This window comes from Fusarium keratoplasticum, chromosome 5 (genome assembly GCF_025433545.1).
Source record: "Fusarium keratoplasticum isolate Fu6.1 chromosome 5, whole genome shotgun sequence".
Lineage (NCBI taxonomy): Eukaryota > Fungi > Ascomycota > Sordariomycetes > Hypocreales > Nectriaceae > Fusarium > Fusarium keratoplasticum.
The window spans coordinates 73585-317377 of record NC_070533.1 but is presented as its reverse complement, the minus strand read 5'-3'; the positions used below and the strand labels follow the sequence as shown (position 1 = coordinate 317377).

The 243793-nt window shown below is 49.6% G+C and overlaps 71 protein-coding genes and 3 pseudogenes across 74 annotated transcripts, besides 3 other annotated features; 41 read left to right on the top strand and 33 right to left on the bottom strand.

Annotated features, from left to right (window-relative positions):
• Nucleotides 1-205: 205 nt before the first annotated feature.
• On the top strand, nt 206-1260 carry NCS57_00677300 (annotated as a pseudogene). The gene is made up of 2 exons: nt 206-446; nt 500-1260.
• Nucleotides 206-1260: a sequence feature.
• Nucleotides 1261-2546: 1286 nt separating this feature from the next.
• NCS57_00677200 (MFS domain-containing protein) lies at nt 2547-4420 on the top strand (the record flags this gene model as incomplete). Its single annotated transcript, XM_053056651.1, has 5 exons — nt 2547-2837; nt 2896-3065; nt 3117-4158; nt 4219-4317; nt 4370-4420. 5 exons carry the CDS (start codon nt 2547-2549, stop codon nt 4418-4420), a joined length of 1653 nt encoding a protein of 550 aa, XP_052912846.1.
• Nucleotides 4421-7202: 2782 nt separating this feature from the next.
• Nucleotides 7203-8525, bottom strand: NCS57_00677100 (uncharacterized protein; the record flags this gene model as incomplete). Its single annotated transcript, XM_053056650.1, has 5 exons — nt 7203-7487; nt 7535-7903; nt 7954-8030; nt 8082-8378; nt 8450-8525. The coding sequence occupies 5 exons, from the start codon at nt 8523-8525 to the stop codon at nt 7203-7205; spliced, it is 1104 nt and encodes a 367-aa protein (XP_052912845.1).
• Nucleotides 8526-10206: 1681 nt separating this feature from the next.
• Nucleotides 10207-10428, top strand: NCS57_00677000 (uncharacterized protein; the record flags this gene model as incomplete). Its single annotated transcript, XM_053056649.1, has 2 exons — nt 10207-10209; nt 10261-10428. The coding sequence occupies 2 exons, from the start codon at nt 10207-10209 to the stop codon at nt 10426-10428; spliced, it is 171 nt and encodes a 56-aa protein (XP_052912844.1).
• Nucleotides 10429-11101: 673 nt separating this feature from the next.
• Nucleotides 11102-13916, top strand: NCS57_00676900 (uncharacterized protein; the record flags this gene model as incomplete). Its single annotated transcript, XM_053056648.1, has 4 exons — nt 11102-11147; nt 11220-12444; nt 12502-13239; nt 13298-13916. The coding sequence occupies 4 exons, from the start codon at nt 11102-11104 to the stop codon at nt 13914-13916; spliced, it is 2628 nt and encodes an 875-aa protein (XP_052912843.1).
• A 246-nt stretch (nt 13917-14162) lies between these two features.
• Nucleotides 14163-15812, bottom strand: NCS57_00676800 (CFEM domain-containing protein; the record flags this gene model as incomplete). Its single annotated transcript, XM_053056647.1, has 8 exons — nt 14163-14494; nt 14542-14609; nt 14655-15028; nt 15077-15144; nt 15193-15229; nt 15277-15461; nt 15509-15647; nt 15783-15812. The coding sequence occupies 8 exons, from the start codon at nt 15810-15812 to the stop codon at nt 14163-14165; spliced, it is 1233 nt and encodes a 410-aa protein (XP_052912842.1).
• A 2249-nt stretch (nt 15813-18061) lies between these two features.
• Nucleotides 18062-19787, top strand: NCS57_00676700 (Malate synthase; the record flags this gene model as incomplete). The annotated part of the gene is made up of 4 exons (XM_053056646.1): nt 18062-18422; nt 18470-18894; nt 18948-19502; nt 19554-19787. 4 exons carry the CDS (start codon nt 18062-18064, stop codon nt 19785-19787), a joined length of 1575 nt encoding a protein of 524 aa, XP_052912841.1.
• A 3997-nt stretch (nt 19788-23784) lies between these two features.
• NCS57_00676600 (uncharacterized protein) lies at nt 23785-24237 on the top strand (the record flags this gene model as incomplete). The annotated part of the gene is made up of 1 exon (XM_053056645.1): nt 23785-24237. The coding sequence occupies one exon, from the start codon at nt 23785-23787 to the stop codon at nt 24235-24237; it is 453 nt and encodes a 150-aa protein (XP_052912840.1).
• A 256-nt stretch (nt 24238-24493) lies between these two features.
• On the top strand, nt 24494-25477 carry NCS57_00676500 (uncharacterized protein; the record flags this gene model as incomplete). The annotated part of the gene is made up of 1 exon (XM_053056644.1): nt 24494-25477. The coding sequence occupies one exon, from the start codon at nt 24494-24496 to the stop codon at nt 25475-25477; it is 984 nt and encodes a 327-aa protein (XP_052912839.1).
• Nucleotides 25478-25670: 193 nt separating this feature from the next.
• Nucleotides 25671-28019, bottom strand: NCS57_00676400 (putative dipeptidyl-aminopeptidase B; the record flags this gene model as incomplete). The annotated part of the gene is made up of 1 exon (XM_053056643.1): nt 25671-28019. The coding sequence occupies one exon, from the start codon at nt 28017-28019 to the stop codon at nt 25671-25673; it is 2349 nt and encodes a 782-aa protein (XP_052912838.1).
• A 640-nt stretch (nt 28020-28659) lies between these two features.
• Nucleotides 28660-30718, bottom strand: NCS57_00676300 (Tyrosinase; the record flags this gene model as incomplete). Its single annotated transcript, XM_053056642.1, has 5 exons — nt 28660-28845; nt 28895-30131; nt 30182-30276; nt 30324-30454; nt 30508-30718. The coding sequence occupies 5 exons, from the start codon at nt 30716-30718 to the stop codon at nt 28660-28662; spliced, it is 1860 nt and encodes a 619-aa protein (XP_052912837.1).
• Nucleotides 30719-32635: 1917 nt separating this feature from the next.
• Nucleotides 32636-34163, top strand: NCS57_00676200 (uncharacterized protein; the record flags this gene model as incomplete). Its single annotated transcript, XM_053056641.1, has 2 exons — nt 32636-34015; nt 34071-34163. The coding sequence occupies 2 exons, from the start codon at nt 32636-32638 to the stop codon at nt 34161-34163; spliced, it is 1473 nt and encodes a 490-aa protein (XP_052912836.1).
• A 476-nt stretch (nt 34164-34639) lies between these two features.
• On the bottom strand, nt 34640-36488 carry NCS57_00676100 (uncharacterized protein; the record flags this gene model as incomplete). Its single annotated transcript, XM_053056640.1, has 5 exons — nt 34640-34904; nt 34957-35138; nt 35191-35422; nt 35476-35885; nt 35943-36488. 5 exons carry the CDS (start codon nt 36486-36488, stop codon nt 34640-34642), a joined length of 1635 nt encoding a protein of 544 aa, XP_052912835.1.
• Nucleotides 36489-37435: 947 nt separating this feature from the next.
• On the bottom strand, nt 37436-39160 carry NCS57_00676000 (DAO domain-containing protein; the record flags this gene model as incomplete). The annotated part of the gene is made up of 7 exons (XM_053056639.1): nt 37436-37666; nt 37715-37930; nt 37984-38231; nt 38278-38821; nt 38879-38982; nt 39033-39077; nt 39127-39160. 7 exons carry the CDS (start codon nt 39158-39160, stop codon nt 37436-37438), a joined length of 1422 nt encoding a protein of 473 aa, XP_052912834.1.
• Nucleotides 39161-39720: 560 nt separating this feature from the next.
• Nucleotides 39721-41928, bottom strand: NCS57_00675900 (uncharacterized protein; the record flags this gene model as incomplete). Its single annotated transcript, XM_053056638.1, has 2 exons — nt 41868-41928; nt 39721-41798 (listed from the first exon to the last, which is right to left on the bottom strand). The coding sequence occupies exons 1-2, from the start codon at nt 41905-41907 to the stop codon at nt 39721-39723; spliced, it is 2118 nt and encodes a 705-aa protein (XP_052912833.1). The 5' UTR covers nt 41908-41928.
• Nucleotides 41929-42363: 435 nt separating this feature from the next.
• Nucleotides 42364-43274, top strand: NCS57_00675800 (uncharacterized protein; the record flags this gene model as incomplete). Its single annotated transcript, XM_053056637.1, has 3 exons — nt 42364-42581; nt 42638-43025; nt 43083-43274. 3 exons carry the CDS (start codon nt 42364-42366, stop codon nt 43272-43274), a joined length of 798 nt encoding a protein of 265 aa, XP_052912832.1.
• A 1645-nt stretch (nt 43275-44919) lies between these two features.
• On the top strand, nt 44920-46437 carry NCS57_00675700 (DAO domain-containing protein; the record flags this gene model as incomplete). The annotated part of the gene is made up of 3 exons (XM_053056636.1): nt 44920-45459; nt 45522-46098; nt 46169-46437. 3 exons carry the CDS (start codon nt 44920-44922, stop codon nt 46435-46437), a joined length of 1386 nt encoding a protein of 461 aa, XP_052912831.1.
• A 738-nt stretch (nt 46438-47175) lies between these two features.
• On the bottom strand, nt 47176-49990 carry NCS57_00675600 (uncharacterized protein; the record flags this gene model as incomplete). Its single annotated transcript, XM_053056635.1, has 2 exons — nt 47176-48020; nt 48070-49990. The coding sequence occupies 2 exons, from the start codon at nt 49988-49990 to the stop codon at nt 47176-47178; spliced, it is 2766 nt and encodes a 921-aa protein (XP_052912830.1).
• An 818-nt stretch (nt 49991-50808) lies between these two features.
• NCS57_00675500 (uncharacterized protein) lies at nt 50809-51309 on the top strand (the record flags this gene model as incomplete). Its single annotated transcript, XM_053056634.1, has 1 exon — nt 50809-51309. One exon carries the CDS (start codon nt 50809-50811, stop codon nt 51307-51309), a length of 501 nt encoding a protein of 166 aa, XP_052912829.1.
• An 894-nt stretch (nt 51310-52203) lies between these two features.
• On the top strand, nt 52204-53463 carry NCS57_00675400 (uncharacterized protein; the record flags this gene model as incomplete). Its single annotated transcript, XM_053056633.1, has 2 exons — nt 52204-53268; nt 53320-53463. The coding sequence occupies 2 exons, from the start codon at nt 52204-52206 to the stop codon at nt 53461-53463; spliced, it is 1209 nt and encodes a 402-aa protein (XP_052912828.1).
• An 883-nt stretch (nt 53464-54346) lies between these two features.
• NCS57_00675300 (Helo-like-N domain-containing protein) lies at nt 54347-57123 on the top strand (the record flags this gene model as incomplete). The annotated part of the gene is made up of 5 exons (XM_053056632.1): nt 54347-55214; nt 55335-55681; nt 55777-56004; nt 56055-56685; nt 56945-57123. 5 exons carry the CDS (start codon nt 54347-54349, stop codon nt 57121-57123), a joined length of 2253 nt encoding a protein of 750 aa, XP_052912827.1.
• A 1490-nt stretch (nt 57124-58613) lies between these two features.
• On the top strand, nt 58614-60090 carry NCS57_00675200 (uncharacterized protein; the record flags this gene model as incomplete). The annotated part of the gene is made up of 6 exons (XM_053056631.1): nt 58614-58681; nt 58737-58809; nt 58861-59072; nt 59124-59260; nt 59318-59481; nt 59539-60090. The coding sequence occupies 6 exons, from the start codon at nt 58614-58616 to the stop codon at nt 60088-60090; spliced, it is 1206 nt and encodes a 401-aa protein (XP_052912826.1).
• A 3447-nt stretch (nt 60091-63537) lies between these two features.
• NCS57_00675100 (Arabinogalactan endo-beta-1,4-galactanase) lies at nt 63538-64587 on the top strand (the record flags this gene model as incomplete). Its single annotated transcript, XM_053056630.1, has 1 exon — nt 63538-64587. One exon carries the CDS (start codon nt 63538-63540, stop codon nt 64585-64587), a length of 1050 nt encoding a protein of 349 aa, XP_052912825.1.
• A 6648-nt stretch (nt 64588-71235) lies between these two features.
• On the top strand, nt 71236-71965 carry NCS57_00675000 (uncharacterized protein; the record flags this gene model as incomplete). The annotated part of the gene is made up of 2 exons (XM_053056629.1): nt 71236-71507; nt 71572-71965. 2 exons carry the CDS (start codon nt 71236-71238, stop codon nt 71963-71965), a joined length of 666 nt encoding a protein of 221 aa, XP_052912824.1.
• Nucleotides 71966-76084: 4119 nt separating this feature from the next.
• NCS57_00674900 (uncharacterized protein) lies at nt 76085-76730 on the bottom strand (the record flags this gene model as incomplete). The annotated part of the gene is made up of 3 exons (XM_053056628.1): nt 76085-76359; nt 76415-76497; nt 76552-76730. 3 exons carry the CDS (start codon nt 76728-76730, stop codon nt 76085-76087), a joined length of 537 nt encoding a protein of 178 aa, XP_052912823.1.
• Nucleotides 76731-77911: 1181 nt separating this feature from the next.
• NCS57_00674800 (uncharacterized protein) lies at nt 77912-78669 on the top strand (the record flags this gene model as incomplete). Its single annotated transcript, XM_053056627.1, has 2 exons — nt 77912-78594; nt 78666-78669. 2 exons carry the CDS (start codon nt 77912-77914, stop codon nt 78667-78669), a joined length of 687 nt encoding a protein of 228 aa, XP_052912822.1.
• A 2866-nt stretch (nt 78670-81535) lies between these two features.
• On the top strand, nt 81536-82360 carry NCS57_00674700 (uncharacterized protein; the record flags this gene model as incomplete). The annotated part of the gene is made up of 2 exons (XM_053056626.1): nt 81536-81767; nt 81822-82360. The coding sequence occupies 2 exons, from the start codon at nt 81536-81538 to the stop codon at nt 82358-82360; spliced, it is 771 nt and encodes a 256-aa protein (XP_052912821.1).
• A 284-nt stretch (nt 82361-82644) lies between these two features.
• On the bottom strand, nt 82645-84141 carry NCS57_00674600 (uncharacterized protein; the record flags this gene model as incomplete). Its single annotated transcript, XM_053056625.1, has 1 exon — nt 82645-84141. The coding sequence occupies one exon, from the start codon at nt 84139-84141 to the stop codon at nt 82645-82647; it is 1497 nt and encodes a 498-aa protein (XP_052912820.1).
• A 2100-nt stretch (nt 84142-86241) lies between these two features.
• Nucleotides 86242-88942, bottom strand: NCS57_00674500 (NACHT domain-containing protein; the record flags this gene model as incomplete). Its single annotated transcript, XM_053056624.1, has 3 exons — nt 86242-86319; nt 86381-87304; nt 87365-88942. The coding sequence occupies 3 exons, from the start codon at nt 88940-88942 to the stop codon at nt 86242-86244; spliced, it is 2580 nt and encodes an 859-aa protein (XP_052912819.1).
• Nucleotides 88943-89351: 409 nt separating this feature from the next.
• On the top strand, nt 89352-90221 carry NCS57_00674400 (uncharacterized protein; the record flags this gene model as incomplete). Its single annotated transcript, XM_053056623.1, has 2 exons — nt 89352-89579; nt 89676-90221. The coding sequence occupies 2 exons, from the start codon at nt 89352-89354 to the stop codon at nt 90219-90221; spliced, it is 774 nt and encodes a 257-aa protein (XP_052912818.1).
• A 1541-nt stretch (nt 90222-91762) lies between these two features.
• Nucleotides 91763-93345, top strand: NCS57_00674300 (FAD-binding PCMH-type domain-containing protein; the record flags this gene model as incomplete). Its single annotated transcript, XM_053056622.1, has 3 exons — nt 91763-92235; nt 92292-92823; nt 92872-93345. 3 exons carry the CDS (start codon nt 91763-91765, stop codon nt 93343-93345), a joined length of 1479 nt encoding a protein of 492 aa, XP_052912817.1.
• A 504-nt stretch (nt 93346-93849) lies between these two features.
• On the top strand, nt 93850-94167 carry NCS57_00674200 (2EXR domain-containing protein; the record flags this gene model as incomplete). The annotated part of the gene is made up of 1 exon (XM_053056621.1): nt 93850-94167. One exon carries the CDS (start codon nt 93850-93852, stop codon nt 94165-94167), a length of 318 nt encoding a protein of 105 aa, XP_052912816.1.
• Nucleotides 94168-104358: 10191 nt separating this feature from the next.
• On the top strand, nt 104359-106322 carry NCS57_00674100 (uncharacterized protein; the record flags this gene model as incomplete). The annotated part of the gene is made up of 4 exons (XM_053056620.1): nt 104359-104362; nt 104423-104783; nt 104834-106100; nt 106152-106322. The coding sequence occupies 4 exons, from the start codon at nt 104359-104361 to the stop codon at nt 106320-106322; spliced, it is 1803 nt and encodes a 600-aa protein (XP_052912815.1).
• A 281-nt stretch (nt 106323-106603) lies between these two features.
• Nucleotides 106604-107506, bottom strand: NCS57_00674000 (uncharacterized protein; the record flags this gene model as incomplete). The annotated part of the gene is made up of 1 exon (XM_053056619.1): nt 106604-107506. Exon 1 carries the CDS (start codon nt 107423-107425, stop codon nt 106604-106606), a length of 822 nt encoding a protein of 273 aa, XP_052912814.1. The 5' UTR covers nt 107426-107506.
• Nucleotides 107507-108217: 711 nt separating this feature from the next.
• On the top strand, nt 108218-109205 carry NCS57_00673900 (uncharacterized protein; the record flags this gene model as incomplete). Its single annotated transcript, XM_053056618.1, has 2 exons — nt 108218-108937; nt 108987-109205. The coding sequence occupies 2 exons, from the start codon at nt 108218-108220 to the stop codon at nt 109203-109205; spliced, it is 939 nt and encodes a 312-aa protein (XP_052912813.1).
• A 954-nt stretch (nt 109206-110159) lies between these two features.
• On the top strand, nt 110160-110789 carry NCS57_00673800 (uncharacterized protein; the record flags this gene model as incomplete). Its single annotated transcript, XM_053056617.1, has 1 exon — nt 110160-110789. One exon carries the CDS (start codon nt 110160-110162, stop codon nt 110787-110789), a length of 630 nt encoding a protein of 209 aa, XP_052912812.1.
• A 3129-nt stretch (nt 110790-113918) lies between these two features.
• On the bottom strand, nt 113919-115831 carry NCS57_00673700 (uncharacterized protein; the record flags this gene model as incomplete). Its single annotated transcript, XM_053056616.1, has 3 exons — nt 113919-114226; nt 114849-114987; nt 115103-115831. 3 exons carry the CDS (start codon nt 115829-115831, stop codon nt 113919-113921), a joined length of 1176 nt encoding a protein of 391 aa, XP_052912811.1.
• An 874-nt stretch (nt 115832-116705) lies between these two features.
• On the bottom strand, nt 116706-119802 carry NCS57_00673600 (uncharacterized protein; the record flags this gene model as incomplete). Its single annotated transcript, XM_053056615.1, has 4 exons — nt 116706-117038; nt 117097-117225; nt 117297-117394; nt 117450-119802. 4 exons carry the CDS (start codon nt 119800-119802, stop codon nt 116706-116708), a joined length of 2913 nt encoding a protein of 970 aa, XP_052912810.1.
• Nucleotides 119803-123421: 3619 nt separating this feature from the next.
• NCS57_00673500 (uncharacterized protein) lies at nt 123422-124937 on the bottom strand (the record flags this gene model as incomplete). The annotated part of the gene is made up of 6 exons (XM_053056614.1): nt 123422-123777; nt 123847-124017; nt 124078-124172; nt 124349-124464; nt 124553-124801; nt 124905-124937. 6 exons carry the CDS (start codon nt 124935-124937, stop codon nt 123422-123424), a joined length of 1020 nt encoding a protein of 339 aa, XP_052912809.1.
• A 717-nt stretch (nt 124938-125654) lies between these two features.
• On the bottom strand, nt 125655-127679 carry NCS57_00673400 (Amidohydro-3 domain-containing protein; the record flags this gene model as incomplete). Its single annotated transcript, XM_053056613.1, has 2 exons — nt 125655-126152; nt 126201-127679. The coding sequence occupies 2 exons, from the start codon at nt 127677-127679 to the stop codon at nt 125655-125657; spliced, it is 1977 nt and encodes a 658-aa protein (XP_052912808.1).
• A 3173-nt stretch (nt 127680-130852) lies between these two features.
• NCS57_00673300 (SGNH-hydro domain-containing protein) lies at nt 130853-133643 on the bottom strand (the record flags this gene model as incomplete). The annotated part of the gene is made up of 11 exons (XM_053056612.1): nt 133364-133643; nt 133130-133312; nt 132809-133079; nt 132735-132755; nt 132612-132681; nt 132464-132556; nt 132285-132409; nt 131962-132231; nt 131588-131907; nt 131473-131531; nt 130853-131422 (listed from the first exon to the last, which is right to left on the bottom strand). The coding sequence occupies exons 1-11, from the start codon at nt 133614-133616 to the stop codon at nt 130853-130855; spliced, it is 2235 nt and encodes a 744-aa protein (XP_052912807.1). The 5' UTR covers nt 133617-133643.
• Nucleotides 133644-134639: 996 nt separating this feature from the next.
• NCS57_00673200 (uncharacterized protein) lies at nt 134640-135560 on the top strand (the record flags this gene model as incomplete). The annotated part of the gene is made up of 2 exons (XM_053056611.1): nt 134640-135365; nt 135420-135560. The coding sequence occupies 2 exons, from the start codon at nt 134640-134642 to the stop codon at nt 135558-135560; spliced, it is 867 nt and encodes a 288-aa protein (XP_052912806.1).
• Nucleotides 135561-137218: 1658 nt separating this feature from the next.
• NCS57_00673100 (uncharacterized protein) lies at nt 137219-138418 on the top strand (the record flags this gene model as incomplete). The annotated part of the gene is made up of 1 exon (XM_053056610.1): nt 137219-138418. One exon carries the CDS (start codon nt 137219-137221, stop codon nt 138416-138418), a length of 1200 nt encoding a protein of 399 aa, XP_052912805.1.
• A 2068-nt stretch (nt 138419-140486) lies between these two features.
• NCS57_00673000 (NACHT domain-containing protein) lies at nt 140487-143381 on the top strand (the record flags this gene model as incomplete). Its single annotated transcript, XM_053056609.1, has 3 exons — nt 140487-140908; nt 140968-142573; nt 142626-143381. 3 exons carry the CDS (start codon nt 140487-140489, stop codon nt 143379-143381), a joined length of 2784 nt encoding a protein of 927 aa, XP_052912804.1.
• Nucleotides 143382-144908: 1527 nt separating this feature from the next.
• NCS57_00672900 (uncharacterized protein) lies at nt 144909-146443 on the bottom strand (the record flags this gene model as incomplete). Its single annotated transcript, XM_053056608.1, has 3 exons — nt 144909-145260; nt 145312-146257; nt 146314-146443. 3 exons carry the CDS (start codon nt 146441-146443, stop codon nt 144909-144911), a joined length of 1428 nt encoding a protein of 475 aa, XP_052912803.1.
• Nucleotides 146444-147144: 701 nt separating this feature from the next.
• On the top strand, nt 147145-148312 carry NCS57_00672800 (uncharacterized protein; the record flags this gene model as incomplete). The annotated part of the gene is made up of 3 exons (XM_053056607.1): nt 147145-147467; nt 147524-147884; nt 147935-148312. 3 exons carry the CDS (start codon nt 147145-147147, stop codon nt 148310-148312), a joined length of 1062 nt encoding a protein of 353 aa, XP_052912802.1.
• Nucleotides 148313-149612: 1300 nt separating this feature from the next.
• On the bottom strand, nt 149613-151541 carry NCS57_00672700 (SET domain-containing protein; the record flags this gene model as incomplete). The annotated part of the gene is made up of 1 exon (XM_053056606.1): nt 149613-151541. The coding sequence occupies one exon, from the start codon at nt 151539-151541 to the stop codon at nt 149613-149615; it is 1929 nt and encodes a 642-aa protein (XP_052912801.1).
• A 1148-nt stretch (nt 151542-152689) lies between these two features.
• NCS57_00672600 (uncharacterized protein) lies at nt 152690-153979 on the top strand (the record flags this gene model as incomplete). Its single annotated transcript, XM_053056605.1, has 1 exon — nt 152690-153979. The coding sequence occupies one exon, from the start codon at nt 152690-152692 to the stop codon at nt 153977-153979; it is 1290 nt and encodes a 429-aa protein (XP_052912800.1).
• Nucleotides 153980-154105: 126 nt separating this feature from the next.
• NCS57_00672500 (uncharacterized protein) lies at nt 154106-155740 on the bottom strand (the record flags this gene model as incomplete). The annotated part of the gene is made up of 2 exons (XM_053056604.1): nt 154106-155574; nt 155626-155740. The coding sequence occupies 2 exons, from the start codon at nt 155738-155740 to the stop codon at nt 154106-154108; spliced, it is 1584 nt and encodes a 527-aa protein (XP_052912799.1).
• Nucleotides 155741-156203: 463 nt separating this feature from the next.
• On the top strand, nt 156204-157448 carry NCS57_00672400 (uncharacterized protein; the record flags this gene model as incomplete). The annotated part of the gene is made up of 3 exons (XM_053056603.1): nt 156204-156239; nt 156476-156543; nt 156611-157448. 3 exons carry the CDS (start codon nt 156204-156206, stop codon nt 157446-157448), a joined length of 942 nt encoding a protein of 313 aa, XP_052912798.1.
• A 484-nt stretch (nt 157449-157932) lies between these two features.
• Nucleotides 157933-158416, top strand: NCS57_00672300 (uncharacterized protein; the record flags this gene model as incomplete). Its single annotated transcript, XM_053056602.1, has 3 exons — nt 157933-158103; nt 158170-158243; nt 158293-158416. 3 exons carry the CDS (start codon nt 157933-157935, stop codon nt 158414-158416), a joined length of 369 nt encoding a protein of 122 aa, XP_052912797.1.
• A 588-nt stretch (nt 158417-159004) lies between these two features.
• On the bottom strand, nt 159005-160693 carry NCS57_00672200 (uncharacterized protein; the record flags this gene model as incomplete). The annotated part of the gene is made up of 7 exons (XM_053056601.1): nt 159005-159282; nt 159343-159442; nt 159489-159595; nt 159653-160084; nt 160136-160397; nt 160452-160554; nt 160608-160693. 7 exons carry the CDS (start codon nt 160691-160693, stop codon nt 159005-159007), a joined length of 1368 nt encoding a protein of 455 aa, XP_052912796.1.
• A 616-nt stretch (nt 160694-161309) lies between these two features.
• On the top strand, nt 161310-163167 carry NCS57_00672100 (MFS domain-containing protein; the record flags this gene model as incomplete). The annotated part of the gene is made up of 5 exons (XM_053056600.1): nt 161310-161517; nt 161581-161876; nt 161934-162372; nt 162426-162616; nt 162673-163167. 5 exons carry the CDS (start codon nt 161310-161312, stop codon nt 163165-163167), a joined length of 1629 nt encoding a protein of 542 aa, XP_052912795.1.
• Nucleotides 163168-163415: 248 nt separating this feature from the next.
• On the bottom strand, nt 163416-164237 carry NCS57_00672000 (uncharacterized protein; the record flags this gene model as incomplete). The annotated part of the gene is made up of 1 exon (XM_053056599.1): nt 163416-164237. The coding sequence occupies one exon, from the start codon at nt 164235-164237 to the stop codon at nt 163416-163418; it is 822 nt and encodes a 273-aa protein (XP_052912794.1).
• A 1872-nt stretch (nt 164238-166109) lies between these two features.
• Nucleotides 166110-167968, bottom strand: NCS57_00671900 (uncharacterized protein; the record flags this gene model as incomplete). The annotated part of the gene is made up of 4 exons (XM_053056598.1): nt 166110-166553; nt 166639-167090; nt 167144-167743; nt 167812-167968. The coding sequence occupies 4 exons, from the start codon at nt 167966-167968 to the stop codon at nt 166110-166112; spliced, it is 1653 nt and encodes a 550-aa protein (XP_052912793.1).
• A 497-nt stretch (nt 167969-168465) lies between these two features.
• On the top strand, nt 168466-170827 carry NCS57_00671800 (Zn(2)-C6 fungal-type domain-containing protein; the record flags this gene model as incomplete). The annotated part of the gene is made up of 3 exons (XM_053056597.1): nt 168466-169856; nt 169919-169996; nt 170047-170827. 3 exons carry the CDS (start codon nt 168466-168468, stop codon nt 170825-170827), a joined length of 2250 nt encoding a protein of 749 aa, XP_052912792.1.
• A 310-nt stretch (nt 170828-171137) lies between these two features.
• NCS57_00671700 (Phytanoyl-dioxygenase) lies at nt 171138-172266 on the bottom strand (the record flags this gene model as incomplete). Its single annotated transcript, XM_053056596.1, has 2 exons — nt 171138-171963; nt 172019-172266. The coding sequence occupies 2 exons, from the start codon at nt 172264-172266 to the stop codon at nt 171138-171140; spliced, it is 1074 nt and encodes a 357-aa protein (XP_052912791.1).
• Nucleotides 172267-172709: 443 nt separating this feature from the next.
• On the top strand, nt 172710-174485 carry NCS57_00671600 (Cocaine esterase; the record flags this gene model as incomplete). Its single annotated transcript, XM_053056595.1, has 1 exon — nt 172710-174485. One exon carries the CDS (start codon nt 172710-172712, stop codon nt 174483-174485), a length of 1776 nt encoding a protein of 591 aa, XP_052912790.1.
• Nucleotides 174486-176753: 2268 nt separating this feature from the next.
• Nucleotides 176754-177889, top strand: NCS57_00671500 (Endopolygalacturonase 1; the record flags this gene model as incomplete). The annotated part of the gene is made up of 2 exons (XM_053056594.1): nt 176754-176960; nt 177014-177889. The coding sequence occupies 2 exons, from the start codon at nt 176754-176756 to the stop codon at nt 177887-177889; spliced, it is 1083 nt and encodes a 360-aa protein (XP_052912789.1).
• Nucleotides 177890-178174: 285 nt separating this feature from the next.
• NCS57_00671400 (Zn(2)-C6 fungal-type domain-containing protein) lies at nt 178175-180690 on the bottom strand (the record flags this gene model as incomplete). Its single annotated transcript, XM_053056593.1, has 8 exons — nt 178175-178547; nt 178608-178858; nt 178920-179357; nt 179412-179710; nt 179771-180264; nt 180330-180448; nt 180508-180531; nt 180592-180690. The coding sequence occupies 8 exons, from the start codon at nt 180688-180690 to the stop codon at nt 178175-178177; spliced, it is 2097 nt and encodes a 698-aa protein (XP_052912788.1).
• A 1033-nt stretch (nt 180691-181723) lies between these two features.
• On the top strand, nt 181724-182313 carry NCS57_00671300 (uncharacterized protein; the record flags this gene model as incomplete). The annotated part of the gene is made up of 2 exons (XM_053056592.1): nt 181724-181771; nt 181828-182313. 2 exons carry the CDS (start codon nt 181724-181726, stop codon nt 182311-182313), a joined length of 534 nt encoding a protein of 177 aa, XP_052912787.1.
• A 2773-nt stretch (nt 182314-185086) lies between these two features.
• NCS57_00671200 (uncharacterized protein) lies at nt 185087-185724 on the bottom strand (the record flags this gene model as incomplete). The annotated part of the gene is made up of 3 exons (XM_053056591.1): nt 185087-185181; nt 185235-185349; nt 185399-185724. The coding sequence occupies 3 exons, from the start codon at nt 185722-185724 to the stop codon at nt 185149-185151; spliced, it is 474 nt and encodes a 157-aa protein (XP_052912786.1). The 3' UTR covers nt 185087-185148.
• Nucleotides 185725-187117: 1393 nt separating this feature from the next.
• On the top strand, nt 187118-188272 carry NCS57_00671100 (uncharacterized protein; the record flags this gene model as incomplete). Its single annotated transcript, XM_053056590.1, has 2 exons — nt 187118-187334; nt 187386-188272. The coding sequence occupies 2 exons, from the start codon at nt 187118-187120 to the stop codon at nt 188270-188272; spliced, it is 1104 nt and encodes a 367-aa protein (XP_052912785.1).
• Nucleotides 188273-188591: 319 nt separating this feature from the next.
• On the bottom strand, nt 188592-189353 carry NCS57_00671000 (uncharacterized protein; the record flags this gene model as incomplete). The annotated part of the gene is made up of 1 exon (XM_053056589.1): nt 188592-189353. One exon carries the CDS (start codon nt 189351-189353, stop codon nt 188592-188594), a length of 762 nt encoding a protein of 253 aa, XP_052912784.1.
• Nucleotides 189354-190105: 752 nt separating this feature from the next.
• Nucleotides 190106-191185, top strand: NCS57_00670900 (uncharacterized protein; the record flags this gene model as incomplete). The annotated part of the gene is made up of 1 exon (XM_053056588.1): nt 190106-191185. One exon carries the CDS (start codon nt 190106-190108, stop codon nt 191183-191185), a length of 1080 nt encoding a protein of 359 aa, XP_052912783.1.
• Nucleotides 191186-200672: 9487 nt separating this feature from the next.
• On the bottom strand, nt 200673-205123 carry NCS57_00670800 (Vegetative incompatibility protein HET-E-1; the record flags this gene model as incomplete). The annotated part of the gene is made up of 3 exons (XM_053056587.1): nt 200673-202478; nt 202532-204496; nt 204563-205123. The coding sequence occupies 3 exons, from the start codon at nt 205121-205123 to the stop codon at nt 200673-200675; spliced, it is 4332 nt and encodes a 1443-aa protein (XP_052912782.1).
• Nucleotides 205124-209562: 4439 nt separating this feature from the next.
• NCS57_00670700 (Myb-like domain-containing protein) lies at nt 209563-211284 on the top strand (the record flags this gene model as incomplete). The annotated part of the gene is made up of 2 exons (XM_053056586.1): nt 209563-210046; nt 210107-211284. 2 exons carry the CDS (start codon nt 209563-209565, stop codon nt 211282-211284), a joined length of 1662 nt encoding a protein of 553 aa, XP_052912781.1.
• A 2241-nt stretch (nt 211285-213525) lies between these two features.
• Nucleotides 213526-215046, bottom strand: NCS57_00670600 (uncharacterized protein; the record flags this gene model as incomplete). Its single annotated transcript, XM_053056585.1, has 2 exons — nt 213526-214769; nt 214818-215046. The coding sequence occupies 2 exons, from the start codon at nt 215044-215046 to the stop codon at nt 213526-213528; spliced, it is 1473 nt and encodes a 490-aa protein (XP_052912780.1).
• Nucleotides 215047-216964: 1918 nt separating this feature from the next.
• NCS57_00670500 (uncharacterized protein) lies at nt 216965-218109 on the top strand. The gene is made up of 3 exons (XM_053056584.1): nt 216965-217060; nt 217107-217314; nt 217364-218109. The coding sequence occupies exons 1-3, from the start codon at nt 217044-217046 to the stop codon at nt 217409-217411; spliced, it is 273 nt and encodes a 90-aa protein (XP_052912779.1). The 5' UTR covers nt 216965-217043; the 3' UTR covers nt 217412-218109.
• Nucleotides 218110-218884: 775 nt separating this feature from the next.
• Nucleotides 218885-219707, top strand: NCS57_00670400 (uncharacterized protein; the record flags this gene model as incomplete). Its single annotated transcript, XM_053056583.1, has 3 exons — nt 218885-219112; nt 219166-219464; nt 219515-219707. Exons 1-3 carry the CDS (start codon nt 218930-218932, stop codon nt 219705-219707), a joined length of 675 nt encoding a protein of 224 aa, XP_052912778.1. The 5' UTR covers nt 218885-218929.
• Nucleotides 219708-219764: 57 nt separating this feature from the next.
• On the bottom strand, nt 219765-221191 carry NCS57_00670300 (annotated as a pseudogene). Its single transcript has 2 exons — nt 220685-221191; nt 219765-220634 (listed from the first exon to the last, which is right to left on the bottom strand).
• Nucleotides 219765-221191: a sequence feature.
• Nucleotides 221192-221858: 667 nt separating this feature from the next.
• On the bottom strand, nt 221859-223554 carry NCS57_00670200 (uncharacterized protein; the record flags this gene model as incomplete). Its single annotated transcript, XM_053056582.1, has 3 exons — nt 221859-223256; nt 223311-223438; nt 223488-223554. 3 exons carry the CDS (start codon nt 223552-223554, stop codon nt 221859-221861), a joined length of 1593 nt encoding a protein of 530 aa, XP_052912777.1.
• Nucleotides 223555-226394: 2840 nt separating this feature from the next.
• NCS57_00670100 (uncharacterized protein) lies at nt 226395-227221 on the bottom strand (the record flags this gene model as incomplete). The annotated part of the gene is made up of 3 exons (XM_053056581.1): nt 226395-226943; nt 227001-227127; nt 227178-227221. 3 exons carry the CDS (start codon nt 227219-227221, stop codon nt 226395-226397), a joined length of 720 nt encoding a protein of 239 aa, XP_052912776.1.
• A 2483-nt stretch (nt 227222-229704) lies between these two features.
• Nucleotides 229705-231203, bottom strand: NCS57_00670000 (annotated as a pseudogene). Its single transcript has 2 exons — nt 231140-231203; nt 229705-231029 (listed from the first exon to the last, which is right to left on the bottom strand).
• Nucleotides 229705-231203: a sequence feature.
• Nucleotides 231204-243793: the final 12590 nt, after the last annotated feature.

The following is a 243793-nucleotide window of genomic DNA, read 5'->3' as shown; positions in this document are numbered from 1 at the left end:
TGCCCCACTCCGACTTCTGCCTGATGGCGCCCCGCAGCTTAGGTATTTTAGAAGACACCCGCCCGCCCGCCTTTTCTCTTCCAACCTCGTCCTCCTGGTGCTTTCAATGGCATGATCGATTCATCGCCAACTCTGCCTCCTGTCTTGGTCAATCATTCGACCAGATACGCCCGATACGTTTGGGAACCTTCGGCCCCTCGCCAACATGCCGCCAGCCAGCATTTTCACTCTTCCTTGCGAGTTGCGATACGAGATCTACAAGCATTCCTTCACACTTGACGATGGCTATGCCTTCCAACCCGGACCTGGGAAGCTCGCAGCTTCCGACGGACGACCCCTCGATCTAGCACTCATGTACACATGCCGCCTGATGGCCGAGGAGACAAAGGATCTGCCTCTCAGATTCAACACGGTCTCCTTCTCAACTGTCTACCATCCAGAGTGGAGTGCGTGGGCCGGCCGCTTCCACTATCAGCTCAAACTCCAACTTTCACTACAGAGCAATCTGCTGGTGAGGATGGCACACCATCTGACTCCGGAAATGTGCTCTCTGATCACTCTCAAGTTTCCTGGCTTCATGCCCGAGGGTTGATTCCATTTTGCAAAGAGAACTCCAGACTCCGGATCGAGCGCCGTGTCGACGTGCTCAACGCCATCTTTCAAAAATCCGAACTGTTATGCATGCCCTCCGTACCCATCTCTTCGCGGGATGAGCCCAACATTCGATACGAGCTTAGCAGTCATTGGATCACGGAGACTGTAGCCAACGGGCTCCTCGAGGGACTCGCCACGGTTGATGCTGGCATGCCCGCTGACGCTTTCACCCTCGTCCTGGATAGCGGGCCAGCCACCGACCTGTGCTCTGACGTCTTCCACAACGTTGTTCACCGCAGACTCGCTTGGCAGACGGCCCTGGAACGATGCTACAGCCAGGGAATCCTGGCACCCCCATCCCCTGACAATCCCGAATACACCTATTGCAACGTCTCGCAGGATTTTTGGCAGGCTCTGGACCACCTCACCAATCAGACCTCGGTCCTACGCTGCAACTTCAACCCCGGCCGGCCCTGGAACGTCGACAAGATCTTCGATGAATGCTGCACCTGGGATATCAACAAGTGGCGACTATCTTGGTCTCATAGCTCCGATCCACGGCACTATAATGTACTCCCTCCTCTCCCGGACTGGAGCGATACGCTGCGGGAGAACTTCGAGATGGAACCTGAGAAAACACGACACAAGGACCGCAAACGTCATAGGGTAGGTGGCCCGAAATTTTCCTTGAGTTACTGAGGTCAGATCGAGTGCCTTGTACGTTGGAGAGAGCCAACTATCCACTGAGGTGACAGCGAGGCAAGTTATGGCTAATACAACTCGTCCTTTGGCTAGAGAATGCGCGAGGGAAAAGACGAATGGAAATAAACAACCAGAGGTAGGCTTGTAACTCGACAAGGTAGGTCTGTAGTTTTGACTTGATTTATTGATTGTTTTTCTCTGTGCAACGAAGATGACAAACAAGTTGAGTATTCCCACTTCCGTAATAGATCAGCTCCCGCTGGGCTCATGGCAGGTCGTCTCTGCGCCTCTTGACATTGAAATGACCATACAAGGCAAGGCTACGGGGAATGACTTGATGAAACGAGGCTCAAGCCACTGGAGACATGGGGTAAGAGGCCATGATATTTAATGCCTAGCGCATTCATAAAACCCCCAGGTCAGTAGACTGTAGTATGCAGCATTGGGATATGATGCTATGATATGTTGAAAATGTGTTCTTTGTTATAGTTGAAGCCCGGCCCTCGATGGGTTAACTGAGCCAGAAGATCGATGTTGTTGAGAGATTGGAGGGATGAGGGTTGGAAGGGGAAGGGAGACTGGTTCTTTATCGAGGGATGCCTCCCCAGGACTGCTGGTACCTTAAGATCCCTGGCCGGACTTTGCACATCTTAACCCCGAAGTGGCTTGAGGAATGATTACATAAGTGCTTCAACATGTTATCAGTAGCCATTTAATTATTAGGTGATGTGTTTTGTTAACCTCTTGCAGGTAGTAAATCTTTAAGTTGAACACTTTACTTCTGAAGAGCCTTGAATAGTTACTGCTATCACACCCATCATCTCACATCGATTTCTTCATAACGCACAGTAGTTACATTCAGGAAACCAGCACTTAGTTAAGCTTACTGTATCCATGTCTTTACAATGTGCCGAATACTACGTCGTGATCTTGTGTCACGCCCCTTTTTAAAGATGGATCGAACCATAGACGCCCTCAACTTACTTGGGCTTATTGATCATCAATAGAGAGGTTATAATGTCAGCCAATTGGTCCGCCCTTCATCCTAAATCCGGGGGCTGATGTACATGAAGGCTGTGACTACCTCGATGTCGGGATTAACAGGGTTTAAGTCCGATGACAACCAATCAGATTTGTTCTCTGTGAATACCGAGGCTCAAGTACAATGCTTTGATCTGATGATGATATAAATAAAGGATGTAGATATCTCCCCTTAGAGGGCTTTGGCTTGACACGCAGCAGAGACAATCATGAGCAAGTACGTTGGAGACACTGTCTTTGGACAGCTTGTCCGCTTGTTATCAAAACGCCAACTGCTCAAATTTCCGGATGAAATCAATCCCAAGATTTATGAACAGTTTGTTAAAAGACACACCGACAGTTCCTTTAACTCGAAGATCCCGGAAAAGGAGGGGGATCTTGAAGAAAAGAAGACATCTCAGCACAACGGCCAGAATGATGCGATACCAGATGAGAACGGCCTAGGCCAGAACGCCACAGGTATTGTTCTTGTCGACTGGCATGGAAAAGGTGACCCAGAGGCTAGTTGATTCCCTCAAGATACCACGAAAAGAATCAGGTCGCTGACTCTCTCTGGAGAACCCCCAAAACTGGTCCGGCTCGCGCAAGCTCCTGGTGACGTTTCAAATTTGCATCCTCAACTTTGGCATCTACATCGGGAGCTCCATCTACACGCCCGGTGAACTAAGTGTCATGGAGTTCGGTGCCAATGAGATTGTGGCGACACTTGGACTCTCGCTGTTTGTTCTGTAAGCGCCCCTGAACCCTGCTGAGTTGTACTAAACTGATGATATCACCAGTGGTTACGGCCTTGGCCCCATGCTCTTTTCGCCCATGTCTGAAATGCCACAGATTGGTCGGAGCAGGATTTACTTCTGGACCCTCTTCGCCTTTGTCTTGTTGGAACTGCCGACGGGTTATGCAACAAACATGGCCATGCTGCTCGTCTTTCGATTTCTTACGGGCTTCTTTGGTGGTCCCGTTCTCGCAACCGGAGGGGCGACAATCATGGACATGTACCCTCCAGTGGAGGTGCCGTACTGGATCGGCATCTTTGGCTCGGTGGGAATTCTAGGTCCAGTCATGGGTCCTCTCATAGGAGGCTTCGCTGCTCAGGCTAAGGGTTGGCGCTGGACTATCTGGGAACTGACCTGGCTTTGCGCTGCAGTCCTGACCATGATATTCTTCTTGATGCCCGAGACCAGTCAAGCCAACATTCTCTATCGCAGGGCGAAGCGATTGAGAGCTACGACGGGTGATTCGAGGCTGAAGAGCCAGTCAGAGATCGATGCCGAAGGAGTCACTGTCAAGGATAATCTCATTGTCTTGGCAAGAGCTTTTACTCTGACGTTTTCCGAGCCGGTCGTATTCTTTGTGGACCTTTATTGCGCACTCATATACGGCATTCTTTACCTTTGGTTTGAATCATTCCCATTGGTATTTGGGGACATCTATGGGTTCAACATTGGCCTTCAAGGGCTTGTCTTTCTCGGCATTTTCGTTGGAGGAGTTCTCACCTTGCCCTGCTACCTATACTGGATCCAAAAACACCTGGTTCCGACTCTCACACAGCCGCCAATTCGTCCAGAGGTAGTTCTACCGCCGACATTTTTCGGGGCCGTCGCCCTTCCTATCTGCCTCTTTTGGTATGGATGGACAGCGCGCTCGAGCATTCACTGGATGGTGCCACTGGTTGGGTCTGGGTCTTTCACTGTTAGTATCATTACGCTGTTTATGCCGGTCCTCAGCTATCTGGGCATGGCGTATCCTCAATACACGGCCTCGGTGCTTGCTGGGAATGCCCTCTTTAGGGCTTCTTGCGGTGTTGTTTTCCCCCTCTTTGTATGTTATCCATACGTTTGTTGCTTTGGAGTTCCGGGTTGAAGCTAAAATTCATACCAGGCGCGGGCTTTGTTTCGGAATTTGGGTATTGGTCCTGGTAACTCTCTCCTGGGTGGACTGTCGATTCTGTTCATCCCGATCCCTTTTATCCTTTTCTATGTAAGCAGTCCACACCCTGATTCACCTAGCTAGGTTTGCTGACAGTGTGTAGTGTGGTGAAAAGCTTCGCCATCGTAGCAAGAATGCAGCACACGCTGTCTAAATGTGGGATGCAGACGAGATCGAGGGTTAACAAAAATGTGCAGCGCAAGGTGTTGGAGAAGGTACAACTGAGGATCTTAAGTGAAAAGTCGGAAGTTGTGAATCATATTCGAGTTTTATTGCTCAAATTATTGAGCATGTATATAGTTCATGTTAGCCCAGGAGAAATTCCTGTTGAGCTAGGTTTGTAGCAAGAAACTGGGGTGTCCGACCCCGACCTAAACCAACCCGCTCCCAAATACGCCTTGCACCAGTTCCTTGGCGATCCGTTTCCCATATGATTAGCCAGATTGTTGATTCACGGTTCTCTGCCACCTGGAACGCTGCCAGGCTTCTCTGACGAATCATTGCCTGCTGACACTCTGGTGTCGAAATACTGGCGAAGAGAGTGTCCTCTTCACCACCGTCCTTCTCCCCTTCGTGTATACGGAAAGTCCACCTCATTGATTTGGCTGGTCTTTCGCTCTCAAGCATAACTTCAACCCAACTGCTCGTCTGTACAATGAGATACTCGGGCTCATTTGCGTGTTCTCTTTTCGTTGCCCAATCTTTAGCTTCGACCAAGGTGTCTGAATGTTTCATTGGTCCTCTCTGTGTTTTATCCAGAACGAAGAATCTGGGCCTTTGCTTTGGTGCTAGGGGCTTACATCCTCCCTCCCATGACACCGCGCCCTCCCATCCAGCCCATGTCCAAGAGGGAAGGTGAGAACGCCTCTTGATAGCATAGTCCATGTGAACCCAAGTGAGGCCAGTCTCAAAGTCCTGACTCGACATCTTGTCATGTGCTTTGTTCATTGAGGCTGGGATAGTGCACTGGGGGTCCTTCCCGGCATCTTTGTTCTCTTCAAATGGAACCCCACAAAGATGGAGTACGCCATGGGAAGAGAAACGTGCTAGAACTGCTTTAAACGCATTTAAACTATCACCGTCAAAGGATAGATTTCGACGGGTGTATTCCTCGACATGGTGATGAAAGACTTCGAGAAATCCAGAACCGGCTGATTTCCCTTTCCTCTTTGGATGGACGATAAAATCGGGTCCTTTGTAGAACCATTCAGGGTTTGTCAGCTGCTGACTCCCTTCACCTGGACTCAGCGGTCCCTGACGTCGTAGGAGCGCTTCAACATCTGAGGGGATGGCGACTGACTCCTGCAGCGAGCCGAACGGGCATGTGAAGTAAACACTGTCATCGGCAAAGACCAGTTGATGTGTAGAAAGAAAGTCTTCTTGGTAGGTCCAGCCCCTGGTAGTATGAACAGAATCACTAATAACTGACTCTAAAGGAGCCAGTGCTGATGCTAAAGTGTAGCAACTGCTACCTTGAATGACTTTCAAGGCCTGGCTGCTCTGATTTGCCGCGGTACGTGGTGTGCTGACGCCTGGAAATCCATGAGAGGCATCTTTCCCTGCCAGTGCTATTATCGTAAGGTCCGCGCGGCTGTATATCAAGTCCATGCGAGATATTTGTTTCATCATCAAATCTTGTTCACGACTGATACACAAGGCGTCTACCCATAGGTATCTAAAGCCGAGTTTTCTAGTCGCTTGTATGGAGTCCTCGATGGTAGGTGCGCAGCGATCCGGGAGTTGGAAAGGGATCGGATACTTGATTGGACGAGGGTTTTTCTCTGTTGGCTGCCCCCATACGTAGCTGAGGGCGATGAATTTGGCTCCTTTGGGTGCCTTTTCAACTCGACGCGTCTCGCAGTCAATCAGGCTGACGAGATCCCACTCTTCATTGGACCAGCTCCGCGGGGCCCTACATTCAGGCTGGCAGTTGGTGATCCAAGATCTCAGAACGGCAAAGTCGATAAATGGCGGGATGGGCACAACGGTGGCTGTTGAGCTGGATGATGGTGTTGGTTGGGGTTCTTCAGAGTCGCCCAAGAGGTTCGCATCTATAGATTGGTCAGTTGGGACTCGTTGCAAAGTGTTGTAGACTCTTACGACCATATGTTGAGCCTTCAAGACCAGAAATCCCGAAGTAATAAGCATCAGGTCGGAAGCGAGACCTGACGTATCTATGTCCAAGCCGAAACAACCAAGATCGCACCACATTCTGCACCGGAGCTGCAGATAGGGCAGGATCATCATCATGAATTGAGTGAGAACTGAGAAGAGTCTTTACGGGGTGCCCGAAAACTTCCAACCAATTTGCTTGACCGTTTGCAAATGGGGAATCTGGTGCAAGGGTGCGGCGGAGGAACTCGCACATCTTGCAAGGCAGTGGCTCTTTTTTAACGCTGAGCCCTTGCAACTCCTGCACGACGTGGCTTGCATCTGCGACGATACTAGTCTTTCCATCAGTCATGCCAAGTTTTGTAGACTGGAACGTCGCTAGGATTGCTTGCAAGACATTTCGACAGCCTTGGCAGGTCTGCGATTCATCAACGTTGGGTATCGGCGTGGCCATGATTGAAGTCTTTCTGCTGTGGCTTCTTTGAAAAATAATGGATAGGAGAAACGCTGCGATTTCATTCAATTACTAGATTTTAGGAGGTTGACCAAGTAAATGAGATTGACCATCGCAAATAAAGGAGAGATGCGGCATTTTCTTACACAGCCCCTTGCTGCCTGATGCTTCGCCTTCAGAAACGCAAGAATTTAGCCGCTTATTCATTCCTTCTGGCCAACTATTATGCCTTGTGTAATAAGCCCTTACTGTGTATCCCTGAAATAGGCTACTGCTTAATTACGTTCTTACTTTCTGCTCATCATATATGCTCAGATGCCTTGATTGTGTATTTAGGTCTTCTCTTTACACATGAATCCTCGACTTGAAATCATGCAAAGTACTTGCCCTTGAAACCAGGCAAGATTTGTTGACCTTCCAACTCCTCATAGCTCGTGCCCCTCTTTTTGGACTGCTGCCAAGTCTGCTTCAGACGGGTAAACTCTTCCATGGTGGGGACTGGATGACCGCCAGACTCAAACTCATTCTGGGTGTATCCCTCGCGCTTGAGTACGGGAGAGTCGATTGTGTTGAGAACAAGATCATTCTGCGAGCGCGAAAAGTAGAGGAGTCCTAGGCGGTCTACGTTGCGCTGATCCTTGGGGGGCACAGAGACCTAGTGTTGTGTTAGGGTTGTACTACGAGTTGTGGACTTGGACCTACTCTGTGGATTGTTGACTTGACGTATCCCCCAGTCAGGAAACTCAAGGCATCGCCGGCGTTGACAGTCAGACTTCCGTCGAGAGGCTTTGCCCACTTCCAGCTTCCGTTCTCGTTGTCCTTGATCTGGAGGCCGGCAACAGGCTGTCTGAACAAAAGCGTGAAAGAGCCCAAGTCGGTATGACCTCGTGACCAGAGACCATCCTCGAGGGCCTCAATCTCTTGCGGGGAAAACTTTCCGTACTTCATGTATCGGAGGTGAGATTCATTGTGTGTCCCCCACTTGTGGAGCTTAACGAGATAGTCCTCTGGGATCTCTAGGGCGATGGCGACTAGATGGAGCAATGGGTCGAGAACCTTGTCGTGTAGATCCTAGGTCTTGTATTAGAAGTGTGATGCATTCTTTCTGGTAAGTAGCAAACCTTGGCAAAAGCCTCGATCTCCTCGAGATGGTTCTTTAGCAGTGTGGGGATAGGCTGTGTGATTTTACCATCCTTGGCTGAAGTAACTGTGTTAGTAGCTCTTTGGCATCGCATCTTTAGTGACTCACTGGCCATGTTCCACACTTCAGTCTTTTCCTTCACGCCTCCCGACAGCGTTCGTCTTCCACCAGGTCTGTAGCCATTGTAGTCACCCGCATCAAGGTCCGGCACATACTTGAACTTTTCCTCCAGAGGAAGGTCATAGAAAGCCTGGCCGAGAGCGAACTGCCTGTCAATTTTGGCTTGGGGGATGTCAAAGTTGGTGACGTAGAAGAAGCCCTTGGTACGGATGGCGTCTACGAGAACGCGGGCGAGTTCGGCGTTGCCTTCTTTGGTGCCATATTTGGAGAGATCGACGTTGGCCACTACGAGTTATCAATATTCCGATCGAGAAGATTGGGCGAAGTGATGGACTGCGTAGGCAAGGGTGTCATACAGTCTGCCCAATCAAGGTCCTCCTTGGTTTCGGGCACGTAGGTGTACTGCGGAATGTCTTGGACGGCGGAAGGCATATTGGGCTTATTTGAATGACTCGAAGCGACTCAAACTACTGCAAAAACAAGGAGGCACAAGAGTCAGGACTCGAGGTGCTGGGGTTAATTATACGTACGTAGGGACGCCGAGCATCGGATTGCTGACATATCACCCCCGACTTGGGAGAAGCAACGGTCGATGTCGTGATCAATTTCCCCGCACGGGTCTGCATGATCTACTGGTCTTGTTTGGCTGGAAGTTGTCGATATGACTTATCGATCGATTGTCTGCTTTTGGGGGTGATGGCGTAATCTGCGAGGTATCTATTTGGTTAATACGACTCCATTGATAGGCCAATGGATGTTGCAACAGATATATGGGGGGATTCAGGTCATGCAAGAGACTTTACATATATAATAGTAGTATCTCGGTTGTTTAGCCGGCTATGGTAGTTGCTATTTGTTTTGGTAGACCTCTATCGCTGACACGTATGAACAATGGGAGAGCTGGCACTCTGCCTGTTTGTCTGGCCTCCCAAGGATCCTGGCCAATCACATCAGAGAATTGTTACCCCAGATCCAAAATGCCGTGGCGTCTCTTGCCTTTTCTAATTCCCGCTTAATTCCCGCTGACATGGCCAAAGTGGAGACAATAAATCGACAGGGGCTTTAGGTCCGGTATTCAATGTCCGATCGACTTTGCCTCTTTTGAAACGTCATTGACGACAAGATTGTCCGATCTCGGCATAGTCAGGAATGCCTCAACCTTCCCAAGAGTCAAAGATGGGCAACCTCCATAACCCGGCGATAAAGGTAAAAATGCCAATTGATTATAAGCAAGTAAGACTTTTTAGGTAGTGTTGAAAGAAAAGTCTATGTCGATTTGAAGTTACATGTTAAATAAAAATGGTGGTCGCTCTGTGCTTTAAACAGGATGGGCGAAAGGTTGCTCATTTTTATTTCCTGTATGTTCTTTCAATAAGCTGGGTGCCTATTGGGGCAACCATTGCGAAACCCTTGTCCGAACTAACCTCTAGGGTGGACTATGTTGACAGGGTGAAATTCGGGGCTGAATCGTGCCCAATAGTGGCCAGTGAGAGCATGAATGCTGGCAGCTGAAACATTGGGCAAACTGGAAGGCAGACAGATAGCCCCAAATAAGCGGCGTTACAGGGGCAGACCAGTCCTGTTGGCTGGCACAGCCTCATCCTGCGACGACCAACATGCGTTTCTGCTACACGGCACAGCTAACATGATCCCTGTCATAAAAACGCCTGACTACCTTTATATGTAAATGGTCCCCGCCCAGATAAAACGCCTCTTCTTCATCCACAATTATCAACGATTGATTTCCACCATCAAAACCCAACAGCCACCCCCGCCACCCCCCTTTAAAAAGTCGACCATTATGGTCCCTTGGTTTGAACCATGCTCCCGGCCCGATGGCGAGCCCTGCGACTGCTGCTGGACCTGGAATGATTTTTCTCTCGCCACTGACGACGAGGCCATGTTGCAGCGTCGACTGTCTATGTGGACCATCCTTGCTGTCCGCACCCTAATGACAATATTGAGGATATTTTACCATCTGAGAAGCTCATCTGCTCTTTTGATTATCTGGGATGTGGTGTCCGGCTTGGCTGATTTTTCCTTGGCTGGCTTGGCGCTATCAAGCATTTCAAAAGTTAAAGGTCAACGGAAAGTACCTTTTCTTGGAACCTACATGGTACGCTCAAAAAATAATTCGATTTGCGTGCAAGCTGTTGACTTTGGATAGAACCGGAGGCGCTTTGATATTTCGCTCTTCGTCCTCGCCATTGTCCAGGTCACCATTTTGATGGTTTCTCTCGAGAAGCCTTCGTATGACACTATGGGCATCGTGTGGCTGGTTATCCCCAAGATGATTGCTTCTCAGCCTCAGCAAGTCTCGGTTGTCAAGGCTTGATGTGATTTTAGAGTGTATATCACATACGCCATTAGTGGTGCAAGTCTGAAGACCTTATCGAACTATTTCTCCCTTCTTTGAAATGTTTTCATATGGAAGCGGAGTACTAGGAATATTGATTGGTTGATCGGGGGTAGATGGCTTAAAGATACTTAGATAAAATAAATCTATACCTAAGAATTCGGTTGTATCATGTTAAGCACCTACACTTTAGATAGTGAACACTTGTAGTGGTCTCAGTGGATACTTTCTTGGCAACCAGCGGCACACATCTGTTACTGATAGGACTTATCACCTTCTTATCCTTGAATATATATATCGAGCAATGTAATTGGTGGTATCCAGTTCTGAGGTTTCATGTACTCGGATTCGGACTCATTGCGAAGCCGAGACTAGCTCCAGTGTAACATAGTGCTCCGTATAGAACCCAAAAAGGAAGGTCATTTGTCGCAATGTAACTGTGGATGTGATATACAAGCATCATGTCCTAGAGGTCCTTGACTAAGTTGGAGGATACGAGCCTTGGCAAGTTGGGGCATAGATAATCTCCATGGCGTGATGCTCGCCATTTAATACCGTTTGCTGAACCACCCGGGTAGTCCTCATCGCTCTATCTTTTCTTTCATCTAGGAAAAAGAGACGCTTAGTTGAAGAATCGTTTTCCTTGCCCAGTATGAAGAGGGATGTGATCGCAACTTGGACCCTGGCTACGCTTCTAGGCCTGTTTCCCGCAGCCCTTGCCAACGCATCATCCCGAGCAAATGATCAAGCTCCGTCGCTGGAATAAGAAGCCGATGTTATCCCGGGCGCCTTCATCATCGAGTGGGAGGACAACAAAGATCCCGGAGACAGCTTCTACGAGGATCTAGGCATCAAAGTTGAGCCGCGCAAAACATTCAACTATCGACTCTTCCACGGTGCCTCGTTTCGACTCGACAATGCCACCGGTGATGAGAGCGGGGAAATTGCCGACCAGATCGCCGCGAGGCCAGAAGTCAAGAGCATATGGCCTGTCAAGGTCATCAAGATGCCAGCGCCCAACCCAGTCATGACTGAAAAGAATGCAACAGCCTCCGCCTCATCCGGCTCGAGGACACGTCGGGATACCGAGAAAGATGTCTTCACACCTCACGTGATGACCCAGGTCGACAAGCTCAGGGCTGAGGGTTTCACCGGCAAGGGCATTCGCATTGCCGTTGTTGACAGCGGCGTCGACTACACGCATCCAGCCCTCGGCGGCTGCTTTGGCAAGGGGTGTTTGGTAGCCTATGGCCGGGATCTTGTCGGTGACTACTACTTGCCGCCGGAAAAGCCGGAACCTGACGACGATCCGTATGACAACTGCGTCGGCCATGGGACTCATGTCGCAGGCATCATCGCGGCTCAATCCAACGAACTGAATTTTACCGGCGCTGCCCCAGATGTTACTCTTGGCATGTACCGAGTCTGGGGTTGCACAGGGCTATCAACCAACGATATCATGCTCGACGCTTTCAACGCCGCCTTTGAAGATGGGAGTGACATCATCTCATATTCTGCCGGGTACTACACGGGTTGGGCTAATGATCCCTGGGGAATAGCGGCTTCCCGCATTGCTGCGGAGGGCGTGTCAGTCATGGTGGCTCCAGGGAACGGTGGCTCATCGGGTCTGTTTTTGACCGCTTCTCCAGCTACAGGGGTTAATGTGAATGCCGTCGGTTCGGTTCAAAACACGATTAATCCTCTGCTTCTCACTGCTGCGTCTTACACGGTGGATAAAGATATCCGCTCCTTTGGGTTCCTCAACGGAGGTCCTGGTTTCAAAGATAATCTAACACTGCCGTTGTGGGCTGTGAGCAGTGATACGACTTCGAAAAATGACGCCTGCTCGTCTTTGTCGGAAGATACGCCCGACCTGTCTTCGAGGATCGTCCTTGTCCGTGTCGCCGATAGCTCGGAGTGCGGCTCCTGGCAGCAGGGTGGCAACGTGGCTGACAAGGGGGGCAAGTACATGATATTCTACAGCCAGACTAACTCGTATGTTCATTTTTACTGTTGGCTTAAAACATGTATGGTGGAATAACACTTCCACAGATCTTTTGAAGCCATCCTCCCCTACTCAGATGGCCTTGAAGGTGTTGGGGTTGTGACACCGGGTCAAGCTGCAGAATGGATATCTCTCCTCAACCAAGGATCAACTATCACCATCGACATTACTGATCCCAGCGTGGCTGGCCATCACTATGAGCCATTGGAAAACCTGGAATCAGGGGGTCTCACCAGCCTTTCAAGCTCCTGGGGACCGACTTGGGAGGTTGAGTCAAAGCCTCAGTTCACAGCACCAGGCGGGAACATTCTTTCGACGTACCCGATGAACATGGGAGAGTATGCCGTCATGTCTGGGACCTCTATGGCTACACCACTAGCAGCCGCCATATTTGCACTTGTCGCACAGGCCCGGGGATCTCGTGATCCATTTGAGCTGCGGAGCGTCATATCTTCCACCTCCAAGCCTAACCCGTGGTTTGATGGTACCACTGCTCATGACATACTGGCGCCTGTTGCACAGCAAGGTTCAGGGCTCATTCAGGCTCACGATGCTGCACATGCTACCACGGTGCTCAGTGTGAGTCAGATCTCGTTCAACGACACAGATCACTTCTCTGGCCGCAAGAAATTCAGCATTAAGAATACGGGAGATAAATATGTGACGTATAAGCTGGGACATACCAAAGCTGCTACGATGTACACCTTTGCTGCTGGATCACACTCGGCTGCAGCATTTCCCAATCCTATCGTCGATGATTGGGCCGAGCTATCATTTTCTCCCAAGCATGATTGCGCCTTGTTACCACTATAAACTGCCAGGTCTCAAACTAATTGTCATTAGAGAGTTGGCTGTTCCAGCGGGTTCATCTGGTGAAGTGAGCGTCACGGCTATCCCACCCAAGAACGTCAATGCAACACAGCTACCCGTATACAGCGGCCTTATCACCCTCTCGGTAGACAATGGAAAAGCATACAGTATCCCTTACATGGGCGTTGCAGGGAGCATTAGCAAGACTCCCGTATTGCTGCAAGGCGTTGAGTATGGAACTTTCCTGGGCACCTATGGCCGACCAGAACCAGCCAACAAGACATTTACCATCCCCCAACCTGGTACAACTCCACCTCCAGGTAGCCAAGTCGAATACCCAAGCATTGTAGCCAGTCTACTCTTCGGAACGCAAATTGTCCGAGCAGACGTCGTGGCGCTGACGGACACGGAACTCCCCGTCACCAAATTCTTCTCCGTTCGCAGCATCGGGAACATGCCCGGATTTCCGGATGTTTGGGTAATCCGGAGGAACTACAGGCTCGGCTTTACAGGGGAACTTGCTGATGGGACAGTTGTTCCCGCAGGCAGGTACAAGATTGTTTTCAGCGCTCTGAGGGTGTTTGGTGATGCTGAGAAGGAGGATGACTGGGACTTTGCTGAGACAGTGCCTTTTGATATCAAGTATCTGTAGAGGTTGTGGTGGCTCTAATAGCTCCATCCAAGTTGGAAGACGCTGTACAATGGAAGCCAGCTACAAGCATTCAATGGATAATGTTATATGGGCCAGAAGTGTTGTGGCGTGGTGCCTTTGCTAAATTCTGGGTCAAGTATCCGGCTAGTAGAAACAGATTACTAATTGGCTGCAGAGAACCGGGACTCGATAAGGTGAGTTATCATATTAAGGTAATCTAAGCTCATTAAATCATTATTAGAACGATCAAACCATCCGCCTCTCGCTTGCAACTGTCTGCAACTCATAGCTTCCACCCCTACTACTGGGCTCAATATCCAGGTATGCATCCCCCATTTTGCCATGGTTGCTCATCTCTCCCTTGGTTCTCCGAAGATCTTCTATCCGTGCGGAAACGCTAGGATGAGTATTCACATTTCGTCGACTGGTATCTGTTGTGTGCTTGACTGAGGATCCCCTGGCCGTGCTCAACACTCCTGGCAGCATTTGTATCAGGGGACGTAGCGCAGGGAGACTGGCACAGATCAAGGCGCAAGATAATTCGATCATGGACCAGATAACGACATAGACGTTGTCCCCTTCCGAATGTTAGTCGATGACGGCCGAGGGTTGAAATACGACTTACAAGTGGCATCGAGGGTGCTAGCAAAGCTCACTAGGTACTTCAGACGCACCATCGACGTGACGCAGGCACTGGGTCTGTTAGCTTCAACCATGCTAATACTCACTATTACTCACAAAGATCCTATGCTGAACATGAACAACAAAGCTGCCTTCTTCCGCCCCCCAAGCTGCAGCTTCAACAGCTCGGGAATCGGCAGGATGAGGATGGCAATGTCCTCAACAATGCTAAAGACAGCACCGGCGTAGCCGATGGCGGTAAGATTCAGGCATTTAGACTTGAGATTTCGGTTCCAGACTGAAGCGATAGGGGTGCACTGGAATATGACCAAGCCCAAGAAGATGAGGCCGTGACCGATGAGAAACGCGGCTGCTGACCAAACAGCTATCCGAAAGGTGCGACTCGTGAACACTCGTGAGTAGAAGGCGAGCAGAGATGCTTTGGCCGAGACTTGGATTAGGATGTAGAGTATCTGGGTCGCGTAGAATATCTTTGCTTGTTAAGAATCATTCATACCGGTATGGGACTGAGAGCGAACCTGAAAGATGGTCTTGGCGTTTGCCACATCGACGTTCCAGAAATGAAGACCGAATCCGAGGTCTGTGCCTATCAAAATCGTAAGCCAAAGACTCTCTTGGTCGTGGGTGTACCTACTTTGGGTTTGTAGAACGAGTAGGGCAATTAAGAAAACCTGCTAGGTGTTGGCGATGGCTAATGCTACGATATGGCTGATATTACCGTTGCTACAAGGGCTGTCCAGTCGTCCCACCATAGCCTCTTGGTAACCATGAGTCGGGCAACGCATCGTAAGATGACGATGGGAAATGCCACTGCCGCGCAGGCGATGGCAGCCGCCTTGACCTGTTGTGCTCGTGACTCGATGGGATACCCGACGCATATTTGGTTCGATAATACGGAGGCAACTGGGCCGGTTAGCCTTAGAAAGCCATGGCATTGCACAGGTACACACCAGCTTGGTCTTTGAACGGACAGGAGATTTGCACGCATTCTGAAAGCTCGGCTTGAACAGTGATGTTGGTGCACATGCACTCGGATATGGCTGTGAGGGTACAGTTCCCATTCTCAAGACCTTTGACGAGGCATGGTTGCTATGATGCATGTTAGCCACTCAGGGGTGTCTCCAAGGGCTTGTTGAAGAAATGTCTCACTGCACAGTCAGGTACCAACCCAATTAGTGAAGCAGGGTCCTGCCCAGCCACGTGGGAAACAAACCATAACAGTACGATAAACCAGACCTGCAAGTAGTTAGACATTACGAAGAGCAGATAATTGTGCAAGCACAAGATTGACGAGATCTGGCGTGGGACATGTTTGGGGGAAAAGAACAGGGACCGGACATGGCCTGGAACATGAGCACACATATATCAACTGCAGAGCTTGGCAACGGGATGACACAGCGCTGCAACATCCCTAAAGAAACTTCCGCTCCAGTTCCGGCGCGCCGAGACGTTGCAGAGTGTCGTCGCCACCCAGTTGTGGCTTCAATCGCAACCGTTAAGCGTAATACGGATGCAACGGCCCCTGCATGTCAGGCTCGGGTCATGCTCCAGGTACAGTTAGCAGAGCGAAGCGTGGGGCCGCAGTCACTCCCCAAGACAGACTTCAGCTCCGTTTGGGTCGGCGCGCGACTCGTGTTGAAACAGTTTTTTGATGTTTCGATTGGCCAATCACCTTGACAAGGCCCGCGATCAGACACTTCGCTTAGGGGTCACTCCACCTGTTCGTAACATTCAACCCACTTGGTACATATTCTTCATGATTTAGATCTTAATATGATTGATAATCTGACAATCCCGGCTTTCCACCGTCAAGGCGCCCTCTCTTTACCTCAAGAAGTTCAAGTTTGACGTAAAGATGCCTCCAAACAAAAACCCCTTCTCTCCACTTTGAACATGGCAACTAAAGGATTTTCGTCCTCGACTCTTCTACTTGCAATGCTCTGACATGACAGAAGATGAAGCAACTCGAAGCCCAGCTCAAGACTCGCCTTGAAACTCACCAAACGACAAAAAGCCGGAGACGTACTTGGCCCCATGACAGCAACCGTCGTCGCCACTCTTCTGCTTACGGGGCCAGCCTGGATTCTAGCGAAAGGGTCGAAGTTGGCTTTTGTGACGAGGCCGTAAGCTTTTCAACCTGGTCTCGGCTCGGAGGGAATAAAGGCGCCCAGGTAGAGCTTGAGAAACATGTTCTACTACTATTGTCAGAATGCCAAATCAGTTTGGAGAGAAATCTGGATGGGCTGTTGGGAATCTCTAGGATATTGGCATTCATGGTAGCCAAAAATTGGTGCCCTTCACATCATGTCCCACAGGTAAGATCGTGGAACCTGCCAACCAACTCTGGCGTCAATATCATCGGTGGACAGGATGAGACCAATTTCATTGTGGCTACGACCCTTTCTCAGTAATCAATCGATGTCTCTTGTATACGGTCAATCTTCTGGTTTATAGGTAGCGGGTGGTAAGACAAGGGTTGTGGACTTGTGAGCTCTAGGGCTGTAAGATACAGAATAGGAACTGAACGCTGGGATAAATTTCGGCAAACTGTAAAACAAACAACCAGTGCGTGATGTGGCGAAACTTCCATCCTGTGAGGCAACTAAAAAAAAAAGGGTCTACAAGGAAGATATGATTATGATTTTAAGACTGAGATATAAAAGATAAGCAATTATTCAACAAAACATGAGATGCAGGGTAGCTAAGCATACCCCAGTTTATGTCAAAGGTTAGAGTCATTTTCGCTCATAGTCATAGAGGGTAACTGTATAACTGTATCTTTTGCTATTAAGGCTGGTGGCCTCTTTGGAGTCTTAATTGTTTATAATAACAATAATGGTCAATGCATGCATTGGCATGCAGAGTGACGATGCTCTCCGTTCGGATTGGAAGTGAAGCAGGGCCCTGTGCGACCTTACTTACTGAACACATGCCACCCCGAATCAGTCGGTATGGAGCTCCGAAGCACTTTCAGTATGCTGTATCGGGAATCAAAGAGCAGGCTGATTTCAGAGCCAAGAGCCTTCAGGTCACTCGGGGTTATGAACCAGCGGCACGTTGCCGGAAGCCTTCCGACCATCTTCGGAGTTCGTGGCCGGGCACTGCTTCGGCTTGGCTCTCTGGGCATCAACTTCGGGGATTGGGTCCGAAACTTAAACTTATTGTGTGTCAAGGTGAGATGGAACTTGACTAGGCCTGGTGGAAAATGGAGACTAGTCGTGCGGTCTGGTTAGGCAAAGCCATCACCGGATAGACTCCCGAGGCAGAGATAGCATCGTGTATTGCTAAGGTTTGCCCCCGGAACAGCGTCCGATGAGAGGGAATTCTAGCAATTGGTTTCGAAAGTTCGGATGCTAGCCGTAGACTCCGTTATAGGCACTTGATGTGTGATCCAAGTATAAGATGATGTTGGAAACCTGTCGGTAGAACAGAAGGAAGCATCGCAACTCGCAGCAACTTCATCATTGACACTTTGAGATCCCCAAAGCGCCACACTTTCAACAATGGTTCTCGTTCCTCACAAGAAACGGCAATACGCTGTTCTGGGTGCATCTAGCGAAGCCACCCAGAAGATCCTTACACCCGAAGCTTGCGAGTTTCTTTCTGTCCTGCATCATTCATTTGAGGCTACCCGGAAAGCCCTCCTCCATCGCCGTGACCTTCGACAGAAGAATTTTGACGCAGGGGAACTCCCGGACTTTCTGCCCGAAACCAAACATATTCGCGAGGATAGCCACTGGCAAGGAGCCTCTCCTGCGCCTGGCCTGGCCGACCGTAGGGTTGAGATTACAGGGCCGACGGATCGCAAGATGATTGTCAATGCCCTCAACTCTAATGTTTACTGCTATATGGCTGACTTTGAGGGTATGGTTCCTGAAACGAGCGTTTGGTGTGGTAGCTAATGCAACTAGACTCGCTCACTCCGACATGGAAGAACGTTACTGAAGGTCAACTCAACCTTTACGACGCTATCCGACGCCAGATTGATTTCAAGATTGGCGAGAAAGACTACAAGTTGAGAACTGATCGAACTCTTCCTACCCTCATCTGCCGCACCCGTGGATGGCACCTCGACGAGGCCCATTTTACCGTCAGCGGTGCTCCTATCTCGGGTGCATTGTTCGACTTTAGTCTTTATTTTTTCCACAACGCCAAGGAGCTCATCAAGACTGGATTCGGGCCTTACTTTTACCTTCCGAAGTTGGAGTCTCATCTTGAAGCTCGTCTTTGGAATGATGTTTTCAATGTTGCTCAGGACTATATCGGAATTCCTCGGGGTACTGTCCGAGCTACTGTTTTGATCGAGACCATCACGGCCGTTTTTGAGATGGACGAGGTTCGTAATCCACTTTGCCTTTGGACCATTTGTCTAGTCTAACTCTTCTATAGATCATCTATGATCTTCGAAACCACATTGGCGGACTGAACTGTGGACGATGGGACTACATCTTCACCTTTATCAAGATCTTCCGAAACCATCCCAAGTTCATCCTTCCCGATCGCGCCGATGTCACTATGACTGTTCCTTTCATGGATGCCTACGTCAAGCTACTCATCGAGACCTGTCACCGACGCGGCGTGCATGCCATGGGCGGAATGGCTGCGCTGATCCCGATCAAGAACGACGGAGCCGCCAACGCGAAGGCCCTGGCCAACGTGGAGGCCGACAAGCTTCGAGAAGTTTTGGCTGGACATGATGGCACTTGGGTTGCTCATCCCGCTTTGGCCCCAATTGCGGAAGACATTTTCAACACGTACATGCCCACTTCCAATCAGATCTTCCGTCGATCTGAGACTGTGCCGGTTACTCGAGATGATCTTCTCAACCCCAAAGTCCCAGGCAAGATTACTCTTGAGGGCGTCAAGAAGAACATACATGTTTGCTTGGTGTACATGGAGGCTTGGGTGCGCGGGATTGGATGCAGCCCTATCAACAACCTCATGGTGAGTTGCAGTGACTTTTGAAAAGAATTATGGCATCTAACGGGGTAAAAGGAGGACGCAGCTACCGCCGAAGTCTCTCGATCGCAGCTCTGGCAGTGGGTTCACCACAAGGTCAGCACCGCTGAGGGAGTCCGATTGGATAAGAACACTATCCTTGAGCTCCTCGATGAACAGCATGGAGCTCTACTGAAGACGGCTGCCGAGGGCCACAAATTCGAGATTGCGCAGCAGTTTATGCGTGAGCAGATCACAGGAGAGAAGTATGCGGGCTTCTTGACCGAGTAAGTATCATTATTACCCACTTACATGGAATGTCTACTGATGACTTAAAGGGTGTTGTATGAAGACGTCGCGACTATAGGGACAAAATAGATGACGCGATCCATGGTGGTTGCACAGGGCATGATCATGGTCAAATGGCATATACCGGCGTTGGACTGAATTTCCTTTACTTTTAGAGCTTAGTATTATATATATGTTGCTTATCGTGTTACTTTTCATCCCTTGGCGTTGTTGTGAATCAAGACTAGCTTGATTTTCGGCGGAGAGCGCCGATGCCTCGGATGAAGCTCCGGCTCGGTGTGACTCAAACCGTTTGAGTTAAACCAAACCAGCATCTTCCATAGGTTCGATAGAAGACGGTTTAAAAGCGCAAATCCGACATCAAAGACTTCTTCTTTTGCAAACATCTCAATCGAATCAAAATCGCATCTCGCATCAGCAAGCAATGGAATCAACCCCCAGTCGACTTCGAAAGAAATCCTGGAGACGGGGATCATACCTCATCTCCACCGACGCAAGCCTTATTCCCGTGGGACGTCTCATTGAAGTATTCTCCTCTGATGACTTTTACTGGGCCAATGCGCTACCTGAGGATGCGATGAAGGAAATGCTTGATAATTCCTTGTGCTTTGGGTTATACGACTGTCATGAATCATCAGACGAAACTTCCAAGACGGGCAGCCCCGACGAATCGGAGCGGAAACTTTTGGGCATTGCCCGCGGCGTCACCGATTATACAACATTCCTATACTTGACCGACGTCTGGGTTGATCCGTCATATCAAGGGAAAGGCCTTGGGAGTTGGCTTGTGAGATGTGTGCAGGAGGTTATTGAGTCTCTCCCTCATCTACGGAGAAGCTTGTTGATGACTGGGGATTGGGAACGGTCGGTGCCGTTCTACGAAAAGCTAATGGAGATGGAGCTGTTTTCATGTCAGCAGGGCGAAGGACTTGCGATTATGGAAAGGAAGGGTTTGGGGCATCCCAACTTTGGGGGCAAGGGTAATGGATATAAACGGTGAAATTGACCACTGGTTTAGGTGCTTCGAGTGCTTAAGAATACTTCATTGGTTCGGAACTGGTTTGGATGGGGGATTGCGGATCGAACCAAGGGAAATGGATAGACAAAGAGATTCTACTCGCTGTCGAAATACTTCTGGAAACCAGCGATGGGATTATCACACCTATATCCAATATTAAAAAAAGCCAATGGTACCTATATATTTATCAAAGGCTTGCTTTAATCACCTTTATTGGCCCAATTTCGACTCGTGGCCTCCATACCAACAGCTGCTCTGGAATTTCAAGAAATTATCCGCGCATGTCAGCCCACTGTAAGGGTTCTTACTTCGACAATACAGAAATGTCGTAGTGGACGATATCCGTGGATCCCCAACAGGGTAGTTGAGATAGTCCCATGTGCGCATATTTGGACAATTTGACACTGTCGCGTCGAGACTCATTACCCGGAGCGCGGCAGATGCTTTGGCTGTATGGATGTCCGACCGCCGCTGCAAGAGCCTGGATGTTGACTTGATTGTAATTTATTTTTGTGTCAGGGAGTATCTGATTGGAGGACGACTTTTTCCAGTTTGTTCAAATGTGCAAAAAACTGAATCAAAACCACAAACCTGCCCAATAGCAGCATGGTTGGCGTCTTCTTTAGCGCCATGGGCTGAAACAAGCGTGTTGAGCTGAAACCGTTGCTTTTTACAGGACTCGTAGATCACTCACTCGTAGGCCTATATAAGCAAAGCATTCTTAATTCTCTACCCGAAGACTGTTAAACCTAAACCATTATCACACAATACCCTCTTTTCTACTACCAAAGCTTTCGTTTATTCTTGTCACCTTGGCTTTGTTCATTGCAACCCCTATCGATACCCATGGTCGCTCGCGAGATCAAAAACTGGTGATAAGTCTGTTGTCATGTACACAAGAGCCTACGCAGTCCATAAAAGATTGGTGGAAAAGACTGGGCAGTGCTTTAAGATACCTTTCTCTAAGCCTCGAAAAGGTCTGCAGAAAACAACGATTCCCTTGATCAGGCCGCCTGAGGACTATGCGATCCGCGAGCGTCACTCATTGACATACAATCGCTTGCCAACACCGACGTCAATCCGGTTGCTTCAATTGCATACGGAGCAGTTTGAAAATGAGCTCGACTTCTATGCTCCTCTTCGCTGCTCTCTAGTCATTAGGGACTTGAACAACAGCCCTGTTTACGATACACTCTCCTATACCTGGAACTGCCCAGTCGCCGTCTACTCCGATGCAAGCGAAGTCTCGTCAGACAACGCCTGGGCTTCGCCGTTCTTTGAAATCATTTGCGATGGGAAGCTAGTTTCAGTTACTGCAAACCTATACGCAGCCTTTCTGAGCTTACGCCTGCGAGCGTCTGAGACAGGTCGTCGGTATTGTTCCACACTGGTTGGGGTGGGGGGCTCAAACATAACGGAGGAGGTTTCCCCGATATCTTGCATCTGGATCGACCAGATTTGCATCAACCAGTTGGACGACGAAGAAAAAAGCTCCCAGGTAATGCTCATGAGGCGGATATATAAGCGATCACGGCTATGTTCAGTCTGGGTTGGTGGCGATGATCAGTTTTCTCAAACCGTCTTGAACACCATGGCGAAAATGATGAATATCGGCGCTGAGAAGTTTCCGAAAGTCGCGTTCTTGGATATGTTGCAGCCTGGGTCTTATCAAGAGCTAGGCATAGAGCCGATTGGGCCGTCGGAATGGATTGCTCTCTATGCTTTCTTGAGTCGCACCTGGTTTACGCGCTCGTGGGTTGTACAAGAAGCCGCGCTCCCTCAAGAGGTGTCCTTTTGTTGTGGGCTAACAACTTTCCCTTTTGAGCATTTATACCATGCCGTGAGCTTGCTGAGTCAAGGGAGATGCTTGAGTTCCATGAGGGAATTTGCTCAAGCGCTTCAGGGACACTCGAACATCTACACCGAGGATGCGGTGGCTATGAAGGCACAAGGCCCGGGCGCATCTCTTTACCAGCCGAACCCAGACGACCAGCCGAACGACTGGATGCTGGGATATCTTTTTGCAATTAGGCGAATAGTTTTTGGGTTTCACAGCAGCTCTACTAACCCACTCCAAGTGACTTGGAGGGACGACCAACATGGCTTGAGAAAGGTTTTGCGCATGTTCCAGAACATGAAAGCGACCGATCCGAGAGACAAGGTGTATGCCTTCCTTGGTCTGGCCGAGGAGCTGGGCCAGCCTGGAACGCTGCGTCCGGACTATGGTCGGTCCCCTGCAGAGGTTTTCTGAGATACAATGAGGTTTCTTCTCCAGTCGAGCAATAGTCTGAACAATCTTGCTGTGAAAGAGAACCCTCAACGAACAGAGACTACCGGGCTCCAATCTTGGGTCCCGGACTTCAGCGGCGACGGTCTAGGGTCGTCAGGACCTCTTCCAGTATTGAGCTTATGGTCTGCCGAGAAATGTCCTGGAAAAACGCACTTCAAGTTTCGTTCTGGTGACGTTCTCGAGGTACGAGGATTGCGCATCGGGACGGCCTGCGCGGTGTACGAGCTCAATGGCCTGTCCTGCCCAGACGAGGAAGATGGTACGGGTTCATTTCTAAACCTTGCTCAAGCTCTTCCAGAGTATTCAAGGGTGTGGATACCGCCCCTGACACCTACTCTGAGGTCGTTCCTTGAGATCAAAAGTTTCATTCCGAACAAGGAATTCTATAACCAAATTATTATTGAGGAGCGGGGAACAGTAACTGTCCAGTCTCGGTTGGAGGTTTTCTGGAGGACTTTGGTATTCGACCTCTTTGGCGAACAGTTCCCACCATCAAAAAGCACAATTGACCTATTTTCAAGGGTCTGAAACAGGAAATGGTCATTGCTGGAAGCTTCTCTAGTCCCGTTTCATCAGAAGCGGGAATTGTCCGCATATGGCGTCGTCGATTTGGGAATCCTCCGAACTGGGATTTGCTCAGGTCGTCAATAAGCGCTACTTACCGAACTCAGATGTTTCTGACAGGCCAGCTCGGCGATGCTGCCCAGAAAGAACCGTTTCCCGAGGAGATGAGTGCGATTTTGCCGGAACTCGATGCTGCTTGGGCAGAAGGGAGATTTAGTCAAGAAGGACTGGCTATGGCGCAACGGGCTCTGAAAGATTGGGAGCGCGGAGAGTCAGCCGAGGCTCTTGAGTTCTGGGCAGAGGCAGCACGGAACGTCTCAGGGAAACACCTATTTGCAACAAACGAGGGACAACTTGGTGTCGGCCCGAAGTCGACAAGAGAAGGTGATGAGGTTTGGAACTTGGTCGGAGCAGACGCGCCATTCGTGCTACGGCCGCAAGGAGGTGGGAGATATGCCCTTCTTGGGGGAGCTTACGTCCACGGCGCAATGTTTGCGGAGTGGCATGAGGGAGATTTTGATGCTATTGCCAAGGATATCGAAACTGTTTTACTTGTATGATTAAAGGATGGAAATTAGTATCTCGTTTCATCCCTAGGTAATGTTCAGTTGCACTCTTTGGCTTGCCCTGGTTGTGTCTCATTCGCTGATTGTTGACCGAGGCGTTGCCGGGTGGCGGATAGGATAGCCGAGAATGCGGGGTTAAGGTTGACAACCACCCAGGGCCACTCGACCAGGGCTAATACCATCTTCCATCCATGTTCACTTTTGCAGAGACTTGAAGAATCTCGAACCAACTTGGGTGTTAGAGAAAACGATGCCTTTCCCCAAGCTCCCACCTAATGTCGCCTACATCCGGCTCTCCAACCCAGCGAGACGTAACGCTCTGAGTCTTGGCGTCCTGCAGGATCTTAAGAGACAGCTCACCGAGGCTCTCACATCCCCCGTGAGTGGACAGCTTCGCATCTTGCCGCCTTTTCAAACCCGGATCTTGGAAGACTTGGAGAAGGCTGTGCGTCGAGACGACACAACGAGCGAGCAGTGGAAGAAGTACGGTTGGCTGGTCAATTCTTCTGAATGGAAGAGGGAGAGAGCTGGACTTCCTGATGTGCTGGTGCTACGCAGCGAGGGGCCGGTATTTTCATCCGGACATGATCTGAAGGAACTTTCGAACCTTTCCCATGATGAGGTCAAACTCCTCTTCAGCCTCTGCGCAGAAGTCATGACATTGATCAGACGGAGTCCGATCTTGATCGTTTGTCCAATTCAAGGCCTCGCCACGGCTGCAGGCTTTCAATTGGCCATGGCAACAGACTTTCCTATCGCGTTGGCGGATACAAAGTTTGCTTTACCGGGAGCAAAGATTGGGCTGCCTTGCACCAGTCCATCGACAGCCGTCTCGCGCCGTTTACCTCCTGGAGCGACATATCGACTGTTGGCAACAGCACAGCCTGTCAAGGCATCGGATATCCCAGGGGCAGTTGACATTGCTCAAGTCTCAGAAAAAGATCAATCGAGTGAGGCTAGCAGCGCGGCGTTTGAAAGCCGTGTTTCAACAGTCATTAATCAACTAGCAGCCATGTCTGCTCAGCAGCAAGCGGTTGGAAAATGGGCATATTGGACGCAACTTGGCATGGGAGCATCCGACGGCGAAGAAGGTGGCGATGGCTTCGAAGCTGCGGCTCGTTGGGCAGGAAGGGTCATGGCTTTGCATGCGAAGAGTGAGGATGCTAAGGAGGGCATCGGGGCATTCCTGCAAAAGAGGTCTCCTGATTGGGTCAGCAAGTCTTCAAAGCTGTAGTGAGGCTGTCTATGGTCACCCAATTGTTCTACTGCTTACTCCAAATGGAAGATGATCACTCATTTAAACTTAGCAATTGCATTTTCACTCTCAACCTTGACAACGTTTGGGTTATCAAATTCAAGTTACTTCTATCAGCTCACTTCATAGTCTATCGTATGATACATGCAAACCTGTCAATAGCTTCCACAGATTAGGCTCTCGACACACCATCAATCCGCCTCTTGGTCCACTGATGAGCCAGCAACTTGTTCTTTGGCTCCCTCTTAACCTCATCATACAACCTCGCAGTAAGATACTTGTAGATATAAACACTAGCACCATTATACACGATGCTGTGATCACTATCAGTAAACGCAAACATCTTCATCTTCTCGGGCGACACCCCCTCGCCAACAAGAAGATCGATCAACGCAGCCGCGTGCTGGTAGTGCACGTTGTCGTCTCCCGTGCCGTGAAGAACACTGAAGCCGCCTGCAATGTTCTTGAAGCCGTCGACCTTGTGCACGGCTGTCTCGAGGTAGCCGTCGCGGTTGGCGTCGAGGGTCTTCATGTATCGCTCCGTGTACATGGAGTCGTAGAAGCGCCAGTCAGATACTGGAGCTGTGATCAGGCCGAATGTGAAGACTCCGGAGTTGACTTCGATGGTCTTTGCGGTGAGGTATCCGCCATAGGACCATCCCCACATTCCGACCTTGTCGGGGTTGATGTAGTCAAATTTCTTGATCAACTCCTCTGCGGCCCAGATTTGATCCAGGGGCTCTAGCTTTCCGAGTTGAGCGGTTACGAGGGAGCGGTACTTGCGGCCGCGCTGGGCGGTTCCGCGGTTGTCGACTGTGTAGGTGATGTACTGGAGCTCAGGGTCGGAGGAGATGTATGCTCTCCAGTTGTAGGCCTGGAAAGACTTGGCTACCTGCTGCGAGTTGGGACCTCCGTATGGGGTGAAAAGAACAGGATATTGCTTGGATGGATCAAAGTTGACGGGCAGCTGTTGCCTCACGTTCATCTTGTAGCCATCGGGATGCTCAAGCTCAAAGTAGGTGATGTTGGGGAGGTTGTACTGTGAGATGTTCTTGTAGAACTGCTTGTTGTCTTCCAAGACACGAATCGACTTGGCCGTGGAGTTGGAAGAGTAAAGTTCCTGGTAGGGAACATCGGGACCCTGGTAGGTGAGGATATAGTAGCCGCCCTTGGACGAAAAAGACGCCGACCAATAAGCAGGAACAGTCTCATCCACGAGGGGTGTAATCTTCTTGGTATTCCATGAGACTTTGTAGACATGGCGCTCGGTAGAGTGACGCTTCGCAGCTTGGAAGTAGATCAAGCTCCTGGCGGTGTCGATGTTCAAGATGTTTGTCACTTCCCACTCTCCGGATGTCAGTTGGATGGCTTCTCCACCTTTGACAGGGTAGAGGTAGATGTGGTTCCAGCCATCCTCGTCAGAAACATCCACGTAGTAGGTGTCCTTGCCTGAAGCACTGAGAGGGCCGACGTAGGAGATGGAAAGAGTGTGCTCGAGCCATCCGTCGCTACCGTCCCGCTCACGAACTTGCTTGGATTTCAAAGTGGTGGGATCAACAACGACATGGGCATCCTTGTCCTGAACACGGTTGAATGCCCGGTAGATGACAGCGCTGTGGTCATCAGTGACCCAGGCGACTTCACCGATGATGAGCTCTTCAGGCTCAAAGGCATCGACGGGAACAGGCTTGTAGTCGCCTGAGGAGAGGTCGAGGATGTTGAGCTCCACGGTAGGGTTCTTGGATCCGACCTTGGGATATCTCAGATCCAGCTCACGTGGGTACTCGGGCGCAAGCTTTTCTCCGTCCATGTAGTAAGGGATGGTGAAAGTACCGACGCCAGTCTCATTGAAACTCAGGAAAGCCAGGAACTTGGCATCGGGAGAGAACCAGAAAGTAGAACGGCCTCCGAAGATTTCTTCCTCGTAGACCCAGTCCGGAACGCCGTGGAACATGTCGGGACCGCCATCATTGGTGATCTGGCTGACTTTTCCATCTGCGTCACGGATGAAGAGGTTGTTGCCGCGGACAAAAGCCACGCTGTCTCCTGTGGGAGAAAACTCTGCGTACTGGATGTCGCCAACTTGGTCTTCGACTAGAGGCGTTGTCTTGCCGGACTTGACGTCGAGGATGAAGTAGTCGGCAAAGTACGAATAGCGGTACTGCTTGGTGTAGTTGGAAGCGATGAGTAGCTTGGTAGCATCGCTGCTGATCCAACTCTCATGGAGATCCTCAGGTAGCTTGTCCGCAGAGACAAACTTGCTGCTCTTGCCAGTGACAATGTCTTCTAGAACAAGATCACCGGCGCTGTTGGTGACGATGTAGTTGCCATCGCTGCCGGCTGAAGGCCACTCGACGCTCAGAGTCGACGGTCTAATCTTGGCACTGGGGCTGGTCTCGTTGAATGTGAGGATACGATCACCACCGCCAACAGGCTGATAAGGCTTGCGAGGGGGGTCAATGGCCGCTGAGCCAAAAGAGACAAAAGCCAGCAAGGCCACCAATGCGCTTTTCCCTGCCATCTTTAGAATGAGAGACGAAGAGGAGGTCACACGAGGAACCTTGAGAAAAAAAGAAGATTTGCTCAGATGCACCCCTCGGCTTTAATATTTCCACGACGTCGTACCACGTTAATCTCGAATAACCTTAACCTTGTTCACCCACGATAACGCGACGATCACTGTTTGCCTTCGCCTTCCCGCAGCGGCTTAGAGGTGAAACCGGACCGGGATGTTTGACCTGCCGTTTTGGACGGTCTGGCAAAAAGTCCCCCGTGCTATGTTGCGTCGGGGACCTGCAGCCAAGCCAACAGGCGCCCGCTCTCGTGACAAAAGTTCTCGTCTTTTTTAGCTGTTTGCTCCGTTACAGGACGATTTCCTGTGTCGCAACGTATCTTGACAATGAGACAATCGCTCTTGGCAGAGATATCCCCGCTTGCTTGTTGATCCTTGTTCGTGATACCCCTCTTTACTTCGGGCTCGATACTACAAAGAGACCCTGTACTATGTGGATACTTGCAGTCGCACAATATTATCGTCTTATCATACTTGATTGGCCGATTCTATCGGAAATAGATGGCACCTGAGATTATCGGTGACTTCATAACTCCGACTTTGTCAAGTGATCGACAAGCCCGCTTCCACGCCCAGACAAAGGAAATAATTAAACATGAAGCTTGGACCGGTTACCTTCGCTCAAACCGCAATCCTTGCCCGCCGTAATCTCAGGGTAGACGTGAGATTCTCCCCACTGGGGCATCTGACCAGGTGAATGAGGGATCGAGACATCCTGAGCCGAGACTCCCACGGTGAGCGACAGATCATGGGTCAGTGGCACGTTAACGGTGTCCTAGCACATGGGTTAGGGTAATTGTAAGTTCGATTTGCGGGAGTCTTACCTTGACAGCTCTCCACGACAACTCCTTCTTCAAGTATGCAATCACGGCGTCCTTGTCCTCAACATCGATACCTCGTTTCTCCAATGCCTCATTCAGCGACACAGTGCCTGTGACAAGAATACCGCTCGCATCTTGCTTCACGCAATTAGCGCAGTGCTGCTTCGAGCGGTTGGACAGCATGGTGACGGTTCCGACACGGTTCTCGGAGAGGAACCAATCCTCGGTCGCATCGGGCAGTTGGCCCAGGAAGACGTGAATGGCCCAGGTGCCTGTGAGGGCAAAGTTCTTGACGCGCAGGAAGACTTGCCACTGACGGGTGGTTTCTCCGGGGTTGGCTTCCGCGGGAGGCTGGATTCCCTTGAATCCCTTACCCTCACGAAGAGGAGGAGGGCGCAGGTTGGGTGGTGCATACAGCTCATAAATCTTCCTCGTGGTGTACTTCTTCATCTGCTCCGGATCCCGGAAGTACTCAAGAGGAGTTTCAGGGTAGTAGTAACCACCGAGGAAAGTACTCGAGAGTTCTTTGGTGTCATTGGCAACATAGTAGTCTTCCATGGTGTGCGCAGAAGATTTATGCCAAGGCTCGAGGTTGGAAGCCCCGCCTTCGTTGGTTCCCTCCTTGGCGACGAAGCGGTCGTTCAAAGATGGCCACTCGTTGATGATGCAGTTGGGGTTCAGGGCCTGCCAGAGAGCAGTGAGGCGATCACAGTTGACGTGATGCAGCCAGAAGACAGGATCGAAAGAGCTGGCTTGGACGTCCGTCATGCTTCCAAGACGCTTGGTGTTTTCATCATACAAGACCGTGTCGTTGGTACCGGTGTAGTTGTGGATGTTGTTGTGCATACCCTCAACGGAGTTGTATGCATGTGGCACTTCCTTGGGCCTCCAAGCCTGACAAGTGAACTGATCAAAGTCCTTGACAGCAGTGAGAGACTGGAACGTCTGACTCTTGAAGATATGGAAGGTTCCAACTTGGACGTTGGCGATCTCCTGGTTGCTCTGACCATCGGCGTCGGGACAGCGCTTAGACTCGGCCCAAGCGTCAGTCTTCTCCCAGCCCATCTCGTTCTGGATTGTATTGATGGCGAACTTGGATGTGAATTTATACGAGTACAGGGGGTTGTGGTCGAGATTGAGCTTCTTTTGGGAGTTGGGAGAGTCGCCGGGGACGGTGAGGGTAATGGTTGGGGACATGACGACGGCGGGGAGGTGAGGATCGCTGGCCCAGTCCCAGTACCTTTTAAGCAATTTAGTAAAATATCAAAGTACGAGAAGGGCAAGGCTTACGGTAGCCGAACATCTTGGAGGGCCTTCTTGTACGCCTCGGCAGCATATCCAGTCGCCTTGTTTGCGATCTCCTCGGCATACGAGTGGATGATTTGCTTCCAGGGTCAATATACTTTACAGAATATCAGTATGTGGTTCTCACCTCGTAGAGCATCAGGTATGGTCGGTGCCATGGGATGAACAGGACACTTCGGTGGGTGCAGTACCCGATGTTTGCTACAGTCTCGGCGGTAGGGTCCTGCTGCCATGAGACATAGGGGACGCCGTGTACACCTACAGGGCATCAGTTTCCCCTAGCGAGTATAACTAGCATTGCGCTCACTTACCGACGACTTGGAAATAGCTCGTGCCATTGGCATTGTCCTGGTCAAACTTCTCATTGCCGTTGGCCTGCCAGGCAGCGAGAGCCTGTACATACAGAGCAAAGGCAATGGGGTGATCTCTCTGGAAGACGTCGACGGGAAGACGCTGGCTGGGCTTGCCGCCTGGGTTTTGGATGCCAATGATGGGGGTTGGGGAGGGGATAGTAGGCGCCATAGTTCAAGTAGTGGGACAAGTAGAATAATTGGGAGTATAGAAGAATGGGCTGATGAGCTCGCAGTAGCTTGCCAGTTGCTGGTAGTTTGAGCAAGTTTATATGCTTTTCTTGCTCACAGAATTCCATCGTTGAGAGCTCGATTTCCCAACGTCGCTGGGCATCACAAGCAACCCCTCAGCATGAAGAATGCGTTACCCCTCTCAGACTCAGCCATCATTCACGAAACGGTCGTAATTCGCGTGCCGGTCTTGCCATGTCTCAAATGTGTCGCCAACCGGGGAGCTTTGCGGCTGCCACATATGTAGTATGCGTTTAGTGGCAGGTCTTGGAGAGCCGTATCGAGCTTCTAGGCCCTACTTCCCCGCTTTCAGAGCTGACAAGAAGTAAGACCTACTGTGCGAATGATGCAGATCAATCATATGAGAGGCGCAAATTGCAGCGGCCGTAAACTCAGAAATACGCCCAAGGGTTGTGTTCATCCTAGATGGGATAGATAATGAAGCTCGAAGCCCATCGACGCTCACCCAAGGGCATTGCCAACTATACAAGCCATGACGGATTGAAGAACATGTGTAGTGAGAAAAGGCACTTCGAGACGTATAGCACCACGTCAGCAGTAATGCAACAGCCAGTCAGACACATCGCTAGTTACTTGAGCCACTCATGCATGACCTGTCATATCCTACACTAGTACCTAGGAGAGACAGTCGAGTTGCTATTCAAGATCCCCACATTGAAGTGAGACATTGATGTGATGAGCGATAAGACGCTGCATGTGAATCGCTCGCTTACATTGTTCAGATGCCTACCTACCCTAGGGATGGAAAGCATCTCGTGTGGATTGTACGGCGGCAGATGAAGTAGCTTGGCAGTACTAAAATATCTCAGAAATATCTTGTTATGTTCGAATTGCCATCTCTAAAGGAAGATAGGGAAGAAAATGGATTCAAATAGAATCTTTGCTCAACATGCCTAGTCCTCACCAAGGGGGAAGAATCTTGAACGGCGCAGGCAGCTCTTGTTGGAAAAGAACTTCGCATTGAACAGAGCTGAGTGAACTCGAAGAAACTGTCTTCCCATGAGAGAAAGCAGCATGCGTAATACCCCAATAAGAAAAGTATCGCCCGTGAATGAGGATTTTGCGGGTAGCTATTTGATTAGTAGTTGAGAAAAATGTGACTTGTGCTAAGTTCTACCATCTGTAGCAACTCGATCACTGCCTAATCTCACTTTATCACTGAAAGAGTAGGTATTTCGACTACGATGTGCAAATATCTACGGCTACTGTTTGGGAGATATTTGTGTACCTTAATAATTTGGAAGTTCCAGCTGAGGGTGATATGGTACGTCACGATGGAACCAGTCGCTCTAAAAGTCCTCCGCCCAGTCTGAGCCATTGCATACTGCGTACTGTACCTACATCAGCAATCTAACTTAGGACTTGGTGATGGAATTCTCATGTCAGAGGCCCTATGGTAAAAATAAACTGTCACCGGAAAACCGGAAACGCCTTGACAGAACGCTAGTTCGGCTGTCAGATTCTTGTTTCTCCGTCTTTAATCGTGAGTTTGAACAAAGCCCCAACTTTAACACTAGTAACGGCCATTGGCCTCATCAGAGATTGGTTGCTCCAGTTAAGGTTTGTACGCCGCTCTGTCTCTGCCTTGCGTCCCTTGGATAGGTTCGCTTTACACTGTCATGGGGTGGTATCAAGGCTGATTTGACGACGGAGGTTGAGGAAGTTGCCGCTTCAGCTGAGTTGCCTGTTTGGCTGATGAAGGGAGTAGCTCATATAATTGATGCATTCGTTTCTCTGCCAAGAAAGAATTTGACTCGACACCGCACCCTACCGCCCATCCTATCAAATATTCCCTCAACCTCAAATAACCCAACTTTTCTGAGCACAGAATCCAACCATGAACAGCACGGGCAGTGGCATCTACACGGAGGATCAGATGCGAAAATGGGACGCCATAGTTCGCTATGGATGGCCGACCGTCATAAGCAGCAGCACCTGGGCCATTGCTGTCGCTCTCATCACCCTCCTTTACCAAGCCGTTGCAGTTCGGCTTTTTAGACCCTACTCGATGAGCCTGTTTTGGCTTCTCCCTGAGCATCATCGTGCATGGGACGTCGATCAGGTCAGAGTCGCGATGGCAAACACTATGAACCCCCAGGCGGCGCTGGTCAGCACGCCTGCATACCGATGTCTGGGATCTACAAAGTGCAAACCAGCCAAAGGTGTTTCAATTCTTTGGCTATTCGGCGCACTGGTGCTTACGGTGGTGCCAATATTCTTTCCTCTACTCTTGTCTCGGAGAATACCCGTTGTGCAAGGAGTTCCCGGTTCGATCGAAAATTGCAGTCCGCTTCTGAACTATAGCAATTGGATGGCCCAGTCCCAGTACGATGGATTACTATCCTGGGATATGCTCCGCTTTGCCGACACGCACGCATATAACTACAGCGGATCAAATGCTTCAGCAGTTGGTCTTTCAAACGACAAGGATCGCGTGGCAATATCTTCAGAGTGTCCAGACTGGGCTCCAGCCTGCGACCGAAACAACTCTTTCCGAGTCGACGTCAACTACTGGGTGAAGCAGTCCGAGGTGGGGATTGGCAGCAAGTCTTCCTCTCGTGATGCCGAATTTGGTGTGTTGACTACTTGCTACAAACCAGAGTATCGCAGGAAGTTCCTGCGAATAGAGGAAGACGGGACGAATACTTATGGATTACTATACGGCAGCGGCAGCGGCACTGGCGGAGATGAGTACGTCACTGAGGAGTTTAACCTCGAAGAGAGGTTTTGCTATGGGTACGATTTGTTTGCCCACTTCAACCTCAGCGGGTTCTCTAAGATCTCCATGTGGGAACCCAACAATACCCTGGCCCATGACGGCGATCTCACCATCTTGTTCTACCACGTCCGCTTGATACTAAGCCCGACTACGAGCGATGATCCTGTGTTTGCCACAAACAATACTCAAGTCGGCGGGCGATATCGATACAAGCGAGCTATTGTACCCATCATGTGCAACACCAGCTACGCCTACTGCCCGGGAGGAAGAGAGAGCTGTATATCGCTAGGAGGCAACGACGGAGTCGGCGAATATATCAACAGCTCGAGATCTTACGAAGACGGAAACCTGGGCTTTCTCGAGCTTATGTGGATAAACACATGGGTTCCCTTGTTCGCCATCATCCCTGGTAGCAGCGAGTCTGTCTATGCCAGCCGCACCCTTTCTCTCGGATCGACGCAGCTGGCTCCAAGGGAGATAAGTGGACATGCCGAAATTGTACGATTGGCACTGGCAAGTCGCATGGTGCTGCTAACATCTGCCACGCGAGCAGTGTCAAACTGGCGCAACTATGTGTCGTCAAAGCTCCCTGTATGGGCAGTTGAGGCAACAGCGCAACAACTGGAGACCTGCCGGCTCACGTTGATGGAGTCACCTGGGAAGATTACAACTTCAGGTGTGTCTATTCTCGTCGTTGTTCTCATTGGCGGTTTTCTATTTCTACTCACCTTCATTGGGCCCTTGCTACGTCTTATCTTTTGGAGGCAGACGTGTGTCCCAATGATTCGGTGGAGGCTACGAACGGCACCGCATCTTCATCGAATGACGGTGGAGCGTGGAGATCCAAGTCGCTTCTGGCCTGGGGGCGCAACAGACGAGTGGCCTACGGGAAGAGACTCTGTGGATCAGGTAGGGTTGGTCGAGAGCTATTCAGGTTATCATGCTGTTTATCGACCCGACGCTCGGTTGAGATATGTTTCAAAAAGTGGATTGAGATCTACGGATAAGTTTGCCTGTGCTGAGGAACATGGTATTCTAAAATGATCACCAGAACCCAAGTCCCCAAGCCCCCTTTTTGTCCATAGAAACGTGCCATAGCTCCAATCACTACTTCATGCTCAGCTACAGTGGATAAATGAACTTGAGATTCTCCCGATCAGTCTGGTCCAAGTCCTCGTTGCTGATATCGATCACCTGGTCTCCCGTGTCGAGCTTCTCGTGTTCCTCAAAACTAGTGTCGTCGGCTTCGAGAATCTGCTGGCGGCGATTGTTCTCGCGGACGAGATACCAGCGGATGATGAGACACATGCCAGGGGAAATGAACCAGAAGGCGGTCATGAAGGACCATGGGAGGGTGTATTGAGGCTTGTACTGTGGCTGCCAGAACCTGCAACAGTCTATCAGAACTGGCTCGATAGTAGATTGAGAACTTGACTCACTCTGGAGAAATCATGTTGGCAACGGATGCAGCAACGACACAAGTTGATAGAACTGTGAGCTTCTTGGTGTAGCCGGTCGTTGTGGTCCCAGCCCAAGACAGGCCCAGCAGGTAAGACGGCTTGAACGTAGAAATTTGAGTTCCAACAACCAAGGCAACCTTGTTTGACCACGGTGCAGCGAGCTATATCTAAGTCAGTACAAAACAGGACATCAATGTGATAGAGAGCACCGACTTCAATGATACCGCCAACAAAGCATGGAATGTACGAGATTGCGCAAGTGTAGCCTGTGCCAAGACTTGTCGCGTATAGCATGGCGGCAGAGACGAGGACCAAGAACGACCCGATGAGAGGCTTTGCAATGTTGAAGAGAGCACTTTCAGCGGGTGTGAATCCGAACCCGACGACGATGAGGGGAAGTTGCTGAGATGTGTTGTTTGGGAGCTCGTTGAAAAACATGTGGATGCTGTAAATCATTCATTAGTGCGTATACAAGCAAGATGATGATTTGGAATATACATGAATAACCAACTCTTGAAATCAGTAAACGCCTCTCGGACTTGAGACCACTTCCATGTCGAATTGCGAATGCCAGACTGAGACTCGCGAATCGCCGCAATCGTGTGAATCTTTTCCTCTGTCGAAAGCCACTTGGCCTCAATCGGCGAGTTAGGCAGAAAGACGGCGAGCGGCACGCAGACGATGAATGTCAAGATGACGCAAATGATGTGAAGCCATTTCCAAGAGGAGATTCCACCAACAAGAGCGTGCGCGTTGTCTTCTAGGATGAGCTTGTAGGCTACCATGGTGAGGAGGACGTTGGCGAAACTGCCTGATGCCCACCATAGGAGCTGGACCCAAGGGCTTTTCTTGGGAGGGAAGAAGGCTTGGTGGAGGACTGTCGTGCTCGGGACGATTTGAGATTCGGTCTTTGGAAATAAAGTTAGCCCACGAACCATGGATTTGTTGAGGTGAGGGTTGCCTACCATGCCGAGAATGAAACGCAGTGCCATCATCTGCTTGCCAGTCTTGACCAAAGGATGCATCCCCAGCAAAAACGCCCACAGCAACAAAGATCCCACAATGAACTGCTTCTGCCCAGTCTTTTGCGAGAGCCAAGCCCCCGGCCAGAGAGCGACGAGATATCCCGTGTAAAACAGGACAAAGAGGTCATTGTACTGCTTCTTGGACATGTCGACATCGTCGAATATCCCCATGGTGCTGGCCTGCGAGAGCGTCGACTTGTCGAGGTGGATGAGGAAAGCGATCCACCAGGTTTGAGTTAGGAGGAACCAGAAATTCCTGCGTATTAGCCTTTTTTCTGCTTCTGGGGTTATGTGGTCGACTTTGTCTTTGTTGAGGTTGTAAAAGACGGTCGTGTCATCAACATCCTTGTTGTCGACGATGTTTTCAGGGCCAGACCGGTCGCCTGTGGTCGTAACATGCGGACTGGTCTTTTGGACATCAACAGACTGTTCCTTTGAACTGTCTTTAGCTTTGTCATTTTCAACGTTGATATGATTTTCCGCCATGATGTCGAGATGGCGGGAACCGTCAGCCTTGGGACTAACACGGGAGAGTACGTGAGAATGAGACGATGATTGTTCAAGATGCCTCTTGGTTTCGATACTATACTCAGCCAAGACCTTGGCAAGCTTATATAGTTTTGCCACTGGCAACAGAGATGTCGTCAACCCCTCACTGAAGCTCAGCGTGCAACCGAATTGTCATGGCAAGTGACGGCTTCAGGGGCAAATCCACGGCCAACACTTCACCTCCGGATAAAACGGCACGCGCCCAGTTACGAGTACTACAGAGTCGAAGATTCTGTCTTAATTCCCACTCGTGCTGTTAGTAAGGAGCAGGGAGAGAACAACACCACCCCCACGCTTTGGGAGGCGATCAGCCGTGTCCATAAGGGTAGGTCATCCACATCGACATCCCTGCGCAATCTCTAGCAAAACAAATCGATTTGTCCGATGACGAATCACACCCGAGATGTCTCGATTTCAAGGCCCTTTGCAAGCTCCCCCACACGTACATCTCTTTGTCCATGTTCCGAACTTCCGTTACCCCTGTCGAAGGGGTCGTACGCTGAACCAACGTCGATTGATGCTTGATTATAAGCGCATTTGACTGGCGTAAACTACGGAGATGCCGAGCGGGAATAAGCCCCTGTGATCTATTTCGGTGGATTTGCCTCGTGGGATTTGATCGTCGGACATGACTCCCACTCGGGTATTCCACTGAAGGAGCGTCCCGCCACAGGCAGAACCCTGATGACACGCATCGTAGCGAGAAAAGGCATGTGGTATCTGGATAACATCCACCTAGCTATTTCTCGTTCGCGTGTGACACTTCGTCTACAGAGAGTAACTGGGATGTTCATCGAAAGGAGAAAAGGCCGCAGTAAAAACATCGTCTTGACAGAACTTGATCCATGAAGGAGTCAGACGGCCCGAAGAGACCTTGTACTGAGCTAGCCTCTACCAACATTCCGTGGCCCATTTGGACCCTCCTCCAGCCCGTTGCCCCTACGTGCGTCTTCGCGCCATCGCCAATGGGGGCGCATGTACGAGGTACTTTCATCCCCATGCTCTAGAATGTCGGCTGCATGCTCTCCAAGAACAGGAAGGAACTTGGCCCCATGTCCACTTCCACCTGTGCAGACGAAGACTGAGTTTTCGGCATATGTGGGGACGTAGTCCATCTATTATTGTTCAGTCGGGGCAAGGTGATGCGTGAATGGCGAACATACCAGAAAGGAGTTGTCTAGAGTGTCCGTGTACCAACAGAGTTTGGTCGAGAAGAAGTTTTGATGTTCAAACTCGGGCAGAAAAATGGATACAAACCTCTGAATGGCCTCTCTAGCAGGCTCTGGAACAAGACGAGACTCTTTGGGTGACAAGGGAACTGACCATTTCCCATCCTGGGTGAAGCCGCACTCTGGAGGAGCTGGCTGGAAATTGGTGAACTGAGTGAATTATTAGATGTTACCTGCACGAAGCGACTCTGGCTGACTCTCACCTTGATACCGCGGTATCCAATCTTGATCAGGCCCTCAGGCGTCCGAGGAAACACGTAAACGCTCCCAGTGTCTTTTCCTTGCTTATCGCGAGGGGCACATTTCCACGTGATGACAGGGAACTTTTCGGGCGAGTATTTCTCCCATAGCTCTGTATCGGTCGGGGATACTTTGTACGTGACGACGCTGCCGGCCGAAGATTCGATGTGGTACGACAGTTCTGGCAACAGTTGCGTCGAAAATGAGCCCGCTGTTCAAGAGTCAGCTTGTTCATGAAGGATTATAGAGACCCGTACCCGCAATGACTGTAATGTCACTCTTATGGAAAATGCCGTCCTTGGTCTTCAGTCCAATTGCCTTCCTAGACTCGCCGGCAGTCTCCTCGACCAGACCGTCAAAGGCGCCCTTTTCTGGACCAAAGTGAAATGCGACACCCAGAGTAACGGCTCTTCGATAAAAGTAGGCACATGCTCGACTACATTGCATGAAACCGGCAAGCGAGTCCAAGACTGCTTCAAAGGTTTCCTGCGGCGACGTATCCGGGATGTTGAAGGTAAGGAGCTTTTGATCCCAACCACGCTCTCGAGCACGTTCCAAATCTTCAGGGCTACTCTTGACGAACTGGGTATCTCTGATTCCATCACGCTCCATGTTACTTAAGGTTTCGCGTTCTAGGGCGCCGAGCTGGGCGGTCGGTTGAACGCGAAGCATTCCACATGCATTGAAGAGGGGTGAAGATGGACTCTCGTTGTGTGTGGTCTCGTTGATCGCTTCCCACGCGCGACGGCTCTCGAGTGCAAGACGTTGGTAATGGATCTTGGTTCCATATGAAGCTCGGAACTATTTCAGCGTGCAGGTTAGCCTAAGAAGGTCGATTGGAAGGGCGAGTAGACGCACAATTTTGTTGTGATCGACCGAGGCAGCTTGGACGTCGGGATCGTGCTCGGGTGCGTACGTAGACTCGTCGTATTGATATCTATCAAATAAAGTCACGATATGTCCTTTAGCCTGTCAGCAGGGATTTGATAGTTGCTTCGCTGCCATTCATCACCTCTTTTGCTCAGGGCCACGGCCAAGGACAAGCCAAAGATGCCCGCTACCTTCGGTCAGTTTAAACGGCCTGATTCAACGAATTACTCACGCACCACCAACAATGGCGACCGACTTGTGTTCCGTCATGTCTATGTTTCTTGAATCTTGACACTGCGCTGAGGTTGTGTTCAGAGGATTCTCTCACCTACGTTGGCTGGTCGAAAAACTGAGGTTCAAGGCGAAGATGGCACTCTGGGAATTATGTAATGTGGTATTTTGTCTGATCCGCCCAAGAACCCTTGTGTCCTCTCTACAATACGCCATGCATGCAATGAGCGCCGATCCCTAGCACCAGGGTACGGAAAGAGGAGCCTGGCCAACAGCGTGGCTCAGGCCATGCTACCCTACGGAGTAACCAGACGAACATCCCCAACGCTCATCGATAACTCTTAAACGAGAACAGTGCTGCTTTCATCTTCATATTTGCCTGGGCGCTTGTTTCGAATACTTGCGCGGAAATGGGTATAGAGTGATCATTGTCGTTAATTAAATCTCGACACTGATTGACAAACTACCCGCTTTCATTGAAGTACTCCGTCACATTAGACGTGGCTCAGCCAACGGTGATGTTCATACCAAGGAATTACTCAGTCCCTATCACATAGCCCATTAAAATGAGAATAAAGAAATGCCCATTCCATCAAGGGTTAGCTTGTGTATGATATCCCCCCTGAGTTTTGACGCGGTAGAGTCTGCATGGGGATCGAGGTGTTCTGTGCTGTCGGTGCAGCAGCAGGTGTCAACGGTGCATGGGAACTACCACTGCCACTTGCTTGCAGACCAGGAGGACGTGGGAGGGGAGTTGGTGGTGCCTCGACGTACACATCTCCGGTTGTACTGTCCATCCACGTGGGCCAGCTCTCCATGTCCTTCTGTTTTTCCGCAAATTTGACCAAGTTAACGGTCTCCGGCGGCTGCTGCGTCTGAAGGGCTCGGTTTTCGAGTGTTTGCAAGAAAGGCTCGACTCCATCACTTCGGCGGAACAGAAGAGCGTTTCCGAGCATCAGGTCAAGGAACTTTTCCATGCTGGCCCGGTTCTCGCGTAGATGGACCAGAAGAATCAGGGTAACGCAGAAGACAGTCGCAATGATGCCAACGACCGCAAAGGCTGGTGACTTGACCACGAAAAGGCGAAACTGCAGCCGTGACACCTTCCCTGTGATGGTGGCGTTCTTTGCGGGATAGTAGGCTTGCAGAGAGACAAAGTTGGCAAAAAACGCCTGGAATACAGTCTGAAACGAACTGAGCAGTGTTTCACCGTCGGGAATATTCTCGAGGGTTAGCTCGTTAGAGGCGTGGCCGACGACAAGACGCGCGAAGCTGTCCATGGTAATGTAGGCTTTTGGATCGAACACCGAGTACATGTCAATCTCTTGTATCCAGGTTCGGGAAAAGCCCGGCCAGAACTGTTCCTTGTCGTGCTGCGTAAAGTTGAGCACCTTGGCTATGAAGGGATCGTTCGACAGGAAAACCTCGAGGGTCGCTTTTGACCGATACATCGTTGGCATACAGGTGACGACGGTGAGGTTTGAGAGGCGGAATCGTTTAGAGGCGTTGTATGTGCCAGTAAGCATGCCGATCCTCATGCGACCGGCAGCCAGGCCACAGTCGACAACCGACCATGACTTTCCGTATTTTAGCGTGCTGTTGAAGAGGTTCATCCACTTGGAGATGTTGCAGCCGCCTGAATTGAACCTGATCCGAAGCTGAGCAGAGTCGTACTCATCATCTTCCTCGAGAGCGAGCTCAAGGGCGCCGGCACGTACTAGGTCCTCTTCTGTTTCGGCGTTGCACTCAACCGTCGCCCAGTACGCTTCCGTGTCAAAGGTGTAGTTTCCAGATGCATTCTTCTCGATTGGGAAGTAGGGCAAGAAAGAGTGCGTCGCTGTCGTCCAAGAATAGTTCTGGCCCCCCCTCAAAACTGTGGCACTCACCATCTCCATGGCTGGTATTGATGATGAAGTGTTGGATCCCCTGCCCTCGTCCCATCCTAGCCACTCATCAAAGAATTTGTCACTGTATAGACCTGTATCTGTCTCTCGGGGCACTTGAGCGACAGCAAAGATGGCAGCCGAGAGACCGCTTGCTGTCCAGAGGGCCACGCGCAGAAGCATGCCTATGCCTAGGAGCACGTGGCCCTGTTTGATGGCTTTAAACCCATTCAGTACTGGCCATTCCCCATAGTCCAGAAGTAGTGTGCGTTTGGCGGTCGAGCGATTCGGGGTCGTCATTTGTGGTTGAGACGGCTTTCGGCCAACGATGGACAACAGTCTTTGCTTCCACGTTTTCCATACCAGAGCGCTCGTATGCCGTGTCGCATTGGGCCTGTCAAGTTCCAGGATTGGTTGGACTTTCTTGAGAGCTTCGAGCATGGCCGACCACAACGAGGAGTATGCCGAGATAATCCAGGCCGGGACTGTGGCCCAGACGATGGATGAGCTCCAAATGGAGGCTGGGTGGAAGCCTTTCGAGTCAAAGGAAGCGTTGTCATTGTCTGGCACAGTGGCAAGGCCGTTATTACGTTGCGATATGTGCCAAAGGGCGCAAATGAAAACTATCATGACGAGCTGGAAAAACAGTTGTAGAGCCATGCCCCCAGTCGTGAGAAGTAGGGGCGGCCTTTTGGCTGGAACACGATGCCGCCATTTAGAGAAGCGTCGACCGAATTCGTTGCATTTCAGCCGAAGCGAAGCGACTCGCAGCCTGATCCAAGTGCCGAAGATGGCTATTGGACGGAGATAAGCACCTGTCAGTGACCCGAGGTTGCGGGAACACGTCACATTAGTGAACGTACCTGGTTGAAAGTACTTGTGCCAGTCAGTATTGCTCGTCATAGCGTCTGCTGCATTCTTTTCAATATCGACATTTGCAACAGCTTGAAAACTCAAGAGAACCGGCACATCCGAGCGTATATGTCCTCCAGCCGAGCCTCCCTCAGCGACGTGATGGTTCCCGCCACGTCCAAGGGTACCTGTTCAGCTGATATCCCTGAGGGTGTAGAACCATCCAAAAGCGGCCATAGCCCCCAAGCCCGGTTTCCAGCCTCGTCGCCAATATTGGCGTTCTCGACTCACTTCAGCACCTCGCCAATGGTTCAGCAATGGTTCAGCCGCAGCGATTGCAACGCTGGCTTGCATAATCACCTTTTAGTGGCGGGATCGAGACTCAAGCTGTAAAGTTAGTAGTACGACGGGTTGCGTGAACATGCCGAGGCCCATGTATATTAATGTGCACAATGTCCATTGCTGGATAGGGGTTGAGCCCTTTTTACGCCAAAGCGAGGCTGCATCATGAAGACTCTTTACACTCTACTTGTCCTTGCAGGACATCTCTTGGAGGCTTCCGCTGAGACACTTCCGAGCCTCACTTGCGCGGCAGGCTCGGAAGTTACCGCGCATCCAGAGTGCGACTCATTCCTAAGCTCCGGCGATGCATGTGCTACAGTGTTGGACCGCCCTGGCAAAGAAGACTGCCTTTGCCACCAAGAGTACTTGGACTCGTTATTTGGGTAAGTCGCTTATCTGTTGCAGGATTCAATGGTGAATAACCATCTAATATCGATAGATGTGAGAATGAGCTGCGCCTCTGTTATCGCCGCGAAGACTTGGGCGTCGACTTTGACAGAGTTCGTGAATTATGGAACAGTCTCTGTGGCTCGGTCATCACCTTTGACCCAACCACCGCCCCCCCAAGCTCCTACGAGCCTTATCCAGACCAGCTCTGCCTTGACCTGAAGAGCAAATGTGTTAATGCCGGCAACATCTTCCGCGGGTGCGTTTCAGAAACGGACGTATCCAAGATCATCTCATGCAGTTGCCAGCCAAAACTACTGCGCGATGCCTACTCGTGCATGTATTTAATGAGAACCACCTGCTTGGGTCTGGAGGCAACGCTTTCCAATGTCCCTGGGTACGATTGCGATAATTTCGAGTCTGTAATCGGAACAGGTCTGGTGAGTATCCCAACTGCCATCCCGAGGATATGCTTGGAGTGTTGATGTGATGAACAGCCAGGATATAGTCCGGCTACCGAAACAGCATTCCCGACGTTGGATATAACAACAGCAATGACTGGTTCAAATTCAGAGTCGACAGCCACGGCGACCACCACGTCGGACAATGCTTCAGTGAAGCAGAACCCTGAATTTGGCACTGTGCTGATGTTATCTCTCTGCAGCTTGTTTTTGATCTCTGCGTTTTAGGCGGTGGAATTCTCATGTTGGTTACTTGGTATGAACCATGATCGAAGATATAATGGTAGGAATTTTAGGGTATGACGGTACTAGAGATTGAGGCATGGTGATGTCGAGGTGATCTCAAACGGTTCAATAATTTCATGACCTTTCATTTAACGATGACTATAATACATCCAGCATGAATCAGTTTTTTGGCCCAAGGGTGACTTGAGAAAGTGCATATAGCGCCCGACAGAACTCGGGTATTAATAGAGGCTGTGAAACGAGCAGTCTTGGTCTATTGGAGCTGGTTAATGAGCTGCATGTTACAGTAGATTAGCCACCGTCTTAGCGTAAGCTCCTGACTACCGACTCTCGCAGCGGACGCAGAGACCAAGCAGATAGATAAAGATTTTTGAGCTTGACACGAAATATCACTTGGAGGAATGTTGTGCACCGGCGAGAAGAGACCGGCACCATGGCACTTTCTGTTGAACCGGCACTGGGACCGGCATCCAGGAGAGACCCGGCGCTTCCGGCGTAGTCCCCGGTCCGCATGACAGCCAAACAAGCTGAGAATGGCCATTGTGCGCATTCCAGCCATTAGTCGTATACAATAGATTACTATGTAATCATTTGCAACTCAACAATAGCTTTGGTCGGCTAGAAACGGCAGTCTTGTGCGGAGAGCTCATGGGTGATAGTCTGATGGGCACTCAGGCTAAAGATAAACCGTGCATTAGCAGATGCTCGCAACCTTTGATAAGAGATTCTGTACGAGACTTTGAACCACTACCTAGCTGAGATCCGTGTGAGAACTGAAGCCATGTGTATCGGTGTTGAGAAGATCAGGTTCAAATTCCCCTCCGCGTGTAGCTGCCTATTGCACCATCTTGGAGAAGGAGCCATGTGCCGACATATTCGGCGAGGTGGACGTTATGGCCGATACAATCCCTGATATGGCTCGCAGGATCATCAAGGAGTCTGAGGCCCAAGCCTAGGGGAAGATGAACAAGGAGGAATTTTGGAACAGTCTTTGATCAACTAGCCAGTGTTCCTTTCGGGGATTGAATGCTTGGGGTGGTTGGTTGATCAAGACTTGATTTGCGCTACGGGCGTGCAGGTTTGACTATGTGAATAGACATGAATGCTTCTGATGTTGTTCCAATGTGAAGTAGATTGTCTCTGTAACTGTCATCATTGAGTTTCCGGTCCGGTTGAGGCCGGTGTTTTGCGGGGTTCATCAGGATATGCGACCTATCAGACACCAACCTAGGTAGACTTGTTGACTGCTCTCATTTCACTTGCCCGAAATAGTCAAAGTGCGAGGGAGATTGTTCTCATGCAACCTGCCATTCCAGACAGTAGTCTTCCGCAAAATGCGCTACCGGCCATCACGAGTCTTATCCAGAAACAGGATATTCGACGACTGGCCGACTCTTGTATGATAGCATAACGGCCCGACGCCCAATCCCGGAATACAGTGCAATGTTGGCGCCGTTCGCTAGGCAAATATTTCCTATTTGGGCCCGGTGTCTCCAGCGGGCTGCGTGTCTATCCGGCGCCTGTGGCTTGGCCAAACTTGATATCTTTCTTCAGACGACGTCTTTTAAGCTCTGTTCTCCCTCCATTGCTTCCCACTAGCAAGGGAACTGAAATACAGCATTGAACAATGGCCTCCAACGCAACTGATCGTGCGCCAGTCGCGAATCCCACATCTTCCTTCTGGAATTCTGAACCCAAGAAGCTCGATGACTATCGAAGCACACCCGAGCTGCCCGCCAAAGCCGACGTCGTGATTATTGGGTCTGGTCTTTCCGGTGTCGCTACTGCATACTTTCTCCTCAAGGACAATCCCAACCCTCCCTCGGTTGTGCTGCTAGAGGCGAGAAAGATATGCTCCGGTGCTACTGGGCGCAATGGCGGACATGTCAAGCCTGACACGTTCTCGGACATTCCCAAGTTCACAAAGCTCTTCGGCAAGGCAGCGACAGCAGAGCTGGCTGCGTTTGAGGCATCGCATGTCTACGCCGTCAAGGACCTTGTAGAGAAGGAAAACCTGGACTGTGATTTCCACGTTACGAGAGCTTTGGACGTCTTTCTTGATTCAGCGCATGCCGACGAGGTTGAGGCAACTTACAAGGGTCTCTCTCGGAACACGGGCGTCAATCTTACCGATGTCGCCTTCACTGGCCGAGAGGATGCTGAAAGAGTGAGTAATCACCATTTTTAGTTCACCTCATGCTACGGGACACAGTTAATAATCGGAGGCAGGTTTCGGGGGTCAAGAACGCCAAATGCTGCATATCGTACACGGCGGCTCATCTGTGGCCTTCCAAGCTGGTGCATCAAATACTTGAAAAGCTGGTTAAGAGTGGGCTCAACATCCAAGCCCACACGCCAGTTACGTCGGTGTCATCGACCCGAGACTCGGGTGGCCTTTGGTCAGTCCACACGGCCCGCGGAGCCATCAAAGCACCAAAGTTGGTTCACGCAACGAACGCATACACATCACAGATCCTCCCCGAGTATACGCGAGCCATCACCCCTGTTAGAGGTATCTGTAGTCATCTCGAGAGTCCCAAAGGCAAGAAAACACCTCACCTTGTCAACACGTACGGCATCAGATTCGACAAGGGGAACAATGACTATCTCATCCCCCGGGCGGATGGAAGCATCATTGTGGGCGGTGCGCGGCAGGCGTTCTGGCATAACAAGCACCGATGGTTCGACAATGTGCGTGATGACGAGCTGGTGAACGAAGCGGTCCCTTATTTCGATAACTACATGCAGCGAACCTTCCGCGGGTGGGAGAATAGCGATATGAAGACCAACAAGGTTTGGACTGGGAGTGAGTTGATCCTCTGGACATCAAATATGCATCTCCATTAGAATGACAATAACGCTGACTATCGCCTTAGTCCTTGGCTACAGCTCAGACTTTATGCCTCACGTTGGCCAAGTCCCGGAAAAGCCTGGGCAGTTCATCATGGCAGGGTTTACAGGTTACGGTATGCCCAAGATCCTTCTTTCCAGCAAGGGCTTGGCCGCTATGGTGCGCGATGGTGCTAGCTTTGAGGAGACAGGTTTGCCTAGAATCTTCAAAACGACCAAGCAGAGAAACGAAGCCAAGTCAAGCCCGCTGGAAGAATCTCTGGCGCCTTTCTGGGCCGAGAAGTCGAAGTTGTGATGAGGCATGGAGTATACGAGGGAATAGGATTAGAAGATCATTGAATCGGATGCCAGTACAAACAGATGGTACTTCCATTTATAATATGCTGCGCGACCAAATCTTAGGATAATAATCTTGTAATTGGAGGACATACCGTATCACATATCGAGCACCCACGCATCCTTTAAACTCATAACAACCGTTGCGACAGGCATCTCTTCCGACTCATACACTGGGCTAAACTTGGATGCTTTTTTTCTGAGCGTGATAGCTAAGAAAAATCAAGATTGTAGAGCACAAGGAAGCTCTACGGACGCTAGGAACAAAGGGAGGCTTGAGGCGGCTGAAAAGGGGAAGAATAGACAGATCCGGTCGGTTTGAGAGCACCGGCCGGGCACTGGAGTGGCTCTTAGTGTGGTGAGCATTATCTGCGCGTTTAAATGCACCAGATGCCTGCTCAGCCTGGCTATTAACTTACAACACCTCCCGCACGACTGCGAAGCGTTGCATACTGAGGTTGATTTTGAAACGGTATTGCCTGTTTGGTGGGCTGAAGGAGCCAATCTTCTGAGCCCGGACAACTCGGTGCAAATCTCGGACTAGCGAAAGGACACGAGATTTAGACTTAAAGCTAAGGAGGGACAGCCGTGATATTACTATAATAAGCCACTCATACCTTTCTATCAACGTCTAGATTATAGACGCTATCATCCACCACATGCAATCCGAGATACATGTCCAGAGCCCTCGCTCAAGTCATCCATGTCTCTTTGACGCGTCGCCACATCGAGACGGAATGTCAACATTGTCTCGGCCCGTCACCCATCCAACCATCCTCTGCCACGTGGATGCGTAAGGGTTCCAGTCCGTCTCTCTCCAGCAAAACGACTCCTTGCCCACTGGATATTTGCGTCTATCCTCCAAGGACCATCTCGACCAAATCATTTCCATCCTCCATGACCACCACTCATCAAGTTGCTTCTCGGAAAGATTGCTTGGCGGCGTGTCGAGCAAGTTGAACTCTGCCTGCCGGCCCTGATAGATTTCGAATACTTCTTCCAACTCCACTGCCAGCCATTGGCGAGCATGGCTCCATTGAAGGGCCATGCCCTTCAGGTCGGGTAAGTGATAACAGATGGTCCGGCGGCCCAGCCACTCGACTCTTGGACCGAGCCAGCCGTTTCGCAGGGTCCTTTCAATCTCACTTTGAAGCTTTGCTTGGCGCTTCTCTGTCTCCTTTAGTAGCAGGACTCCTCGCTTGGCTCTGTCTTTCATGCCGTCCAATCTAGGTGTGGCAATGTCCCGCAGGAAGGGGGCGACGTCCTGGATACGTTTAAACCTACTGAGCTGGTAGGCGTTCAACTCGGTCCTGTTCGCAAACCGAATGGCTTTCGATACGTGATCATTCAATTGAAGAAAAAGATCGCAGAACTTGTCCAGCCTGGTTGAATGATCAATGATTTTGCCATAAGTTGGACCCTCAACCTCGTCGGTTTCGTTCAGGCGTCGGCCAACGATCACGTCGATAACATGCTGGACTAAGAGGTTCGCGGTTCCATTGTTCATCTGAGCCTCGGCGTAGTCTCTAAGCTTCGGTATCTCTGGTAGTCATGTTAGCTCTTTGCCCGAGACGATTGACATGAATCTTACTCGACGCGGTCGTGTCAAACGTTGGAGTGGTCGTTGATGCGTGCTCCTGCTTAGTCCAAGAACTGCGAGCTGCCATTGCATCGTGCCAATCTTTGATGAAGCTCTCTGGTATGTCGTCAGGGATGCTTGTATCAGCTGGAAGCCGGCGGCGAGGAGATGGTGGTTCAGCGGTCGGCAGGGAAACTGCTGCCGTAGATGGAGCATGCAACGCGCGGGCGCGAAGCTGATCAGAGCCCAGCTCTTCGGAACCATTCCTCTGCATCTGTTGTATAATTTCCATGTTGGACAGCATGACCTCATTCATGCCGAGACTCGTACCTGTGTAGTAGGAGCCGAATTCAGAATATCCAAATCTGTAGAATATTTTCAACTCAGTCAAGGTGTGGGCAAGGAGGAAACAAAAGTCGTTGGACGGAGATGACCCATCCGGAATGGGAACCGAACTAACGTCTAAGCAAGTGCTGTGAGTAACCACCCAAAGGTCCTCCAAGAAATCTGGCTCCGGCACAAATACCCCAGATGACGTGGTCAGCCAAGGTTCGTACTGCGGAAACTCGGTTGAGTTGGAAAACCACTTGGATCGTACTGGTATCCTCTGGTAGGGCCCGAACGAGGGATTGTGATCATGGGCCAAGCCATCGACGGGGAGCATGCCAGGATGGAGTCTCTGTTGGGAGAGACTGGCCTCGCCAAAGAGAACGACTCTTGATATCGTCGCCAGCGCAATCTCAAGTTCGATGGCCCTCTCGTTCCAGTCTACAGCACGAAACTCGGGGACTCGCAGGTCGGGGAATCGCAAGTCGTGCAAGAACATTCCACCGATGAATGCAACAACACAGGCGAAAATGAGGGGCCAACCTTCCAAGACTGGAGCTGTGGTTGGATCAGGGCTCTTGGAGGTCTCACTCTTGTCCCGAGATGGCTTCTTCGGTTCCGAGAGATTGTTGGGGTTTGGAAGCTCATCATAGGGACTGCCTTCCGTATTGCAGACGGCTGTGCGGCGAGGGGACTCGAGTTGCTGGCATGCCTTCGTGTCAAACCTTTCGCTCGGCAGCCCATCATCTCCAGGCCTCTTGGAGAGGGGCTTGACTTGGTGCTCGATGGATCGAGTAGGCTGGTCCAACTGATTGTGCTCCTTGGTGGCTCCTGCTGGTGTGGTCCGTTGTCCGGTTGTGCTATTCTTCTGTTTTCCAAGTGAGATCACCGTATCAGATTTTGCTGAATCCAAAGGCCACATTGAGTGGCGTTGATCCTCTTTGGGAAACTCGTCCCCAAACTTATCGATGTTGGGACGGGAAACGACATCATTGATAGATAAAATCTGAGGAAGCAGATCTGTGGCAGTTGTAGCCGTGTGGAAGAACTCAGATACACCTTGGTGAACAAGGCAATGCCGCTTCTGTGGGGGGTCGTCGCTGCAGCGGCTGTCGCTATTCGCGTCGACAGGGTGTGCCCTCTTGGATGGGATAGAAGACAGAGGTTTATACGGGCTCTGACGGTGCTTAGAGTCAACAGGTGCAGGAGGCTCTCGGGACTGATCAAGTGCACTGGGGTGGGATCGAAGAGAGCGGTCAATCCCGGCGATGATAGTGGCATTGGAACGTTGAGACCGTGGAACCATCGACATCCCGGATTTGCGAATAGGACGAGAAGAGCGACCCAATTGATGAGCTCGATCGAAGCGGCCGGTAGGATGGTTTCCGGTTGGGGCCTCGGTTGGTGGGAGGCGACAATGGGAGGGTCTTTGTGAGGGTCTAGGTATGACTGGCAACTGGTGGCGTATCGTGCCCGAGAAGGAGTAAAGAGGTGGTCGAGATCGAGAACGGCGAGCGTCTGGCTTGTCCGGTGAGGTCGGGGCCATGACTGCAACTTGAAGACGGAATAGTAGGGCAATGCCGGTTCCTAGAGGGGCAGTGACCATGGTCAGCAAGCCATAGATCTAAGGTGAAGGGCGAGGGAATCGAAGAGTCCTACCTGTATCAACACAGAGATAACTTTAGCAACGGTGGGCGAGGAGTCCAGAGAGAACACGACGAGCAGATGAGCAGATGAAAAGGCCAAAAAATCACCACATGAAGAAAGTAGGCAGGCTCCCAGTACGAGAAGTTGCAAACAAAGAAGCCCGCTCGAGCCATGTCACGTGCCAAACTGGAGTGTCACATGAACAACAGCCAGTGGTGGTTGATGTTGAGTACAAAACCACGATAATAAAGGGTCAATAAAAACCAAGACATACATCAATAACCCTCCGATAGATTGCGTCGCAATTTCAATGGTCCTGGAGTCTTTGCCTTTACCCCAGAGATCCAAACCAAAGGCAGGCAAAATCTCACCCACAGCCGTGCACGAGTGGCTGAGCAACCATCCTTCAAAGGGAGAACCGCCAGTAGACCAACGCCTTGCGGCCTAAGGAAGAAGCCTTGAGGTTGGAAAAGATTGGATGCTTTTGTTCCATTTACGTCATTGACCTTCCTTAAGCCAAGACTCTGGTCAGATGTCCTGAAACCTTGGCTTGGCTCTGCCAGGTCTTGCCAGCCTACCTGCCCGCTCGCCATGGGACCTTCAATCTAGGCGTCAGAGGCCCTTGGTATTTCATCTCATTGTAATTCCCACATTAAATATGCCGGTGCCCTACCTTGGTTGAATCTTTCATCGCCACTCTTCAACATACCTTTGGCACATACCGCAGCTCTCACACCCATCACGTTGTTCCACTCTTGTTCACGCCTGTCCAACAGCATGATCAACCTTCAGGTCATCCTAGTCATGGTGGCATCTGCTCTTCTCGGCGCCCTTGGCATGACTGGTTGGCACTCGGTCTACGGCAAGCAGCGTATCAAGCCTGCAAGCGAGCACATTATCAGCATTTGCCAACTCCACCACCGTCTTCTCACGACATATCCGACCCAGAAACCTACCACCTTCTTCCAGCATCTCGACCTGAACCACAGCGAGGCACCGTTCACTGACCCGCGCTGGCTCGTCCCCGGAGAGGCTGCCAACGACAAGGCGCACGACGCCATCAACAAGAAGTGGGCGGAACATGTGCAGCGGCTCCAAAACAGCCCGCGCGAATCAGAGGAAGAACAAGCCCTGTATAGCAGAGTGGCGGAGGCGATGCAGGACCACCAACTCATGGCGGTGTACATGGATAAGTTCATACCCGAGCTGGTCAAAGCCCAGGGGGGTTTCAAGTGGCTGAAGAAGAATTGCGGGCAGAGCTGGAAGAAGGAGAAGTAGGGACATTTGTTGCAGGGAAGCAGGAGTTCGTCTCAGCCCGTCACTTGTTCTGCAGTAGCCGAGCTGATCTGCCTCTCAGAAGTGGGGAGCTGGGATATGGGTGTCGGAGATTGGACTGTAAGCTGGGAGTGTGGGACACGGGATGTGTAGTCCAGAACCAACATGCAATATCCCTGAAGTGTCTAGGCTTGGCCTTGGCGCAACCTTCATCGCCAATACGACCTTGTTAGTCTGTCTTCCTGCCCAGATTGCTAGTTTCATAATATCGATTTCGCCTCACAAATAGGGCTTCCTATTGTCCCTGAACTAGAGACCGCCGTGGCGCGCTGAAATTGAGAGTCGCATTACGTTCGTATTCCCCGTATTCCCGTCCATCGTGCATCTTTCTATTGTTCCTCTATTCACAGCTTCACAGTTCCACTTTTTGAGACTTGTCATTTTCCTCCTCCACTCTGATAGGCTCGCAACCTGGTATTGGAAGACGGCCACCCGCGTCTGGCGCTTGCAGACCCAGTCGCTTAGCGACATCCACCGTTGGTCAGTCCGCATCCTACTCAGCGCTGTTTGCATGAACCAGTCATCAGAGCGGCTCCTCCGTCAGGTAAGCAGTGAATGGCAAGTAGTCCATCGCCGTTCTAAGGCATACGGACGGCTAAGTGGCGCAGCCCTGTAATGAGTCAAGCATTCTACCCTCTTGAACAGCATCAAGCTATTCCTAGCACCAACAGTGTTCAGGGAAAGGGGTTCTCCGCAGCCGTAGGGGGAGCTAGCTCCTTTCAAGGTCTTTTGGTGGCCCCGCGTCTCACTTTGGTCAACGTTTCTGCAACCATTCTCTTGCAACCCATCCTCACCAGCAACCGCAGTTCTTCCTTCCTACCACCTTGTTTGTTCAACATGCGATTCGGCCGTCTTTCCTCTTGGGGCGGAAGATCCTCCGAGTCATCCAGGCGCACCAAATCCAGAAAGGGCGACAAGAAGACGAAGAATGTTCGGCATAGCGACTCCAACTCCGACAACGAAGGTATAACCACCAAGGAGCACCAAAGAAACGGTTGGAATGTTGGAAGATTCGTCGGCCAAGCCCTCTCGAACCCAACCGTACAGTACCTGATGCCGGGAGCACTTTTTGCGTTTGCTTGCATTCTGATCGCCCAATGGCTTACCCCGCGCGAGGCAGGAGACGGTTTTTGGGATACTCTGAAGACGTGGGCCATGGCTCAGCCAGGAGTGGGATGGCCCTCGGTCGCCATGGCGTTCATCGACCGTTTCCCAGGAGTTTTGAATTGGTGGAGCACCGATTCAAAGAACAGGACAATCTCCACCATTCCCCAAGCCCGGTTCATTTCGCCCATCTCTGCCGAGGAGGCTTTTGTTATCCCGGAATATCTAACGACGCTCAAGTCATCCATCACCCGGTCGGATGTCATGGACAGAGACTTCGCGCTACCCCCGGCCATGGAGCGCTCATTTCGACGAGCCATGAAGGAGGCCGAGCTGTTCAAGGAGATCCACGATGGCTTGATGACTGACGTAAAGTTGACATTCGCTGGGCACTATGATCGGCTGAGTCAACTTCACATCGACATCGAGAGGTCCATCATCGACATTGCCGATCGCAAGGAGACGAAGACGTCTTATTTCTGTGGATTGTTCACGAAGGATCAGCCCTACGCCAGAGCCAGGAACCACCACAAAAGCCTTCGATCGATCACCGACGACATGTTCGAGGCCACCATGTCTGAGATGAAACTACTGGCAAGATATCGCGAGAAGCTGCGTGTATTTGAAACCAATGCGGAACCTCACGGAGCCATATGCGGACTCCGCTCAAAGACACTCAAGTCGATTCAGAGATGGACAAAAGAAACCAAGGATATTCGAGCAGAAGTCAAAGTCATGTGCAACTCCTCCAAGCGCTCCAAGGTAAAATTGGGGGTGGGGGAGGAAGCTCTGGGACGTGTATGTATGACTCAGTGTTGCCATCTCTGAGAGGAAACTAACGTTGCGCAGCATCTGGCCAGCATCGACGCTGTGCGCCAAGGTCTTCTCAACCTGCAGCATGATCAAGCCAAGACCTTAGAAACGGCCCTTCTCAGCTATTGCAAATCACTGCTGGAAGCGATGCGGAGGTTGGCCGAGTTTGGGAACGGGTGAAGATCCTCTCCAGACACATTTCTTTTGTTGAACATACTGTAACTTCATTACTTTTAATAGAAATCTCCTCATTGTAAACACTGGCTCCCTGTGTATGAACCTTTGCTTGATGTCGTTATGCCATCGCTCTCACCAACTCTCTGTCTTCTGGCTCAATTAACCCATCAAGAGCCGGGCTTCAACTATAATAAAGAACGCATTGTTCTGAGCCATGCGAGTTGTCATTGCGTCGACAAGCTTCTTATCCCAGGTTACCTCGGCCACCTCCACACCAATGCCGTCTCCAGGGATGGCCGCTATCAGGTAAGGGCGGGTAAAATTGTTCATTGTTGGGGAAATTCAGAGAAGTGGACAGAAGTTCCAAGAACGAAGGGGGTTTCGGATAGGTATGGGTCGTTTTATCTAAATAGAGCTTGGTGTCAGAATATTAAACAAACTACAGGCGCTTTCATGCTCACTCTCAGCTCAGTAGAACATCTGCTTGACGTCGCCCCCAGGTAGATAAGTGTGCCGGTTGCGAGGCCGAAGTTGACCGGCCAATACCGGCAGATGGCCTCTGCTATGGCGAGATTCGCTTTTTCAGGCTTTCTAGTGAAGCTCCTAGAGCTTCAAATCATGAGTGGAACGAGGCTCACCACCTTTAAACCTAGATGTAGAGCGGAAGAAAAGTGGAAAGGGATAAAACTGAGAGGTGAGGCATCGCGAACCAGGCTGTGAGAAGTTGAAGCCACCAATTATCTCGTCTCCCGTGTCAGCCAAGGCAGACGACACTCTGCACAGCCTGCTTCCACGGAAGCGGAGAAACTGCGACCGTACAAAGGGACAAAGTTGATCTTTCAGCCTGAGTCTGCCCAACCTGTCCACTTTCATCACCACAAACACCATGGACAGCGTCACCGGTGCGCTCGCCATCATTGATTTGAGCATCAAGTCGGCGAAAGGCATTCGAGACTTCCTACGAAACTTGAATGACGCGCCTCAGACTGTTGCCCAGCTCGCCCAAGATGTCGAGATACTATCCACGTTCCTCGAGCGGCTGTCACAATGTCCCTTGGACATTTCTTCGCCCAAGACCGTCGCATCGCTGAGATCACACCTGGATACCTGCGCAAATACGCTATCCGACTTCGATGCTCTTCTAAAGAGTCTACATCCCGTCTCAACGAGCCGAGCCGACCGATTACGTATGAGATTTCGCGCTGTGCGGAAGGACAAGGATATTGAGAAGGCCCAGGACCGAATTCGAGCCTTCGGGACCCAAATCAACTTATATCTCACGCTACTTCAGGCTGAAGCCACCGCCAGGACCTCTTCCATCAATGCGAGCACGGCTGAGACAACTGAAAGCATCATTCAACAGATCTTGGCCAAGATGGGAAGAATCCAAGATCCCCTAGACAAAAAAGGCACAGAGAATGCCAACCCAACAGCGACAGGGGAGCTTGCCGGAAACAGGCGCCAAGATATCTCGGGCGTTGCCGAGCCGGAAGCCATGGAGGCGTGCTCCAAGCTGGAGGAGAGTGTCTCTCGCTTGTCTCGCCTGGTCGGCAACAACGGGTCGACGCTGGACGCGGAGGATGCGGGTCAGATCATTAATGACCTGGAGCGACTGATTCAGTCGGCAAGAGACAAAGTCTGGAAGGACCAGAGCACGCTATCGCTGCCTCAGGAACTACCAAGCCTTCCAAACGAACTGCGAATGATCGGGGGGATGATTTATAGCGCTCCAGTGATAGCCATCAACCCTAACAGTGAGTTTCCCCATTCATGTACTCCGAAGCCACAGCGATCCCTTTGAGTACCACGATCTGGCTAATAGTTCAAAATGCAAGGTCCCAGGACCATCCTCGCGAGTGTGCCCAAACGCGTAGGCATCAAGCAGAAGCGGCTTAGAGAGGAGATAGGCATTGACTGTGGAGTTCTTACCATCACCACAAACAAGAGGAAACGACTTGTACACGAAAAGACCTCTGAGGGCCCCCTAGACAAGGAACAACCTCACGGGGATGTTGTGGCTGGCCTTTCGTTCCGGCCAACGAACCATGCGCTAACTATCCACATTTCCGTCACACAAGGCCAGCTCTTCGATCACTGCGTTCAGAGCATCCCAAGAATTTCTATCAACCCCATCATTCCCCGTGGCTCACCAGTTTTTGATATCGTGAGACAAGGCCGAATTCACGAGTTCCGGGTCATGCTTGCAGAGGGCAAGACTAATGTGAGAGTTCAGGACGAGAGAGGAACAGGCCTGCTTCATGAAAGTCTCGGCCAGCAAGTCACTTCATGCATTACAACTACTAACATCATCATCAGTATGCCACAGCATGGCCCGAAATATGCCAACTTCTCATCGAGGCCGGGTTGGACGTCGATGCGATAGGCTGTTACAACCACCGTATCGAGAGAACTCCCTTGATAATAGCACAACAGTTAGATCGGAATGACATTCTGAGACTACTGCTGCAGCATGGGGCAGATCCACTTTTAGATGCAAACGAGAACCTCAGTCCATTGGTGGAAGCCTGCGCCGAAGCGGATGCTGTATGGACTCAAGTCGCGATGTGAAACTGAGTATCTACTGACAAATGCAGTCCGCTTTAAGATTTTATACGCATTATGGCGCTCCATTTCTCTCAGGTGCAGTTAACGAAGTCGACGAAATGGGACGAACGATGCTACATCGAGTGTGTGGCTCATGGCCACGGGGACATTGTAATTGCGATGCCCTGGCTGCTCTCATCGACGCTGGGGCGAACATTCAAGCCCGTGTGACCAACAACTACATGGCCTTAATGAAGGGCTTCACTTGCCTCCACACTCTCGTTTACTTTGCATGGAACCCTTCGACGAGTGACGAGCTGGAAAACTTGGTCTATTTGATCCAGCGAGGGGCTTCAGTCTACACAGTCGACGACAATCATCGATCGGTATCCATGACAGCATACATCCAAAACGAGTTTGAATGTGAGGGCGAATGGACCCCAGTTGGTGGATATAGGGGTGATCTATGGGATGCTGCCCTCGTAACCTGCGGATACAATCTATCGGAATTCCGCAGGTTTTACCCCAGGGCACCAAGATACGACTCAAGGTACAAGAGGTCCGATTTTGAAAAGCTCTGGGAGGGTATTGAACACCTCTGCCCTTACTGGGACGATCACAGATGGCCAGAGACTGGGACTCACGGGGGTTACTCTATGGACGCAGATGATGAAGGCTCAGGTTCGAGTCAATGCGATGGTTGCGAGCCATCGTATCTCGAAGACAGTGACATTCATGAACCCCAGTCAGGTTGGATCACTGGATCGCTTGGAGAAGAAGAGACTAGCCATGATGGCATAGTTGAAGACGAGACCAGTGAGACCGAGAGAGGTGCTCGAGAAACTGTCAGCGACAGTGGGAATAAGGTCATGTGGAAGAACATAGACCTTGATAACCCGTGGACGGGTTGAAGGCGACTTCATGGTCTCAGCCAAACTAGGTCTCCCCACTGGTCTCAAGTTCGGCCTCAAGGTGGCCTCACTGGACCTTTCTATCAGGTTGATTGATGAACCTTCCGCCAAGGGTGCGGCTCAGTATTCTGGTTCCATCGAGGGCGACAGCAAGGGCTTCTCTAATGCTTTCAAGGAGACGGGTGGATGCAAGGGCATTGCAACGTAGATCACGTGGCGCAACCAGCTCTTTGTCGATGTCTTGAAGCTCACCCACGGTGACCTCCATGATACGAAGGGCAAGCTGGTTAACCGTGGCTACATCAAGTAGGTTCTCGTTTCCACTTTTTGGCTGTCATGAGACTAACGATCCATAGAATTCCCGGCATCGAAATGCTCAAGGACCCGTGTCTCACCCATACCGTTACCGGCGTGGAGGTTAGAGACTGCATGGTCACGTGGTTGGTGCAGGGTAAGTACGAGACTCCAGCCAAGATTACTGGCTGCTTGATGATTGGTGGGAATGGGAGTGATTACAGTGTTGGTGTTGAAGATGTGGCGAGGAATGGGTGATCAGTGCTTTCAAACATGGAGGGACCAACAAACTTGTGTGATTCGGTCAAATGTACATGATTAATTTCGCTTAGTGAAAAATTGACAATGAATGATAATTCGTCTTTTGAGGCTTTCAGAAAGCCAAGAATTGGAATGTTGACCAGGAACGGGTGGCGTCAACAGTCCCGGCATGGCGTTTTCTAGTTGTAGACCGAACTTACCCTACTGGGCTTGAAGGAATAACTTCGGCAATCAGAGTTTTTTTCAGCCCTGGCCGTGACAGCCGTTACAGGGCCGTTTTGTGGCCTGTTCAGCCTCAAGATGTGTCTGCCTCGCTTGGATCTTTAAGCGACATGCCACTCCCAAAAATGAAAGGCTCACCCGCTCTGACAAGAACCCCTGTACGTCATGCAATTACGAACAGCCTGATCTGAGCCAGGCCTCCGATGCGACTCTGTTCCTGGGGCCCCTGGATCCGATGGAAAGGTTCTTATCTGGGTCAATGGATCCGTTGCCAGGAGCATCTGAACTCTAACAGGCCCTCGCCACGTGTCGAATCTCAGACCTTGCTCCGATTGCGCAACGAGGTCATGGGTCTATTGCTTTTGTGAGGCTCCACGATGACATCCAGGGGTTTGCGTCTGGCGTACGTGAACCAACAAATTGCCTCAGCTTGATCCGAACCGGCCGAAACCCACCAGTTCGTGGCGTTTGATAAGTCGGGATTAGAGCCCAAATTGTGTAATAGCGCGTGTCGTGAGACGCTAACTCGGGGCTCGGTCCAGCTTCCACAGGCGTCGAGAACGATTTAGTGGGCGGGTATCAACAGCCTCTGACTCGCAGTTGGCAGGTGGTCGACATGCCGTCAACGCTAGCAAGGGGGACGAAAAACCGTGCGCAGGGGACGCCGACAATGTCCGGGCGTTGTTGGATGGGATGACTTTTCGAGGTCTGAGTGTTGAAAACCGGGTCTTTTTCAAGCCATGCCTTGCTATTCTTAATCGTGGGACTTTGGCCCCAGTGGGAACGAGCTTAACTGACGCGTGTTGAAATCTGGGTCTCAAAATCCCCAGCTTCCCCCTTGCTCCCATGCCCCGAGGTTTTGCGTCCCGTTTTTCAGAGTTGTTGGATGGCAGCTTGTGAAGTTGCATTCTGTCGATCAACATGTCGAATCTCGACACTGAGATGTGGGCGTGGTACGCCCTGACCCTGGTGGTGGTTCTCTCGAGAATGTGAGTCGCTTTTTTGCTTTTTTGATGGTTCGCTTCCGATCTAACGCGTATCTAGGATCTCGAGAAGAATGCTGCTGGGATCATGGAAGAACATGTTGGCTGATGATTACCTCATGGTTTTCACGATGGTAACCTCCCACAGAGACGACCCCATTCTTCATGAGGCTAACAATTTTTAGATCACATACACAATATTGTTGGTCATTGTCAAAGTGTTGACCTATACACCAACCAACCTCATCCAGCCCGGAGAAAAGGTTGATCTCAATGACAAGCAAAACATTGCCGACAGGCAATATGGATCCAAGCTCGTCTTGGTGACTGAGCAGATGCAGATGTTTACGCTTTGGGGAGTCAAGGGCTGTCTCTTGTTCATGTACGGCCGACTGACGTGAGTGTTTCTCCCTTTCCTATTGACGATACCATACTAATGATACCAAAGTTTGAGTTTGCGGCAAAACTTCTTTGTCAAGATCGTTACCGGATACGTGGTCTTGGGATTCGTCGTGATGCAGATCCTGTGGTTTGCCGCTTGGTGCAGACCCTTCAGCCACTACTGGCAAGTTCCGCCTGAAGATTGTAAGAACATCCGACGTTGCCACTGTTGCATGTTCATTCGACTAACTTTGGATCTAGTGAACTGCTCGGCAGAGACCAATCACATGATTACCAACGCCGTCATGAACATTTCTTCCGACATTATGATTATCGCCCTTCCGATGCCGGTGTTTTTGCAGTCGCAGCTTGCCATCAAGAGAAAGGTTGTCCTGTGCGCTGTCTTCGCACTGGGAATCTTCACGGTAAGTTTTCAGGCTGTTTGGGTTTTCCGGGTCTTGCTAACTCGGGTTGCGAATCAGATCCTGGCAGCTGCTCTCAGCAAATATTACAGTCTTGGAGATCCATACGGCAGCGAGTGGATCTACTGGTACATCCGCGAAGTGTCCACAGCCATCATCACCGCCAACCTTCCCCTCACATGGACACTACTTCAACGCGTCTTCAGACTGGGCTCTTTCGCTGCCAGATATGGCAAATCGTCAGGCCAGCGCACCGGCGAGGCTACTTCCCGCTTCAGGTCGAACTACGGAAATCTCACCAGCGTTACACGTGAGGAACGAAGAACGAGGTTGGGGACAAGCCATGAGCCAGGACTCAGCATCTCGGAGAGTCAGGAACAGATCAACAGCGGAGACAGCATTCCACTCAAGATTTACCAGAAGAACGAAGTCACTGTTACGACGAATGAGTTGGAAACTGGTCGTCGGGTTTCTTCACCGACAGAAACGCAAGCCGGACTCGACAGGGCGGCGTTTGGGGAGGAGCATGGCCAGGCGAGCAGCACGAATGGGGATAAACCCGCGAGTGAGATTGAGCTGGGTGTTGTTACAAAAGCATATCACGGAGTCTGAAAACGGACTAATCTAGACAAATAATTCCCTAATTAATGCCAAGACCGTTTAATTTGTAATGCACTCCTTGAATGTTCTACCGTTTAACTGAAACAGGGGTTGATTGATGGGGGAGTTCAGCGTCGGCCGTCGGGGCCTCCTTGTGTCGTCCGGGTTGAACTTGAAGCATCTGGGCGTAAGAGACATATTTTCAAAATCAAGTTGCTATGTATCGTCACCTTTATGCCGGCTGAGAGTTGCTCCTCACTGCACGACATGAACTTGTTCGAGCCCTAGGGTAAGTGGCAATTCTGTCAACTCAACGAACAACGTTTCCTTGATTCTTTCAGTGGTAACGTACATGATAAGCATGTGCACCAAACAAGTATGTGCACCAAAAATCCCTCAATCATCACCAATGCCATTTGATCAATTAATTATCAACCAAAAATCATGCCTCAACCCTATTCTGAACGTCAAATCCTTCTTGCGCTTCAAGCGCTCCAAAATAACCCAAATTTAAGTCTCCGAGGCGCTGCTAGGCTATACCAAGTTAACTATTGGGCCTTACGTCGCCGGCACAATGGCATTCAATCTCGACGCGATTGGATTCCTAAATCACGCAAACTATCTAATCTAGAGGAACAGATCATTATTCAGTTCATTCTCGACCTGGATTCGCGAGGATTTCCCCCGCGACTGCGTAGTGTTGAAGAAATGGCCAATCGATTGCTCGCCGACCGCGACGCGCTACCCGTCGGCAAGCGCTGGGCTTCCAACTTCGTTAAGCGACACCTAGACCTTAAGACGCGTTTTTTTCGGAAGTACGACTACCAGAGAGCCAAATGCGAAGATCCAGCTATTATTCGTAACTGGTTTACGGTTGTGGCGAACGTAATCGCGAAGTACGGCATCCGATTAGAAGATATCTATAACTTTGATGAGACTGGCTTTATGATGGGTATAATTCAAAGCGGAATGGTCGTCACAGGCACAGATAGGCGTGGAAAGCCGAAATCAGTGCAGCCTGGAAACCGGGAATGGATTACAGTCATTCAAGCGATCAATGCCGAAGGCTGGGCGATCCCGCCGTTCATCATCGGCGCGGGCCAATATCACCTCGCCAACTGGTACCGAGAAAGCAACCTCCCGGGCGATTGGGCTATTGCGACGACCCAAAATGGCTGGACTGATAACGAGACTGGTCTCGAGTGGCTCAAGCACTTTGACCGGTGCACAACCAATCGATCAATTGGTGTCTATCGTCTCTTGATCCTCGATGGCCATGAAAGTCATCATTCTATCGATTTTGAGAGATATTGCCAGGATAACAACATTATCACGCTCTGTATGCCGCCTCATTCATCTCATCTACTTCAGCCCCTTGACGTCGGGTGCTTCAGCGTGCTTAAGAACGCTTACGGTCGAGAAATAGAGCATCTGATCAGATGCTCTATAACCCACGTTTCAAAGACCGAGTTCTTTCCGGCCTTCCACGCCGCATTTCAGGCCACTATGACAGAAAGAAATATCAGATCAGCCTTCAGAGGAGCCGGTCTTGTTCCTCTTGACGCGGAAAGTGTCGTCTCGAAGCTTGATGTGCAGCTACGGACTCCAACGCCGCCTGAGGAGGTGGCTGAACCCTTGACGCCTTGGGTCTCAAAGACCCCAAAGACCGTGCTTGAGGCTCAATCTCAGTCAGATTACCTCGAGAGACGAGTTATAACGCACAAAAAGCAGCTCCCCAGAGTCAATTCTAGAAGCTATACGGTCTTCTTCTAAGGGAACAAAGATAGTCATGCATAAGCTTGCCTTACTCGAGGCTAGGGTCAAAGACCTTGAACAGGCAAATGAGATACTAAGCCGGCGCCGGAGGGCAAAAAAAGGACTAGACTACGGAGAAGAGGGGTAATGACGGTAGAGGAAGGAAGGCAAGCAATTGATCAAATGGATGTTGATGCGCAGGTAGTGGCGGAATCGTCGAGATGTGGTGGTCAAGGAAGGTCGGCGCGACCGGGGGTTCGGCATTGTGGTGTCTGCGGCAAGCCCGGTCATAATGCAAGAACGTGTCAGGTAGTGATTGAGACGTCTGGGGAAGAGTATAGTGAGTAGTTTTAATTGATCAAATGGTTTATGATGTTTTTATTGCGGCTTCTATCTTATGGGTATAGGAAAAGTGGTGCACATACTTGTTTGGTGCACATGCTTATCATGTACGTTATCAGGACAATTAATATGCAATAAAGACGCCGTATATTGGATGACGTATATTCTAAGTTATTCCAGATTGAACATGCCTCTGAGAGGTGAGTTCTTCGTCGTGGGAAAATGCAACTATAGAACTTAAGGACGCTTGTTTCAATGAAACCAAGCAAAGCCCAGAGGACCAAAATAAGTTTTCAACACGTGACTCAGCTGAGCAGGACTCAGAACACTGATGATTGGGATTCTGTTCACGGCCTTCATTTTAACAACATTTTCGATTTATGACCTGTCAGCCTGGACTTAAATAGAAACTGTTACTCGCACGCAAACCTCGGATATCTGAATCATGCAGGACTAAAGAGAGATGGTTTATTACTTATAGTCTAACCCGGAGACTTAAGTTGATGAGCACGGTAATATTCTGCCTTGAGGGAGAGGCCGTAATTAAGCACCTCGATCTTTGACGTCCTGCAACTTCATTTTTCTAAGTTTGAGAGGTGACTAGAAAGGAAAAGATGGTCCTTCCCCGGAAATGAAATGACACCGATAAAGCTCGGGAATCTAAAGACACGAATCAACCCAGCCGAATCTGCCGTTCAGATGTCGGCAGTCATTGGTGCGGATCGCGGATGCAACCTCAAAGATCTGCATTCATCGATCACGGGTGTGACAGACTAGCTAGACCATTAAGGAATAGCCCAGCTGCCCTTGTCAAAGACACTGTATCAATTAATTCTCTTGATTTCATCAAGAAATAGTTGACCCTGCCAGCATTATGTCAGGAAGTTGACGCGACATTTCGGGCTCATCTTGGTGATACAAAATTCCCAAGTCGTCATGGCTGGCTCTAAATAAGCTTTCTGATCTCGAGAATGTCCATGAAGCCGCGCTTTCCGTGGTAGACACACCATATTTCATGGCGGTGTGAGCCGGAGGAGCCAGTCCTGCAACGGACTCACAACCTCCGATTGGCCACCTACTCATCTGGTCCTATATCCGAAGCTAACGTGTCTCCCTATTTGATACGAGGCATTATTAAGGACTTTGAGTTTCACGGAAAAAAAAGCAGTGAAACACTATAGCGCGACGTATATGGACCCTTGATTGGAGGAGAAACACACATCCTAGTCGCAATGTTACATGCCAAAATCGGACCACGGGGTTTTAGGTCCGTGATCCGAGACTACTTAAAAGACGTGGTCGCTGGTTGAAACGAATGGTCTTTCTTTGATTGATAGACACCGGACCTATACGGACGACAAGATGGTGGCTCTTCGGTTCTTGGCATTCGTTTCTTATTGCTCTCTGGCCCTTTCGGCCTTGACCTATCGAGGTGTCGATTGGTCTTCCCTGCTCCTCGAGGAAGCCAAGGGAATCAAGTACACCAACGGCGGCTCATCGCAGTCCCTCGAAAAGATCCTGGTTGCCAACGGCGTCAACTCAGTCCGACAGCGCGTCTGGGTGAACCCATCCAACGGCGATTACAACCTCGACTACAACCTCAAGCTTGCCAAGCGTGCCAAGGCTGCTGGCTTGAGTGTTTACCTTACACTGCATTTCAGCGACACCTGGGCTGATCCGGCTAACCAAAAGATTCCTTCTGGTTGGCCGACTGGTATTGATGACCTTTCTTGGAGACTTTACAACTACACACTCCAAGTCTCCAACGCCTTTCAATCTGCTGGCGTCGCGCCCTCTATTATCTCCATCGGCAATGAGATCACTGCTGGTCTTCTCTTCCCTACTGGTTCGACCAAGTCATTTTACAACATCGGCCGACTTCTCAACTCCGCAGCCTTCGGTATCAAGGATTCTTCCCTCAACCCCAAGCCCAAGATCATGATCCACCTCGACAAGGGTTGGGACTGGGGTACTCAAGAGTACTTTTACACCAACGTCCTCAACGCTGGAGCCCTCAAGCTTTCCGACTTTGACATGATGGGCGTCTCTTACTATCCTTTCTACGGAGCTGGTGCTACCTTCTCGGCTCTTGAGACGTCGTTGAAGAACATGGCCAGCAAATGGGGCAAGGAAATCGTTGTCAGCGAGCTCAACTGGCCTACCTCTTGCCCTTCGCCTGCGCAGGCTTTCCCTAGCGACATGCGCAACATTCCGTTTTCCGCCGCTGGCCAGACTCAATTTATTGAAAAGGTGGCTAGTATTGTGAGCAAGGTTAACCGTGGAAGGGGACTGTACTACTGGGAGCCAGCTTGGATGAACAACCAGGCCCTCGGGTCGTCTTGTAACTCGAACACTCTGTTTTCGTGGCCTGGCGCAGCACTTTCTAGTCTTTCCGTGTTTAAGAAGATTTAAAAAAGCTGGAATAGGAGAGGGAATTCATTTTTTTCTCATGAAATTTTGTACATAGGCATGGTCATACATACATACATTCGGTTCACCCTACTTTAACCCAGCCCTTGACGTGAAGTTCACCAAGAGTTGCAACGACACCCAAAGCCCAGCCTTAAATGCCTTGGAATGAACTACAACAGCTGCTTTCAATCTACTCATCATCATCATCATCATCGTCATCGTCATCGGTTTCAGTGTCAGTCTCCTCGGTCCCCGAAGACCCGGAGCCCGCCCTAAACGCATCGGATTCTTCACCATCCGACGCCTCGCCATCCTGGCCGCTGTGCTCGCTCCGCTCGTCCTCTGACTCGATAAAAAAGGTCCATCGTTTGAAGGTGTGACCTGTTTCGTGCACCTCGTTTCTGTGCGGGAAGCACTTGAAGCAGAACCAGATAGCTTCAGTACAATCTCGACACCTATGCCACTGGCCAGAACTCGGCTATAGATACAAGATATATTAGTAACCACATGGAAACATAAAACTTGACGACTTACCAATAGACAGCTTTCACAACTTGTGTTGATATACTCCTCTGGCGTTGTCGTGTGGAATGCAGGGTCCCAGATTTGCTTGACTCCGTCTGGGCCGATGCGCTCCCTCTTGTCCTCGGGAGGCTCCAAAAGTTCGAGTGGACAATCATAGTCCGAAATAGCGACCAGATTGGCGAGTTTCCGGGCTGACCACCGGCCGTCGTAGCTCACGGGCCAGATATCAGCTCCGTATTCTTTCACGAGCATGTTGAGCATCATGGAGTCGGCTATTTCGGACCTGCATGCATACATGAGAGGTGTCCATCCACCTATATCCTTGGAGTCGATGTTGAAACCTTGGTGACTTGCTTTGAGAATTATCCTGGCACACTCTACAGGGTCTCCCCCGCCTACTGCGAGGTGTAAAGGGGTCCGCCCGTAGTTGTCCGGGGAACATAGATCAGCGCCGGCTTTGACAAAGTAGCGGATCTTCCTGTATCCAATGTAGGGCTCTGCATTAGCAGAAAAATAGTGGATGGCGCGTCGACCCTCATTATCGGCGGCGTTGATGTCGCCCCCGTGGCGAATGAGATACCGCGGCTTCTTCAGCTTGTGGTGTCTGGCTAACGCGATGATGGGGGTTTCTCCAGAGTCGGTGGCCTTGTTGACGTCCACACGAAGGTCGCTCACAAGATATCTGAAAACAGAGCGATGGTGAGCCAAGTAGGACTTTTCAGGAATGGTGGTGTATAAGAGAGGCTCGCCAGCAGGTAAAGGACCAGGAGTATTGGGATCAGCTCCGGCGTCGGCGAGAATTTGCACCATTTCGAGGTAGATTTCGTCATCGACTTCCTTTTCTTGGCGGCAGGCTATGTGCAAAAGGCTTCCGAGGTGTGGGATGTAGATATCTGCCCGGGCTCCTCTGGTGATGAGGTATTTCATCACGGCGACGTTGCCCTCCTGGGTGGCAACGGCCAGCGGCGTCAGACCTTGGTCATTCAGAGAATTGACTGGGACCCCCGAGTCGATCAGTAGCTTGACGACCTGCACTGGGGTATATTGCTTCAACCAGTGCAGTGCAGTGTTTTTATCTTCATCGACCTCACTGGCATCTGTCCCTTGCCGGAGGCAGAGCTTCATGAAACTGAGCAGTTCTGGGACCTTTTCTTCGAGCAGTGGGTTTGAAAAGCCCCAAAGAAGTTGCTTTGGGTCTATAAACTCGGCCAGGCCGGCTCCAGCTTCGAGGAGGAGGCTAGCGCAGTCGAAGTTCTGGTTCTCAACGGCAAAAGAGAGAGCCGAAAATGAACGGCCCACATCACCTGGGTCGACTTCCAAGTCGAGGTCTGCTTTCGGACTCTCATGTGCTATTATTGCCCTGATGGTGTTGATGTGCCCCCATCTAGCGGCCATCATCAAGACAGTGCTATGGTCGTCACTCATTGCGTTGATATCCGCGCCATGGTCAAGGAGGAGTGACACAAACTCGGGGGCGTCGTAGGAAGCGTGCAGCACGGTCCAGTTATTAAGCCACTTCCAGTTGATATCCGCGCCCTTGCTGAGGAGAAGCTTGGCCTTTTCAATGTCTGTCCCCTGATAAGCTGCGGCGAACAGAGGAGATTGAGTCCCCTCAGGGGCGTAGTTGACCGAGGCTCCTTTCTCGATAAGGAACTCTATCATGTCAACAGAACACTGCCAAACGGCGTTTGACAATGGTGTCCTGACATGCAGGTTTTCGCACGGATCGAAAGTGTCGAGCTTGGCGCCGTGTTCAATCAGGAGATTGATCATCTCTTTGCTCTGGGAACCCAACGCGCGAACAAGAGGCATGACCCTTTCCTCGGAAGACTCGTTTGGATCTGCTCCGTGCTCGAGAAGCAAGCGACAGGTCTCAATCGTCTGAACTGTGTCGCAGCAACTGCAGAGAGGGGATCCAATGCTCGATGGAGTCCGTGCATCTGCTCCGTGTTCCAAAAGCACACGAATGCATTCTCTACTGTTGAGACTCGCTGCAAGAGTGATGGGGGGAGGTAGATCGGCCTCGGGGTCGCTAGAGTGGACGTCTGCCCCAGCTTTGAGGATTAAATCGAGCGCTTGAAACTGGCCTGCATGAACAGCCGTGTGTGCAGCCGAGTAGCTGTCATTGTCTTTGTCGTTGATGTCGGCGCCGTGATCGAGGAGCAACTGCACCATCTCTGGCTGACCAAACCTAGCAGCGATGAGCAAGGGAGTCCTGCCGTCGGTGTCCCGGATAGCTAGGTCGGCTCCAGAGGCTACCAAGATTTTTGCCACATGGTAATAACCCCAGAAGATGGCTGCTTGCAGAGCTGTGTAGCGGAATTGGTCGTTCCATTCGTTCAGATCGTAACCAGACCCGCACAAAGCCGAGACCAGGGGTTCAAGTCCAGCAGATGCAGCACGGAAAAGGATATTCCCAGGCCAAGGAAAGCTCCGAGGCGATTCAACCTTTTCCAGAAGCTGAATCATTGTCTGCTCGTTCCCAACGGACGCAGCCCAAAAGATGGCATCTCTCAGCGCCGAGTCTTCAATCTCTTCAACCTCGTTCAAGAGTCTGCCAACGACATCTGCATGGCCATTCCGTGACGCTTCTGTGATCGCCAGCCATAGGTCCTGCTGGAACCACTTAGAGCCCTTGTTGTCCGAGATCAGCATATTGACAAGGTCTTGCAATCCCAGTGCGGCTATGACGGGCAAAGGAGAGAGAGGTAGCTTCGCTGAATGCGCGTGAATGGGTTTGAAAGAAGATAACAAGCCTCGGACCATCGTTGGAACTCCTTTTTGTCCTGGAGGAATATTTTTCCCCATCCAGTCGATTGGGGGTCGTAAGGAGATAGAGCCAGGCGGCAGAGTCGATAGTGCTCAGACCAAAATCGCACAGCATATTCAAGAAAATCGTCTCGAGGAATAATGAGGGGACGCTGGAGTATGTCTCCGTCGTATTTGTTGAAAGAAAACTTGGAATATTTCTCCTGCACTTCATGGTGCGTCAAGTATCGTAAGCAAGCGGCAGCTAGTTGGTAATGAGCATCTGCGGGTTCCTCATGGTTTGACCCAGCCGAGTAAAATGAGGGATGAGAGAACTTGACCTCTCCATTCTCTATGATGATGATTCCGCAGAAGATACTTGAAATGTCCTCGGCGAGCCGCGCGTGGTCAAAATTCTCTGGTGAACTGCGCGGATAGAGTGTGACCGCAGCGATTGCGTGGCCCAGAGCCTCAATCGTGAATGGCTCCATGGCGTATTTGACCCATTGGTAGGGTCTGTCTCCTAAGAGCTGCCTTCTTCTGGGCTGACTTTCGATAAAGACGCGCAGGACATTCTCTGGTGTGACTGGGTGTAGTTTGCTGATCTCTTCGCCGATGTCTGCGATTCGGGCTGCTCTCCGGCCATAGTCACCCAGCCAGTCAATGATCCTATGACCAAGATGAGGTGCACCGCTGCATTCATCCATGAGACACTTGATCTGCGTTTCATGTTTTTTCATAAATGGACATTTCTTGAATAAATCTTGCAGAGCTGACCCAATCTCAGACATAGCGAGGTTCCTCTCGTCGATTGCGTATCCCTTTGGCCCCGTGGGACAGTCTTGCATGGACAAGACTTGAGACTCGGGGATGAACTTCTTGATCGAACTGTCAGGACCACTAGTTGTGATGACAATGCGGTAGTTCCAATCATTGTAGCCAAACTGCTCCATGACTCTAGTTAGGAACCACGTCCGCTCATCTTCCAAACATTCATCGAAACAGCTCAAGAAGATCGCGCACGTGTTCGCGCACGGACACTGCCTGATCAAAGTGAACAGCTGAAAGAGACCCGGTAATGACCAGCGGTGGTGGTATCCCAGGTTCTCAAGCACTGTGCGGATGACTGGACCGTTGGGGCTCTTCCGCCAGTTGTGCCATGCCATGTCGTTGATGAAGGAGATGAGCATGGACTTAATGTTGTTGTATCGGCTGTCATGTTTGTTGAACTCGAAGTAGAAGGCAGAGCATCCCAAATCCTTTCCCCAGATGTTTAGGTATTCGTACTCGTACTTGGCGTATATGTGCTGAGTGAGCATGGCAGTCCGTTTTGAGTCTCCGGCAATACCTTCGAGGTACAGCGCATGTGGTCCCATCATGCCGTTAAAAGTTTTGTATGCCTCTTGGCTGGTAAGCCAGGTGAGGAACGGGAGCTGCCGATCCTCGGGAACAGTTGGATCCATGTGCACCTTTGGTAGCGCCACCTCCTCCTGAGCACACAATCGAGGTCATTGCAAGAGAAGGGAAGAAGGGAACTGAGATTCAGGTGTTAAGCGGCTCATCCAAGACATCTGCGAGAACGAACCCAGTCACTGAACATCAGTGGTTGACCTGCATGGAGAGATTCTCGGGGTGTATGAGCCGTTTCTGGAAAGACACGAGCGAGTTGTCCCGAGAAAGACTCGGGCAAGGCGCATCAGTCGTTGATGGTCAAGCCGCGACTGACCTTGGAAAGTTGAGCAAGGACGTTGTTGTCGCGCTCATCGATGATGGCGTTGACTCTTGTGATCCGGCCGTTTCTGGTCGCGCCATTGAGGGCAAGACGTTTGACTACCAGGATGGAGGTGTTGGGCAGTATTATATCTCTGCCAAGGGCCACGGTACCGAGATGGCCAGAATGATCCTGAAGGTCTGTCCTATGGCAAATATCTACTCGATTCGACTCAAGACACATATCAGCCCCGAGAAGGGGCACTCGACAATTGACGCTGCTTCTGCGGCTTTTGTGAGTCAGCAATAGCTTTTTTCTCAACACAGGCACTAACGATATTTCAGGCCATTGAGGCTGCCCTGGAAAAGAAGGCATCCATCATCTCCATGTCTTGGACGATACCCGTTCCCGAAGACGGAAGCAAAGAAAAACAGCTGCTGGACGCCGTGCTAGAGAGAGCCTGCAGGCAGAAGGTTCTCATGTTCTGCTCGTCATCAGACCAGATTAACGCGACAGAGCATTATCCATCTGCTTACAAACGTCAGCGATTCTTCCTCATTGGCGCAGCCCATGATGATGGAAGTGCCTACGGTCACGCTGGAAAGGACAACGACTTCATCTTCCCTGGCGTGAGCGTAAACACTAGCGGGGGTAACAGTTTGCCTCTCTATCTAGCTGACAAGACTTCTTCAGCCAAAGAGTCAACTGGCTCCAGTATTGCCACAGCCCTGGCTGCAGGTTTGGCAGTCATGATCACTTACTGCTTCAAAGCAAGTACTTTAGGTATCATCTCAACTAGAACCCAGCAAGGAAAGGACTACATCTCTGGGCCCGAGCTTGTCAAGCCAGGAGATGTGGACAAAATTTCCGAGCATGAAGTTCTCAAGGCAGCTTTCAGCAGATTCGGAAACATGGAGAATGGGCAGTTTATCCCAGTGTGGAACAGATTTGGGCCTGCAAGTGATGTGCTGGAGGGTGAGATCAAGTATGACAGCAAGCTCACTTGTGTCATGAATCTCTGCTCCAACCTCATTGAGCGTTAGTTCGGGCATAGGGGGAAATGCATGTTCATTGCAAAGGAAGATATTGATACAGATCCGACAGCCAGCCTTCATGGCCTTCCCGCTCTATGATTTTGGAGTTGTGCTCTTGGCTTGGCTTCAATAGATGGCACTTCATCCTTGATCCTTGCAATATTAACCAATTCTTACAATTCGCGGTGGATTTTGACATTTGATAATGGCGCCCTTTCTGTTCTTCTACGACTAAGACTACTTGAACAAAGCTAGGAGGCTTTTTCCCACTCTTCCGCATGTAGCATGGGGCGCCTATTGGGTGAAGGAACAATATGTTTACTTATCTCGTTTGTGGCGCCAGATACGGCTATATCGGCTCCCCAGTCCAAGCTGTTCAGCTATCAGCTCAAGTCATCAAGGTGCTTCAACTAAGAGGGATTAAACTATTAGGTGCGTACACCAATTAGGCGAGAAACACACCTGAACGTGGCGCATTCATCCCTGCTACTCGTGAAGGTTCTAGTTCCGATAGTGAGCCAACAAGGTATTGACGAGGAAGCGAGTTCTCATAACTACGTGGTGCCCCAACGATTTCAAACTTCACTACATCCTACAGTCGTCTATTCTGTCTTGGCCTATAATCACAAAATGTCATCTTCACTCTCTATTCTCCTCGCGTCAGCCGCGATGGCTGTTGCGCAGACTACCACCTTGGACATACTCTTCCCAGTGGAAGGAATCAAGACTATGTACGGCGCGGTTGTTGATGCCAATCCCGAGGTCACGACATTCGCTCTTCACTGTGGCGAGCATGTCGAAAATGTGCAGTGTCACATACTTGGCACTCAGACGGTGGTCCAGGGTCCATCCACCCTCTCCATTCAGTACTCTTTCGCTGGGGATAAAGAGGCTGGCTATTTGTAAGTTTCAAACTGAATTCCACCTGTTTGTATAATTTTCGATCTGACATTTATTCGCCCATAGCTCTGAAGACCTTGCGTGCAAACTCGACAGGGAGAAGGGTGCCGCCACCTGCCACATCGACATTGCCTCGGAAGGCAGCAAGGGCAAGACTGTGTTGACTTCTCTCATCACCACCAACACGGAGCTGGCATCTCTCATGATTCCTGCTGTCATCACCGAGGGCATCGACAAGCTTGAGAACCCGACCACTCCTTCTCCGGCATCCGCAACTTCAACGGCGACCAGCTCAAAGGTGGAGGAGACTTCTGTATCTGAAGGGAGCTTGAGCGCGGCGCATGAAAGACCAGCTGCGTCGTCTCCGGTGGTTGAAACCAACAGTGCTTGGTCTATGGATGTCGGGAGATATGCCTTGGTTGGGTTAGTTGCCACCGCTGCAGCTTTCTTCCTGGCTTAAGGACGATCACAGTGTTGGCCGCCCGAGTGAGGTAGACCTTGGCCCAATATGCAAGTAATAGGGCTTTAGGAGGAAGAACGAGCAGAGGCAAAAACACCGATTATAAATATCACAGTAAGAGGATCTCCGCTGAAAAGATGTAAAATATTAGATTAGTCCTAAATGTGACCGTGGATGGACATGCTGGGTTGCGGCAGCAGCTCAAAGAGGATAGCCTCCCGCGCCACGTTTCAAGCTACGTGTGGGTTGACTAACTAGTATGTGGGCAAGGTTTTCAAGCGCAGCGTCGAGGCCTAAGCGTCAAAACAAGGTTGGCGAAGCTTGGGCAGACAAGGTGCTTGCAATATTTTGGTACGATGCCCACTCGACCGCGCTCGAACATGTCGACGCGCACACATGAACAAGTCGCCTTCATTTGTTGCGGCCTCTATTGTTCTAAACCCGGCCCTTGGCCTCCGGTGGCTCGAGGCTAACTTGATTTCACCAGAACAGCCACAATGGCGTCAGGATGCGGAGGATGGCATCAAAGGTTACTTTCTGAGTAGCTAATTGGCTACCCCCTCAGCTCAATGCTCCATGCTTGTCAGGGAGGTAACCCCAAGGCTTCCTGCACACGCACCATTTCCAGTGGCACGAGATGTTCACGAAAATACCGCAGAGATTGATGTCACATTGCCCCTGCATTTTCTAGCCTGCAGGTACGAGATCAAGGTTCAGTTGAGGGCAGCGTTGAGGCTGAGAACAAGAAAAAAATGGTAGGACCTCGGCAACGTGAAATCCACCAGGCTCCATGTCGCGATCCCAGCCCGTTCAATCGCAAGACACCAAGCATCAGGCGACCAATACAGAATCACACGTTTGCATTTTCCTATTACACTATCTATCCATAATTCCAATAGAACTAGACCGCAACCGCTCAAGGATCGTAACCTTCCAAAGATACCTCATGGAATCACAATCAAGGGGCATGGCCCTAGCCCATCCACCAGCGGACTCACCTAATCGAGGTTACGCATCGTCGGACTTGAGCTATGCCCCTCGAACCTGCCGCAAGGGTCTCAGAAGGGAATGTTTGAAGACAGAGGATAAGGAGAGTTGCAAGCCAAGCCACGCCACCTCTGTGAGATCATGTCCAAAAGGTTCGCAGTGCCTCAATCTGATCGTCTGAATAGAGATAGATGACACCATTGTGTGCGGTAGTAGCGTGACGGTGGGCCGGGCGGCTGAGGCCGAGCCGCATGTTAGTAGCAACGGACTCATTTGTTCGCTATCCCATGAGTCCAATTCGCGGTGCTCATATCGGCGATCTCAATCCGATTTGGGGCGATGGAAACATCTGGGCTTGCCATCATCACACTTGACACAGTCATGGTTCCGTCAGCAAGCATTGAAGGATATTGTTGGTGGCTGCGGCCTGATGAGTTCCATGAGTGACTCCTCATCAACCTGTTGAGGTTCTCAAGCCTCGGGCCTGAGATGGTTTCATGGTGATACCGACGTCCATTAAGGGTACATGTGAATGACGTGATGTCGGAGTCTGCGTTTCGTATCGGAAGCACGACCCTGACTTTGTCACACTTGCAAGCAATGGTTGTTTGTTGAAAGATTACCGAAAATATAGTGCTATGGGTCTTTCTTAGGTAGACTACGGGCTTGTTGGCGTAACTTACATCGAGCCAGTACAGTGATCGGCGAAGACGATCCAACTCGAGGGGTACATCCAACCAAGTACGGAGGACTGTTCATCAGTTGGTTGGGAGGACGAAGGCGGAGGGATAACATTAAAGCCGATATCGGCTCGTTGCAATTCGCTGTGAACCACCCAACTGGATACATCTGGCAACAGGTAACTGCAGGCGCCACAGCCCTCCAGTTATACGTGGATGACCAGCAAGCGTACAGTATTGGACATGTGGCTAGAGCTTATCCCCGTTGCTATTGTTTCAGTGTGGCGTATTCTCAGAGCCTAGCCACAGTAGCAAAAAGTCGTATAATATCTACACAGAAAGTGCAATTTCTAAACACCTAATGCTGTGTAACACAAGAAAACCTTATACTGTCCCCAACTGGGTCTGCAACTAAAGGCTTTACTCCAGCTGCATCAACCTTATCAACGATGACACCGACCTCACGGATGAAAATGGGAATGCCTCCTTTGCCGTTCAGTCCTATAATCGAGATACGAGGTTTTCAACAGTAGCCCCATGCGCTGTTACGCACTCGGCCTGCCGCGTTTCGAATCGCATCAACCATCTCAACGCGGTGTACGAGTTTTTGGCTGAACTTACTGAGATCCTGGTGGATGCTAACCTTTGCCAACAATGTACAACGCGAAGTGTGCAAGCAGCGCTTTGATAGTTTTTGTGAACTTCCCATCTAGCTACCGATTCTCGTCCAGAGATAATCTTGCAATGGTACGAGGAGATAATGAAACAACAAATTGTCTATATATAGGATGATCCCCTCGGTATCCTACGAGCTGTTGTTCCCCATCCTAGACTCAGGCCTTAAGTTGATTCTTACTACTTGTTCAGAGCCGCAAACCAACTTTTGCATCACACATCTCAGCCTGTTGGTTTATCCTTCAAAATGAAGTTCTTCACTCTTCTTGCACCCTTGGTTTCCATGCCACTTGTTCTCGCTGTTCCTGGCGATTACTACCCGCCGCGCAAAACTGTCACGGTCACGATCACCAAGGCAAGGGGCACCACCACGGTCACTCAGCCAGGAAGCACCATCACGGTCACCAAGCCAAAGGGCACCACCACGGTCACCCAGCCAGCGGGCACCGTCACGATCACCAAGGCAAGGGGCACCACCACGGTCACCCAGCCAGCGGGCACCGTCACGATCACCAAGGCAAGGGGTACCACCACGGTCACTCAACCAGCGGGCACCGTCACGGTCACCAAGCCAAAGGGCACCACCACGGTCACTCAGCCAGCGGGCACCGTCACGATCACCAAGGCAAGGGGTACCACCACGGTCACTCAACCAGCGGGCACCGTCACGGTCACCAAGCACAGGGGCACCATCACGGTCACTGAGCCAGCGGCCACCGTCACGGTCACCAAATCAACTACCACGGTCACCAAGCCCCATAAGCCAACCCAGACACACTACAAGCCGCCCGGCCATGGCGGCTGGGGCCATGGTGGCTGGGGCCATGGTGGCTCCAAGAATGCTAACTCCAAGAATGCTGCCTCCGAGGATGCTGCCTCCGATGATGCTGCCTCCGATGATGCTGCCTCCGAGAATGCTGCCTCCGAGAATGCTGCCTCCGATGATGCTGCCTCCGATGATGCTGCCTCCGGCGATGAGTAAAGAGGTATGTAGCTCACGGACCGTTTCAACTCATAGCAGAAGCTAACATATCAAGGATATTCGCACTTGAATAAGGTAACTGTCACGAGTCGGCATAAGTGTTAGTCCTAGCGGCACTGAAGTAACTCGGTTTTGGATGGTTCTCAATTGCCGGATTTCAAGATTGCTCTCTTTTTTTTCACTTCTCTAAACCTTGTTTACTCTATGGCTTAGTATGTTCTCTTTGACATAGCTTAAGCCGGGTTATTTTATTATTGCCTCAGGTGAGGGCTTGGGCTGATAACTTGGAACTCTGGTCGCTTGATAGTGATCTTTTAAATTGCGTTCTTATTATTTGTCAAATTATAGGTAGTCGCAGCTTATTGCCGGTCATCCAGCCGCCTCTGGATCAAAATCAAACCACAATGCTTTATGTAACAAAGTGGGTAACGTGATACAGCAGCTTGGCGAAGGCGAAGATAGTGATCAACTGTGTGGCAAGACTGAAGCTTCTAACAGTGCTTAGTCTATGGATATCGGGAGATATACCTTGGTCGGGTTAGCTGCCATGGCTGCAGCTTTCTTCCTGGCTTAAGAGCGATCACAGTGTTAGCCGCCCGAGTGAGGCTCTGTACTAATAGTAAGCAGCTAGGATGGCGAAACTTCCCGATAAAGTCATCAGGCTCAAACTCTTGCATGCACTTTGCTGTTCAGTATTGTTAAGTCTTATTGATAGGAGTGCTCGTTTTTAAGTTCAGTTAATCGCAATTTCCTTTATACGCCATATACCCTTTCATCCGCCACAAAACACATCCTTCATCCCTTGTTGAACAGACTGACATCCAGTGGCAACCTCTCACCCATCCAGATGGCCCTCTCCAAGTGATCTCGCTTCTCTGACGCCCTGCGATCGACGCCCTCTTCTGGGACGACATTGGGATGGATGAGCACCGACAAGGGTCCACGCCAGATTGCAAGCCATGAGACGAATGCGCCAAATTGTGCGGGAGTAAAGACGTTGACCTCGAACATGGCGATTGGGTGAGGTCCGATTGGTCGATCCCAGAAGCGATAGATTCGGAGTTCAGGAACTAGATCTTGTCAGCTCAGGGGTTACGGGATAGTGTTGTTCGAATTTTTACTTACATTCTCTTCGGATGCGTTGCCACAACTCATTGGCATACTTGGATTGTTCCGGGTTGGTCTGAAGATAGTAAATGTGAAGGTCGCTGTGAAATTGTGGTTAACAACCTCTACCCATCATAGCCTTGCTTCCAACTTACAAGCCTCCTCGGATACCCTGGTCGAGAGGAGCGATAAACTTGTCGTATGCCTCGCTGCGCTTCTCTGCCGGAGGATTCACATAACTCTTGCCGTCCTCGGCCTTCTCCTCGGGCAAAGGTGGAGCACTTTCGTACCCAGTCAGAGGGGAAGGGTAGGAGTAAACTGAAGCGTCACCCATGATGTAGTGTCGATAGTGGTTGAGATATGGAACTAGAACAAAGATACAGGGATAAGATGCAAGGATGGGCAAACTTGATGCTCAATGAAGGATCAGAGAGTGTGTCAGAGAGATATATATACCGTATCGACTCGACAAATTGATAAAACCTGGTGGGTCCTGGCACCCCTGCTTCATGCAAGTTCTATTCCTCATATAGTTAGTATGTGATGATAAACTCTCGAGGCTCTTCCCCGCAATATCAGACCAGGGTTTTGCAATGTTTGAGGGATTTTCCCCCTTCCAACGTAAATCACCTGTTTTTTCATCCGATGTGAAGCTATCATGACCCCGTTTTTCCGTCAAAATGACACTTGTGGAGCGGTCAGTCAATATTACGCCTCGGAAATCAGGACCAAAGAAGAAGCCGCTGTCCCATCGGAAATATACTCCTCCAAAACCACTGCAACGCCGTGAGAATACATACTCACCACGCAAGAAAGTCGAGGTCCTTATGTTCCTAGAGCATCATAGGATATACGATCCAGGTCACTACTTTTCTGTCAATGGTTATCGTCATCCACTGGCCAAAGAAGCCTCAATCCAGTTCTTAATTCCCGAGCAGACAATATACCGTTGGAAACGGGATAAGGAGGCCGCCCTTGACATCAAGAAACGAAGCTATTCCCCCCACTGGCCGGACCTCGAGGAGGAGCTTTTCCGGCTGTTTCTGGAGGCCCGGGACAAGAAGCTTATCGTAACGACTGGATGGTTCAGGAGACAGGCCCAGATTATCTGGGAAGATAAATACCCTCAGTCAGTGAAGGTATTCACATTCTCAAATGGTTGGTGGCTGGGCTTTAAGCGGCGGCGAGGCATCGTCAAGCGTCGGATCACTAAGAGTCAAGTCGTCGCCCTGAGGAATACAGGGCTGTCACGAATAACTTCCTCTGCTTTATCCGCCGGGTATCTAACAACACCAATACACTGCAATTGCGCCACGACCAGTCACCCAAAATGACTATAAATTATATCCTCGACTCGCCCGTTCGTCGCTTTGAGAAGAAATGGACTTTAAACGTCGATGAGACCCCGATTCCATTCGAATATCTCGATGGAAGTACGTGGGAATTACGTGGGGCAAAACCGTGGCCGGCAAGACCGACCGTAGCGGGTGGAGCAAGAGACAGGCCACCCTGATCATGTACATCTTCGCCGACGGGTCTTTCCGACTAAAGCCCAAGATCATCTTCCACGGCACCGCCGGCCCAAAAGGCAGGATTTTCGCAGATGAGGGCCATCTTTACGCACCAGACGTGACTGTCGCGTACAATGAGACAGCGTACAACAATGAGGACTTATTTTATGACTGGATTAAGGACGAATTAGCGGACGTACAGGCGAAAACACGAGACTTCCTTCTCGTAATGGACGTCGCCACATTTCACAAGACTGACAAAGTCACAGACCAGCTACGGCAACAGAAGGTGACGAGGGCGCTTATCCCGCCGGGCTGTACGGGTCAGCTTCAACCGCTTGACGTGTCCGTCAACAGACCATTGAAGGACTTGCTACGAGAAGAAACCCTTATTTACATGATAAATAAGGAGGCCCAAGGGCAGACAGAGTGGTCCGTCAAGGATAAGAGGATAATGACAACATGGGTCGTCTCACGGGCTATTCAACGACTTGCCCAACGCCCTGAGATGATTGCCAAGTCATTTACAACCTGCGGTATTAGTGTGAGACCCGACGGGAGCCAAGACCACCTCATACACATCAAAGACATCGACGAGATCGATTTTACGGGTTGGGAGACTGCTGAGGAGATTATCGTCAAGGAGGAAGAAGTTGTGAATACCCTCACGGACTTTGAGGAGCTTATGTTAGCTGGGGGACGAAGACAACACCCCAGAGGACCTTTATATTGGTCTCATGCAGCTAAAGAAGGAACAGCTGAAGACAATGGCCAAGGGGCTTGGACTTTTTGGTGGGTGGGAATAAGGATGATATTGTGAGACGGCTGATGAGGAAATATACCGATGGGACTACTGCCGAGGCCCCGATTACAGTGGAGGAAGAGCCTGAATCATGTATTATAGTTGTACCTTAGCTATTGACTTGTCCTTCGTCGTCTCTATCGACCTTGCAAAAAAACACACCTTTCCCCGGCTCAAGACATCATCGGCAGCCTAACTACTTCACACCCTAACCCAACCGTAGTAATAGCCTTCTTTTGCTAGGGAAATCCCTATATTTTAACCGGGCGAGGAGGGGCTGCCTGTACTCGAGGCGGTAGGTCTGTCTGATCTCGAAGGGTTCGGCGCGTTCAAAGTCGTGTGTGACGTCTATTTGGCCCTGGTTAGCTTCCGTTGGGAATGCCCTCACTTCTGCACATACAGACGATATCAATGAAGCCGCACACCGGCGATGGCCTCGATTGGGGCATGCCGGCGGCCGTGACGCGAGGAATTTGCCAAAATCAAGGAAGAGGGGGAGATGAGCTGACGTTGTGTTCTGATTCTCATACTAACTGTATGAGGAATAGAACTTGCATGAAGCAGGGGTGCCAGGACCCACCAGGTTTTATCAATTTGTCGAGTCGATACGGTATGATGTGAAATGCGGAGAAGACCATGGTGTTGCGTGACCAGACTCACAAATTTGTCATCATGATTGGATGGAAGGAATTACTCAGCGTAAAACATCCCACACGGAAAGCGGGTCCTTATCAATCATTGTGGGTCTGCCGCGCGCGTATGAATTCTCTCGGAATCATGTTCCGGCACTTAATTTTCTGCGGAATTCCATGACGTCAGACGGTGTTCTAGCACAGCTGCTTAATCATGATTGGTCCGTCACGGGCCCAAGTATGGAGTACCTACCCTGCACAACAATGTTCGACTCTTGGTTTCGATCCGAATCAAACAGAGGAGCTCGGCAACACACTTGTTCTATCTAGTCGCTGTCTAAAATCAGTCAATGGGATTACCCATTGTCGGCCTTAGGGGAGAGCTTAAAAAATCAAATGTATCTTCGTGGGAAGAGGGTTTTTGTCAACCGGCGCCTTTTGAGAGAATGTGTGGGGAAAGCAAGGTAAAATCCCAGACGTGATAGGCGTGATTTGTTTGATCGCATAAAATGAATGAAGTGATTAGAATTCATTACGTTTACTCTTAAGGGGCCCTTATCCCAATAGAGAATACACAGGCTGCTCGTTATGTAGAATATGTCGTAGACGCACCGTCTTCCAGCCATTACTCTCACAACTCCAAAGCCTACCAAGGTATAGAATTCTGGGCCCAGTTCTATTTATTTAGACAAGCGTCCCCCTTTCAATCTATTACCTAAAGCGCTGGGCGGATATGGTTGCTTTGTGAGAGCAGCAACACGCTTCTCATAGCCTTTGATCATTTGTCAAAACTGGGACTGACTCGCACTATTCCATCCGCCACGATTCTGCTTTATCTCCTTCTTAAGGTCCCTGCTGAGATCATCGTACAGCATGACCAACCTTCGATGCAAGTCGTCTTGCTTGGGCGTCAGCAATGGGTAAAATAGCGAAGGATCAATACGTCCAGGGGTCAGTATCTGATCTGTCCAGGACAGACTCGACCTGTTGAAATCTCAAAACTAGCCCTGCCAGGGTTGCGAGATATTGTCATCTGACGTCCCAGAACCGGGGTGCGATCGGCGCAGAGATGTCAAGACGCCTCGTAGAAGCGATTGGCCGTTACCCGTAACGTCCCCGGAATTGCTTAGTGTCTTCGTGTGCTCTTGCAAAATATCACTAATGGCTGCAAGCGTCTCTCGAGCGCCATCAGTGGAAGTATCGGAAAACTGAGAGCCCATCGATGACGAGGACCCAGTTGTGCTCCGAGTTCCGCGGAGCTTGGGTCTCCTCCGCCTCGGCTTGCCAATGTGAAATTTCGATCTGCGACGAGAACCTTCGGGATCTGATTGATACTTGAATGCTTGGACCGAGCTGTTTCTCTTGGTGTAGCCTGCGTCTGCCACTGTCGTTGTCGCTGTCGTGTCCACAGAGCGTATTGAAAAGCGACTTGGATCGGCGAGGGAGGTTGGTACATAGGTAGAGGAGGGTGTCGCCTGAGAGTCTATGTTGGGGGAAGACGTTGGTGAAGATTTCTTCAAGGTGTTATCGTCGTCGTCGCCTTCCAGCTCAATCTTTGGAGTCATCGACTCGCTAAGCTCTGCCTTTGGGCCCTTCAGCCTTTTCAGCCGAAGACAGCATTTCAAATACACATATGCATCCTGCTTTTTGCAACGCTCGTATGCTTTTTCAAATTCTTCGGCTGTTTGAGTGCCTTGATCCACAACCAGCTTCTGGTCTGATGCTGCAAAGGGCGCAAATGCGCCTTCAACTTCTGATAATGTCGGGTTCAGTGAAACGCCAAGGATGACACAGGGGTTCCAAGGGTCGTCGGGGTTAGACCACTCGCGCCTTGGCTTCTTGTCTGTCATTGTCAAAATGTTGGTGGTATAGAATCCTAAATTTCAGTCAACGGCAGGAACTAGAGATTTAATCACCATGTGTGAATGCGTGTGGTCCGCCCAAGGCAGCCTTTGCGCAAAACAGACAACCTGGCGCAATAGCTGAGCCACTGGGCTGTGCAATTTATCAATTGTGATGGAAGACGTGGTTGGTCGCCACCAATACTGCTAAGCAACTCAGACACAACCAATACCGAAACCCTGCAAGGCATCTTGCGGGGACGTTCGCCCCAAATATCTTTCCTGCTTCGCCCAGGCATGGCCGGGTACATGTCAAGAAACTTGACTTTACGGCTACCTACTCTGTATATAGGATGAACTCAACTACCTTTATCGAGGATGATGACAATCCGAACCTCGTCGCGTATGTCAACAGATCTATTGAGGATGAAGAGCAATTCGATTTTCTCCGCTTCGAGTTTTTGCAACTACTCAACATCACACGGTTGGGTGTCAATCTGGTACGGCTGAAGAGTGACATTCAACGACAAGGCCATACAATATCGGATCAATCAGAGCGCTTGACGTCCACATTGAGAGATTACGGTGAGAGAACTCGATGGACTCAGACTGTGCAAGATACTGACCGAAACTTATTAGCAACGGCAGTTCGCGACCATGAATATCTCCAGAATCACCAAAGCCTTGACCAGGCCGAGACGACGCGGCGAAAACTGCTCCTTCAGAGATACTTCCAGTCACGAAGCGACTTTAATGACCCCTTCCAGTCTCACTATTCGGCTTTCAACGAGAGACCTGACAAAATTGATCCTCTACGATGGACCTTCATGAGATACTTCCCTTCCCGCCTTACGTTTTCCCACCACGAAAAGCGCAAAAGGAAGAAGGAATACCTCGACGGCGAGCCGCCAAAGTACGTTTCGGCATTTGTGGACAGGCTTGTACGTTCCACCATCGCCATCACTGGTGGACTCTTTGTTATCGTCCCAATGATCATCATGAGCATTGATGAATCGCAAGTCAAGAGCTTGGTCACAGTGTCAGTGGCTGTTGTTGTCTTTGCACTTAGTGTCTCCTTTGGTGTGCCGGTCTCAAATATTGAAACGTTGGTTTCTACTGCGACTTATTCTGCTGTACTTGTCGTGTTTGTGGGCACAAGCACTGGGTCTGGAGGGTAATCGAGTAGGGGCTGATAATTGGAGTTAATGTGCTTTTAATCCTTAGATCAAGTTGTCTATAAAATCCGTTTTTCTATATAGTTGAAGCCCGGCCCTTGATGTGATAACCGAGCCAGAAGACCGTGTATAAAATCCTGCTCGGATTTGTATTATCCCTATTCTAATGCGTTGGAATCAGCACCTGCCAAGTAGCCAAGTTGGCATGGGCATAGCTACTATGGCTCCGTCCCCTCTTGTGAGTATCCCATGCCCTTCGAATCTTCCCCCGATATTGCTGCTTCAGATTAAGGCCGTTCAATTCCCGCCCAGCGTTCCTCCCCTAGTCTTATGAAAATGACCTTGACCCCTCGAGCCTTTGCCAACTCCATCAGTCTATCAAACGCCTCAAGGACAAGATCCTCCGGCAACCGTTCGGCGATATTTATCTGACGGAGATTAGGCAGCTTCCCATCAGGATTGCATTCTTGTACCAAGATCTCAAGGTCATTCATTTGGTCCTCAGTCTGCTGGATAGATTGCTTCCATAATGAGGTAAGACGTAGGCCCTGCAGCCGTAGGTTCACTAGAGAACTCGGTAGACGACTAGGCGTGATATGGTAGTCACCATAGCCATCTTCCTTGTACAGGGACCTGACGTCGATTGACAAACTTTTGAGGCACTCAAGATACTGATAACAGTCGCGCAGATGGATGCTCCCAACTTCAGGGTCGTCATCATGTCCGTGGTTATCGCCATCGTCATTGGCATCATCGCTCCCATTGACCTCCATTTCCTCATCATCACTGAACAGAATCGAATCTCCGGGCCGTTCGAAATCAAGGAAAAGTGTCTCCAGCGACTTCTTGTGCTGCAGCATGACGTTTGCCAGCCCCCTCCAGCTTAACCAGGAATTGTCGCACACTGGGTCTGGCCGGCACAGCAGTAACTTGAGCCTTTGGCAGGCACTGACGACTCTGGACAGAGATTGGACGGAAACATCGACCTCGTCTAGAATGAGCTCCTCTATTGGTGAAGTACCAACGGGGAAATCAAGGATGTAACTGTCGCGCGGATTCGCCATCGGAACCCAGCCAAGAGTTGGATCCTTGTAGTTCCTGCTGTTGCTTTTATCCCAATCCATCAGACCAAACCTCCATGAAGTGAAGGATTTCACGTTGGGTAGGTGGAAAAAAGACGCTGCGTATCGCCCATCAGTGCTATACTCGGTGTCCAAGTGACGGAAAACCACGGACCGCAGCTCAAGAAGCGGCAAGTCCTTGGACCCCGTCTTCCACATTCGGACTACCTGGCTTGCTAACTGCAAGACCAGCAAGTCGTGGCGCCGATTGGCATCGAACCATGGCACTGTAATGTCGAGACTGGAAAGCTTGGTCGCCCAGCATAACAAGAGTGTGCACAAGGCGTCTGTGTTGCCTTTGCGAATATACTCTGCCCACTTGGTTGACTTGGCCAGAGCTGGCCACGCCTCGTCCACGGTTGCGGCAAGGGCCTCTAGGCTTTCGGTGCTAATGTCGCATCCAGAGTGGTCTTGTTCATGGAGACGGAAGGTAACAAGATCTTCGAATTTGAGCTCTTTGACGTGAGCTCTGAACTCAGCGTGGTGGAGGAGATGCAGGAGCAGGCGTTCATGGGAATATGGCCAGCGCTGGACGAGTATGGGACTCGCGATCCTGCGGAGGCGTTTGTTGACCCGAGCGAGTTGATGGAGGGTGCGACCGTCGATGTTGCACAGCAACACACTCTCGAGCGTCTCATCTGGGAGGTCTAGTAGACTGGCCATGGTCGTGGTGGGTTTTTTTACTCGGTGGAGGATGGACGATGCATGGAACGATGTTGAGGCGCGAAGGTTGTGATGTGCCCCACTGAAGTAGGCAGCAGTTGGCTGGGCACGTACCTATTATGCAACGTGAGATCTGGCTGTGCATAGATAGGTAAGTAGGTAAGACAAACGGGGAAATGGATCCTTAACAGAGCAAGTTGGCTCTTAAATATGTATTAATAGTAAAGTCCTAGTATAAGACTTGAAGAAATAATTAAAAAGATTTTATTAACCCCTTTCCTTGCTTCAGATCTTTATGTATCTGTATATAGATACCTAAGTAATGTTTTGTTAAAATTATATATTCTTACTAAAGTTAGTCTAAGTGGTCTGTTTAAATACCTATTACTAAGTATACTGCATATTTGCTTCTTTTTATTATCTTGATACTTGTAAGGGCGAGATGTACGCGAATGTATAGGAAGACGTTAAGCTATCTGTCCTAGGAACTGGTCAGCAAAGGCAGGCCTATACCAGGATTATAATCATTGGATCGCCGTAGCGTCTGGTACAATAATTGTGGTCTTGTCCTTTGCTTCTTTCTGCGGGTACTTTTCTGTTATTATCGCTAAGGACTCTATCATACGCTCTCCGCCAAATACACAATTTCAGCAAGTGTAGATAGCACCTCATCTCCTTAAGTATAGATACATTCATGATCTGGGCAATCTATCATATCAAGAAGCCGTTGACTCACAACCCCAGTGAGGGCATATTCAACCAAGTGCGATTAGTGAAGGCTGGCTGGGAAGACCATGAAGAAGGACTCCAACAGCGGCCTTGCGCCTAAGTATTGGATCTGTTTAGGGTTTTTGAGATATCTTACCATGATTTAAGAGTTGTAGTAAGCACTTGATCAAAATAAGACCCGACTGAGGATGCTTTCACTAGACTTTAAATACTAAACAACCATATCAAATCCTTCCGGTTTGTCCAGAGTGGGGTGGCCCTTATTCCCCTCGGTAACTATTCTCTGCCGGGCCTGCCGTAGTAAGTCCTTCGCGCCCTGAGAGAATCGGATGAAATAGAGCCTGGAGTTGGAACGGATACCGACATGACGCTCTCCGACTGCGGATCTGGAGCCTTCTTTTGCCCGATATTGTGGGGGCAACCACACCAACCGAATACCGTCCAAGGTAATCCAGTCTCGCATACCGCTGATAGCATATCCAACAAAAGACGGGGTTTCGGTCCGCATACTTCGCGTATCTGAATTACTAAAACATTCAGTTTGGTAAGTGTCGATGGCGATGCAACCTTGGTCTGTCAAGATAGTTGAGTTGTCGAGAAAGAAGAGGTGTGTCGTGGGGACATTTAGCAACACTCTTTGAATGCCCGTCCCCTTCTCGAATATGGCTATCTGGCTCCCGGAATAAGCTCGACAAGCCAACCAGTGCGAGTCAGGTGATATTGCAAACCCATCAGAACAGGAACCGATGCCACGCTTCTTGAGTTTGGTAAGCAAAAGCGGTGTACCGTTTTCGATATTGTAATGCATCAACTGTTCGCCAAACAATCCAGACCGTAATACCACATGTAGATCATTGGAAAATTGTAGTCCATAAGAGGGTGTGAGCAAGTCCCACGGGCGTTTCAATGACCATTGCAGTGCCTTCGTTGTGGCATTCCAGACATGTATATCCTCCTGGGTGATTGATGCCACCCACTGAGAATGGCTGCTTTCATCATTAGAAACGGCCAGATGAAGAATTGACCCCTTGGCCACAATCATATGACGGAGTTTTTTGTGGGTCAGGTCCCTGATGAAGAGTAGTGACGAGAAACTCCATACGAGTAGCCGGCCTTGAGATGACAGTGAAAGATTGTTAATGTGCTCGGGTATAGTCGCGAACGCGTCAAGAATATTGCCTGTCGTTGCATCCCGGACTTGAATTTCATCTGCAAGGGCATAAGCCACTAGCCTCCCGTCATCCGAGACACACATTCCCTCAATAGCCATTCGGTCGCGGCCATTTTGTCCAGACAAAAGCAGCGAAACATCCCAGAGCCACACCTCAGCCTCGGAAGCAACTGCAAGTAGCTGGTCGTCAAAGGAAACAGCTATCGAGAGAGGAGGAAGATTTGATGATAGCTCAACTTGTCGTAATACCTTCCGTTCCTCCCTCCCATATAGTAGCACTGTGGATTCGGTGCCAATAGCTACCCAAGACCCATCATGCGAAAAAGCCATGCAACATACGTCGTCATCAAGGAAATGGCGAATGAGAAACTCTTTTTTCCCCTTTCTTTTGGCAATATCCGAAACCCATATCTCGTCCCTGGTGCACATCATGAGTCGGTGGGAGTTGGGGGGAAAGCCCGCAAGAAAAGTGCCCTTCGGAGTAAAAGTCATTCCCCATGTAGGAGAGATTGAGCACTGGATCCCCGTGAGGATGTTGATCTGAAGAACAAGAATATCGGCAACGGCGTCCGAAAAAGCTTCAAAAAATGTCACCAGAACGCCGTCCGAGGAAAATTCGATCTCCACAAAGTCAGAATAGTCAAGAGAAATGTCAAAGGTCCACTTTTGAAAGCTGCGCTGTTCAACATCCCAAAGGACAAATTCGTTGCAGAAGAAGACTGCCAACTGCTGACTGTTGGGAGAAAATTTGAGGCCCCTAACTTGACGGTCGTCAAGTTTAGCAGTCCACTTGAGACTGTTTGAAGTAAGATGGTAGACCTGAAGGTACATACCGTCTTCGGTTATGGCAACGCCAGCATACCACTTCAAGTCTGGCGACAGTGTCATTCGCCTTAAGTGAGGACAGGTCAAACACATTTGCATCTTGCCATCGCTGACCGAAAGTTCCCTCAGTCCCCCTGAGTCCTCAAAACGGGCCGAGACGAACAAGGACCCGCCGTTTGGGGAAAATGTCAAAGAAGGAAGATAGCTGTCGCGTCCAAGCTCGAAAGCCCACAAATATGGACGCCATTGCTTTCCCGCTTGGGGCTTTGCCACCACATACTTTGGGCTGTATTGTTCAAAGTGGCGACGTATTAAGCTTTCCTCTGGGCTGAAGAGGAGACCGGACATGTATATTTGGAGGGGATGCACTTCAATAACCGGCCGGAAGTAGAGAAAAAACCGGCAAGAATCCTCAACAAGCGCCGCCGTGTCGGAGCTCTGGTCACGGATAGGCATTAGACTCAAACACGCCAACGCTTTTCTGGGCTGGAAACCTACCAGTGGCAGGTTCTGGAGAATTTGCAAAGCCACCATCGCTGCTGGCAAGTTACGATAAAGGCTGAGTGCCTCCAGCCAGAACAAAAGTTTGCGAGCAATGAACTGATGGGTTGCGTTGCAGTGTGATGCGTCTTGAGCGGGGGCAAGGAGGGCATCGCGTAGGTGATGGGCCCAAAACTGGCAGAAGTAGGCCAGGCCAGACAAAGGATCAGGCTCGGGGCGGTTAAGAAGAGCCTCTTCCACTGACACAGAAGGGTGGACCAGGTCATATATATCCATTTTAAGGATTTCAAGGCCTTTGAGAGACTTGTGAAAGAGATCTAGATGATGTCGGGGGAGACCAGCGGGGAAAAGTGCACCCTGTTGCTTGAGTAAAAAGTCCTTCGCTGACTGGTGAACAAAATAAACGACCTTGTCTCTGACGGTCAGGAAACAGCCGCACTTCATTATCATCTTAGGGAGCATCTCTTCATCTCCGGGTAGATCCTCGATTGCCATGAGCTCCGACAAGGTGATTGGGCGGAAAACGGTGCAAATGATGGCAAGAATCCTCATGTAGAGACCCGAGCTGACTGGAGAGCAGATCAGATCCATCATTCTTTCGTACAACCGGTTTAGGCCCACGGGGAAGAGCTCGAGGTAGGCCCTAACCTCCCAAGGTTCGCTCTTCTCAAGTTGTTGACAAACCAACGCAACCCACAAAAAAGTGCCATGCGCATTGTGGGACAAGTGGTCTTCTGCAAACTTCAGGTCGTCGCTTCTAAATCCTTTGCTAGCACCCAATTGGTGTACTCGATGCTGAATATAGGAGTTGACAGCCTGGGACACTGATTCCGCATTGAGCTCCAGAGACAATGCAACTCTTGTTTGAGCCTGGCCCAGATGTTGTTCAATCTCGCTGATGTTGCGGCTGCTAACAAGCCATCTGACTTTTGGAGACGACGTTGAAATGACAACCTGGAGAAGAAACTCTAGGTCTGTAACACACTCATCCAAAGCGTCGACGACCAAGATAGTGTTTCGAAGGGCTGGATCTTCCAAGATTTTGGAAAGAATATCTCTGATGGCCACTCCCGAGTTCCAGTGCTCAGGTCCTATGGATGTTTTGTCGCGTACATGTGAGAGGAGGCACCTTTGTTGATCCACAAGGAGATAGACAAGGCCTCGTAGAACCGCCGTAGCGTTGTTGAGGCCCGGGTTGGTTGCCTGACAGAAGAAATAGGATAGCGATGTATGACTGGTCGGATCCGCAAATCTCGTGAACGATTGCAGTTCATCAATGATGCCTGAGAGCAACATTGTCTTTCCCTTGCCAGCGTCGCCCCTTATCCAAAGGAGAGGCCAGCTCCCGGCTGGGTCACGCCAGCGCTGATAGTCGGGATTCTGCAGGACCCAGCGGTACGAGTCCTTCAACAAGCCACCGTTGGTCTGTTCGATGCGAATCTTGTCGTGGCGAGGATCGGTGGAGCACAATGCCGCCAGGTACTTCGCGTCACCATCTTGGGAGTAGTTGTTTGTCGTGTGGTGAATTGTGGGGTTATTGCCGATTTGAATCCTCGAGGAGCCTGCTGCAGACATGTATCCCACATGGTTGAAGTTGCCGTTTTTCCATGACGGATAGCGAAGATAGGCAATTGTGGCGAGGCACACAACCGACGGTGTACAACCTCGTCCAGATGTAATTGGATACGTTGCCAAAAAGTCATGGACAGTGCAGGATAACAGTGAGGGGGAAAGGTTGAGAAAATTTATGAAGAGGGAGGAGAAAAAGACGGGGGGGTTGAAAATAGCAACACTGTTGGTAACAAACAGGGCGAAAGTGCAATATGCAGGGCCACATCTCCACCAATGCACGCCCAAGGCAGGCTCTCGCCAAGGCAGATGACTTGAAGGTCTTATCCAGTAATAGGACAATGGTATTTTGCTTTAAAGCAGGCTCACCTGAGCCAACCCTGTAAGCTAATTTCAGGCTGTAACATTCTCAAACATGACCGAAATTTTCGGCGCCGTTTCTGGCGCCATCAGCATCTCTGCTCTCTTCAACGATTGCGTTGACTGCTTCGAGTACATCCAACTCGCCCGGCACTTTGGCAAAGACTACAGCAGATGTCAACTGAGGCTTGATGTGGCCAAGTGGCGCCTGGATCGATGGGGCGCCGCTATCGATATCAATAACGACCCTCGATTTCGGTCCGGTGCACCTGCAGATGAATCGGTGGGACATGCTCGAGATATCTTGCGAGAGATAGTTGGGAGCATTGAAGGGGCTTACAAGGTCTCACGCCGCTACGAATAATCGACGTCAGAGCAGGACTGGGTGGCCTTGACACATACAGATTTGGATCCAGCCTCACAACGCCTTCGAAATGAGTTTCAAGCTATTACCAAGAAACGACAGAACCGTACAAGCTTGGTCAAGAAGACTGGTTGGGCACTCTACGACAAGAAGCGACTGGGGAATCTAATTGACAACATCGTCACGTCCATAGACGAGCTGGAACTGGTTTTCCCCTCCGTCGCCCAAGCTTCGATGGATCTCGCGAGAGCGGAAATCCAGAAAGTGGGCGACCAACAGAGCTTGCACTTGATCCGAGATGCTGCCGACGGGCTTGACCCCGTCCTGAACGACTTGGCGAAACAAAAGCTCGCGGGAGTCGAAGTCCAGAACTTTGCAGCCCGCGTCAAGACGACTGAGTCTGGGAAGTTCGAAGTCGGCAACATCTTCACCAAGGAGGCATGCGGTCAATCAGTGGGCTTTCCTTATCGCAACACCAACCGCGTCGAGGACATGGAGGTCAAGGGTGATTCAGGCGTTCATGTCGGCGACACTTACGGGGGAAAGGGGTTTTGGGGCTGAATGAAACGTGTGTACAGGCTATTTCTCGGTACTGACGAACACGTTGAAGAGATTTTCTCGGTGCTTGTACCTCATTGAGTATGTCTGCTGCGGCGCCAAATGAACCGTGTACACCACCGCAACCTCGCTTAGCATTTCACCAATAGCAAAGACGCCTGATGCAGGTATTGGTTCAAAGCGAGCGCCACATTTGACATTGGGCACAATTGCAGAACAAGATTAATGGGATGTCATTCTACGGATAATGCGGTTACACAGCTGAGGCATGTTGTACTGCATGACTTATCTTTTAGTTATGTTAATTGTGCAGTCAAGACATTGTAATCCCGACCAGACACTTTCTCCAAACAGACCTCCAACCAAAGGCGATCAGCATTGTGCTGGACTCAGTTGGCTAATGTTAGAGCGTGTTGTGGTGGGATGGGCGTTAGTGATGAGGGAAACCGTACACATAGACCGAATAGTATTATCACTGAAACGAGTGCACAAGCCATAAGAGTAGTTCGCCAACAAAGATATCGGAACTAACGACTATTAAACGAGGACTGGCATTTTGCCTGTTTCTGATGATTTCACTTCATTAATGTAGGAGCCAAAGAGTGGGATGGAGACGGTATCAAAGAGTCAAGTTCGCAACTTGCTCATCATTATCAACATTACCGTGAATAGATCTTGTAGGCGTCCATAGTAGAGGCAGTTGATCCCCTAGCGTTTTGAAAACCCAACACTGTCAAAACTCTTGCGACTGTTTGGAGTAACGCGGATCAATCTAGAGCTTGCTGCAGACACTATTTACCCTGCACACCTATACCTATCTAGCTAGCCCTTCCCCAAACTGACCAGAGGCGACCAGCCACAGGCTAAGCTTCGTTTTGATCACGTAAGGGCGCCACAGGTCGGATCTGGCGATGGTTTGCTTGCGTCTCGGGCGGCTGAACCGATCGTAACGTAGCACTCTCTTCCGTTCACGAGATCGTCTACCCCGAGCAGTTTTATTCCGAAAGTGGGAATAATGACATCATGGCATAAACTACAATCCAGAAGATCTGCTAATTATAGATGGTCTAGCTCTTTGTGGATTGGCATCCGTCATGTCGGGTCTGTCGGGTACGAGGAGAGTTGCCACTAATCGACGCTAGTTGGGAAGACCCGTTGACCAGAATCCTTCTGTGAGGTGAGATGAGATCTCAATTTTCGTCATTGAAGTTTCTTTTTGAAGGAGAAAATCGCCATTTTCTCCTATTCACGCCTTGTCGGCTCATGGAATGGTAGTAGCTCTCTATACCGCCGAATTCAACACCGTCTCTCGTCATCAAGAGGCGCCTCACTTCTAGCTCGTCTCGTATTCTCCATCTCGGACTCGTCCGTTCGGGTTTCGGCAGGCGGAAGCTCTCGTAAGGCGCCGATCTGTGGGGCAGAGCCCCGTTGCCAATGTTTATCGCCATTGCCATGATGTTAAATAGCCTTGGATCACTTTGTCTCAGCCGTTTTGCATTCCATTCACTCCTCATCTAATTACCTAGTTGTCTCGAACAGTCACAATGCGTTCCCAACTGCTCCGCGGGCTAATTGGCATTGCTGCCCTGGTCTCTCCATCATTAGCTGTCCCCACCAAGCGAGAAGCCGTCACCAGCTGTCTCACCAACGCCAAAGTTCCCATCGACACCAAAGGCAGCCAGACCTGGACCCAAGACGGTACAGCGTACAACCTACGACTTCAGTTTGAACCAATTGCAATCGCGGTCCCGACCACTGTCGCTCAAATATCTGCTGCCGTCTCCTGCGGCTCTAAGCATGGTGTTTCTGTGAGCGGCAAGAGTGGTGGCCACAGCTACACCTCGCTTGGTCTTGGCGGAGAGGACGGACACCTCGTGATTGAGTTGGACCGCTTGTATAGCGTGAAGCTAGCCAAGGATGGGACAGCCAAGATCCAGCCTGGAGCAAGGCTTGGACATGTGGCCACTGAGTTGTACAACCAGGGCAAGAGGGCTCTTTCTCATGGCACATGCCCCGGGTACGTTACTGTGGCCAGAAAATCAGATCTTTGAGGAAATTGCTAATGAAACCTAGAGTTGGTCTTGGTGGGCATGCCTTGCACGGCGGCTACGGTATGGTCTCGCGAAAGCACGGCTTGACCCTCGACTGGATCATTGGCGCTACCGTCGTCCTCTATGATGGAAAAGTCGTCCACTGTTCCAAGACGGAGCGTTCGGATCTCTTCTGGGCTATCCGAGGCGCTGGAGCTTCATTCGGAATTGTCGCCGAGCTCGAATTCAACACATTCCCTGCCCCCGAGAAGATGACCTACTTCGATATTGGTCTTAACTGGGATCAACAAACCGCCGCTCAAGGCCTTTGGGACGTGCAAGAATTCGGAAAGACTATGCCGAGCGAGATTACGATGCAGGTGGCTATTCGAAAGGACGGGTACAGCATCGATGGCGCCTACGTCGGGGATGAGGCTGGTCTGCGAAAGGCTCTCCAGCCTCTTCTCAGCAAGCTCAATGTCCAAGTTAGCGCTTCAACTGTTGGATGGATTGAATTGGTTACCCACTTTGCTGGTACTTCAGACATTAACCCCACTAGTGCCTCCTACAATGCAGTAAGTCGGCTCTTACTCACCTCCGATCTAAAGCTAACAGAAGGGCAGCACGATACCTTCTACGCCACCAGCTTAACTACTCGAGAACTCTCACTGGAGGAGATCAAGTCTTTCGTCAACTCAATCTCCACCACTGGCAAAAGCAGCAGCCACTCTTGGTGGATCCAGATGGATATCCAAGGTGGCCAGCACTCAGCTGTGGCAAAGCCCAAGCCCACCGACATGGCCTACGTTCACCGCGACGCGCTGCTGCTCTTCCAGTTCTACGACAGTGTGCCCCAGGGACAGAAGTACCCCAGCGACGGGTTCTCGCTGCTGACGACTCTGCGCCAGAGCATCTCCAAATCTCTTCGTGAGGGCACTTGGGGCATGTATGCCAATTACCCAGACTCGCAGCTCAAGGCGGATAGGGCTGCGGAGATGTACTGGGGATCCAATTTGCAGAGACTTCAAAAGATCAAGGCCGCATATGATCCGAAGAACATGTTTCGGAACCCCCAGTCTGTCAAGCCAAAGGCGTAGATCACTGAGCATATGATCTGATCTACCAGAATATCTGAGGGGCGTGGACATTTAGTATCCCGCCAAGGTCATCTTTATGAATCATCGTTAATGTTCGTTCTCCTTTTTATACAATAGAATCTGGAATTATTATAGAGGGGTCAAAGGCATAGTTAATACTTTATAGAGTTTCTTCTAATGTTTATCGAATTCTCATTAAATGATATTCCTGTCTATACATGTGTGTCAAATTGTCTGCTCATCTGATAGACACCTGGGCCTTCTGCCTTGACTGTTTGGTAATGATACCGAAAGCTACACAAAGTCTGTCACGCAAACCTTGTTTAACAAAGCGTACTGATAATGAAGTGACATCGTCAGATGGTTTAGCCGGCCGTAGTTATAGAGTTTAGGAACAGACTTTGTGAGTCACAGAGTGAACGCCCCTGTGTGCCTACATAAGACAGTCTCTCGACCCTCAAGGATACAGGGTTTGTTGCTCTACTCCTCTCTGGTTACATCAAAATGGAGCCCACCAACACGGCAGACAGCTCGAATGAGCATTTAAAGATCTTCAATCCGGTCCCTCACCCGGCTGCAACATTTTCGCTGTTTCCCAGACTCCCTATCGATATTCGCTACCTGATTTGGGAAAAGGTACTCAGCCATGAGCGTCTTCTACGAATATTCCTAAAGTCAGTTGCCAAGAACGAGAAGAAGTCGACCACCAACATCGGAAACACCCGGCATCGTCTACACAACCCTAATCGAGAATATCGCATTATCTTAAGGGAGCGACAGGCGATAAGCAAACTGTTTCATGTCACCTCCGAGTCACGATGAGTCGCAAGATCCTTTTATCGAGTGCACCTGCCATGCCAATACAACTGGGGTGGAAAGATTGAAGAGGGTGGAACTCTCTACTTATGTCCGGAGTTAGACATTGTGGAAATCGCAATAAACGAGAGTTCCAGACAGTCTGCACGAGGCTTCGCAAATTTCGCACATGATGTGTGGACCCATGACTCGCGACGCATCGGCCTCGTTAACCTTTCGATGCTTGCGGACTGCTTCATAAACGCAAGCGTTGGGGGCAAGCTATGTCTTGCTCAGAAAGGGCAGCCTTCGTTACTCCGACGAGTTATTTCGAGATTGGAACGAGTCATCTTTTCGCAGAGGTGCTTCGTTTGGCGGATGTGCTATCCCACGACCTCTATGCACCCTGGGGGCAGAGGTTTTAAACTCAGTCGCTCTATCCCCGTCACACCGTCCATCACGAGGTTCGAAAGGCTACCCACCGATCCCAGACCGGTCGAAGAAGAATTGAAAAACATGCACTTCGGGTATCACCCCCCACATAGAGCGGTCTCCGCCTGGTTCAGGTTACTCCGAAGGCTATGCCTAGAGGAGAACCAAATCAAGATTGACTACCGCTTTTTGCTCAGCCACCAACCTGGCTTTTCGTTAAGAATATGCAACAGAGAAGATGCTGATAACTGGGCCCTAAAGGAGGACAATAAATGGAAGGACGTTCTGAAGGAGAATCGAGAAATCTATAAAGAGTCGGCTAGGGAAGAGACACCAGAAGAACTGGCCAAGGCGCCGCGACCAGCAATAGGTTTCTGGCTGTTTCCGCTAGAGAGTATTGGCGTCTTGCCTGGCATTGATAAGTGTCGCCTTGCAGAGCCTCGTGGAAAATTCCGCAGTTACTTGGACATGTCAAAGTATTCACCGGAGCTATGCTTATCTCAGTTACCGTAGCACGGGAGGATGGCGCCGGCTCGGTTCAAGTCGGATACAGATTAAACTACCCGTTGGCTCATGTGGGCCAAGGCCCAGGCGAGCCAACCTAGCAAGCTAGGTTGGCCACAAAATTATAGGATAGTCACAAAATCCGGGACAGCCCCCTCACTTACTAATATCTTTAAATCTAAGTAATTACCACCTATTTTAGCCATTTTTCACGATATCAACTAATAGAAAATAGCTCTCTTTTATTAATCTTTATTATGCCGAGCAATATAAGTCTTAAGGCCGCCTAGGAAGTCATATAATCACATGCGCGATATACCCAGGGCCTCCATCGCAGTGCCTCTATCGCTATAACCTAACCTCTCTCACTTTATACCGCGGCCACATAGTATCCTAGCTCCTCTTATACCGCTATTTAAAGGTTTATAAAGGTCCTAGAGACTAGAAATACGCCTTATTAAATTAGCCGGCCGTGGCTCCTCGCAAATAAAGAAAAAGAAGCTATTATCGCCTTTATTATATAAATAGAAAGGTCTAATTTTCTTACTTTTAAGCCTAAAATTAAAGATATTATAATAATATTTCTTTAATATAGGAATCTTAATATAAAACCTATTAGTAAAATATAATATATTTACTTCCGCGGTGATTATCTTAAGCTTAAGTAAATATTTCTTAAAGTAACTAAGTAGTCTCATAAATCCTAAGAAGTTAGCGGCCTCTATAACTTAAAGTAATAATTTAAATAACTCACTAAGGCTATTTAGAGTTATAATATTAATACTTTTAAATATTAGAATACTAACTAGGCTGGTATTAAGATTAGGATCTTTAAGGAAAGTATTAAGGTCCTTATTATATAAATAAAATAGAGATTATAGAAGTAAGTTCTCTTTTTTTTTAACTATAAGACCTATATTATTATTAATATAAGGAGCGCTATAAGTAATATAATATTATTATAGCTTATCTTTAAGATATTTCTAATATTAAATTAGGTATATATAGAGGGAGATCCTAATATTTATTTTACTTAATTAGAAATAATATTCTTTAATAGTGAGATTATACTTAAATAAGGAATATATTTTAATTAATATTCCTAGGGGAAATCTTTTATAATATAAAGTCGCGGACTTATATTTAAAGAGTAGTTTAGCTATAATAAATTCTTTTAAGATCTTATATAAAAGTATATTAAATATAATATTCCTCTTATTTCTTATGCTACTAATAAGACTATATAGCGCCTTATTATGCTTAATAGCTTTACTAGGTATAATATTTTTACTTTTAGAGAATATTACGCGAAGTTTAATATTATTATAGCTCTCTTACCTCCTTATTTTATATATATATTATAGCTAATAGATATAGAAGTCTTCTAGCTATTAAAAACCATATATTAAAAGTATTTTATTAAGTAGCTTAAGAAGGGAAATATCTCTTTTTCTTACCTTAACTTTATTTATAGCTTTTAGGTAAATTATTTTTTTTTTCTTTATTAATATAATTATTAAGTTAAATTATATTATAGGAAATCTTTAAGAATAGATTTATTATATATAATATTATCTTAGGCTTTAAGTAATTAAGAATCTATTTATTAAATCCCGAGCTAGTAATAATATATCTTATTAAAAAGTAATTTTAGTTAAAATAGGCTATTAACCTTATTTTTTCCTCGCTTCTTCTTTATAATACCTATTTCTAGATCGCTATAGATACTATATAGCGCCTCTTAGATCACTATAGCGATATCTTTAGCTCTTTAATATATGCCGGGCTTTATTAAATATATAATATAATTATAGAAGCTATAATACTTAAGTCTATAATTATTACTTATATAGATAACTAACGTACATGATAAGCATGTGCACCAAACAAGTATGTGCACCACTTTTCCTGTACCCATAAGATAGAAGCCGCAATAAAAACATCACAAACCATTTGATCAATTAAAACTACTCACTATACTCTTCCCCAGACGTCTCAATTACTACCTGACAGGTCCTTGCATTATGGCCGGGCTTGCCGCAGACACCACAACGCCGAACACCCGGTCGCGCCGACCTTCCTTGACCACCACTTCTCGACGATTCCGCCACTACCTGCGCATCAACATCCATTTGATCAATTGCTTGCCGTCCTTCCTCTACCGTCATTACCCCTCTTTTCTGTAGTCGGGTCCTTTTTGCCCTCCGGCGCCGGCTTAGTATCTCATTCGCCTGTTCAAGGTCTTTGACCCGAGCCTCGAGTAAGGCAACCTTATGCATAACTATCTTTATTCCCTTAGAAGAAGACCGTATAGCTTCTAGAATTAACTCTAGGGAGCTACTTTTATGCGTTATAACTCGTCTCTCGAGGTAATCTGACTGAGATTGAGCCTCAAGCACGGTCTTTGGGGTCTTTGAGACCCAAGGGGTCAAGGGTTCAGCCACTTCCTCAGGCGGCGTTGGAGTCCGTAGCTGCACATCAAGCTTCGAGACCACACTTTCCGCGTCAAGAGGAACAAGCCCGGCTCCTCTGAAGGCTGATCTGATATTTCTTTGTGTCATGGTGGCCTGAAATGCGGCGTGGAAGGCCGGAAAGAACTCGGTCTTCGAAACGTGGGTTATAGAGCATCTGATCAGATGCTCAATTTCTCGACCGTAAGCGTTCTTGAGCACGCTGAAGCACCCGACGTCAAGGGGCTGAAGCAGATGAGATGAATGAGGTGGCATACAGAGCGTGATAATATTGTTATCCTAGCAAAACCTCTTAAAATCGATAGAATGATGACTTTCATGGCCATCGAGGATTAAGAGACGATAGGAACCAATTGATCGATTAGTTGTACACCGGTCAAAGTGCTTTAGCCACTCTAGACTAGTCTCGTTATCGGTCTAGCTATTTTGGGTCGTCGCAATAGCCTAATCGCCCGGGAGGTTGCTTTCTCGGTACCAGTTGGCGAGGTGATATTGGCCCGCGCCGATGATGAACGGCGGGATCGCCTAGCCTTCCGCATTGATCGCTTGAATGATTGTAATCTATTCCCGGTTTCCAGGCTGCACTGATTTTGGCTTTCCACGCCTATCTGTGCCTGTGACGACCATTCCGCTTTGAATTATACCCATCATAAAGCCAGTCTCATCAAAGTTATAGATATCTTCTAATCGGATGCCGTACTTCGCGATTGCGTTCGCCACAACCGTAAACCAGTTACGAATAATAGCTGGATCTTCGCACTTAGCTCTCTGGTAGTCGTACTTCCGAAAAAAAAAACGCGTCTTGAGGTCTAGGTGTCGCTTAACGAAGTTGGAAGCCCAGCGCTTGCCGACGGGTAGCGCGTCGCGGTCGGCGAGCAATCGATTGGCCATTTCTTCAACACTACGCAGTCGCGGGGGAAATCCTCGCGAATCCAGGTCGAGAATGAACTGAATAATGATCTGTTCCTCTAGATTAGATAGTTTGCGTGATTTAGGAATCCAATCGCGTCGAGATTGAATGCCATTGTGCCGGCGACGTAAGGCCCAATAGTTAACTTGGTATAGCCTAGCAGCGCCTCGGAGACTTAAATTTGGGTTATTTTGGAGAGCTTGAAGCGCAAGAAGGACTTGACGTTCAGAATAGAGTTGAGGCATGATTTTTGGTTGATAATTAATTGATCAAATGGCATTGGTGATGATTGAGGGATTTTTGGTGCACATACTTGTTTGGTGCATATGCTTATTATGTACGTTATTAGGCTTAAATTAAGAAGTAATATAATACTAAGAAGAGAGGGAAAAAAGCGAGGCTAATAAGTAATTTCTCTTATAATATTAGTCTATAAGAGATTTAAGATTAATAAAAAGAAATTATTATAGAATTATAAAAAAAGGAAGAGAAGGCATAGGTCTAAGTAGCTTATAGCCTCATAATATAAGAGATAAAAAAGATTAAGGATAAATAAAGGGAAAATAAAGAGATTATAATTAATAATATAAAAAAAAAGCTATTATAGGCTTAATAACTAAAGTATATAGGGAAAGATATTAAGTATTATTTTATAGAGATATAATATTTAATTATATACTAGATATTTATCTAAAAGCCTAATAGCTTTATAATAGATATATAGCTACTATAAGAAGTCACTAAAGCTATTTATAAAGCTAGCTTTACCCCGAAACCACTTAGCGCGATAGATTAGACCGCCCTCGCAGGAAGTAATAATAGTATTACTTTTTAGCTCGACTAGGCTCTTATCGCTAAAAAAAAAAAAAAAAAAAAAAAGAAAAAAAAGAAGAAAACCTACCTCTCTTTAAGCCTCTATAGTAACTATCTTCGCTATTAGAGATACCTTTATTACCGCCGGTTATAGCTTTATTAGTATTATCACCGCGGCTACTATCTTTACCGCCTAAAACCCCCTCTACGCTATGCCCGATATAGCCTTAATACTATATATTAGGGATATAAAGGATCATAGGCATTATTAGGCAAGGAAGGGCTATATAAGAAGCTAGCCAAAGGGGCTAAAGAGACGCTATCGCAGCTAAATTTATATAAGGAACCATCTAGCAAGGCGGCGGCCTTAGGAGCTTAAGTAACGGCTTTCATCATAGATATTATTAATATCATCAATATCATCACTTCAGGCATCGCCAATAGCTTCATTCCGCTCCTTTTTAGCTTTAGAAATCACTTTTAACGGTCACTAAAACTCAGAGGATAAAAAAGGCGGCTATTTAAGGGGGAAAAAGGGCCTCGTTAATATCCCGGATTTTATGACTATCCCATAATTTTGTGGCCAACCTAGCTTGCTAGGTTGGCTCGCCTGGGCCTTGGCCCACATGAGCCAACGGGTAGATCTTTTTAGCCAGTGTATGAAGTTAAACTTTTAGTATTCCCTATTACGTGTGAAGTTGGTGACCTTAAAAAGTAACCATCGACCCCAAGAAACAAAGAACAGCATCTTCTGGCCGAGTTACCCCATCAAGGGCCGGGCTTCAACTACATCCAAAGACACAATAAAAGAGAGAACACAGTGGTTAATACACGCCGACATTAAGTTCCAGCGGCACATAACACTGTCTCTGTGGCCTCTTCCGAATCATTAGCCCTCCAGTCTTTGGTGTTACTACCTAAATGTAGCCTCTGGTGTTGGGATATCCATCCCTTTTGTTCCAGCGTCTGGCGTAGTTCTTCCCATTTCTCCTTCCAAACCTCGCTCAAGATGTCATTCTGTTTTTTTATTGTCGGACGCTTGATCTTGCGATCTGTGGAACCTCTAATAACAAATTCGAGAACGCCACAGTCCTCAGGGTCCCAAGGGTGCTTCTTCGGCCGACAAGGACAAGACATGGTGGTCTTGTTTTCGCTTGCTTCGGCTCTTTCTGTCGAGGAGCCACTGGGTTTGTTATACGGTAGCAAAAGGGATGTGATGTGGTGGAAGAAATGTTGGCTAATGGTCTGTATGTTTGTCTTCTTCTAAGCGCTGTTGGAAGGGCAGATGTACTCCCCAAGGATGACCGCTGGCCACTCTGGCTCAACAAAAACCGATATAGTCTCAAATAAATCGCGAACCCCATGATTGTCTTGGACGGAGGAGGGTTTGAGTTCTTCGACACGCGTGAAATCTTTGCTCTACCTATGAGCCAGGCCTCCGGCTCACAGTTCTCATCTCGCGTTTCTGCCAATACAGCCCGAGAGCTAGAACTCATTCAAGGCCATCTATTCTATCCTCAATAACAAACGGGACGCATTCGTGGCAATATCAATATGGCTATATCCAAGCTTTGGCGACCGTCTTGCCAGATCTGACACTGTCGGTAAGAGTGCCACCATTCGATTGTACCGCTCCAGGAGACTTCAAACCACATTTCCACGCCGTCTTGCTGGTCCTTGACAAGACCGTCCGGCTTCTCAGCCAACATTTCAACTCTAGCTATATAAGGACAATTTTCAGAGGTTCTTATAAAGCCAAGGTAGAGCTTTCCGCCGTCAACCCGCTTGAGCGGCGCAAGGTGGTCAAGACGGACCTGACCGATGGCTGCTGAGCTGCCATCCAGATAAGAGAACAAAAGTCCCACGATCTTGCCCTCCAGACGACACGGTCTCACCCCCGTGACATCTTCAACAGAAGCACTAGACCAGAAAAAGCCATCAGAGGATTGGAAGCTCGGATGAGGCGACGAGGCTTCAGGGACGCCGGGGAGGTTGAAAACTGGGGCTGTTGTTGTTGGCGCTTCGGTGTCGAAGGACAGGGCGCGAGTGCATGTTGGATGGGTATCAAAAAAGAAGTGCCCAGGTTTCCCATCCGGGGCGTCTAGAAGCGTCCATTCATGGTGGGGGAGATGATCATTCCACTGCCCTCCAAACAATAGCATGCGTCCTTGGCTTGTCTGGAAGACCAAGGCCAACTCTCTTTTGGTCAAGTCCTCTCTAGTGAGTAATCGCATTGCAGCAACAGTCGTCATTGTATCCGATTGTAACCACAGTTGGGCCTTTGTTCTAGCCCTCATCCAGATGTACACGATGCGTTCGTTCTCATTGAGTGGGGCATAGACCTAGGTTGAGTCGTGGGGAGCCGAGTCGTAGAATAACAAGTCATCGTCCGAAGTGTGAGCGTGGAACGAGACTGGTGCAGGGTTGCAACAGACAGAGAAGCCCGTAATCTCGGGACGGTTGTATTGGAATAATGACAGCCGCATCTTTGATAAACTTGTGGATTTAGAGAACAGTACCTGCCGATGCTTAACAGTAGGGGATTGCGGAGTCGAAAACACCGAACGATAGAGCGGAGTAAGTTTGTCAGCCCCGTCGGTGTAGCGCATGGTGACCAATCTCAGACCCTTTAAACTCTAGTCAGCTGGATTTCCCCGAGATGACGCTTTTAGAGAGGTTTCATACGTCGTGGAAACACTGCAAAGACCTGTTTTGCCCCAAAAGTGGTATTGTCTCCCACCACACGCCGGGAACCGAGTTAACCTTGGGGCTGTCATTAGATGAGGAAAATAGTAACTTTCGGATACCGAGCTGCTCGTAGGCCACGTATAGAACTCTGGGAGGGACCCAATTGTTGGGCACTTCCGTCTTGTTGGTCAGAGTGTCAAGATATGCCACTCCTTCAAACGTGACATAACTCGCCTCAATAGGAGTGGCAACCTTTACTGACGGCCTAGAATCCGACAAACGGCCAAGTGAAATGTTTCTTGCCGCGGCATACTCTGACAGCAGATGCTGAGCAACATTGGCTCGGACCTCTGGTGGCAAAGGCACAGATTCTTCTATTGCGGACACCAGTTGGTTTCGGAGCCAGCGGCAACGACGTTTCTCTGCGCTAGGCAAAGGGTCGAAGCTATACTCAAGCATTCTCCTTAAGCGATCGATAGGCTCGTGGGTGATGATCCGTAGACAAGAAACATGGTAACCTTGAACTCGGCTCCCCTCGTGGCAGGCACCACGGCACGGCAAGAGTTCGAAACCGTCGCTATTTTTGAACAGCCCTTAGGATCGGTATTTAACCTGTCCCTTTGCTAAGAATTCGCGAGCTGGTCGGGATCAGCCTTCCAGGCCCTGGATTGACAAAAGTGCTGGACTGACCAGGAATGACGGCATCCCCATCTTGAAAGCAAAAATTGCAAAGAACACATCTCTTTTCTAGGCATATAGGCATAATTTTGAAGGCGGATAAGACGATGGATGTCAAGATTTGAAGCGTGAGAACGACTAGGCTACTCAAGTGGGGTGGTGGTTGGATATTTATACACTGAGGAGCGACAGGGACAGGCTGTGGACGGACAGACGGATTATCATGCTCCCGCAGGAAACTATACGGATAATCATACGATTAAACACTGAAGTTTCTCTTTTACCTAACGCGCCTGTGTGCCTCGATACTTGGTACTTTCATTAGATATTTGGCCCGATACCACTCGGGGTAGGGAAACATGGCAAAACTCCAAACTTGCACCAGACCAATCGTAACCGAAATGCAACATCAAGATACCAATAGGCTCCACAGTCGTCTCGCTACAGACTCGGTCGGTGGGAACCTAATAATACCTCACTGCGAAACCAATGCACAAGGCTCCCTCAAGCCTCGAGTGGTGTCGCTTTGCGAGTTTTTGCTGGTATCAGTGACGTCCATAAGAGGAGTTACCGGCCATGATATCAAAGAACACAATGGCTTTGGGAGGTCTTGTTTAACTTTTTAGCGGGGCAGCTATCATGTCCTTCAGCCCTCAAGTTCATCAACACACTGTCACAGACCTTGTTGACCACAAGCTGTTTCATGATTTCTTATCAGTTGCAAAGTAGTAAGTATCGAGTAGAAGCGGTTCCGGGTTAGGACAATCCTTAGTACTAAGGAAAGTGCTAGCTAAGTTACAATTATTTAGATATAGGATGAAATGAGTCGCGACATGCTCTATCGATGAGATACAAGGCAACTAAAAATGATGTGCAGCTCAACTGGTCACTGGGAGGAGCAGACACTTACCCACCCAACATTTAAGTTGCAGTATTGTCTGGCATCGGTCTTAACCACGATAGCATAGACAGTTATCGATCCATGACGGCGTCAAACCCTCTGCGCCCATAACCCTTTTGTATGTAAAAGAAGGATAACTAGTTGAATACGTAATCGCGAACGCTACACTATCTTGGAAAACTAGTCCAACGTAGGTGGGAATGGCATACCCCCACCCCCACCCGATCCTAGCTACGGAGAGCGGTTGTGAGGCCGACTTGTTTTTACCCTCCTCGGATATTAATATGGGGTACAGACTTAAGGTTCAATGCCCAAGGTCGATCATTGCTATTCCAAGGCCGTTGTTCGGAATTCGGCATGATAGCGTTGACACAATACGTGCAGAAAGTGATGTTTGTCGCACCTGTCCCTGATACGGCAGGAGAGCCATAAAATACTCGCCAGTGAGCAGTAAGTGAGTCTCCCAGATAGGTAAAACACGTAGCGGGTGCCTGTCATCTCTCCACCATTACCTCCACACACACCGGGGCGGCCGCGATGGTGACAGGAACTTTTTCGGCGACAGCTCGGTCGTCTTGCCATTATTTACAGAGGTCGTATGCTGTTGGTTCTGTTTGATGGAGCTTTTCTGTCGAAACCCTGCCTCTGTTGGCTCCAGGTCCATGGTGTAAATCCGGAGGGTATGGCGACATCGGCCGAAACTGAGGGCCCCTTGCCACTGCAATGATAATAAATGGGGAGGAACACCTTGAAAGCAAAAGTCTTGACAGAGATATTGAGGTATTGTGGTCAGTGGCACATTGAAAACAAGCAAAAAACAAATGGGTAAGCTCGTGACAACCAGTTTAAAACTTGTTCTAGGAGCACTTCTAATCAATCTCATAGCCCTCCCCACACAGCCCCAGGAGGGTAACAACCCGTCGCTCTCGCCCGACAGAACACACGACTCGGCCGAAAGCCACCCCAAGGCACCTTCAATCAACTATGAAGCCAAGGCCTTGGCCACGGTGGATACAGACCCAGAGTATCCAGCCCCTAGCCCCGAAGAACAGCACACTCTGCGAAAGGTGGCAGGCCGCATACCATGGTCTTCTTATCTGCTCTGCATTGTAGAGTTAGCAGAGCGAGCTTCGTTTTATGGTGTCAAGACGGTGTTCAACAACTTTATGCAGTTTCCGTTACCAAAGGGCGGTAATGGTGCTGGTGCTGTGGCTAAGAATGACCCAAACGGCCACGCTGGTGCCTTGTAAGACAACCACCAACACCAATTTTGTTCCCAGCTAACTCGATGTCTAGGGACCGAGGTCTTCAGTTTGCCTCGGCCATGGTACTTCTCTTCAACTTCCTGGCCTACATCATCCCGATCTTCGGCGCATGGCTAGGCGACACCAAAACTGGCCGTTTCAGAGCCATCATGTACGGCGTCATTATCGGCGGCTTCGCCCACGTCATCCTGGTCGGTGGTGCAGCTCCCTCTGTTCTCAAAGCTGGCAACGGTCTGGCTCCTTTCATGATCAGCTTCTTCCTGCTCGCCATCGGTGCTGGTTTGTTCAAGCCCAATGTCGTTCCCCTCATCGTGGATCAGTACACGCACCAGAAGGAGTATGTCAAGACGCTCAAGTCGGGTGAGCGCGTCATCGTGGACCCTGAAACAACAGTTCAGAGGATCATGTTGATCTTTTACATGTGCATCAATGTTGGTGCCTTTTTCATGATTGCCACTACGTACATCGAGAAGTACGTTGGCTTCTGGCTCGCCTTTCTGCTGCCGGGCATCATTTACATCCTCCTCCCTGTTCTCCTAATGTGGCGATACAAGACCTTGCGCAGGACACCCCCTCAAGGATCCGACTTGAACAACTTCTTCAAGATCATCGCCATCGCTACCAAGGAGAACAAGGGAAGGCTTTGGGCCAAGGACTTTTTCCATTCAGCCAAGGCCTCCACTCTCGCAACAAAAGGTACCAACGTCTCATGGAACGACAAAGCCGTCGATGACGCCCGTCGAACTCTTTCGGCCTGTCAGATCTTCCTCTACCTGCCCATCTTCTTTCTCAATGACGGCGGTGTCGGCGCTGTGGCATCCAACCAAGGAGCATCCATGACCACCAAGGGCGCACCTAACGATCTGCTTCACAACTTCAACCCTCTGACGCTCATGGTGGTTGCACCCATCATGACCTACATCTTGTATCCCTTCCTTCACCGACGTCGCATCAAGTTCGGACCCATCAGCCGAATGACTTTCGGATTCACTCTGGCCACCATCTCGGGCGTCATTGGAACGATAGTGCAGTACCGAGTGTACGAGACGTCGCCTTGTGGCTACCACGCATCCACATGCGATGATGTTTCCCCTGTCTCCATCTGGTGGCAATTGCCCAATGTCATGCTCGGCGCCATCGCTGAGCTGTTCTGTACTGTCACTGCATACGAGCTTGCCTATTCTCGGGCACCTCCTGGCATGAAGTCTATCGTTGTCGCCATTTCTCTAGCCATGCAAGCCTTGTCGGCAGCACTCGCCCAGATCTTGATCCCCGCCATCGTAGATCCTCATCTGATTGTAAGTCTCACTTTGTGGCCAATTGATAGACATACTAACAGGTCTTTGCAGTGGGCTTGGGCCGCTCCAGCCATTGTCCTGTTTGTCCAGACAGTCATCTTCTGGTTCCGCCATCACCATATCAATGATGAAGAATTCATGACATATGAGGAAGACAGTGACTATTCGACAGAAGAAAACAGAAAGGAAAGCATCAAGGATCCAAAAACCGATATCGTATAAAGACCCTTGATCATCTCTCGACCCTCGTTAAGCCAACTGTGCAAGGCAGTGTTTTGGGGAACAAAGGTTTCAGGTAGTAGCCAAAAGGTGCGATCTTGGTTTGATAATCGCTGTGAAAATAAACTACCAAGTCTTAGACAAGCTGGTAACGATGCCAACGTCTTGGTCGTTGAGTAGATGGTTACAGATGCAACCACAGCGCTCCATCTCCCAGTGACGTCTGATCTTCTACCCTCAAAGACCCAAATGCTGTCTATATCTCCATGACCTTCCCACATAGGCTAGATCAACCTGGTTCTCTTGGCCACCACGGTCACTCCAGCCCCCACAGCAACCGCGCCGACAAACCACGGCATAGCCACCTTCAACCCTTCAACAATATGTGACTTGATCTTTGCCGATAGTCTAGCCCTAAACTCTGCTCCCTCATTCACTCGAGGAAACTCGGCATCAGGAATTGGTTTACCCAAAAATTCACACATTGGACCCCATCCTTCTCCCATACGATAAACGAGCAAATTCTCCGGTGGCACCATCTCCTTCAGCTCTCGGTAGTGTCGATCATATACCATACGGACATTCTTTCGCGCCTCGTCCACGTTTTTAGCCTCGAAAAAACCCAAAATGGCCTTTCTCGCGGCCTGGCCCGTCTCGGATCCGATGAGCGGCTCGGCGTAGTTCACAGCCAGATCAGCGGGAAAACTCCACACCTGATCGAAGATGCCACTATAGCTCGCATACCACTTGTCAAAGTCCCGGATGACAAGGATAACCTTTGCCTCCGGGTAGACCTTGACAAGCTGCGTTGCAAACAGAGCTGCCATGTCGGTACCGGCTTCGCAAGTACCATAAAGCTCATCCCACTCTTCGCGGGAAAATGGCTTCCCAGTGTACGTCGGCAAAACGGGGAATGTTGCGTCTGCGGCGCGATTGATGACCTTCCAGTCGTCGAGTTTGTCGATGGCCTTCATTCCATGGTGGACATTTTGGTAGCCCAGCATTTCCAGGGCTTCGGCGATGGAGGCAGATCCAGTGCGTGGAAGACCCAGCGCGAGCACCTTCATCTCTCGTTTCGGTTCCGATGATGTCTTCGAGTCGGCCATATTGGACTGCGTCGTGGTTCTAGTCTCGTGGTCGCTGCGGTGACTCCTCTTTTTACAGGGAGCGGGGGTGACGGTTTGTGATTCCGGACAGTTGACAGATTGTGGGTTTTGGGGCGAGAACAACTTTGTCTGCTCGAAGCGAGGGTCTTGCATGATCATGTTATCGACAGGCCTGATCTGAGTGGCTGGAAGTCGGTTCCTGGAGCAGGGTGGTGCCACAGAATGCAAGGGTTGGTTGGTTGGTTCAGCCTGTTGCCGACTTCTCGGCTGAAGTCTCTTCGGGCCGTCGCATCTTAACAACTGTTGAGCAATCTGGGGAGCATCGATACCTCTATCAGGGTTATCAAACGAGTGCGGGGTGCGGATCTTATCGAATAAGTGCCCAAGGTGAGATCAAGGCACATATGCAATCATGGTCATGTTTGGCTGTTGGTTGTTTATGAGCTGCAAATATGCAATTGTTAGCGCAACAACTCGAACTTGGCATTAAGGCACCTCATGAGATGAAGAGAAGAGAATTGCGGGCGGGGAAACGATCACTGGTTTCTTGATGACAAATTGAGACTTAGTAACCACTATAGCCAAGTCATGCAAGCTCGCTTTGAGGCCAAAAAAGGCAATTCTCTTAGCTCAAGGTGGAGCATGGCTGCATCGCAGCTGAGAAATCCTACGCGTCTTTCTTGCCTGTAGTTTATTATAAATATGTCTTAAGATCTGCTACTAGAGACTCTTGCAAGTTGCTTCGACATCTCTCTATCGCCCTCTTTCTCTCTCTGTCTCTCTCTTGCCAAGATGGGAAAACTGCCTGCAGTTGCCGTCGCCGGCTCGGGCGACATCGCTCGCTACCTGGCTGAAGAGTTCGTTCATGATGGCCAACACGATTTCCACATTATCTCCCGTACCGAGCGACCTTGGTTCTCTGAACTTGGTATTCAATACCATCTGGTCCCAAGCTATTCCCAGGAGAATCTGGTCGAGCTGTTTGACAAGTTCGAGATCAGCACCGTCATCTCGACTCTTACCGCAGGCGACGCCCTTACATTTGTCTCTCTGCACCAGGCCATTTTGGATGCGTGTCGCCAGTCATCAACATGCAAACGCTTAATCCCCAGTGACTTTATTGGCAATGTCGAACGCTTCCCCGACCTCCCTAGGAGACACGCCGACTCCCGCCACGCGTTTCGGAAAATTCTTGCCCAGCAGTCAGAAGTCGAGTGGACCACCGTGAACCAAGGCTGGCTGATGGATTACTTTGTCCACCTTCCGTCAGGCCAGAAAACCTACATTCGACCCTACTTAGCCTGGCCACTCGATCTCGAAAAATCAACTTGTCGACTTCCGGGGACCGGCGATGATAGAGTTACGTGGACGTCAGCGAGGGATCTTAGCAAAGCGGTTGTGCAACTTATCAAGCATCCAAAGTGGGATCGGTACACTTACGTCTACGGCGAGACGGGCACATGGCTTGAAGCGATTCCCAAGGTTGAAAAGCTGCTCAACCTGAAGATCGAGGTGAGGATAGCATTTCCAACGTAACGTTTTCGGCCACTAACTACAACAGCGGATTCCTGTTTCCCGTGAGGAGATCGAGAAGACGGTTCAAGATGGGTCGGATCCCGACAAGCAGTACATCGCAAGCATTGATGAATGGGCAGTTGCTGGGGCAGGGTTGGTTCCGATGGACGTTGCTGAGAAACAACGAGCCAAGTTTTTTAGCAATGTCAAGTTCCGGACCATCGAGGTGTTAATACAAGAGGCGCAAGTTTCTGATGTTGTATAATCAGTAAATTCGAACAACTGTCAATTTTGAAAACCTGATCATTTGCTTCGTGTTCGTCAAGCTCGGTGAAAGGGGCGAATTTCGAAGCCTCTGACACAACATAGTCAGCCCCCAGCTTAAGTGCCAGATCTAAAGGTTAACCATGTTTAATGTGCTAAACAAAGGAGAAACATCGGTGGGCTAAACCGTGCTGACATGCTGTATGAAATACTACACTACCAATGCTTACGGCACGAGCTTTGCAGCCGGTGCAGCTTTGGTTATATGGTTATAACATGTCTAACATGCTATGATTTGGGCAATTCAGGAGCCTGGATGAATTTCCAATTTTACGCAAGGCGGGATATATTAATAAACATGATAGTATTTTAAGGTACATTTATAAAACAGGCAGTATTACCCGGCCAACAGAGTTACCTTCCCCGTTTCTTCTTTTAACACATACTAAACTACACCTTTAGAGATCGTGTTTTCCTTAACAATCACATTGCTACCTTTTAAGAATACAAATATAACAGCGGTTTTAAAAATAATTAAGCAACTATAGCAGCGTCTCCGTCCAGAGCGTGGCGTTTAATTGTATTAAAACATATTTATGTTAGAGAATATATTACGCGTGCAGCTAGGCAGTGGCTATAGAGTAGAGAGGTCAGTTGGCCACTTGACCAAATGGTCACCGATGACCTCGATCCATCGAGGACATGACTGCCTAACGCGGTATATCCTGGAAGCAACACGCCGGCGCCGGCCAATCAGAGGCCTCGTCCGCTTCCATCCGTAACAGAATATATATATAAACAATATTAAATTAACAGCGATCATTTATTGTTAAAAGCTCCATGACCTTCTCTTTTTGCTCCCTTTAATATTCCAAAACATCACACCTATTCTCCTGACACTTCTATCTCTCGAACAGCTTTTCCACGCCACCATTAGACCGTTTATTGAAACGCAATGCCAGACCTGCAGAGTGTTCTAGAAGGACTTGAACAGTACCCCCCCGACACGGATAGTATTTACCCTCTTGAGGAGATCCAACCGCCCGCTAATTGGGGATTCACTATCTACCGCACCTATTACGGCCCTTCTTCCAATGACAACTGGAACAAACTGCTGGCCACTACAAAGAGACATGCCGAAGAGGAGCTTATGACATATGACGACGATGAGGCAATCGAGAAGCTCAAAGAACTTTTCCGTTTGGACGCCCGGTCTGACCCCTCTCTGCTGAGCGGTCTGGATCGACAGGCCCTGTGCCAAATCTACAAAGAAGGCAAGGGTGGAAAGCCCATGCCTTCGAAATCAGGCTTCGTCTTCTTGCTTGCCGATGAAGACGTGCTCAATCAAGTTGGAGAGGGTACCTTCATCGTCAAGGCGGTCGACGCTGAAGAAGCGCCACGGGAGGAGATTCCTCTGCGAGAGGATGACGAACCAACATACTGGGGCTGGATGAGAATGGAGACACGCCAGCTTCTGGAGCTGTGGGGAGAGCTCGAGTGGTTCCGAGGTATTCAGTGCATGGCCTGGACGGTCCATCAGGCGGATCTTGACGAACAGGTGTGGGAAGGGAGCGATGCAGATTGAGTGCCAGTATTTGGATAATTGGCTGGGATGGCATGGCTATGTGGATGTGTTCGGCTGTCAGAGATGATTTAAGAAATCACCCAACTCTAGATTATTAAGGCAGCGGTTGCCTAAAACGTGAGGGATTCATGATAAGGGTGGCCAACTCAGCCTGCTGTAGTTGTGAATAGATTCTACCACGATCATCGAAGGATCAAGGCCTGCCCACAAAATGCTGTTTGGCAAAAGATAGAGTCAGCTCGGTATTGGCTTTTTCCCTTTGAGGCAAAAAGTCACCTTCCGCCATAAACTGCAGATCCTTGATATCATGTGCCGAATTGTGGTTAGCAATTATCCACATTTGCGACATGAATGACTGAAGTTATGCAGTACATAGCTTGTCTTACCTATGCAGGCTTAAGTATTTAAGCTTCGCCACAACTTAGGAGATCACTTGTGGCGTTGAGGATAGCATAATGTGACTGAGTATGACGTCATCCAAGATGCAAATCGAGAGCAGCGTTTTGAAGACAGGGGTAAATACACTGGGAGAAGTACCCGCCTAATTAACTTGAATCTTGGCCGTCCAGGACTTCAGCTCTTTGTCGCTCGCAGAAGCCACAAGAAAGGGTTTTGAAGCACTTTCCCATTGTGATCAGCGTTGGTGACGACAATTTCGGTCTTTCGTTCTCTGGCCTCGATCTCAAGGAGAGACATCGACGATCGCATTCCCTCTTCATTTCGACGCCACCAAGACGGCCCGTCTCTGATCTCAGCGCTTCCGTTGCTCGTCTGTCCCAGGCAGTAGTTTCTGGTCGAGAACTTCAAAGGAAGCCCCTGGCGCAGCAATTTCTAATAACCCCCTTTTTTTATTGGAATCACATCGGTATAGGGTACGTACCTGAAAAGGGGCGACAGTCAGGGACTTTTTCACACAAAGAGTATATTTCAAAGTGCGTGAGATTTCAACCCGCTATTCTCATCCACGGCAATTCTGTAGAAGAGTTAGACGAAACCATGATCGAGTAAGCATCGGAGGTCATCATGACCAGACATGCTGATTACTTTTAGGATAGGACAAAGGCAGAATCGCAGATCAACAATAAGAACGTAGCTGAAATAGTATGGGTACCCAGAGTTAAATGTTATACTGATATTGATACCGGAGCATTGCTGTGATGCATCCAAGCAATGTTGTTTAATCGAAGGATGGCCTGCCTCATGAATTGGCAATCCGAAGCCGGAGGATTCATGGCTGCTAGGGCAGCCTGAACTGCAGCTACGAAAGCGGCGTACGGGAGTGGCGTAATAGTGGGCCCCTGCCATGCTTATATCGGGTATCAGGTTACACAACAACAGACGTCAATCTGGAAGATGGACATGATAAGATTCATCATTAACTCCAAACATGGGTCATAAGTAGTATATATGGCAGGTGCCCTATCTTGAAAATATGTATCATGATCATCAACAATCAGTTATGCGTATACCTCATGAGAATCGCCGTCATCTAAACACCGACACAGACATGATTCTGAGCCCACAGTGCCGTGCATTTGGCACCGACAGCCGGGTTCCACTTGGCTAGCTGTTCCACCGTGATCTTGTAATAGTTTTGGATCGACGCGCACGTGGTCGAGCTTCACATACGCGATGACTGTAGGCACACCAGTGTTTTGCTGGGAGACTACCGCGACCTGCGTACTCTGGCATTGGAGGGTGCATGCTCTGTTCCCCCGTCCGAGTTAATGCTAACGGCCGTGACTACCTAGTGGAACATGTCCTTGATAAAATCATACTGGAGATCTTCTTTTAAGATTTAGTCACTGGAAAGTATAAATCACCTGACCTTATTCAGTCATACTATCTATATAACATATTACGCTTATCTAGGGAACTTACTAACAGAGCTTGCTTGCTAGGCTTAAGTCTAGCGAAAAATCCTAGTATAGGCCTATTCCCATTGCCTTCTGGGATACTATAGAGAATATAGACTTAGAAGATAAGGCTAATTGGCCTAAGAAGCAAACTTTGCCTGCACTTCCTAGAGGCAAAGGCCACAAACTATCCTTCATCATGGACCGCGCTTTCAAGTATTTAGGAAGCGACAGAAATGACCAGGTCTTTATGATTGTTAAGCAAGAAATCAATGCTGGCAAAGGAAAGGTGGCCCCCCCCTTTTTTTTCTTCTTCTTCTTTTCTACTTCTTTTCCCCTAATAGCTGCTTTTCATTATTTGATTCATCTTCTCCCATCTGCTTGCGGGGACTTATGGACTTGCCCACTAACATACACAGGTGATACAAAGACACCGGACTATCAGTAAAGCCCATCTAAAGGAGTTACTAGAAAGGAATAGAAAGACGAAAAATAAAATCAAGGAAGACAGTGAAAAGGTACTCGCCCGAATGCACGCAAGATTCACCGCGTTCAGGTACTTGCAATGGGATAAGACTAAGAAGAAGCTCAATAAGATCATCAAGGACGTCTTCGTATAACTCAAGTTTACCGAGGCCGTCTTTAACAAGAAGAATCCCAATAAAAAGGTGCAACTTGGCAACCTCTGGATCGACTGGATCAAGGATTACTACGTCGAGGTAGAAAAGAAATTTGTGAAAAACGTACTAGATATGGTGATAGAGGTGCGGTTCCTGCTGGACGGTCTAAACGATTACCAGGCTAGAGAGGCACGCATGACCATGAGGTCCTTTGAGAAACAGGCGAATCATGCAGCTAGGTTCATCCATATCGATACTAGCGGCTTTCCTACTATTGGAGACGTGGATATGGGAGGGACTTGACGGCGGTGTGGTATTTGGACCTAAAGGAGGCCGCTCTGACCTCCTCATTAGATCATGAACATCTACATTTGGCACAACTACTCTACTCTTGTTTTTTACTCGTCTCCTTAATTTGTACGATCTGGCCTTTGGCCACTATAGTGGAAACATAATCCACGAACTTCGGAACACACTCCTGTGGGATCAATCGATAGGTCCCCGGGCCAGACGTAATCCTCGAGATCTTGCTTAGGCCCTCTGAAGCCAAGAACCCGTTCGGTATGGTATGACGACAGCATTAGTGTTTGCCACAGCTGCAGTAGATAGCCTGTTGGGATCCTCATCCAACCCCACCCCCTAAACCCTTCACGCTATTTTAATGAGACTGCCTTGACAATGAATTCGCCCCTTGCAATATCCTTGAATACCGATTCGTCTGCGAGTAGGATAAAATTAAAGACCTTATCTGCCATAGCTCGCTTGTCATCAAATTCCTCGTTTTGGCATAATGCCCGAATGCCGCGAACATCAAGTCCATCTAGTAGTGATGCATCCTCACGGGTATTGAGATGGAATAATTCCTTGAGTCGTTGCACATCGCCTTGGTCCATATCCTCCTCTACATCCTCTTCATCCTCGTGGAAGCCAAATGCTAGCCTGGTTTGCTGTTTCAAAGCGCCTAGAAGCATATTCTAGTACTTGTCGGATTGCGGGCCATAGTACGTGCGATAGATAGTAAAGCCCCATTGGCGGTAGCATTGGAAGTTATCGGGGTGCTTCCTGCTTCTGTGTTGCCGCTGGACCCCTCGCGGGGGGGGACCAGACCAAGTCAATCATTTCGTTAACGGGGTGAGCCATCTTTGGAGACCTTGGATGTGAGGAGATGGGCTGATGGAACAGGGGCAAAAAAGATTTTAAGAGGCGAAAAAGATGACTTGTGCTTTACTGGCGAGGGCGAAGGATTTATATAATAATAGCCGAAGCTCCGCGGATTAGTATTGATCCACTATTGCCCCTACCTCGGTTATATAGCTATAATAAATATAGGGTTCTTAATGCCTTGATCTTTTTACAATAAAACATTTAAAGCAGAGCCCCGCGAGGTATATTAGTTATACATTATTTTTCTTATAATATTTAAAGCACTTTTACCTCTAAGCGACAATCAAGGCTAAAAAGCTTCTTCAAGCCATGATAACCGAGGTGGAGAATTACTGGGGAGAGATAGAGGGTACGCAGGCCGAACAAGTTATGGAAACGGCTGAGGCTTTGGGCCGCCAAGTCGACGGCCTTTGGCTCACCACTGCATCTATTCTCGACGATGATCCACTGCCAGGGGAGGGCAGCAATGAGGATGAGGATGGTGATCTGATGGATGAGGATGAGGATGAGGATGGGTCGGGTGAGGTTGTGGACTTTTCCAGTGTGGCCTTTTCTCAACTTGACAGTTTACAGCTACCTTTGATCGCGCCCTTGCCCCTATAACTACTTCCTAACTGCGTTCAACTGTAAACTGAGGCATCTGGGCACTGCAGTGCCTCATGTAAGGCCGTACCTCGGAGGCGCAGCCAGTTGGATCGGCTGCGTCATATCCAGCCCAAATATGTTCCTTGAGATCCTCCTCTGGGCCGTCAAAATGCAAGACCCAATAGAGATTAAACTCAGACATCATGAGTGCATGCCAAATCTCCAACAAATACCCTGTTGGGATCCTCATCCAACCCCAGTCTCCCCAACCCTCTTCCCAATCGTATTGCACCGCCTTGACAATAAACTCTCCTCTTGCGATGTCATTGAGAACTGTCTCATCGGCAACAAGGACGAATTTAAACTGGCCCCCTGCCATGGTCTTTTCCGCCTCGGGGTGCTCATACAGGCACACCTCTCGAAGCTGACCAATATCCATGCCATCGAGCAGCGACGCGTCCTCGCGGGGATCAAGAAGAAACAACTTCTTTATCCGCTCAAAGTCTTCCATGTATTCATCTAGGCTTTTGTGGGAATGGCATGTCCATCCCCTTCTCTCCTTCCGTTCTGTGTCGTACATTTTCTCAGTGCCGACGTATCCAAGTGCAAGGTAGGTTTGTCGCTTCAAAGCGTCGAGTAGCATGTCCCAGTGTTCGTCAGACTCGGGGCTGTAATGCGTGCGGTAGATGGTATATCCCCAGTGGCCATAGTACTTGAAGTTCTCCGGGAGCATCCTATCGATATGTTGCCTTTTAGCCCCTCGCTCCTGACGAGGAGGCCGCCACATGAGCTTAACCATTCCAGCAACCGTTGCCATCTTCGTATCCGAGGGGGTTTATGGTAGCGTGTTTGTGTTGGTAGATCTGCATGAGCTTTGTAGAATAGTCGAGTGCGTGTGTGCTGGGAGGGAGGGAAAAGAGAAAAGGAGTGTTGGCCAGGTAATGTCGCTTGTTTTATGATTCCCGTTTAAAATGCTATAATGTTCATTAGAATATGTCCACTTATGTAATATTGGCGATTGACTGTAGGCAACCGAGTGTTAAAATCATGCCATGTTAGACAGCATGAATGGCCTGGTTCGCCTCGGTAGCTGTGGTAAGGAGTTTGGCGTAGTGTAGTTTAAGATAGGTACAACCATAAGTCAGCACAGTTAGACCTGTGGATAGTTTTCCTTCATTTACTCTTTTAAAACAATGGGGAAAAATCATCCTGCTCTGTCTAACCCTTCTTGGCTAAGCATTCATTTTATGCGGAGTTCGCAGAGTTATCTTAACAGTTCAGACCTTTCCTGGAGGGGAGAACACACAAAGGAAAGTTCTCCTTCATAACATTCTATAATGCTAAACCTGGGCTTCTATAGGGCTGTACTATTAAAAAGAATTACATTGTGCTCCCCTTGGTGCGGGAAAGGGGTCATGGTTCAAACTACCCATCCCATATCCCCTCTTCTGTTCACGAAAGCCTCGCTTCCAGCCTTTACCATGTCACCAATGCTCCCTTACCAAATCCCTTCAAAGCAGAGACATAAATCTATTTTCAACTTAAATCTAGACGTAGTTTTCTACATTCAGCACCCGAGCTATTTTTGCAGGCAATGTTCAAGCATCATCCGGTACTACCTATCTTCAACTATCAATTGCCAACTCTGTATTATTCTGCATTTCCTCCAACCACTGACGAGACCCCATTGATTACTCTTTACCGATGCACTTCTCCCATGGTACAGTGGCAAAGTTAACGTAGCACTTGGGATATATCAAAGGGTTTGTAAAGTCCAAGTCCTTGCCTGACGGGATGGTCGGGTCCGGGATGTCGGTGCACTTGTCGGGAAGGGGAAACGAGGTAAAGGGTGGACACTCATCGCGGTGCATCGTCGGGTACGGAAAGCAGTCAAAGTTGTTGACAAGCGCTCCGTTCAAGTCGGGGAGGAACTTGCGTAGGGTAGTGAGCTCTTTACCCTCCAGAGGGTAGGGCGTCGTGGGGGCTATTCCTCCTCCCACTATATAGCCAAAGGCAAGACAGTGCTGAGAAATGGTCAGAGAACAGAGAAACGACTGGGCCGGGGGAGAGTTTATTGCTTACATCCTTGTAAAAATAGGCTCCGTCCTTCTTCTTGCACTCCGCCTCGCTGATGCATTTCGATGGAGATGCCAGTAGGCGGTAGCGATTTTTACCGCCTGCTTTCATGGCTGTGACAGTCGCAAACTCGACCTATTTTCCATCATTCCAGATTAGTAGAGTGTCCAGGGTGTCGATATATCAGAAACATGGGGCTGGCCTACAAATCTGTCCTGCGTGTTCGAGACGTACAAGTTGACAGCTTCATCTTTCAGGTGATAGTTCAACCATTCACCCTTGGCAAAATGAATCCACACGTAGTCTTCGGGGCTGATGTCATCCTTTGACCAGCCCTCTGGAAGCACGCCGCCAAAGACGGTTAGAAGAGTATCGTTCAGCTGCCCCCATGACGGCAGTGAACATGTTTCCGTAGGCCTTCTCCAGGTCATGGTTCAAATCCTCGGGCGTGATGCGCTTGACTGAGCCGTCAGCTGCCGAAGCTTGCGCAAAGATACCGGAGAAGACTGTCAGCGGGTTGGCAAACTTTCCCATCGTGCTGCCCGGGGAAATATCGCTGACGTGTCCCGACATACCGGCCAGGGAAGTCAAGACACCGACAAACATGTTGAGGATGAGGGCATTCTTAGACTCCGGGGGCGTACCGTAAGTTTCGACGACTTCTTTGATACGAGAGGCCAGGTTTTTGATGCCGTTGGTGACCATACCCGCCCACAGCTGGTCGATGGCGGAGTGAAGGTTCCCGATCTGAAGATGCACGTAGTATGACGGTGGTGGGATGTAGGTTGCGCACTTTTTCTCTCCGGGTCCGCTGCAGTGTCCCGAGAGTACAGCAGTGCAGTCGAAATTTAGGCTGCTCTGGTCCATGACTTTCTTGAAGAACTTGTCAGTCCATCTTTCGGCGCCACGCTCCCTCAGGAAGTTGAGAAACCAAGTGGCAGCACCGCTCTGGATCCATCGACTCGTCAAAGCTTTGGTATCCTCTGTGTCCATGTCGAGATTGCAGATCTCATTGACAAGGACCTCGGGCCAGTTACTGTCCCTTTCTTTCTCGGCAGCATTGTCGTCAACCGTCTTCTTGCCCCCAAAGCAGATACCGGCAGACTTGATGCAGCCTGTACCGCAATGGGCTGTGGACATGCCGCATTCGCCGTTGAGAGAACAGCAAGATCCAAACGTAGAGCCAATGCAGTTGGTGTTGCCATGGTCGGGGCCACATTTTCCATCCTTGGAGATATCACCCCAGTCACCACCTCCTCCACTAGCTGTGCACTTCTCGTCGCACTTGGAAGAAGCAGGCAGTTTGCTACCGCTGGTGAACTCGACGACGTTGGGGTTGACGTTGTATGTGCAGTCGGGGCATGCATCACCTCCATAGACGCATCGACCTCCTCCAGCAACAGCGACGACTTGACCAGCCGAGTTGAGGATCTCGACGGTCTGGGCTCCCGCACTAAGCTGAGTGTTGCCAGAGTTCAAGCCGGTCTTGAGCCCAGTGATGGTGTCCGTCTTGCCTCCGCTGTTCACCCTCATGGACCAGCCCGATGCGCCTTGGGGCAGCACGACGGCATATGCACCCTTGTCCGTCGCGGTCTCGTAAGATTCGGGCTTGTTCAGATATTGTTGCTCAATGCCAACATCCTTAGGAGTAGCACTGCACTTTGTGTCCGACAGGATACTCTTGTACCAAAACGCGCCAGTGACCGTGTCGCCACCAAAGGGTCTCATGACTCCGTCCCCCTTGAATGCTGCGATGAAGGAGCCGAGGACACGCTGCCAGCCCTTGTGCGGCAACTTCATGTAGTGGGCAGGCTCAGGATCAGTGTTCTGTTCCGGCCAGATGCTGCCAATGTAGTGGGACTCGGGGCCGTCGTTCCAAGTTAAAACGTTGACGTAGTAGATGTCATCCCGGTTTGCCAGGATGTTCTGCATGCGGGTAGGCAAGTTCAGATCGCCGGCTCGGTAGATGTTGGTGTCGTAGGAATCCTTGTACTGCAACGGGCTGAGACCGATCATGTACTTCTTCTTGTACGTCTTCATACCTTTGATGAGAGGCATATCAGGCCCGATGTCTCCCGGGAAAGCGCCGCCCTTGCCCTCGCGAAGAGGCCAAGCAGACTCCCAGCTGAAGAGACCATCAACGACTTGTCCCCAATGCTCCCAAAAGCCCGGATGAAACTCCCAGTATCCTGGGATGGCATCCAGGTTTGGAATCACAAACACTTGCTGAGCGAACTGGTCGCGCCAATCCTCCCAAGTCAAGTTGTCGGTGCCTCCAGAAGAGAAGGTTGTGACCATGGGGAAACTATTGGCGCCTCGGTCGTATGCAGGGTGCCCAAAGAAGTCGACGAACAGTGACTTGTAATCAGGCATATACTTCCGGTCTGGCGGGCTACCGGCAGCCCAAAGATCCATGCTGATGTGCAGGCCAAAATCTTGACCAGCCGCAAAGTCGAACATGTCGTTCATGGTCGCCCGCACAAAGGCCCTGTCGGGCTTGCCGATGTTGAGCGAGAAACCGTCGATGCCGATGGCTTTGGCATCTTTGATGTCCTGTTGGCGATGCTGGGTGGTTGAGTCTCCAACCATGTAATGGGCGAAGACTTTCTTGCCCGTGGACGAAGGTGATGCAAGTGTGCCATCAGGGGTCAACAAGAGAGCCCCGAGGAGCGTCTTGGTGAGGTACCCGAGCCCTCGACATTGACTGGGCATATTGAAAGAAGAGGTGAAATGGTATGTGAGGTTGAACTCTCCTACTCGTCAAGTAATTACCTTGCCTCACCTCCATTTTATACCTTTCATCGTAACACAGCAACCCACTCTTGAGAAAAGTCGATTCATCGTGTCTGCCCACAACACATCACACGAAGCATCCACATCGCAAGGGGGGCGTGGAAGTTCATGCCTCGTTCTCTTAATTAGAGTTCAACGCCTTCCTTTTACGTTGTCATATCATTCGGGTCCAATCATTTTTAGAGCGTGCCTAGTTATGCAACGCTCCTATCGACCATGCCCGCGGCAATATCTCCGAGACTAAGGTGGTTATAGGCTAATGTCGATTTGGTTTCGATAGGTCCAACAACCTAATCTGGACATATACGACGCTAAGTGACTCTGACCCCGGTTGTGAATGGGTTCCCACCAGCCGATGTAGCCGAAGGATTCTCCAGTGCAACCTTCCACCAGTAGCAAGAGGAAATCTGGACGGAGAATTAGGGGTCCAATCGGCCCGTCGGCTTGATCCGCGGATCGGGCCAATCCCAACTGCTCTGAGGTTAACTTATGGCATGCGGACGGAGTACTCCGTAGGACCTGTGGAAATAGGTTGCCGTTTTAGGGAACCAAAGCCCTATCGTGTGGCCCACTTCTTCGGAAGAAGTCGAAATTAGCTCATTACTAACCTGGCAGGCACCAGCCCTGTAAGGATTCTCCAACGTTATCTTCACCGCCATGGAAGTTAATACGCTCCTAGCTGAGGTTCTCGGTGTAGTTTTCAAACATTTGTCTGACTAGCAGGATGGCATATATACTAGAGTGAGTAGAAAGCAAATTTACAATGCTCGTCTTATTTGTTCCCTGGAATGAGGCCGCCAGAGAACATGCCTGTCAAACCCCTAAGACGTTGATTTTAGCCTGCAGTCAGCCGTTTCAAGAACATATTTTGGCCGCTGATATTCGAGACTTACAAAACCTACCGATCCCAGAGAGATAACATTTTCAGACATGTTGGTCGTAATAAGACCCCTGCATACATTGAAGTGACAGTTGCGGGCAGCCAGACCGCTCCACCAGAGGCAAAAAGCAGACACAATTCCCTGTTATAGGGTAAGGTCACGGTGCTTACACCATTGGGTTTTGCTGCTGTCATGTGTTTATTAGTGTGTTCTTTGATCTTGTGTACGACCAAGACTTCATCAAAAAGGAAGAAGAGAGTCTGATGGCTTGATTGTGTTGATAAGTGAACTTCCCTGGCTGGGTTGCCTTGGCCCCCCTTTGGGTATGTAATGAGGTTGAATGACTTCAATGGTGTAGTAATTATGGAGGTAATTCAGCTGTCTACGGAGCCTATGGCTGACCGATAACCGAGGTGTAATCTTTGTTGCACACCTCCCCAACGCTTGTGTAGCAGATGGCCTCCTTGCCAGGCCTGATCCTTCAGTCGCAATCTTGGGTTTGTGGCTTTTTTACGTCTCTACGAGAGTAAAAGTTTGCCACAAGGCGGCAAAATCTGTCCAGCTTCTAAGTTGTGTATTGCTTCCTTTGTCGACTTACTCTGCGTAGCAACTTCGTCGTGATTGACAACGACGCGACATAAACACGTCGCCATTTCTCTACGCGTAATATCAGTATTGGCCCGTGTTGTGGCGCGCCAGCCTGACCGAGTAACTGAGTGATGTAATTGGGGGGTAGATGATGCAGGGCGAGTATGTGGCTGTGTCAAATAAGGCGTCTCGCGAGGCAACTTCGTCTTTTTTTTCTCTTTTTTTTCTTTTTTTTCACCTATGGGCTCAGAAAGACAACCTAGAACTTTCATCATCTTCAGTTCTGTCAGACCACTCACGTGTGATGACAGCATGTTTGCTGAAAGCGACGATTCTGTGTTCGAGCACTTTCCGGACAAGCGACCTGCATCTCCGAGCTTCGAGGGTGACACTCGATGTGACAAAAAGAGCCGCCTTCAGGCAGGAGAGCCTGATGTTGATCAAGACTTCCTCGATATCTTCGCATCACACCACCTTCCGTCTCTTACTCCAACTTTTGACGATGTGCTATACGACGAGGATCGTATGGTGCTTAACGAGGGAAACGACACAGAAACTATGTTTAACCAGCCTGAGTCACCTGCAATTGACATGCTGCCCGATACTTATTTTAGAGTAGTGAGTTACTAGACAGCTTCAAACAACTCTCGAGATCCAAGGCTAACAAGAACTTCCTCTAAAAGATCATAGTCAGTGCGAATTCATCACTCTTTCGAGACCGTCAGAAGTACCAGGCGACCACAGTTGCAGTCGATATGCGGCCATGCGGGAGTTTTATCAAGCTGTATACACCGGACTCTAGCAAATATGCTGGGATCGTTACGGAGCCCGCACTACTTAAACTGCTAACCCAACATTCGGTTGAGATCAACGCATCGATGATTGCGCCAGAGACTCACTCATCAAAAGGGAAAGACAAAGGGCAAGCTAGCATGGAGCTATCTGGCCTCGAACTAACGCCCACTCTCCGCATCGTAGTTTATGGTGCAATGAGAAACAGAACTAACGTCGGAAATCTCCTATCTAGCGCCGGCCTCTATTTCCAGCATCCGTCCCCTCGCGATGTTCAACACCTTGATTTGGATGCTGAATACTTCAATCCGCACTACCTTGTTCGACCTGGCTGTCAAATGCCCCGCCTAGAGGATCTGGCAATAGCCGGCGACGACGCGACGCCAACTACATGTCTTGATGAGGCGGCAAAGGGTCAATTGATGGGGATATTTGACATGGCGGGGGACCTGGCCATCAAGCCAACAACAACACCAAGCCCACGTGCGCTAGGTTGCCTTACTCGACGCGCATCATTGTCCTGTATCGTTTTGAAGATTGAGAGACGACCATCAACAAACCAGGCCAGGATGACCTCTTGGTACTCGGAAGTGGCACTTCCATCTTGAGCGCTTTTGATTCTGATGATTCTAGCAGCTATAGCTTGGGAGTCATGGTCCACGATATAGCTATCCAGCTGCGACTGTCGGTTTCCGTCTTCAAAGTCAGAGCGAAGGAAAGTGACGAACTCGTCGCGCTTTTGTGAGCCGCCAACGATATTGACAATTGGCTGGATGTAGGTTTCAAGTTCGTCCCACTTGCCATAGTTCTGGCAATCGAGTATAGATTGGAATGAGGACAAAATTTCTTCGGATGAGAGATTCGATGGCATGGCGTTGAGGGGGCTTAATACCTGAAGATGACGGCGTCGACTCAAGATGAGGCTCTAAACAGATAGAGAGAAATCCCAGACATACCTTTAGGCATTTAAATGTGCTGAAACTCCTTTAGATAAGTAATGAACGCCTCCTCATTTTCAGGTAAGATGTTGACTGCATATCCTTGTTTTCACCGGCTGCAACTTGACTTCTACTGTATTTCTCAACTCGATCTGCCTTATTAGTGGAGGGCGCCCCGTTTCTACCGATGCAGTCTAGCACATCCGCTTGAAAATGGCGACTTGCTGCTCTGTCATGATTATCTAATTATTATATCTCGTGTCCTCATTCGTGGCACTTGCGCATTAGCCGACTGATTCCACGAGATGCTCTAGTTTACACGCCCATCTCAACTGCCTTTTAAGCATGGGCTCGTTCTTTACCATTAGCTCCAACGTTAATATTAACGAGCTCAATATCGCTCCTGTTGCTCTTCTTGTCGTCATCGCCATCGGTGCTAAACTCGGCTGACTCTGCAGCATGACGACTAACTATCGCCCTGCTCCCACCGGTTGAAGGTCCAGCGTAGGGACCTTCGCCAAGCTCCTCGAACCCATTTTGGCCTGGCCTTCGAGTGATTGTCGATTTCGTGACCCTTCCTGACTCGTTGTAGTCGTATTGGTAAGATGCTCCAAAGTTGCGGCGGAGATAGGGACGAAGGGAGGGGAGACAAGCAATGATGAGGCCGACATAAACATCCAAGGCGCTCCATAGTTCTGTCAAGTTGGGTGATTTTGTTAGTCATGTTTTTCGCATGAGACAGATCTGCTTTAGGGGTCACATACCGATTGTTGTGATAGCCCGAAAGCTACCATCGTTGCTCAGCAGAACTATCAAGAACCGTGTCAAGGAAAAGGAAATGTCGATGAGTCCAAGAAGAAAGACGCAATAGACTCCAACCTTGGTTTTGGTTCTCATGTTTAAATTGTGCAGGATAAGAAAAGGAAGGGCAAAGACTGAAGTCGGAGTGAGTTTCATCCCGTGTTGCTAAACAGAATTGGCCGAGTATAACTTACGAGCAAGACTTCCCGTGAAGTGCAAGGCCCAAGCTACCTCAAAAACGAGCTTGAGATCATCTTCGGGGCATATTTTCTCTGGCTCCTTGATTGACCTTGAGGGTCCTTATCAGCAACAGTCGCCAGTAACAACCCAGGACCATCTAGAACGATGATCATCAAGGAAAAAGAGTATTCGACGTACCAATTCCTTTCGATTGGGAAACAGAGGAATAGCTGTAGCGCGATCGACACGATGTAGGCAGCCACACAATAAATAATTGTTACCCACAATAACATCCTTCTCTTCTTCATGAATGGTGGGAATAGTTGGAGGTAGACTGAAACGAGGGCAGCCTTGCAGAGGTAAAACGTAGTGAAGAATGGGATGACCGAGACCCAAATCATCTAGAGGCATGTTAGCCTCAGGTCTCCAGTGAGAAGTTGATGTAGCTCGCTGGTAGCCAAGTCAACACCAAAGACAGCCGTGGCCTACCTTCATTACATGCTCAAACTCTTCTACTGAGTCTGCCTCGTAGTTGGTGAGAGTATAATTAATGTGGGCCTCTAATGCTCCGTGTTTTTTGAGGAGAATGTCAAAAGCTGACGTCGATACCGCTGAGAGCCAGGCCAGTATCATGATGAAATCGCTAGCCAGCAGTCTTCGCTTCTGAATGACGATGCGAAGATAAATGCGCGCCGCGATGACCAGAGCTGCCAGTACAATGAGCGTGTAGATGGTGCCCTGTGAGTGAACGTCAGTGCCCATCACAAACACGCAGATCACCCCGGGAAAGACTCGAAAGAGGAACCTCGCCGGGCGATCCGGGGTGGCGTGGAGCACCTACCAGCACGGCAGCACCCGACGGCGCCGGAGCCATTTTGGCCGAGTCGGAGATCAAGTCGACCAACAGGAACAAGACACCCCAGAAGAAAGAGGCTCTGCAGTTGGAGGAGAGTGAAACCTTCAGCAAGAGACGGACATGGCAGGTTACCGAATCTTTGGGAAAAGGCACGTTAAGAGCATGTTGTTGGGACGGGTGGGCTCAGGGTCCCCCCGGACATCAGGCAGATAACCAAGGAGGCATGGTTAGATATGCACGCCACTGGGAAGTAACCGAGCCATGCTGCCAATGGGAGGTACCCCGGCAATGTCGTTCTAAGCTTAATCATTGTCGTTGCTAACGATATCGAGGTTGGCGCCACCGATGCGGCGACTCGTGGTGGAATGTCGGAATCCTGCGCGGGCAACCCTTGATTGCGGAAATAATGTCTGTCGACAAGATGGTCCAATGATTGGGGAGGGTTATTAAAGCCTTTTCATGCAGGGGAACGGTCCGGTGCACGCCATGGTCAAAGTGGCTGCATCCTACACGGAACTATTCCCAGCTACGGCATCAGGTGGATTTGTTGGGTTTCTGTCAGCTTCTCCATCAGGTAGTGGCCAGATTATAGATTGTGCATGACTCGGTTTCCACAGCAATCACTCTTTAATTCTGACAGAGGCGGAGCACACGATGGATTCATAAAAATAACGTCTCGTCCAAGCTCGTTCGGCTTGGCCGTTGGCTAAACGACGCAGACATAATTAACTGTTATCAGTGCTTGTGCACGCAGGCCCCCCTCTTCCTCAGCTTTGCTGCATTAGCCTTGCCCTCATCCGAGAGTGACTTGGCGGCGAAGCCTCCGATGGTGCGGCGGGCAAGCTTTGTGCTGGTCTTGTCGTCATTGGGGAACTTGGCCTTGACTCCAAAGTCTTGTCCGTCAGCCACATAAAGAACCTCTCCACCGACCATTGTGAGCAGAACGCGCTGTCGGCCAAGCTCTTCGTCGGAAACCTTGAAGAAGTTCTTTTCGAGAACGATGATATCCGCCAGCTTGCCGGTCTCGAGCGAGCCGATTTGCTTATCGGCCCGCAGGAAGCGGGCGCCGTTGATGGTGATTGAGTGAAGTGCAGACTTGCGAGAAATGCCCTCGCCTGCTGGGAAGACGCCCACAAAAGGTGGTCCTTGGCTGGCGGGCGAGTTGGGGTTTTCTGTGTCTCCCGATCGAGTCACGGCCACCTTGAGAGCAAGGAATTCGTCGAGGGGATCAATCTGCGATTCTTAGAAGGTGGAAACATCAAGAATTGGGCTAATACTCACTGGCCAGTCGCTTCCATACACAAGAGGTCGTCCGCCCTTCTCGAATTGAGCCCAGGCTTGCAGGTTGTCAAGTCGATCATCACCAATTGACTTGAACGTGTCGGGAATGTAGGAAGACGCAAGCTGCGCCCATTGGTAGCTGACGATCGGGTCAACACCGAGCTTGGCAAATCTTGGCCAATCCTTCTCATGGGAGAGCTCGTCGTGAGCGAGACCCAGCTTGAAGCTCTTTCGCGGATACTTCTTGCGGAACGACTCAGCCGCATTGAGACCAATTCGAACTGCAAGATCACCGTCAACGTGCAATTGGGCGTCAATGCCTGCCAAGAACAGAAGCTCAAGGGTCTTGGTGAGAATCTCAGGCTTCCAATATGGGTCGTTTAGCGAATCCGGATCAGGTGCCCACTTGTCGTCTGATCCGTTGACAGGAAGCAAGTATGGCTCGATGAGAGCAGCAGTGTTGGCGGGATAAGTAATGACACCGTCAATGAAGGCCTTGACAGCCTGCCATTTGGTGGTGGGCTTGGGTCCGATGGTGGTAGAGTCGTGGTATTCCTTGAAGAGAGCCACAACTTCTTTCACAAGAGCGGGCACATCGTCGAGAGTCTTTGGGGCCTCAATTCGCCAGTCAAAGTAGGCCCGCGATGTGAGGTTTCCCTCCTTCTTGAGGGCACTGAATACCGTGTGATGCTCCTTGGTTGCGGCGGCATCTTGGAAGGTGGTGATGCCGGCCTCACGCAGGAGCTTGAGAGCAGCACGGCCAGCTTCAAGATTCTCCTCCTCTGTGGCGGGAGGTGGTCCGACCAGGAGGTTGTATGCATCATCCTGAAGGACACCAGATGGCTCGTTGCTGCCAGGAAGGCGGACGATCTTGCCATTAGAGGGATCCTTGGTGCTGGCATCGATCTTGGAAAGGTCCAGCGCTCGTGAGTTGGCGATGACGGTGTGGTAGTCGCTGGAGCGGACTATGATGGGGCGCTTGGTGTTGAGCTTGTCGAGCTGAGCCTTGCCCACGGTGCCACTCTTATCAACGAGACCGGCGTAGTCCATGTTGACAACTTCAAGCCAGTCGTCGTCGGTCTTGTCGGTCTCACCATCAAGGCATCCTTGAATGTGCTTGATGACATCCTCGATGGGCAGAGTCTGGTAGCTAAGGTCGCATTTAAGAAGGAAGAGACCGCCAGAAAGGAGATGCATGTGGGAATCAACCAGTCCAGGCATAGCCATACGACCTTCAAGATCTACAACCTTGGTCTTCTTTCCAATATAGTTCTTGATCTTGTTTTCAGCTCCGACATAAGTGATCTTGCCGCCATGGATAGCTAATGCCGATACCGGGGTATCACAAGACCCCATGGTGTAGATGCTTCCATTTCGAAAAACAAGGTCGGCGGGCAGTGCAGCGGTTGAAGCTCCCGCAACGGGGTTCAAGGCAGCCAACAAGGCGCCAACACAAAGAGAGACAAGACCACGGGCCATGGCAGAGGGTGTACCAACGATGGGCAATGGAAAAGATGCGGCCTTGGAGAAACATCTCTGCCTTCTCGATGTGGGAAAAGCATCTATAAGTATCGATCGTGAACTGGTCCTTGCTCTCTGCAGCGGGGTTCAACCACGGATGATCAGCCAGCTACACCAACCTTGTCTTTACGAACGCTCAAGAACTATTGGCAGAGAATGAGGCCAGAATCTCAAGCATTGCAGACCACTTGCAGGAGTTCGTGCCTGGCGGCTATATCGCCCCGATTGGGAGTAGCGTGGCGGCTGAGTATGCTTGTTATGCGCCCTGGGCGTTGCAGGGGTCTTTGCTCATCGGACCCCGGACTTTGACCGCTGGGGTTAAGGTTTCAGGAATTGCGTCCTTTTACCCAGAGGGGGCTAGGAAGACCCTCAGTCTCACGATATAGCAGCTCTTCTATCATGACCGCCTCTTTTGGGATGCTCGGGAGATGCCTGTGGCCATATGGTGATAAGACTTTTTGTGATAGGTATTCGGTGTCCGTTGCGAACCCGAGATGATGCTACCATGTCCGTTCCCATCTTTACTGACAGATGATAGGCTCATCCTTCTCTCCAGTGCCCGGGCCACAGTTCTCCGTACTTTCCGGATACCTTGTAGCGCCCAGGGTAGAACATGCGTCGATGGTCTAGAACACTGACATATTATTCAGTTGGTCATGATCCCCCCGAACAGATAGAGTGGATATCAGACATAGCAGCAATTTGAGTAATGAGTGGAATAGAAGATCATTGAGATGAATTACCTGTTTAAATTAGATATCTTGTGCACCTCATGGCCTACAAGAGAATCCAAATCTCGCTACTTGAACACAATCCACCCCCGGATAATCTCTCAGATTGAGTTTGATCTTTGTATTGATACCCTCGCTATCCACCCATAAAGGTCACCCCCCACTGTTGAGCGGATATCTCGCTCGATTGGACTGTCATCGTCCGAGTCTAGGTTCTCAATCCACTCATGTTCGCGGATTGGTCTCTCCGCAATGGGAAACCCATCTTCGCCGCGAAGCCATGTAAAGATATTTCGGGTCACAGCTTCCGAGTTTTCGTCTTCCGAGTCGAGGTCATCGTAATAAAGCTCTTCATAGTTATCGATAATATCATCATGGTAATTTGAAATCTGACCATTCTTCGGGCGGAGGATAGTTGACTGAACACGGTCTCGACAGTACTGCTGTACCTCTTTCCCATCCTTGCAGGACCAGGTAAAGCATTTATACGCGAGACCATGAACCATACCACAAAGTGCGTGCTCGTGGACATCTAGATTCGTATCTTCAATTGCAGTGTAACCGAATGGCGGAAACGGGAAGAGGGGTGGTGTTGTGTAGTCGACGCCGTGCGAAAGATACAAGAGACGGCATTCGTCAGCACGAGAAATCTTGCCCTCGCTGATTATCTCCAAGAGCGCTGGAGCCTGAATGAATGATGCGAATGTCCCTGTCCATGCAGCTGCACTGAGATCAATAGGCCACCAAGCTCCCCGCGCTTCTCGAAAGGAACGGCTATGGGCTCCGGTCAGGAAGGCGCCAAGCCATAGAAAACCGAGTTCTAGGTCACGCTTCATCAGAGTCCGCAAGAGCTGATGTGAATCTTTGACTGCATCCAGAAATGCAAATGAGCCCTGTAGCCAGATCCCGCAGATGTTGGTTTCCACGTCAGGTTCGAAGAATATGCTGCCCAGAAGCGCCTTTAGGCCTCTTGGATTGCAGCTCAGCGTTAGAAGTCGGTCCAATTGATAATGGGCCTCAATGTCGAGCGGAGATGCTGTGGGTTCTCCCCTTTTCGGCTCTGATTGGCCTGTGAATTAGGGGATGGCAAGTTCAATTTGCCTGTTGTCGTACTTGGCGAGTGGAATCGACAGGGCTGCTGTGAGGGCTGCCTGACTTTGGTCATGGATATTGTGAATGTCGCAGTAATCAGACAAGTAACGAAGGGCCGTGGTCGACGAAGCTGCGGTGTGCTTACGGGCTAAGCTTGACGTCGTCGAGTTGTCTGCAATGATGAAAGACTGTTCTGAAGCAAGTTTGACAGTCCAAGGAGAGTGCAGAACCCCCTTGGAGCTGCAAACTTTTGCATCCCAACCGTTTCCTTCCGTCAAGATGGAATTCCACCAGTTCACAGCGCTCTCATCGACCTGGCCAAGATTAATAGAGACAATGGGTTTGCCTGTTTCCGGCATCCCTGAGCAATTAGAGGCATCTTGATTGGTTTGGGAAATGCATGCCCCCGGGATGAGTTCGGCCCATCGCGCTGAGAGGACATAGGCCCAGGCCAGCATCAGTATCGGGATGTGATTGTTGTCTGTGCTAAAGAAATCCGGTAGAATTGTCGTTGAACGGCGTGGATCTGAAGTCAAAATAAGCCGAGTCTTTTCCTTCCAGGCAACTTGGAAACGGGTCTCATCTCTGAAAGAAGGGAGATGCAGACCATCCTCGCTCGCGAGCCATGTGGTTCGTCCCCTTGCAACGGCAACATTGCTAAAGGTGCCTATATGAATATTCTCGGGGAAATAGGGGTGGTTTGGAAATGCCGTTTCCAGGCGCAACAAGCAACTCATTGGTAGTGTTGAGTCTTGCGACGCCAACTCGCACAGCGTGGACCATGTCCTGTAGGCTCGCTCGAACATGGCTCGAGTAGCCTGCTCTCCAGGACGAATCGCATCCTCCATGTTTCACAATGTGAAAAGACAAATGGGCAAGCGAGGCAGTTCCGGGAGGACGGGAGATCGATGTGAGCGTTTGAGGATAAACAAAGCAATGCATACAGGTGCCTAGGTCAAGATGCCTGCGGATATTTCTCGGGTAACAGGAATACTTCATACCTCCATGACTACCGAGCAGATACTGTTACAGCATTCCTTGACGCCAAAGGTGGTCAATTGTACAGCCTGCTTAATCTATGATAAGGTATATGCCCTCAATATTTAATGCCAAGAAAATCCAAAGACGCCCGCATCGCCATCCAAAACCATGCACAGCTTAACGACTCCTATGCCAATCCCTCGTGTACACGCAAATCCCACTCTTCCCGGCATGCAGCGCAATCTCGCCAGCGCTTTCAAACAGAACAACTTTTGTACATGGTCTATTTAGCCCCCCCAATCATTCAGTGTCTCGAATGTACCCACTTCAGGGGACAGCAGCTGGCTTGCTGGGCTCAGGCGCAGGAGCGGGCTTTTTAACTCCTCCGTATCTGTGGCCGTCACCACTGGGTAAAACCGGATCATCTCCAATGGGTTCCGTAACCCACGACGGGGGGATTTGAGTAAGGTAGTCGTACCACCAATCACCCATCTTGTGATAGCCGTCGGGTTTTGGATGAATGCAGTCGTATAGTTGATCCAGCGGGAAATCGGTAAAGTCGACGGCAAGGATACGTCTACCTTGCAGTCTACGTTCTTTGACGAGGCTGGGAATCATGCTGATGAATGCCTTGTGATTGACTGACTTGTGAGGGTCGCAGGTCGGTAGAATCATGGCCACGAGCATCACGGCATCGGGGCACGCCAGAAACATCTGGTCGATCAAAGCACCTAGGCGATCTGCCATCCCTTGAGGGTCGTTTCCTTCTGTTGAGTACCGGGCTCTGTCTTCCAGATCGTTTGTTCCCGCGTGGAGAAGGATGAGGTTAGGACGATGTAACAGAGAGGGATCGACGTGATCCGCCATGAACTGGATCGTCTTTCCCGGCCAAGCAGCCTAGTTTACAATTAACCATCTATCTCATGGGGGTATTCGCCAGCACTCACAAAGTTTCCGTTTTCCATAGTTCCGGCTGCTCTTGCACCGGCAAAGACAACGGTGTTTTCTAGCGAGAGTGTCAGTACGTTGGCGATGCAGCATGTGAAAGTCCCTGAATCTTACGTGTAAGGTGCTCCTTTAGCCTTCCTCGGTAACCATTGCCATCACCGCCATCACCCGCCTCATGGCGACCATACGTGATCGAGTCACCGACAGGAAGAATTCTGAGTTTGACGCCATTTTGTATCAACTCGCCCGTCTTGGCTCCCTGATGTGTCAGGTATGTTGTAGGTCCGGAATCAGCACGGCATGAACCCATCTCAGTGACCAGCGGGAGTTCGCCGTAGCCATTGACCTTGTTGTTTTGGCTCATCATGTCGAAGATAATGCGATTCGCAATGACCTGGTGGAGGAGAACCTGAGGATGGAAAGCTCGAGCATATCTGCAGCTGCAATTTAGTGGTCGCCAAACAATGAGCAGTCGACAGAAATCTTACCCGTCAGGCAGGACGTTAGGAATCCGCCATCCCCCATCAGATGATTTTGAATCATCATCTCCTGTCGGTATGTTAAAGTCACTCAACGCAGTGCCATTCGCGTTCTGGTCAAAGGTGAACTTGGCCTCCGGGCCCATAGCAAGGGCAATATGAGCAAAGACATTCTGGGAGCCAGAAAATGTCTTGTTTCCAGGGCGGTCCTCGGATCGGTCAAAAGGGGTCTTATCCGCCTGGTCCACGGTGTTGAGCTCGTAAAACATAAGGCCAAACCTATGGTAAAGTTAGCATTCTCGGCATAGATTATCCAACCGCCCAATGAGTACCTGGTGCTTTTCTTTGACGTCCTCTCATCAACCCCGTCTTCACAGTATCGTCCCCCAAGGTCTCCTACTATCGAGTCATAATCAACGAACTGGACACTTGAACCAGCTCTCTCCACGGCTGATGCCTGTGTGGTATGTATTAGAGATGGTTCCAAGGAGCGCAATCAGGCAAGTCCTACCAGCTTCTCGTTGATCAGATCTACGAGGTCATTAATCTTCTTCCGCAGGTCAACTGTGAGATGCTCCGTGTTTCTTGCATAGTCGTGTGATTCCTACGCATATTAGATCTGTGATTCAGCTTGTTGGTTTCTGCAAATCACAACTGACCTCTGTCCACGTCGACCAGGACACCCTGTTGCACGACTCGGTCATGGTTGTCGAGAAAAACTTGGCGTATCTATCGAACATTTAGCCGCAAGTTATGGAACAAGGAAGTCGCCCAATTGTTACCCAGTATAATAGATCGTACCACTGACAATTCCGTTAGTAACTGCAATGAACTCAAGCCAGAGAAGGATGCCTACTCGCGTGCCAGCTTGCGCTTAGCTTCAGTCAAGACATCATCAACCTTGTGGCCAAAGTCGTCACTCTCGACAATCTCCCGGGAAATCTCTAACTGTTCGTCACAGGTTCGCGTCAACTCCTCAATTTGGAACTCGGCCAGATGTGGATAGTCCTTCAGGAGCCCAGGAATGGAATTTCCCAGTTTATCAAATGCCTTTTCCGATGAGTCGAAAGATGCCCACTGATAGATGCAATGATTCAAAATGTTGACAAATTCGGCATCGTTGGCACCTAGCATTGTGTTAGATTGCGTTTGTCGGCAAGTCAGCTCTCAAACTTACCAGCAGAGACCAAGATGACCTGTTGACCCTTGTCGATTTGAGGAAGCTGCCGCTTCGTGACATCTTCTAGGGTGGCCCCAGAACATGATTGGAACTGGAATCTTCTCTTAGACTTGTCGCCAAGCCTGCCGTCCTGGTTGACTAGACTAGGATAGGCATTGTCGTGTCGACCACAGCTCCAGTCTAAGACCATGTCAGATGCTTGTCTGTTTGAGAAGAACACGGAAAACTCACCGCTCTGTGGATCGAATCCTTGACCTGCGTCTCCAAGCCGAATTCCAGCGCCAATTCCCGCCGAATACGAATCTCCGATGGCAGCAAGTTTCGTGATGTATGAAAGGTCACTGGCGTCCCACGAGTCAACGTCATCAAACTGATTTCCGTCTCTGGGGACCAGCATTGACCCCAGGCTCGGAAACGGCGGGAAAGGAGTTGCCTGTTGGATGAGCGCGGTGATGGCCAGGCAATGCCATACTAGGCGACTCATCTTGAAAGGCCAAACGAGAGACGTAGGCAAAGAGAAAAATGGGCGAAGTGAGTGTGATGAATGCATTGGGACCAACCAAGGCGTGGAGCCAGTGGCTGGAGCTAAACTGTCGGTGGCGGCCTGAGGCACCCACCCCTGTTCAGCAAATGTCCGTCCATAGATGAGCCAGGAGGTAAGCAGGCTCTAGAAGGACGGATATTGTCAATGTTGGTACGCCACAGCGAAGGATCAACTAATTAAAAGAGCTGAGTAAAGCCACGGTAGGTTGATTGAGACCCCTATTTCCCATGAAGCAATGCGCTGGCCTTTGCTGGACATTTCTCTAGCCTTGGTGAATCCCCTCTATTGGATTAGCGTCAACACAGTACGCGGCAAGTTCAAATAATGCCAGAGAAGAGATGTCACCTTGGGCGCCCAGAGCCTTGGAGGCAGGGGGATCGGCCGCGTTCCAGGGGCTGGGGATGCCGTGACAGCCGTGGCACTCCGCGCCAAGTCGCGATTGTGTATTTTTAACCTTTGATTATCGCCAATCTGCTGTTGGTCCATGAGCTCGCTCTGCGGTGGGGAATGACCTGAGTGAGACTAGCTCAGGGGTCTGGCCGCACTGTTTGCTCTGGCTCAGAGGCCTGGACTTTTTAACGCGAGGCCTCTGGCGCGTCAAAGTGCGCTTGTGCTAGAACGAATCAGTCCTGTGGCTTTTGATAGAGGCTTCAATGGCGGCTTCTCACTGGCCCCTTGACCCCTGCTAGATTGCCAAGTGGCACACCTTCAGGGGCCTTGTTCGGGCTAATCCGTAAACAAAAACCAGGCAATAGCCGAGACAGATGAGATGCGACCGGAGATCCATCTGACAATCTGACACCTCAAGGATTAAACGTTTCTTTCGTCGTGATCGCGCTCTGGATGGAAGCCCGTAATTCCGGTATGAGACTCGACTCACTCACAATCGCAGCATTCCATCATGTCCCAGTCTTGCTAATACCCATACAGACCTCTAGCTCAGGGCCTCCCCGCCTCTTCAACATGATCATCGCAGCCTCGCGAGCCTTGGCCTTGCTGGTCTCTGTCGTGCTCTGCGCATTGATCGACGATGTGCTAGGGGCCGGCAAAGGCTCAAAGAAGCCTTATGTGCTCCCAGAAACGGAGCCACGGGTTTCTGGCAATCTTCAAGTCAAGGTCGATTGGCCACTGGTGGCGAACAAGTGGCCCAACCAGTCTCCGAGTGTATCCTCACTCTCTCACTATTGGGTGACGACCAGCCACATCAAGTCGATTCCCAAATCTCTGTCCGACGGTCAACTGCTACAGCTGGCTATGGATGCCTATGGCGAAATGGCCGATGCCATCAAGGCTTACGGCGCCAGCCAGGACGCGAGGCCTTCCGCCATGACTGCATTGGCCTTTGACGATGAAGTCATTTTGGCTTCTTCGCAGAAGGGATACGGGTCCTATTCGTATGACCTAGAGCATACACCGGTCTATTCAGCATTGAAGCTCTGCCAACTTGCCAAAGTAACATCAAAAAGTGTAGGCGGGCTGGGTGGCAATCAAGCCATGTGCGGCCAGGTCACGGCCCTTCAACTATATCACCGCCAATATCCCGGCAGAAAAGATTTCAAGGGAAGAAACGCCAGGATAGTCACCGTATCTTCTCAAGAATCAACCGAGGGGGATAAGAATGGTAACAAGATGGGACAAGTCAAGTGGGTCGACACTTGTCCTCAGCCGGCGACTCAGGGCGGTCCAATGGTACGTTTTCCGGAAACATCGAGAGTTGAGCAATTCACATCTAACACAAAATAGGCCGATTGGGGTTGTGATAAGGTGCTGGGTCAGCAACGCGTTAGAAAGATCCCGAGCCCGGAGACAAGGGGCAGGAAGTACGTGGCTCAACCCTATGATATTAAAGGGGCGACAAAAGGACAGGTTCAGCTATGTCAGTAGAGAATAGAAAGTTTGCGTTGATATCATATTATTTGGCAAAGAACCGATTCCGAGATCCATAATATGCGATAGAATTGTTCATGATTCAAATTACTAGTACCTACCCGGTTAGGCAAGCCAACTCCGAATCTTCTCATGCTCTCTTTAGATCCTTTGGAAGCTAGCTTTTGGTTATTTGATTATATATTTGCTTCTTCTGATTGACTTTGGTGTTTGAATTTGCCTTGCTCGAAAACGATATCTCAAGTCCTGGCAGCTGCCTACCCTAAAGCCAAACCCATCATGCCCAGGTGACTGGGTTTCAAACACATCGAAAAAAGCTTTGAGTATTTTATGCTGAATGAGACTTTGTTACTGTGGTAATATTGTTGATATATATTTCTTTACTGCCGGGCAAGAAAATACGGCCTTGCTATACGAAATCGGAATTATTGAGTGTGGCAAATAGCTAGCCTCACCGACAAATTACACACAAGTGGGCGCTTTCCTGCTTCTCCCCGCCAGCGATAATACGGCTGTTCTATCACCCTACCTAATTAACTAAGCTCTCTTTCATCCACTTGGGAATTGTGACCTAGTCCGTCTTGGTGGTGATGTGTCGACATAGGGTTTTCATACCGATGTCCAGCGATCGCAACGCCCTCCAAATCGGAGGCAATTCCGTAGGTTATCAAGGGACAATAATGCTGTGCACTTTTTGACTTTCAGCCAAGCCTCGGTTAACGGAAGAAATAAGGTTGTGACAACTGTTGGTTGGTTGTGGTCCATGGACACCCCTGAGCCGAGATTACAACCAGCTTCCGAGTCACTGACCCCTTCACCAACACAGTTGCTGAGAAGACTTGAGGAGGCAACAGACGGAATCATTACGGAAGGTCTGGCATAGTGTAAACAATGGGGTGCAACATCTCGGGCGATGCCTGAAAAGGTTCGCTCAATATTTATATTTAAAAAACCCACAACTATAGATAAAGAAGTCTAAGTATTAGTGAATGAACCCCACGTGCTTCTCATTGGGCTCATGATAAATTCACGTTGAAGTGGTGGGGTTTCATATTTAAGCGTGAATGGAAACACCATGTCATACGAGGTTGTTGGTTGTCCACAACACGCTCGGGCATTGCCTCTTTCATTCGCCACGTGAAGCGAGGGTCGGCCAGGGGGTCTGGGTTAAGAACCGAGTAAACCCCGAGGCATTCTTTTTTCACTCTCCTGAACGTTACGAGCATATCTACGACTCTACTCACCGCAGCCTTAAGACCTGTCGACTACAGAGGCCGAGCTATATATTAGCCTATTGTATGCACGCAAAACTCTTTTCCCTGCCGCACATTATTAAAATCGCTCACTATGCCTGACGAACCTGACCACTCGGTATCCGAATTCTGGCTACGCCTGGACATGGCCCTCACCGAGAATGACACGTCTCCGTCTGGGCCTGCCAAGGAAAAAGCTAGCAAACGAGGGAACATTCCCCTCCCCATTATCAAAAAAGTCCTCTATAATCGAAACCCCCTTAAAGATATTGGACTTTGGAGTTCAGACCTCCCTCTGGAGCCTCAAATGGTTGCCGCTTTTTTATCGTTCGCCAGAGGGGGCCATCTCCCCGAGGGCCGCCAAACGATTCTGCCACTGGCTACGAAGGAGGAACTTACCACATGACCAAACCATATTCTCAGTGGGCACCTGCTGAGTATCATCATCTCGGGCAGGCCGCGGTCACTTCCATCGCTAGCCGGCTCAACCTCACCAAGGACGACGAAAAACTTCCACCTATCGCCACTGAGCTCTATACCATGAAAAAGAGAATATGGGAGGGCATTCCGCCCTTGTCAGAGAGACGCTGGAAGGAACTGGACCTTGACAATACGTGGAATTTTCCAATGGCTTGTCGTTACATCGTGGCCGTCATCGACGTCTTCCAATACCTGAACGAAGGCTGGATGAAAAAAGCTATGCGGACTGTCTACAATCGGATCTGGGACGACCTGCACGACTGCGAGGAAGCTATCAACGCCTGTCGAAGATTGGCGGCCAACGGGGGCGATTTCAAGGAGATATCGTTGACCGCCCTCTGGTATCAGCATACCAAATCCCACTTTGACTCCATGTGTGAAATGGCCCATGGATGGGTCACTGAGCACATCCAACGTCTTCTGCAGCCAGTGCTAGACCAGCTCGCCTCCCACAGCCCAACACATGAAAGCGAAGCCGACGAGGTACAGTGGGATCTGACCAACAAGATTTACGACCTTCTCGTTAATGGCGCATATGCTGATTACACGATATTCCTACCGATGGAAGGATACAAAGGTAGCAACATACCGCTTCAGAGACCACTGGGCTCGGAACCACCGGGAGGCTTCCGTGAAGAGCCCATTTCCTTTTCCCTCCATCTTTTGAAACGAAAATCTGACTACATGGGGCGTTGGTACTATCTAAAACGGAAAGAAGAATACGAGACCTATGAAAGAGTAGGAATAAGTCCAATAGGGCTGGAGAGCAATGACACCGTGAGACTCCTAATCGGGTGTCATAGCCAGCTCGATGCACAGGCTCAATGCCGAAGAGAGCTGCGTGGGGAACCTCAAGAACTAGATCTCGACCCTTGGTTGGATTTGACAAAGACATACTTGGGGTATGGCCATCGGAGATGTGGTTTCGTCGCGTATCGGCTGTGCCATAGCCACACTCTTGAGGCATGGAACGATTTCAAGGCCAAGTTTGAGTCGGACATCTTCGATTGGGGCAGAGATGTGAAGGGTATCGACGATGTCCGTGCTGCTTGCAAGATTCACTGGCTGGATGGCCAAGAGCTTGGGATCCCTGAGGGGGATATCGAGGCTGCCAAGAAGTAAGTTGTCCCTGACCAAGAACCTAAATTTTGGTTATCTTACATCTAACCCTAGGCACTTTCACAAACACATCGACTCAGAGGATGCTCGCGGTGCCCACAAGAGCGCGTTTCTGGTCATCGACGAACATGTCGTCAAATCGTACCTCGACCCTGTCAGTGGGGGTGAAAAATTCGTCCTAGCAGTAGACCCAGATTTTGATCCCAAGACAAACTCTGAAGATAGAAGGCGTTCTAACTACGAGGGGAATGTGAGGGTGCTTGGAAGTGTCCTGTGGGATGACGTAGGGGCGTTACTCATCACACAGAGTGCCCTCCTTGACGAGATCTGGCCGCTTGCTATGAACCGCCCTCATGGAATTTATGAAGGCTCAAGGGTAACACCTGTTCTGAAGTTTTCATCGTATGAGGAATTGCTGGGATTTCAAATACGTTGCGCTATCCTCCCGGGGCTGGTGCCATCTGTGAAGCTGGGCCTCTGGCTGATGGCACGTTATCGACGAAGACGTTGAAACTCCCCGTGTTTTCTGACTGGAAGCTACTTCATGAATGAGAGCTTTATTAATAACTATGTATTTATTTTTATTGCGGGAGTGAATCTAATGCCATTTGGATTTTACTTAACCTTGATCGCTCTAAAGCGTGTGACATGAGAAGCTCAACATCTGCCAGTGGTCGGGGCAATTATATAAGAACGCCGAACTTTGGAACCAACGAGCTTGAGCAGGTCGAAGTGTCGGGTCATCTGAGAACCCGAGAATGGATGCAGCAAGAGGGTGTAAGTGTTCCACTGAATTTTGCGAGAATAGACATTTTTAATTCACTTGGACAGTGTGATTAACGCCCAGCTTTTCATCATTATTCGTTACGTCTGCATACCCGGTCGTTTCGCTAACGACTGGTTCTCTCTGTCTCCAGGATGGTTGCCCAATTCTGTGGATAACATGGATGCAGAAAGGTTACCCATGTTCTCGCCGAAGGTGAAATATGGTCCGTTCAGTGTATGCACCACAATTGAAGACTGTTGATAATATATTCTTCACGTGATGTGCTTTCTTTGCCTTGTTCCTCTCAACATCTCAGGCCCAACGCTATCACTCCGATTCCCTGGACGTATCGGTCATTTCTACACCCAGACAAACGCCACCACCTCACGCCAGCCTAAAATAATAACGGGACACAGCTTGTTGTGCTGATGACTCTACTTTTCTGTTTCTAAGTTCGATCTTCTGGCTCGGTTAACCCATCAAGGGCCGGACTTCAACTATAATAAAGAATACTAATGTGATCATGTCCAAAGGATGCTTAGTCTATACTGCATTTCTTTACCCAGTGCTCGATGCCATTGCACTGAGAAAGGAATAGGATGCCCATTTACTAGCAGCTAGGCAACTAATTTTTTTGTCAAGGCAAGCGCAATCATCAGGCATATCAGTCAATCACAATGCATGCCCCCTGAGATTAGTCGCCCAGTGGTTGAGGTGCATTAAGCGCCTCCTTCAAGCCACAACAACTTTCAGCTCCTCGAGTTTGCCCAATTAAAGCCGGCCACTCGCCCAGCATCCTCTCTCTTCCCGCCTGGGTCTTGGCGGCAGATTTGAGAAATGCGGTCTTGCGGTGAAGGGGTAAAATAAAGACATTCTCTGGTTGGTTATTTGCTAAACTCAGGCTCCGGAAGTGCGAGGGACCTGAGCATGATCTGATAAATTATTGCAAGTCGGTAGACTCAGATAAAATACTTGAGCATCTGTGCCATTTCCGTTGGACTTATCTATTCTAGAGTGGCTAATCTGTAGTAATATTCGAACAGGCAACTAAATTATGAGCGTTGTGTGAAGTTTACGGCGTAGTTTACATCGCACCTGTGGACTTTTGCTCTCACCAAAGCCTCAGGTATCCATGCAGACAGACCCTGCATTGCTAAGCGCCGAGACAGATCGACAAAGCACCGTAGGTCCTGAGCCATAAAGGTGGGAGACAAGGCTGGCGCCCTCGGCGTGATACCTTCCCTCCCCCTTTTCACCCTCTTTCCCGGGCCCAATCGCCCTTTTCCCCTGTCGAGTCTGCCTATCATGGCGGAAGTGCTGGGCTTGGTCTCCAGCTGCCTCACCATCATTGAGTTGTCGGCCAAGATCGTCGGGTGGTGTGTCGAGTATTCGGCCTCCGTCAAAAATGCCGCGGCGGATATCCAACGCCTGCAAAGGCAGGTTGAGGCGCTGCGGGTAATAGTTCAGGGCCACCGGAATCTCCTCGAGGGACACAATGGCGTCAAACTCTCCGTGTCAAACAACGTACGCCAGGCTGTTGATGCCTGCTGTGGACATCTTTTCCAGGTTCACGAGAAGCTGAAGCCAAGAAAAAGACATTCTGCCAGGAACCTGCTGGGAATTCGAGCCCTTACATGGCCTTTCAGCAGTTCAGAAGTGGTCAAACTAATCAGCGATATCCAATCCTGGATGGACATCATGGATGCAGGTCTGCAAATTGATCAGTGGTATATTGCGCCCCCGATACTCTTATGCACACTACAGAGCCACTCTAATGTCTTTCCAGCGCCATCATTCTCGATACCAATCAACAGATGGTCCTCTCCAAACTCCCCACAGCCTCAGGCGCATCTTACAACTCGCACCAGAATGAACACGCTCCAAGATGCCACCCCGAAACCAGGCTCGACCTTCTCTCCCAAATACACCAATGGGCTCAAGATCCTCAGACAAAACCACTGTACTGGTTGAATGGCATGGCAGGGACTGGGAAATCGACCATTTCGCGGACCTTGGCCGCGTATTTTGATTCTATAGGAAGCCTCGGGGCCAGCTTTTTCTTCAAAAGAGGCGAGCATGATCGCTCAGCTTCTACACTTCTATTCTCGACCATCGCATATCAACTTGCCTATGCGTATCCCGCCGCCTTGCCTCATATCATCCAAGTCCTTGAAACTGAGCCATCCATCTCGCAAAAGCCTCTCAAGGAGCAGTTTCAAAGGCTTGTTGTGGGGCCCCTGTCTCGGATCCAAGCACAATCACAGAGCCTCATTATCATCATCGATGCCTTGGACGAGTGTGACTCGGACCAGGATATCAGGATCATCATATCCGCCTTTACACAGGCGAACAGCCTGAACTCAGCTAGACTCAAGGTTCTCGTTACCAGCAGACCAGAGCTGCCCATCCGGCTCGGGTTCTCAGGTCACGAGGGTGTCTACGAAACACTGATCCTACATGAGGTTCCTCCGCTTCATGTGGAGACCGATCTCTTCATATATCTGATGCATGAAGTCAAGCTCATCAGGGATTCGTTCAACCGAACTGTACCTCTCCATCGACACTTGTCACTGGATTGGCCCAACCCGCTACATATTGCGATTCTTGCGCGGAGTGCGTCTCCGCTGTTCATCATTGCGGCCACGATGATGCGTATCATCGGGGATCGTGTCTTGGGCAGCCCAGACGACCAACTCACAAGGATCTTGGATGATCTCACTCTCCGTAGCGACATTGGTGGCAATATCAGCGCCACGTACCTTTCTGCACTGAGCCCAATTGTTGCTGGCCGCTCCAGCCGAGATAAAGATTACATCCTCCAGCAATTCCGTGCCATCATCGGGCCCCTGATTCTTCTACAGACGCCGCTCTCTATAGGATGCCTCGGACGCCTGCTAGATATTCCCCACAACCTTATCGACCAGACGCTCGACTCACTACATTCCGTGCTCAACATCCCTAACATACCCGGCGGTGTTGTGCGGCTCTTTCACTTGTCCTTTCGCGACTTCCTGCTGAACGCCGAGAACCCGGGTAGCACCGATTTCCAGATCAATGAGGCCAACACCCACAAAGAACTGGCATTCCAGTGTCTAGATCTGCTGATGACACGAACTCCCCTGCACAAGAACATCTGTAATTTCCAGTGGCCTGGGACCCCATGTTGTGGCATCAGCACCGAGTTTAAAATGCATTGTCTGCCAGCGGAGGTGCAGTACGCGTGCCTCTACTGGGTCCATCATCTGAGGAACAGCCAGGTTCGGATCCATGACGGCGACCGAGTACACGAGTTCCTCAAGATACATTTCCTCCACTGGTTGGAAGCACTCAGTATTCTCGGCCGAGTTTCTGAAACAATTACTCAAATCTCCATGTTGCAAAGCCTGGCGCAGGTATGTTCAAACTGCAAGAGTACTAACCTTGACCAATACTAATTCATAACAGTTCGAAGCAGCATCGGAAGTGCTCTCTTTTCTCGAAGGAGCAAGGCGTTTCATCTTGGCTCACAGACACATTGCCTCCCGGGTGCCATTGCAGCTCTATTCTTCGGCACTCATCTTCAGTCCGGTGAATAGCGTCATCCGCCAAACTTTTGTAGAGGACATGCCACCATATATTACTCTCTTTCCCAAGGTGGACCAAGATTGGTCCGCTGCTTTGATGTCGCTTGAAGGCCACCAAGCCATGGTCTTTGATGCGGTCTTTTCCCCTGACTCACGGCTTCTAGCGTCTGCATCGGACGATGCGACGGTGCGAATCTGGGAGGCCGGCACAGGAGAGCATCTTCAAACGCTTGAAGGACACGACAACAGCGTCTACTCTGTTGCCTTCTCTCATGACTCCAAGTTCCTAGCATCCGGCTCAAAAGATTGTACCGTCAGACTTTGGTCAGTACAAACCGGCGATCAACTTGAAACATTTACAGGTCATAATAACACGGTACGCTCCGTTGTCTTTTCTCCTGACTCAAGGACTGTTATTTCCGGGTCAGATGATACTTATGTTCGAGTCTGGTCGGTTGCCACCGCTGCGGCCGTTCACACCCTGGAAGGCCACACTTCGCCAGTCGAGGTGTGTGCCTGCTCACCAAGCGGAAATCTGATTGTCTCAGGGTCATTGGATGACTATATCCGAGTTTGGTCAATCCACAGCGGCCAACATATTCGAAGCCTAAACAGCCACGAGAGGGGAGTTACATAGTGGCCTTTTCATCAGATTCATGCCGGATTGCGTCGACATCGCGGAATGGAATAGTTCGTATCTGGTCAGTTGAAGGAGGTGGCTGTCTGCAAGTGTACAACGAGCAACAGGACCGCATCTTCTCGGCTGCCTGGTCACCAAACCTCGAAATGATGGCCATGGCGTCGAGAAGAGACATTCACTTCCGTCAGTTCTCACCGACCGAAGAAACGTGGAGCATAAACGCCCACAACGCCACCTCAGCATTTTTCTCATCCGACTTAAGGCTGATCGCGTCCGGTTCCTTCGACGGCTGCGTGCGGATCTGGTCTACAACTCCACGGGCTTCCACGAGTATTTCGGACGACCAAATACTATCAGTCCACTTTGTGGCAAACTCGAGCCTCATAGCGGCAAGATCACGCACAGAGATCAGTCTTTGGTCCGCTGACACGGGAGGTCGCCAATCAATACTTGAAGGGCGCATTGAATGGGGGGAACTGACAGAATTCTCTCCTGATACGACTCTCTTGGCTGCGGCGTCAGCAGATGGCCTCGTCCGGATCTGGTCGACAGAGACGGGGAAGTGTGTACACACACTGGTTAGTGCCAGCAACCACCCTCGTTATCTTGCTTTTGCAGCCGATTCACGCCGGCTGGTGGCTGTACACAAGAATGGAATCATCGAGGGCTGGCAATGGGAGAAGGGAACCTACGAGCGAATCTTCCTCCGGTGTTTTGAACTGCCGAAATTCCACAGCCTGGCCGTAGCACCCAGGATGGAATTCCTAGCCTTGACGGTTGGAAAGGGAATTCTCATCTGGGAAATAGGCGAGCATGACTATCTGCTACGATCCGCTGGCTATGCCCGCTTGATTGCCTTTTCACAGGACTCAAACCTCGTTGCATCTGTCCAGGGAACTAGTGGATACATCACCATTTGGTCGGTTCGAAAACGCCAATGTTTAAAGCAAATCCCATTAGCCTGTAACATATACAGCCTCTCGTTCAGTCCTGACAACACCACTTTATACACGACAAGTGGCCCATTTTCATTGAACGAAACTACACTCGTCGCTGGGGAGCTATCATTAACGTCAACCGAAGTACCAGAAACGAACAGCAAGTTCACTCTCAGTGCTGATAGGTCTTGGATCCTGTATTCGGGACAAAACCTCCTGTGGCTTCCCTCTGAGTCTAGACCTCGTGATGGGTATTTTGGGCAGCTCTTCTATGTCATTGGAGAATCTACTATTGTCTTGGGGTGCTCTATAAAGGATATCATGGTTATCAGATTTTCAAATCAGTGGTTATAATTTGGGGGGTGGCACGCCTGGTTGAGTGGCAGGTGGGAGACATCAGCGGTGACAATCTAACGACATCGTCACGGTAGGAGTTAGGGGAGTCAAAGGCAAAGAATACTTCTGGCAACAGGCAGCCAATAAGATAGTGACCGGCTAACTATGCCTGTCTTATTGAAGAGGGAAATGACCTGATTAGGTGCATTAGTCCCTGGAAAACTTGACTCTCATAGCTTTAGGTAATAGATCATACGCTAGCCGTAATAATAGCCGGCGACTTGTCAGAACTTTCAGCCACTGGGCTTGATGAACCATCGGACCGTTCCTGGTCTTGGATCTCATCGTCTTTACCCTCTAGAGCAGCACTCTTCCAAGCCACATAACAGGTGAAGGGGACACTGGCAGCAAAAACAGCAAACGAGACGGCCAGGTTCGTCATTAGCGACACATTCTCCTTGGACCCGATGCCATATGCACAAGCGAAACCCAGACTCTCGGCCGATCGCAGGATACCGCTGGTGTATGCGAGAGTATCGACATCGTTGTTATAAAGCCCTAGGATCCAGTATGTCCACACAACAGAGGCATTCCCCGCAATGCTGTCCGGTTGTCAGTGTATTTTTCTTTGGGGCGAAGTGTTTCAAACCTACCTAAAGAGACAATAGCCAACGATGGCCTTGGCATAATCAGGGGAATAAATGTCGAGGATAGGAGTTGGCATTCGTGACTGGAGGTTTGCCTGCATGTAAAAATTGAAGATCCATTGCACCACAAATACCAACAGCATAGAGTACCATCCCACGTTGCATAAGATTCGCTTGCTCTTGAATACCTTCTGGGAATCGAGCAAACGTCCCCATCCAATGGTTGAAGCTATACCGCACATGGTCTGGACAAAGCCAGCCAGTGCGCGACCTCTGACGGTGAAGTAAACCGCGAGGTAGTTGCCTTGGTATGTGTAGCTCCAGCGGACCGTAATGAAGATTGGCATAAGCCAGACAATGTGTCGAGATTTGAGGGCCTTCCACAGTCCAGCAAATCCCTCCTTCAGGGGGATACGGGATTGTCCAGAGCTGAACGTGGGCTTGGTGCCATCCGTTCGGATGAGTTTATTCGGGGGGGATATAGTCAAAGAAAGCGGTAGTCCAATACATGAAAGACCGATCATGGCAAGATAGGTATTCGTTGAGACGCTACCTTGTTGCGAGTCGTGAATATTGAGGGCCAGCTGAATGGAGCTTCCGATGACAGTACCAACAAGTCCAATTGCCATCCACAAGCTGATGTACAGACCTCGTCTATTGTCTTCCGGATACGCAACGGCGATGGCTGCCTCGGAAGTCCATAGGGCAGCAGCAGAGAAGCCGCAGGTCACAGCTCCGAAAAGGAGAAACCACTGTGTTCCGTAGACGCTGTTGCAGTATAGTGCGCCGAAGTAAGGGAGATATCCAATCGTGCCGATGACGAGAATCCACTTCAAGCTGAGTCTATTGCCGAGGACGGCAAAGATTGGGCTGAATATGATCATGATGACATACGTGATGACATTGGCGGCGTTGACAAAATAAGGGGTTGCCAGACCACCGGCGCCCATGCCTGTGAATTCAACAGTCAGTGGAGGAGTCTCATGGGTCAAATACTGATTGACCTACTGGCTAAAGCAGTCCATATGCCCTGTTGACTGAAGCTCACAATGCCCAAGATGACTGCCTGGTATAGCGTGCCTCGGTACCAACGCCTGAGCGTCTCAGGCCAAGAATGAGAGGTGCTATCGGTACCCATGATAAGTGAGTTTTGTCGACGGTGAAGAGGATGGTGAGAGAATGGTAGGTCAAGTGATTGATGGGTGTATTTATCTCTTTTCCTCCCACCTCCAAATCGTGCCTGTCAGGGCTGGTGGAACCACTAATTAGTTTGTGGGATGCCCCAGGACCTAAACGAGCTGAGGTCCCTCTTGTCCAAGTCCCCCATCCACACCGTTTCACGACCTTGGGTCATCACGCAATCAGGAACTAAAATTCTGTGCTAAACCGTGGGTTTGGAGGCTTTGAGCCGTGGATCTGGTCTTCTAAGCGCGAGTAAGGGAAGTGAGCCTTGGTAAGTGGGGGATACTATCTGTGGAAGGCTCACATGTTGTGCCTCCCAGGGATTAGTGAAGGCGCGAAATCTTTGACTGTAGGGGTTCCCTGCCATTGTGGGATTTCGCAATTTGTTGTAGATATTGCAAATCCCTGGTCAGAGGAGTCCTGGCATGTGGCTCTCCGGACGAACAGGAACCGAAAGAGGAACGTACCGCACGGATGTCCTCATGGGCAGCTTGTGGATACACGCACGATACAGCACAGCACAACTCAGGGTTTGACTCCTTTCGCCCTGGGGTTGATCTATCCAGGGTTTATCAGACTCCTTGAACGATAAATACCACACATCAAGAATCGCCACAGCCCATGATAGTCGGGGATGCATCACCGCGAACAATCGTGATGGCCCCAGCACCAACTGCTCCTCAGGAGGTAGCACCTGCTCTGCTCACGCCTCCAGCCAACAAAGGTTCTCACAGTCTCTCTTTCGATGCTTCTAAGCATTTGCACTTCGAGCCGCCCTCTCGGGTCTGGTCTCTGCAGGATCTGGGCTACCCAGATAGCCAGGGCATCTCGCCAATCGGTGTGACTGAACCATTTCGTCTCTTCTCCGAAGAAGCCATCGGAGAAATGAGAAGAGAACTGTTTACGAACAAGCAGATATGGTCCTCACATCGGTTCTCGAGCAAGTATGCTGAATGCCAGCTTCGAGGATATGCCCGCGAGTAAGTCCACCCTCACAAGGAGGACAGCATTTCCCTTAGCTAACAGTATATACAAGACATGCACCGTTCATTTACAATGCTTGGAAAGATTCGGAAACGCTGCGCATCATTTCCACCTTAGCAGGCATCGACGTGGTGCCTGTTATGGACTACGACATCGCCCATATCAACATCTCGGGCCCAAGTATCCCGCATCTATCTCCCCTAGAACAAGATCGAAACAGAGAACTCGTTCAAGAGAAAGAGATCAAGAAGCCAAAGGTGGAGGACAAGAACGATGCGATTGTCAGCTGGCACAATGATAGCTATGCATTCGTGTGCGTTACCATGCTCTCGGACTGCACGGGTATGACTGGAGGCGAGACAGCGTTGAAGACGGCTGACGGCAGTGTTATCAAAGTTCGAGGACCTCAAAGAGTAAGTCCATGAGATAAAGATACGATTTATACACGCTCACACCTGGCTAGGGCTACGCTGTTGTTCTTCAGGGGCGATACATCGATCACCAAGCTCTCCGAACTCTGGGAGGCTCGGAGCGAGTCAGCATGGTTACCGCGTTCCGAGCGCGAACCTGGGCAATCCGAGATGACACTGTTCTTAAGCTGGTGCGACCCATCTCCAACATTGATGAGCTGTACTCCGAGTACGCACAGTATCGGTTCGAGATGCTGGAGAACCGGTTCAGAGCTTGTCGAGAAGGGCTGGATAGAGACATTGAACGCAAAAGCCCATTTGATGTGTCAGGTGCCAGGGCTTTCATCAGAGCACAGGTGGAATTTCTAGAGCAGATGGAAAAGGAGATCCTAGAGGAGGATGACTGGAAGAAGATATATGATGGATCTTGATGGCTTTACCATATTTTAGAATACTACACGATTGCACCTATCGAACTGAGCGAGTGTGAATCTTGACGATGCGTGCTCGTCGACATGTGTGTGTGTGCTACTCGTTCACAAGCCCCCTTTTCCCGGGGCGGGTTGACCCTGAAAATCCGTAACGTCTCAGCGCTAGCACTTGAGTCTCGGGTTGAAAATTTTGCTTCCCACCAGACCCGGAACCTCGACTAAAAGGAGACAGCGATCGGATCCTTTCGGGCAAGGATAGGACGAATCACGGAGCTAGTCAATTCCGTCATCCTACCCCCGTTGAAGGGCCCTCATTCTTTTTACCCTTTTCAATATTCTCCACTTGGGATGGGCTGCCTGTTAGCTTTGAGCCATAGCCATTAGCATCCAAGCGGGTGAATGAGAGCGTCGCTAGTCTGGCCCAACCAACCCACCTGAAGTGATCGGCTGGGCAGTCCTTTCACTGACTTGGCACAGCCCATTCTCGTCATTTTTTCCAAGCCCCATGGTTTCTATCTTGGTATAGCCAGTCCGCGAATTGGGCGCGTGCGTGATTCTAGATTGACACCGCCTCGGCGTAACTCGACGGTCAAGGAGGGGACGGAAGAGTAGGGGATCCGCCCCTGAAACGGAATTCCGAGGGCAAATTTTCCGACATCGGGATTCGCAAGTCCTCCCATGATGCTCATGTTCCATGTCTCGAATGCCCGTTCCTGACCCGTCGTTGGAGGCATAAGAAACGATCATCGAAGCACCAAAGCCTGACTATTATGAGATCCCCTGGATGATCCCTTTCTAGATACACTAGGCTGAGCTCAGAGGGTAGAATCATGCTGCTAAGTGACGCTGGAGTAGCCCGGAAAGAAGAGGTGACAAGTGCGCATGTGTGCAGGTAGTTTGATCAAGGCGCTCCGTGAACAAATTATTAATATCCCTGTTAAATATCTCTCTTGTTCTAGATATAGTATCATGACTCTAAGAAACAGAGTACGCATATCAAATATTCTTCTACCTGTATTATAAAACGCGCAAGAATACATGCCAGTTCTAGACTCTCTGTTGTCCTTCAAGAAGTTGTAGACTTGTCGTCAAGCGTGGGTCACGTTCAGCTTGCGCACGGGCCGCTATTGCAAAACAGCATCAGCGGCCCGTGCACTCACTTGACAATCCCGAGCTGCACAAAGAGTTGCAACTTCAATGTTGAGATAGGAGACGTGAAAATAATAAATATACCAAAATTAAAATGAGGGTATTTACTCATATATATTTCTTCTCTATGACTAATAGCCTATATTCTACGTTAAGAAGGAACTTGGCATCCCTCGCATTCACATCGTAGCCCTTGATTGCGCAAAAAGGCCTTGCCAAAATTGATGGTAATCTGCTCCCCATGTCGTATGTCCCTTGTAGCCTCGACAGCCATAATCCATCTTCCAGACGCTCGGCGAGGTATCATTCTTGCCGAGGAACGGCATGAGTGGTTCAAGTTCCGGAAAGTACTGGCCACCCCTCCAACGTCAATCTGACAAACAATGGGATCACCGCGAATGTCAAAACGTCGCATCTCCACAATCCAGAGTGAATTGTGCGGGTGTGTATCAGCTGGGACCAGGCGACCAGTTAGTTGCCCGAGGACATCCCCTTTGCGGCAGGCTAGGTCGCCTTCATGCAGGGCGATGGCTTGCAGGCCTATTCCTTGTTTTCCGAACGACTTGACCTGGGGTCTGCAAGCGGCACCCACTCTTGTCTGACGACAGGAGCAATTGCCATCGCCGTCACAAAAATCGCATTGCTTGTGAGAAGATGGAATAAGAAGCGGGTGAGCGGGCCAGGACCAGTCTTCAGGCCAGCCTGGGGGGTTGGGGGCGTCGACAAAGTCCCCCCCATCAAAAAGACACTCCTCACAGCTGGGTTGAGGTTGTACGAGAGAGAGTACATCCGTCTCGGGTAGATGCCCATGCCATTTGTGCAACTCGGGCTGGTTCTTCTCCCATACGAACTCTGCGTCCTCTCTAGTACCCATTACCATGTCCTGAAACGCCGCGGCTGCTTCTGTGAGGCGACCCACGAACGGATTGCTAATCATGTGTAGAAACATGTCCAACTCGCTCCCCTTCATGTTGAGGAAGTCTTTTGCTGAGACGCCATACGGCTGTTCGGCTTTGAGCGGTATCAAGCTCAAAAGTCCGACATACTGCCCACAGATCGAACGCCAAGAGCGCCCTTGCCTGAGGTACTGGAAGAATCTTGGCCGTTCTGCTTCTCCCCACCCAAACTTGTTCATGGCTTGTTTGATTTGATCACCGTCGGCTCGTAGTCGTCCAGCCTTAGTCCCATCAACAGCCTCCGCAATGTGGAACTGTACGAGTCGTGTGATGAAGGTGCTGGCGGCTGTCCGCCCCGTCAAGACTCGAAGCGTCCTTGTTAACTCCAAGGCTCGCTCAAGACCAGATGTGTGAACTCGCAAAAGTCCCATTTCGGTCTCGCGAGATCGTCTCGTGTGGATGAGAGCGCAAAACTGCCGTATGGCTGGACCGCCTTGGACAGCAGCTACTCGACGGAGCATGGCGGTAGTTGGGGGGTCGGCGATTGAGAAGGTGGGGATTCGAGACAGTTTATCGCGGTTTTTGATCTTGTAGATGAGCTTTCTCACGTCCATTGGCATGTAATTCGAAGATGCTGTGTTGCGAGAGAGATGCTCGTCTTCGGACAGTTGCTCGTCACCTTGGCAGTGTCGCTTGTTGGCGCCAGGTTCATATTCAACATTGCCATCGCTTATTCCCGCCGAGGAAGGCAACCTCTTCCTTGGCCCCAATGCGCTAACCAGCGCAGGCACGGCATTGATGTTTGCGACGTAGGCGAGATCTGCTTGTGGCGGGGTTGGCACGTCGCCAATGGCACCTGTTTGTAAGGGGGTGTCAATCTCTTTCGACAATGTGGACGATACGCTACTAATGGAGGTGGGAGGGGTCGGAGATAGATCGTGTGAATGGTCGGAACTGCTCGGCCTTGAAGTCACGATGCTGTTGGTCATAGACGAAAGATCCGAGGTCAAGTGTAGTGTGTCGCGCGCGACCACGGTCAAATCGTGGAGGGTGATGGCCAACTCATTCCGTATCAGGCCATTTGGTGTTTCGAGAGTCGGCCGTAACGAAGCGAGGGATTTGACGAGACGTTGTGCTTTGTCGAGGAGCTCGTCAACGCGCTCGAGGCCTAAAGACATGGTCATGATAGGAGAGTGGTTGGAGGAGTTAAAAGGCAAAGGAATGGATGTTTCTGGCTAAGACGACTGATAAGATACACCAGGTAGTTAGTGGGCCGCTATACCTGTCTCATTCAAGAGGGTGATGACGTGATTAGGTGAGTCAGCACGTTCTCATACTACTTGTGAAGAGAAGGACAAATACCCTATACTTGTGTATTAAAAATGCAATGCCACTGAGTTGCTGGATGACCTAAGAGAAATGAGGGAGGGTAGAGCTTGGATGGTAGTGAGGAGCGAGGCAATTCTTTACTCAGCCCCCCGGCTGGAACATGTTTTTCCACCGAGATAATATTCCTACCTTAGAACCACCTTAGCATGTCTTTTTACGCGGATGAGTGGTGGGCGGGCCCTGTGTCCGCAGACGTTAATTATGACAATTGATAACTTGATTTATTGAACGTTCTTTTATTATACCTGTTTAAGCTCCCTGGATTCCCTATCTGCCCCTTAACGAACAACTGTAGACACAAAACCACCCCTCACGAGCGACCAGAACACTACAAGCCAGCCCACCAAATGAGGCCGAGCAGTATCACCTCCCCCATTAATCGTCCTGCTCTGCTAACCCAATACGTTTGGGAAATTGAAAGACAATGTTAATAAGCCGGAAGCCGGATTGCAAGCCCTGAAGTTGTCGGGGCTGGCTGAACGTATAACCTGATTGATACCTCAAGTTGGGCATGGGCCATACAGAACCATGTTCTCAGGCATGTGTTTTCTCTTTGTGTAATCGTAAAAGATGTTATCAATTCACCAGTCCCCATAATCTGATGCAAAGTTCGTATCTTGATCTCCAAGATCCACAATCTTCCCGACTCTTCCGAAGTTCCCGTTGAGCCCCGTTATATTCTGTTATCTTCGACGTCATTATGCTTCCTAACTCTTGTTTTGCCTTTTTATCGGGAAATTCCTCAGCTGGAAACTCAATTGATGATGAAGAATGTAAAATCCTCTCATGGCCATGATGTAATTGTTGCGCCATGGTAGATAACCGAGGTAATAGGTATGATCCATGACAATATAAGAGTTTTGATTGCAACCTGTGCAAAGGATCGTATCCCAAGGATCGCATCATCAACCAAGCTTCACTACCTACTTTTCAACCCTTCGCAATGGCTCCTGTAACAAGCTCCGATGTTCTCGAGTATGAAAAATCCATCTTTGATGCTGGACTCCACTTTGCTCGACCTTTTTTCACATTTCAGTCATCAGAATGGGAGCCTATGGCCAAGGATGTACTGTCGGCAACCTCGTGGGGCTACATCCACGGCAACTGCGGAGCTGGCTCAACCTATCAAAACAATCTCACCTCCTTCACACGCTGGTCCATTGTGCCTAGACGCTTGGTGCCTAGCCGAAAGGATGATGCTGGCAACGAGAGGTTTTCCGATACCACGACGACGGTTCTCGGTCAAACCCTGCCCTTCCCAGTTGCTATTGCGCCGATTGGTGTGCAAAAGATCTTCAATCCCGAGGGAGAGGCTGCTACTTCCCGAGCCACTGCCTCCCTTGGCATCCCATACATCCTGAGTACGGCGTCAAGCACAAGCATCGAGGATGTGGCATCCGCAAACGGCGCAGGTGCTCCCAGGTGGTACCAACTTTACTGGCCAAGCCGTGAGCATGACGATATCACCATCTCCCTCTTGAAGCGGGCCAAGGCTGCTGGCTACACTGCATTGTTCGTCACACTCGATACTTATGTGCTTGGATGGCGTCCCAGTGATCTGGACAATGGATACAACCCATTCATCCACCCAGATCATATCGGCGTGGAAATTGGGTTGACAGATCCTGTCTTCCAAAAGCAGTTCAAAGAAAAGCATGGATACGACATCTCTAGCGCCCCTAGTGGCGTGTACCAGTCAGCTCAAGGCGGAACAACCGGAGCCAGCCTTGGCCCGGCAGCCCGAGAATGGGCCAAAATTGTATTCCCCGGACACTCACACTCTTGGGAAGACGTTGAGTTTCTCAAGAAGCACTGGGATGGACCTATTGTTCTCAGGGGCATTCAGAGTGTGCACGATGCTAAGAAATGCGTTGAAGTGGGCGTCCAAGGAATTGTTGTGAGCAACCATGGCGGAAGACAGCAGGATGGTGGAGCCAGCAGCTTGGGAATGCTGCCGAAGATTGTTGATGCTGTTGGAGATAAGATCGATGTCATCTTTGACAGTGGTATCAGATGTGGTGCTGATATCATCAAGGCAATCGCTCTGGGGGCCAAGTGTGTTCTGGTCGGTCGACCCTATGCGTATGGGTTGGCACTAGGAGGAGAAGAGGGAGTCAGACATGTGCTTCGAGCCATGTGTGGTGATTTGACCATGAACATGCACCTTGCAGGTCTCCGTGACATACATGAAGTTACCAGGGATATCTTGGTCAAGGAGTCGGATCTTGTCTAACAAGGAGTCGAATGGTTCGAGTTTGATTCAATCTCTTTATAATAAGGCGGTACAATCCACGCCTTCTCTTCTGTTCCCCATTACAAATTCAATATCAAGTTCGCTATGCTCTATGCTTTTCATCCATCATTCCTCCTCACCAAGATCTCTTCGCCACACCTTGATAGGCATCTCTCCCAAGATGTGGTTCATGGTCTCTTCCCGTTTGAGCTCGAAGCCCGCAGGCAGAGCGAACTCGTACCTGTGTACAAGAGAGGCAAGACAAACAGCCTGCTCAAGGTAGGAGATGTTGCGGCCAATACAACCTCTGGCACCAGCTGAGAAGGTGATGAAGCAAGACTGAAGCTCCTTGCCCTTTTCACCGAGGAATCTCTCCGGAAGGTACTTTTCGGCCTCTGGGTAGACGGTCTCATCGCGATGTGCCACGAGAGCCGAGATGCCAACCGTGGTGTTGCCTGGGATGTACTGACCCATGATGGTTGTACCTTCAGGGGGAGTCTTGCGACCAAGACTTTGAGGAGTAGGAGGCCAAAGTCGAAGGGACTCATCCAGACAGGCTCGAAGGTAAGGAAGATGCTTCACCTTGTCGTAAGGAGCAACCATCTCATCGGGCTCCAAAACGGAGTCGATCTCATTTCGCAGGGTCTCCATCTTGTCAGGGTTGAGAAGGAGCTGGTAGAGGACGTTGGCAAGGGCGATGGCAGTAGTAACACTTCCGGCGTTCATCATGATGTTGATTTCGGCAACAACCTCGCCCCATTCGAGGCTGTGGGGGTTACCGCTCTTGTCCTCCATTAGGGCTTGGAAGAAGTCATCAAGCTTTTCACCGGCATTATAGCGTTGCAGTCGGAGGTTCGCCCGGCGGAGGACAATAGCATCCCAGCCTCGGCTCGATTCGGACATGCGTCTGTAGTAAGGAATGATGTTGGAAATCTTATCAAGCAGCTTGTAGTTATCGTAGCTCCAGAGGAGGAGAGATTGCTTGCGAGCAGTGGGATAGAGGCATTCTCGGAGGTTGGCTTCGAAAATGGCACCGTTCTTCTCCTGCGCCTCGACTCGATCATGACCTCGGTCAAGGAGGCCGAGTTTCTCGGAGAGACCAATGTCGGCAATGGCATCGAGCGAGAAGAAGTTGGACCACGCACGGAAGTCGACATTGACGTCCTCGGGGTTGGGGTACTTGACCCCCTTGGGCAAAGGAGCCGTGCAGCACTTTTCAAAGTGGTTCATCATTCTTTGCACCTTGTCGGCGACCTTGTATTCCCATTCCTCGAGGTTCTTGAGAGCGTAAGCGGAGGAGAGAACCTTTCGCTTTCGTGCGTGGTCGGGCTTGTCGACGACGTCGGCCAAGTGGAAATGAGTTCCAGCCGTGAGCACGTACGATTCGTCTTTGGTGCAGGGGGTGCCGTGACCGTATATGCCCTTGATAGCCTTGACGCTACCAAAGGACAAAGTGTTTGGGCCAGTTCGAAGGATTGGCTCCTTCTTGTGCATCTTGGCCATCGCGGAAGATCGGGCGCCTCCATGAGCGAGGATCATGAAGGGGAGGTTGGATATGCCCGAGAAGGTGGACATGTTTGGGAATCGTCGAAGGCCTGGGCGTGGTAAGTATTGAGGCAACACAGAAAGAAAAGAACGCATTTTACCTTTGGAGTCTCTGAGGTAAACAACAAATGGGTAGATTAGGAAGTAGATGACTGCGACAACCCCTAATGCCGCAGCATAGGGCGTGGTGCCCAGAGATGCGACCGAGACTGACATTTCTCTGGCCCAGATGAAGCCAATCGGTTGAACAAGACGATAAAAAAGAGGTTAGAGGAGAAATAGGCAACTGGGGAAAAAGCCGTCGCCACTTATGCTCAGAGAGCAGTAGAATTGTTCTAGAAAAGGAGTGCTGATCAGAATGGCAAACTACAACCACCGAGGCCATGGCAAGCGTCCTTTCTTATACATCTCGACTAGAATGTGGATGTCAGCCACCAAAGCCCCAATCTTGATCAAGATATTACCATGTTGGGCATCCCACGCTAGAGAGAGGGAGAGTCCATCCCGTGAGTCCCAGGGCTTCTCTCCGTCCCCCGCATTTACCCCGCCCCCGTCTCCGCCACGAGCTTGGACATTTTCCCTGCAGGTCAAAAAGGGATATAAACAGCGAAGCCCTGACTTTGAAGACCCGCTTCTCGACCCTTGCTCCCTTCTCTCTTCGTCCCGTCTTCTCGTTGCCATGCCGCCCACCGGTCCTCGGAGGCCCGGGTGTGAGGTAAGTCCCAAGTTGCCTATCCTGATCATCCGGGACTGATCGCCTTCCTAGAATTGCCGTGCGAGGCAAGTTGTCCCATCCCCTCTGATCTCACAGGTGACGACATTGTCTGACTGAATCCCATCTTGATAGACATCTGAAGTGTAAGTACCGAGCAGCTACACAGTTCAACATGTTCGTCGCGGGTACCCTGACTGGATTATCGTGCAGGTGACGGGGGAAAACCCTGCGCGCAGTGCGTCAAAAAGAACATTGACTGCAACCGAAATCTCAGGGTTCGCTTCCGGCACAAATCCAAGACCGGGTGAGTAGCCGGCTAGACCGGAACACGATGAGAGTACAAGATGCGACAATGCTGATTGATCCATCAGAGAGCCTCAGCCTGAGTTTTCAACCTCCCAGATCTGGTGCAAGACGGCTGGCAAGAGACTCAAGTTTCTCGATCAAAGTCTTGAGGTTGCTCGGTATTACGACGACGATGCCGAGTCGGATGGGGAATCACGACAACCCCTGCGACAGCAGAATCTTGATCGCAGCACCTCCCCGCCCGGTCCCGATCAACAGCCAGTAGCATCTCTCGAGACTGCTTCAAGTGCCGGTTCTGCGGGTCTTGCGCAGCAGACAGATCGCGATTACGTCTCACCCATTCAAGGGTCATCAGGGAGTTCTCCCCGACTCGATCCTGGCCTCTCACAACCGTCCATCTTCTCCTGCCAACGACTGCATCATGTGCCCTTGCCAGTACACGCTGGCAGCAGTATTGCGGCCTTAGGTGGGCCTCGTCAATACCACCCTTTCTCTAATCATAGCCCATCAAGCTCCAATACCTTTTCACATGATCAAACATCCACCAATGCCGAGCTACCACCTGCACCACTCAACAATCGCACCAGGGCGAAGCTATTCCGTCATTATATCAAATATATCGCGCCCGCATTCGACTCTTACGACCCAACCAGATACCTCTCAACATGCGTTCCGTCGATAGCTGCGACATGTCCCGCATTCCTCGAGCTGATCCTAGTTGTTGCCGCCGGACATCTTCATACTGTTCAAGGCGGTTCTCCAAACCTTGAACTCGATGTCTATAGGCGACAGCTGCCATCTCACGATGATTTCTTACAACAAATGGTCCAGTCAGGCATGGACATGTCACATCTCGATGTTGCCGTTTTACTCTATCATTTCTGCGAAAATCTTCAAGGTTAGACATCTTTCTCATTTGCGCTCAACTTGAAGGATAAATCCCTTCTTGTTTCTCTACCCAGTATTGTCCTAACTGTATGATCTGCAATGGGTTCACTAACCTATGCCCCCAGCCACCTCAGTGCATAACCATGGCTCATCAGACTTGATCCCCCCACATCTAGACATGTCCAGGCTGCATGTGTCCCCTCTCTTGACTCGAGTTCCCGTCACGTTTCATGATGCCGTAATGTGGGCATGTCTGAGACAAGAGTTGTTCCTGGCAGTTATGCACCAGGCCCCCATAGACCAAGACACCTACCGATCTGGCCTGGAACATCTCACTCATACTAGCGATGATTTTTCCAGGACGAACAGAATGCTGCTTAAGCTGATGGAAGTGGTCAGGTTTTGTTTTGGAGAGGGAAAGGATACGACCACCTACGATGAACTCCTCGAATCGACTGCCTCCTGGATGAGGAGTACGCCCGCTTCCTTTACTCCAGTCATGACACGACGAAAATGTAATGGGGCACCCTTCCCCGAGATCTGGCTGCTGAATGATTGCATTGCTGCGGGACTTCAGTACTACCATCTCTCAAGGATACTCTTGATTGTCCATGACCCTCGTGTACCTCGTCTCTGCCGAGCACGGAGAGAGGCATCTCGTTGGATTGATGTGAGTAAAGTGCAACCTTGCAACTTTGATACACGTTTTCTTCCATGCAGTTGCTGACCCGAACAGGCTCAGGTAAGGAACGATCTTGAGATTATTTGTGGAATCGCGGAGTCAATGAGTAAAATCAACCCGATGCACATGTAAGTATAGACTTTGCTTCTTTTGTTCAGCTAGCTAACCTCGCTCCAGAACCGCCTGCATGGCAATCTCCATGGTCGGAGATCGTTGTTCTCAAAGAAGTCAGCAAGGTGCCATCATCAATATTCTGGACAAAACGACCACAGAATATGGGTGGTCTACCGAACTTGCGTAAGTGGCCTTGGGTTCAGGAAGCGGTTTTCAAGACTAATGACCTGAATAGAAGGAAGCATCTCCTCGATTCGTGGGGATGGCCAACTAGGATGGAAGAGTGATGCTATCCCTGGGTGATGCGTCATTTAGCTGCTGTCAGGAGTCTTCTGTATGAATAGTATATCACGAATTGAAGGGTGTACCACAAGCTATGTCATTGTCACTTTTCTTTCAGCCCAAGGTCAGATAATCTAGTTTGGTGATTTTGATTACCTATTCATTCTCGGTTCCATTTTCAGGGCTTCTGATTACAATGAACTCATGTTGAATTATCGAAAGAGACCACATCATCTTTTCCTGAAGTAACATCAAAGATCCAATGCTCCTAGCCTCTCAATGTGTCCGTGGTGTGATGCTCGCTACCGTAGGGTAGCCAGTAGTCGATACGCGGTTAACCGATTCCGAGGTCAAGAACTTGCTGGAGTTGGCAGAAACCTTGTCTTGCCCCCACGAGGCTAAACCAAACCAGGTTTTGTGGCCTCGCTGAATATTTCCCTCCCAGTCTCTCAAGGAAATCAAGCCCGCACCTCGCTTCCTGACTCGCACTAGCCTACCCCAAATGAATCACGCTATTTTCTTCCCTGTCCATGGGGCTGCCTTGACCCCATACCCCAGGTTCCGGATCCCAGACCTGGTCCCCCGAGAACCTTTGGGCACTCAACTGATGCGGAGAAATGGAGACACTTTCCGGGATCCCCTTGTCGAGGCCCCAGTCCTTGCGTAGCTGTGCAGCCACCTCTCGTGTTGGCCACCCCATGGTATTCGACATGTCTTCTAGAAATCTAAAGACCTCTTGATGCTCACGCTCATCTTTGAGGTAGACTCCACCTGTTTTCAGCCAATGTTAGGCTCTGACAAACAAAAAAATGCGGAGTGATTTCAGCTTACAGGCGTATAATGTGTGATGTGCTGTAAAGTAGGCAGTGGGCAGATTAGGGTTGCTGATGGTCAGACCAAGTAATGTCCGCAAGTCTTTCCGTACTGCCTCCTGACTTCGGTCAGTAAAGTATCATCGCATATTTCCAGAAGCCTACATCTGAAGCTGCTCGTAAACGAATTGCATCAAATCCAGGCGTCCACAGCTGAGGGTCAAATATGTTGAGCAGCATCCGAGCAATGTAGTAATGCTGATACCCTAGAACTGCACACGGCAATCAGCAAACGTTTCTCCCTGGATGAACGTGAGGGGGTCAGGTACCCTGTATGTGGCGCGCCATCCATAGTGTAGGGAACCCAGACTTCTCGCCACCCTCTCGGGCTGGCGAATCGGGGGACCAAGACAAGACTTTCCACGGTGTTGTCTCATACCATCTCCTGAGGTCTTCTCCGAGCTCAGCCCATAGGGCAGGATCAAGTCTCGACTCTGGTCCAAAAGCGTATGCCAATACCCGACCGCAGATAAAGACCACTCGATTAGCTAGGGATTCGTCACAAGTATCGACAAAAGACTGAGAGTCCCGGTAACTGTCCATGTTGGTGCGGAGTGGCCGCGACCGCGTTAGAGACACATACATGTCCTGGCGTAGGACAACCCAGCTGGCTGCTTCTCCAAGTCCGCCTTGGGCTGCGAAGCGAAACTCGGAGTTGAGTAACCTTGAGCTACCTGTTAGATGAGTGCTCCCATCCATATCTAAAAAATGGTTAGTTTTTCCGCTACCCAAATTGAATCTGGCCAACTCACCCGTCATCTCTTCATATGAGCGCAAGATAACGATGCCCGCCAACACGTTCTCATTGACGGCCCCGATTGGGTCATCAAGAATGGGGATGAGGATACGCAACGCATGGCTATGATATGTCTCATGGCTATCATCGGGAATTCCGGTCTTCAGGCTTATCTGGCGAGACGAAAATGCAAGGATCGAATAGGCCAGAAAGGGGAAATGGCGAGCACGTTTGGGAACCTCTGTGCCAAAGTGTCGTGCCGGATCGCAGACGTCAAACTGGAGCTGAGGTTATCCCCATGATGCGGAGTAACTTGCCAAAGGAGATATTACCCATGGTGCTAGTTCATGTATGAAGTGCATAAAGTACTCGGCTTCCTTCCGGTTGTCCAGGGGTGGGCCGAAGCCGAACTCTGCAATAAACCCCGTCTCGGACCTAGTTGTGGATTAGCTCATCCAGCTTTCGGTGATGATGATGCAATGACAAACCCGGTCTCATCTTCCTCTAGAGGCTCGGCCACGGGGAGAAGTGATGGAAGGGGGTTAGACCATCCCTGGCCTATCGAGGCAGCCATCTGCACGCACCCAAGCTGCACAGGCCACGAGCAAGTGGTGATGGTTGGAGAGTGCAGATGTTGTTTGGATAATAAGCGGACCGCCGAGTTGGAGTCCAGGTAATGAAACCACGTTATATCAGGCCCGTGCCACGCTTACCGCACAACCACAGGGCGGCTTGGCACGACCAAGTGATACCGGGCCAAATATGATGGAGATAACTTCCCCATGGACTCTGCAGGGTAATAATTCGCGCATAAACTCCAGGTTTTACCCCGCATGTGGCCCGACGCCACCCCCAGCTATCGATGAAATGGAGGTGATCCACCCCCGTTAGCTCACCCCAGACCCCGGACGGTACTGGCGATGGCATGCTCCAGCCTGGGGAAAGGTTGAGTTTCTTGGTGGACAAGGGTCGGATATGGTCTGAAACTACCCAGTCAGATCACTGGTGATTCGCGCATGAGTCGTAAGCCAAGATGCGACTATATATATGGCCTTGCGCCTTGCTTTTGGATACCTTTTCTCATCAAGCTTGTCTGCAATCCAGTATTCCACATTGCCTCCAGGCTCATCATTCCTGTCTTTGACTTTGCCTTCACTTCATTACTTTGCTGGCCCTGAACCTCTCGGAACATGTCTTCCTACACGGCTGATGATGCCCATGACCACAAGTCCTCGACAGAGGGCCATGGGATGGGCAAGTCGATATCGCAAAAGATTGAGCACGTCGAAGAGTCACAGGGCACCATGGTTGATTTCGATGACTCTATCGAAGACACCAAGCCCTCCAGGTCCGTGTGGATGATCACCTTCACCGTTGCCATGGGTGGCTTCTTGTTCGGTGAGATCTCCTAACGCGGCGACGCAGCCTTTGCGCCTGCAACATCATTAACAAGGAAAACAGGCTACGACACTGGTGTGATTTCTGCTGTGCTCGTCACCCTTGGGGATGACCTGGGCCATGAACTTGACTCCCATGAGCAGGAGCTGGTCACGTCCATCACTTCTGGCGGTGCCCTTATCGGAGCCCTGATCGCTGGTCTGCCCGCTGACAAGTACGGCCGCAAGCTGGGAATCTATATCGGCTGTGCTCTGTTTCTCATTGGATCAGTCATCCAGGCAGCGGCATTCAATCTTGCCGCAATGACTGCTGGACGCTTGATTGTTGGCCTGGGTGTCGGATCGGCTGCCATGATCATCGTAAGGCGTCCTTTTGCTCTATGCCTTGTCCACAGGAACTAATCTTGGTTGTTCTAGCCTCTCTATATTGGTGAACTGGCTCCGGCCAAGTACCGAGGTCGCATGATTGCTTTTGACAACCTCAGCGTCACTCTGGGTCAGCTTGTCTCATACGGCCTCGGCGCCGCCTTTACCGACGTTCCCCATGGCTGGAGATACATGGTAGCCGTCGGAGGTGTCCCGCCCATCATTTTGGCCGCTCTCCTTCCTCGATGCCCTGAATCGCCCCGCCAACTTATTGCTCATGGCAAGCGGGATGAAGCAGAGAAGTGCTTGCGCCAGGTCTATCCGGATGCCACCGATGAGCAGATGAAGGCCAAGGTTGATCGACTTGTGTGGACTGTCGAGGTTGAGTCCCAGGTTGTGTCCGACAAGTCTCTCTGGTGGCAGTTTAAGCAGCTGCATTGCGTTCCCTCGAATCTTCGAGCCCTCATCTCTGCCTGCACTGTCATGGCCAGTGAGTTCTCATTGTGCGTCGTATGCAAGACAACGATCTCTGACAAATTCTAGTTTCCCAACTCGGTGGTTTCAACACTCTCATGTACTACTCTGCAACCCTGTTCTCTCTAGTCGGTTTCAACAAGCCTACCGCTGTCGCTATCGTTGTCGGTGCCACCAACTTTCTGTTCACGTTTGTCAATATGGTCGTCATTGACAAGGCTGGCCGTCGGATCATCTTGCTTGTGACTGTCCTTGGCATGGTAAGATTCGCGAGACAAATGCGTGAGAACAGACTTGAGACTAACTTTACTTGCAGGCTCTCAGCATGGTTGTTGCTGCGGTTGCCTTCCACTGGATCCCTATCTCCAAGGATCTCGTTCTCCAGGCTGATTCAGTCAACTGGGCTGGCATTGTGGTTCTCGTCACCATCATCCTTTACGTTGCCTTCTTCGCTAGTGGTGTCGCAACCATCGGCTGGGTCGGAACTGAACTATTGCCTCTCGAGGTTCGTGCTCTCGGTACTATGATGAACACTGTCACTTGCTGGGGCTGCAACATCATCATTGCGTCTACGTTCCTTTCCATGATGAAGGGCATGACGCCAAGTGGTGCCTTTGGCTTTTACGCAGGCATCTGCTTCTTTGGCTGGCTCTTTGTCGTCTTCTTTTACCCCGAGGTCAAAGGACTCCCTCTGGAGGAAGTCAGAAAGGTCTTTGAGAACGGTTTCGACGTCAAGTTGGCTGCTCAGATGCAGCGCGAGCTCAAGGTTGCGAGCCAAATGTCACAGGCCTCTGTGGGTTCCAAGGCCTGAGTCATGGGGTGGTGACATTGGCCGCTGGGTTTGCCTAGGGCCACGTGGAGGAGCATTGACGATACGTGACTGGCATTTAAGAAGGTGGTAAATCCCCAACCGTGTATATTGTACAAAGTATCCATCTAGTATATCCGTCGCTCGCGACAATTTTATAGTCTGGCTATATAAAGAAAGAATCATGGTTCCAATCAACTCCTCTACTCCGGGTATTTCATAGTTGTTAACACTTCATCACTCTGACAGACCTACGCCCGGAATCTCACTGCAGCCCGGAACCTGGCTGCGGGCTTGACCTGGGCCGCAGCCTGAGCACCAGTGTACAGAGGGGGGCCAGGGATAGTCCAAGTCGAACCCTGGTTGTCATAGATGGAGAAGCCAAAGATTTGTGAATCAGAAGTGCTGTAAAGCTGAGAGGCAACAACACCAGATCCAGAGAGATCATCTGTTCCAGATCCGGTCACCTCGATGTTGCCGCACTGCATATAGAACTCGGGCTCGTTGAGATGGGCACGATGAAGAGCAATGAGTTCGTTTCGAATGACGTACTTGCCGGGGGCAATAGACGCTGGGATAGTGGCAGAGTTGACGCCGCCATTCTGGCGAAGCTTGTCGGTAGCCCAGGTGCCCCCGGCGTTCGCGGGACCAGACACGACGCCTTCCTCAGCAATCTTGGTCCACTTCAACTGGGTTTTGTCCACAGACGCGCAGTCGCCGTTGCAAGGAGCGATGTATGTGATGACGGGTCCCCGATGCGACTCAGCCCAGCCGTTAGGGTTGGTTTGCTTGTCATCCGAGGTCCAGAAGAAGGAGGCAGAACCGCCGGCCGCGACCTTTCCATAGTTCTTGGCAGCCTGAGATTCCCGACGACAGACAAAGTCAGGGCTAAAGATGTCCATCTCGGGGCCCTCATCGGGAGTTGAGAAGCTCCATCCGATAGCATCAGGGGAAGGGTTCCAGCGGCTATAGCCAGCGTAGTCGACACCATCCAAAGTAAAGGTGTTCAAGTAGCCATGGGCGGCAACCTGAGAAGCCAGAAGAGCAGTTCCAAAAAGAATGAAGCGGGACATATTTGCTCTGGTCTGGAAGAAAGGGAAAAGAGAAGGAATAAATGTCGGTATAGTTTTAAAGGAGAGTCTGCCGCAAGTCGCTTGTCAAAAGCGAGTGCGTGGAAAGGAGAGTAGAAGGAATGGAAAAGGAAATAGATGGAAGAAAATTGTCAAGGAAAAGCTGTCTGGATTGTACAAGCAAGTCTTTAGATGGAGACTGAGCTTGTTCTTATAAATGTTGGCCGAAAAGGAGCGGAAGCGCCTCATTCATGCGGTTTGGCGCGCCAAGATTCTCACCAAGGCAGATTAGGCGCCCGTTTCAATAGCTGCATGGGAGGCCGCACCAAAACATGAGGATTAGGAACCAGATTGGCCCGTGAGGCGCGGGGCTTTGTTGTTTCGAGACCCCTGTAAAGGATCGGTTCTCCACAAAGAATGTCATGTTGATCTTTTGCATGGGGCTGCGTTTGGCCTTCAATTGGGGAGGAAAGAGAGACGATTTGAGCTCCGACGGAGACGGACTTGGTCGGTTAATATACTGGAGGCAATCCTTTCTTGGTACTCGTGCCTTAAATCTACAACTCTAATGGCGAAGATAGGCACGACTTTAAGGGAGCAGAGAATCAACAGACGGTGAGACCGAGCCTCCCGCCTCCCGTAAGCGCTGCAGCCCCGTCTGGTTCTTGGCAGTCGGCAGAAACAGCTGAAAGACCCTCCCGGCAGCGAGGCAAAACTCCTCGCAAGGTCCAATTACCATCCAGCGCTTAGGACAATGAATTTAGTGGAGTCATGTGCATGCCATCGAGAACTCCTATTCTTGTCCGGTTGGCGCTCAAACGTGACCATTTTGGGCATTCGGCGAACCAACGTAGAATTTTCTTTAAGCCCAAGAGAGTAAGCTTAATTATCGTGGCGGTAGGATCAAGCATGTTTCGACCATCAGGCCACGATGCAACCTTATCCATCTTGTTTCATCTCATGACCGTGGGCAAAGCGCCAGCGTTTACAAGGTCAATGGGATAGGCTACGTGACCAGTTCGTCGGAGAATTGGTCGCATTTGGACTTATGCGCGTGCATCATCGAGGCTAGTTGCTGCAGACGAAGGATGCATATTTTATCTCGTTGACAACAGTACGCGCGGGATGCTAGGGTATTATCAGACACACTGCCATATCTGGGAAAAGAGCGTTAGTGCCTTATGGCGCAATGTGGGAGACACTAACTATAGTTGGGTTAGCTTGTGGACCATTTACACTCAAGTGCCTGTTGGCAGTAATGAACAGTACAGGAATGGATGATGATGTATTGTTAAAATGTGTTAGGAAGCCCATGACTGGAAAAAATAAAAATTTTTCAGTCCCTAAAGAAAATAGAGTTGAAATAAAGATATTCAATTATTACACGATCTGCATCATCCCGTCGTCCTTCGTGTTACCATATGGAATTCTCATGGATTGTTCTCTCAGCTCAAGGGTAGGTAGGCAATGTTCGGAGAGAGCCGCTGACCAATAGAACCAATCCCTTCGGGTCTTATCGGTAAGAGAGCACAGAAGGCCGCCCCTTGGAGGTCCAGGGCCCTCGTTCACGGTACCTTTGTTACCACCTAATTTCGGTTAAGGCAGCAAGTACCTTCAACCGGGTTCATCAACCACCCTTATTCTTGCCGAGTGATTGCAGAGTCTAACCGGCGCCATCGGTTGCAATACAATATCAAGACCATTGCACTTGGGCAGGGCAGATTGAACAGGAAGTAGATTTCCAGTGTAGTTTCAAGCCGTCATAGGTTGGCTAAAATACAGATTATCAAACCACCATTCGGGTAGAATGAGGATCCCACGCAAATAGTGGCGGCCAGGGCCTCACGGGAGCCGTTCAACTCAATCTCAGCAGAGCTACCTAGCATCCATTGCAGACATCCTCCCCGCCTCGGTGAAAACATTCTGTCTAGCCCACTCACGGACTCTCGCACCCAAAAAGTATGCCACGATACCAAATCCGCTCAAGACCCCGCAGACAATCGCATAGATATTCATCGCTCCATCGTAGCCAGTCAAGTTGATCAATGGCACGGTCGAGTAGCTCAGACCGAAGGAGATGAATCCACGGCCAGCGCAAATGACAAGAAGTAGCGGTTCTGCTTTGCTTGGAAAACTGTCCATGGCAAACGTAATGCCAACCAAGTTCGCGCCCAGAAAGGCAAAGTAACAGAGATGGTAGGGTGCGACAATGGCCATCCAATGCCAATTGTCAGGCGCAGCAGCCGCCCGACCGTAGATGATACAAGAGATGATAGCTGCAGCAGCAGGGATTGCCAGTACAAGCAGACGGTATTCAGGCTGTATTAGGTACTGTCAGTATCAGACGTCGCTCACATGTTCCTCACACGGTCGTAAGAGAGCCGTAATAGGTTGCAAAACATACCTCGAAAACTCCCTGTCGCCGTCTACTCAAGAACTTGCAGATAAAATCCGAGCCGTAGCCGAGGAGGGGAATCATAATGACACAGTCGAGCACCTGGACGAGCTGCACGTATCCCAGCATCTCGGCGTCGAAACTGTAAGGCACGCTGATTAGGATCTGCGCGAAGGTCGAGACCTGGTAGACATAGAGGCCCAGGAAAGCGCCGTTGAGGAGCAGCATCCAGAAAATTGTAGGCAGAACAAGCGACTTGGCCGTGTCCTTGTAGAACTTCACCATCGCCTTCCAATCCGGCTTCATGTGGAACAGCTTGATGTCGTGTCGCCAGGTCCTCGCGCCATACTTTTCGGGCTGCAGGAAGGTCTCCTGCCGTGTCGTGACTTGATAGAGGATCTTGTCGGCGCCATCGCGGGAGACATTTCCGTTTTTATCAAGTCTTAAATGCACCGCGCCCTCTTTACAGGAGGTCAGTATCGAGCTTTCTACCCAGCGTGGAGGCGCAACTTACCCACGGCGTCGTCAGGTCGACTGAACTGGCTCTCTGTGAGGAAGAAAAAGGACAGGATCAACGTCACGCTATTCACAGCCGTGATGATGCCATACCACCACGAGAGGCCGATTCCCGGGACGATGTAAGTAGTCGCGGTGAAAAGCGTTGCAGTCACAGTCGTCTGCACGCCCACAAAATACGCCAGCTTGATGCCGTGTTCGTGCAGGAAGTGAATTTCCTGCACAATCAGAGGAGCCAGTGCCTCGCTCTGGCCAGCCGCCATGCTGAAGATATCCCGGCCCGCAATATGGCTGTTGAGGGATTTGGTACACGCACACCAGATGCCAGACGCGACCAGAAGCACCAGCGAGAACAGGAACACTGGCCGGCGGCCAACAGCCATGGCGAGTGGCATGGAGAAGAGGTTGCCAATACCCATAAACAAGGTAGGGTATGTAAGTAGATCGGTGATCCGCGAAGGGTCGTCGTCAGGATAGAGCTTCATGACTTCGGGATAGACAGATCCGAGACCAGACGTGCCGAGAACAGACATGCCCGAGTACACGCCGACGAGCAAGATGACCATGTATTTACGCCACGGAGGCAGGTTGAGGGGGTCTGGGCATCCCTTGGTGTCAGCTGCGGCAAGACGGCCGAGGATTTTGTGACAAGAAGGGGTTCCTCACCTTTGGGGTCCGGGCTGGGAGTCGGGATTAGGACCACAGCCCCGTCGTGATAGAGGTTGACCGTGCCAGAGGCATGGTGACTCGACTTGTCATGTTTGATGTCCTCGACAGCGGTTATCTCTGGTTTGTCGCGTGGAGACGCCTGATTGTTGGCCATGTTGGTTGAATGGTGTTTGATACTGGATGAACTCTGTGCTGTAGAAGTGTGCTTGAGGGGCAAGTGCCGCTTCGTCGACTCGTAGAGGCGGTTCTCTTATCTCTCTCTGAGTTCCTGCCCATGTTCACCCCCATCAAGACATTGAGTCCATCTCATCTCGGCTCGGAGTCCATGCCTTGGCCCAGGAGTCATCGAGCGACTCCGATTGGCCTGTGTCTGTCAAGGCGGGGCGTGGGGCCGATTTTGAAGGCATCAAATGGATGCAGATCTGGGGAACAATGCGGGGAAATCGGGAGTGAGGACCCCCTCGTTCCGATGAGTCAGTAACTTAACTAGAGTTGATTGGCATGGCGCCGGCTCGGTAACAATCTCAAACTTGTCGGTATCTGCTCAAACCTGGACCCAACTCCGTTGACCGCTCATCGGCATATCAATATTCGCTGCCATGGGACCTAGACACCCACAAGCAGTTGCCGCGTCGCTCGAGATTTCGTCCAATGACTGCCGGAATGGATACCGAGCCAACTCAAGGATCCATCGCAGCCTCTGCCAGAGCAGGCTCGACCAAACGGCGGCGATTGAATTTTGCCTGTAACTACTGCCGGGCCCGCAAAACCCGATGCGATGAACAACAGCCATCCTGCCAAGCTTGTCTGCTCGCCGGTGTCCCCTGTGTCACCGAGGACCGCCGAAAACCCGGACAGCGGGTTCAGCGGCGTGAGGCGGGCAAGGGGCCTGATGCCTCTTCTGCGTGTTCAGCAAGCCCGCTGGAAGAGCATCGCGCAGCAGACGCGGACAACTGCCAGGCAAGGTCACCGGTGGATTCAAGAACTACGTCTATCATACCTCTAGAAAGGCCGGACATGGCCGGGAGCGAATCGGGGTCGCAGGCTCAGGATGGGGCCTCAACCGCCCAGACGCTCAACAACCGCTTGCCAATTTGGTGCCAGAGCGAAGCAGCCAACTCGTTTGAGATATTGACAGAGTGGCTCGATTTGGCCTTTCACCGACTGAGCATCCCATACCGGGTTGGCGTCAATCAAGGCACCGAGTCGGGCGCAAGTAATACGACACCCAACCCGCGCCACGGTCTTGTTCAACTGCAACCCTCACGAACTGTTCCTGATATCCCCGACGCCCAGACCGTGGAGAAACTCATCCAAGTGTTCAAGGAAGAAACTCACGCCTTTTTCCCTGTCCTGCGCTTGGACCTCGCCCGTGCTGAAGCTTTGCAAGCCTGCCTACTTTCTGCAAATACAAATCAAACTGAGACCATCGATCTGAACTTGCTGAGAATACTACTCTTGCTCGCGGCTGGGGGTTTCCATCAGCAAGAGCAGAAGGACTTTACGAAACATACATTGACCCTCGCCAGAGACTCTCTCGGTCATTTGATAGGGTCGGTAACCATCGATACAGTTGAGGTCCTGTTCCTCTTTTCTGTCTGTCTGAGACTGAACGATGAGCTTGCTTCAGCCTGGACAACGCTCGGTCTCTGCATCTCACTGGCTGCTTGCCTCGGGCTCCACAGGCCGAGTGCAAAGCACTCTCCCGTCTCTCAGCACCGTCACCCTGTCTGGTGGGCCATCTATAGCTACGAAAAGTTTTTCTCTTTTCAACTTGGGCATATGTCGAGCATTCCGGATGAAGGCTATGACAATCATGATGACATTAATTCGAATTGGGCGAATACGAAGCCGCACGAGTTTGTTTTGGCCATGGCTCGGGTCCTGAGCAAAGTGAGCCGAAGGTGTGTTGAGGCGCGGCGAAAAGAGGATTTGGCAAGCAACAGAGACTTGGAGGCAGCTATTAAAGAAAAGGTTCACGCAACGGGAGAGTCTCTTCTCATGTTGGTGGATTGGGCCGAGGGGCTTCCACTAAATATCAGGTTCGTTACTCTGAAAAACCTCCTGTGAATTGTTACCCTAATATATTGATAACCTGTCAAAGACCAACTTCCAACTCACTACCTGTGTCTCAAGATGATGAAGCTATAGCATCCTTCATCTCTCTCTACTATCATAATGCGTAAGTTTTTAGCAAATCATCTCCTAGAAAACCTGCTGACGTAGTTGCAGGATCCTCATGGTTTCTCGCAACTGTCTCCTAATCAGTAACTCAGCCCTGCACAAGGCTGTCGAGATTATTGCCAAGGGGAGCCCGTGGGAACACATAATCCGCAACGGACAATACTTAGTGGCTAGTTCCGCCCGCAAGATGGTGCATCTCCTTGCCGAGAACGAGGTGGCGCGAAGACCTGCACTCGTGCCCTACTACTTCTCGCCTTTGCACGCGTTCTACGTCCTAGCTATCGGCATCTTGAAGCAGCCAGGCTCGAGAGCCTCTCGAATAGATCAAAGCGTAAGCTTCCCCACACATCAGCAGCACGAGGACAGTGGATATTCTGACAGAAAACAGCTGCTAGAAACTGCTGCTGACATGGTGCGTTGCTCCTGTCTGGGGCTGGAAGCCGGCCGCCTAGTGTGTGTGATCGAAGGCGTTCTGAATCTAACCTTCAACGCCATCACTGCAGCCCGGGGTTCTTCCCAAAGCAACCGCACTGTGGATGGAAATACCACCGAGACCTTGGGACCTTCCGAGAACAGCGGTGAGCTCCTGTCCTGGCCAGAAACAGGCGATGCCGTTTCGTTGCATGGACCGAGGCCATTGGACCCAATCAACCCAGGCCCCTTTGTCCAGGTGGTAAATAACACGCGTTTCGACCCGAACGCTGGAGATATGTATACTTCTCCGATGTTACCGGACAAGATCGGGAGTGACTGGGCTCATTTTGAGGATTTTTTAGCAAGGCTAGAGGAAGATAATTCCTTGCCCTCTATAAGCGATAGTTTAGTATAAAATCATACTTGAGAATTTGTATTGAGGTATAGGCTGTTGTATTATATATTGCAAACCTCTTTATTTCTTTAATAGCGATCCTTAGCTAAGTAGAATGAGTGGCTATAGGAGGCACTTTCATATACTTCTAACTAGAGAGCCTCTAACTTATCTCAATAGCAAACACAGCGCACTTCAACAAACATAACAACCCCATAGCTAGTAAGAAATGATTGGTTGCAAAAAGGCCCTGATTCAAAGGAGTTTGGTCCTACTTACGTAACAGGGCTTCTGACGGAGTTTGGCGAACAAGAACGAATAAAACCGCTGCCTAAGCCTGAATATAGGGAATCCCCGTCAACTGAAAGCCACGCTCGGAAAGAACTGGCGCCTCCCTTGGCTTCCCAGTATTATAAGGACAAGGCTTCCCATTGCGCAGGATAGGGATGCCGCCTACATGCATGGCGTTTGGCCAGTGAGTAGTGCTCTGCAAGTTGTCGAAAGCCGCCTTCTTGCGGACGAGGTCCTCCTGCGTCGCCTCGGCCACGGGCATGTAGCATGTGTAAGTGCAGAATCGTGGCACCTCGCCCTCTGGGCTGACGTTGTAATGGGGCGTGCGGCTGTCCCAGAGCAGAAGGTCGCCAGGCTCCGCGTTGATCTTGATCCACTCGCACCCCTTCTGCTTCAACCACTCGAGACCAGTGTCGGTGAAGCCGTACCACTCATTTGTCCAAGCCCAGATCTTGTCTTGCTCGTTTTTGAATGCTTCGTGGAACTCCTCGCTCAGCAGATGGGCGCCCTTGCACACAATCAGGCCTCCATCCCGGTCGCCGTTGGGGAAGATGTTGACCAGGCCCTGGAGGCAGCGGAAACCCGGCTTCTCTGGGTCCTGATCCTGGTGAGGCCAAGGCTTGTTGGGTTTGACGTCGGTGCGCCCAGGAAAGGCAGTGTTGATGGCGTCAAAGGACACGATCAGGTCCTTCGTGTCGTATGCACGCTCAAAGGCCTCGACGACTCCCGGCTCTTGACGGATGGCCCAGGTGAAGGACTCATGAGCAATTCCATATCCAATAATCATCCCCTTTTCGGTGATTACTGGCAGGTTGTCATTCTTGATCGTGGTTGGATCGTCTCTCTTGAAGCCAAGTCCGCCCTGACTGCATCCGTGTTAGTAACCAAAGCCTAGATTGAAGTATGCAGCAGTGCACTTACAAGTTCTCAAGGTAAGAGAGGATATCGTTGCCGTATTTCTCGGCCCTTTCGCGAGGGACAGCGCCTTTGACAACAACAAATCCATCCCGGACCAGGTCATCTCTCCAGTCACCATAAGCCACTCCAGGTTTGGCGAAAAGCCTATTAGGGCCAGAAGGCACCGCTTGGAGAGACTTCTGACTCTTGGGCTGGGTCTCAGTAACACTGGAATTCAACTTGAAAGAGATCGGCTCGCTGTTGATAACCATTTTGGCGTTTGAGAAGAGAACTTTTGTGAGAGTGTCTGAGTAAAAGGGTAGTTGTCAAGCTGAATAAATTCGCTTGTTTGTAGATATCGCTGATGAACCGCATTCTTTGCTGGTTAGGTCTAGGGGGATTTATGGTTTGTTGATCCGCTCTACCGGAACTTTGCACAATCGAGGGCCGGCTCGCTTCGGCTCGGAATCTACATCATGTCGCCACATCATGTTGCTTCAATGATACCGAACCGTTCCGGAAGGGATGTGGGGCCGCCGGCTCGGAACCTCCAATGCCTTACAAAGTACCACGGTAAGGGCACGTCGGCAACGGTGCAGGTGCAATTGCGTCTCGGTTTGTAATTTAGAAATATAAGCCGGGCAGGCTGTGACGTTGATCGTATTCATTGACAGATCCTATCGTCTCTGCGACATCTTGTTATTCAACACCCGAGATGCCTCCTCCTGCAATGTCTTTCAAACCCCCGATCGAGCCCATCGATGCCCCCAAGGTCGGGACAGGTGGCTATGTCGGCCTCAACCCTCACTCCGAGGTACTCCCCGCAGGCTGGAAATCTGACCATCCCAAATCGCGTGCGATACCCTCAGATGTCCTTGTTGAGCACGATGTTCCCATCACAATGCGTGATGGAGCCATCCTCCGAGCAGACGTCGTCAGACCGCCGGATAGCGACGAGCCTGTCCCGGCAATTGTTTGCTGGTCTCCCTTTGGCAAGAAGTTCAATGGGCTCATGTCGCTAGATCTCATGGTCCCCTGGGACCTGGGGATCCCTGCAGGCACCTTGTCTGGCCTGGAGAAGTTTGAAGGACCTGACCCAGCTAACTGGGTACCCAGAGGCTACGCTGTTGTGAACATCGATTCACGAGGTACAGGCGATAGCGAAGGCGTCATGGTCATCATGGGCACTCAAGAGGCCGAGGATGGATACGATGCCATCGAAGCCATTGCCAGGATGCCTTGGTGCAGCGGCTCCGTCGGACTTGCAGGAAACTCGCACCTCGCCATCGTCCAGTGGTTTATCGCGGCACTGAGGCCGCCAAGCCTCAAGTGCATCGCTCCCTGGGAGGGCTGTGGAGATCTCTATCGCGAGCAGTTTGCTAGAGGTGGCATTTACGCCGGTGATCTCTTTGACAAGCTCATTGTCAAGTACATGCTGCAAGGCAGGCATGGTGTAGAGAGCTTCCGAGAGATGTTCAAACAACACCCCCTCGCCAACGCCTGGTGGAACGACAAGCGACCGGACATGAGCAAGATCAACATTCCGACATACATCACAGGAACCTGGACCAATACAATGCACGGTATGGGCGCCATTCGGGGCTGGCTCGAGGTCGACACGCCTGACAAGTGGCTGCGATGGCATCCCTGGCAGGAATGGTATGACCTGTGGGGAAACCCGCAAGCACAAGAAGAGCTCTTTTCTTTCTTCGGCCATTTCCTGAAAGGCAACGATAATGGCTGGGAGAAAACACCGCGTGTGCGCATTGCGGTGTTGAGGTTTGGCAACAAGGAGCCACAGTCCTACGAGAACATTGTCGAAGAGGATTTCCCACTCCCAAGAACAGATTACAGAAAGTTGTTTCTCACATCGGAAAAACGTCTTGTGCCTACACCTCAGCACTCTTCGCTACCGTCCCATGTCTCATACAACTCGGAAACAGACGACCGCGCCGAGTTCACCTACGTATTTGAAGAAACAACCCGGCTTGTGGGACTTCCCAAAGCCGTGTTATACATGGCTTGCCCGACTTACGATGACATGGATGTTTTTATCCTCTTGGAGAAGCTGGATGTACAGGGAAACGTCATGTTCAACCTTAATATCCCGTGGAGCTCAATTACCGTTTCATCATTTGACGACATGGAGGATAAGGACAAAACCGAAGTCGTCCTGTACCGGGGGCCATTGGGGATCTTGAGAGCATCGCATCGAGCCATTGACGAGGACCGAAGCATGCATCCACACTGGCCGTTCCACCCCCATGAGAAGGAGGAGAAGATCGCGCCCGGCGAGATTGTGAGGCTCGATATAGGGATATGGGCCATGGGAATCGAGTATGAGGCGGGGGAGGCGCTTCGCGTGGTTATTAGCGGACGCAATCTGGGCGTCAGTAATTTTGGAACCTTGGAGCATATGAAGAATAAGGGTGTGCACAGGGTGTATTGCTCTGAGGAATATCCAAGCCATCTAGTGCTGCCTTTTGTCTAGACTCATGTCAATATCAAGCCGCTCACTCATACAGTAGACAACAGTGTCGCTGCCTAGCAGGCTACAACCAGTCATTACTGTCGGAATGAGGAAAGAAATCAGCCAAGGATCACGACCATCTTGAAGGACCACAACTAGCATCAGGCAGCAGCCTACTGCTTATAATATCGGCAGATTAAACATAGGTATAAAGAGACTGACTTTCGTCGCTCCCTTAGATAGAAGACCAAGAGTCTTTCGTTGCCCGATTCACAGGGGATCTTCTGCCCGATCGTTGTCCAGTTATCTAAACAATCGTGCTGTGTGACAACTCAATTACAGCCATATGTCGCTTTTGGGGCGATGTATAGTGTTACAGCTGCATGCTATCCATGGCCGATATGCCGGTCTCGGGCCGCTGAAATAAGAACAGAGCAAGCATTCTCGATCATGACTGGATTGGTTGGGCGCAGGAATTGGACCACCATAAGTTAAACACTACTATATATTATAACGTATGTCTTAGAGGAAATACGGTGTGTTGAGCCGGAGTCTAGCCATATATGCGATTCGATTAGCTATGATTAATTGGTCGGTTGCCCCAGATTTAGTTTGTCGGCTGCCCCATGTCATGCTTGCGCCATTTCATTTCTCACCCGTATGAGTTCGTCGGTTGCCAAATGAGGGCATAACTGCTAGGGCTACGCTAATTGGTCAGAAAGGGGAAACGCACTGCGTTTCTGGCGTACATTCTTGAGCAAGGACAGGGACTTTGAGCCGCGACCGGCGAAGCGACGTGCCTAGATGCCCTGTCGGTTACGTTTCTATTGCAGCAGCGGACAGAGGGACCTTCCGTGGGGATAGAGAGGGGTAAGAAGCTACAGTAGCCGTGTCGCTTACCCACCCCGTAGGTGGATAAGAAATAAAAGAACTTAAGGAACTCTTCCAATAACTCCCAGCACCACCATGCTTTCTTCTCCTAGAGCTTAAGTTTTGTTTCCGCCCCTTCATTGAACCATGCCTTTTATGGGGATTGGTCGTGGGGGTAGGCATGTGAAGCTTGGCAATAGTATCTTGCATGGTGTGGCTCAAGTATTTACGTAAAATCTCCTACCGGAACCTGTTTGACTATATCGTAGATGGCTATCTGCAAGTTAAAGATACAAGTCTCTGCGCCCTGTGGCTGCATTTCATTCCATTCATCTCTGTCCTTGCCGGTCTTTGCATGCGAGGCCCTTCTTCCGGATGTTTACTGCGAATCTAGGACACGATAGTGACACAACAGTTTTGGCCAGGTACATAACTTTAATAGAGTTGATTCTGAATGATCAGCTATCACCCTCCTTGCGGCGAACAAGTGTAAGACAACATTATACCTCGTCGCCGACGCATTTAGGTCAGGAGAGCCCTGCAAATAGTGTGTGGCACTAAGACTTTAAACCAAGATTCACTAAAAGAAGCTTCATATTTAGAGTATTTTAAGTGCGCCTGGTCGCAGGTCAGCCGGGCGCCGGGCGTCCAGAGGCGTTGCTTGTAGACGCTATGGAAACCGCCACAAAATATTGCTACGAATCGGTGATCATGTATTCAGAAACAGGCTGCAAGCTCACTCGCAACTAAAATCATGTTCAGGACTTGTGGCAAAGACGACGCGTGGTGCTTGGCCGCCTCACGGACGGAGTAGCAGCTTAACGATTAAGGGGCCCCTTTCAAAAGGAGGTTCCTAAAGTCTAACCCGTACGAGCACCATGATGGTGATTACTGAGCGGTCTCATTTACAAGACGGTTAAATGCAGAGATAGACCAATCTAGAGCACATATTCAATGTCGTTGTGCCGGTTTCCCGTGGATTTTGAGCCTCTGGGCCAAACTTGAAACTGGCCAGGACTATGGAAAAATATGGGCCACCAATAACGGTGGAGTTGAGCCAAGCTTGAGCTGAAAGCTTGTGTTGCTGGAGCCGAAATTCAGGGCAAGGGTGGATCCTTGACAACGACTCGACCATCACCGGGCTGATGCCGAACGGCCCGACGTTTCCTATTCCAGACAGGTACCCCGGCGAAACAGTTCGACACGAGTGACAATTCCGGCAGAACGGCATATGCTGTGAATCTTCTATACGGTCTCGAATGTTTGTTTCATGGCTTCTGTTGTCTATAAAGTGCCAAGCCTTCGCTCACTTCACATAGTCATCCAACTTCACAGCTCATACATTCCTTCTCAACACTTACTTCAATCATTCATTCTTTGTATATTCATTCATTTATACTCGATAGCTAGCTATCCACAATGATTTCCTCTTTGTTCATGCTCGCTGGCTTTGCCGCCTCGGCTCTTGCCCACCCTACCTCTCTGGAAGCTCGCGCTGGCTGCACTTTCACTGACACTGCCTCTGCTATCGCGGGCAAGGGCAGCTGCTCGACCATCATCCTCAATAACATTGCTGTCCCTGCGGGAACTACTCTGGACTTGACCAAGCTCAAGGATGGCACCCATGTTCGTGATTGTCCCCCAGCCAACGCCCTTCTCTGCTAACAGGATTCCTTTAGGTCATCTTCCAGGGCAAGACTACCTTTGGCTACAAGGAATGGGAGGGCCCTCTCATTGCCTTTACCGGAAACAACCTTCTTATTGAGGGAGCCTCTGGCCACTCCATTGACTGCCAGGGCCAGCGCTGGTGGGATACCAAGGGAAGCAACGGCGGCAAGACCAAGCCCAAGTTCTTCAGCGCCCACTCCCTCAAGAACTCCAACATCAAGAACCTCAACGTCCTGAACACCCCTGTTCAGGCCTTCAGCATCAACGGCGTCACCAACCTTGGCGTCTACGGTGTTCACATGGACAACTCTCTGGGCGACACCCAGGGTGGTCACAACACTGATGCTTTTGACGTCGGATCATCCACCGGTGTTTACATCTCTGGTGCTGTTGTCAAGAACCAGGACGACTGCCTCGCCATCAACTCTGGCACCAACATTACCTTCACTGGAGGAAACTGCAGCGGTGGCCATGGCCTGTCCATCGGCTCCGTTGGTGGCCGCTCGGACAATGTTGTCAAGACTGTCCGCATCCTCAACTCCGTCATTGCCAACTCTGACAACGGTGTCCGCATCAAGACTGTTTATGGAGCGACCGGCTCTGTTTCCGATGTCAAGTATGACACGATCACCCTCCAAAACATTGCCAAGTACGGCATCGTCATTGAGCAGGATTATGACAACGGCTCTCCCAAGGGTACTCCCAGTGCTGGTGTTCCCATCACTGATGTCACCATCAACAAGGTCGTTGGCACTGTCAAGTCGAGCGGAACCGACGTTTACATTCTCTGCGCCAGCTGCAAGAACTGGACCTGGACTGGCAACAGTGTCACTGGTGGCAAGAAGTCTGACAAGTGCAAGGGAGTCCCCACTGGAGCTTCTTGCTAAGAAGTTGGATACATTCACTGGTGCCCATAGTCATATGGACTCCACATCTTCTCTAGTTTCACCTTTCTTGCTTTTTGTATTATTTACTCTTAGAGCTAATTGAAGTCCGTGTTCTATCGACTTGCCAACCTCCCTACCTACGCGTTCTGTGATATATGGAGCTCGGACTTTCGTTTCTATGTCAGAGATAATGCCCCTTGAAAATGCTCATTCGTCTCTATGCTTGACCATCCCAATTTTGGTTGACCCTCAACTCTGGGTCGTTTTTGAAATACAACAAATGCTCTATCTAGCCTGAGACCAGCCCCAGCCGTTGAGTTCCATATCATCCGCTTCAGCGCTGGGTAGAAGCCCAAGACTATCATTATATGTCATTCGGGATGGAAAAATACCCAACGCCTGGATATACTCGTCAAACTCAGTGATGGCCTCGTCGTTGAGAAGCTCATTCGATGTGCGTATCTCTGTGAACTGCTGCGCGATGTTGTAAAGGACTTGAAACTGGCGGTGGATGTTTGCTGTGGCCTGTGAATACATGCGTGCAGATTCTAGAGAGGCAACGAATGCCTGTAGCCGGCTGAGATCTTGCACGTCTCCCGATTCTATGACGTGGCAGAATATGGCGATAAAAGGGACGAACGGGTTGTATAGGATCGTCCTTGGAAACAGTCAGCAAACAAGCATTAGGTTGAAGTATAGGAACAGGAATAGGTCTCACCAATTGACATAGACGTCGATGTGTCTACCACTATCGGGCCCTAGAGCCTTGCAGTATTCTTGATGCTTCTCAAGAGCAATTCTTGCGGTCGTGATGCACTCTGATGCAAAATGATGTGTCGAACCTTCATCTGGAGGAAGAGACTTCAGTATCAGAGTCAAAGTGGAATAGAACAGGACATTCTCGGAGAAGAAGGAAAGCTCCGTCTCGTTTCCTGACGCTGTTTTCCACCTGTTGTTGCTCGTTGGAGTCTATTTCAAGTCAGATCATCGTTCCCTACAGTGTTATTAAGCGCCGTTCAAATTGACTCACGCTTGTTTTCTCTACTTCCTTGTAAATCTTTCTTGTCTCCTCGACAAGTGAACGGGCCCAGGTTGCCCTTCTTTCCGGGGTCTCAGCTAGTGCTGCAGGGCTATACAGCATCTTGTAGATCTTGCCCTGTACTATGGACAACCTGATCCACCGGGTGAAGGTTGACGTGTATGCGGTGATTTCCGGATCGTCATGTTGCGGCAGCGGTACTGTGATGTCGTAATCCAAGATGGATGAGGGTCGGCCAAGTCGCAAGGAGAGGCCCTTCTCAACACTGTAGAGTGACCAAAAAAGCCATGCTTTCTGGTTAGTCTCTTGCCTGGACTCATTCTTGGCCGATGATGCACGGTGAAAACCGGCAGTAATGCTCATATGTATGGCTGTAGTCACTAAACTCCAGGCAAGGGAGGTCTGAGATGATCTAATTGCGTGATATACCTGGGAGCTGGCGCGTCAGAATAGTTCCGGGCAGTCAAGTCTTGGGGCACTCACAGAAAAGGTCAGAGCTGTGATGTGATCTATCGTGTGCGGCATGTGAACCGGAAGTCTGGCCAACGCAGTCTCAAGGTTTCCCTCGCAAAGGTTCATGTGCTGCTGAAAGTCCCTTCGTATGTCAGTGTCGTCGGTGAGCAGAATGCTTCGTAGGAAGACATCGATAAGCGCTCCGTTTACGATGATAAAATCGGCAAGTGTTGGCACTTCTCCTGGCGTATACACCCTGTTTAAATATCCCATGAACTTTGTGGCTGACAAGAACATGTGGAAGCCCATCGACTCAAAACGAGGGTTACCTAGATCAATCCACGTCAGCTTATGCCTTTGAAGAGCCAGAACAGCAAAGTGACGCTAACTTTTCATCAAGTCTAGAACCGTCAAGACAGCCTGAATGGGAGGCATAGACATGTCGCCCTGGGGTAACATGGGCATCGAACCGAGTCTTGGGTTGTGTGATGACGCCATCCCATAGGCATCGGGTATTTCACCATTGACGCTGATGAGCTGGCGCAAGGCCTCCATCCCCTCAGCCATCCGAGGCTGCAAGGATGACGTACTGACTGCTGTCTCGAGTAAGCTGTTGGCCATGGCTGTATGAGCAGCGAGTGACGAGTCGCCCTCGAAAGCAGACAGAGGTGTTGACGAGGTGTTTGTTGATGGTGTAAGGGGAAATGCCGCATTAAAACGGGGCCCGGCTTGAGATCTCTCTCCTTCGTTGACTATGCAGGGTCTCTTGCGTCTGGGCGACTCAGAAGATGGTGCTGCGCTGGCTGATGAGGCTGAGACATATGGCTCCAGGATGCCAATTACATGCTGCAGTTGCTTCTCGATATTACTGATCTTGTTCTCGCTGTAGTGGTTGTAGTTAGGAGAGAGGCTCTACCAAACCAGTCATCGACACAGGTTAATGCTTACTACACAGAGGTGATATGAATGCGCTGTCCCTTAACGGCAGATCTTTGACGCGATGGAAACTCGCAATTCCAACCCTTTTTGATGCAATTTGAGCAAGGGTCAAGTCGATCGCAGGCAATCTGATAAGGTCAATATTGAGGTAGCTGAAATATCGATTAGTGTCATAAAGATTCCGTACCTTTTTTTCTCTGCAAATGGTACACTGTTGCAAATGTTGGTTAGTGTTCCGTGTTCTTCATTTGGGAGATATGACTGGACTGACTGCAAGCCGGTGGCTGTTTCGCGAAGACGCTAATGGCCGCTGGGATGTTTGATCCTGCGGCTCAAAATCAGAGTCTGCGCATGATTCGTCGACATCCATGGTTGCAGCTGAAGTGATGCACTACGCATTCAGGGTCAGCGTGATGGCTGAGTATCTTCCGGAACCCGAGAAACTGCGAATCCGGTGGTTAAAAGACCTGGAAAGGGGCTCACGTGAAGTGGGTCAGGGGTGACGTCTTCACTAGGCATGATTGGATGGCTCGGTGCTCGCAGCTTCTCGGTGTCCGGGAGCTTAGACATTAGCTTTTATTAGTCTCGGAGCCGGACAACCAACGACGGCCTCGGGGTCTTGGCGTTGCGAGAGCGAAGAGTGGCATTGGTTGTTGAATAGGCCCAGTCTGAGGATGATTTAGCTCTCAAGTGTCGACAGCTACAAATACCGTGCTCCTTACCGATTGCTAATATGCATGCTGATGCTCCGTTGGCGTTACCATTCCTCATCCTGAACCGATTTGATACCACTGTTGAAGAGATCCGGGCATGCCGAAACAACTCCTAACTAGAATAACCCACCCAAAATTGCCCAAAGCTCAGCCTTGCCCGCTTAAATCGTGTGATGCTAAACCACACCCGAGCCGTTTGGGCCACTTGCCACCCACGGCACCATTCTTCCCCCAGCACTTTTGTATGTAATTGAACAAGTCGAGCTCCACCTCCGTGACTCTTGTAAGTCTTGGCGACCCTGGAACTAACTTGTAGAGCCATGGGTTGCCTTATTTTGGGCATTGTTTGACCGAGAACGTACCCACTCGTCATCAAGGGTTCTCGGTCCTGGATTCTCGCATTATTTATGCTTAAGTTCTGTTCTAGAAGGCTTTCATCTCCGTCAATCATCTTTCCCTTCTCTCTGACTAAGTTGCTATTTCTATATCAACTGCTTCTGTCATCCAACTTTACCACCTCTGCGTTCTGTCATATCAAGCATATCGTTTTCTTCACCAGTCACCTACCCTGTCTGCAACTCGGTATCTCTTGGGCTTAGCGTCGTGCTGCCTACCCCATTCAGCATACTCCATACGTCTACGGAGTAAGGACTTGATTGCTACCGGTGTTGTACCATCTCTGCTCTTACCATGTCGCTGCTATCCCCTTCCTACTCCAGCACGCACAGCCATTCATCAGTGAGTTTCTCCAGCAGTGTGCCATTCTGCATCTGAATGAATTCTGATCCGTGTAGCCACCAATTCCCGACCTGATCGACTCTCTCATGACCCATCGCATCAGAACACTCAACGAGCTCGTCCGCATAGAAAGAATCGCCGCATTCTGCAAATCAGAGTCCGATGCCCGCGCCTTTCAAGTGCCAATGACGGCCGCTTGGGCCAACTATGTGGACAGTCATCAACTTCTCGTCGACCTCCACGGGCTAACACCCAACTTCCCATTTAGTGGCGAGATTATCACGACCTCATATGTCCGTGTCATTAATGATCCTCTAAGCAACCGCAGCTGGAACTTGGCATGGCTATGTCTTACCAAGATCAAAGAGGATGGGCTTATACCGTTTTTCGCAACTATTGAATCGGCCAAGCCTGAGATGTGGGGAGATAAGACGCCGACGAAAGAGGAAATAGATCAGTTAGCTATGTTTTTTGAGATGGAGTGGTCAACAGCAGTTGAGACCATGTTCAGACACTGGCCAGTGCCTCCAACTTGGTGCTGACGTGATTAATTTCTGATGGAAAAAATATATATATGTATATATATAAAATTGCCCTGCGTATGTAGCTTGGCCGATTGTATTATTGGTACATTGTATTTGGTCCCAGTCCCGCTCTAAGGGTTTTTGAACTTCTCTATCGCCCATGTCGTCAGAATCCCTGTCTCAGCCTGCAGCTCTAGTAGTAACTCTTTCAGAGCAGTCTTCTGGCCGGGTGAATCAAGGCACAAGCCAGCCAAGCTCAGTGGCAGTACCAGATGCATCTGAACGGCAGCATGAGGTTTTCCAATGGCAGCGGCGTAAATCTCGGATGCATGGTGGCCAACCAGTTGTGAAAATTGGCGATGAGCTTGAAGCCTTCCTGGGCCGGTTGAGGATGCAATGTTTTGATCGGCAAATGGGCCATGTAGCAAAGTCAGGATCCGAGAGAAGTGATACAAAGGGATAGAGGCCGCCCCCATCGGGTTCGCAATAAAAAGTCCTTGCATCGATGCTCCGAAGTTGTTGCTCATGGCTAAACCGCTGGTGTTAGCCGTTTGGAGATATGCTTCTTGTTCCTGTGGTATCCTGAAGCAAGGCTCGAAGCTGTCTGGGACCCTGGAGTACCAGTCACTGAGATAACCATCGACTTTTCCCCAGTTTACGGGAGTCTCACTCGGAGAAGACGGGGATATACTTGGCTCGTTTGACAACCGACTGACTTGTGCTCCAGCTGGACTCTGATCATCGGACGCGATGCGGTCCATAATCTTGAGCACAATCCATAGCAAGGTTCTGCAAGCCACAGTCTCTGTCATCTTGGATGAGGTTGGTCCAGGGCGGCGCGTCAAAGAGACCGGGACAAGGCGTCCGTCTACTTGTGTAAGAGAAAGACCTGAAGCCTGCCAAACCTGGGTGCTTGCAAATCCAAATCTCGTTTTGCTGCACTTGGCGTATGATGTGAAGTAGTCAAAGGCGACAAAGTTCCAGAACACCGCTTTCCAGGCATCTTCTAGATTTGCGTTACAGAAGATGTCTTCAATAGTTTCGCTTGCGGCCCCAGCTTCTTCTTGCTGCCCTAGAACGATGCTGAGGAGGTGGTGAGCGCCAGCGAGATGCCTAAGTAGTTATTATCTCGACTCATGGATGGGATGACTTGGATAGAAACTCACTGGACTATGCTCAAGTGATGATTATCCAGCAGTTCGTAGACAAGCAATATTGGCATTGCAGCTAGTAAGTCGCCAACGTCTTCTTTGTTGAACACACTTCCCGTGGGCGGTGTATCTGAAGGAATTGGAGCTACCGAGAATCTTATTAGTCGAGGCCATGGTACTTTCGGGACGGACTCACCCATTGACTGCAAACCAGTTATCATGGAGCGAATTGCCTTGTCGTAGAAGCTTGCAGCCTCAAACGACCAATCCACCGATAAGCCATCCTCAGTAGCGAATCTCATAGTACTACTAGTCGCATGTTGGCGTCTCAAATTCTGTTCAAGGTTGCCAAGTTGCTTGGCTGCCGCGGCGGCAACACTGTCTCTTAACAGCCTACTGCGGCGCGCGCGAATGGGTACCATATACCCAAAGTACTTGTCCTTATCAAAGACGTCAAGCCATGGACTGATGAAATCAACAAACCGCCTGATGAGGAGTGCGTGGAGAGTATCTTGCTTGTGGTTCTGCTCATGAAGATCGGATGAAGAGTTGCATCGGGTTCCAATAGGTGCTGCGGACTGGTCGTAAGGGAGGGCATCTCGCTGTAACTCATGGCCTGTTTCATCCACAGATGCAGGCGCTGGTTGGGGCAACTGAGCACTCGCGTCACAGATATCGCTCTCTTGATCATAGTATACAGCAGGGTCCAGATCGAAGAATCTTGCGTCGTCGAAAATGGATTCTTGGGAGATAGTTGTTGAGGTTGATGAGTTGATGATACCTGACCCGACATTCGTTGTCGTCGGCCCGGTCAGATCTGACAAGACGACTGAGCCTGGCGTGGCCTGCGTGGAGGCGCTGGTGGCGTCGGAATGAGGCTTAGAAGATCTGGTCGAAGCAAACTTCCTGTGCAGACCAGGTCCTTCGTCCCGAAATAACCGCTCCTTTTCATATCCGGGGCACGGCTGAGAGTACTTCTCACAACGCTGGCATCCAGGCTTGCGCCTGTCACACTGGGCCACCAAGGATAAGCGGATATTGGGAAGAGGGAGTGACGATGTGGCTCACCTTGACCCGACGTTTCCGACATCTGCCACAAGAAGACTGGGCAATGTCCAAGGGCGGCATTGTTGGACAAACGAGATTACCCGACTCGGGTCGCGCTTCTAGAAGGAGAAAGACAGAGCGAAGTTCATGGAGCCAGAGGCTAAGGAATGATCAGGGGGCTGGTGGTACAGTGGGAATGGTTAGTTTTGGTGGGCGTGCGGGGGAGCCTTGGCTCCTCAGGCAGCACATTCTGAATGGTCCATTCTGCGTAATCACGGCCGAGATGACGGAAAACGAGAGACGGATGGCGGAGGCATGGCTCTTGGACCACGCTACCGCCGCCGGTTGGCTTTCCCGCCCCAGGGCGAGCCCTGAGGGAGGCGGATTTGGCAACCCTTGCCATTTTCTCATCGCTAGACTAACCGGGTCTTCTACGAATAAGTAATATCACTATCCAGCGAGCCAATTGGAAGGAGAACGAGGTGATGATTGGGAGAGTGTGTTGAGAAACAGAGAGAACCGTTTATGCAGCTATTTTAAGACCAAAACGGCTCGGTGCGGTCTACTGACTCCCAAGGCCTCAAAGTATATCATCACTGGCTTCTCTTTGATACTACAATCTTATCCTTGACTCTCAATGCCCCCCCTACGGGTGTTACATAGGCGTAACGGCCAAAAACTGGCCTATCTGCTTTGTGTCAGAAACTCCATAACGTATCTCCGCACGTTCATATTGCTTACTAGGAGATGTAGGAACGACTCGCCTGTCTCGAGCAAGCAACCCAAAAAGCTGGCGCTGTCTATGTACCACTCCGCCCGTCTCCAGGTCTGCGTTGAGGCTGAGGCAGCGGGTGGTCTGTGATATACAGCATATGAGTGCCGTTGGCGTTTCGCTGGATCCAGACGTGACCGTAAGCTCCTGCCACATGTCTTCGTCAAAGGGGGAAGTGTCTTGATTGACAGCAATGTGAATGTTGGGACGGAGTCGGAGAATGATGTCTTCTGCTTGGAAGTTGGGAGGTAACCTGGATCTAGCCTCACCCTCGGACGACGACGAAGTCAAGAGAAATGGAGCTGCATCAGCGAACCGTACTCTTTGTCCCGGCTGAGCAACGCCATATTGGAGGTTATCGGAGCCTGGAACCGCTCGGCTACCATCGCCGCCAATGAACAGAAGACGGACGCGTTGGCCTAGATGATGGCTAAAGAACGAAGCTGGCACCTCGCCCATGTCAATCCCAGTAGCGGTCGTGCCGCAAACGCTGACTACATAGGATTTCGATTGAAAACAACACAGAGGAGACGGGGTAAGTGATATTGTGATGGAGGATTCTGGTTGAGCTTTGGTATGGCGAATGGTTAGACTTGACCAATCATCATGTATCGAGGGTTGGAACAGGGCCAACGCAAATGTTTTCTTGATGGTGAGGTGTTCAACATGACGGGTTGAGTCATCATCGGGCTCTTTGACGAGGATATACTGTCGGTCAAAGCGGAAGCCCTCCCTTGTCACCTCGGCAAATGTAACTTCGACTGGCAGAAGGGACTTGATGGGGTAGATGAAGAGCTAGCGTCATGTTAGTGAAGATGAGCATTGGAGAGCGCATGACTCTCAAAGAGAAAAGAGCTGTACGCGTTGAATTTCCATTACTCTAGAGGGAGAAGCAGAGTAGAAACGAGATGCGAGAGGTTCATGTGGGCTGCTCGAGCTCGCTGTCTCGCTGCGCAAGACTAGAGATAAATCTCCATAGCGGGGGGCACACCAACTTCGCTGTTAGATACCGAATTCGGTTAGTATTATCAAAGGTAGGGAGGTGGGGCAATGGCTATTGGCGAGGCCGAGTGACGTAATAGAGAACGGAGGTTAGACATCATGATGAGAGCAGGTTCCCTCTGTAGGTAGCGGGTGCTTAACTTTTCGGACATTGGATCTTTACTGAAGGTTGAAACAATTAGAGTTGAACGTAGATATACCTTTGTTTGTACCAGTTTGGACCAGCTCGATTTTGCCTTTGTGAGACTGAGTGTGTCGGCATTCTTCCTCCTGTTGTTCATCCCTCCACGCTGCCCGATTTTAAGCCACTTCGCCAGTTGCATATCGGGAACGCCTTCCGGACATCATTTTCATGTTGGCCTTGCCTATTCCATATTTGATTCCAAATCAGGCGTCAAAGCTAGACCCTGTCGGCTGGGGCGCAAACAGGCCCTGCATATGCCAAAGTGGCCCATCCCCACTTAGCCCCTGACCCAATTATTGAATCTTGACCCGGTAGGTGATAATGGGGAGCGGTTCCGAGACTCGTGAATTGGTTCCGCGCTGTGGCTCAGGTTTTACTGTAGCATGAAAAGTGACCAAGTGTGCCAACCACGCAATTATGGATTCTGCTTTGAGTCATGGCATCGCGCGTGATTCTTGGGACTTGTACAATGTATCATGAGGAACGCTTTAATTTCGAGCCAGACTCCCTTGACAGGCTGACGTTGGCTACCTAACCATCATTTACTGCCCTCTTCACTGTACTTTAGTTTACCTTGCACTCATTGTTTGTGGCCACTTCATTGATTTCTGTCACAGATATCATCCAGTCTCTATTGAGATACAAACAATTTTCCATCGTCCAACTATGGAAGAGGCTGATCAAGCTGGCAAGGCACGAGATGCTAGAAAAATTGTTACGCTAGATGAACTAGCACTTCACAACTCTCTCGAGTCGGGTGTTTGGGTCGCCATTTCCGGGCAAGTTTACGACATCTCAACATTTATAAGCGAGCATCCTGGTGGTGAAGATATTCTGCTTGAGGCGGCGGGGACTGATGTCACAGAAGACTTTTTCGACCTACGTATAGCTGGCCCCCTTGATTAACACTAGCTCAGCTAACAGTAAGATCTAGATAGCCATGAAGCTCAAGGATTGCTTCCTGCCTACCACGTTGGATCGCTGGGCCTGGCTCCGAGATTGGGAAAAGACTTGGTCACTGGCCAAAGGCACCGCGGTTCGTTCCTTCAGCTCGACGTCTGGCGGCCCGTTATGGTCCTCGAGAAGCGTCAACTTTCAAAAGAGACCATTCTCCTTACTCTAAAATGGGATCATTACGAAGAATTCGGCCTCCCTACTGGAAAACATGTTCTTTTGCGGGCGAGAGATCCAGTCTCTATGAACAGCATCGTTCGAGCCTATACACCAATCGCAGCGAGGGATGGTGTCGGTGAGGTTGACCTGCTGATCAAAATCTACCCAAAGACGGACACTAGACTCGGCGGCAAAATGACAACGACACTTGACAGTATGTCTATTGGAGCTACACTGGAGCTCAAAGGCCCCGTTGGCAATTTTGAATACATGGGGCAGGGGAAATGCCGTGTTTCTGGCAAGACGCGGCAGGTCAACCGGTTTATCTTGGTCTCGGCTGGATCTGGCTTGACTCCGATGCTACAAGTGCTTAGAGCTGTAGCAAAGGACGCCAAAGACTCTACCGAGTGTCTCCTGCTGTACGGTAACCGCCGCGAAGACGACATTTTATACAGAGATGAGCTCGAGTCTATGGGTGCATTGGATGGCCGAAGGATCCGCGTCACCCACACACTGAGCAGTCCCAGTGCCTCGTGGTCTGGTCAAAGGGGCCGGATTAGTCAGGAGTTGTTGGAAGCAGAGGTTGAGCAACCCGAGCCAGGCCTCGCGGACCTGGTCCTTCTGTGCGGCCCCCCAGCGATGGAAACGGCGATCAAGCATGTGCTGCAAGCTGGCGGTTGGACAGATGAACAGATTATTTGTTTTTAGTCCATCTCCCAAAATTGATAAAAACTTGATCGGCTGCATAGGAGTCAGCCATCACTCTGTGGCCTGCCTCCATTTGCTGCCCCTGCTGTTCTGCCGTAAATCCCCTGGTGGTAGCCTCACATAGATGCACGCCTACCTACCGGGCTTCGTAAATGTCTAATACCGTAATGAAAATCTTGACAGCATCTCCTTCTTTAATGTGTCCATAACTGCATTCTTTTTTATCGTGGCTGATGGCTTGGGAAACTTGATCAAGTTCGCAAAAGAAAAGGTCCTTAAAAACTGTTTTCTCTATGTATTATTGACCAGACACTTTCACTCAGCTGTCCTTCGCCTCCTTTAATTCACTACGCTCTTGAACCATACCCGCCAAGCATCGGCCAACATCCGAGCCCATGCTTTGGAAACCAGCGACAACACCTTCTCGGTCACCCTTGCGCATTTCCTGGCTCATCTTGAATTTCCCCTCGAGCCTGTCAAGACGAATCTCAATGCCAATGATATTCTTCTTCATCAAATCAATGTACCGGCCGGGTGCATCCGACACCTTCCATGGCTCTGGTCGATCTCCTTCTCCAGTGTAGCCCATGATCGATTTCTCAGTGTGCTGGGAAAGATCGTCAATTTGCTTGGACAGAAACCCTGAGGCGATCTCACACTTGCTATCATGATAGACCGTGATCTGTCCGTAGGCTTGGATGGCAGCGTAGTTCCACGTGGGTACCACCTTGGCGGTTGTAGGTTTCGTCTCGGTGTAGAAGCTCGGTGTGACGTAGTGATGGGGTGCCGGGGTGAACAAGACGAGCACTTCCTGGCTTAGAACGTTGGTTGGCGACTCAGCCAAGGCTTCGATCATGGCTTTGGCCTGAGGGTTTTGCCTGGCCATATGGCCCCTCAGAACCCCCAGCTCGGTCTCACTCTCTTCATCTTGGACATCAAGGATGAACGGAATGTGGCTTGATTGGATCTGGGGATATTTTCCTGAGGGGATTGCCGTGGTAAGGACGCCGAGTGCGTTGTCCCGAATGAGTTGTCGAAGGACGGGGATGCGAGTTTCTGCGTGAACCGAAGGAATAATCATGATTACGCTGTGGAGGGATGGCAGATAATGATGATTTTTACAGAGCTTGTCAGGAGATTGACAGTGGCCATTTAAACACAACCAAGGAGCAGCTGGTTGCTCTTCTCGAGGTGTGTTCTAACTCGAACACAGGTCTCCGCGGAGTCGTGAGTGGAGCTGCTTGTTAATCAGTTGGACCACATTGGAGGTGATGTTTCTCATAAGATGGGCCGATGAATGACAGAAAAGTAGGGAGGCTTTTTCTTCTTGCTTCGTGAGAGTCATGGCCATGCGGGACATGCTGTGTTTGTGGACAGAGTGGGGACTAAGGCTGGTCGCCAGCTCGCTGACATTGTACCAAATGGGGTAATGTCGAGCGAGGCGACGGTGAGCTTGGGTCTAGCGCAAGTGCCTCTCGGTCTCTCCTGAATGTCGTGCCTCTTTGAGACTACCCTTGTCCCGTACTAAGCAGCGTTCGGCTGTTTCAATGATTCCACCTGCGTTATTTTATCGCCGGAAGTGTTTCTTTTCTGACAAGTCTCTCTATTGCTCCAGCAGTCGACCCATTCAGTTAGAGAGACTGGTCATTCTGCGACTCAATGCTCGGCCAAGGCGCTGATGTGGGATTATAACCATCTTGTTTTCCCCAAAGTCGGCAATTTGGGAGCGACAATGACCAATCAGTCTTTGCAAACACGCTGACAGCTTACTTAATGCCCTCTTCTTGTCACACCACCACCACACTCATCTCATTCTTCCTTGCAAACACCACCATGGTCCAAAACACCCAGTACCAGCATTGCGCTGTCTCAGATCGAGGAGGCATTGTCGAGAACACTCACCAAATCCATGTTGCCGTGACGGATGCAAGCGGCAAACTCCTGTATGGAGTAGGCAACCCGTCTCGCATGACACTTGCTCGGTCGGCCGCAAAACCGGTGCAGATTCTGGCCCTGCTTGAAACCAAAGGCTTTGGCGAGTTTGGATTCAGCGATGCAGATGTTGCCATGATGTGCTCTTCCCACAGCAGCGAGCAAAGTCACATCACCCGTGGCTCCGAAATGCTCACCAAGGTCAACGCTCGCGAGGGGGATCTTCGCTGCGGAGGCCATCCAGCTTTATCGGAGGAGGTGAACAACGACTGGATCAAGAGAGCCTTTGTTCCGGGTGCGCTGTGCAACAACTGCTCGGCCAAGCACATCGCCATGTTGGCTGGTGCCAAGTTAATTGAGCTGGAGACTGCCAAAGACTACCACAAAGAGGACCATCCGATCCAGCTCCATGTCAAATCTGTCTTTGAGGAGGTAACTGGCCTGGGGTCGGATGAGATCAAATGGGGTATTGATGGCTGCAACTTACCTGCACCTGCTCTTCCGCTGCGAGATCTGAGTTATTCGTATGCTGCCCTCGCACGTGCGGCGGACGTTGCGTCTGAGGTTCCCGAATACCAAGCATCGGTGCGACAACAGCACCTGGCACGTATTTACCGCTGCATGTGGCAGTTCCCCGACATGGTCGCGGGTAAAGGAAGGTTCTGCACAGAACTTATGCTGCAGTACAAGGGTGCTGTCGTTGGGAAACTAGGAGCAGATGGTTGCTACGGGGTTGCTGTCCGAGAATGTGAGCAGACTCGAAGTCTTGGGGCCAAGGGAGGCCTTGGAATTGCTGTCAAGGTTGAAGATGGGGATGTTGAAATTCTCTATGCTGTTGTCGTTGAGATTCTCGAGCGACTTGGGATTGGAAACAAGCAACAAATAAGGAGTCTGGAAGCGTTCCACCACTTGTACCGAGTCAACACCGCAGGTGTAGTCACAGGGAAGGTGTCACTCCCATTTCATCTAACTCCATACTAGAGCCACAGCTTGGGCCTCCATTAGAACTAGAATAATCGTGGCGAGGGAATTGATACGGCGGTTATTGGGACCATTTGCCCCGTTGGTGATTCCGAGCAGCCTAGTTACCTGGATCAGTCTCCAGAACTCCACTCAGTCGTTCCACCAGAGAACTCGCTACCTTAAGCCAACTTGGGTATCTCGCCGCGAGGTTCGGGGACGCAGTGCAACTGTACCATCAGTTGAGCATTCCATATGCAGTTCAGAAGCGTCGACTCTGACTCACAAGACCAGTGACAGAATGCTCTAATCCTTTCTTCCTACTCTAAGCGTGGCTGTTAGGTGAGATATAGAATCATTTAGCTGGGCCACAGCTTCCAGATATACAGCTGTCACTAACACTCACCATTTAAATGACTAGAAGGCTGTTAGACGAAATATTCTTCATCCCTTATACCCTCTCGCTTCGAGGTAAAAAGTATTTTCCATCATCAAAACGAGAAGAGAAAAGAGTTACGCCTGGATTCCACTACGAAGTCTAGTTACCGACCTTCGGAAGAACTCAGTGGCTTCGTACCCAGTCAAGACCTGGACAGGTACGTTGGATCATCCCACAACAGCCAGAGTCAGCAGGTGGCTTGTGTAAAAAGTTGTTGTCGGCAGCTCATGAATAAAACAGGTACCAGGCCACAGAGTAGCCCCATGCCGGCCATGATGCGTTATCTCCCCTTCTCCCTTGAACAGGGTTCTACCCGTCCCTGTGCATCCATTGATTGTGACATCGAGAGCCCGCCCGCTGTCTTCTACGGCAACGCAGAGGAAAGCACCGGCGCCCTTGTGTCTGGTCAAGTGGTTCTGATTGTCGAGGACGATGTTATCCTAGCAAATAAACTGGCCGCTACCTTGAACCGACATTCGTTTCAGAGGCGACCGTATCATCACTCATGTCTTGATTGTCAACACCAGTGCTTCGAGATCGGGGCCTGGAACTTTCTCTCGCACCCTGTCATGTTGCGGAGAGGGCGACATTGGTTTCCATTTTCTATCCTTATCCCCGGCAATCTGCCAACAACACTGGACTCTCCCAACTTGAACGTGAACTACGAGTTCAAGGTCGCCGTTCGTGTGGCAAAGACAGGCACGACGGGGCCAGCATTGTGGTCTTCTTTAAAGTTCAAGAAAAGCCTTGTTATCAAACGTTCCCTCCCCGAGGCCTTTCCTGTACACCCGGTCATCGAATTCCCTCCCACTATGATCAAGGCTAGCATTGACTGCAGGTCCACGATCTATCCAGCCGAGCACAACCGTGTCACGCTGAGGTTGGATGGATTGGCAGATGGTGATAACGCAGCCCAAGCGATCAAATTCTGGCGCCCCAGGAGGCTTACATGGGCCTTGCATGAAATCACAACGACGTCTTCACCGGCTTGTCCTAGACATCGTCCCGAAACTGTTACCCAGACGGGCCAGCTTGGGTTAACTTACACCGATGTTCGCATTCTAGGCAGCAAGGACGTGTATGGGGGTTGGAGATGCACCTATGATGGAATAAAAGGGGCGGCCGACATTGAATTTGACTATACAGTTACGAAAGGCAACGAAATCCAGTACGCATGCGACACTCGAACGCCTGATGGAACGGAGATAAGACATTTGCTCGAAATAGAGGTAGTGGCCAACAAAGAGAGTGCACCTGTAGGCAAGCCACTTCTGGTGGAGCAAACGGGCACTTTTCGCTCTTTGAAATTGCGGCGAAATATCACCCTGACCGAGCATCCAGGGTCCGGGATAAGCTGGGATAACGAAGTGCCGCTAATATATCAAGACATTGCCGCGGGCCCTCCTGCGTATTCCACTAAGTAGGTATTAGTAGGATAAATAATATATTAATATCTATAAGTTTAATTTATAAAAGTTTAGCTAATAGAGGCTTTTATATTATTATTTTAATATATCTTAACTTTAATTATTTATATATAGTAGATATATCTCTAATAACTTAAATAACTCTAAGAAATAAATAATAAATAAAATCTTAGAATTATTACTTAAATTTCTAAAAAGAGATATAAGGTAATATAAGTTATTACTTTTAGAAGAAGATAATAATATAGCTTTTATTTATATTTTAGAAAAGAAATAAAATATATTAATTATATAGCTAGAACTTTTAATATATTTTTTTATAATTTTAATAATATAAAAAATAATAAAAGTAATTAATTAATTAATAATAATAATAATTATATTAGAAATAAAAGCTTAAAGCTTTCTTTTCTTAATATAATTAATAAAAATAATAATAATAATTAGAGGCTATAGCTTTTAATCCTTTTTTATATATAAGAAATTACCTAATAGCTTAAAATAACTTAGTATTTATTTCCTCTAACTTAATAGTATTAATTTTTAATTAAGTATATTTAAATATTTCTTATTTTTAAGGAATATTAATTATTTTTAAGGCTTATATTATTTTTTTAGAGCCTTTATTATTAAAATTACTAAGATATTAATTATAATACTTTAATCCCTATTTTAGGTAGTATAAAGTTAAATAATAATATTATTTTTTTTTTAAATATTTTATTATTTTTTCTTATATATATTTATTTTATATATCTTTTTATAATACTAAAAATATTTAATATCTTATAAGTTTTATTAAGTAATACTTAATTTTATTAGCCCTAAATTAATATTATATAAAATATTATTATATTACTTTTTATCTTAATTAATATTAAAATAAAAAGTACTATTTATATTAATACTAAACTTAGGGTTTTATAATTTCTTTTATAAGAATTATTAACTATTAATTTAAATTACTAATATATATAATAAGCGAGTATCATAGATAAGCGAGTATCACAAAAATCCCTCACCTTATATCTTCTTTATTTGATTAATTGATTCTTAACCACCAAGTATGTCAGGGCCTAATACTAAGGCTAGAATCCTTCTAGCTCTTTAAACCCTCCAAAATAACCTAAAACTAAGTATCTGATGCGCCGCAATGATATATATAGTTTACTATTATACCTTATATCGCCGGTAGTAAGGCATCTAGTCTTAATGCGATATTATCCCTAATTTATATAAGCTATTTGATCTAGAAGAAGATATCCTTATTTACTTTATTCTTAGCCTAGATTTATGAGGATTCCCCTTATAGCTATATAGTATGAAAGAAATAGCTAATTAATTACTTATTAACCGCGATATGCTACTAATTAATACGCATTAGGCTTATAACTTCATTAAGCGGCACCTAGACTTTAAGACATATTTCTTTTATAAATATAATTACTAGAGAGCTAAATGCAAAGACTTAGCTATTATCCGCGATTGGTTTTAGCTTATAGCGAATATAATCGCGAAGTATAATATCTAATTAAATAATATCTATAACTTTAATAAGACTAGCTTTTTTATAGGTATAATTACGAGCGGAATAGTTATTATAGGTATAGAAAGGTATTTAAAGCTAAAATTAATATAGCTTAGAAACTAGGAATAGATTATGGTTATTTAAGTAATTAATATAGAAGGCTAAGTAATCTAGCTATTTATTATTAATATAGGCTAATATTACCTTACTAATTAGTATTAAGAAAGTAACCTCCTAGGCGATTAGGCTATTGCGATAATCCAAAATGGCTAGACTAATAATAAGACTAGTCTTAAGTGGCTTAAGTACTTTAACTAGTATATAGCTAATTAATTAATTAATTCTTATTATCTCTTAATCCTTAATAGCTATAAAAATTACTATTTTATTAAATTTAAGAGATATTATAAGGAGAAAAAGATTATTTAGCTTTATATATTATCTTATTTATCTTATTTACTTTAGCCCCTTAATATTAAATACTTTAGCGTGCTAAAGCGAGCTTATAGTTAAGAAATAGAGCGATTAATTAGATACTCTATAACCTATGTTTTAAAGACTAAGTTTTTTTTGGCCTTTTATACTATATATGAGGCTACTATAACGGAAAGAAATATTAGGGAGGCTTTTAAAAGAGCTAGCTTTATTCCTCTTGACCTAGAAATTATAGTCTTAAAGCTTAATATTTAGCTATGGATACTAATACTAGTTAAGGAGGTAACTAAACTATTGACCCCTTGGGCTTTAAAGACCCTAAAGACTATACTTAAGGCCTAATCTTAGTCTAAATACCTTAAAAAATAGATTAGAAGGTATTAAAATAGCTCTCTAGAGTTAATTCTTAAAGTATTAAAGTCTCTTATAAAGGGAATAAAGGTAGTTATATATGAGATGGCTCTTATAAGGGCAGAGGTCTAAGACCTTCGATAGGTAAATGAGATACTAAGCCGGCGCTAGAGGGTAAAAAGGACTAGACTATAGAAAAGAGGGGTAATAATGGTAGAGGAAGGAAGGTAAGTAATTAATTAAATGGATATAGATGCGTAGGTAGCGGCTGAATCGTCGAGGAGTGGTGGTCGAGGGAGGTTAATCGGATTAGGTGTTTGGCGCTATGGTGTTTATAGTAAGCCTAGGTATAATATAAGGACTTATTAGGTAATAATTAAGATATCTAGGGAAGAGTATAGTAAGTAGTTTTAATTAATTAGATAATTTATAGTGTTTTTATTATAATATTCCTAAGGAGGGTTAGGATTTTTATGATACTTGCTTATCTATAATACTTGCTTATTATATATATTATATTAATATAATTAATAAAATTATTAAATTAATCTTTTTTATAAAGCTTTACTTAGATTTCTTTTTTTAAGTTATTAAAAAAAATAATATTAAGAGCTATTAATCTTAGTTAAGTTTTAAAATAAATTAGAGATATTTTATTTTATAATCTAATATAAATTATATTTATTATAATATTTTATTTTTTTTTATATTTTATTTTTTCTTATTTAGTATTTTAAATACTTATTAAAGTATAGCTTTAAAAGCTTTATAATCTAAGTAGAGCTTATTAGTTATTAATAATAATTTAATAAAAAAAGTAATATAATACTTTTACAAAATTAACTTAAATTATATAATAATATAATTTTTTAATTTTTTAATAATATAATATATATAGCTAATTATATTAATAAATTATATTAAGTAATCGCAGACTCGCTGCTACTGCCTCTAGTTTAGCGGCACTGCCTATTTAGGCAAAGCACTCTCGCCGCCCACGCTCCCGACCATATATCACGTGACTCTCTATATATAAGATAGTAACCTCCTCTGGCTATATGAATATATATCTTTAACTTCTGCTTCCTTCTATCCTCCGCCCCTTTATATCCACCGTTTCAACTCTTCGGCGGCCATCGCTATCTTTAGCCCCAGCCCCCTTCCCCCTTCTGCCGCGTCATCATCCTATATTAAGATAAAGCTCTATAGGAATCGATCGATCAAGGCGACGCCTACTCTCGTCCCCAGAGCTAGGTCTTAGACGGCATGAGAAGAATACTACCACTCATCTTCATCATATCCTCTGCCACTTTTTCCTACTCTGCGGTTCATATGGCTTTCCTTTCCGCCCTCTTCTCACGGAGTCTAACAAGCGCTTACAGCCCAGAGGTATTCCCCCCGCCGGACTACCTCACAGCGCTTCAATGCTTTCCAGGCAGCAGAGCATCTCACGGCGATACTTATCTTCGTGAGGCCTCCAACAACGCCCAGCCAATTACAGAAATGCCGCAGTGGCTCATCAATCCCCTCCCCGCCCCTGAAAGCATAATAGTTAATAGCGCCATCTCGGGCCCGCCTCCTAAAACTGGCACAGGTGGCTACGGAGGCTTCCGACACGACCTTGCTCCTCGATTGGTCCCCTGATCCGGGCGGAGAGTAAGGTCACAACTCGCTTGGCCGGGTCCGAGTCACCATTTCTCTGCTCAAGGGTTGCCGAGAATTCCTGCCACTTGGGGGAACGCTCCCTCAGGTACAGCCTCACCCGATCCGGTGCCGCTCCCGATGGCTCAGCAGCTTCAAAATCGAGAGCAAGCCGGCGAACTGAGAGGGGTGATTGGGTGTCAAGGAAGGGGACGGGGATGGGCGCACTCCGGCGAGTCGTTGGTGTTGCACGCATGTCAGCCCCGTTTGTCTCACTGCTGCGAGCTCATGGGGCATTTATGACGGCATCTGGTGCTCTCCCGTCCTCTGAATAGCTCAACAAGTTCGTGGTTGTGGGCGACCATGCGCAGGCGCGGCGTTGAGCTCCATCACGGTCCAACGGAAGAGCTAGTGCTGCCGGGATCTTTCTACCCGATGCTGCGACCGACTGGAAATGACGTGTCGTGCGTGAACAGCCCAATAGGCATGAAGACCTGCCTCATCTGGTATCTCCCCGAGGACTCTGCCTTGCCAACGAGTGGCGCGAATCCCTGACGATGTGCGGCAAGCTGAATCGAGGGGGGCTTCATGTGTTCAGCATAGCTGCCTCGGTGTGGCCCGGCAGTGAAGTGATTGGGACGAAGGAGAAGTAGTTACGTGTCTGCCTCCATCTGATCTATTACTATCTTGGAGAACATAAGGAGGCAGCAGGGAGACATCAAACTAGGCGCCCGCAAGCGGTTAGGACTCATATTGCCGCATGATTCAGTAACGAGCATATAAGCCGGATAATGCCCGCCTATCTTCACCTGGCTGTACTGCGAACACCAAACCCCTTATCTTTTTTCCTTTCCGTACTCTGTAATGCAAGCATGGCCTTGGTATCTTTTGACTCTGAATAGCGGAAGCTGCGGCAAAGCCTTACTCCTCCTGCCTCTCAGCCAGACACGGTATCTTTGTAGAAGAAGGCCCTCTCGGCTATTAGAAGATCCAGCGACATAGCGATTTGTATTCACTCTGATGTCGAGTCTGACACTGAAGATGAAAATGACGAGAGTCGAGAACTCAATAACTTGCAATCTTGCGCAATACGTGCCAGCACCCCGGACTATCTGGGTAGGTCTTCGACGCCGTGATGCTCCGTTTAGGTGGAAGTTTCTGATAACGGACGTCTAGATTTCACCGGTATCAAATATGACGCAACTGAATCAGAAGCTGCCATTGGCGTGGCCACTGCGCTAATAGTATCCCCAGCTTAAGCGGAAGCCACCCCAGCTTGGCCGAATGAGACACAAGCGTCTCACCTCGCTGATGCCGAACCGAGCCAGTAATCTTCTTGTGAGATGAATCACATACTCACCGGAGATACGTCTGCTTGTAAAGATGTCAATTTTGCAACGCCTCTTACTAGCCCTGAAAGCCAGCCATACCTAGTTGCGGCAGGCGGGCAACAGCTTCGACCCGTACCAGCTAGTCAACAAAGCAACATGATGGTCGATGCTGTCTTTGACCATGACGCTTGTCATAGCGCCCAGGGTCATCCGGATTCCCCCTTAACTTGCATATACTCTCCGTGGACTGCCAGCCCCGTCGAGGTGGTCTAGGTATCACTCCGAGAAAGCGAAATACCTGCCGGTAATTCGTCTGACGATGCCACCCCTGGAGCCCGCAATTCATCCCTGACAGCAAGGATGTCACCTGAACTGCATCGGGGGCAAGACTTGGGCGACGCAAGCTGCGGGTCCAGCGATCCCGAGTCCGAGGCCGTGGATGGTGGACCCGGATCGCCGGACAAGGCCCGGCTATCTCCCCAGTTGCCGTCCCCGCGCCGTTCTCGTCGCAGATCCCCACATGCGCATACAACAGCGCAAGAGGACAGTGACGCAGATACTGAAAGCTCCGGCAGTGAGGATGGCCCCGATGTTCCAGAATATGCGCGTGACGAGGACTATTGTCCTTCGCCTCCAGAGGTTCAAGGATCTGGCTCGGAAGACGATGATGTCGACGATGAAGAACATCAAGATCACAAACGTCGCAAGGTCTCTAAGTCTCCTTCCTGTTCGACACACAACGCGGCTACCAGTGCCCGGGTTTCTCGCCGAAGGAGGCGATCCACAAGAGCTGTCGCACACTCATTGAGGGAGCGTGACACGCCGGCACTCGACGGGTTGAGTCCAACACCATCGCACGCAACATCTGTTCTCTCTAAGGCCAGTGCGTTTCTTGCTCGGTTTCAGGAATGGCCGCTCGAGAATGTTTCAATGAAACGCATTACCGAAAATGGCAAGACTACGTTTCAATTCCAGTTTGAGTGGCCCCTTTGCACAAATCATCCGCATGCCACTAGTGTGATCCCCGATTCAACTCGCTCGGTCGCGACAAAAAAAACAACCAAGCGAGCTCCAGCAAAACGGGAAAAGTATTTAGACGACGAAGATAACTTCCTCATACAACTGAAGGAAGAGGAGCAGCTCAGGTGGGCGGAGATTCGTCGGCGTTTTGCTCAACGGTTCCCCGAACGAGGCGGCTCCAGTCTGCAAGTGCACTACTGTACGAAACTCAAGGATCGTGGGAGAACTTAATATCATCATGCCCTTCTGGGTCGGGGACTTTGAGATGGGTAGGATATACCTTAAACAAGCCAAGGAGTGCTGCAATACATATTGTTGCTTCGTGCCCCTGGTCACATGCGTGCACGATTGCTTGGAGTTGTCAGCCGGGTGATCTGGAGGGCATTATGCCTCGGTTCTACACCTGAGACCGTAGTCCGTAGCTTGATGCTCATAGTAGATGCTATTTCGTTTGGCCCAATAGGATATCGATGGGGTGTGATATAAGCACCCCGATGAACTGCTCCGTCCCAGGAAGGTCTGGTGCAGGTACCCGTATGCGGATGAGCAGCTGAAGTCTTCGATGGCGAGGCAGACGGGACATGGCTGGTTGGTTTATTCCTGCTCGGTTGTGGCCTCAGCAATAAGACAGCATTACAGTCGACATATGGGGACAGAAGTGCGCCTTCATACGTGGATAATTCAAGCATGTCATACAAGGACCCGAAGGCCACAATCGGTGGCCATCGGGTAATGTGGGTACAATCGATGCCGAGCCGGCCCACAACATCCGGCGCGATCAGCGGGAACCCGGCTGACGGGGTCGAGTTGGAACAACCACTCCGCTCGCCACCGAAATGGGCGCCCTGGACGGCCAGGAAACAGGAACCGTTCGACAAGCAAGATTTATTTATCCGCAGCCGTCAGCCTCTATCTCAACGCAAAATAAAACATTAACCAAACGAACAATCCATCCACAAAATGGCCGATGTTTTCCAAAGTAAAGGAAACCACAGATCACATGATTTCCGACGCTAGACTGTTCTCGATTGGTCGAGAAGGCAAGAACGTCTCAGCCCCTTCCAATATAAATTTTGTTCGGCCCCCTACGAACCCCCCCGAGTGAAAAGGAAATTAAAGAGAAAGAAATAACGTTGGCTTTTTCCTAGCACATTCGAAGCTCAGTGAATACAGGGCTGGCTGGCGAAGGTAGGAAATAGTTGCTACCCGGGCTTCCTGCTTCCAAAGCTATAGCAGCTTCGCGACATAGAATCAAACATTACCAACTACGTAGATCGCTACTGAGAACCAGAAAAGGCCTGCTTGTAACCAAAGAGATAATTATATTGCCTCCGCTCTAAGAGAACTTCATCATCAGTACACGGCCTGAGAGGCAGCCGATAGCGACCGTTGATCCCACCACCGTCGATGCAGACGCACGATATTCTGCAGGTAGCCAAAGCATCCCCTTTTCATCTTTCACAATCCATACACCGTCGGAGCTTATACCGTAACCAGAGTGGCTCGTATCTCGTGAAACAACCTCAGTCGACTGAGTATCGATGGCAGACGGTAGAGTTGTTAGATCCAAGTTCAGAAGTCCAATGTCGGTAGATAGGAGAGAGCTTGTCGTCGGATCGAAGGAAAGGTGGGTAATCACCCGGTCAATCTCGAGCGTCTGTACGCATGCGCCCGTTGCCGTATCCCATACCTTAATCGTCTTATCGTATGAGCCCGAGGCGAGCCGCTGGCCATCTGCTGAGAAGGCCACCGAGTTCACTGAATCACCATGGCCCTTGAGTGTCTGCACGTATGCGCCCGTTGCTGCATCCCAAACCTCGACTATATCATCGCACGAGCCGGAGGCGAGCCGCTGGCCATCCGCCGACAAGGCCACCGAGTACACCGAACCGCCGTGGCCCTTGAGCGTTTGCACGCACGCGCCCGTTGCTGCATCCCAGACCTTGACCGTGTGATCGATCGAGCCCGACGCGAGCCGCTGGCCATTCGCCGAGAGGGCCACCGAACACACCGAACCGCTATGGCCCTCGAGCGCCTTCATGCACGCGCCCGTTGTCGCATCCCAGACCTTGACTGTGTAGTCGCTTGAGCCCGAGGCGAGCCGCTGGCTATCCGCCGAGAAGGCCACCGAATTGACCGAACCGCTATGGCCCTCGAGTGTCTGCACGCACGCGCCCGTTGCCGCATCCCACACCTTCATCATCTTATCGCCTGAGCCCGAGGCGAGCCACTGGCCATCTGCTGAGAAGGCCACTGAGTTCACTGAATCGCTATGGCCCTCGAGTGTCTGCACGCACGCGCCCGTTGCCGCATCCCAGACCTGGACTACATTATCGCGCATGCCCGACGCGAGCCGCTCGCTATCCGCCGAGAAGGCCACCGAGTTCACCCAACCGCCGCGATAGCTCTCAAGCGTCTGCACGCACGCGCCCGTTGCTGCATCCCAGACCTTGACTGTGTGATCGAGCGAGCTCGACGCAAGCCGCTGGCCATCCGCTGCGAAGGCCACTGCGGTCACCGAACCGCCATGGCTCTCAAGCGTCTGCACGCATGCGCCCGTTGCCGCATCCCACATCTTAATCATCTTATCGCCTGAGCCCGAGGCGAGCCACTGGCCATCTGCTGAGAAGGCCACCGAGTTCACTGAATCGCCATGGCCCTTGAGCGTCTGCACGCACGTGCCCGTTGCCGCATCCCACACCTTGACCGTCTTATCGTATGAGCCCGAGGCGAGCCGCTGGCCATCCGCTGCGAAGGCCGCTGAGGTCACCCAAGCTCCATGGCCCTCGAGCGTCTGCACGCATGCGCCCGTTGCTGCATCCCAAACCTTGACAGTGTTATTATATGAGCCCGACGCGAGCCACCGGCCATCCGCTGAGAAGGCCACTGACTCCACCAAATTGCCATGGCCCTCGAGCGTCTGCAGGCATGCATTCCAGTCTGATACCACGGTCGGCTTGAGCATGATCCAGTTCGGCTCTTCTTTTTCGAAGAGCTCTCTGATTAGGCTGCGGGTGGGACTAAACACGAGTGCTGATACATAGGCCTGTATTGGAGCAATCTCGATGGCCTGCTTGTGAGAAAGAACAAAGCGGCGCGCGTCTCGAAGTAGTTCCGTCAGTTGTCGCGCTTCCTTGGTATTCTGCTAACATGTCAGACCGTCTCCAGTTTGGACATGGATTTATAATAACTCACTACTAAAGCTTCGAGCTTCTGCACTGCCATGACCCCCTCCGACATGCTGCGTAACAGACTGAGAGATTCTAACCAATAGAGATATTTCTTTTGAAGGAAGTCATGGACGATCCCTGCGTCCTGTAGGACCTTGTCGCTCATCTTCGCCTGGGATTCCGAGTTATCGAGATGGCCTACCCAGAAGACGCAGGAATATCGTATCGAAGCCAATGGGTCAGGGTCGGGCGGCGAGACCTGATCGATGGGAAATCCTGGGACGCCCAGTTTGTAAATGTCACGTTCGAGAGTCTCCGAGAGAGCCTCCAGCGACCTCGAGAAGATGCCATAGTGCTGGTGCGCGGCGCCAGAGGGTAGGACTTGGTCGGATGCCTTGTTAAGCAGGAAATCCTTGGCTGATTGATGCACAAAGTAGATGACACCTTCTCGAAGAGTCAGGAAAGAACCACAGGACCTAATGATTTGTGGCAGGTCATTGTAGTCGTCCTCCTCGAGCGACTTAACAAGAACCTTCAATTCCTCCAAGGTGATAGGTCGGTATACGACCGAAGCAATAGCCAGTATCTCCTTGCAAATGTTTGCATCATTTGAATCAGAGATTTGTTCCATCATTCGCTCGTAGAGGGGATCAAGTCCTAGTGGGAACAACTTTAACTTGGAGAGCGTATGCCGTTGTCGGACCACCTTGGAATCTGCAAGCTCTTTACAGACCAAGGCCACCCAGAGAAAGGTGCCGTCGGCATTGTCAACCAAGTGGCGTTGAACAGCATTCCTTGTTTCAGTGTTGTAATTTTTAAGGCCTGCCAGCTCTTCCACCTTGTATCCAATGTACGTGTCAACAGCCTTGGAGACCGAGTCTTTGTTCAGCTCGAGGTGCAACCTGACATTCTGCTTTGTATTATCTAGTTTCTCCTCAATGTCCTGCCAGTTGCGACTAGACACTATCCACTTGACGCGAGAAGGCTTGGTGATAAAGTCGAGAAGCTGATATCGATTCGTTTTGCATTCGTCGAGGGCATCAACGATCAGGATCGCACCATCCAAACTCGGGTCATTGAGCATGGCCGCAAGGATCTTGGATAAGGCTTCCCAGGCATTCCCGTCCTCAAAAAGCTGCTTACCCGCATGGTCGTGCTTCTTCCGAACATGCGAGATGAGCGACGGCTGTTGATCGACGAGAAGGTAGATCAGACCACGCAGCACGGCCGTCGCATTACTCAGTTGTGCCTCGGTGGCCTGGCAGAAGAAATAGGATAGGCAAGTGCCGGGCTCCTTCTCCAGCTCGTCAATGATGCCGCATAGCAGCATCGTCTTGCCCTTGCCAGGGTCGCCTTTGATCCAAAGCAGCTGGCTCTGCGGATCGTCACGCCATCGCTGGAAGTCGTCGTTGTCGAGGATCCAGCGGTACGAGTCCCTCAGCAGGCCGCCCTTCGTATCTTGGATGCGCGTCTTGTCGTCGCGAGGGTCAGTCTCGCGCAGGTCTTTCAGGCATTGCTTATCCCCATCGTCTTGGTGTCTCCTCTCCTGCTGCCGTGTTTGGTCCTGGATGGCCGAATGGATGTCTTGGAGATTCATCTCTATAGCGCTTGCGGCGTCGGTGAGTTTCCGAAGTTGCATCTTGCTCTCTTCATTATTGTATTGTTCCATGTCTCTTTGCACGGCAGCCTCGGCTTCCTGGATCTCGCTGAGCTGGCCAGCCCAGTCATCGATTTTGACCATATCCCTTCCGATGACCGCGGCCCAGTTACGGTGATAAAGGCAAACGCTCTTCATCTGATACGATAGAAGTTTCTCGTAGAGCTGCACGACGTGCTTCTCCAGCTGGACTCGCAGTGCCGCGGAAGATTGCTCGGCCTTGTTCTCGTCGAGAAGCAGGGACACCAAGTTCCAGTACCACTCCATTCTCGACAGGACGTAGGCGATGCCTTTGCGATTATCGCGTGCCTCGGTGACGGGGTTCGAAAGGATCTATCAACTGTTAGCGGGGGATCATCCACCGTTCTCTCTTCGGTTGGGAAAGCTGATCACACACACCTCTAGTCCGAGGCAGACGCCTACCCAGGCGACGGCGGCTTCTGGAGCGGCATGCACCGCCTTGTCCACTACTCCCCTCACCGCTTGCACTGCTTGCAAGCCTTCGTCGATGCCTCGCTTGATGGACGCTGCCTTCTGCGTCCGGTCCAGTCCTTCCTGGACCAACTGCTGCATATGGCGGCATCTTGTCTCTTGAGTTTTTCCTATCTCGTTTTCGGTCGGTTCGGAGGCAATAGGGCTCGAGTCGTTTCGATGAAGTCTAGCTGATAAGATCCCCTCGTACGCTTCGACCAGTTTTGGCTCGCTCGCTTTAAGCTCGTCGTAGGCTTGGTTCCAAAGTTGTTCTTGCAGACTCGGCAGCGACGAGGTTTTAGAATCTGTCGAGGTGGGCGGAGAAGGCGTTGGCTGAGATGTTGTTCGGGTTGCGGGTTCGGATGCAGGCCGAGACGGTGTCGGCGAAGGTGATGGTGACGAAGGAGCTGCGGTAGATCCTTGGGGAGCGGTCTGCCGTAGCCTTCTGACCTTGGATTTGATCCTGGATTCAAACCAGCCAGGCGCCATCTTCACTTTGAAGAGGGCACCTTGGCCTTGTTGCGCGATGTGAGGGTATCAGCGAGATGGCGTCTCCTCCGATCGATGAGTCGGGACGGCGATGGATTGCCGTCACAGATGACTTGGGGCAACAACATCTTTGCGGGATTTGCGTGAGGGGAGGCCTCAGCAGCTGAAAAGGACCCCTGTAGCCAGGCGCAGCTTGTGAGGCCAATAGGATTATTGAGTAATGGGATAGCTGCGCCAGGTTAATCGCACGGCTCTGCCGTGTTGGAAGTGGAAAGTGCAAGGCAAAGCAGGTGAGGAGAGAGGTGAGAACAGACTGGCACGATTTGACTCGGTGTGCACGGCCGGTGTCAGGTCACGCCGGGCGGGTAGCTTACCCTGGCCGTCCACAGGACGGGTTCAAGGAGGTTGTGCCAAAGAAGGAGCACTAGTTCCTTATCGACTTCCTCTAATCGGTATTGCCTCCCCAGCTATTCGAGAATGAGCATAGCGGCCGCCAGTAGCATGGCAGTTGCCAGTCGTAAATGCGGGTTCACCCGTTATCTCGGCGGCGATGTCCGCAATTAGGCTAAAATAAAAGACCTTTAAGAAATAAATAAGATATTAAGTTAATACTAAAGGGTAAAAAAGATTAAATTATAAAAAAGAGGGGTTATAATAATAAAAAAGGGAAAATAAGTAATTAATAAATAAATATAAATATATAAGTAATACTAAAATTATTAAAAAATAATAATTAAGAAAAATTAATTAAATTAGGTATTTAATATTATAATATTTATAATAAGCCTAGGCATAAAATAAGGACTTATTAAGTAATAATTAAGATATTTAGAGAAAAATATAATAAATAATTTTAAATAATTAAATAGTTTTAGTAATCTTAAGGGCTAAAAGTAAGATAAGGTAGGCTTTTTATAATAAAATATAAATTAGGTATAATTTTAATTTTAAGGCCCTTATAAGGATTAGGTATAATTTATATTTTATTATAATAATAAGAGATAGGGATTTTATATAAGAATTAAAAGGTAGTTAATAATATAAAGGGAATAAAGAGATAATAATAAAAGAATAAATATATAAAAGGTTAAGAATATTAATATAACTAGGTATTTAGTATTTTAATATATATAATAAGCCTAGCTATTATATAAGGACCTATTAGGTAATAATTAAGATATCTAGGGAAAAGTATAATAAATAGTTTTAATTAATTAAATAAGCTATAATATTTTTATTATAATTTCTATAAAAGAGGTTAAAAAAAGTATATTACTTATTTATTTATATTACTTACTTATTAAATCTATTATAGATTTTTATATTAAGGTTATTTTAATTATATTAAAAAGTATATTAATAAGTATTAGCTATATTATTTTAATTACTTAATTAAGAGTCTTTATAAAAAATTAATATAATTTCCTTAATATATTATTTATTAATTAATTAAGTATTAATTAATTAATTAATTAGTTATAATTTTTATTAATTATAATTAAATCTCTTTTTATAAAAATAATAAAAATATAATTTTTTAAGATTTTAAATTCTTTAAGTAATTAAAAATTATAATTAAAAGGTTAATATTAAAAAAAAGAATTATTATATAAAGAGGATTTTAATTTTTTTAATTAATTAAAATATAAGTTATTTATTATAAATAGAGCTAGCTTTAATATATTATTAAAGGTATTAATAATTATATAAATAAATCTTATTAATTTAAGCTTATTAAGACTTCTAGCCTTAGGTATAAAGCTTTTATTATTAAAATTACTAAAATATAAATTAAAATACTTTAATTTTTATTTTAAGTAATATAAAGTTAAGTTATAATAATAATATAATATAAACTTATAAAAAGAAATATTAATAAGCTTATTATAATAATTATATATTTTCTTAAAAAAATAAACCTAGTTATACTAGGTTAATATTAATAAAAGGTTTTAAACATAGTCTAAGTAAGGGGTATATATTATATTTAATAATACTATATATATATAATAAGTATCTTAGTTAAGTAAATATTTTAAAAATTTTAATTTTTTTTATAAAAATTATAATAAAGATATAATAAACTATTTAATTAATTAAAATTACTTATTATATTTTTCCCTAGATATTTTAATTATTACTTAATAAGTCTTTATATAATACCTAGGCTTATTATAAATATTATAATATTAAATACCTAATTATATTAACCTCCCTTAATTATTATTTTATAATAATTTAATTATTACTTATATATTAATATCTATTTAATTAATTACTTACCTTTTTTCCTTTATTATTATAACCCCTCTTTTTTATAGCTAGGTTTTTTTTATCCTTTAGTATTAATTAAATATCTTATTTACCTCCTAAAGGTCTTTATTCTTAATAATTAATAAAATAACTTAATATATAATTACTTTTATCCCTTTCTTAAGAGACCTTAGGGCTTTAAGGATTAATTCTAGGGAGCTATTTTAATACCTTTTAATTTATCTTTTAAGGTATTTAAATTAAGATTAAGCCTTAAGTATAATCTTTAAGGTCTTTAAGGCCTAAGAGGTTATTTAATTAAATACCTCCTTAATTAATATTAATATTTATAGCTATATATTAAGCTTTAAGATTATATTTTTTAGGCTAAAAAAAATAAAATTAGCTCTTTTAAAAGCCCTTTTAATATTTCTTTTTATTATAATAATTTTATATATTATATAAAAGATTAAAAAAAACTTAGTCTTTAAAATATAAATAATAAAATATTTAATTAAATATTTTATTTCTTAATTATAAGCCTTTTTTAATATATTAAAATACTTAATATTAAGAGGCTAAAATAAATAAAATAAATATAATAATATATAAAGCTAAATAATTTTTTTTTTATAATATCTCTTAAATTTAATAAATTAATATCTTTTATAATTATTAAGAATTAAGAAATAATAAAAATTAATTAATTAATTAATTATATATTAATTAAAATACTTAAGCTATTTAAGATTAATCTTATTATTAATTTAGCTATTTTAGGTTATTATAATAGCTTAATTATCTAAGAGGTTATTATTTTAATATTAATTAATAAAATAATATTAGCTTATATTAATAATAAATAATTAAATTATTTAGCCTTTTATATTAATTACTTAAATAATTATAATCTATTTATAATTATTAAGTTATATTAATTTTAGCTTTAAATACCTTTTTAAGTTTATTATCTCAGTGTTGCGGTCTTCCCCGCCGGGTTTGGCGCCACCCGCCATGCCCCACTTGGCGCCCTCGCCGCTTTGTGCCCCTCTGTAAAACTCAACTCCAACCTCCATCGTCCTTGTCATTTTCCCTCCCTTCTAAATTTTTCTTCATCTCACCCCATCCCTTCTCCCCATCGCATCTCTCCTTGTTCAGGGCTGCGGACGAGCGTCTAACATCCTCAGACGCCCCTTGGGTCCTACGGGCTCGCGCTGCCCCAAACCGGTCAATCATGCCTGTCGGAACCCGCCCAGTGCACTTTCTCTCGCAATTACGACCGCTTCAACGGTGTCAAGATCAACCATTCCACGACGCCTCGACAAAGAACTTTCTGCTCGATGCCTCTACTACAAGTCTCAAGTATTGCGATTAACCTCTATCTCTGCTAGTAATTCAGTATGGAAAACCTGCTCGACGACTGTCAGCCAGCTATGCCGAAACCCTTCGAACCTCTCCGGTTGTTCACGCGGAGACCTCGTGAACGAGTCCGCCTTGGAGGCCTCTTGGTTTCACTGATCCCGAGGACATTGAGCGGATGCGCATCCTTGAAGAGCTGAACACTGCGCCCGCCGTCAGGTAAGCCGACAACACCACGACATGCAGCTGCCTTGCCCGATGCGTTGTGGGAGTGGCGAAGGTGTACGACGTATCTGTAACCCACCTGCTGATCATCCCACGTCAATGACGGCAAGGCTCATCGGAGCTGCTCCCTTTGGGAAAGTGCCTCGTCCCGATGGCGCTGCTCGGTCTTGGCGGATTCCCCTGAAGTCCATTCATGATACAGGCGAGAACGTCGTGTCCGCCCGAAACCCTGATATGATGACCAAGCCAAGCACGTGCTGCGCGATTTTTCAAGTAGGAAATTGCCGATTGAACGAATACGATCTCCTGGCGCCCTCCTTTCGAGCCATGCAACGTTTGGCTGGACCTCAAACACCTGTTCCAGGAGAGAATTGTACGGGACTTGAGCAATCCCTCCTGTGGCAGTGGGGGGAGGTTACAAGGAGAGTTGCTGCGCATGCGGCATGACGCGTCACGACGGAGATGACGATGGGGTAGTCATGCAGGTTTCTCAGGATTGGGAAAGGTCGAGAGAAGGTGGTCTCGAAGTTGCTAGACTGAATGTCATGGGTTGAGCGGGAATCCCCGACCCATAGGATTGTGGTCTGAGGCGTGACACCTCCATGAAGCATAAAAGGGAGGTCATTGTTGCCATGAAATTCAGAGGCCTCACTCCTGTTGTTGTTTTTTTCCTCACCGAAGTTTCCTCGCCTCTTATCATCACATTTTTGTTCTGTGTCAAGCCAATTGCTCATTCCATGGATTCCATCACGATGCCTGTGATCAGTATGGATGATGTGAACTTCTTCCAGCCACAAAAGGCGCGGACTGTGCCCCGTTCATCATCTCCTATCCGACACGGCAACACAAAATCCGGAGATTCGCTCTCAGCGCAAACCAACCGGCGGTTTGGGATCGACTACCGCAACGGTCGTAGTATTTCTCCTGGCGACAGGGACGAAGTGGAGGACGAATTACCTCCTGCTGATCAGCTACGACTGGTTTCTTCTAGTCCAGACACGTCGATGGACGGGGCAGGGCCTAGACCATCAACATCGAGGATCTCTGCCAGTTCTACGACGAGTCAAAACCGCCAAAGCACCCCAGGTAAGCAGCAACAATCCGCTCCTTCCGAGGATACCAGACAGGCTCGCTCACACTAAATAGATGATCCAATCGTCATTGAAGATGATAGTGATAGCGACGACGATAATGTCAAAGGCAACTCTACCTCAGCTGTCACTTTATCTCGCAGTACTACGTCCAGCGAGCTCACAACCAGCGCTGATGTCTCAAGAGAAAACATGGGTGTTGAATTATCCACCCCAAGCAACTTGAGCATGGTGCTATCATCGCTGAGTGGACACATTCCACCTGAACAGACTGCAACACTCCACGAAGATTCCTCTGAGGAATCACAAGACGATGCTTCTCCTATCCACGGAGCACAAAGCTTGCTTTCGTCTCCATCTGGGCATGGAGAGCCATCGTCTCCTCCCACTGAAATGAGCCAATGCGCAACGGAGGAAGCATTCCAAGCCGAATTGCTGTCCGAAAACCAAGACTTGACAATTTCGGACCGAGATGAGGCTTTGACATCTGCCACGGACAATCAAGTTTCCAATGTCTCCGTCAACTCTGTCAACTCCGTCGAGATGGAGGTTTGCCAAGAGAAGGACCTCAGAACGGAGAGCAGCCACATCAGCGACGAAGACGAAAGCGATGACGAAGATCCCCAACCGCCGGTGAAGAGACGCCGGACGAGACTTAGCTCCTCGGCTTTGGTCTCTACGTCTCCGACGAGATCGTGCTCGTCGCCGCGGTTTCGGCTTAGACGACGTCGCCAGACCCCGCAGTCACGTGGATCGTCTTGTGGTACCGTGCCCACTGACAACCGCCCCACCGCTGAGCCTCAATGTCCATCACGTCGTGACGTCGCGTCGGTACCATTCACCGATGCCTCTGATGACCTGGAACAGATGACGCACGCAGAATTCAAGGAATTTTCCTTCCAAGGCGTTGCGAAGTGCATTACAATTGGTGGGGAGAGAATGTTCCATTTGGAGTTTTCGCTTCCTGGTGTCTTGGGAGACGTTAGTCTGCCGATGAGCGCGATTGATCATGGATCGCCGAATTCGGGTTCAGGTCCTAATCAGAGGAGGAGAGTGTCGAAGATATCATATCCTGGATCGAGGTCACCTGGCGATAAGTGGACGCCGGAGGAGGATGAGATGGTACGCAGCATGAAACGCGATGGCCGCTCCTGGGCTCAGATACATAGCGCCCTTCCACATCGTTCCAAGGGTACGATCCAAGTTCGGTACTCGACTAAACTCAGGGGTTGACCCGGTGAAGTACAGCAGCTGAGGTTAGCAACATGTTAGAAGTTATTGATGTGGTAGAGTACTTGCATACAAAAAGAAATATAACCCTGTTTTAGAATCTAGCCTGAATTTCGCCGACATTGGCGTGGAATAATTGCGAGTCGTAGCTTTCCTAGAGCCTCCATGCGTAGGAGTTCGCTAATCGCACACATGACGGCGATCGTCCAGGTCCAGGCTCAGATGAATGGGCAAGGGACGGGCCGCTCGGCCGGGGATCCAGCGGCCAAATAACAACCCAAGGGTTCCGCAACCCAGGTGTATCAGCAGTCCCAGCCCAATTCAAGTATCGTAAAAATTACAGTCAGATCAACCAGCGGAGGAGAGGCAGAATGTGGGGCTTTTAGGAGATTCCAACCGGCTTAGGGCTATAAATAGCCTAGCGTACTTGTCCCTATGAGGTTAGTCCTGGCGGCCGGAATAAAGTCGGCATCCTTTCTTGGTTGACCCAATGAAATCGACAGATGCCATTGTTACCTCCTTGATCTCCAGAGCAATCATTGGTCAGACGTGGATTGAGACAGGGGTGCCTTCCAAACAACAAGCCAACGATTCTGTTCACCATTCGCCCAATAGTGCCCGTCAGTTACGGTTTGGCAGGCAAGGAGAGCCGTCAATTATACCAGCAGGTTGTGAGAGTATTTGGGGAAATACAGCAAAAAATCTCCTTTCACCCTAGAAAACTCCAGACCCTCGGCCACGAAATGATAGATCAACAAGTTATCGAAATCCGTCCGTCACTCGACCCTTGATGCCAACTTCCCTCGTGCAATGTCTGCTTCTAAAACCAAGAATGATACATGTCCTTGCAGAAAGCGTAAGATATTCGATTGCTTCAGGCTGGAGCAACAAGCGGAGTCAAGGTCCAGTTGGAGAGAGCGAGTAGTGACCATCAAGGCTGTGGCAAAGATGATCTGCCAGAAAAAGACGGAGCCCGGCTCGGTTGTTCATATGAATTCAGGGCAATTTCTGAATGATGGCTGGGTTGTCGGCTCTCTGGAGGCCGATACCCTACTATCGAATTGATCATGAACAGGATGCCATGTGGCCAAATCAAGTTTGGGAGGTTTCCGGTAGTCGAAAGCGCAATCGCTGTCGCAAAGGTTGCGATAACAGCAACACCGATACCCATGGAATGGATGACCATGTGCCAAGGGGCCTGGTTCGATGATTTCCCGGATGGAATAGCGTAAAGAGTGTAGGCGGTGACCAATACGGTTGCAACTTGAGACGTGAGTGGTATCACGTACACAACTTCGACAGGAACCGAATCTCCACGAACGAGTACGAAGACGAAGATCAAAACGACTTCAACACATTCAAGGATTGCCGTGCATGCCCACCACTCTTCCCATCCAACCGCCCTCGCGAAGACATGGATAATCGCAGCGATCTAAATCATCATCTCAGAATAACAATGCTGCAACCCAAAGACTTCAACTCACCTGAGTCGTGGCAATTCCCCATAAAGAAACTGCGACCAAGAGTTTGTGCGCAGATCTGGCAAGAACGCACGGTAGCTTGATCCTTTCACTGTTTTCCAGGGAAAACAGGATCAAGACTGCCACTTCCAGTACGCCCCAAATTACGAGCAAGCCTTTCAAGTATTTCTCCCGCCACCATGATGCATTAAACTTGACGCCGATGAAAAGACAGACACAAGATATCGAAATGGCGGACAGAAGGTAGGTGTCACCTCTCTGGTATGTAGTAAGGCCGTCCATGTTGTTAGAAACGAATATGGTAGTAGGGAATATGAATCGCAGCTGGCGGGGAGGGACGACAAAGGGCTACACCAGGTCCTATTTATGCTTGCAACCCGAGGCCGTAGCAAGAACATGGCTCCACCTCACCATACAGCGCGTGATTAATGAAACAAAAGGGCCAACACCAAGATGGTTGCGTGCCTCCACTCCATCTGGGTTGCCAATCTCAGGGGTTGGGGGGATCATGACCGACTGCGCACGAACGCCGTGGTCTCCCGACAGCAGAGCCACGCCCACATGCTCAAGTGGACCGATTTACAACATGAACACACGAGTCCTTTGTTGAGACATCCAAAATTATGCTGCCGAGGTTGTCATTAGGGGAATACAGAGTAATGAGTGTGGTATTGCTTAACCTTCGTGACAACGGACTGAATACGGTAAGGACTGACAAGCGCCTCCTCGACGGTAGGATCGACCTCTGGTCCGTCGTCTCATCCTAATCACGCTGATTCTTACGACCATCCTTCAACGCTACTTTCTTGGCCTTCTTTTCCCGGAGGAGATTATCCGCCCATTGGCCGCAGTTCTTTATTGCCGCAGCCGGGCAACGCCTGTGTCGCAAAAGGTACGACATGATCTCCGCCGGGCTGAACTCGGACTCCGGTACCATTGCAGCAAATTCCTTCGCTTGTCTCTCCACCTCTCCGTCGCAACCCTCCGGTTGACTATCCTCTGCAACATCCCTTCCATGTTGTCCAAACATGAAGCGGTATATCTCCCTGGCGATACTTCTATCAGCAAGCTGGAATTCGACCTTGAAGTCAACTCGGCCAGGCCGTGTCAATGCCTCATCTAACTTTTTGGGATGATTGGTTGTCATGATGAGAACTCGATCTTCCTGAGACGCAACCCCATCGAGGACGTTGAGAAGGCCTGAGAGAGTCACCCCTCTCCTTCGCAAACTCGAGTCTGTGTCGCTGTCTGAACACTCTGCGTCAGGGTCCCTAGAGCAGGCGGCACCTGCTGCGTCAATGTCCTCTAACAAGACGACGCATCTGTCTGGAAGCCCAGCAAACAGGTCCTTCAGCATTTGATCATTCGTGCTGGGAATGCTAATGACATAGATATCCATGTTCAATTCACCTGCAATTGACAAGCTAAAGCTCGACTTTCCGGTTCCAGGCGGGCCATGTAAGAGATATCCTTGTTTGTAGGACATGGAGTGTTCAGAGTACCAGCGTCTGGTTTCAGGGTCGAGAAAATCTCGAAGCTCTCTGATGAGAGACCCCTTCTGCTTTTCATCGAGAATAACTGTCGAAAGAGGTCGAGCAATCACTGCTTTCTCCTTCCTCCAGCAATTCTCGCGGTGCCCATGGATGGTCGTCTTGTTCTTTGATTCTCTGAGGTATTCAAGTCGACAGTCTTCCAATAGATCTTTCACGATCCTCGAAGATCGTCCCACACAGGTGATGGAGATCTGCTCCTCTTTATGGAAGCCAACATCCACCTGTGTGGTCTGGTAGAAAAGCAAGTTGTTCTTGTACCAGAACGAAAAGGAACCTTCCCAAGGGGCGTATCTGAGGGCCTTTTTGTTGCGGGTGTCATGGCTTTCATGGGCCTTTTGCTTCGTTCGGACTTTGGCGAGAAGGGAACGCGCGGTATTATCCAATCCACGAGACGAGATCCAGGTTTGTATCATGTCGTGCGTTTCGTCCGAGTATTTAATGTAGATTGTTGATGCTTTAGGAGGTTAGCCTGGGATCTGCGGGTTTGATTTCGACGACTAACTGCAATGTTCAATGAACCAATCTCTCAATTGGAACACATATGGTTTCAAGAACGCAACCAATGCAAAGATGCACACCACGTGAGTGTAGCCAGTCAGGTTGCCACTGAGGATCTGACTGGCAGCACTGGTGATGTTTGTGAAACCAGGAAGAAAGAGGTCCAAGACAGACATCTGTTGGGACAGTGCCTCTTGGATGAGAGGAGGGCTGATGTTGCTGAGAAGCGTCATGACGAACAAGTTTGAGAGTGAAGGATTGCAAAGTGGTGAGTCTTTGGAATTGATGTGTTGAACGAGAGAGAAACAAGCACCATCCCAGGGGGAACATCGGCATTCTTATTCCTTTCAGAGTTCCCTCAATTGATCAGCCGAGATGGAAACAGGCAGCGGAGTCAACAGCGCAAATGTGAGTGCAGGCCGCATCAAGAACGGCCGTGTTCTGTAGGTATGCAGCCAAGCGTGCTCATTGCAAGACACTCTGCAAGAGCAATCAGCCTGCGAGCCACATGCAATTCCCTATCCGATTTAGTCCCGCATCAGTCTCAGCCGAAAACGCCGCGTATATCGCAATCACATCCAGTTGGATGATCTTGCATGCGAACCCATGATGAACTCCAGATGGGGATGTGCGCTCTTACTAGCCACCGGAAGGAAGGGAACTGTTGGTACCAGGGTTTTGAATCTTTGGCCCCCAAAGTGGATTTGACAACAGCGCTCTGTTGTCTCACCCCCAGTGCGTCGACTCCCCGCAATAAGCCTCCAATCAATGAAGAGGAAGCCGATGAACAATCTACCAGTCATAATAATGGCGATCATAAAACCAACGAAGCACGAAGACGGAGAAGAAGGTGGCGATCGTTCGGGTAAGGAGGAGGCTGCTAGGGATTAACAAGCCTAAGAATAGTTAAGGCTGGTGAATCCAAGTGCCTCTATGATCTTGGACCTGTGGCCCAGGATATCAAACGCCGTCAAAAACGGAACAAACCTCGACTGTAAGCTGACGTATCCAGGAGTTGTCACAGACTCGACAACTCTCGTATTTTCATGGAGTAAGCCTGTCGACGCGTTATCCTGTAAACAAGTGGTTGCCCGCGCACAACGAATTGGTGCACACCCGAAAGCTGAGACCAATTACCCTGCCACTATTCCAGCAAGGCTGCTCCCAGAATTGTGATTCTGGATCTGCTCCCAGATACGGTAGGTGACTTCGGTACATGGGTAGTTACCGACGCGTAATGGCAGGGGTGCTCACAGATGTGTGATTCCCGGGTTGCTCACAAATACGTGATTGCAGGGGTGGTCGCAAAAGTGTGATCGGCGATCGCCGCCCTGTGGCACCAAAGTGCTCAAAAAACCATATTGTCCTCAGGCATCAATTTGTATTCTACCCCACTCACGATGTCAGGATCTTATTGTCACCGTATCGTCACAGTTGGTGGCCGTTTCAACGCCGCTTTCATCTTGTATCTGAGACTTACTATGCTCCCTTAGAACCCTCAACCCATCCCTTCCTCTCAACACCAAATAGAATATCATTCAGAACCTCCTTGCAACCAAAGATGCAGCCTTACTGCTTCCCGTCTCGCTCCTCAGGGTTTCGGACAGAACCGTGTTATAACATAGGTGAAGGAGGCTCTGTCATTTTTGTGTACCAGGGCAATAGATTCGTCATGGTTTTGACTGGCATAGCTTCTGGGATGCTCCCGCAGTGTCAGCATATTGGTATCTCTGAAATGATTTCCACCTACCTCAACTGCCCACGTGCTCGTTCACATGACAGAGGCTCCGCAACTCGGGGAGTTCATTCGATTTTTCCTTTGCCTTTGCAATCGGTGCAAATACCACCATTTTTCATGCCCTCGCCATTGCAAGCTTCGCATTCCATCGTGCTCAGTGAATTGACGGCCGCAGGTAGTAAATAAAGACCTCAAAGATGGTTGCGGCAACACGTTGCGTGACGGGGTACATGTTAGGTTTAAATGCGAGCCGTCGCCGTGTGTCGGGCAGCAGTTTCGGCCCGAGCCACTCCGCTGTGGGGCTATTTCTGCCATTGGTAAACCTGTTAGCCGCCCATAATTTAACACGCCATCCGTTGAACCCAAGCATCCCCCACCACCTCTTTCTCTTCTGTCTCCTTCGCTCCCTAGCAATGGCAGACGAGTACAAAGAGCACCGTCAATGTCAGACTTGTTACGTTCAATTTCCAACAAACGAACAGCTTCGCGCCCATGTTGAGGATTACCGAGTCAGTAGCGCCCCATGAGTTGAGTCTGGCTTTAATAACCAACCAGTCGCGTGAACGGCTGCTTCTCGCAGAATTGGAGCGGTGCCGAATGCATTTGGCTGCACTGGATAATACCAGCGGTGAGGAGGAGGAAGAAGAAGAAGACGAACCGGGGTCTTCTTCTCAATCAAACCCGCTTCTGTGCCCGTTCAAATCATGCAGCCGGATCGAGCCGTACACAACCAGAGGGAACCTCGTGCGGCATTGCAAGACGCGTATGTCTCCTTGCTTTGCGTTATTAGCGTTGCTAAACATGAACTACAGATGTCGATTGTTTTGAGATGTGTCCCTTCTGTCACGAATATTTTGTGAAAGTCAACCAATATGACAGACACAACCACAATAGCAGCCCTCATGACCCAAAGAGCATTTTCATGGAGGAAAGGACGATCAATCTCAATGCGACTGTCAGTAAGAAGCTAGACCAATGGCTGGAGCATCGCAGCGCTAGAAAAAGAAAGCAAGTATTTCCAGCTTCAGGGTCGGCACAGAAGAAAATCAAGAATACTCCTATTTCCGATGCGTGCAAAGATCTGTCACGCCAACCCGGTAAATCTACGACAACAGCAACGGCAACAGCAACGGAAACTGAAATGGAAACGAATGGCCAATTGGGAAATTCTGCATGCAGAACGCTTACGACTTCGTGCCAAACCGATCAGGCACTCGACGAGATGATCTCGATCAGAGATTTGGGTGATGGAGGTTTACCCTATCCTTCTTGGCACAGTATTGATGGTGAGCAGTCATTTGGTCACCCAGCCACAAGTACAACTACAAACAATGAGTGGGCACTGGGTGAGTGGGCATTTGCTAGTACAGCCATGAACACGGCAACAAACGAGTATCCCCTGGGCGAATGGGCCTTTGCTGATACAATCATGGGTGCGACTACAAATGAGTGTGTGTCAGGGGATTGGGCATTCGCTCACGCGGATGCAAGTGCAGCATCAAACAATGGTTGGATACTGGCTTCCACAGCTGCGAGCATGCATACAGACGACAACTAGTCGGCGCTACTTAAAGCAGCTCCATGATTATGTTGTGTTCTCACTTTTTTTTCAGATGGTGTCAAGGCCGGGACTTGGTAATGATAGTGCTCCATTTGGGCGATGAAGGCGCCGCAGTAAATCAAATCTTTGGCCACCGAAGATGAACAACTTTGGGAAATCGCCTTCTCAGCTTGCCTATTCCCAAACAAGAGTAAAATGGAACAATGCGCGAATTGTCCAGGGTCGCCACCATTAAGTCGTTCCGTCAAACTTAGGTCCAGTGGAACTACTTGAAGTCAGTGATGGAGGAGGAAACAGCCCGCCTTAAGCATACCTCGCTCTTAGCAACTCTTCATTTGCTACAAGTGTGAGACTGGCCCTGGCCGTAAACAGCACCGCATTGGGAGCATTGAACTTGGTTGTTGGACGAAGGCATGGTTGTTCGAGGTACAAATCCAACTAGGATGTTCGGTATTGATTCGTTGGGTTCGGCGTGTAGGGAAGAGTCTGATTGTACGAGCTTATTGAAGAGAGACAGCTTGAAGAAGCCGGAAAGGCATGACTTTATACCTGGATGATGTTTCCTGTCGACGCTGTTGAGCGGGGTGTTGCCTACAAGGCAGCCGTTGTTCGCCTTTCACAACTCGGTGATGCCAACGGCAGCCCGAACAACGGCAAGGAAGTGCGATGGCAAGCTGACACTGTGTGGAGACGGGGCACAAGGGTGCTCCTGAAAGTGTGATCAGGTGGCGCATTACCCCTCCTTCACGGACTTCGAGCTTCTCCCCACGTTCTCGACTTCCCGCGAAATTTTGTCGCTCGGACTCAGCACCACTTGATGGCATCGACCACGTTTGTCCTCGAAGACGCAATCAAGGCGATCGCAGCGAATGGCTTCTATCATATAGAAGACCCCGCAGTAGGTCAGCGCATCGCGGAGATGGAGAAGAACAAACATCAGTTCTCGACCACCTCTACAGCGGGCCTGGAATTCTACCGTGACAACGTACATGAGGACCAGGTCAGTCAACTCTCCAAGAATAGCCCTTCGCGATTACACTCTGATATCGGCAGCGCATTCGTTCTATCCTCGAAGACTCCTTTGATTGGTGTGCTCTTGGAGATTACCGGAGAATCCAGGAGGACCGAGGGCACATCTTCCAGCTCAGGAGGGGTGGTGCAAAGGCCGACGTTCTCGTTGTTCAGCTATGGAAGGATGAATGCCGAGGGATCTATTGGCGCGGTTCTCACAGAGTACCACGTGAGACGTTAGAGAGTGTTCGTGCCGCGAATCGTATGTGGGAAGTCGCGTCTGCGAGATTGGAACGGGCCGGCTGCCAACCTATACCGCTCGATTTTCAAACAAGTGGCTTGTCAGTCAACCATTCCCTATCAAAAAAGACGGTTGCTAACCAACCCGCAGAGTCATCATGGATGCACGGATTGCCTTCGAAACGGATCACGGGTCTCCGGTCACTTGTTCCTTCGCTCCATTATATCAGTTAAGAAGCTGGCCAAAACTCATCCCTCCTAAAACTGAAGATTCGGATAAACTGGTGGAGGAACTACAGGGCGATAGAGTGGGAGTGTACTTTGCAACAGAGAATGAGGGTTAGAGGTTTGGGAAAAGACGATGTTAAAGAGCTGGTCGCTATTCAGCAACGATTTTGCCATCATGGGCACACCTGTTCCAGTCCCAGACTTCTACCATGGTTACCTACAGTAGTAGCTTCTCGTATGAGCTTATATGACATATTCTCAACATACTGTTTGGATCTCTCAACATCAAACCCGAATGCCAGTCGCACCATCTCCCTGACGAAGTCCTCATCCTGCTCTGGTGAGTCTCCAAGCCTAGAAAAACAAGCATAAATCCTGGATGCCGCACTCTCCAACACCTCTGCGAATCTACCGCCGAGGCATAGTCCTTCCTGGTGAAGTTTTGCTTCGGCATCCTGGAACTGGGTGCGGTATAACCGCCTGGCGAGGGCCTGTCGTGATATATTCTTGTGCGCGAGATGCTGAGGATTATCTAAGATGTTTTTGATCCTCTCATCCGGCCATAACAGTGGAAAAGGCATCGGGTAGTGATTTACTTGCCAAGGGGCAGTTTGAGCGAACTCCCAATCGATGACGGCCAGGAAGTTCAAATCATCGTCGACTATAATGTTTTGGGTGCCGAGGTCCATGTGATTAAGGGGATATTTTGCGTGAGGCGCTTGAAATAGTGTCGTAGACCGTACAATGTCAACGAAAACCAACGCACCGAGCTTGCGGAAGTGCGACAGGTTTTTACCTGTACTGCCATCCGAGGAGTTCGCCCGGTATAAAGCTGCTTCTCCAAGAGCAGTGAAGTACTCGATAGCGTTAGAGAAAGGTCCTTGTGACATAAATCCTTCCGCTGCAGCGGAAGACAACTTGTCGATGATGGGCTCTCCTGTTTTTGTTATGGCGGAGATGGACCCGATCAGTGGATATGATAAGGTTGCTAGCGACGTTTGGATCATTGTCCACTGAGCCATGATATGCTGTTGCTTTGCAAACTAGGACATGTTAGAATCCTCTGAGGCAACAAGAGAAAAGATTCACAGACCGACAAACTGCAAAGGTCTGGCACCATATCTTGCAGCGTGTTCCCATAAAAGCCTTCTATAAGCATGTAGACAGCGCCAGCATCGGCGGCGAGCTGTGATCCGGGACCTTCGTAGGCGTATACGCGAGGCACAACCACGGTCGGGAGCCTCTGTCTCACGAAACGCATTGTAGAAACCTCGCACGCGATCGAATATTGTTCGTCCGTTTCGTTCACTGTTGGTAGAGTGTCAGGGTGGCGAGGCAATCGAACACGTGCGATGATAAGACTGTCGTCCTCAGCGACCATCTCAAAGCAGATCCAATACTGCCCTGCCGAAAACGGCTCGCTCATACTGAATTTCTGGCCTTTGATGAGCTCGGCATGATGCAGAAGCACGCCTTTGTCCAGCTTGGCAAGCAATCCCACCAATCGCTCTTTCATGCCGTTGTAGTCCCAGCCGTCGAATGATGTCCATCTTGTGCTTGGGGCAATTCTCGACATATTAAGTCTGCTGGGTTCCCAATGCTGTGAGGCTCACAATAACGCAACTGCTAATGTGAGAAGTAGTGATGATGAGATGGAGAAAGTTTGTGAATCACACGGTCCCGGGAAAATTACATAAGAGCGGCGGCGGCAGATCATTTAGCCGGTGCGGAAGTCTCGAGCGGATGCGGGGCCCGGCCACGTTTCAGAGCTTGCATTGCTTTGTGGCGGAATGGCAGTGCTTGGTTTCAACCGCCACGTCAACTAGCTAGAAAAGGGTCATTGTTCGGTCAGATAAGAAGCAGGCTTCGATCGGTGTTGAAGTGAGCGTCGTTGACATCCATGAGACAGCAACGTCGAACAAGTCTCGCCCCGGGGTCACATGAGGTCTGCCTCAGGCAACAAACATTAGATCCTACTGAAGCTGTTTCGAACGGGCACATTCGGCCTCGTGTCCAGACTTAAGAGGGGGGCAGGGGCTTTCTCATCTAGATTAGATTAGCTGGAGATTACGAAGTTGCTCGTCTCCGACTTCCCTGCCACTCATTTATTTTGCCCCTTGTACTGTTAAGATTCTTCATTAAACACCAGGGTGTTTCGGCATGCCAAGGCACTGCTAGGGATGAAGCTACGTAGCGGTAATCAAGTATGTAGTTACTAGAACTGAACCCGTTTGCACCTCTCAACTCCACGTGGAACCAAAACGTCACTACTTCCTGCCTTTCCTCCTCTTGGCCGCCCCTGGATCTGTAAAAGAAGTGCCTGGAGTACCCTTTTCCTGTCCCGCATCGCCCGAGTGGCTGTCCTGCTCAACAGGTAATGACACGGTGTCAGCATCCAACTGCGACAAATGATGGCTTTCCAAGTCCTGGGAAAGACCTGTCTCTGAAAGCGACAGGACATCGAAGTCCAAGTTGGCCGGCAACTGGTTGATAGCAGAGCAAATGTTCTTGAAGTGAGCGGGCATCCATGTGTCGTAGACGTTCTTCGTGAAACGATACGCTGTCCACTTCTCCTTGCCATCTAGTGCTGTGAAAGAAAACTCATGGATTGGATGGCGGTAATACTTGGTCTTCTTCCCATCCATCACGGGATAGTGACCGTAGATTCGCACTGACCTATGGTCATGCGAGATGGAGAACGCGAGAATCTGTCGGTGGATCTCGCCCTCACGCTTCACAGCACGAAAAAGCTCGGCAACGGCCCGTACCGCAAGGGTCATGCTGTGAGCGTTCTGGCGGTCCGCCACGTCCAGCGCTGCGGCGCCGCACTTCACCTCGCACGTTAGGAATGGGAAGTACATGTAGTACGTGCCCATAAAGAGGGATTGGTCTCCAGCGATAAAGTCGCCAAGGAATGGAGACAGCTTGGCGAGCTGGTCGTCGGTGAATGCCTCGCGTCTAAAGCCCACAGAGTAGTCGGGTTGGGGACGAGTCCCAGTCAACGGGATCGAGTTGTTCCAGCCCTCATTGACGCTCTCTATCAAGATGTCAAGGTGCTTGGCGCCGAATGTGGCAAGACTCTCGGCCGAGGGAACGATAAGCCGAGTGATGTCTTGAATAACTCGGGCCTCATTTCTATTATGGATCTTTTGGCAAGTGGATTCGAAAACATCGTCGCGGAATAGCGAATCCTCAGGAACCGCTTGGGTCGTCTCAAATAAAGTCCTAGTAAGACCTTTGCTTGCGCTGGTAATATCCAGGTTGGACTTAACCATGAAACTGCCTTTGGTCCCTAGTAGGGTCTCATAGCGCGGATCTCGGTAGGGTGCACTCTTCTCTTCCCTCGGCTTCTGATCGCTGGGTGTCGTGGACGTGGCAGAATTTGATCGCTTGCGGACAAGAGACGACGAGGACCTTTTTCGGGCAAGTAAATGCTCCATGTCGAGTTTAAAGTATTCTTGCGGCCACTGCCCTTCTCTCGCCCAAAAATCGATCGGGTTGGCCGGCTCGTATGTGCCGCCGTTGTTGGTCGGGGGTGTGTCGGAAGTATTCTCCACAAGAGTCAATCTAGGAGATCGCCGAGGCCTCTTCTGAGGGGAGTTAAGGTCGCGATCGAGTGCGTCGACGGGTCGTTTCGTGCCACGCTCGCCAGGTGTCGCGGAACCCTTTGATGACTTAGTTTCGGTGCCTGCACAGTGGTAAAGATAGGAATGCCGTACCTGTCGAGATAGAGTCTTCTTGGTTGGAGATGGATACGGTTGATCGCATCCAGTGAGCTCGGGAGCTAGTCGCTGGTGGAGACGGGTCGTGCGACGGGCGCTTTTCTGGATTCCTTGGGGTCGCTTTCCTGTTTATCATCAGCGAGGATATCGCTCGGCGCTTCATGAAACAAGTACCTTGATCTTTTGGCGCCGACGATGTGCGCCCCTTCTGGGCGGCTAACTGTGCTCGAGTATGAGCCATGGCGACGAGAATGCCGGGGAGCGACGAGATGTTGAATTTATGTGGATGCAGTCTTTGGCGCAGTCCAGAAGACCAGCATCCGTCAGCCAACAGTTAGGCGCCTCAGCCACATCACGTGGAGTCGGACTGCCCCGCTCCGTTGCAATCGCAGATCCGCTACGAAAATCAAGGGGCTTTAATATCGGGGGGTCTTCTGGGACTCTCACAACGAATTGGAATTGCATCCGCCATGGTGAATGGGATGCTCTCAACACGGGAGAGATGAAAAGGACTGAGAAATCGAGATTTCGCTTTCGCGCAGCAGTTCCACCCAGGCCCCCCGGCCCCACCAGGCTTAGCTACCGCCGGAAAAGCTTTATTCCATAATTCTTCGTCAGCCTCTATCTCGATGGCCTCGAATGACCTCATCAGCGATATTTCCCAGACGAGGATTTTTCGAGAGAAGACCGATCAGACCTGAAGTCATACTGATTCTGCCACAATACACCGCTTCAGGCAACAGCCAGTCATTCGTGCGTGTTCTCGTTGAAACCTGGCGGCTAATCATCGGGTCAGCTAGGCAGCTAGGCAGCGATTGTCAGAAGATGGTTGGGCTCGGCGCACGGGAAATTCATGTAGAAAGACATAATTGGCTGGCTGGTCGATCACGTTTGTCAGACAAAAGGACCCTGTCAGCCAAAAGTTCAGTCTCCCGCTTCGCTCACCAGTCTTACTCTTTGATCATAACCTAATCGTCTGGATGAGCAGCATGCTCCGAAGTGGTCGTGCAAGTGTGCAAGTGTGCAATTGTGCAATTTGGACATTACCTCAACTTCGGCATTGTTGCCTGACAAAGCCCTGGCCGGCTGATCGTATCATTGGCCAAGTTTGAACGGGTCCGTTGAGACCGTCGTTGAGTCACATCGCGTCAGACAGCTTCCTTTTATGCCTTCCCGCCAGCGCGTATCGGCATACCCACCCTTTCTCGAGGGTGTGTGTCCTATCACCCAAGCGATCATAGATGCAGTAACAATCCGCTTTTCAAACCATTAAAACACTTACCAGCTGCCTTGAGGGTTCGTATTCCTAACCGCCCAGGCAGCTTTGGAATTGCCTGTTGGTATAACTTGCTCAACCAACGAGACCAGCTAAACCAACAGTCAATTCCAAGGCTGCCTGGGCGGTTAGGAACACGAACTCTCAAGGCAGCTGCCAACCAACGTTTGTCAATGTCATTTCGAATCATGGTTATATGTTATAAATCTCACCTTGGGATCGAATCTAGTTAATACACTTTTTGCCATCTTTTTATATCTACGACCAGTCAACGTTTAATCCCAGGCCATGCCTAGCAATGATGCCCTCGCGTCGGACGATCCAATAGCTCTGGTCGTAATGCCTAACGAGCCACCGCCCGTTCACGGCGCATTCTGTGGTACAGCGTCGTCGCTGGTGCCACCTGGTCCCCTAGATGAAGGAGAAGATCCAGGTCTTTGAGTTAGATCTGCTTCGTGACAGTCAATATCTCATCAGCAATGTTCACGTTCATGATCGATTAGCCTAGACATTTAAAGTCAGATGAAATTCTATCTATTCACTGCACGAAAAACCCCCCGCATTCGCGTGGCTGCACTGGGAAAACCCTTTGGGAAAACCAGTGCTGGGGGTTGAGAGAGGCTCGTCTTCCGATCCGAAACCCAGTGGAACCGAATCACCTCTTGACCACGATCTCCGAATCCTGCGCCCAACTTCTGAAAGACCAAGGAAACCCTGTGTTCAGGCTTGCCATCCCTCCGAGTGGCTCAAAGAAAGATGGCTGATCGCCATTTCCTGACCAAAAACCCGCTATTTTTCCTCATCCTGCGCTTATGTTTGACAACCAGGCCACTTCCTCTACCTCGCGAAGCTAACTCGCCAGTGGTATCACAACTTGATGACATCGACAACGGCACGAGCGGGAATGCGATGCAGGAAAATATACTCGAATTCAGAGTTGTTCCAGGCTTTACTGGGAATCCAACATCCTAGAGTCTCTGCGAGCCTACGGACGTTGCGATACTCTACCCTGTGATCTGCTCTGCTGATATCGATGATAATGATAGTGACATTCTTCCTGCCTCGTCTCTTTCTTCTCAATGCCTCTTCGTATGCGACTTGATAGTCATCGTACGTTGAGATAAAAGGCGTCTTGGTTCGGTTCGACCAGTCAATATGGCTGCGAAGGTGTCTTGTCAGTTGTGCACGCTTGTGGATTTGTCTCGCACCAAAGTCCACCCGGGATTTCACATCTCCCGCACGCACGCCTTTGCCTGCAGTGGCTCGAGCCTGAGAACATTCATCCTCGACACGATACTTGTATCTACCCGTCATGATGTCCCTCAGAGCGCAGTTTTGAGTAAAATGGAATCGAGGACGAACACGGAGATGGTGATATGTAACGTGCATGAAGCCCGGGAGTGATACGCGACGCGTCGATCCAAAACGGGCCCAAACGTCACGTGCTCCTGTGATGCTGGTCCGCCTCAGGCATGAAGGTCTCAATACTTAAAAAAATTAAAAAAAAAAAAAGGCCGAAGGTCAGCTCGACGCCGAGTCCTCTTTTAGCATGTGCTGCGCCCTAAACTGCTTGTCCCACAACCGCCTCTATTCCCACGACCATCTCTATCCTAGGACTATTAAAGGTTCAGGACCACCGCCGTCCCACCACCGCCTCCATTTCCTTCGTCCTCTCCGTCCCAAGACCACCGATATCCCATGACCGCCTCTATCCCACCACCGCTTCTGTCCCACCACTATCGATATCCTAGACCCTACTAAGTCGGCTGGCCTGTACTGATCCGTTCGCGCCGGCAATACGCAATTTAGTCCTCGATTCGGTAAGGGCTCCAATCTGAACGCTTGGTAGAGCAGCTTGGACAGTAGTAAGCCATCCCCGAGAATTCACCACGAAACTTGTGGTCGCATGAAGGGCATTCATAGCGTTGTGTGTTCGTCGAGGGCTTGCCACAAAGAAAAGGAATCAGATCAGCGGCAAAGTCAGGCGTCTTCCTAAGAAGATCACAGAAACCGTCGTGCCCCAAGAGCTTGTCAATATTCTTTTGAGAGGTCTCCACGGCCAAGTCGCGAAGTCCCCTATCTGCTGAAGGGGTAGACTCGTAGACCACGGCGATGGCAAGTGGGAAGTCATCCATGCTCCAACCAGTAGTGATGGCCACGCCAAACTTGTCCTTAGAACATGCTTTAAGCGCCGGAACGTCGTACTTGTCGGCAATCTGGTAGACTTGAGCGTCATATACCATAGTGGAAGTGCCGTAGATGTTGCTGTAGTCAAATGAATACATGAAACGAAGCATCGCTTCCACAACGCTTGCGTCGAAATCTTTAATTTCGATCTTCTTTTCCGAGCTTTCCTTCAATACGATAAGCAGCGAATCATTTTTCAAGGGACTTCTGAGAAACTGTCGTACCTTCCAGTTGCCGTTCAGCGCTGTTGCGAAGTATTTCGAGTGGGCGGACAAGATCACCCTGTGGACCTTGAACTCCTGGCCATTGCAGACAACAACAGCATCGGAGAGAGTATCAGTGTTGTAGTAGCTGGCAACTGTATTAGAAGGCGCAACTGATGCTCAGACGGCCTACCATACTCTTTCAATGAGGAGAGAAATCTCTCGAGCTCCTGAGGCGCCATTGGGATGGAGCTTCTGGATAAGGGGTGGATCGAGCAGCAGGTTCTCCGACCTTCAAGTCATCAATGGCTGGCAGTGGCGCTGGAGGCGGAGGCAGTGGCGCTGGAGGCGGAGGCAGTGGTGGCGGAAACGCTCTTTTGCCCCGCTTCTTTTTCATGTCCAGAGTGGACAGATCAAAGGTGATTTAACAGGAGACCGGTCCCCTACGGGGTCCGCCAATGCCTTTTCGGAACGAGTTGAGAGCTTGAGAAGTAAGGCGCTTAAAAGTAAGGTGCTTACAAGGGCTGGTGGCGTCTGTGTGTGACCAGTTTTATTTGCCGTTTGCGCGCACAGGCTCTGGCTTACTACTCAGACCCCGCATTCGACAGCATTGTAGTTTAACGCTGCTTCATGTCTTATTTCTTTACAGTATTGAGCACTTGCACCTACCGCTCCAAAAACAACATGCTCTTTGTAAAGTCTAGGGTGGGGTCATCTAAGTACATGGCTCTACCTCATAAGCAGATGTTTTGTCAGAATTAGGCCTTCTTTTGGGTGCGTAAGCAATTTCTGGCTGAGCAAATGAGGTACTGAGAAGTACCGCTGCTGCCTGGAAGTCTGGGGCGCGAATCCGGGGAAGTGGAGACAGGTTGGCAGTGTGAGTCATATGTACTGCCACTGATACGTCATCAAGAAAGTACATCGATATGCACGCTGTCAGTCATAGACAAGCGTGTACACAGTGTTCATGTGTACATATGCTGGGCATGTGGAGCCATCTTCTATTTACAAGGGTTATTTTAGGAGAGGAAGCTGCAAGCAGTGATCGGAATGGTCCGGTATGGTATGGTATGAGGGTCAAACCATACCATACCGACTGCTTACATAATGACCGGTAAGACCATACCGGTAAGACCAGTAATACCGCCAAGACTTTTGTCACGCGTAAAGGGTATCACGTGACAAAATGAATTTCTCCTTACAACCAGGGCAGATCGATTTTCTTCATTTTCGTTTTACCTCTACGTTACGTCCTATACACAGGTCTCTTAATTGAACCATCAAGCGGCCCTCTATCGATCTGAATTGCCAACAATGACGAAGAAGAAGGTGACGCGGTTTCAGAAAATAAGAGCAATCATGTAACTAGGTAGCCTTTCCATAGAAGAAAAGCTTGCAGAAGAAGATTAAAATGTATGAAATTAAGAAAATCGTTTTTATTGAGATTTCCTCTATCGATTCATGTAATTCTTTTACCGTGCATCCTTGTGGTGGATATGGAATGGGCGCCGGTTACGATGTCGAGAAAGGATCGTAGGTGCGGGCAATGACGTAGGAGTGTTGAGAGATGTTGACGTTGAGCGTGTCGCCAACGAGGACGGCTATGTGGGGAATGGAGATCCCATGATACTGATGCACCAAATCAAGCGAGGTTTTGTATACACTAGCCTGCTAGACTAGCCAATTTAGTCTAGATTCTAACCAGTTCCCGCCGCTAAGTGCTTTACCTCGGCCTATTTTTAGCGTTACTGGTATGACTTGGTATACCGGTAATACCATGGTATCGAGATTTCCTCAAACCATACCAAGTCTTGGCGGTATATACCATACCAATACCAACTCATACCGGACCATTCCGATCACTGGCTGCAAGTGCTCGATACTGTACCTTTGGCATCCAATTTATTCAATCTGAATCTTCCTCAAGAGGTAGTATTGAATGATTCCCCATGACTATTGATTACTCGAAATGGGATAACACACGGACACGGATTCAGAACCAGAAATTTCGCCTCCGTCAGCCCCTACGCGCCAAGCTCCTCCTCCAGTAGCCCCACAATCAAGTGCACCAGCTACAGCAGCGCCAGTCACAAGCAGTACACCAGGATCCATCCAAGCCGTCATCGTCCGATGCGATGTTGAGAGAATCAGATTCGCACCTTGGTCCGTGACAATGATCCAGGTAGATCATCCCGTCTTCTCCAATTACACTCCCCCCGTCCCGAGACTCATCGAGGTTCCGCTGGTCTTTCACCGTGTTGGCACTCAGTCCGCAAACCGGGCCGACCTCGACAACCAAATGATCACGTATGTCAACATCGACGATGAATCCGGGTTTGCGTCCTCGGAGTGGCGTTCCTGCGATGAGGAAGGAGCCCTCTCCACAGAAAGCAAAGGCCGAACTGGGGAAAAGGCGACACCCTTTCGGCGGCGGCCCAGATGCTTCGCCATCTAAACGCACCAAGGATTCTTCGTCTGGTAGAGAGGCGAATGATAGTGGGGTAGAGGCCAGGGACGACGGGAGAAAAATTACCGAGAGAAATGATTGATGGCATGGTTTTAGATTGGTATTACGATCGTATAATTATGACGGCAATAGTGTTTCCTTTCCATTCATAAATGACAGGTTAAACCTAATTATCGTCGTTACTTTTATGCCCGTGTTGTGCTCTGACCTCTTAATATCCCATTCCCGCGGACCAGACAATCTATGTGTTCTGCAGGCCTAGGTTGCACAACAACTCAGTTGTTTAACGTTCTTTACGAAGCCCAATGCAGCTAACTTCCAAGCCTCGTTCCACGTTAGATATGGGTGGAACATTGCGGCGACCTCGGTCGCTCTAACCCTGTGGCGTATACAAAGTGCCGCCTCCATGACCAGTTCTCCACCTTCTTCTGCCAGAACCCTTGCCCCAATGATGGTGTCATCCGCTTTGCTCCGGATGAGTGTTACGAATCCCCGAGTCTCCTGTTGAACGATAGCGCGAGGGAGCAGAGAGAGTGGGATGGAGGAAGCATCGGCATCAATCCCGGCGGCGTGAGCTTCAGCCAAATCCAGACCAACGCCCGCAACGGCAGGAGACGTGAAAACAACCCATGGAACGACCGAATAGTCCATCTTTTCCTCCTTTTTGCCGTTAAGCGATGCAAGTGAATTAGCTGCTGCTAGTTTACCTGCTGCAGCGGCCGTGTAGACATATTGCGGCGAGTCGGCGACGCAATCACCTGCAGCGTAAACTCCAGGGACCGACGTCTCTAGTGTAGCCGAAACAACAAATCCACCATGTGGTGTGTCGGATAGTTGGATGGGGATATCTGAGACATGCGCTGTATTTGCTCTTCGGCCAGTTGCAAGGAACAGCCTGGACGCGGAAAATTGCCGATTGGAGCCACCGGCATTGGCAGTCAGAGTGACTCTGCCATCATCTGAAGCCACAATGGAGACAATGTCGAGTCCCGTCACAACCTCAATGCCTTCTCCTTGCAGGTACCCAGCAAGGGCAGTACCTATATCATCTCCAATGTGAGAAAGTATTCGTGCGGATCGCTGTAGTAGTGTCACCCGCGAGCCCAGCCGCGCGAACATTTGTGCAGCCTCAACTGCCACGTACCCCCCACCAAGCACGATAAGAGAGTCCGGGCGAGACGTCTGAAAATACGCTGTTTCGTTCGTGAGGTAATTGATCTTTGCCAAGTCGTTAGTGAGTCCACTTGGAAGGCTGTTGTGGACACCGGTCGCCAGTATCACTCGATCCGCGATCAATTCTTGAGATGGGCTCTCATCGGTAACCCTTTCACGGACAGCAACCGCCAGGAGGCCGTCTTTGCGTGTGAGTGTTCCATATCCTTCGATATATTTGACATTATCCAAACCAGCAATAACTTTGGCGTACTTCTCCTGGCGAAGGCTCTCAGTTAAGGCATGGTTTTGCGCAGTAAGTGCGGCGAAGTCGGTGACTCGGTCAAGAGCGTTAGAGAAGCCGCGATATGGTGGCTTGGCATTATGGGGACTGCTAATGTGGGATGCTTGGATAAGAAACTTCGAAGGGACTGGGGAGAATGGTAAGGCATAGGATTGGATTTGGGGGGACGCTAGACGGGACAAACAAACCACAGCCAACATTCACACAGCAACCTCCCATGGGTAAGCCTTTATTCACGATATGGACAGATTCTGCCAAAGGCGCTGCCGTAGTAGCCGCTGCGAAGGCAGCTGAGCCGCCACCTACAGTTATGTTAGGTATGGCCCATTGGATCGTGGACTATGGCCTCAGAACGTACCAATTATTACTAGCCGGCCATATTGCTCGTTTGCACATGTGCTTCTATTGCATTGGTTCGTAGCCATTGGTGAAGAGGCGGTCAAAGTGCGAATCTGGAAGGGTGGAAATGTGAAGCGCTGAGAATGAAGCTAGCTTTGTCCATTGGACTGAGTCTCATTTTAAAGAGCAGTACGCAGACAGATGACGTATATGGTTACGTGGAAGATTTACGGACTTAGCCTCATGCAGTACAGGCTGTTGCTTTTTGCATTTTCGGGTGGGGCTTGCGCTCAAGTCAGGGTACCATAGTAGACCAGTGTAGAAGATGATTCCAAAGCACACGAACAGTGCCAGGAAAATGGGGCCGGGGGCCGGCACGTGCCAGTCAAAAACCTCAGGTTCGCCAAGTCTCCGCAAAAAGATTCCTAAGAAATCAGGGAGGCAGCGATTTTGCCGCTAAGAGGTTTTTGATGGTGCGAACGTTGCACGCGGTGAACAAGCAGCTTTGCAGGCTCCGCGGCCGGATTTCGGGGGGATCCCCATGGTCTTTTGTCTGCGGAGACTTCCAGCACGACAAGTCCCATGCCCTGTGGAAGAGGTTCACGACGGTCGTCATGCTCGACGAACAGCTGCGCGCTCCGATTCGCAGAGCCTGCTGGCTGAGGTTGGTAGCCAGGCATGCCGGTGGGCTGCTGATTGCTGTGGCGCGGTGTGGCTTAAAAACAGTGGCGCGGGGATCGTGGTGAAGAGGTTGTGGTGCAGGCATCTCGCACGGATCATCCGGTGGCCCGAGTTTACGAAGGAGGGCGCGGAAGAAAGAACCTTTCGTTCCTCAAGACACCTCGCACAAGCCAGGTTACTTAGGGACCACCCATGTCTCTGCGTTTTTTGCTTTTCCTTCTTTTCTCTCGTCCAGGAGCTACAACCTACCCCATTACTTGGCACAGTACAAAATGGCCCCTCGACTCACTTCCGAAAAAAGAAGGAACATAGAGCTAATTGTCAGATACGCGTGTTCATATCATGGAGATAGATGATCAGAAGACGGAGAAGTATATATGGAATATGGAGAAAACCGGGAATTATTGATTGATGATGATGATGATAATGATCATGTCTGTGACTGATCTGTAGATGTGTGTTGTGTGTTCCTTTTCCTTTTTGTTCTCCGCTCTCCGTCCTCGTCTCTGGTTCTGACAAGGCGAGGCCAAGATGCTAGATCTGCTGATCCTGCAACAGATCTGTAACGCTGTTCAGACAATTCTGGTATCATTGTGAGACGTCTTCCATTGAAGTGGCTACCTGTGTAACACCATCATGTATGCCACTTCAACAAGAGGCGGCGTTTACCCTCCTTGGCTCAACAGGGAGAGTGGCGCAGTAGCGTTCGATTGGGGTGGTGGCGCAGAGTCTGTGGCGATGGGGATTTGGCGCGGTCGATTGGCGCGAGGATCCAGGCGAAGTTTGGTGGCACAGGTGTTAGTGGTGCAGGCGTCTAGCACGGATCGTTTAGCGGCCCGAGTTTACGAAGGAGGGCGCGGAAGAAAGAACCTTTTCGTTCCTCAAAGGCATAGACTTCCAAAAGACAGAACGTATCATACAAGAGAAATAAGAAGAGGCTAAAAGTCTTGCCCCGAAAAATCTCTGATCGGTTCTAATGACCTAACTGCCAGCTTGCAGTAAGGGATGAGGGTTTTTGGTCGGCCTCCCGCAGGGTGGATGCACCAAAATGAATGGTTCTCAGCTGTCTCTTTGTTGAGCGGATAATTGCGGCCCACTCATTTGCTCAAGCGGGGGCGGGGGGGTCAACACTATCTCGCTTGTGGATTGCCCCTCTAAAACGGGTTTGCATGAGCGATACGCGGTGCCAAAATCCGCGGTTTATCCGACCGCATGCAGGGTCACTAAAGATGGGATGGCTTATCGATAAGAACTCCACTCTGGGGATCGCTCCGGCCCCTTGAACGACAAGGTCGGGCGTTATCGCATGTGACAATCCCGGAGGGGCAGCTACAGGATCTGTGCAGCCGGGTTCCAGCGAGTCCCGCTGGGTAGAGACGTATGAGCGCAACGGCAAGGTCTATTTTAGGGATGCAGAGGGCAAGGAAGTCAAGACCGAGATCAAGGACTGGATGGAAGAGACCGCAGCAGATGGGACCAAATGCTTCTATTGGCAAAACCCCAAGTCAGGACGGGCATTTTGGGCGACCGAGTTGCCAAAGGAAGCGAAGAAGGGCCGTTGACGCTGAGGTGGCCGGAGGGGCGAGGATCAGTCCTAATAGCATGGGCTGGAATTTGGACCTTGTTTGAGTTATTCGAGCACCAAGCCTCACGAGTATACCTCGCGCCAGCCTCGACCTTAGCCGATGCCTTGACCGTATTCCTTCACTGTCCGACACGATACCCAGGGATGCCAGATGGATTGAAAGATACTCTGCGTGGATGAACCGCCTGTCAGGACGAGCACGAATTTGTGCTTCAAGTTCACCCAATAAAATGGCCACGTGCCCCTTGAAGAGCCCCCGCGCTGACAGGGGCTTCAACTGTGAGCCGGACATGGACCAATCACTCGTGACTAGGTGGGGTATTTGCTAGTTGCTGCCTAGAGACACGACGCAACGCCGGAACCAGTCTGCCTCGGGTGCGGTGGGCCGACGCCATCCGGCCTGGGCCTGGCAAACGTGAGGCCGGCCCACAAATAGCGTGGGGTCCGATTCAAGATACCAGGAAGCTAACAACAGCTACCTGGTTCAAAATACTTGTAAGCAGGACCACAAAACACGTTAGTAGAAGTTAAGACTCGGTAGGAAACATGGCAGCGGCGGCGAACTGGTTAAGGTAAGGTATAGGGTGCGGGGTTTGAAGACAAATATGACAATATGGTTTGACCAAGGAAAAGGCTATGCGGTAATCAACAAATAAATATAAAATTTTAAGAATAAAAGCATGCTTGACCTTGACTCGCCCTCTTCCTTGCCTTTCCCCATACAACCTGTCCGAATTAAGATCAACGCGATATCAAGATGCATGATTAACAGCGGAGAGCAAGGAAGGTCGCGGGGGCGAGAGGGAGGCGCTCCGGGGGTGGCACCGATCAAGCAACCTGTTCGATCGTTGCCCTTAGATTATGGCACCAGTGGATGCCAGGCAGCCAATCATATCTGACATTCCTGGTATAAGGCTCCAGAGTTCTTTGTCTCCGATGACATGTCGAGGGAGGTCAACCAGTCCAGCGACAGGGCTGCTCGAGGGGACATGGTGTCGGCAATCTGAAAGGGGTCATTTAAAGAAAGCTTGAGAAATCTCGGATTTACTGGCCTAGTGCGGCGGTTCCTGAGCCAATCTGGCCTACCCGCTGGTTTGCATATCGGTCAGGCACGATTCCGTTCACTGAATCGCGGATGTTTTCAAGGCGTACCTCAACTGACATCACCCCGAGTCAGCTTTGATCTCGTCGAATGATCTTCCCGTGCATGCGTTCACATCCGGTAACCGGTGCGGTATCTTTCCAGTGGTGGTTTACGTTAAAAATCAGGGGATAGGAACGGGAATTGGGGACCTACCTACATTTCCTGTTGGCTTACCCTAAGCTCACCCACCGTCTAGGGCGAAAGCAGCAACAGCTCAGGAATCCATGCAAGTCGAGATCCGGATTGGTGTGTTAAAACTTACAAAGTCGAACAAGTTGAATTCGGGTATATTTCACTTCTGAAAGTAAATTATTGCTGAAACTTAATCAATATATCTGTTACTATCGGCAAGGCAAACTATCTATGGAAAAAGAAACTTAGCAATGACTGCACAAAGACCAAACCAAGACGAACTGTAAAACAAATAGAGAAGAAACTATTCATACATAAATCCGGTAAGTCATCCCTACAACAAACGAATAATTGTTAATGAAAGGACAGGCAGAACATGCTGCCTCGAAAGAGTGATGGGAATGCTAGTCGGCGCTTAGGAGGTGGTAGCAGAGGCTCTCATAAACTCCTTGAACATTCCCATCAATGCCGCCATGTTTTGATCCATCTTCGCCATGTTTTGATCCATCTTGATCGTCATATCCTTCATATCCTTCATTTGGTTTTCGAGGTTTTCGACTCTGTCCTTCATTTGGTTTTCGAGGTTCTCGACTTTGTCCTGCAGCTGCTGGACCATACGACTCTCTGCCTCTGAATATGCGCCTGGGCTCTGTTTTCGGCGGCCAAGACGGTCATCAGAGGGCATTGCTGCTTGAGCATCTCGCAGGGCCCTACGACGAACGGCATCTTTCTCCACCTTTGACGGGTCATAATAGTGACTGACCAAGCCAGCTTTCCAGGGCGGGAGAATGCCATCTCTCTCACAGACCTTCTCGATCTCGGCCCTTGCACTCGACGGACCGAGAACCTTGGTCAAGCTACCGACGGTGAGGATCTGAACACCCTTGTTGTGGAACTTCACGCAGCAATCTGCGTTCGGATCTTTGTTGTTGGCAGCAGTGTTCTTACACTTCGTCTGGGATTTGGTAACCCAAAGCAGCTGGTCGAAGTCGTAACGATCCTTGTGAGACCACTGAGACTGGCCTTCTGATAGGTTTTTGAAACCTTGCATCTTCAAATATCGGCCTACCTGTAGAAGACCAACATCGGAAGCTGACTCGAGACGGCGGATTACTCGTCCATCATCTTCCTGTGTTTCAATGCATACCTGAGTCCCGGTTGCGCCCTGTTTTCGTACACCTACGATGAGGGATCCATCCGCGGCCTGGGTTGTAGTCCATGGATACTCTATGGAGCTTTGTGAAGAGTTTGCTGCCGACTCAGCGGCATCTACGAGGCTCAAGGCTTCATCCATGGCCAGGTTTGCTGCCTTGGTAGCCTCAGCGGCCGTTGTGTATGCGGCCTCAGCAGCTTCCAGGGCTTCAGTAGCGTCTTGCATGTTTGAAGCCAGAGAAGCCTTTTCCGCGGAAGCCTTTGCTATCTCCATTGCGGCAAGAGCATTGGCAACTTCCGCAATGATGGCCTGCTCGGCTTCCTCAACTCTGGCTACAGTGGTGTCGTCGAGGCCCTCCAACTTATCTTTGGTCTCGGTAATACTCTGTAGGTATGTTTTGGCCAGAGCATGGGCATCTACGGCCGCTGCAGAAGCTTTAGCAGCCGCCTGGGCCTTGTCCTTGATCCCACTTCTAGTAGCATCTGAATCTCTCTTCAAGTATTCATCAGGAGTTAGAATGGTCCACTGTTTCGGGAAATGGTTTCTTTCGATAAAAGAATCGATCAAAGTTTTCTCCTTCATGATCTCGCTTTTTACCTTCTCGTTTGCTGGATCGTTCCGGAGCATCTCATATCTCTGCCCTGCCTCATTGTAGTGAGGACCGAAGAAAGCAGCCCCGGGGATGGTCCACTGGTTTTCTTCAATGTTCTCGGCCCGGTTTGCTGTCGTAATCTTAGAGTTTAGGCGGTATAGTTGCCCGAGCAAAACTGGATCGGAGGGGTCTTGCCCCAAACGATAGAGTAGAGGCGTTGCCTCGCCGTAAACATCAGTCACACGTTGAGGCGGGATAGGAATAGCATCCTCATCCATAGCCGTATCGGGTTCAGAAGCGTCAAACTGTTCCTCACCATCCCAGTACATGACTTCGTCTATGTCAAGATCATCCAGACCCATCTTTCTGGCCGCAGTACGCAGTTCTAAGCAATCTCATTAGTACCAAGGTGCCGGCACGGGGTAGGAAGTCGCTAATTACTCTTGAATGCCGCCTCCACATTAGGGTGTTTAACAAACTTGGGGTGCAACATGCATCCTAGGTGTCTCCAGGCGGCCACGACTTCCTTCTCGGGAGAGTGCGGGTTGACTCCCAAGATCTCGGCATATGAGCTGTCAAAGCAACGCATAATACGTTTGATCTCTACGTCTATTTCATCATTGGCGTTATTGTCGGCTGCATCGGTTACCTGCCCCTTCGTCTCTGCTGACTTGGATGAGGAAGTTTCAAGGAGCTGACGCATTGCTGCAGCCGCTCTCTCCTTATCGGCCGCGATTCTGCCATCTTCGACAGCGGGTGTTGCTTCTGGGGTCGCTAGCCCACCTGGTCTCTGGGAGACTTCGGAATTGGCATCGGCGGTGTTCTTTGAGGTAACCTGGCTATTTGCAGGCGTGGTTGGCATTGTATGATGTTTTAGGTTGTTTGAGTGGAATGGGTGGACTTGAACATGTTGGATATCTGTAGCTTTATATAGGTTCTCGAAAATCCGAAATTGTAGACTACTTGGGCCAAGACGAAGAAAAAAGAAAGAAAAAGGAACGAAAAAAGTCATTTCATTGTCCCCCCCCCCCCAAAAAAAAAACAAAAAAAACAAACCTTTCTTTTCTTTTCTTTTCCTTCCCATTTGTGAACCATCTGGCTTTGATGAAAGGTCTGAGGTCGGTGTGCGACTGTATCCACAATCTCATCACTAGCTGATTGGGACTGCAGTCATTTGGTCTTAGCACGTTGTTTGTGTACTTGCACGATTGGCGTATAAATGGAAATGCCCTCCCCCATGAAATGGAGTGAGTTGGATGAGTGTACTTAGGGCTGGGAAGGGGACGCGCCTGCCTTCAGTGAGCAAGATGCGAGCGACAAGGCCGTCCTGGTGGATCCCGTTGCTTTGCTTGGCGCTGTTGTTGGGTCACCAAGCAACAGGGCCGCCCTGGTGGATACCGTTGCTTGGCGCTGTTGTTGGGTCATCGAGCAAGAGCGCCGTCTCCTGCTCCTGTGGAGCCAAACTACCCTCGCTCAGTGTAGCATTTTAAGCAAGAAAAACGAAAGTCTAAATAGCAGCCATCCAAGGTTTGGCATAGATCGGAACTACATATATCTCACTTTCTCCCCGTGTACGGATGAAGCTCTCAATATACTTCCTGGCAATATTTGCCACTATGGATTTTGTCCTCGTCGCATACTTCCTCACTCTTTATGGGGCGGTTTTTCTTTTACTTTGCTATCGTTTCCGCTACTTGCTCGTCCACCTGAGGGATTTTCTGCGGTTCCCGATCTTAAAGTATCTTACCTACCCTATCGTAATAGGCAGATGGAACCGGGCAGAACTATTATCATTGATGGGCTACTTGGCCATCAATGTTCTTTGCCTCTGGTTTCGATCTCCGTCGCTCTCGGCGTCTGGGCGCCGAGCTGGAAATCTCTCGCTCATCAACCTGATTTTTCAATACGCAGCGATACATCTGGATTCACTGACTAATTCGCTTGGATTAGGATGGTGTGCTATTCGTCGTTTGCATGGTTCGATTGGCATCATGGCTATCTTACTGCTGGCCTTTCATGTCATTGCTGTTAAGGCGTCGTCGAAATCGTTTCCCTTAAACGTACCACACAATATGTGGGCGGTCGTGGTAAGCCTCCCTAGCCATGCATCATGCGTTGAACGTTAAGCGAATGACCATCCCGCAGGCAGCATCCACGTTGGCAACCAATTTGGTCCTTTCGATACCTCTGTTCAAGAAAAGGCTGTACGAAGGATTTCTCCGCGCCCACCAAGGTCTAGCGATTGTCTCGGTCTACGGTACTTGGATCCATCTGGCTCCGCAGCCGTTGGTCCCTCGCTTGTTACTGTGTTCGCTAGTTGGTATTTTTAGTTCAACTACACTTCTGCTCGTCAGCCTCATAATCCACCGAAATGGACTTTTGGGTAACGGTTTGCCCCGAGCGGAAATTACGAACTGCAATGGCATCGTCCTTATCAAACTAAAACTATCACGCCCTGTCTCTGTCGAAGCTGGACAATGGGTTGGCATTTGGATGTTCACCCAATCAGCTAGAATCCGATCCCTCTTCCAGTCACACCCTTTCGTAGTGGCATCCTGGTCCGATGCACCTCAATCGACTCTGAGCTTCCTGGTCGAGCCTCGTTCGGGGCTTACGCGTAAACTTCTGCGGCATAGTACTTTGCCGAAGAAATCTTGCACTGCCTTGTTTAGCGGACCGCATGGATTAAGTGTTCCAGTCAATGCCTATGATGTGGTCGTAATGGTCGCGAGCGGCTTTGGTATTGCAGCGCAGCTGCCGTATCTGAAAAAGCTGATGCATGAGTACAACAACCGTAAAGCCCGCACTCGCCGAGTTCATTTAGTTTGGAAACTGCGGAATCTTAGTAAGTGATCCAAAAGCGTATGAACTTATCTTGAAACTAACGGTTCAAGGTCTTGCTACTGCGATTGAGGAACTACTTAATGCAGCACTTGTGGATGACACCTTGGATGACGGATATGTGGGTTAGTCGGCGCAAGGTCGACGGAGTACTAATAGTGGCTAGATTCTCAAGATATCGATATATGTCGAAAACTTACCCAAAGGTGATGATTTGAGTCCTCGAGCTACCATCATCAAAGGTTCTCCGAATCTAGAAGCCATTACCAGGGAAGAAGTTGAGGGAAGGTACGTGAGGAAAGTCCAAAAAGAGGCAAAGAAAAGGGAGGACATGATAGTCTTAGGTAAGTCACCTAGACCATCTCATCGAGTCAGTGCTCACTCGAATAGTTTCCGCGTCGGTTCAAGTGAGGAGTGAAATGAGAGAGATTGTTCGCAATTATCTGGATGATAGGGTGGAATTGAAAGAGCTGGATTACCAGCCTGATGAATAAACGTGTTATCTTGCTCTGTTTATTTTTCCCGGACAGGAGCACACACACATATACGTAAAAAGGAGAATGTTCGAAGGAGAAGAGGGAGCGAGGAGAGCCCTCAGCTTCCTCGTCATCTATTTCAACAATGCTAAGCTAACTGTCTAGCATGCTATGGCCTGCTAATCTCGATCGTCCATAAAGTGGTCTTAGTATATCGGCTTTACGACTGCTGCCATCCAACATACTCATAGTCTACACGAGACCAAGTCAAAACCAAACAAAACAGCCCTTGCAACTTGTTCTTATGCCATGAATGAAGAAACGGATGCTAGAGCCTCGTGAGTAGTCGGTTCTTCATTTCCAGGAAGAGACATGCCTTTTTCAACTCGTCTACTGACGTTGCTGACGTGGTCGCAGATAAGAAGTTGACCGTGTCCACGGACCATCGATCCGGATCATCTAGGCCAACATGTGGGCCTTCCTTGGCATACCCCTGCATTAATTCCATCATGATGTACCCGAGATCTTGGATGTTTTTGTTGGCGGAATGCAGATTTTCAATATATTCGTACCCATCTTTAAACGCTATTAGTTGTGACTCGATCTTGGACTGACCGAGACTCACAAATTTTGACATTGCCACTTGGATGGATGAGGACTTGGGAGCAGGTCAGTTCGCGGTGCTGTAGTCCCCTTTTCTCTAGAACATCCAAACCTTCGACAATCTGGATCCTGTTAATAACTGTAGGCGCGGAGTGATTGTGAAACAAAGTCACCTGTCCAATGATGGCCGCTAGCCTTGAGTCGTTTAGGAAAGGGTTACCAATCACTTCTTGGAGTGATCGAGGCATGTACTCAGAGACCATATGATACTGTCCTTCAAACTTGTATAATTTGTGGACTGTGACAAAATTTGGGTGTTGGATAGATTTAACCAGGTCGACTTTTGCCTGAACCTGGGCCTCTTCAAGGCTGCTTATGGCAACAACGTCTCTAGAGATTCCTCTTCTCTCTGCGATTACTACGGGTTTGTCGCCTAACTTGATGAAACAGATCTTTTCGTAAGCGTCCCATGGTGAGGTCTCCTTCATCGGTATGCAGTTGAATGCCCGTTCTCCTTGCTTGCAAGCTTCTACTATCCTCAATTCTTCAAGGTTGCGAGGCTGGCCATTGGCATAGTAGATGGGACGGCGTTTCTGAAGTTGGCTATTCAGCTTGTGGGAGGGGTCTTCGTAGTCCATGAGAAAATGGTTTGATCGAGAAAGGAGTACATGAACGAGAATAAACATCATTGAGATTTGTTGGGATTTATATGCAGGCCTAAGCAAAGACTTTGCGTCAAAGTGGTAGAAAAAAAAAACCAAATATCAAAGTAGTATTTGCATGTTTTATGAGATGCAGCACCTGTATTAAAGAACCCGTTGCCCACCACACATTTGTTCCCCCAGCTTCTGCTTGGGCTTGCTTTATAACTACGATGAGTTTTGCGGCAACCAGTCGTCGCATTGAGCAAGAGCGTCGAGCTAAATTTTGTGGTACTGCTAGTATAAGGGTGTCGTCCCTGAATTTTGAAGATGTTGATGGCGATGGCGGCCGTAAATCACTAAATGTAAGCGTGGAACCCCTCAAGCGAATGTTTCGTGAAGAGAGAGGTTGTCGCCAGGATGATTCTCGGCATCACGCCAAGGCAATCATTAGTCGAGACGTTTTGGAGACCGCGCTTAGCTATACAGGACTTCAGAGCGGCGACTTGTTGGCTGATACCTTGCCATATCCGAAGCTTGAAATTCCCACTCACATAAAAATCAAATGTCTTCAGCGCTATGACAGAGCTTCTGCGTCTGCAGAGGTTTTTGAAGGTGCGGATAAGAGCTGGATAGTTGATCTTTTCTACGACGGTAAGCCATTCACATCCTAAAATGAGGAACTCCGTTAATGGGGCTTTGCAGACCTAAGCGAAGAGCTGAAAAGGCTTTTTGTTGAAGAATTAGACTATCAAAAGGCTCCCGATGATGGAAAGTTCTACCGTAAAATCCGGGGCTATCAAGGGGTTTGCGGCGAGCGAGATGCGTACTTTGAGAGGTTATGGCTCGGGCAGCTTTCAGCCATGTCAAAGAATCGCAGGGACTTGTTCGATCAACTGAAGCGCCATGATAACTACCTACGGGCATTTGATGACCTTCTAGACATCCCTGCCCTATTTTGTGGATTTCGGCTTACAGTAGTTCACCAGATGATATGCATGAGGTGCGAGGAGGTAAGGACGACTATCTGTTGTTTAGATTATCTGTCCTGCTAACATGTCTGAGCCGCACCTCACATATCTGGAGCACATCTCAAACACATGGAAGAAAATTTGTGGAGGAGATATCCATACGATGCGAAAGGTAGACGAAACAACGGTCAAGGCTCTGGAGGGGACCGCACCTGGGGCTTGCTCAGCCGACTACACATCCCTCCTTAGCGAGCTAAGAAGCGGTCGGATATTTGCAAACTTTTCGGACTTGGAAAGGGAAGAGCTGTGGTCTCAGGTTTGCATTGTTTCCCGAAGGTGTCTGATCCCATCACTCCACACATTTTTTGAAGATCTGAAATTCCTCAAGGGCGCGGCCGCTTGTGTGAAACGATTGATGCACCTTGGCCCGCGCGACACACTCACCGGCCGTCTGGAGCAGATATTCAGCGACGTCGGACAGGAGCAGGATCGGTGCATCATACAGGTGTCTGAGGGCTCTAGTATCACCGTTGCAGGCCATTCCGCTGCGCGGCTCGACCTCGGATGTCGACAACTGTGGCTGGCTGCCTTTCGCGACTACCGAGACCTACCCCCTGAGCCTAAAAAAAAGGACCTTTTAGCAAAATCAAGGAAGTCTACGGATGAAACCATTTTATTCTCGTTCGCATCTCTTGCTTTCCGTCTTGGATTTGACTCAAACCAGATCCGAAACACGCTTCAAAACTCGCCCGATCGGAAACTCGCAGAGCGCACTCTGCTAATGGTTAGGAAGCCGGGTCAATACAGATATGCCGATTTCGAAGGAAGTGTGGAGCAATTGATGAGTATCTTCGCAACTGCAGAGCCATTTACATCGGAATCACCATCTTACGTTGCCGAGGTTGAACAATGTCGAACAGAGCCGACAAGATTTGGGCTGCCCCATGACTCTGACCATGACCGGGATCGACAGGCGATGTTTCTCCCACAAATCTTTCAAGAACCAGGAGACACACTCGACCGGATGACGTCATTTTTTGTGCGACAATCGGTGTACTTTGCTTTCTTCAAACGAGAACTTCCCTCAGACGTTGATATCAGCATAGGATCAAAGGCAGCACGACTCGAGCTATTAAATACTGGACCACCACAACTGGCCCGGATGGATATCTCTCGAGTGGACGAAGACGCGGAAAGGCCGGTTACTCTGGGAAGCGAGATCCAACAACGCCGGAGCGAGCTCACAAAGATCCTGGATGAATTATCACAACATAAGGTCAATTTTCAGCAGGTGACAGAGGAAACAGAGCAGAAGCGAGAGGAGCTCCAGGCTCTGTCGAGCCAGCATAATCAGCTACGTAAAGAACACCAAGAACAGCTCAATCGGATGATCGCACAAGGGGCCGAGCAAAGCAACCGAATCGAGCAGCTCACGGCACAGGAGCTGGAGAAAGATCGGGAGATCCAGCGTCTGGACCAACTCATACGAACGAAGGAGGAGAAGCTATCTCGACTCATGGATGAAGAGCGGCATAAGCAGGAAGGACTGAAAGATATTGAGGAGCTGCTGAGAGGTCGGCAAGACGAGCTTGACTCTTGCACCAGAGAGCCGCCGGAAAGCCGTCAGATCGAAAACCCAGGAGCCTCTCCTGAACAGCACGCCGCAGAGGAGCAGGATCTCGGGAACCGTGGAGAGCGGCAAAGAGAGGAAGACGCAGCTGGCAATGAAATGG

Bases quoted from the DNA above. Each gene is read 5' to 3' on its own strand.
- NCS57_00670500 (XM_053056584.1), top strand. The intron at 217,315-217,363 runs GTATGTCTCCTT...CATGAACTACAG, and splicing joins CGTGCGGCATTGCAAGACGC to ATGTCGATTGTTTTGAGATG.